This window comes from Ursus americanus, chromosome 33 (genome assembly GCF_024610735.1).
Source record: "Ursus americanus isolate L20-20 chromosome 33, mUrsAme1.1.p, whole genome shotgun sequence".
Taxonomy (NCBI): domain Eukaryota; kingdom Metazoa; phylum Chordata; class Mammalia; order Carnivora; family Ursidae; genus Ursus; species Ursus americanus.
In genome coordinates this window covers 21,968,330-22,240,335 of record NC_142159.1, presented here as the reverse complement: position 1 = coordinate 22,240,335, position 272,006 = coordinate 21,968,330, and the positions used below count along the sequence as shown (strand labels likewise).

General features: G+C 53.1%; 10 protein-coding genes, 2 long non-coding RNA genes, 2 other non-coding genes and 1 pseudogene across 30 annotated transcripts; 9 read left to right on the top strand and 6 right to left on the bottom strand.

Moving 5' to 3' along the window:
* Nucleotides 1-5,103: 5,103 nt before the first annotated feature.
* On the bottom strand, nt 5,104-5,286 carry LOC123779119 (small nucleolar RNA SNORA73 family). Its single transcript, XR_006776078.1, has one exon. It is a non-coding gene; the product is annotated as a small nucleolar RNA SNORA73 family (small nucleolar RNA).
* Nucleotides 5,287-9,655: 4,369 nt separating this feature from the next.
* On the top strand, nt 9,656-23,676 carry AGTRAP (angiotensin II receptor associated protein). Of its 2 annotated transcripts, none has more exons than XM_045776868.2 (5): nt 9,656-9,798; nt 16,847-16,881; nt 19,402-19,507; nt 20,359-20,533; nt 21,964-23,676. In XM_045776868.2, exons 1-5 carry the CDS (start codon nt 9,772-9,774, stop codon nt 22,077-22,079), a joined length of 459 nt encoding a protein of 152 aa, XP_045632824.2. In that variant the 5' UTR covers nt 9,656-9,771; the 3' UTR covers nt 22,080-23,676. The 2 variants fall into 2 exon arrangements, with proteins under 2 accessions (XP_045632824.2, XP_045632823.2); XM_045776867.2 differs by having other exon boundaries at nt 20,359-20,554.
* A 12,443-nt stretch (nt 23,677-36,119) lies between these two features.
* On the top strand, nt 36,120-57,232 carry C33H1orf167 (chromosome 33 C1orf167 homolog). Of its 9 annotated transcripts, XM_087858485.1 has the most exons (24): nt 36,348-36,501; nt 36,591-36,697; nt 36,778-36,914; nt 38,532-38,682; nt 39,310-39,342; nt 39,706-40,916; nt 41,123-41,166; nt 41,648-41,855; nt 42,512-42,648; nt 43,961-44,055; nt 44,474-44,660; nt 46,388-46,563; nt 47,126-47,312; nt 48,931-49,090; nt 49,202-49,356; nt 50,087-50,295; nt 51,177-51,321; nt 52,239-52,628; nt 53,216-53,471; nt 55,311-55,398; nt 55,509-55,653; nt 55,875-56,010; nt 56,299-56,409; nt 56,881-57,232. In XM_087858485.1, exons 4-24 carry the CDS (start codon nt 38,613-38,615, stop codon nt 57,055-57,057), a joined length of 4,320 nt encoding a protein of 1,439 aa, XP_087714611.1. In that variant the 5' UTR covers nt 36,348-36,501; nt 36,591-36,697; nt 36,778-36,914; nt 38,532-38,612; the 3' UTR covers nt 57,058-57,232. The 9 variants fall into 9 exon arrangements, with proteins under 9 accessions (XP_087714618.1, XP_087714616.1, XP_087714617.1 ...); XM_087858486.1 differs by lacking the exon at nt 36,778-36,914 and having other exon boundaries at nt 38,551-38,682; XM_087858484.1 differs by lacking the exon at nt 36,778-36,914 and having other exon boundaries at nt 36,349-36,501.
* On the bottom strand, nt 51,224-71,657 carry MTHFR (methylenetetrahydrofolate reductase). 4 transcript variants are annotated; one of them, XM_087858493.1, is made up of 12 exons: nt 69,228-71,381; nt 68,708-68,953; nt 66,758-66,996; nt 65,815-65,925; nt 63,175-63,368; nt 62,210-62,460; nt 61,802-61,936; nt 61,433-61,613; nt 60,982-61,164; nt 59,948-60,049; nt 58,924-59,043; nt 51,224-51,357 (listed from the first exon to the last, which is right to left on the bottom strand). In XM_087858493.1, exons 1-12 carry the CDS (start codon nt 69,335-69,337, stop codon nt 51,352-51,354), a joined length of 1,878 nt encoding a protein of 625 aa, XP_087714619.1. In that variant the 5' UTR covers nt 69,338-71,381; the 3' UTR covers nt 51,224-51,351. The 4 variants fall into 4 exon arrangements, with proteins under 4 accessions (XP_087714619.1, XP_045632781.1, XP_045632784.1 ...); XM_045776825.2 differs by lacking the exons at nt 51,224-51,357; nt 69,228-71,381 and adding exons at nt 57,567-58,621; nt 71,564-71,657; XM_045776828.2 differs by lacking the exons at nt 51,224-51,357; nt 69,228-71,381 and adding exons at nt 57,567-58,621; nt 71,564-71,623 and having other exon boundaries at nt 68,708-68,950.
* An 82-nt stretch (nt 71,658-71,739) lies between these two features.
* On the top strand, nt 71,740-101,456 carry CLCN6 (Cl-/H+ antiporter 6). Of its 2 annotated transcripts, XM_045776851.2 has the most exons (23): nt 71,741-72,031; nt 72,822-72,881; nt 76,978-77,043; nt 77,392-77,457; nt 79,758-79,824; nt 82,834-82,940; nt 83,519-83,645; nt 84,280-84,347; nt 85,566-85,624; nt 86,446-86,578; nt 87,196-87,309; nt 87,623-87,789; nt 88,335-88,461; nt 90,622-90,748; nt 91,021-91,174; nt 91,278-91,437; nt 91,527-91,633; nt 92,662-92,848; nt 93,699-93,856; nt 94,033-94,189; nt 95,857-95,964; nt 96,091-96,216; nt 98,455-101,456. In XM_045776851.2, exons 1-23 carry the CDS (start codon nt 71,945-71,947, stop codon nt 98,533-98,535), a joined length of 2,613 nt encoding a protein of 870 aa, XP_045632807.1. In that variant the 5' UTR covers nt 71,741-71,944; the 3' UTR covers nt 98,536-101,456. The 2 variants fall into 2 exon arrangements, 1 of the variants encoding a protein (XP_045632807.1); XR_006776076.2 differs by lacking the exons at nt 96,091-96,216; nt 98,455-101,456 and having other exon boundaries at nt 71,740-72,031; nt 94,067-94,189.
* A 2,361-nt stretch (nt 101,457-103,817) lies between these two features.
* Nucleotides 103,818-105,540, bottom strand: NPPA (natriuretic peptide A). The gene is made up of 3 exons (XM_045776881.2): nt 105,340-105,540; nt 104,912-105,238; nt 103,818-104,099 (listed from the first exon to the last, which is right to left on the bottom strand). The coding sequence occupies exons 1-3, from the start codon at nt 105,457-105,459 to the stop codon at nt 104,088-104,090; spliced, it is 459 nt and encodes a 152-aa protein (XP_045632837.1). The 5' UTR covers nt 105,460-105,540; the 3' UTR covers nt 103,818-104,087.
* Nucleotides 105,541-113,971: 8,431 nt separating this feature from the next.
* Nucleotides 113,972-115,449, bottom strand: NPPB (natriuretic peptide B). The gene is made up of 3 exons (XM_045776823.2): nt 115,227-115,449; nt 114,736-114,991; nt 113,972-114,163 (listed from the first exon to the last, which is right to left on the bottom strand). Exons 1-3 carry the CDS (start codon nt 115,350-115,352, stop codon nt 114,147-114,149), a joined length of 399 nt encoding a protein of 132 aa, XP_045632779.2. The 5' UTR covers nt 115,353-115,449; the 3' UTR covers nt 113,972-114,146.
* Nucleotides 115,450-155,047: 39,598 nt separating this feature from the next.
* Nucleotides 155,048-161,035, top strand: LOC123779619 (uncharacterized). Of its 2 annotated transcripts, XR_006776243.2 has the most exons (6): nt 155,048-155,270; nt 155,443-156,729; nt 158,825-159,010; nt 159,454-159,742; nt 160,639-160,737; nt 160,908-161,035. It is a non-coding gene; the product is annotated as an uncharacterized LOC123779619 (long non-coding RNA). The 2 variants fall into 2 exon arrangements; XR_006776244.2 differs by lacking the exon at nt 158,825-159,010.
* On the top strand, nt 155,061-155,177 carry LOC123779634 (U5 spliceosomal RNA). The gene has a single exon (XR_006776245.1). It is a non-coding gene; the product is annotated as a U5 spliceosomal RNA (small nuclear RNA).
* Nucleotides 161,036-162,480: 1,445 nt separating the features above from the next.
* KIAA2013 (KIAA2013 ortholog) lies at nt 162,481-168,660 on the bottom strand. Its single transcript, XM_045777935.2, has 3 exons — nt 167,441-168,660; nt 164,496-165,349; nt 162,481-163,156 (listed from the first exon to the last, which is right to left on the bottom strand). The coding sequence occupies exons 1-3, from the start codon at nt 168,471-168,473 to the stop codon at nt 163,139-163,141; spliced, it is 1,905 nt and encodes a 634-aa protein (XP_045633891.2). The 5' UTR covers nt 168,474-168,660; the 3' UTR covers nt 162,481-163,138.
* Nucleotides 168,661-172,896: 4,236 nt separating this feature from the next.
* PLOD1 (procollagen-lysine,2-oxoglutarate 5-dioxygenase 1) lies at nt 172,897-198,004 on the top strand. Its single transcript, XM_045777930.2, has 19 exons — nt 172,897-173,076; nt 180,509-180,600; nt 181,687-181,820; nt 182,205-182,368; nt 183,371-183,483; nt 183,971-184,034; nt 185,679-185,776; nt 186,636-186,737; nt 187,323-187,454; nt 189,015-189,136; nt 190,135-190,239; nt 190,632-190,757; nt 191,035-191,176; nt 191,786-191,899; nt 192,447-192,512; nt 193,028-193,132; nt 194,654-194,800; nt 195,557-195,682; nt 197,137-198,004. The coding sequence occupies exons 1-19, from the start codon at nt 173,001-173,003 to the stop codon at nt 197,290-197,292; spliced, it is 2,184 nt and encodes a 727-aa protein (XP_045633886.2). The 5' UTR covers nt 172,897-173,000; the 3' UTR covers nt 197,293-198,004.
* An 11,095-nt stretch (nt 198,005-209,099) lies between these two features.
* MFN2 (mitofusin 2) lies at nt 209,100-237,187 on the top strand. Of its 3 annotated transcripts, none has more exons than XM_045777924.2 (19): nt 209,100-209,314; nt 210,518-210,655; nt 214,792-214,970; nt 218,881-219,016; nt 222,407-222,569; nt 223,242-223,366; nt 224,066-224,174; nt 224,293-224,400; nt 225,831-225,984; nt 226,223-226,290; nt 226,437-226,558; nt 228,290-228,416; nt 228,824-228,928; nt 229,191-229,293; nt 229,737-229,957; nt 230,796-230,951; nt 232,363-232,559; nt 233,402-233,536; nt 235,122-237,187. In XM_045777924.2, the coding sequence occupies exons 3-19, from the start codon at nt 214,796-214,798 to the stop codon at nt 235,189-235,191; spliced, it is 2,274 nt and encodes a 757-aa protein (XP_045633880.1). In that variant the 5' UTR covers nt 209,100-209,314; nt 210,518-210,655; nt 214,792-214,795; the 3' UTR covers nt 235,192-237,187. The 3 variants fall into 3 exon arrangements, with proteins under 3 accessions (XP_045633880.1, XP_045633884.1, XP_087714721.1); XM_045777928.2 differs by lacking the exon at nt 209,100-209,314 and adding an exon at nt 211,082-211,149; XM_087858595.1 differs by lacking the exon at nt 209,100-209,314 and adding an exon at nt 211,065-211,149 and having other exon boundaries at nt 210,524-210,655.
* A 7,198-nt stretch (nt 237,188-244,385) lies between these two features.
* Nucleotides 244,386-252,149, top strand: MIIP (migration and invasion inhibitory protein). The gene is made up of 10 exons (XM_045777952.2): nt 244,386-244,515; nt 245,782-245,968; nt 246,210-246,545; nt 246,961-247,045; nt 249,234-249,342; nt 249,423-249,475; nt 250,175-250,304; nt 250,463-250,559; nt 251,514-251,648; nt 251,918-252,149. Exons 2-10 carry the CDS (start codon nt 245,846-245,848, stop codon nt 251,993-251,995), a joined length of 1,146 nt encoding a protein of 381 aa, XP_045633908.2. The 5' UTR covers nt 244,386-244,515; nt 245,782-245,845; the 3' UTR covers nt 251,996-252,149.
* Nucleotides 252,150-254,354: 2,205 nt separating this feature from the next.
* Nucleotides 254,355-261,826, top strand: LOC148107242 (uncharacterized). Its single transcript, XR_015722734.1, has 4 exons — nt 254,355-258,571; nt 258,822-258,973; nt 260,436-260,532; nt 261,705-261,826. It is a non-coding gene; the product is annotated as an uncharacterized LOC148107242 (long non-coding RNA).
* A 6,327-nt stretch (nt 261,827-268,153) lies between these two features.
* On the bottom strand, nt 268,154-269,744 carry LOC123779620 (hsc70-interacting protein-like; annotated as a pseudogene).
* Between the last annotated feature and the right edge of the window lie 2,262 nt (nt 269,745-272,006).

The following is a 272,006-nucleotide window of genomic DNA, read 5'->3' as shown; positions in this document are numbered from 1 at the left end:
TCCAGACTCTCCTGGGGGCTGGGGTGACCGCAGACGTGGGAGGCCCTTAAGGGCCTGCTGTCCCGTGGAAATCTCCCTGCCCAGACACCACTGACGGCCCGGCTTCTGCAGCCTGGACAGGGGGAAATGCCCTAATCCAAGGGGTCCCAAAACGTGGGCCTGGGATTCCCAGCATCAGGATCCTCTGAGGGAGAAAACCCAAGTTTCTGAGCCCCATCTGGGCCTGTGACTTGGAATCTCTAGGGGTGGGACTTGGCAATCTGCGTATTTGATAAGCCCCCTGCCCTAAGTTCGAAAACAGCATCATCAAGCCTTCTTGAGCACTCACTTTCCTCCCCACTCAAGCCCCAGGTGGCTGGTGAACCTCTCGCTGGGGATGGCTCTAGGGAATTGAGCCCAGAAGGTCCCCTTTCATATAAGCCTCAAGAGTGCCGTCGTAGTGCGAGGCAGTCATAGACGACACTGAAATGGACATGCACAAATGAATGAGCGTAACTGTGTTCCAATAAAACTTTATTCACACAGAAGGGCAGCCGGCTGGATCTGCCCGTGATCTGTAGTTTGCCAACGCCCTAATCTATACTGCTAACTCCTGGCTCCATGGCTCCAGACAGGTAGGCGAGGCTTTTAAAAACCCTTCTGTCCTGGGATGTCAACTCAAGTCCATTTCTCTTCATGACAGTCGGAGCAGTACCGAAGTGAGGAGTCAAGGCCAGTCGAACCCAAGGCCACAGGGATTTCAGCTCTCTGCTGGCAGCCTGGGTGCTGCCCTCAGGGGATCAGGTAGCTGGATTGGGGGTGTATCAGCCATGGTTCTCCAGACAAACAGAGCCAGTGGAATTTGTATTTATTTAAATGTCTGTGTGTTTATATATATCTTCTCTATAAATATATTTATACAGATTTATTTTAAAGAACTGGCTCACACTATTGCAGGGGCCAGTAAGTCTGAAATACGTAGGGCAGGCCAGCTGGCCAGATACTCTGGCAGGAATTGATACTATAGTTCTCTGAGACCTCAGTTTTTGCTCTTAAAGCCTTCAACTGATTGGACGAGGCCCACCCACATGATGGAGCATACTCTCCTTTACTTGATGTCAATTGCTTGTGGATGTTGACCAAATCCGCAAAATGCCTTCACAGCAACACCTAGATTAGAGTGCGATTAAATCCTCACATGCTAACAGCTGGCCAAGTTGAGACCGAAAACCGATCATCACCGAGGGGCTTCTGGAGCTCAGCTCCCCAGCTCTGGATCATGGCATATGTGGCTACACGGCAGAGCTGTCTTTGGTGTATCATGAAGTTCTGGGCTTCCTCACTCCTTTGTGACCGCCGTCCGTCATGTAAGTGGGCACGCATGTCCTAGTGCCAGGACATGAAATCCTGGTGGGCGTGCGCTGGGAGAAGGTATATGGCGCACATCTGGATAAGCAAGCGGCTAAACAGAGGCGCTCCTGTCCCTTCATCCTCCCCCTCCATGATGGCGTATCCTGAAACCCACGTCTGTGTGCCTGGGGGACCACACTGGTGATTGGTCTGTGCAGTGGGGCAGGCTGGTCAGCTCTGGGCATTGAGGTCCTGAACGATCGGTCCATGCCCCAGCCTTGACCTTGTGTCAGCGCCTGGCACAAAGCTGAATGCATGTCGAGAGAGGGAATACATTCACCCAAACACAACTGTGAGCTCACTGATTGAGCTGCGCCCACGGCCAGAGGCACCCTCCTCTTGTGTAGCTAGAAATTCATAGACCCCCCCTTTTCAGAGCAGGAAGACGAGGCGCCGAGAAATGAAGGCCGCTTGTCCAAAGCGGTGCAACTACTCTGGAGCAGCGTCGGGGACCCCAGCCGGGTCTCTCTGACTCCAAAACCTGATCATGTCCCCTGATGTTACATTGCCTCTCGAATGCCACAAGTTTGCTGAGCACCTACTAGGAGTTGGTCACCAGACCTCCCCAACCCCCACCGCCCCTCGCACACTCCAGATCACAGGAGCTGCACGGTACATCTGGGGTCACCCAGGCTGCTGCTGGGCAGGCCCCAGCTCTCAGCAGCTGGAACCAAAGATCATGCACTCACCAGGCTGCCTTCTAGAAAGCCCCTCGGGGCTCCCAGGGGGTGGAACCTGTGGAGGTACCCTGCCTGACCTCAGCACCCACTTCCCCATTCTTCTCTGATGTGTCCCCCCGCATGGGCGCAGGCTCCCTTACTGTCCCCCAGCAAGGAACGTGAGACCTCACGGAGCCTGCCGCAGACCTGGACCCAAAAGCCATCGGCACTGGCTGACTGAGCAGAAGGGTGTGAAAGTAAACACCAGGATAAAGCCCCAGAGCAGATAGGCATCGTGGGGGACGCAGGGCCCGGGGGCCATAACTGGCCTTGTTTGCGTATCTGAGCGATCACTACTGTACAGCCAAAGCCCTCAAATGCCTCCCTTGAAATTCCAGCCCCAAGCACGCAGAGAGATGGGAGGCCTGACAGGGAAAGAGGTGGCAGCCTGAACTCAGGACGGAACCGGGACAGGCGGTGGGAGGCAGGAGGCACGTGGCTAGGGAGAGCCTGGGCACACGCACCCGCCCGCCCGCACACACGCACACACGCACACAATGACATAAAGAGGGTTACTGGAGTATGGACCAGGAGGTTGAAAGCCACAGGGCAGGGAGCTACTGGTAACACCTTCTTCTGTCTGCCTCCCCTCTGGCTGGTGTCTCAAACAACCTCTGTTTTCTAGAACAGGACACAACTTTGTTTTCTGCCAAGAACCCCATGGGGCATTCTGATGTGTTCTCTGTTGCATGACATGAGCTGTGGGCCTCTGCAGGGACAGGGTAATATCACTGAGTGTCCAGTGAGGCCAGGACAGGGCTCACCCCGCAGTCATGTACATAGGACACCATGAGATGGCAAAGCCACAGGGACGTTGGGAATGACAGGCTGCATTTTAAAGCTCAAGGGGGCATCTTCAAGGAGCCTGACTGGGGCCTGTAAAAGTCAGCCATGGATGCTGCTAGAAGCTCGAATTCTGTGCCACTGAGGCGAATATTTTGGAATCAGTACCCCCCCCATTTTGACTAATCATTAAAACAAATGTGTCCTCATGAGAGGAGGTCCCTCCTACCTCCCAGCAATGTCCTGTCACCTCCAGAAAACCCAGGAAAAGAGAAGGAGCAGATCGTCCACCCCGACTCCCTCTGGGCCCAGCTGCCCCAGGATGGTGTCCCTTTCCCGGCTCTGAGTGAATGGTGCTGTGGACACGGTGATTTTCCTGTCGAGTCATGACAGTGTTTGATACGTTCAGTACCTTGGCATTCACCAGGGACTGGGCCAAAGGACAGGGAATGAAGCCTGGGAGCCCAAGAGAGTCACCCCAACCCCAGTTCTGCAGGGTTCCACTCGGTTCCATCAGCTCCTGCCCCTGTGCCCTGCTGTCTGCTCAGGGCAGCCGGCCTTCGGAAAGAGAAAGAGCACAGCCACAAACCCAAAGGCCAACACCGACCAACAAAACTCGCAGGCCTTCTCTCCCCACCAGACCTTAGACCAAGAAACACAGAGCCAGTGTGCTTGAGACAAGCTGACACAAACAGTGGAGGACTGACGCAAACTCGTCTCCAGATCAAACCCCAGAAACAACCCCTGTGCCACCAGGGGCCACGGCTCTGCTTCCATGCCCTTCTCTGATGTGCTTCTTGCCGACGGTCCTGCTTTCTGACCGGCGCGTGTGACTTTCCGACAGTGTTTGGAGATGTTCTCTGTCTGCTCTCGTTCTTCCAGGTTGATTTACCCACTTGGAAAGGAAGAGGCTGGGCCCCATCGCAATTGCGGGCCTCCAGTGCGTTGAGAACCAAAGGTCGGTGGGTTGGTGGGTGGGAAAGCATCTCAAAACCTTTCCATATTCGGTGCCTCCTTTGTGCCTCACGCAGCGCCCCCACCCCCGGGGACTAGTTATCACTGTCCTCATTGTCAAGAGGCAGAGAAAAATTTGGAGGGATTAAGTGACAGATGAAAGGACATAGAGGCAAAGTGGCAGTGCTGGGGGCAGGGTGCTGAAGTTGGGGAGGTGGGCTGAAGGCTGAACTGCGGAGTCTCTGCTAATAGGAAAGGGGGGAAGGGCATCTTCCCTCCATCAAAGGGGTCTTCCCTGGTGCCTCCTTTCAACGAGCATTGCATTTACCGTGGGCCAGGACCTGCTGGGGTTTTTGTTTGTTTCGTTGGTTTGGTTTTTTTGTTTGTTTTTGGTTTTAGTTTTTTGTTTTTGTTTTTGTTTTTTTGTTTTTTAATAGCAGCAGGGTAGCTATTTGCTTACCGAGCATTTATGAAGTGCCAGGAGCTGGGCCAAGCATGCTATGTAAACCATCTCACGTGACCCCTGCGGTCACCCGGGGCTCGGTGTGGCTCCCTAATTTGACCAAATCCGCTTTGCTAGGAGGAGGCAAGGCGGAGATCCAAAAACACACCTTTACCCAAAGGACACCAGCAAGCACGGGAAAGAGATGAGACCGTGTTTGTGCTGCAGGTGGGCCACGTCTGAAGACCCCAGAGTGGGGGTCCTGCAGGACCCGCCAAGAGGGTCCTTGGCCTTGCGCAGGATGAAAAGAAAATGTGTGCCAGAGGAAGTGACAGAAGAGTTTAACGAATAGCGTGAGTGACAGCGTATAGCAGACAGTGTCTGGGAGACCCGGAAAGGAGAATGAGTCTTGTCGTCAGCTGGGGCTAGGGGTTTCCACTGGAAAGGAGTCTAGGGTGCATGTTCCTTCTGGAATCCAGGGTAGGGTCGGATCAAAGACGGTGATGGTGAATAACAGGTATTATCTTATAAGTCATCAGAGGGAGGGGTATTGATGCCAGCATCAGCCGAGGTCTGCTGGAAGCTGGATCCTGGAATGTGTTTGGGATCTGGCTCGTCTTAGGTGTTATCAGGTGTTTGGGGCTTAGGACAAAACTCAGAGAATACTTAACTTTTTTGCTTCCCCTGGAAGTGGGAATAAAGCTTTTTTGGTTTATTCAGAGGCAAAGTATAGAATAGGAATAAATGAGGCCCAGCAGAAAGACAGTGGGAACGGAGCCTTTCTATTTTTTGTTCTTTTTTTTTTTTTTTCTTTTTGGATGTTGCCTGCATGGTTTTTCCCCTCCGGCATCAACCACAGGGCTCTGAGAAGCCACAGGAATATGCTGGTACAGACTCAAGACCCGGCTTCATCTCCAACACCGTGGAAAAGGATTGTACATCACGGGGCTTAGCCCTGTGCTCCCCTACGCCATCTGGACAGTGCCCGGGTGATGTAGGAAAGAACATTAGGGTTCGAAGCCAACGGCTGAGAAAGAATTCTTGAGACATCTTTGATGCAAAAAGGCAGTTTTATTAAAGTATGGGGACAGGGCACGTGGGCAGAAAGAGCTGCACTGGGGTCATGAGGAGTGGCTCATGATATACTTTCAAGTTGGGAGGAGGTTAGGGAGAGCATAAGTCTCTAAGGAATTTTTGGAAGCAAGGTTTCCAGGATCCTGAGGGGGCTAGCTGTTGTTAGGAAAAGGTCATTTATTCCTGTTTAGTAAAAACTCAGTCATGAGACCCTTCAGATGTGTATCGGTGGGTCCTATGCTTGGGGATGATTGTCAACATGTATCTTCAGGGGTAGAAATAAAGTAAGTTTCCAAAAGAATTTTTATATGTTAAAGTAGACTTACAGGATCCTGGGGGTCGGGCTAAGATTGCCTTTTACCCTTAGCAAAGTATTAACATTGAGCCTGCTGAGTTCCTAGAGGAACGTCACCCTGTTTCAAGGACTTGTTGGTGGGCTAAAGGTAGTAAGGAAGTTTTTCTTTTGCCTCTGTTTCCCACATCAGAGGAACAGTGACCTCTGGGGTACCCAGTTGCAATGCCTCTAATGTAGCAGCATCACCCCTCCAAACATTCTCAAGAGATTTCATTGTTTCCCATCCCATACTACACAAGTGAATTTGAGGAAAGCCTGTTTAAAAACCAGTGATTACTACTGACTATTTCTGGTGGATCTGCTTACTGAGTTCCCCATTATTCTAGGAGTATGCTACGCCCATCTGCATCTCTGGCCCCGCGGAAAGGGCTTGTGCCTGGCACCAAATCCTTGGGACCCATGGGCAGACTTCGAGGGGGTGTGCACGTTTTATTTACACGGCTCCCGTGCAATCTTTGCTCGTTGTGACTTTGGCTAAGTCATTCAAACTGTAACAATTTCTCCACTAACAAAGTAGGAGTAGGGAGAGTGGGAGAGGGAGAAGCAGGCTTCCCGCTGAGGAGGGAACCTGATGCAGGGCTCCATCCCAGGACCCTGGGATCACGACCTGAGCCGAAGGCAGACACGTAACCAACTGAGCCACCTAGGCATCCCAGTTTGGCATTTTCTTCAAAAGGTAAATAGACACCTGCTGTATGATCCAATCATTCTACTCCTCGACATCTACCCAAATAGGTGTTCAGTGACTATCCCCTGAATGAATGAATGAATGAATCAATCAATCAATCAATCAATCTATTCTGCGCGTCTTTATGTATTGAAGGTACAAAAATAAAACTTGGTTGAGGCAAACAGGATTGGTGAGGGACATGAAAAATTTAAACTTGAATTCCAGAAATGTGCTCGTTAAAACTATGACTCCAAAGCATTGTGGAATATGCTTTGTGGTGGCCCATTTGTCCTTGCATAGTCAGGACTGGGTCATGGCAGAAACTCCGGCTCCTTTGAGAATAGTCACTTTCCTTTGTTCCTGTGAGCTACCCCCCAACCCCAGCCAGCTGGGTCTTGTGCCCCCTCCCCCATGCCTCCCGCCCCAGCTGGTCAGGATGAATGCAGGGTCACTGTGTGAGCAGCAGGGACATTTCACAGACCCGGCCTTGTGCTTCCTCCGCAGTCTGTCTTCCCCTCCTTGCCTCGCTCCATGCTTTGCATCCCAGCCTGGGTTACATTTTCCTGAGCTGGAGGCAGTGGAGCTGAGGGGCAAATGTCAAGGTCCCCGAGCCAGACCTCCTGGGTCCCCAGCCCAGTTTCATACCAACCAGTGACTTGGGCAATTCTTCCAACTTCTCTTAACCTCAGTCATCTTGCTGTAAATAAGGATGAGGACAGTACCTACACCAGGGGGTTGCTGTGAGAATTTGCTACTGAGAATTTACTACAGACATTTTTCACACTGTCTACCACAAATTAAGTACTTAATTAAATGTCAGCCTTAATCTAGGACTTGCTTGTTTTGCATTTTCTCCTTCTAAGGGGATCGTGGGGTCTTATTACACACCTATAGGCTTGGATGAAACACCTCTAGGATCTGAGGGGGACGGCAACTATTTCTGAGAAGAGAATTGATAGATATGCCTGGGTGGCTTGTCGGTTGAGTGTCTGCCTTCGGCTTAGGTCACGATCCCAGGGTCCTGGGATGGAGCCCTGCCTCAGGCTCCCCCCTCAGGGGGCAGCCTGCTTCTCCCTCTCCCTTTGCCTCTCCCCCTGCTCCTGCTCTCTTGTGCTTTCTCTCTGTCAAATATATAAATAAAATCTTAAAAAAAAAAGAGAGAGAGAGAGAGAGAGAGAAAGGGGGGGGCGCCTGGGTGGCTCAGTGGGTTAAGCGGCTGCCTTCAGCTCAGGTCATGATCCTAGGTCCTTGGATCGAGCCCGCATCGGGCTCCCTGCTCAGTGGAGAAGCCTGCTTCTCCCTCACTCTCTGCCCCTCTCCTCATCCCCCCTCCGCACGCCCCCTCATGCGAGCGCCCCCCCACTCATGCGAGCACGTGCTCTCTCTCACTCTATCTCAAATAAATAAATAAATAAATAAATAAATAAATCTTTTTAAATAAATAAAAAAGAGAATTGATAAATAATAATATAATGTTATAATATCCACCACTTATTGAGGAATTACTCTCTTCTAGGTGTCACATAACCAATAATTAACTAATGCTTAATAACAATAGTAGCCAATCCCGATTTAGCGCTTACTATCTGCCAGGCCCTGTTTTAAATGGTTTTTGTGTATTAACAAATCCTAACAACCCTTTAAGGAAGACAACTATTATTATCCTCATCTTACATATGAAAAAAGTAAAGCACAAGAGAGGCAAACCAACTTGCCCAAGTTCAACCAGTAAGTGGCAAAGCCAGGATTCAAATGCCTCTTCCCTTGTGTGCTAACTCCGCAAAAATTCAACTAGGTATAGCCGTTTCCCAGCTCAAGATCCCAGTGGCAGGTGTTGGGGTACTCTGTCCCCTGGGATGGAGGACTGTATCTCCAAACGGGACATCAAATTAGGCCAGTGGGCCCTGAAGCCCTGCAAAAGTCCCCCTTTCTTTGTGTCTGGAGAGAGTACCTGTCTTGATAAGATCTCAGGACCTTCCCATTCCTGACCCCGAATCCCAGCCAGTTTCACAGCCTCCCACGTGGTTTCTCCCTCCCCGAAACAAGAGCAACCACTCAGACCAACCCTAATGGGGCGCTCACCCCAAGTGACTATAATAAAAGCTGGTGTTCTCCAAATGAAAATTTTATCTGGTTATGGGTGAAGGATGGGATAGGGTGGGGTGGGGTGGGGTTGGGTGAGGGAGTGGGAATTCTGTTTGGGGTAGGGAGAGGGTAGTCAACAGTCTAAGAGAGATGCAAGTTAGACAGCCCTTTCTTTCCTCAATTCTTCCCATTTACAATTGAGGGGCACACAGTGTTTAGATAAAAATCTTTTTGTTCTCCAGTCTTCTTCCTTCTGGAGACAGGTATGCCCTATAGGTTTTCTGCTGGTTTTCCAGCTAGATTTTCCTAAAGTTTTTGGTATACAGACTGCTCACTTACTAAGTGGCAGGTACTGTTCTAGGCACTTCACCTTGACAAAGACACTATCCTTGACCAAATTTTAGTTAGGTTTCTCTGAGCCCTCTTCTAGACTAGGCATGGCCTTCTCTGTCCAGCCTGTCCTTGCTGGGACTGCAGGATCCAGTTTTAGCAAGAATCCCACTAAGTCAGTTGCGTGGGAATCCCCCCACCCTTGATATCGGGTCACCCTCCCTGTCTGATCAAGTTCCCCATCCTCCATCTTTGGTGTCTAAGTCCTGGCCCGCCTTTAGCAAGAATCCTGTTGGGTCAGTTTAGCAAGAATCTCCCTACCCTTTATGTCTCCTCTTGGTATTTTCCATCCACTGACCCCCTCCCTCTGAGCCTGTCCTGGCTGTCCTGGGGAGCAAGCTTCCTCACTCTTCCCCTACTGCAATACCCCTACGGCAACAGTCTTGAATAAAGTCTCCCCTACCGCTCCAGCAAGTGTCAGAATAATTTTTTCATCATCAACATGAATGAGTTCATCTAACCCCACAAGGATCCTAAGAGGTAGGTACTGTCAACGTCTCCACATAGACGCGAGGAAGGAGGGAGGAGAGAGGGATGGGACATCAGCTGTTGGCACCTGGACGTTCCCCCAAGTTCTTCGGCTGCAGGTGGTCTCATCAATCCATCTGCTGGGATACTAACCAGGCAAGATACTGCGCCCTTTGCGACACAAATCCCAATATTCTCCAACAGCCTGCCGGAACTGCGTGGGAGGCGGCGGCAGCGAGAAACCCGGAGGAGGGCGCGAGCGGCCGGACGCCGTCTCCTAGCAACCCGACCGGGGTCACGTGACCCGCCTCACGTGGCCTGGAGTGGCGCTGGAGTCCGAGCGGCCGCCGCGGGCGGGGCGGGGCCCGGCAAGTTTGTTTCCCGAGTTCCGAGCCCAGGAGCCCCCGCGGCTGCCGCGCAGGTGCCCTCTGCCGGGGTCGGGATGGAGCTGCCTACCGTGAACCTGAAGGTGGCGACGGGCAGGGCGGGGCGCGGGCGGGTCCCCCAGAGTTTGTGGGGCGTTTGCTTTTTTCAAGAAGGATTTCAGAAGTGAGAGGATCGAGAGCTCGGGGCAGGAGGGGGTGGTAGGGAGACAGCGAGAGCGTGGACCCCAGGTGGGAAGGAGGTGAGCGGACCGGCCGTAGCAGGGAGCGGGATCCAGGGAAGGGCCAGCGGGGAAGACCTCGGGGGAGCTGGAGGCGGTAGCGGAGGGAAAGGGCCGCCCGTTCCCCTTTCCAGCCTCGGCGTCTCCGGCCGCGAGCACCGGGCGCCTGAGGATCGCCACGGCCTGCACGCCCAGAATTCCCCTGGAGGGAGGGAGAGAGGGAGGGAGGGAGCCGCGGCGTGGGGGCGGGCCCTAAGAGCCGGAGGGGTCTCGGCGGCGGACACCTGCCCGTCGCCGAGAGAGGGGGCTAGACCTTTCACCTGCACGCCCAGCACCAACCCCGCTGCTTCGCTGGCTTCAGCAGATTAAGAAAACCCGAAATTCCCAGACCAGTGGTTTCCAAAGCTTATAAATCCAGCGTCCTTAATTCATAAGAAACAGGAACTCCGATAGAAGTTACTTAGAAGCAGAAAACCCCAACTTTGTGCCCTTAGGAAGACACTGCGACGCTTCCTGGGGTGTCTTCATTTCCTGTGGCAGGTCCTCAACTCCTTCAGATGCCAGCGGCTTCTTCATTTTGTCCCCGCCCCCGGCCCGGCCAGCGGGCTCTGCTTCTGGGCAGCGCTGGCCACAGAGAAGCTGGGGCCTTTCGCTTTGGGCAGGAAGGTGGGAACGTTGGCCCAAACCTGCCATTTGGGGTCTCGGTGCTGTCCCCCTTGAGACTATATCCAGGAACGCCCTTTTATGCACCAGTGACAAAGCATTTCGCACACGTGGTGTCAGCCCTGAGGGAATCTAAGAGAGGACCGCAAAACAACACATAATCCATATTTGGATTATTAGATGGGGTCTACGTTATGACCTCACCGAGGCGGATTTCCCTTCCTCTCGTTTGCCTCCCAGATGCTTCCAGCCAGTGAGGTTTACAGTAGGGCAACCGAGGTTTGCTCGTATCAACATTCACAGTGTTCCAGGCAGCGTGGAGTCCGTGCCCACTGCCTTTTCTCTCATGAGAGATTTGCCTAAAATCATTGCTAAGAGCACATCGGGTGAGGGGCAGAGCTGCAGGAATGGAGAGGGCAGGAGCCTTCGTTCCTGGAGCATCTGTGGCATGCCAGGTGGTTCATTTGATCATAGCCACCTTCTGAGAAAGCTGATACTGTCACCTTTTTTACACATGAGCAAACTTCAGTTCACGTCAGATAGTAACTTGCCAAAGTCCCACAGGGATTAAGTGGCAGAGTCAAGCTCTGAACCCACTGGGGTCAGACTTCAAAGCCATGCGCTTTCCTGGCCACCAGTTAGGGCTGACTTGGCCTTGACGGTTTCTATCCCAAGAGGGCTTAGTCTGTTTGGGGGTATTTATTTATTTATTTATTTACTTATTTATTTATTTACTTATTTATTTATTTATTTATTTATTTATTTTTGAGCAACTTTATGGGCCTGACAGGCCGAGCACGCCCACAGGAATGAGCTGTGCTGGTGTTCTCTGCCCCAGAGTGAAATGGGGGGCCCTTCCCTTGGTTCAGAAAACAGGACCCCGTGTTTCCAAACATCTTAGCTGCTACCAGTCAGAGACAAGGAAGTGCTGGGAGGCCCCGAGGGGCCAAGGTTGCCAGGGAACATACAGGACATCCTGTTGAAGTTGAATTTCAGATCAACAGTGAATAATTTTTTAGCTTAAGTATATCCTGGGCAATATTTGGATCATACTAACAAAGGGCTTATTAATCAAAATTCAAAACTAACTGGGCTTTCTGTATTTTTGTTGTTGTTGTTGTTGTTAAATCTGGCCACCCCAGGGAGGGCGGCCGTCGACTCCTTGCTTGTAGGCACTTAAGTGGGATGTTCTGAGATCGGGCCCCTCGGGAGCTGCGAGAATGCACCCCTGTGGACCTGCATTCCCGCATTTCATATATTCCATGGCATTTGGTTGAATCCTGCCCGTGCCCAGCCCCGCCAGAGTGGTCAGTGGTGCCAGGGGAAAGAAACGGCTGCCCCAGGCCCTTCACATAAGGGTCTTCCCTAACCGAGTCCCATCCATGAGGCAAGTCCTGAGCTGGAGAAATGGCATTGTGACAAGCTTAGAAAGGAGTAGACTTGGGTTCAGGAGGTCTCGTGAGGAAGGGCCACGGGAGGCGGGTCCAGGGACTAGTGTAGCATTAGGGTTAAGGTATGGTAGCAATGAGAATGGCCACGCACTGAGGGCTGACTACCTGGTGGGTACTGTGTTGTGTTTCACACGCCTCTCCACCTCCCTGTACCACTGTAGATCCGCAGAACCACCCCGTGACATAGGCGTGATGGTCCCTACTTTACAGAAGAGCAAACAGCAGTTCCGAGAGGTCAGGTGACTTAGCCAAGATCACACAGCTTCCACGTCATGGAGGCCCAGCTCCATAGGATCAGATCCGCGTATCTGGCTTCACGGCCCACGCAGTTAACCACTGCCTGGCTCTGCGTCCCCGAGATGGCATTCCTGACGTAGGTCTCTCAGCCTCAGCCAGCCTTGGGGATCTTACTGCCTCATGTAACGGCTGCTGAGTGTTTACGCAGGACTAATAGAACTCTATTCCCAATATTGATCTGTCTGTTGACCTTAGGTCTGTCTACCTGTCTAGAAAGTATCTCCCTGCCCCAACCCCATTCACCCCTGGGCCGTCTAGTGGCAAACAAAGGGTCTAAGTCCTGGTCCCTATGACCCCGTGGCTTCCCCTTAGCCTTCCCTTCTGGTTAAACCTCCTCATTTCCATCCGCCCTTCCCTTGCTCTTCCAGATCCTGACAGTGTAGCATAGACTTTGCCACTTACTAGCTGTGTGACCTTGAGCAGGTCTCTTAACCTCTCTGAGTATCCGTTTCCTCACTATAAAAAGAAAATAAAAATAAACCCTACTTTCTAGGGTGCGAAGAGGATCCAGTGGTCCAGGAGTTGGTGGGGCATTACATTTTTAGTCGCAGAAAAAGTCAGACCAGATAGAGCGGTTCGGACACTTGCATCTGAGCTCTTGTTTGTAAGTGTCACAGTGTGGGCCGATTACTTAGTCTCCCGCTGCCTCCGTGTCTTCGTAAGTAAAAGAACAGTAATACTCCCCCGCGCACGGTGGCCGAGTGTTCAGGGCAGTGCAGACACGTGGCCGGCAGGTCCTCATCGGTTACAGGCAGTGTGTTGTTGGCGCTGTTACACAGGATGCCCGTTCCATGCAGTACTTACGGTCGTTACGTGGATTCATACAGGGCTGTCAGATGCCTGTCTCTCTGTGGTTGAGGCACCCCACTGGGACATATTGGGGGGGGGGGATAGGGATTGCCTCCATTTTCCAGAGAGCGAACCTGGGGCACAGACACAAAGGGATATGGCCCCTGGACCAGAACCCAGGCCTCCGGTCCAGAGTCCTACAACCCCTGGCTGCCTTGGCTCATCCGCCCTCCCCTCCCCAGTCTTCTGGGGAAGAGCCAGGCAGCCCCCCCCCCCCCACCGGGTGCCAAGCGCTATCCGAAGAGTCCAGGAGCTTTGGTCTCCCTTTGCTCTTGCCCAGCCGGAAAGGGCTGCCCAGGCATGTTCTCAGAGCCCAGTGCCTTCGTCCCGCAGTCTCTCGGGCAGTACCTGAGAATCCCTGGTGTCCCCTTGGTTACCAAAAGCCTTCCCAGCAGCCGGCAGACAGTTCTTCGTGCTGAGATGAGTCACTGTTCCCTCCTATTTCGGGAAGAGCCGAGCCCATTTGGCTCCGTTTCTGGTTGGAGCTCTCCTGGGCATCAGGCCTCTTTAGGCCTGGGTGGGTGTGCCCTCCCATTACAGAGATGGGGAGACTGAGGAAGAGGAGGCTTCGTCTTCTGGGGGTTTCTATTCCCAGGGGCTTAAGAGACATGACCAAAAGGTGCTAAGTTTCTTAACTATTTATAAAAGAAAAGGGATGGCACACGGAGGGGACACGGTATGTCCTTAGGGGTCCTCCGTATTTCCAGGTTGCCCTCTTCTCAAAACAGATGGCTTAGTTTTGGACTTCGGGCAGGTGCTCACTGCGTATTACAGGTCTTTCCGGCTCTTGGCAAAATCTTTGTCTCACAGGTGACACGGAGCCATTTCCCCACAGGCTTTCTGCGTATCAGCTGGCTTCCGGGTCTCAGTGTTTCATCTCCCCTTCATCAAGGAGGGCTCTGCAGGGCTGAGAAGCACCCATGTGTTGAAGACCCATTGGGTGCATGGCCTGGATGTGGGAACCAGAGCACTTGGAAACGAAGACGATTTCTGGAATAGAAGCTGACAGTGGGGAAGGCTGAGGTGTTGATTTTCAGGAGTAAGGTGGTCACGTGAGCTGCCTCCCCTTCCTCGGTGTCTTCTCTTAGTCTGAAAGCTGGACACCAGGATCACTGCGTCTGGTCACATGATGTGGCCTTTGAGGCAGGGCTTCTCTCCTCTGTGGGCAGGGTTTCCTGTCAAGACAGAGGGGATAGTGGTTGGCTCTTGAGATAAAGATCAGAATTCTTCCCCACAACCCCTAGGCCCAGCCCTGCCCACCCCCCAGCTTCCTGTCTGCCTTCCACTGTCTTCTGTCCAGCCACATTGGCTTCTTTTCAGTTTCCAGAATGTTCCATGCTTCCTTCTGCCACAGAGCCTTTGCAGGTGCTACCCTTTCTGCTTGAAATGCTCTTCTTTGATCTCTGCCCCTAGTTAAGCCCTTGCTCACCGTTTTTGCCTTGGCTTAAATGTCACTGCCTCAGAGAAGCCTCCTAACCGCCCCACTCCCCCAGCCCACCCCACTGAAAATGAGGCTCCTTTTCCTTTACTATAATTCTCCCTCAGAAAGAAGGTCTCACTGGACCCCTCATCCCCAAGGCAGTGATCTGATCAGCAGATGTCCCCCACTCCAGTAAAGTTCTGCCACAGCTGCCCTGCTCACCACGGAGCCCCCAGGGTAGGTGCCAAGCGATGCCAGGGATGTTGGGTGAAATGTTCGAGAAACTTAGCACCATTGGATCATGTCTCTCAAGCCTCTGGGAAAAGAAACCCATGGCAAACTAAGCCTCCTCTCCCCTCGGTTTCCCTGTCTTTGTAGCGGGAGGAGCACCCCTGCCCAGGCCCAGAGAGACCTAATGGTCAGGCGACACCGGGTTCACGGTCAGGTGAGCACTGGGCAGCTGTGTGACTGTGGGCGAGTCACCTGAGAGCCTCAGATTCCTCAGCTGTGAATGGCACCTCGGGGGGCTGTAAGGGTTACACATGTCCACGCACAGAACGTGGAGCGGTGCCCAGAGCAAACAAAGATAGCCAATCACAGATTCCCTTGTAGTGCCGCCTTCTGTGGCACACACGTGGCTTGATCGGAGGCTCAGCCCCTCCGTAAAGTCAGGAGCATTGGTCATTGCAGAGCTGTTCTCCCAGTCTAACGACTTTCTCGGGCCATCACACCAGAGCCCGTTTGGTTCACTCGCACTGGGCCCTGGGGGTGCAGGTGGACCGTCCCGGCCATCTGCTCCGGATTTCAGCTCCCCCCACGTGTCCACGTTTGTCACAAGCTCCAGCGGCTCCCCTCCGTAGAAAGAAACCCGGGCCCCTGCTGTGAAGTTCGGGAGCACCGCAGCCAGACTTACAGTCACCACTTACCGTCGGTGGAATCTGGATCCACTCAATTTTCCTCGGAGTCTAGTTTTCCCGTCTGTAAAATGGGAATGATCATGGTGTCAGTTCCAGAGGCTCTTGTGAGGCCCAGAGAAGGTGGCTCGAGGCGATAAATAGTAACTCTTCTCGAAGGGCTTTTCCCTCCACAGCCAGCATTCTTTCTTGCGGGTGGCAACCCCCACTTCTGCCCTTTCACCGGTCTGGAAGCCTGGGCCGTTCACTGCACACCTTTGCCGTCTCTACCCTCGCTGTCAGGCCAGTACACTGGGCCCTGCCCTGGGCTCTTGGCATTCCCCTCCCAACTTGACCCCCCCAATTCCTTGAGTAACTCCTTCAAGGTCCCCCCATCTACCACTGGGACCCCATAGAAGCTCCTGACTTGGGGCTCCTGGCCCCCTGCTGGTTCAGGTCCATTCCCTCCTCCCCCTGGGCTCTGAGTCCTGCCTCCCCATTGCTCCCCCTTTTGCCTGGCAGGTCCCTGCATATCTCTTAGCACAGAGCACCCTCCTACTTCCAGAGCTCCAGCTGACAGCCAGCCTGCCCTCCCCATAGCATCGGCTCCTTCCTTCTTCCTTTGCTTTCCAAGCAGGGCCCTTTTGATTACCGTGAGTAGGGACAAGTTCCAGTAGGAGGGGCTGTGATTTTAAGGACATAAGGGACAATGAAAGGGGTGGAATGGTGCAGAAATCTAGAAAAAAGGCCAGAGGGATTTTTTTTCTTAAACCCTACCAAGTTCCTTGTTTGCAGAAGAGCCTTCGGTGGCTTCCCTCCATGCGCTTAGGATAAAATCCATGCTCCTTGCTGAGGCCCTCAAGGCCTGCCTCTCCCCCTGCTCTCCCGCTACCCTCTCCTGCCCCCAGGTGCTTTCCCGCTCCTTGGACGCAGGTGACAGACAACCCCTGTGCCCCACACGGTACCCCAGCTCTGGTGTGCCAAGAAATCAGCTTCGTTTGAGTCCCATGCTGCCCCCCAGCCATTTCCTGTCTAGGTATATCCTCTGATGCCAGCCAGACCAGATTGCGAAGCAGGAGGGGGTGTGGGTGTCTGCTGCCCCAGGAGAGTAGGGCGGAGTGACATGGCAGCTCCCCCGGGCCTGACCTGCGCTCTTCCTCCTTCACCCCTGCTTCGCTCACTGTTGCTGGTGTTTTGTTTTGTTTTGTTTTGTTTTAACAGGTATTTGTAAAGTCCTGTTAGGTACTAGACGGGCTTCCTGTGTTTTCTGGCTCCAGAAGCTCTCCCCACCCCTCCCCAGATGGTGGTCTCATTCATAGTTCTTTTCTTTCCTTCCCCAGACCATCCTGCTGGTTCACTGGCTGCTGACGACCTGGTGAGTGACTCCGCAGGTGTCCACCGGCCTCCAGGGATCTGGGTCCCCATACCTCCAGGGTCTTGTCCGTGTGTCTCCTGGCCAGTTCCAGAACTAAATAGCACTTCTGTCAAGAATGTCATCAGCAAGCTCCCCACATCCCAAGAACGTCTGAGGGGCAGGCAGTTTCCAGAAGCGTCTGCCATCACTCCCCCCCACTAGAAGCTTCAAGTCTTCATCCCAGGGGAGGCGGCTGGCCCAGGGCAGTGCCCACAGCTCAGATCCTCCTCCAGACATTGCCCAGGCCCCTTTGGGGGCTTGGCATGACTCTGGTCCCTCCCCAAGGCCTTTGTATCTGGAAGGTGTGAGGTGCTAAAGCCAGGGGGCCGGCCTCACATTGCCTGCTGGACTCCCGGAAGCAGCCGTGGGGGGAATGCCAGTTAAAGCTCTGTGTGTCTGTGAGCTTGGGTCAGTCACTTAGACTCCCAGTCATTTTCTCACCTGTAAAATGAAGGTATTACTCATCCTCCCATTTACCTTGTAAGGTCATTGGAAGGTGAAAGCCCAGTTTTAGAAACTGTAATAACCACTAACATTTCCTGAGGGTGTCTAGGAGCCAGCCACTGGGCTGAGCACCTTCCGTGGGTTGGCTCACGTCTCAGCAAGTAGATACTTTATGACCCGAGACACAGGGTGGGGTCACTTGCTGAGGGGTGGACCCTTATTCTTATATCACACTCCTGCCCAGCGGTGGCAGACTCAGGGTTCAGATGGACCCGGGCAGGTCCTGGCTCCACCATGGTCCTGCCAGGTTACCTTAGGCAAGTGGCCCACTTCTTGGGGCCTTGGTTTCCATCTGTAAAATGGGTATAAGGATGGCACACCCCTCAGGCCGTGTGGGAGAAGCGTGTTGTGTTCATCCAACACTCCCCGGGGCCTGGCACAGACGGAGGCTCGAGCGTTGCAGGACTGATTTCGTTATTACTGTCCTGTCTTACCTGTCGAGCTGCCGGGGGGATTTCTCTGCCGAAGCAGGACTGGAAACCGTTGAGCTTCTCTGTGCCTTTTGCAGACCTTGACGTACACCCCATGTGTTAAGTGGTTGTGAATAACGCAGACAGTGAAAGTCATGGCTAGTGACTTCGGGAAGCAAGGTCAGGGTCCGGATTTCTCACTCATACTCCCCAAGATTCGGAGCTGTGGTCTCGGCTGGGGCTCCAGCACTAGCTTCTTTTTTTTTTTTTTTTTTAAAGATTTTATTTATTTATTTGACAGAGATAGAGACAGCGAGCGAGAGAGGGAACACAAGCAGGGGGAGTGGGAGAGGAAGAAGCAGGCTCCTAGCGGAGGAGCCTGATGTGGGGCTCGATCCCAGAACACCAGGATCACGCCCTGAGCCGAAGGCAGATGCTTAACCGCTGTGCCACCCAGGCGCCCCCCAGCACTAGCTTCTTAAAACGAAAAAGTCAGGTGACTTATTCAAGACTCTTAAGCCGAGTCACGTTCTACACTTCGCTGCTTTGCACACGTTCTCTGAAGGGTACGCTTCAGAGCTATTTAAGTTTATGAAGCGCCGCCCTGCATGCCAGGGCAGCCCCGTGACTACTGTGGGTAAGAGCGCGGCCTCCGGAGCCAGGCCGTCTGAGTTCAAATCCCAGCTCCACCCCTGAGAAGCTGTGTGGCCTGGGGCAAGTTACTTGATCTCTCTGTGCCTTAGTTTCCTCATCTTTAAGATGAGGCTAGTAACCATGGCTCCTTTCTAGAGTTGTTACCATAAATGCACATAAGTGAGTTCGTTTAAAGCATCTAGAGCCGTGCCGCACAGTTTTAGGGGCCTGTGTGTTAGCCAATATTTTCACTAGGTTGACGAACAAAGAAGTAAACCTACCAGTTGGTAGTTGGTAACAATACCCTAAAAACCAGAATAGGGTGGACACTGTGTTAGGAAGTGACAAGGTGGTATTTCAAATTAGGCGGTCAGGGAAAGCGTCTCCGAGTTAACATGGGGGCTGGGACTAAAGTAACACGACGGGGCCAGTGTTCAGGGTAGAGGACGCCGCATGGGCCATGGCCAGGACATACAAGGGGGCGACTGTGTCATGGGCCGGGGCCCAAGGGCTCCCCAAGCCACGGGAAGAGTCTGTATTTTATTACAAGTGGGAAGGAAAACTGTGGGAGACTCTTAGCCGAGGCGTGACATCACCTGATTTACACTACTCCTCGCTGTTCAGAGAAGGGCCTGGACGGGCAGGAGTGGAAGTAAAGAGACCCGTGGGGAGAGGCCACGGTGATAAATCCTGGCCAGGGAGGATGGCGTTTTGGAGCTGAAGGGATATGGCCAGATTCGGGATCCATTTGGGAAGTCCGGCCATGGGCTCTGCTGATGTTTCCAGTGCACGGCTCAGGAGGAGGAGAGCAAGAGCCCTGTGGCCTCTTCACAGAGGGCCGGGGGACTCAGGACCGGGAAGGAGGTGGCCTGCGGGAAGGGGTGCGGCCCTGTGGGGCAGTCACCTGACATCACTTGGGTGCTTCCTCCCACAGGGGCTGCATCACGTTCTCGGGCCCCTATCCCTGGGCCAACTTCACCATCCTGGCCGTGGGCGTGTGGGCCATCGCTCAGCGGGACTCCATCGACGCCATAAGTCTGGTGAGGCGGGGGAAGCAGCACAAGGACCGGCTTCAGGGTGGTCCGTGGCCCCCACTCTTGCCCCCTCACCCATGCCAATCCTGTCTCTTCCAAGGAAGGGGGCCCCCACCCTACCCCCCTGTTTTCCATTTCTAAAGCCTTGTAAAGAAGCCCTCCCCAGTTACCAGGCCAGGTGTGTCTCCACTAGCCCGGCCCACTTCTCGGCCTGCCTGGCTCCCAGAGCCCTGAGTCTGCTCATCGCCTTCCCCGAGAGAAGCTCCCAGGTGCCCCAGCTTGGCCACTCCTCAGGGGCGCTGGAGCGTGGCCCCGATAACCCGCCTCCAGGGCCCTCTTTTAGTGGGGAGGTTGTGGCTGGGAGCCCCTCCGAGAGGGAACTCCTCCACTTCGTGAGGTCAGAGTGGACACAGCCCCGCTGAGCTCTGCCACGGGGGAGCTTCCCAGCACCCACTGCACCCCGAGGGGTGGCGAGCGCTCCAGCACGGGCCTGTCAGGGTGACTGAGAAGGGAGTTCCCTGTGGTGCAGACGGATTGGGTGAACTCCAAGGGACCTTCCATTTCGGAGGTTCTGGAACCAAGTCTTGTGCCCCATCGTGGCCACAGGCTGGGTCCAGACCTGGGTCCCCACATCCCTGTGCTGGGTGCTGTAGTCCATGGTCAGGCTCACCCACAGGGTCCTGCCTGCCCGCTGATCTGTTTTCCAGCAGCGCGCAAGGACTCAGGAGGGCACAAACGGAGCTTCCGGCCGGGCGTATGCGGTCGGGGAGCCCTGAGCACATGACACAGCGTCGAGGTGCTCGGAAACCCTGAGGGCACATGGTCACCCCGGGCCCTGCGCCTGACCTGTCTTGCAGTTTCTCGGTGGCTTGGCGGCCACCATCTTCCTGGACATCGTCCACATCAGCGTCTTCTACCGGCAGGCCGGCTTCACGGACACCGAGCGCTTTGGTGCCGGCATGGCTATCCTCAGCCTGCTCCTCAAGCCCTTGTCCTGCTGCTTCGTCTACCACATGTACCGGGAGCGCGGGGGTGAGCTCCTGCTCCATATTGGTGAGGCCACCACCTCCGGCCAGCTCCCTCCCTGCCCTCTCGCCGGCCAAGGTGCTGGCGGTACCATCTCCCACGTCTCCCCTGTCTCGGTCTTGTCTGACCCACAGCCTCTGCCCAAGTGAGCTGACCTCGCCCTGGGGGACAAGGGCTCAAGGTGCGGGGACAGGGGGCGGGCCCTGGCGCTGGCACTGAACACGAGGCTCGAGAGCGTACGAGCTCCAGTCTCTGCTGCAGGAGCCCAGTGCTCCTGTCCCAGCCTGCTGCGGGCTTTCCCGGGCATCAGGCTCCGGGCAGAGTTGGGGGCAGGACCAGAGGCAGCTCTGGACGGCCCGCAGCCTGAGGCTGATAGGCGTCCGCCGGGCCAGCCCCTCCTCTCAGCAACCGCCAGCCCCATGCCTAGAGCCTCCCCTCCTGCCGTGAGGGGTCTGGGTGGCCGAGGGAGGGTGGCTGCTGGCATGGGCCACGGAGGCTCGGCCGGAGCTAGCCCTGAACTGTGGGTGCTTTCCCTGCTGACGTTTCGGTCACCTCAGCCTGGCCCATCCCTGCCCCTCCCACACCCTCTTTGAGCTGTACCCCTTCTCGTGGTGTTGGGCCATTTTCCTGTTCTCTCTCACATACTGCTCATCTCCTTTCAGAGAGGTGGGGAGGGGGTGGGGGTGGTCTTCCACTGTTCCCTCCTAAGAAGAGGAGCCCCGAGGGGCCCATGACCTGCCTAGGGGAACAGCTGGGCCAGGCCTATGGCCTCCCCAGGGCTGACCTGAGCATTGCCCTGGCCTGCCCTGGGGTTAGGGGGGGCGAGTAACGTTCCTCCCGTTGGACAGATGAGGGAGCTGGCACCCAGAGCCCCTGGGACTTGTTCCAGGTCAAGTGTGCAGGGCAGGGAGGGGAGCAAAAAGCGTGAGCACTTAGAGCCCTCCCCCCTACCTTGCACCTCCAGCCCAGCGCTCTGGGCTCTGCAACTGTGCCAGCTCTGAGCCTTCTGGATACAGTAACACAGTGTCCACTCTGCCCGAGAGAGGAGCCTATGGGCCCAGGGCTGGGCGTCCTTCTGCTCAGATGCGTGCTGCTCGGGGAAGGCCCCAGTGTGATGGCCAAGAGCACTGGCTTTGGGCTCGTGCTGCCTTGGCTGGAATTTTAGGGTCCTCCGCTTCAAGCTCCATGCTCAGGGCAAGTCAGTTCGTCTCTTTGACTCTCCGTTTCCCCATCTGTAAAGTGGGGGCAACCCACTCTGGAGGGTTATGGGAGGATTAGCTGAACACCTCTTAAAAGCTGGGGGGTGCTGCTCGCCCCGTCACTGTCCCAGTGCCTTCCTGGTGGGGGGTGGGTGGATCTTGGCTGGGACTCAGTAGGACGTCTTCAGTCCTCACTCTTCGTTTTTTCTTTCCCCTCTTCGTTTTTCCCATCCCCAGGTTTCCTTGGACCGTCACAGGAGCGCAGTGACTACCAGACAATTGACTCACCAGAGGCACCCACAGACCCCTTTGTAGGCTCGGAGGGCAGGGCTCACTCCCCACAAGGGTACTGAGGCCAGTCCGCTTTGGCCCCATCGCAAGGGCCGGAGGAGCAGACCCCAGAGACGGCCCAGGCTGCGTCGTCCTCCTTGTGCCTTGGATGGCATTCTGGAGATGTTCCTGACCCCCAGGCCCCTTTCTTGGACTGTGTTCTCCTGTTCCCCGTCTCCCCCAGTCAAGTGCCCTGAGTGGCCAGGAGCCCCGTGCACACCTGTCCCAGACTCCCTGAGGCCTTCTCTCCCTTCAAGGTACCCCAGGGGTCTGAGGCTGAGGCAACCGTGGTCTCTTTCCTCACCTCCCTTAGCGGCTACGTGCAGCCCCTGTCCAACCATGCATGAGCCAGGCCTTGCCCATGGTTTGTTGACCTCGCCCACAGAAGCTCTGAGAGCTTTGCGTCATGCTCAGCCCTGGGAGCAGTCCAGCATGGGAGTGAGGTCCCTGTGCTTCTCACTGCCTGGTAACTTGGTGCTTGGGGACCTTGGGGCCAGAGGCAGGGGGCGTCTGCAGCACCTGAGGCCCACCACGGCTCCCGGCTGCCCTTCTGACAGTCATTTGGGAATCCGTAGCTGAGTGTGTTTTCAGCCATGGTTCATCTCCCAGCCAGGCTGGGGCCTGGGCCTGCCATTCCTGAGAAGATTTCTCCTTTGAATCGGCAGGGAGCCGGGCTTAGCTGCCCGTTCTGTTGTGGGAGGAGGAAGCAGGGGCTGCTGACCCAGCTTTGGTCTAGCCAAGGCCCCAGCAGAGGAGGGCTCTGTTTGGTGTGGCCAGTGGGCATCCATGTCTCTGAATCCGGTGACTTGGGTATTGGTTTGTGTCCCTGTCTGCCACTTTCTGGCTGTGTGCCTTTGAGCAACTTCACGTCTCTGACCTCAGGGTCTTCTGGAAAACAGCTAATGCCTGCCCCGGGGGTGATGATTCAAATTAAGTGAGCGGTGCCTGGCCCTTGGAAAGCTCCCTGAGCCACAGCAAAGTTGGTGGGTTGCTCCTTGATCCTGTAATGATGCGGGGATCAGTAGGCAAGGGGCGACCTCTTCCTGGCAGACCCCGTGTCTTGGTGTCAGGGCTGACAGGGACCGACACCCATCCAGAAGCCCCAAGTGTCCCGTGGCCAGGGTCCTCATCTACATCGATTGGACTGAGGGTTGACCTCTGGGCCTCACAGGCCTGGGCTCTCCCAGGCCATCCCAGCTTGTCCCCGGCACAAAGAGATCAAGGCCTTGTGGACAACCCCACCATCCTTCTGTATCCATCCATCCAACGGGGCCTGGTACGTGCTGCTGTGGAGCGAGGGCTGCAGGGCTGAACTCTGGTGCCTGCTCTCAGGGAACAGACGTTAAGAGTCCTCTGTCAGGAGGCACAAGCTCTGAAAGGAACCTCTGGGAAGGGACCCGTGCTCTGAACCATGCCGAGTGGCGGCAGGTGCAGAAAAGCTGGGAACAGCTTCACCGTCAGAAGGGGACGAATAGATCATCCGTGGTACATTCATCGTATGGATATGGTTCAGCAGTTCACGGGAATAAACCAGACCTATTTCTGTTGTCATGGGTCCCCCTATCGTGAGCAAAACAGATTGCAGGATGGCATGAATTTAAAAACCTCCAAGCAATACCATATGTCGTTCATGAGTGTGTATGTAGTGAAATACAGAAGTGTGGACAAGTTCATGGTTGAGGCAGCCTTGGGCAGGGGAGAGGTGTGGCCTGAAGGGCATGGGATTAAAACCCAAGTTCCGGTTCTCTGGTTTATACCAGCTCCTGGCACATGGCAGGCTTGCGCTGTGCATGGTCCTGTGTGTATGTGGTGACTGGCAGATTTCCAAAGGGAATGGGAAAGTGAGGGGGACACAGTGGGGGGACAGCTAAGAGAGCCTGTGTCAAACAGAGGAAAGAGTATATTCAGAGACCCCAGTTCCTCATAGTCCCAGACTCTCGAGTCCGACCCAGATCTTCACAGGGGGCAGAGGAAGGACCCTATCTTAGGAGGGGGACCCCAGAAGCAGACGCCGAATGCAGCGTCTGGCTTGGTGCAAAGCAAGGGAGCCGGGCTTTCTGGTCATTGGCCAAGGGTTGCTCCGGAGTTGGGGGGACAGTGTCTTAACCTTCCAGTCTACTCTGGCTCCCTGACCAGGCTCCCCTCCCAGTGGCCTCAGGAGCTGGAGGGCTGTCCTGCAAGAAGAGTGCCACCAGAGGCACAGGGACAGTGAGGGCCACCAGTGGGGTGCCCCCTTTCCAAACAGCAGGTCTCATAACATATTCTAACATTCATTCAACAAGCAACCAAGAGCCTATGGGAGCTAGAAGTCTTCCAGCGGCTGGGGATACCAGAATTGCGGAAAAATCCGCAAGTACCAGGAGATCCCATTTGGCATGAGAGGTTCCAGGCAGGGGAACAGCTCATAGGAAGGCTTGAACAGGTGTGTGCCTGCCCAGCCTGTTTCTGGGCGCTGTGGGGGGCCGGAGCGGCTGGAGCCAAGGGAGGGAAGAAGGAATGAGGTCAGAAAGGCAGCAGGGACCAGGTAGCAAAGGGGTAGTAGGTCATTTTGAGGACTTTGGCTTTTCCTGAGTGAGATGGGGGCCACTGGAGGGCTTTGGGCAGAATGGGACACGGTCTGACTCACACTCTAAAAGGACAATGTTGGTGGCTTGGGCTGGGAGGCAGAGATGGGGGTGGTGACAAGAAGCCGTGTTGAGCAGAACGCCATGCACCAATGGTCCGTTCCAGGGAGGGACATCAGGCAGTGCTGCCCACTGTCAGAATGATCAGAAGCACCAAGGAAAGCGATGCAGTCAGGCACTGGCTGGACCACGCTTTACTCACGCCGAGAAAAGACCAGACCCGCCTTGGTGGTGGGTGTCGGTCCCCCGTGGCCAGCAGTAACTGACGCAGGCCAGTTGGCTTACTCTCGCCTTTCTCCTGCCACAGCGGGAGGACACTCCCCTCCCTGCAGAGGACAGACACAGCAGAGGGGTTGGCCAGGTGCCGGGTGACACGCATGCATAAGCAGAACAAAAGAGCGAACCCTGGGCTTGAAACAAGGGAAGATATTCCCACACGAGGTGACAAGGTCAGCAGAGGCTGTTCGGGCTCTTTATCTCCTTCGTAAGGAAGTGTTCCAGCCTCAAGGCCCATTGTTACCTAGCCAGTGGGTTTGAAAGCAAGCAAGCGACTGCCTTGCGCAATAGGGTCGCTCTTGGATATGTTCTGAAGGCAAGGCGGCAGGATTCACTCATGGACAGGATGTAAGAGAAAAACACGAATCCACGATTGCAAGGTTTGGGGCCTGAGCAGTCTGGGGCTCTAGCTGCCACTGACATGGGAGGGAGGGCGGCAGGAAGGCCAGGTTCAAGGAAAGGCCAGAGGAGCCACACTGAGGAAATGGGGCTTCCCATCAGACCTTCTCACCACTGGGGGGCCACCTCTTGTAGACACTTGGAAGTACTCTGTGTTTTAGCCTATAGTGTCTGCCGTTTCAGAAACCATCATCCACAGGAAGCAAATTCCCCTTGCCTCTGGTCTCCTGCCGGTGAGGGCTGAAGCCACTTGTCTAGTTCCCAAGTCTTGTATTTCTTGTTTTCACAAGGCTGAGCCTCCCAGATGAGGGAGCCAGAGACAAGCCCTTGTCCCAGGAGAGGTCACTGTCTTCTCCTGTTGGCCAAAACTGGACCAGAGCCGGTCGTACCTGCAGGAGCCCCTGCCTTAGGCCCATCCTATGAGTCCCCAGAACATCCTGGAAATTCCAACTCTCCCAGCCTCCCTCCAAAACGGCCCTAGACCCAGCAAGCCTTGATAAATCCCTACTGCACCCTGTGACTGGCTACATAAGAGACAGGACAGTCTCTTAATCTCACTGTGACTCAGTTTTCTCATCTGGAAAGTGGTAATACTCATAGGGCCTGACTCAGGGATTAGTGAAGTCTGGCAATGTGTAACATCAGTGTTTCTCATTCCCTGTGTTACCGTGTTAATTATTCAGAGAGAGGGGGAGGGGGTGGTGAGTGTAGGGGAGGAAAGAGTTTTCCTCAGCCCTCTTAGGGTCTGAAAATGAAACTGACAAAGATTAGCAGGGGAAAAAAAGCCCTTATGTTTTCTCGAACTTTTGCATGTGTACGAGAACTTTCACAGAAAGAAGGCCTGGAGAAGTGACAAGAGCAGGGAGCTTTTATACCTTTCACACGAAGAAACAATAAATGTGTGAAAAATTGACAAGACAAAGGTCTGGGCTGGGGTAGTGAATGGTGAACAAGGAACCAGGAAGGTAAGAGCTAGTTTATCAAGGTTTATTTATACAGATTTCTTGGCTATCAGTTTCCTGTCTCTGGTGATAAGAATTATCCTCTTTTACTCCTGGTACAGGGAGGATACTTTTCACATAGGAGATTTAAAAGACCAGTTTCAGGAAAGGACAGGGGGTGCGGTCAGAGTGACTTTCTTCCTTTTGCCATTTTTTCAAACGCTCGGGTTGAGATGTTCAGTATGCCACAGTGCCAAAATTTGGGGGTAGCATGTCCTAAGCTCCATCGCCAGTCTGTCTGACCATCCACTCATGTATTCATTTATTATCAATTTTATAATAATTTATTGAGTGCTTTCTACAAGTTTTAAAAAATTGTCAGGAAGGAAAACAAAGGTTTTCCTCACTGGCCACAGCAGAACCCTGAGGGTCCAGTTCTCCAGGTAGTCGAGGGTTTGTGTTCATACCTATGAATCTAAAAACTATTGACAGATTCAACGGGTTATTATAAAACATTATCGTATCGAAGATCAACCCTCAGATTTGCAGACTTGAACTTGAAGGGAGCTTAGAGCACCCGCAGCCCAGCAGTTTGAGACATTCTTTATTTCAAACCCTTGGTTCAAAAGAAATCTTACCCAGGGTATAAAACAGAGCAGGTCTGACAGGGCATGCCACCACCGCCACCGCCACTCTGAGGTAGGGCCCCCAGGACACAATATGAAAATTCTTCTCCTACATCCACCTTATTTCACAGCTCAGGACGCGGGCCCACAAAGAGGAGACGTGGCCAAGGGCACCTGGAGTCTTCTTGATTTTAGGGCCGGAATGTGACAATGTGGAGACTGGGGTGCCAGGTAGCATGTAAAAGGAAATAAACAGAACTTCTACAAATGGACAGAGACTCAATGGATGGGTTAATTCATAGAATAGATACACCGGAAGACAGAATCAGTAGCCTCGAAGATAAAGTTGAAGGAATTACTCAGAATGGAGCAAAAAGCACAAAAGAAGAGAGGTTAAGAAACAAGGGATAGCATGAGAAGCCCCGATATAACTCTATTGGAGTTCTGAAGGAACCCATGGGAGAGAGGCAACATTCAAAGGAATAATGGCAGAGAATTTTCCAAAATGGAAAGACACCAAACCTCAGATTCAGGAAGCCAAACAATCCCCAAACAGAAGAAATCCACGTTTAGGGGCACCTGGGTGGCTCAGTCAGTTAAGCATCTACCTTTGGCTCAGGTCATGATCCTGGGGTCCTGGGATCGAGCCTCACATTGGGCTCCCTGCTCAGTGGGGAGTCTGCGACTCCCTCTCCCTCTCCCTCTGCAACCCCCCACCCCCGCTCATTCTCTCTCTCTCAAATAATATATAAAATCTTTTAAAAAAGAAGAAGACGAAATCCACATTTATAGTCATCATATTGGCACTTTGGTCAGCATTGCTTAATCTCTGGCACCTGGAACAGTACCAGCACCCAGAAAGTGCCTCATAACAAATACAGAACGAGGGATGCCTGGATGGCTTAATTGGTTGAGCGTCTGCCTTTGCCTCTGTTCATGATCCTGCGGTCCTGGGATCCAGTCCCTATTAGGCTCCTTACTCAGCAGGGAGCCTGCTTCTCCCTCTGCAGCTCCCCCTGCTTGTGCTCTCTCTCTCTCTCTCCCTCTCTCTCTCTCATTCTCTCTCTCTTTCTGACAAATATATAAAATCTTAAAAAGCGAAACAAAACAAAAACAAATATAGAATGAATGGTGCAGACCACCACAGATGAACATTAAAACCCCCAAGGCAGGGGCGCCTGGCTGGCTCAGTCCGTGGAGCATGCTACTCCTGATCTCAAGGTCATGAGTTCGAGCCCCACGTTGGCCCCATGTTGGACCATCGAGATTACTTTTAAAAATTACTTTAAAAATAAAAATTCAAAAATCCCCAAAGCAAGCAGGTAGAAAAGATATTGTCCTAAAAGAAATGACAATTACACTGGCAACTGAGGTCTCAACAGCAACAAAAGGAGTCAGAAGACAGGCGAATGATATCTTCAAAGTGGTGTGAAAAACAACCGGTGACCTACAATTGTGCGCTATGAGTTAGCTTTCAGGAATGAAGACGATAAAGGCCTATTCAGAGAAATGACAGCAGAGTTTATCACCAACAGACCTTTGCTACAGAAACATCTAAAGAATCTTCTCGTGGAAGAAGGACATTTTTCCATAAAGAACATCTGACACACCAAGGAAACAGTAAACGTGTGGTTTAATGTTCAAAACAACACTGGTACATTTCAGGGGGAGCTGGCCAGGCACAAATTGTTATAAAGTCCTTTTCTGTCTGGAAGGAGGGTAAACACTGGATTTAGACTTTGCCAAATTAATGTCTTGGAGAACCACTGAAAGAATAGAAATAGAATGTGTCATTTCCAAGATAGTGTTGGGTCTGTGAGGGGGGGAAGGGAGCCTTGATGCACTCTTTTGTTGTTGTTTGATCAATTCATATAAAGCCAAGAAAAGAGAAAAAAGAAACATGAAGTTGGACCATTGGCAAACACAAAAAGAAGATGGTTTTTATATATACATGCCATGATCATACTTTTGTAAGTGATTTTCTAGAAACTTCCAGCCCTATTGTGTTTCTAAAAGACACACCTAAAATATACAGACACAGGAAGGCTGAAAGTACAAGGATGAAAAAGTTAAACCACGCAAGGGTGCCGGGCTGGCTCAGTCCGTGGAGCACAGGACTCTTGATTTCTGCAACCTGAGTTCGATCCCACATTGAGTGTGGAGTTTACTTAAAAATAAATCTTAAAAAATAAATAAATAAATAAAAGTCAAAGCAGGCAAAGAGAGCTGGTGTAGCTAAATTAGTATCAGACCAACTTGCCTTTAAGGCATCAAGTAATACTTGCTGCACAGAGCACCAGGATCTAAATAACAAAATGTTCGATCCACCTGATTTAGGAGACCTCAGATACACAGACTCAGGAAGAAAGTAGTGATCACCCCCTCCTTCAAGAATTGCTTTAGACTTTAAGCGGCTCTTTGGCATTTATTCGTTAAGTGTTCACATCTAACCTGTGAGAGAGTAGAGAAGGTGTTACCACCCCCCGTTTGCAGATGAGAAGCCTGAAGGTCAGAGAAGCTAGGGATTTGCCTAAGGCACACAGCGGCAGAACGAGGGCCATCACAGGTCTTCCGACCCCAGGCCCCAGGTCTTTCCTCTCCCAGTTGCAAAGGGGAAAGCAGACCATCTGGACAGAGGGTGGAAAGGCTTGGCCGGGCTCCATGGGGAACAGCGTGAGCAAAGGCTTGGCAGCTGGGTAAAGCCTAGAGGGCACTGTGGCTGGGCCGAGCACGCCACATGGGAGGAGTGGGTAGGGGGTTTCAGGGGGACTCCACGGCGAGCTCCTCGCGTATCTCGCACGTGCAAGAAACTTGCACAAGGCCACGACGTGCTTCGCCACCGCATGCGCGGCAGGGCCGGGGCCTGGGCCGTCGCGGAGGACCGCACACTCGGGTGGACACCTCCGCCGGCGCCCGGCAGCCCACCGGCGGCCACGCTCGCGATTCCTGGAGCCACCGCGCGCACCTCCAGGCTCCGTGGCCGCTGGGCTGCGCGTTCTCTGCCATCCCCCCACCCCACCCGCCTGGGTCGTTAGCCCTCGCCCGACGTCCCCTCCAGGTTCAAGCCCCACGGAGTGAAGAAGGACTCGAGGAAGACAGATGCCAGAGGACCGGCCCGGGAGGCCAGGAAAACTGACCACCGGTTCTTTGGGTGGGAAGAGGAGGGAGGCTGTGATGTCCTTAATTAGACAGGGATGGGGGTGTCATGGCCAGGGGGCAGACCAGATGGCCAGATGCGCCCAGGCACGGGGTGGGGGCACCGAAGGTAGGAAGGGATCCTGTGGGTTGAGCTGTCTCATGTCTCTTTTGGAAAGAGGTGGGGGATGTGGGTGGGTCCTGGTTCTGAGCATGCGCTGTGGAGCTGGTCCCCTTCCTCCCTTGGCCCCTCTGCAGCCACAGACCGGCTGCAGGCCTTGGGCTAGGGAGGTGGCCCCTCTAAGCTCCAGTTTCCTCATCTCTGAAACAGGGACCTGATGCTTAGGGCCACAGTGTAGGTTTGACAGGGTGTATCCTAAAGTCTGCACGGCGTTTACCGTGGTCCCGGGGCTCAACTGGCGCCGTGTTGAAGCCCTTGTTATGAGCCAGGTACTAGTCCCCGCGCTGCAAATACTAGAGGGGGAAAAAGACAGTGGCTCGTAGCCCCCAGAGGGATAGGAGCGAGCTATACTTTCTTTAGTCTGTTAGGCGGTGGCAAGTCATAGAGAAAAATCATGCGGGGTAAAGAGACGGCAGAGATGTGGGGTTCGCGAGCGAACAGTGAAGAAAGAATTCTTGAGATGTTTTCGGTGTAAAAATGTGGTTTTATTAATGCGCGGGGACAGGACCCATGGGCAGAAAATGCCGCCCTTGTGATTCTGAGCAGTGACTGCTTATATACTTGTAAGTTTGTGGAGGAAGTCGGGGTAGAGATCAGGGAAGTGTCTCAGGAATTCTGATACGCTGAGAGCAGGGTCTACAGGACCTTGAAGGTCTGGCTATTGTCAAGATAAGGTTGCTTTTCGTCTCTAGTAAAACATCAACACGACGCAGCCAAGTTCCTTGGAGAAGGTCACGCTCTGCCTGCTCCCGTGTTCAGCAGGGGCCGCGGGCTGTAGGATATAATTTAAGCCACATCTCTCTTGCTTTTGTTCTCCTCATCCTTCCCCCGCACCCCCCCCCCAACAATTTTGACCTTAAATCTGTAAGGTTGCTGAGGGAGGAGGGTCTTCTCTTCTGTAACTTCTTCCTGCTGAATAGGGGCGTAGAGATGTCCCTACCTTTGGGTCAACATTGGTCAGTTGGGGAACTTTTATATAGAGAGGACTTACCAAAGGCACAGTCAGCCAATCCAAGGAGACAACACGTACGAATCTCCCTGAGTAGAGAGGATCGTCTGTCGGCCGGAAGTTACGGCAGTGAAGGAGTCTGGGCACCAGGCAGGGGCACCAGAAAACAAAACAAAACAAAGGAAGATTAATATTAGTATATGAAAGAGAAGCCCAGTAAAAAAGGCCTTTGATAGTTGGCCAAAATTTTGCTCCAGTCCTTCATTGTGGTTTGAAGAGAAGTGTGAGTCCTTCCTCAGGTTCACAGGAAGAAGGCGTGTTAGCCGGCACTCTGGACTCCTGTGAGGAAGCTGCAGGTTTCATTCCCAATATGGGAGTCCATGAGGAATGGCCTTCTAAGTTTATGGCCGTGGGAGAACATAATACCACCCAGGAGGGGCCCTTCCACTGTGGACTTAAACCACCTGCTGCATTAGACTTGAAATCCTTGAAATAAACCATGTTCTCCTGGGGGGGTTGCTAGTAACTGTCAGACCAAGTGTAGGGAGGATATGGTCTGTGTATTATTCCTTTAGCTAGATATTTGAGGAAGCCAGAAGTATTCAGAAAATAGTATTAAAATCTAGTATCCACAAAGATGTTATTGAAACCCACTTTCTCTCTATAATCACCCTCATTTTTTATCAAAGACAGCCAAATCAAGACTAATTCATTTGAAAAAAAAGTCTCATTTTATTTTATTACATTATTATTATTATTATTATTATTATTATTATTATTTAGAGAGGTGGGGAGAGGCAGAAGGAGAAGGAGAGAGAGAATCTTAAGCAGGCTTCACACCTAGTGTGGAGCCCAACGTGGGGTTCGATCTCATGACCCTGAGATCATGACCTGAGCCAAAGTCAAGAGTCAGACGCTTAACTGAAGCGTGCCCCAGAAAGTCCAATTTTAACAAAACTGTCCTAATTATTTACATAAGCTCGGCAAGAATAGTGATTGATCACACAGATCTTCTAAAATCTGCTTTGCTGGAAGATTTATAAAGAATCTCAGTTGAACTTTCAGTAGCCTCTCCAGGCCAGAAGCCAAGCCAAGTGCTTGCCTTCAGACATGCCTGCAGTACCTGTAGATTTGGGTGAGTTCCTCTTCTCGAGGTCCCCAAATATCCTGAGGCTCCTGCACCTGCCAGGAAGTGACATCCTTTACTCACCTGGTGAGGCTGCTGGGATCTCTGTAAGCAAGGTATCAGGCCACCAGTTCCAAGGGGCTCTGTTGTCTCCATGTTTCATAAAGTCAACCCCAATTCCTTAAAGCTGTTTGGTCCTATCTGAGTCTATGCATGCCTCTCAAATACGACATTCCAGTCACAGCCTTGGGAAAATAACTGATGTTCCCAAGGGTGTCCTCTTACAAGAACAGGTTCTTAGTGAACTTCTGCAAATGATTAGGATTGCCATAGAAGAAAGAATGTTCACTGAGAGTTTCTGAATTTCAGAGGGTTCAGGTAGAGAGAAACCTTAAAAACTTCAAATTGTTCACGAAGCAATATTTTGTCATATTTCTGTAAGTCATGGATATCTCAAGAGAAAGTTCCCTTAACATTAGAGAACCAGCGATGTTTCAACCAAGAGTCACAAAAACGATAATCTTCTTCCTCAGTTCATTTAGTCCCATGTTACTAATTCTTGTTCAGTTTGAAGGCAGCTTTTTTAGTTAGTTCTGGAAATTCTTATCCATTTCAATTTTATGATTTTAAAGATATCAAAATCCTGTATCTGTCAGAAGCCCCTTTTTTAAAAATCTCTTTGAAGATGAAACACATTTCGTAAGAAAATAAGAACAATAACTATAAATGACAAAAGACTCAAAAATGGACATTGTTCAAGGTCTGATGAGAGTTCATTGTAATAGAGCTAACAAGGAAATTCTGTTATTTCTGTGACATCTAACGCTTCAATAATCAGAATATTAAGCGATGACCTTAGAACAGAACAGAACATCCCAAATAAACCAGCATAATTAGTCAAAGAGACTTCATTTACGACCTGAATCTCAGGGAAGTTGATGAAAACCTCAGAAAGTTATAGAGCCCACACGTAAATACGGCGACAGATCATGACAAAACTTAAAACTTAATCATTTATTTAACCAAGGTGGCAATAAGAGATTCCTTGGTAGAATAAAAGTTTTATATTTAATGCTGATAACTCTAAAGACTTGTCTTAATTAAACCAACAAACTTAAATTTAGTTTAAATGCTGAATATGTTGCTCCTGGGTCCACTTAAAAGTCAATCAGTTTGCTCCCCATTGCCAAGTTTTACCTGGGGCAGTGGTGGGGAAATTGGAAGGGGGTGCTGTAAGTCCAAGGGGGTGCTCTTTGCTCGCTGTTAGCGAGGGGAGGAGCCGGAGCCGGTGGGGTGGAGGCACTGAGGATGGTCTAGGAGCCCCCTCTGCAGGCCACAGCCAAGATGGTGCAGAAACAGGAAGGGTGGGAGGGGAGGGCAGAAGAGGTGAGATCCCTCCAGGAAGGCTGGAGGTGGGTAAAAGCCCACAGGGCAGAGAAAGAGGCTTCCCAGTCCTAAAGCCCATCAGCCTGGACATATAAAAAGACAGGTTTTCTTTCTACCAACAAGTGGAAATAGGCAGTCCCTGTTGGGCTGGAAAAGACAGGGAGCTTCCCCAAAACAAAAGGAATTTTGGCAGCTGCTTGGCAATACTCCTTCAGGTGCCCACCCCAAGGTAGACTAACCAGAGACAGTTGGCTCCAATTATCGTAGCCACGAGCCCAGGAAATGCATGAGGGGGAAGCCCCCACGTACAGCTGGAGTAGCTTGGGTCTATCAGGAGGAACAGAGAGAGTCAGCGTCCCCTTTGTCAGGGTGGCTGGTGTTTCCTCCAGCAGCCTGGGTTTATTCGGAGGAAGCCTGTTTAGACGATCATCATCCAATATATGGGGAGGGGGGTTTCTAGACTGCTTAGTGGCCAAACACATTCTACAAGAGGCCCTTAGGTTGGGATCCCGATTTAGGGCCATGAAGCACTGGACATAGGGTACCTGTGTCCACTTGCCCTGTTTCCTGCAGAAGAGATCTAACGGATAGAGCCTATTGAAGCTTAATGTCCCGTTAAGGAGCCATTTTTCCTCATCTCTTTGTTTTTGTTTTTAAGATTTTATTTATTTGAGAGAGAGAGAGAGAGAGCATGAGTGGGGGGAGGGGCAGAGGGACAAGCAGACTCTCCATTGAGCTCCTTCCTAGGACCCTGAGATCATGACCTGAGCCAACATCAGCTGCTTAACTGATTGAGCCACCCAGGCACCCCTCCTCATCTCCTAAGGAGTGCCGAGGCCATGCAATGTTACAGAAGACCAGTCCTTTCTTAAATCTTGCAATCCAAATCGTTTCCAGTGGGTAAAAGGCATTCCAAGGGCAAGTCCTTGGGCACTGAAAAAGAAGCCTAGAAGGTCCATTATCAAGAAAATCCTCCCTCGCCCCACTCCCGGGTGTCGTCCCACATAGGTATATTAGAGGCTCCTGGTGTCAAAGTGACCCAAGGTATCCCTCTAAGGAAATTGCTAAGACCACCACCCTGCCCTGTAGGAGAGATGCTGGTGTCCCCAACCCCTGCCCCCACTTCCCCCATTGCATCCTAGGCTACAAATGGGTTCCAATGAATGGATCAAAATTCCATGCCGTGCCTTGCCTTGCCATGCTATGCCATTGAAGAACCCACAGTTTTTAACCCGTGGAACACACTAGAAAAGTTTTACAAGGGGAAATTACCCAATGTCGTAATTTAAGTAGGTCATCAGGGTCTAAGCAATATTCCAACATATACAGTACTTACAGCCGGCTTCCCTAGGAAACGGTCCCAGCTGGGTTTTCGTTCAATCAGCCAGCTTCCGGAGGAGATCTCGCAGCCAGAGGTGGCTGGACCAGAGATGTGAAGGGGTCCCATTAGACCCGATGGGGAGGAAAGCTCACCTAGGAGTCTTAGGATCCGCAGCCTTGCTAGTCACTTAGGTGGCTGTCCTGTGCCCAAGACAACTTTGTATAAGAATAGGAGTAAAGAGGGGCACCTGGGTGACGCAGTCGGTTAAGCGTCCGACTCTTGGTTTCGGCTCAGGTGGTGATCTCAGGGTCATGAGATCAAGCCCCGAGTGGGGCTCTGTGCTCAGTGCAGAGCCTGCTTGAGATTCTCTCTCCCTCTGCTCCTCCCCCCAGCATGCGCATGCGTTCTCTCTCTCTCTCTCAAATAAATACATAAATCTTTAAAGAATAGGATAGAATTTTGGGGACATTTTTGGTGCAAAAATGATGGTTTTATTAAAGCGCGGGGACAGGCCCCATGGGCAGAAAATACTGCGCTCGTGGTCCCGAGGAGGGACTGGTTTTATACTTGTAGGTTTGTGGAGGAAGTCGGGGTAGAGATCATGGAAGTTTCTCAGGAATTTTTGTCCACTGAGAGCAGGGTCTACAGGACCTTGGAGGTCTGGCTATTGTCAAAACAAGGTTGCTTTTTGTTTCTAGTAAAATATAACAAGACGCAGCCGTGAGTTCCTTGGGGAAGGTCACGCTCTGCCTGCCTCCCGTATTCAGCAGTGGGCTGCGGGCTGTAAGATGTAACTTGAGCCACATCTGTCTTGGCATTTGTTCTCCTCATCAGGCAGCTGCTACAGTCGGGGAGAATGGTCAGGGAGGGCCTCACTGCCTTGGTTGAGGCCGGCCCTGAAGGAGAAAGGGAGAAAGAGTTCCAGGCAGAGGGGAGAGCGGGTGCAAAGGCCTTGAGGCGGGAACATGCAGAGCATTTTCAAAGGACAGCGAGGAGGCTGGTGGGTTTAGAGCAGAGAGAGCAAGAGGGACTGGGGGGTGAGGTCAGTAAGGTAACGAGAGCGGGGGGCAGATAACGCAGGACAGGGGGTCAGCAAACGTTCTTAAAGGCCAGAGAGTAAATGTGTTAGGCTTTGAGGTCCGTAAGGTCTCTGTGGCAATTACTCCGCCATTGTATCAAGAAAGCAGCCAGAAACGAGCCGTAAATCGCTAGAGGTGGCTGTGTTCCAAGAGAGCTTTACTTACATAACAGACAGGCTCCCTGCTATTGGGCCTTGAAGGCGAGAGCTCAGAAGAGGAGGAGCCAGCAGAGGTGACTGGGAAGGAGCTGGCAGGCAGGAGGGAGGGAAGGAAACCCAATCAAAACCCAAACTCTGCATACCAAATAAAACAAAGCGGAAAGACTGAGTCATTGCAAGGCTCTCCCCCTGCGAGCCAGGAAACTCAAGGCTTCGGGAGCAAGGAGTTCCGATGGCTCACAGAGTAAGGGTTTTTTATGGGATAAATACGGAAGTTATCTGACTTTTGGAGCTGATTGGTCTAGAGCTAATATCTTTCTTATTTGGATTCAGGGGACTTCAAGGGAACAAGAAAGTCCAGAGAGAGCGCCAACAGACGCTTGGTGGTCGGGGATTGGCTGGTGTCCTTGGCTGATTTCCAGGAAGAGCTGCAAATTCCTGTAAGGTTACGTTAAGTGTCCTTTATGCACCTGGGTTGGGCATCTCCACTCTGTCCTTGACACAAGTGACTCCATTTTAGTTTGGTTCCACACCCGAGAAGGGGGCATCCTGGAGTTAGGGAAGAAAGGGCTCCCAGGAGGATGAGGTCCTCTCAGTAGGACCCTCGTCGTACTGCTGCTGCTGCCTCCAGAAGGCCCACGGCTGCGGGCTGGCCAGGTGTGTGGCATCTCGGGGATCACCTGGAGGAAAGCAGCTTTGGGCAGGTGGGGATGCGGGGAGCCGATTGCAGTCGGCAGAGGTGGAGAGGGGAGAGGAATTGGGATTTGGGTGTGGTGAGAGCAGGGGAGGTGATCTGGAACCAGGAGGCTCAAGAAGGGTGGCGATGGGTTTTTTTGGTGGTTTTGCTTTCAGTCTTTTAAAGTTGGAAGAAATAACCACCTGCTTAAGTGCTCATAGGAATGATTCAGTAAAGAAGGGGGAAGTTTTGGTGGGGGAGGGGGTGGTTTCTGGAGCAAGGACATCAAAGCCTGTGTCCCGCCCCCCAAACTCTGCACCCTGGTTCAGACCTGAGTCTGCTGTGGGGCAGTGGGGGTCATGGGTGCTTTTCCTGATTCATAGAATGGCACCCCAGAGGCCAGTGGTGGCCCTGGGTGCTGTCCTTGGGGAGGCAAGATAGGATGGCCCCCAGAGTTCAGGGGAGGGTCAGGCTGGGAATGGGACTGCACGGGATGGGGGGAAGGACTAGGGGGCTATGGCCTGGAAGCTGGCTGGTTACAGGAACACACGGCATTTCTCTTCTGATCGCCCTATTTTGTGAGTGCAACAGAAAGAAAAGTCCGCTGGAGGGGGTGAGGGGAGAAGAGGTGGTGGCAGGGGTTTGAGGACAGAGGAGAAAGTGTGAATTGGCATCTAGGAGGGAGGAGGAAGGGAACTAGACTCTGATTCTCCTGCAGCCTTTGCCCCCACTTGGGATGGAAGGTGGTCATTTGGAGTGAGCTCGTCAGTGCAGCAGTAGGGTGAAAACCACTTATCAGCGTTGTGCGGAGAGAGGAGGGGTGCGGGGCCAGGGTGGGGGTGTGCCAAGGGGTGCTTATATGCCAGATGGTTAAACTGTGGAAGGAGAGGTGAGACAGCAAGCAGCAAGGGACAGTCCGAGGGTGGCAGGGCCAGAGAACGGGGGGATAAACCATCGCGTTGGGTACTAGAGGATGGGGGTGGGCTCTGGAACTGAAGTTATGGAGTGGGTGCCGTTATTTAGGATGACCAAGCCTGGGGGCACCATGGGAGCAGGTGGCTGAGGTGGGACAAAGGGTAAGATGGTGGGAAAGGAAGAGAGATCAAGGACTCCGCACACCAGCAGTGAGAGGTGTCAGTCGTGTGGATGGTGAGATCGCCAAGAACTGTGGTGTGTGTTGGAGACTGCAACAGAGAGTCAGAGCTAAAACCTTCAAGGAACAAAGGGACAGGGCCTGGACTGGTTTTGGGGCCTGCCTGGAGCTTCGGGCTGGAGTGTTCTGGAGAGGGGAGAAGGTGGAAAGTGGGGACAGGAAGCAAAGAGGGCCCCCTCTCCCAGCCCAGTGGTCTGAGAGAGCCCCCACCTGAGTGGGCTGCCTGGGAAGCAGGGGCCACAGAGAGTTCTGTGGTCGGTGTTAGAAGGAGCAGGTGCTGGAGGACATGAGAGATTTTCAAAGGAAAGGGGATGGTATGGGAGCCTGACCAGGACAGCTGGGGTTGGGCCCCAGGGCAACCAAGGGGTGCTGGTGAAGGGTGTGGTGTGGACCAGGGCTGGGGTGTGGCCTGGTGGGAGTTGGGCATCCTGTCCTTGCCCTTCAGAACCCATCTGATCGAACAGGCCAGACTGCTGGCTGTGGTGTGGACCAAGGACGCTGTCGCCTTGGCTTTGCCCTGGAGCCCATGGAGCTGAGACCTGATGCCAGCCACAAGGAGAATGTGCCCCCCAGGCCTGTGACACCCCTGAGGCCAGGCAAGAGGCATAATGGGTCTGGGTTGGATGTGGCAGGATCCCCTCTAGCTATTGGCCCAGAGCTCCTTTCCCATCAGGCCAGCCCAGGGCCTCACTAATTCCGGAGATTAGCTGGACAGGGCCAGCTGGGCCAGGACAAAGTCCTCCTAGCCTGGGCCTGAGGGGGAGTCAGGAAGTGAGGCCAGGAACAGGCGGACCAGGAGTGGGCCTGGCTGGGACCCCTGGCTGAGAAGGGACCACCCCGCTCCCAGGGCGGTCTGTGCCGGGGTAGTGGCTCAGGCACTTGGGGGCTTCAAGAAGGTTAGAGAGCTGGTACAGCCAAGGACGGAAGCAGCCCCCAAACAAATTCAGATTCTGATTCACATGCCAGTTTCTCCAAGTTCTAGCTGTGTGACTGTGGGGCAAGTAGCCAAACCTCTCTGAGCTTTAGTTCCCATCTTCAAAGGTGCAAGTCTTCTGGTCCATTCCAGATGCCAGGTCCTCCCAGGCACTTCCCCAGCCCCCAGGAATCCTAGTCTCCCGCTGTGGAATGGCCTTGGGGGCTGGGGAGACTACACCCCACCCCGAGTCCCCCAGAGCCACTCCCTTGCTGCTGTTGGACGTGTTGGGTCTTCTTCTAACCTCCAGGGCTGTCCCCCATCACCTCTACCCAAGCCAGAGGTCAGTCATCCTTGACTCTTCTCTTCCCTTCACCCCACCTTCTGAGCCTCCACAGCAGATCCGAATCTGTCTGTGAATTCCCGCCCCAGTCCCTGCCTCCCCTGATCCCAGCCCTGTCCTCTCTCACCGGGGATTACCTCAACAGCCTCATTCCTGTCCCCCTGCTTCCCTCTGCCCTCCTCCCCGCCTGCGCCCCAGCCCTGCTCCCTGCAGCCAGGCACCAAGTCACACCACCCCTCAGTCCACTGGGGGAGTCCTGGCCCCTCCCACCCGAGGCCCTGTCTCTGACCAGCACCCCCCAATGCACCCGAACACTGACCTCCAGCTAATCCCCCAGGACACGACCATCTCTCCTCTCTTTAGAGCAGCAGAGATTCCTGAAGAGCCGAGGTGTCGGCCTGGGCAGCAGGCATGGCCAGCGGGTGCGCGCGTGCCAGGCGCAAAGCGGAAGGCCTGCCGCCGCACCCTCCCCAGGGGCCGTGCTGCGCCGGGAGCCTTGCCAAGGAGTCCAGACCAACCTGGCTGGCCCGAGCCCCGGCCTGAGCGTCGTCCTGAAGGACACGACTGGCCGGCAAATGAACTCAAGCTTGCAACAGCAGAGCAATGTTCAGCCCCCGGCTGACAGGCCACAGCGGAGGGCCCGAGAGTTCGCCATCCAGCAGAGTAACCTCCGCATGAGGGGGACCAGCTCGGCTGAGTGCAGAAGTCACAGCAGCCCCCGCCTCTGGCCCCACACAACACCTCAGGGAAGGCCTCGCCCCCGAGGATCGCTGGCTTGCCCATCCTCCAGCCTGAGTCAGTCCGGACTGCTGGCTACAGACACCCCTGGCCCAGACGTCCAGCCTGCTGCAGGCTTTGGTCCTTTCAATGGGCACACGCAGCCAGGCTCCAGACCCTGGTGTGGCCTGGGGAGCTGGCCCTCGAGGTTCAGGGGGGAGCCCCTCACCCTGGAAGACCTGACTGTCCCTGTCCAGAGCCAGGCTCGGACCCCATCCCAACCTGCCATCCACCAGCTGCTGGCCTCCGTGCGACACCTGGAGTGTGCGGTCGCCCATCTCAGGTGCCAGGCATCCCAGGAACCCAGCAATGGCCAGGCACTCCCTGCCCACCCCCAGCCCAGCCAACCCGTTCTTGCTTCCTGGGATGGGAGGAAGAAACACCTGCCAGGTCTCCGGGAAACTGCGGATTTCCCAGAGACACAAGGGACCCAGGCTGGCCTCTCAGACTTTCAGGCAAGCAGGAAGCCTGCGTCCCTGGAGACCACACTGGGGATCCTGACTGGGGATTTCCTTGACCCTAAGCAGGGCATCCGTCTGGCCAACCCCCTGAGGCAAGGAGAGAACTTCTCCCCGGGGCCAACATACCGCAGTGGGCAGAGGGGAGACCCCCAGACCCCTCGAGGGGCGGGCAGTAGGGAGGCCAGACTCTGCTCTTCGGTCCGCTCCCATGCTGCCCGGGGCGGTCAACCCAGGCGGGAAGGAGGGGAGGTGACTCTGCAGGAGCAGGTCAGCAAGGAGGAAGAGAGGACAACTTCCTGCCCACCTGACGCAGCCCCAGCAAGGAGCACTGTGCAGGTAGAGGCCAGAGGAGGCTGAGCGTGGGAGCTGGGGGACCCCAGGAGGGCTCCTCCCAGGAACTCTCATGGCCAGCTGGCTGCCACTACCCTGTTACACCCCCTTTCCAGGAAAGGGAGGCCTTGGGCAGGGAAGCTGGCCGGAGGGTATCCCGTCCTGCTTGCTTCTCTGCCTGAGAACCGTGTCATGTCCTTTTGCTTTCCAAGGAGAAAGCCCGAAACGCAGTGAGCCTGGAGTCCAAGACAGCCCGGTGAGGCCATGGGCTGGGGGGTGGGGGCCGGCCACCCTCCTGGGACAGCTGCTCCCCCATTTGCCTGGGCCATTGGAGACCAGCCCCTGATGGAGGCCAGGCCCTGGTGGCAGATCCACGCAGGACTTCCAGGGGAGGGGACTTCCTTCATCCTGTCCCTGCTGGGGAATACGAGGGGCCTCCCAGGCCCCAAGGACAGGGACATGGAGACTGCTGTTGCTGCTGGTTGTCTCCACCTTCTAAGGCTGCCTGGCACTCTTGGCCATCAAGGGGGCATTCTGCCGCTCCAGGAGCACTCTTGTCTGGGATTTCCCAGGCTGGCCACCAACAGAGGGCAGTTCCTCCAGTCTGTAGCTGGTCTTCCTGCGGCAGCATGAGGCCCAGGGGCTGGACAGGTGGCGTGGGTGGTGCCCGGCCCCCAGCTGCTTCCTGGGGCCGAGGGGCCAGGTCCATCCCCTGATCAGATCTGGTCTGGCCCCAGCCGGCTGTGGCTGTCCAGATGTTTCAGAGCCTGGTGGCACTTGGTGCAGAAACGGCGAGCAGCGGCTGCAGCAGAGGCACTGGGCCCCCGGCAGCCGCTGCGCCGAAGCCTGTGGGCGCTTTGCCAGGCGCCACGGCACCAGGAGGCCCAGCTGGAGGCGGTGTGGAGGCGACACACTCAGGCCCTGCTGGCCCAGAGCTTCCAAAAGGTCAGGGGCCTCCCGGTTGGGCCACGGGGCAGTATGTCTGGGGAGGGGGGTCCTCTGGGGCCCCTGTTCTGTACCTCCTGAGTGAGCCACGGTAGAGCGGTGGAGGGCCACCTGGACACCTGAACCAGCTCTGCTCTGGTTCACGTCCCGTCTCCGCTCCTTTCTTTTTTCCACAATTCTTGCTGTGTGGCTTTGGGCAGGTTACTTAACCTCTCTGCGCCTTAGTCTCTTCAGCTCCTAAATGGGATAATAATAGTAGTACCTACCTCTCAGGTTGTTGGGAGGTGAAATTAACACATAGAAAGGACTTAGGACCCTACTTAGCACATAGCAAGCCTCTACCATACAAGCAATTGCTATCCTTTACTACTGGGTAGCCAGCCAGGACTGCCAGGACACGTCTGTGTTCTTCCCTCCTTGGGGAAGGGGTGCTCTGGGAGGGCCCAGCTCCAGGTTTTGCCTCCCAAGGAAAGCGCTGCGTCTTGGGCTCCTTCTCTCCAATCATTCATTCATTCCCAAAGGGGCTGGACAGTCTCCAGGTTAAGACCAAAGGCTTTGGAGTCAGACATTTCTGCCCCGCACCCCACCCTGGTGCCCCCTCTTGGGGCACATTTGAGGTTGCAGTTGACATCCTTCTTTCCCTTTCTCTTCCCCAGTGGAGAAACCGGACTCTGCAGCAGAAGCAGGAGCAGCCCCACATCCAGGCTGGGCCAGGACCCCCACCCTCTGGGGCAGGACAAGGCCAAGTTCCCTCAGGAAGGGAGCCAGTGGTGGACCCCACCAGGAGAAGCAGGTAGTCCGGGACACCCTAGTGGTCCATTGGTCAGTGTGGCCTGGGCAGTGCTGGTGGCCTCCCCTCCCCCGCTTCCTGCCTCGGTGTCCCCCCTCCCTGCTCCCCCCACAAGAGAATGAGGATGAAACCCGCAGATGTGGGCAAAGATTTGTGCCAGAGTATGTCCATGGCGGCATTATTTCTACTGCTTGTAAATACTTCAAAACGGCTTAAGTGAGAAAATTATGGTTTAATGGAGGAACATTTAGCTACCGTTCAAGACAATGTTCATCAAGACTTTAAAAATTCCCCCCCCCTTTTTTCTTTTTAGTTTTTCATTTCAATATCTGTATTGGTGTTATTCCTAATTTAAAACAGTAATGCGTGCTTGATTTGAAAAAACACTCCAAATTGTTGAATGTTTCACCCCCCTCCTGTATCCATCTTCCTAGAAGTAGTTTCATGGGTATTTGCATGGAAATTTTAGTGACAAGGAGAAATGGGTCTATGTTAGATGGGGGGGGAGGCTAAAAAATGGCGTGTAAGGTATTTTTCATGCACGTGAAACGATACAGAAGGAAAAAGAGTGAAATATAGCACAATCACTTAGCACTACCGAGCCACTCAGAGATGGCTAAGACGGTTAATTTTCATGTATTGTGTATTTCACCACTGCTCAGAATGAGAATCAATAAATATTTCATCTGTAAAACATGCTGAAATAAGCAGATAGTGCTTATCTCTGGAGCAGTGAAATGCAAGTTGACCATTTCCTCTCCATTCCCTCAATCATCCACTACAGCAAAGTATGGGTTTTGTTCCTATTTGTAAATGAAACAAATGTGTTCAAAATAATTATTCAAATGCCATTTGTTTGAATACGTGTTTGCTGTAAGAATCCAAATAGTATTGAAGAGAATGAAACAGGGGCGCCTGGGTGGCTCAGTCGTTAGGCATCTGCTTTCAGCTCAGGTCATGATCTTGGGGTCCTGGGATCAAGCCCCACATTGGGCTGCCTGCTTAGCAAGGAGCCTGCTTCTCCTTCTCCCTCTGCCCCCCCCCACGTTTGTGCGTGCTCTCTGTCAAATAAATAAATAAAATCTTAAAAAAGAAGAAGAAGAAGAAGAAGAAGAAGAGAATGAAACAAAAGCAGAAACTCCCCCCAGATCGCTTTGATAATCAGCCATGACATGGAGAGAACGGGCTGGGAGAGGGGCAGCTCAGCGCACCCTTGCACCTGCCATGGTGGCGGCCGGGTGGCCAGGTTGGGACTGTGCGCTCTCCCTCCGCCCAACCCGGGGCATCGCTTCTCTCTGGGCAACTTCACTTGCAGTCCAGGGAGTCCAAGGGAGGAGGCAGGAGCCTGGCCGAGACCAGCTGGAGGCAATGGCGTAGAGCAGATGCTGCAGGCCTTACAACAACTGGCCGGTGAGCTGTGGGCCCCAGGAAAGCAGGGGAGAGGGAGCGGGGCTGGCCCGGAGCACCCTCACTGGGCAGGGCAGGAGGTCCTGAACGAATGAGTGCTTACTGAGTGTCTACTTGGACAGCTTCCCAGACACGATCTCATTTGAGTCTCATGGGACCTGGGCAAGGCTTTGTGCCCAGTTTACGGATGGGAAAGTGAGGCACAGAGAAATTAAGTGACCAGCTCGAGGGCACACAGCATGAGAGGCGCACATCCTGTATTCGTGTGCCATTGAGGCTAGCACAGGCCCTGCAGAAGCCTGAGCGTTTGAACCGGAAAGTCCCTCAGGCATCACTCACTTACAGGGAAACTGAGGCCCAGAGTCGGGGAACGACTGAGCCTCCCTACTCTCTCTTCTCACTCTCTCTCCTCACTCTACAGTCTTCCTCTTGTGGTGCCATCAGAAGGAATGGGCCAGGCAGGAGAAGGGGGTCCAGGGAGAGGTCTCCCAGGTCACACTGAGGACTCAGAGGAGGCAGAGGCCCCCCCAAGCCTGGCGTTCTCCTGCTGCAGACGCACCCAGGGAGGCCTCGCTGGACACTCAGCAGCGGGGAGCCTGGCTCTGCAGGTAGGGAGAAGTGGAAGAAGGTGGGAGTGGGGACCCCCTTTCTTGAGGCAGAGAGATTTGGCCCTAAGCAGAGCTCGGTGCCGGCTGCCCCCCAGCCCCCATCCTGGCAGCACGGCAGTCACAGAGGCTGTGCGCCAGTACCACCGGAGTGAAGCGTTGTGAGGGCAAGGAACACAGACCCATCAGAGGGTTTCTCCCGTGTTAAATTTTATGATGGGACATTTACATCTTACACAAAAGTAGAGAAAATAGGTTCTAACCCCCAGTGTCCCCATCACCCAGCTTCAAGAAAATCACCTCCTGGGGGGCGCCTGGGTGGGACAGTCGAGTAAGCGTCTGACTCTTGGCTTCGGCTCAGGTCATGATCTCAGGGTCCTGGGGTCAGGCTCCGAGTCAGGCTCCGCGCTCAGCATGGAGTCAGCTTGAGATTCTCTCTCTCCCTCTCCCTCCGCCCCTCCTGCTCGTGCTTTCTCTCTTTCTCTTCCTAAAATAAATAAATAAAATCTTTAAAAAAAGAAAAAAAAATCCCCTCTTGAAAACCTTGTTTCACCTGTATCCCAACTGCTCCCGCTACGTTGTTTTCAAGCAGGTCCCCCACATCCTACCGTTTCACCCGTAAATACTTCCGTAGCATCTCTAAAAATAGGGACTCTTTTCCACAGCATAACCACCGTGCCGTGATCACGCGTAAAAATGAACATTAATTCCTTAACACCAAGAAATATCTGGTCAGCCTTGACATTTCCAACTGTGTTATAGGAACACACTCTGTTACGGTTTGTTTGAACCGGGATCTAAACAAAGGCCTCCTGTTAAGGTTGGTCGATAAGTCGTTAAAGTCTCTTTGAGCTCTGGGGTTCCCTCTGGTTTTTTTCTTTGCAATTTATCTGCAGAGGAAACCAGGTTGCTGGTTAAGTAGAGTTTCCCCGGGTCTGCAGCCTGCAGCCTGCATCCCCCAGTGCAGTTTCTTTTTTTTTAAGATTTTTTTTTTTTTTGAGAGAGAGAAAGAGAAGGAGAGAGAGGGAGAAGCAGACTCCCACTGAGCAGAGAGCCCCACATGGGGCTCGATCCCGGGACCCTGGGATCATGACCTGATCCCACGGCAGACGCTTCACCGACTGAGCCACCCAGGTGCCCCCTGTGCAGTTTTCTAGGAGAACTTTGAGCGAAGGTTGCTGACCTTGACCATGGTTCCACGGAGATGTGAGGATGGGTGCTTGGCCCGTTGAGGGAGAGCCAGCAGGAGAGCACCAGGCGAGGGAACTGCCCAGGCAAATGCCCGTGACAGGGGAGTGTGGGAAACTCAAAGGACACCCTGGTAGCCTAGAGTGGGGGCCGGGGTGGGGGAGGGTTTAGGATGAAGATGGCAAGGCGTGCAAGGGCCAGATACACATGGCCTTGTAGGCAGTGCCGCGGAGTTGACATTGTCCTAAGCACAAGGGGGCGCCGCGGGCGGTTTTCAGCAGGGGAGTAAGAAAACTGCATTTGAAATGGGAAAAAGATCACCCTGGCCGCTGAGCAGCCACTGCCTGGAGGGGCCCCGAGCGGATGCGGGAGGCCAGGCAGGAGGCTGCTGAGGCCATCCGGGCACCCAGCGGTGAGGGCGTGGTGGCCGGAGCAGGGTCAGGGAGTGAAGTGGCTTGGCCAAGGCCTCCGCACAGCACGGGGCAGGTGGCTGTCGCTGTGGTCATTACTACTAGTACCAGCACCTTCTCTCGGTTCCCCAGGTGCTTTGGGGCCTGGCAGCAGTTCGTGCAAAGAGCGGCCCGGTACCGGGCCCGCCTGGCCCACTGCCGGGCAGGGACCCTGAGGACATGTCTGCAACAGTGGGTGTGGATGAAGCGGCTCCGGGCCTCAGATGGAGCGAAGGTGACCCAGCTGGCCCTCTGCCGCCGGAAGGCGGGTGAGCGAGCGAGTGGCAGGCCGAGGGGCTCCCTTTCCCTCCCACCCCAGCACACAGTGTCACATAAGCTCCTTTTGTGGTGGGCCCCGGTGCAATTGATGGTTTTTTGTGATGGGTGGTGGTGGAACCCGGAGCATTCTGGGGGTGCAGTCTGATAGTCCAGGAGGGTCCAGGAGGGGTCCCTGGAGTGGACAGGCCTTGGCTGGGCCCCATCCTCACTCCGGGTCACGAGCTTCTCTAGGCAAAAGACTTTGCTCCATCTTCCACTAGGAGGGGACGTGGTCCCTGCTCTCGGAAGCTCCTGGTCTGGGGGATAACACACAGTCCTTGTTCCCCCAAAAAATATTTGCTAGGGGAAGATGGGATCTTTGAGGTGTCTCGGAGGGGAGGATTTGGAGGCAGTGGGTGGGGGCAGTGCCTGTGAGGGGAGTTCCTAAGGAGGGGTGAGGCAGGCTGAGGCAGCAGCACACACCGTCCGTGACTGCCATGGGTTCCACCGACGGCTTTGGGTGGAAGGAGCTCACTGGGGACATGGCTAATTCATCCTTTGCCTGCTTCTCAGGGAATGTGGCTCTCTGCAGCTCAGCCCCTGGAGTGGCCACAGCACATGGCCTGGGGGTAGTGGCTCGGGCCCAGGGGCGGCCCCCGGAGCAAGGCGGGGGCTCCCTTCAGAAAGCCTGCCGGACACTGGCCCTGCACCGGGCGCTGCTGCTCTGGAGGACACGGCTCTCCCAGCACCAGAGGGCTGAGTAGGTGTCCACGAGCCTGTGCGCTGGGGTTGGCCCCCGGGGGGTACGTCCAGGGTAGGCGTATGAGCAGTGCTCAGCTGGGAAGTGTCCCACGGGGGATGGGCCTGTCCTGCTCTTCCCTGAGGCTCCTGCGGGGACCCTGGCATGCTGAGGTCCCCAGCAGGTGCAGGGGAGGGGGGAGGTGGCCCTGGGACCTGGAGACAGTGATTGAGCAGAGAGAGAGCTGTGGGAGCCATGGGGTAGCCGGGGACACAAACACAGACCTCTACCAGGGGGGGCTGGAACCTGACAGGAGAGGCTGCTTGCTCCTCTCTGGGCTGGTGGGGAGCCCTTGGTGGCAGGAACCATGTCCGCCTCACCGCGGTCTGGCATGTTAGAGGCGATGAGAGATCCTGTAAGCGAGTGAGTGCCCCCGTCTGCCTCATTATACAGCTAGAGAAACTGAGGCTTGAAGCGTTGAGCAGCTGGCTCTAAATCACACTGTGAATTAGGAGCAAGAAGGTCCCTTTTGCTTTTCTACAAGACAGTCATTGCTGCGACTCAGAGTCCAGGCTGATGGCTGTGGGTGGGGAGAGCGATGGAGGTCAGGAGGGGCCAGCTGAGCTGATGAGATGTCAAGTGGAATGTAAGCCAGCAGTTTTAGGGATAAGAATTCCATCACTGAAAGCCCCATACTAGGGCGCCTTGGTGGCTCAGTCGGTGGAGTGTCTGCCTTCAGCTCAGGTCATGATCTCGGGGTCCTAGGATCAAGCCCGCATTAGGCTTCTTGCTCAGTGGGGAGCCTGCTTCTCCCTCTGCCTCTGCCCCTCCTCCCCCACGCGTGCTCTTTCTCTCTCTCAAATAAATAAAATCTTAAAAAAAAAAGAAAGAAAGAAAAAGCCACATACCTAGGATCCATCATCCCATGCCGCTTGGTCCACTTGGACCCTCAGTCTCTTTTAATGAAACCCCTAAAACGCCTGGGAGAGTCAGTTCACCATGATCCCTCAGAATATAGCTCTCCTCCAGTCCATTCTCTAGCCTTTGGGCATCAGGGAACCGTCAGTATCTCCCAACGTAGCTGGGGCTGCCCTCGATCTAAAATAAGTATTTGGATCCCAAGTCTTTGCTATTTGGACTTTGGAGAAATGACCCTCCACCAGGCCTCAGTTCCCCTATCTTTATAACCGAGCAGAGGCAGGAGTACTGATGTGGCCATACATGTGGTCTCCTGAGACTGGGGTCCTTGGGTCTGGGGCCCAGCTCCCCCTCCCATCAGGAGTGTGGCAAGGATCGGCCAGGTGACACAGGTGTAGACAGCAGTGGCCTCAGCCTTAGGTACTCTCAAGAGTCACTCTGGGAGCTCTGGAAAAGTTAGGAAGCCCAGGCCGCACCTAGACTGCTAAGTCAGATTCTCTGGGGATAGGACCCCAATGGGCATGAGTACGTCGCAGAGCCCCCGGGAGTTCCATATGTGGCCAGCTTGAGAGGCGATGCTCTAGCCCGGTGTTTGGCATGGGCAGCTCCCTTCCAGATGAGCTCTTTGGAAGAGACCCTGCTGGGGAAAGTACCTGCTTGGCAGCCCTGCCAGCCAGGGGGTGAGGCTGGGGCCCAGGGACTCACCTGCCCCTTCCTGCAGCTCCTTCCTCCGGGGCACGCGGCAGCAGCAGATTCGGGGTATCCTGAGGGCGTGGCACTTGAAGGCATGCGGTCCGAGCACCCCGTCAGACAGTGCCAGGACCACCTTGGCCCCGGAGCCGCTGCTGGGCTGCAGCCCGCCCCGAAGCTCACTAGAGAAGGTGAGGGGAAGGGGGTGGGAAGGGGCTAGGGAAGGTAGGGGGCAGGTGGGAGGAAAGAGTGGGGACGGGGCAGGGGCCTGGGGATCATGGACTCCATCCCTCCTTCCCCAGGCTTCCAGGGCCCCCGCCTTCTTGGATACCCTCCGGCTGAGCTTTCTGTGGGCATCTGGGCAGAGGCTGAAGGCACGGTGCCTTCTGCTCTGGCAGGTGCGGGCCCAGCGGTCCCAGGGTGCAGCAAGGTGGCACCGATGCACTCTTCAGAGGCGGTAGGGACCCCTCCCCATGCTGGGTGAGCCATGACGCCCACCGCTCCGTGGACATCCGGTTTCCCAGCCCCCTTCCCATTATTCCTTGACCTTCACAGCAGCATCCCGTTGGGGTCTGCAGCCCAGAGGGCTCCCATCTCACGCTCCAACCCGTTGGTACCCAGACTCAGGTTCTCTGGGCTTCTCCTGCCCTCCTAGCCTGCCCTGCTGACAGGGCGGGGGCTTGAGGCAGTCTACAGGATAATCGTTTCTCCCAGAGACTTCGCAGCTGTGGCTCATTCATTTATTCATCGGCAGCACAATACTTAAGCGTCGGTCTGCCTGGGTTCTAATCCCAGCCTTGCCCCTCACTAGCGATGTGATCTTGGGCAAGTTGCTTAACCTCTCTGTGTCTCCATCTCTCCATTTGTATGGGGATAATAACAGTAGTCACTCCATTGGGCATCAGCAAGGTAGGGGCACATAATCCCCTTGCTTAGTACCTGGCACATAATAAGCACTGAGTTCATAGCAATGTTTATCACTAGTGCCTGAGCTCAGGCCTTGGCACTGGGGTCTGAGATCCCATCTCATCCCTAACCTGTCACTGTGAGCATTCCAGCCCCCAGCAAGCCACGCTCCCCCTGCTGGAAACAGGGAGAAGAGCCCCCTCAGGCTGCTGAGGGCGGGGATGGCTGGGAGAGCCTGGGGTGGCAGGGACCATGCTTAGGGTGGACGCTCCCCTTCCTAGCATCCTCCTCGGTTGGAGCCACTGGGCCACAGCCCAAGGGGCCCAGAGAGAGCTGGCTGTTGGCTGGGCCTGGGACCGGAGCTGCAGGGCCACGCTGGGCTTGTGGCGGAGGCGGCTGGCGCAGGGGCGAGAGGTGGAGCAGTGGGTTCGGGCACGGCGCCGCACGCTGCTTCGAGGCGCCCTGCACCGCTGGCACTCCTGCTGGCAGAGTGAGTCAGGGCCTGGGTCCAGGTCACTGAGGGCGAGGGAAGGGCCAGGTCCATCAGGGAGACCCAGGGTTTTGTGTCCTTTAACACAGAGTCCAGGAATGGGACCCCCACAAAGCACACCGGACGGGGAGGGGGCAGAGCTGAACCCAGGGGCTTGGACATTGACCGTCCACTCCCTGGTGGTGTGGAACTTACACGAGCTACATAACCTTTCTGAGCCTCAGCTTACTCGTCTGTAAAATGGGGATCCCAGCAGCACCCTCCCTGTAGGGGATTGTGGGGAGTCTCTGAGACCATCCACGCAGTGTTGGCTCAGAACCCAGCTCCAGTAGGTGTTACTGTCATCATCATCTTCCACATCCTCATCCTCATTACCCTCACCTGGCCTTCAGGAGTCATGGGCCTGAGCACTGAGTCACGGTGTCCGCAGAGCCCAGCATAGGAGGTGGGGATCACTGGGGGCCACTTTAGAGGCTTCCCACTACACCAACATAATGAGCTGGTGAGTGGGGACCTGTTCTGGAAAGTTCGTGTCCTGTCCAGTGGGGACAGCTACTTCTCCAGCCCAACTGCTGTCCAGTTGTGCTGACCCAGTGTTGCCAGACCTCATTTTCAAAGAAAAGCTGGAAATCTAGATTTTTTAATGTGAATTTTCCTGATTCCTAAATGTTTTCAAGAAATGAAAAATGAGTTGGGTTGGCCTGGTCATCACAGGACACTTGCAACCGAAGCATTTAAACCCAGATGGTTAGGGGGTCTCCTCTATCCCTGCTTGGGTTGAGCGCAAAGGGCTGGCTGAGAAGGGGCCCACAGTTACCCAGGGCGGAGAGACAAGGCTGGGGTGCACGCCCGGGGCCATCTCAGCCTCTCTCTGGCCACAGGGCAGCAGGCCCTGCATGCAAAGTACCAGAGGTGGGTACAGGTCCATCTCCAGGCCCTGAGGATCTCCGTGTTCTGGGACTGGCGGCAAGCAGCAGCTCGTCGGAGACGCCCAGTGGATCCCCCAGAGCAGCTTCTACTGCACGGGTGGGTGGACCCGGGGGTGAACGATGAGGGTCATCCCTGCTGGGGAAAAAGCAGAGAGAGAGTCCAGGGGACCTAATGAGGAAGCCACAGAGCCGTGACCACCCGCCTTCCTTTACCTGCTTTGTTCGAGTGGTGGGGGGTGGCAAACCTTTAACCCTGCCTGATGCCCTGATTAGCCCCAGGTCTCCAACTCCTGGCCAGGTCAGTCCTTTGGTTTGAGAGGCACAGGAAGGATGGGGGAAGTCCACGCCTCCAACATCCACCATAACGTGTGTTCCAATGTCTTGTCCGTGTCTCGTTGGAGCGCAGGCAAGTTCTACTCTATACAGTTGCCAAGAGTGAAATCTTCATGTAAATAGAGATGTTCTAGTAAAACGTATATAGCTCATTCGTGCATAGTTAAAAGCAGTGGGGACAGAGGCTGCTTCCTCCCACCGCTCAGCTACAAACTCGCACATGTTCACGCTGTCCCCCCACGGGCGGCTGGCCACTGACGGCAGGGCGGAGATGCTGTGCTTTCACAGCTCAACAGTGGGCACAGTTTTTTTTGCCCCTCCCAGAGTGGAGGACACTATGCTCCCCTCACCCACCTCCTGCCCCCTAGTGGGCTGGTGAGAGGAGACCAGGCCTGGCTGCTCCCCCGGTGGCCGTGGGACTTGACCCCACACCTGCTATGTTCCCACGACCTCCTGGGGAGCCAGCACCTGCCCGCCTGAGTCCGTCTGCTTGTGTACAGGCTCTAACCACAGCCGGCACTTTGACCCGTTACACATCAGTTCCTATGTTCTGACGGCACAGGGCTGCGCATGCAAAACCACCTAGCACACTTTGTGGGGGATTTGGGGGCGCGATTTGGAATAAATGGGACTTTTGACTCCGAAAGCCAGGTGGGCCCCTCCTCTGCTTCTGTTTTTCAGCCGCTTTCAGGCCTGGTGTGGAGCTGTGAGAGACACAGGGGTGGTCCCGGCCACGGGAGCCGTTCAGGATGGCCCGAGAAAGGCTGTGGGGGCCACATTTGCCACAAGGCAGGATGTCCGAGCAGCCAAGGCCTGGGCACAAGAGCAGTGTGTGGCCCGGGCCTCCGTGGTCCGCTGGAGGAGCCACACGCAGGGGAGCCGGGCGGACAGGCAGCTGAGGAGGGCCCGGGCCCAGCAGGCCTTCACAGAGTGGCGAGCAGCTCTGGGCCGGCGCTGCAAGGCCCGCCAGCTGGCAGAAGAGAGACTGGCCCTGTGCCGGACACAGTGGATGCGCGAGTCCCGCCTACGCCGGGTCAGCAGAGCCCGTGCTGCCCAGAAGCTGAGTGCCAGGTGGGTGTCTGGGGCCGGAGGGCAGCCCCACATGCGGCTTGCAGCTCAGTCTGTTTCTGAGGCCTTGAGCTCGTTGTTGGCAGAGATCGAGGGTATTTGGTGGCTGGTGACAGGGCTCAGGAGGCTGGGGTCAGAAGGAGAGGCGATCCCAGCCACTGCAGCTCGTCCCGGGGTTCAAGTCCAGACCTGCACTTTCCAGCAGTGCGACCCCTCTCTGAGCAAGTCTTTGAAGGTCAAAGGAAGATAACAGGCCTGCCTTGGAGAGAGAACACAGGCGAGCACTCAAGCACTTGGCTCAGGGGCCAGAAACACAGCGGGTTCTCATCAAACAGTGCTCTCGTGAGGGAGGGCGAGGCAAAGCATAGCGGCAGGACTGCCTGCTCTCCGTCCCCTCAGCAGGACGCTTGCCGCTGGTGTGCTGTTCTACGGCTCTCTGGGCCTCTTTTGACCAGATTTCCCCGGGATGAGGGGAGGAGCACCGGAGTGGGCTTTGCCTGGAGGTCCCCGTCCAGCAGGGCACCGGCGGCGAGGGCTGGGAAGGGCTCCCTATGGCCCACCACCCATGCGGGCTCCTCCCTCTCTCCCAGGGTCCTAGAGGCCTGGGCGCAGTCAGCCGCCAGGGGCCGTGTCCAGCGAGCCGCCATCACCCCGTTCCAGCAGGCTGGGTCCAGACGCCTCCAGTGGACCCACTGGGCCCAGTGGCAGGCAGCGCTCCTCAGTATGCGGTTGGAACCGCAGGCGGAGGCCGGAGAAGCCCCCAAGGTTGATGTCAGGCAGTGGCCCAGGGTGGCCAGCAGAGGGCACCTCCTAGCGCTGACAGACACTCCAGCCCCGTGGAAGCAGGTGAGGCAGCCTAGGTGGGGGTGGGAGGTCCAAAAATGACCTGAGGGCCAGTGGCCTCAGAATCAGCTTGCTTCAGCCCACGGTGGCAAGTGTGGCTGGATGCTTATCTGGGGGGCCCATTGGCCTACGGACACTACCCCCACCAGGTTCTAGAACAGCCTCCTGGCTCTGGAAGACTGCCATCTTTGGGTCCATCAGCAAACGTTTACTGAGCACCTACCGAGTGCCAGCCCAGCACAGGCCCGCCACAGAGACAAGTGCCATGGACACAGTCTATTAGCAGACAGACACCCAGATGCATATGTATCCTGGTGCCGCCTAGGGTCGGGTACGTGGGGAGAGGAGCAACTGTTTGCCAAGTCCCTTTCATTTCTTACTGGAAAAATTAAACCTGCTCACTACGGGAAAATCAGAAAGTATACACGAAATGTTTCCTTCATAACTCCCTCCACCCAAAGACAACCACCAGTCCTTCTCCGGACCAGAACAGTTAGCTCTGAGGCGCCTGGCTGGCTCAGTCGGTGGAGCACGTGACTCTTGATCTCAGGGTTGTAAGTTCGAGCCCCACGCTGGGGGTGGAGACTACTTAAAAATAAAATAAAAATCTTTAAAAGAAAAAAAAAAGCAGTTAGTTCTGACACCCGCAAATGGTGACACGAGCTTGATGGCAAACAGGACTGAAGAGGCCACGATGAAAGCCAGGCACAAGAAGGGACAGCACACAGCAGTCTAGGGACCTGTCCTTGAAGGGTACACAGCCTGAGTTACTGGCAGACCACACAGTGTTCCTAAAGATGAACTGGAATCATCCAGAATCCTGTTTCAGAATGCCAGGAAGCATCTAATAGATTCTGGAAACGTTCTTAGATAAAAAGATGAAATTTTGTTATTGTTGTTGTTAAAGATACTATTGAGAGAGTGCACGCAGGCAAAGCAGGGGAGGGGCAGAGAGGGGGACAGAGGGAGAGGGAGAGAATCCCAAGCCAACTCTACACAGCACAGAGCCCAAAGCACGGCTCAACCTCACACTCCTGAGATCATGACCTGGGCCGAAATCAAGAGTCAGACCTTTAACCGACTGAGCCCCTACGTTTTTTAAAACAGAATGGAAAGGACCTAGCTTTGGTTACTTGCAGGATCCATATTATTCACACACGGGGGGCTATGGCAACAGAGCATTCTGGGGAGTTGGTATTTTATTTCTAGATCTGTGTCACAAGACAATTTTATTTTTGGTCTGTTTAAAAATATTAACATTCTATTCTTATCAGCAAAGGCAGGTGGGATCCCATGTACAGGGGAGGAACAGAGGCATACTGAAACCATAAGTAAATGGCAGAACGATAGCTAGGGTGCTTGGCTCCAGGCCCCCCCTTTCTACCACACGCACCCAGCCAGCCCTCCCCGAGCAACACAAGCTGGTACCCTGCCTCCTCACGCCACAGAGGCCCTTCGAGAGCCCCTGGTCTGCTGGAGAGCAGTAGCGGGCTCTGGAGTTGGAGGACTCCTGAGACAGGGGGCCTCAGGCAAGTAATTTCACTTTGTAAAGCTGAAGTGGGGAGAGTAATACCTCCTGGCAGGCACAGGTAAGCTCTTAGCAGGTGGTGGGCATTCTTCCTGAGTCTCCAGCCACGCTGGGGGGACCGGGGAGGAGGCAGTGGTGAGCCCTACTACTCCCAGGCACCTTCCCCGCCTCCTCCGGGAGCCTTGGGGCCACACAAGAGGCGGCGGCCCTGCTTCTGGTCAGGGGCAGGATGGGAATGACCCTGCCACGTTGCCTGGGATGCAGGGGGTCCAAGCCCATCCGGTTCAGGTTTTCCTCTCTGGCTGTTCCCTCAGACCCATGGCTACGGGACACTGCCCGGCCCAGGCCAGCACGACAGCCACGCGGGACAGAGGAAGCAGAGAGAAATGTCCTGGGCTCAGAGTAAGGAGACCTGCCCCTGGGGCGAGACATCTCACATTTGCCTGGAAATCCACTTCCAGCAAGTGGCAAATCCGTTTTACGTAGGGATTTTGTTAACCTCTTCTTTACAGGCGACAAAGGGCCCCCTCTCCGGTGGCAATGGCCTGGATGTGCCAGCAGGGTGCAAGGCCAGCCCCCTACAAGACCAGGAGGGGACTGCAGCTCTGAGGCTGGAGTCCTCAAAGGCCAAGGCGAGGCCGCTAAGAGAGGACTAGGGTAAGAGCTGCTGCACATGCGCCTGTGAGTCGGGTGCGCGGGGTGAGTGGGGCCTGGGGGCTGGGGGGCTGGTCTGAGCCAGGGCAGGAGCTGGGCCGGCTAGGGCCGGTGCCCAGTCCTGGAGGATCCCAGGGGATCTGTGGCTCTGCCCTTCATCCTGATCATAAGGGGTCCTGGTGCTCTTGGCTATCGGGGTGCATGCCAGGGCCTCTCCCCACCAGGAGGAAATACCTACAGCGCTGGCACCGTGAGGCGCTGCTCCGCCGGCTCCAGGGCTCCCAGCGCGCCAGGCGCCTGGCAGCTACGTGGCAGCACTGGGTAGACGCTCAGGGCGCCGAGCAGCTGGCAAGGACGCTGGTGAGTGGGGGCCGCCCCTCCCCAGCCTCAAGCTGACCTCGCAGCTCACCTTGTCCGCAACCCTAACCCCTCGAAACGGAGTCTCTCAAAGCATCTCGGTCTCTGTATGGACCAAGTCTGAAAGCTTGGGGCCAGGTGCAAGGACCTGCATTAACACACCTCAGGGGCCCCCTCCCTTGTCACAGCCCCTGCCTCCTGGGGCTGCAGAGCTGTAGGGGGAAGACGCAGCAGAAGGGCTGGGGGGCAGCAGCAGGCCGGCTTGGGGCCTCTCACCACTCACCCCCACAGCTGAGGCAGTGGCACCTGGAGCGGGCCTGGCGTGTGTGGCGGCGGCGGGTCCTGCGGCTGTGGGTGGCTCAGCGATCACAGCAACAAGAAGGAGCTCGGGTCCTTGCCCAGGTATGGGGGTGGCCCCCAGCCCCCAGCAGGTCTTCTCAAACCAGCGCCACACCTGGACACTTTTCAGCTGGGGCCCCTCCGTTTTCAGGGGAGGGGTCAGTTCCATTAGAGAAAACACAGCTTGGATCCTGATTTAGCTGGTGATCCTGTGCTCAGCCCAGTCCTACCCAGCCACTCGGTGTGGGAACGAGGCTTGGCCACAGCACGGCTGCCACTCACACTAGCCCATGTTGGGTATCGTTCCCTAAGTGCCCCTCCCTTATCCGCCCCACTCTGCGCATAGCTTTCCAGATCACAAGTCACATCTGTTCGGAGCCTATGCATTTGGCCTGGGGCAGAGCTGGCTGGCTGGCTGGCCGGCCCAGACAGAGGGAGGGGTCTCCCATTCCCTCTAGGGACAGAAGCAACTGGGCACCTAACCAGACCTAGGAGGAAGCCAAATAGCCTTTCCTTCCTCCTCCCTGATTCCAGGCCTTTGAAAAGTGGCGCCAGCACCTGGCAGCCAGGGGATGGAAGAGAGGAGCCACCAGCGGCCTGATACCCCTGAGCCAGGCAGGCATCAGGAACCCTGGGAGCAGGCTGGAAGCTGCTGGAACTCGTGTGTGTGGTGGACGTTGTGTGGAGCAGGGGACCCAGCTGCAGCTGTGACTTGTTCCCATGGAAAGAAAAACAATACTGGCCCCAGCCTCCTTGAGGAAGGAACCACGCCCCACTCATGAGGGCAGTGCAGGCCCAAGCGACCAGGCACTCATCCCACGGGCTGGTGACAGAGGGGCCGGCTCTCTGAGCTCTGAAGGACAATAAAACACCGTCCTTAGTCCTAGCTGCTTCTCTTGCTCAGTGTCTCCTAAGGGCTGCCCCTCTGCCTCGGTCAGCCACCCTGGGAAGGAAGTGAAGAGGGTACACCCATGACTCCCCTGCCTCTTCTACCATCAGGCTGCGCTTTGGACACCTACCCCCACCCTCCTTCTGCTGAGCCAGTGAAGACCAGCAGGCAGGGACCGGGACCAGGACAGGGAACAGCTTCTTTGCATCTAGCAGTCACTGTCCCTGGGCAGTGGGGCTCGAGCGCGGACAGCTTCGGGAACAGGCTGAGCAGAGGGGACGGAGCGGCTGGCAGTAAGAGTTCCCATCTAGAAAAACGAACCAGGAAGAAGTCAGCCCCGCTCGGTTGAGCCTTATCTTTGCCCTTGACATTAACAGGCAGGGTATCCCTCCATGGCCAGGGGGGAAAAAGGGCAGGCCAAGGGCTCCACCAAGTATAAGGGTTCAGATGCCTTTAACCTCTACGAGGCACCTTCCCTCCTAAACCACCAGAATACAGAAATAGTTCTTTCGAAAAGCAGCACAGTAGAAAGGGGAAAGCCCGGCTGGCCCTCAGGCAGATGGGAGCAAGAAATGCTTGCATCACCAGGTTTCAGGCCAAGGCCTGTCCGGAGGCCTGGCGGGCGGCCTGCCAAGCAGGTGGGCAGGGCAGGGGTCTGCCCCTCCAGCCACAAGTAGGACGTGCCAGCAGTCACCACCTCAGAGATGAGCTCTGCCAGTCTCTTCAGCAGCACAAGTGCCTGCCACCCCGGTTCACTTTGCTGTCCCCGCAGGTCCCAAGTGCAAGGTCACTGGCAGCCCCCAGGCCAGCTCTCAGGGGCTGCCCTGGTTCAAGGGCTCAGTCAGCAACAACGGCCCCCTCTCCTTCTCAGGGAGGACGTTTGTTCCACCCACCGCGATCTCTGCAGAAGGGAGGTGCTCCTCGTTGAGAGCAGAGTCGAGGCTGATCACCCGACACCAGGCTCCCCTGGTGGACGGGGGGGGGGGGGCTGACTCCGGTCCGGCCAGAGCCCGCAAAAGCCTCACACCAGTCTAGCTGCCATCATCACGTGAGGAGTGGAGGCCGGGGCTCAGGGAGAAATGGAGGAGAGGGGTCCCCAGGAAAACCAGGACTGGGGAGGAGGAAGACAGGACACCTGTGGCTGCAAGCTAAGGACAGGAGGGTGCAGGATCACAGAGCCTCAGTCTCTCCCTCTGGCGCGGGCTGGTTGAGAAGTTCAAATGTGTCTTCGACCACCTGCCACAGGCAGTTTTCCAGCGGAAACTCATTGTCCACCAGGTTGACCAGGAAGTAGTTGTCGTGGATGTACTGGATGATCATGCGGGACGGCGACTCCTCCTCATACAGCTTGCCCCACTGCTCGATCCACAGCGCGAAGGCTTCGTCCTGCGCACGCACGCACGGGCACGCACACACAGAGGCAGGCAAAGTGAACAGAGCTGCCCTTGGGTCAGGGATTCGTGCTCAGCGCCCCAAGGGCCTCTAAGCTGCTCAACAGGACATTTCCAGGAATAGAACAAGGCCCACTGCCAAAGTCGCCTCCCATCCCCCAGCCCAGAAATCAACACCCTGAGTCAGAGTCAGGGCACTGCCCGGAAGGCGGAGCCCACCAGCCCTGGGGCCCCAATGACAAGGCCTGCCTAAGGTTTGCGGGGTGCTCAGGGCAGGCCCGCTCCTGGCCCCCTTACCTTCCAGAACATGAAGCTGACGGGATCGACCACGGTAGGCTGGACGATCTCTCGCCCAGGGAAGATGCCCCAGGTGACTGCGTTGGGCTGCAGCTCAGGGGCATTGGTGATGTTTTCACCCTGAGGGCAGGTGGGGGGCGGGGTCAAAGCAGACCTGGACTAGACACAGCAGTCCTTTCCCGGCCTGGGAACTCGCAGGGGTGGGGGTGGGGGGTGGGGGTGGAGCAGGGCTTTGCTCCCTCCCCTCCACTGCCCCTCCTAGCCCAGCAACTCCATGAAAGGCCGAAAGGCTGGGGGCTGGGCACTTCCTTTCTCCTCCCAGTACTCCAAGCTCCACATCCCCCACATCACATCCCCCACATCCGGTGGCTCCTGCTGGCTTACTCTGTGATCTGTCCCCACGTGTCTGCCCAGCCAGGCCACTCTGCTACTCGGATTGCCACAGTGGCCTTGCATTCTAGTCTTACCTGGTCCTGTTATCCATACCACTGTCCACTGTGACCTGCCTATGACAAAACATGGAGCCAAGCCACCACTGCTGGGAAAAGCTCTCTCGCCTTTAGGGGAAAACCCAAATTCCCAGCAGGACAGTCAAAACTTTCCAACTTACTCTGAACCCACTTGGCAACGTCCCATAGGCTGGGCAGACAATGCCTTTGCACACCCTCCGCCCTTTCCCTGTGCCCTCTCCTTGTCCTCAAAGATTCCAACCACATGGGACCCCGCCAAGCCTTCCCTGACCTCCCAGATTAGACAGACGTCCCTTCCCTGGGTCCTCAGCATCCTATAGTAAATCTTACTGTTGAAAGTGCAACAGGATTTGTAATTACCCACGGACTGGGCCCCCTCCCTAGACCAGGGACCCTCTGAGCTGAGGGTAGGGGCCTGGCTCTGGGCATACGTTTCCACCATGCCTGACCAGGGCTGGGTGCTCAGCTCTTGCTAAGGGGGGAGGAAACACGGCACCTTCGGCCCAGGACTCTGGGCCTGCTGAGCACTGTCTAAAGCCTGGGAGCCGGCCTACCTTGACGTCCACGATGTGGTAATTAACCCGGAGCTCGTACTTCTTCAGCACCTGCAAAAGCGCCCCCACTGTCTCGCGGGAAGTGAAGAACTCCAAGTAGGCCTGTGGGAGGGGGAGAGGCACCACCACATCAACCCCAGTCCTTGCATGCCCCTGCTCCTTGTGTGCCGTGACAATGGACGCTGGCCCTCCGGACCGCCCCGGGGAGGCACCCACGCAGACACGCATGGCAGGACTTGAGACACTGGGGCTAGTGTGGCCACGTGGATCGAATCATGAACTGAGAGCTGGCGAATGCAAGCAAGGGGGACGCGAACAGGTACATGGGATTTCTCGGTCTGGAGAGCTCTAAGGGGCATCGGCCACCCTTCTCCGAACCAGGGAAGGCTCCAAGGAGAAGCCACTTCGGAAGCTGGACCAGAGACCCCGTTTGGTAAGCCAAGACACAGGAGAGAGACCTGACACATCCCGGCCTCTCCACTCACTGGAGGCTGACACGGACACCGAGGGCTTCTCCAGCACCAACTGTCTGTCGGGGATGAGGCTGGGTTCCTAGCCCACAGGGGGAGCACTATTACCCCATTTCACAGATGAGGAAACTAAGTCCAGAGAAGTTGAGCAACGTGGCTGCACTGAAGGTAAAAAGCAGAGCTGGGACTCAAACCCAGGTCTTTCAAATTCCAGAGCCCACAAGCTATAGTTCTAGAATGTCGTTTTAACTCCAGCAGTCCTAGGAGAAAAGTGTCAACTTGGGGGCACCAATAGCAGTTCCATGTAGTGAATGCTTCCTACGTTCTTCCCATGTGCCAAGCATTTCACGTGCTTTGTCACATTTAGGCCCCAGAACGTGATGGGATCTATCCCCATTTTACAGAAGAAAGGTCTGTCTGACTAAAAACGTGAGCTCCTATCCAATCCGATCCTCTGCCCCTCAGAACAAAGAGACCCCAGGGAGGAAGGCTTCTCTGTCCCCATCCCCGGGGAACCCATGGGTGCCGGCCGAGGTGGGGCAGCCCTGTGTGTCCCTGCCGCACCTTCTGGAAGACATAGCCCCCACTGGGGCCCCAGCCCACAATGGGGTCAGAGGATGGCTTCCCATTGATGTTGGGCTGGGAGTTGATGGTGAGGATGCCCTGCCGGTTCACTCGCAGCAGCTCCTCCTTCATCAGGCTGGTCTCGGCTGCCAAGGGCTCGTCATTCCAGGGCAGGCAAGTCACCTGGGGGAGAGGGCAAGCCGGGCTGGGGTAGCCATCACACCGGGCACCCTGGGCTCCCTCCCTCTCCAGGGCTCTGCCTGTGCGTCCACCAGCCCTTCTAGGCACCCCAGGTAGGGACTTCACAACTCATCCTTCCCTTTGCTGAGGTGCCACATCCAGACAGAAAGAGGGGAGGCTTGGGGTGGTGTGAGTCACAGCCCCGAGGTCTGGCCCACAGGGAGACAGGGCGGGGGATATAACTGGGGACCCCCACCCCAGCACCACTCACCTTGTAGCCTTGCTGGTTGGGCTCTCCCGAGAGGTAGTGGGCAAAGACTTCAAAGACACTTTCTTCACTGGTCAGCTCCTCCCCCCACATCTTCAGTAGCTCTTCCCTCGGGGACTTACTCTTCAGGTAGAAGAGGTAGTAGTCCTTCAGCTCCCCGAAAGCTGGAGAGGAGGAATTGCCCCTGGCACAGGAGGTGCCCAGAGGGCAAGGCACACTCCTGACCTGGGGCTCCTGGCATCCACTCTCCCAGGGGGCATTCCTGTGACTCTTGTCCCATGCAAAAAAGCAGGCAAATAAGCAGGCAAACTCCCTCTGCCTCCCTCCCAAGAAACAGGATGCATTTGCAATGGGTTGCCTGCAGGTGCTCACCAGCGGCCATTGGGGAATTCATCCCACTCCTGCGTGCGGTAGATGTAACTCTTTGGTCTGGAGGCCCAGAAGATAGGACGTACATCTTCCTCCCGGCGCTTGGGGTGGGCACTGACAGCCCAGGGCAGGGGACGCCTAGGTGAGAATGGAGTAAGAATGAGTAAGGGACTGGCTAGAGGAACCAGAAAGGGCGGGGGTGGGGGGGACACTGAGTTCTCTGACTGTGCATGGAGTTTCCACTGAGACAGAACCCTAAGGGTACGACTAGCCATAGCAGACATCCCTCTGTACCTCCGTGGTGGTCAGCACTGCTAGGGCGTACTCATTTTGTGACCTCTTTCTAACTTCCCTGCCCATCTTACTTTCCTCTGTGCCTCCCGGGCCCAAATTCAAGGCCAATGGCTTCACCTGGGGTCCTCAATCCACATGCCGAGACGCTTCAGCACCTCTGTAGTGGCCATCTCACGGTTGAGGGTGTAGAAATGGAGGCCTGGCACCAAGCCACTGGTCAAAAGCTGCTGGCACAGGCTCACAGCCTGCTCAATGCCATAGTTGCGGATGGCAGCATCATTGTCTTTGATTGGCTCAATCACATCCTTGATTTGCTGTGGCACCTCCAGCTTGGACAGTTTCACAAGCTGCCGAAGGGAGTGGTAGCCCTGTATGAGACACAAGAAGCTGTGAGGTGCCATCTCCCAGCCTGTCTCTCCCCTGAAATACTTACCACCCTTTCCATCCCCACCAGGCCTCCCGGCCAACGGCAGTGTGACACAGAGTGACTCGGGAGAGTCAGTCCAGATTGTAGGAGCACCCCTGCCTTGTCCTCCTTCTTCCACAGAGTCCAGCAGCTGCCTACAGCATTCCTGCCCTCAGGCTGAGCTAGCCCTTCTGCCCCTAGGTGCATTTATTGATAAGCCGGTGGGCATCAAGGCCAGTGGCTCCCAAGCTGCACTGCTCATCAGCACCACCTGTCAAACTTAAGAAATAATATGCAAGTTCCCAGGCCCCACCTCAGACCTATTAAATCAGAACCTCCAGACAGGGGATCTGGAAATCTATCTTTCAAAGAAGTTTTTCAAATGATTTTGATGACAGTCAAGTTTGGGAAACATTGATTTTACCAAGATTTATAATGAGAGTTATAATCCCTCTTAGCGACACTTGTTAGCAAGCCCCTCCAACAGACACTGTTGCTGTTTTGGGTGCGGGAGGGTGGATGAGAGGTGACCAAAGTGGGCTGGCCCGTTGCAAGGACTGGAGCATCTGTCCGAAGGGAAATCTACTGAGCATCAGAGATTGGCATTTCACCCCCAGGGCCCTGGCCTGTGCTGGGGGGGGGGTGAGGGAGTCCACGGCCCTCCTGGGACCCTCACCTGAATAGGAAAGATTCCGGGGAGGATGGGGCAGGTAATGCCTATCTCGCTGCAAGCCTTAACAAACTGGAAGAATGTGTCAGCCTCAAAGAAAAGCTGGGTGATGATGAAGTCGGCTCCTGCAGATACCTTCTCCTTCAAGTACTTCAGGTCGGCCTCAAAGCTCCCTGCGTCGGGGTGGCCTTTGGGGTAACCTGCCGACAGGGATGACAGTAGGGAGAGGCTGGCTCCCAAGTTCTCAAGGTGAGTGAGGAAGAGACCAGAAAGCTGGGAGCAGAGAGCTCGCTGCCTCAGAGGTTCTGGACTTGTCCCTTGCAATACCGCAGCACGGACAGTCCGAGACGGTGAGTGGCTGAGCTCAGGACGATGCACTTCTCACTCTGGACATGACCCTCAGTGAGAGGTGGCCTAGGGCCACCCGCCCAAGAGTTGGGGGCTTTGGCACCAAACTGCCCATGCTGTCCTGCCTCAGGTCTGTGGCAAGCAGCCGGGCAAATCAGGCCAGCACACTGCGGCCACAGAAAAGAGAAAATGCCACGTGGGCTCCTGGGCTGGAGTCTGGGCACTGGACTCAAAACCGTGCTTTTAATTTAACATGAAAATTACTCAGGGGTCCAAGAGAGTGAATATTAGGAACCACATTACCCAGGGAAGAACTGAAGAAGGTGGGGATGTTTCACCTGAAGGGGAGAATGGAGAGAACACCGAACTACTTCCAAAAGCCCAAAGGTCTGTCGCAGGGGAAAAAGGATTCACGTTCATGAAGTTCCGTATGAGTCCTAGTCTGTGTTGCTTCAGATGACAGATAGGATCGGTCCCACTGGAATGAGCACCCCGCCACCCCACAAGTCACAAGCTCCTGGAGTGTGAAGCACTGGGGGCTGCTGGGATGACCACGTGCCGGGGAGGCCAAGGATGGGATTCCAGAACTGCCTGGCAGGAGGGACTGTGGGTCACCTGGGCTCCTTACTAGCTCCCTAAACCTTACGACTGCTTCCTTCCCTGAGCAACTGAACTCACGAGCAGCCATGTTTGCTGTCTGCAAAGGACGACCGTAGGCCTTCAGGAGGCTATAGCAGAGCGTTGGCTTCCTGAGCCTGAGCCCTGGGCAGGACCCCGAGCCGGGCTGCTGCGGAGCCAAGCTGCTTTGCTGTGATAAGGCCCTTCTGTTCTGCAGAAACCCCAAGTCATCAAAAATGAATATAAAAACTCTTGTCTCAGGGGGCGAACGGGTGGGAGGACCGAGCACCACCATTTCACTTTCAATAACGAGGCTATTTTTCCAGCAGGAATTTCAAAAACAAGGAGGTTTTAAGAGCTGAAACCGTAGCCCTAAAGCCTCAATATCACCAAACACATGTAGCGTTGGCTCACGTTTAGATCTTGCCCTGTTTACTGTATTTTCTGTCACACCCAACGTGGTGTTTCTCGACCCCGATCGTCGTGCTCGTCCACTTTATGACAGGCTAAGCTCCAGACCCCTCAGCAGCTGCAAGCTCACAGCTCAGCCGGTCTCCGCGCACGACCCCCTAATGCCTACGGCACATGTGCGCATTCCCCAATTTACTAACCAAATGGTGGCCCGTGTATGAACAGGCGGAAATGCTATGTCCCGAACTCCTCATTGGGGCCTCCCAGACTCACCTAAACGCCCCCATTGACTGGGATGTGTGGATATGCACATGGGAGCCTGGGACTAAGTTCGAAGCCACTGGCAACAACTAACTTCCCTGAGGCCACATGGATTAGTTTTTTAAACTCACGCCACTTTGATATGCTACTCCAGAATGCCGCCATGTTTGTTTTAATATAAGGATGATACGATTTCCCCAACAAAATTTTGAGAAAAATTGTCATGCCGAGATGACGGGTCATAGTAATCCCTGGACTTCTTGCGTCCCTGGTGCCTGCTGCCTCACCACACCCGAGCCCCGGCTGGAGAAGCTGAGGCCCGATCCCAGTGAGTGGAGTGGGAGGGAAGGCCACCCCATCCATTTTGAGGTGAACCTTGCCTCTTGCCTGTAGCCCCTGGAACTGGAGCTGAGCCGATCCAATGCTCTCTCCTGAGAATTTGGAACGGACGCTGAGGCCTGTCAGTCCGTCAGGACTACTGGCTGGAAGTGACCGTGTACACTCAGGAGCAGGCGGCTGGTCACGTGTGTGCAAAAGTGTGCGTATCAGGGCTCCTAGAAGCACGGAGCATGTGCGCAGTGGGAGGCAGAGATGGGGGGCCGTGTGGCTCCAGACAGAATGAGGGAGGCCTTGCTTTCTGACTGCTTCCTGGTCCAGGGCCTCGTGAGGTCAGGTACCATTTCCTGATGGGGGTTCTGAAATTCCCTGGCCCCCCTGTCTTAACAAATATCCTTTTTTTGTTTAAAAAAAGAATAGGGCTGGGAAGCAAGCTAAGAGAGAGAAAAACTTCAGGGCTGGCGGCAGCCTGGCAGGTGGCAGGTGACAGAACGGAAGCAGGGGCACAGTGTGATGCGCCTCTGAGCCTCCCTCCCCTGCCACAGGCGCGGGCCCACGGCGCCCTGGGTCACCGGGTCCTGAACTGAATGCCAGTGGGCCCTCTGTGCCTCTCTGGGCGTGTCACGCCTTCCCTTCCCTGTCCCCCTGTGCTGGGAAGGCCCAGCCACTCACCTGCCACACAGATGTCAAAGTAGTCCCCGAACTCGCTTCGGATGTGCCTCACCAAGTCTGCGGCATAGCTGAAGCCTCCCTCCTCCTCTTCCCACTGGTCACCCACGGGGTCTGCAGGGGTGGCAGGGGCCACGGTCACTGGCTCGCCCCCACGCTCCAGACGGCCTTTTTGTTCCTTCTCCTACCGTACCCCAGGGGCCACGGTCTCCTCAGAGATGGAGCCTTGATTTCCTCCAAGTGTGTGTCTCCTCCTCCCAGCGTGGCCCTTGGCAAACGGTGGCCGGGAAGACAGCAGCCATCCTGTCAAGCACTTACCGAGCACCAACTCCTCGGGCAACGTGCTGGCAGCGCTAAGCAGGGGACAGCTGCTGCTCTGCCGTTAGCCTGGAGCATCTGACGTCCCTTCCCAGTCTCAGTGTGTTCCGGCACCCTCACCCAACCCCACTGCTCACTCTCCCACCCTCTTGGAGCTCTTGCCTCCGGGGAGAATTTTCTATTCAACTCAAGGGAGTCCTTATGGGGAGCGCGAGGCCACAGAATCCCACCCACCCAGGTCCCTCTTCCCACACTCAGGTGCGTGATGACACCAGGTACCAGAGGCATGAGTAGCTGCCTGCCCCTGGGATCAATGCCAGAACCACGCTCTTTGATTGGGCCCAGAGCTGGGGCCGGCCAGCAATCGATGAAGCTGTGTGTAGCCAGGGCAGAGGCTAATCGGGCAAGGCTGCATTCCTGACTGAACTCCTATGCTGAGGTCAAGAGGTCAAGAAATGGCTCCCTCCGTGTGGTACCAACAGCGCTCACTACCCACAATGCCTCCTGACACTACTGGCTGGGAGGGGACGCTCAGCGGGGGACCCAGAGAAAAGTAAAGGACCGTTCCAGAAGACAGAGGGGCCTTGGAGGAAGGAAGATCCCAGACAGTAGAGGGCTGGCTCCACACCTCCCCTCAACGCCAAGATGTTCTTCAGGCCCAGCCGCCTGGCCTTCTGCAGGTAGCCTGTGATCTGCTCCCGGCTCTGACAGCAGCAGGTCATGTGCAGGATGGTCTCCAGGCCGCAGTAGTTCACGGCTGTGCTGGCGATCATCATGGAGGAGGTCTCCTTGTCTGAGCCGGGGTCCCCTGCTGGGTGCCAGGTCACATCTATGAAGAGGGGGCCACCTGCCCCCATCCGATCAAACCTGTAGGTAATTTCTTTCTGAAGAGGGGCTCCTGAGAGCACATCGCCCTTCACCACCTTCCCATGGGCTCTGGGAGGTAGGGAAACATCACAGGCAGGTCGTAATCAGACGACCTACATTCATATCCGGGCTTTGCTACTTATTAGCTGTGTGACCTTGGGAAAACTACTTAATCTGCCTGAGCCTCAGTTTCCTCATTTCAAAAATGTGCCAGAGAACAGTACCTACTTCATAATAATAACACTATGGAAATATTACAATAGATGGCTCCACAGCCCTGAGAACAGTGCTTGGTACGCACTGAACACTCAATCAATGTGAACTCCTGTTACGATGATGATTTTTTTTTTAAGGATTTTATTTGAGAAAGAGAGAGAGAGAGAAAACTAAGGGGGGGTGGAGGGACAGAGGGAGAGGGAGAAGCAGACTCCCCGCTAAGCGTGACCTGAGATCATGACCTGGGCCAGTATCAGACGCTTAACGGACTGGGCCCCCCAGGGGCCCCAATGATGATTATTATTGCAGAGATAACTGATATCAACAATGCAACCCTATGTGAGAGAGCAGCCCTGCAGCCTTTCCAAAGTGCTTGCACATGTATTATCTAGAGTAAGACATTTCGATGGTCAAAGGTACCGGGAACCCTCAGAGTGGCAAGCAGAGGCTCACTTTAGGAAGAGGAAAAAGAGGGTCAGCAGACACAAGTTTCTTTCATGTTACCCCCCCCCCGTCCCCGCCCCCAGTGCAGCAGCCAGCAGCCTTTGAGAACACGGCCACAGTTCCTGAATGAGACTCAAGAGCCACAGGTGTGCACACTCACCTGTCTGACCAGCTATAACATGGTATTTAAACACCCTGTGCTGGGGCGCCTGGGTGGCACAGCGGTTAAGCATCTACCTTCGGCTCAGGTCATGATCCCAGGGTCCTGTAATCAAGCCCCACAGTGGGCTCCCTGCTCAGTGGGGAGCCTGCTTCTCCCTCTCCCTCTGCTGCTACCCTTGCTTCTGCTCCCCCTTCTGTCAAATAAATAAAATCTTCAAAATAAAATAAACACCCATGTGCCTTTAAACTTCAAAACTTTCAGAGCGATGCATGAAAAATACAAATAGTAAAACGTATAAACTTTTTAAAAAAGGAACTGCAATTCATAAGGCGCTAACGTGATTCATTTGGCATTTCTAGATTTCGAGAAGCATTTAAGTTGAATTCCTAACTTACTGAAAATGTTCTCCAAGCTGCTGTTTTATGACTTCCTAAACTGTATTCATGCGCCAGCCCCAAGTTCCGCCAAAGAATGCAGCCCGAGAGGACCAACACTTTTAACCCGTTGAAGAATGCGTCTAAAAATTCCAGATGTGGGGCGCCTGGGGGGCTCAGTCGGTTAAGCATCTGCCTCCGGCTCAGGTCATGATCCTGGGGTCCTGGGATCGAGCCCTACATAAAGTCTGCTTCTCCTTCTCCCTGCCTCCCACTCATGCTCTCTCTCTCTCTCAAACAAAAAAATCTTAAAAAAAAAAAAATCCCAGATGCCTGCAGGGACTTTTGCTGACAGCTGAGAAGTTGCGGCTCCAGTGGTCTACCCTGCTCTTTTCCACCACCTCTGGCTGCCTTTTCCTGCCGGGTCAGAGTGCGGCCTGGCAGCAGGGCTGCGGCTTTGCCTCCCCCAGGAGCCCCCTCACTCTGACCCCACTCGCCAACTATATCAACTCACCTTGAGATGAGATTGACAGCTCCCTCAGCCGTCCGAGGAGGGAAGAATTCTAGGGAGAACCACTTGTCACCAGAGTCCATCCTCCGCCTCATCTTCTCCCTGAGTCTGTCGTGGCGCTCAGGGTCCAGCCCGGGTGTGGAACATCTCGAACTCTCCTTGGAGCTCTCACTGCCACTGCTGCTGCCCTCCGAACGGGGAGGGGGGCCGCCATCCCCTCTGGGTTCGTTCACCATGGCCCGGTTCCTGCTGCACAGAGTGGGGGCAGGAGTGTCTGAGGGCAGGCAGCCAAGTCCCGGAGTGGCAGGGTCAAGTGAGATGCGGTATTTCCAGCAGGAAGAAGGCCAGGGAGGGTAAAGGTGACAGTGCCCCCACCCAGTTGCTCCACATACCACAGCTGTGACTGTCTCTCGCTGCCTCCCTCAAAGCTTTGCCCTCCACAGCCGCCTGGCTCCAAACAAACCAGCCCCCACCCCGCACAGAAACATGCTCCTTCAGCCCAGGGATCCTCGGTGTCAGCTACCTGATGGAGGGTGGCACTGAGAACCTCACCCTGCCGGCCTCCAAAGCCCACATTCCTAGGGAGGGGCCGCGGGGTCTGGCTGGGAGAACCTTGGGTGTTGGGTGGTCCATTTCTGCCAGCAGGGACCCAGAGTGGGTGGGGAAGAAACAGGAGGAAACTTCCCCAGCGAGTGTGTTCCTCTGGGTGGAGGGAGCTGTGACAAGGGAAGAGCCCAGAGCTAGACGAGCTGGGGCCCTGCGCAAGGGGGCGGGGGCAAGGCTTCCAGGCGAGAGGGAGGGCTGAGGCTCTAGTTGCAGACGCCGGATGGAAGGAGGGGGATGTTGACGGGAGACTGCAGGGGTTGGTGGGTAGGAGGCCAACAGACGTTCAGGGTCACTGGATTACTCTCCAAAGAAGGCAGAGCCGCCTGGCCCTGCCTGGAACAGCTCCTGTTACTTGGAACAGTCTGGATGCAGGAGGGAAGGAGTGTAGGCATGACGAAGCAGCCGGATTTCTCCTGAGATCATGCTACTCCAAAAAAGACCCGGTCGTGGGTTAGAACTTGACACTGGCTGGGTTCCACAAGTAACCGAACCCAAATTCAATCAAGGGCATGAATTTGTGTCCTACTCAGAACAAAAGCTGTCCCATCTGTGCCTGCCTTCCAGGCTGTTCTCCCTATACACACCACCCAGGTCAGTTAATTATAGCGACTGCACAGCCACCACATACGAAGCCCTGAGCCATGGCAACCACACGCAGGCCAGCAGAGGGCACGGACTCACTGGCCAGTTTGGTGGGGAAAACAAAACAAATACTTAAAAGCAAGACAGAACACAACTCTTGTACAGCAATGTGCAAACACACGTTTTTAGTAGTGAAAATCCAATGTGTGGTGACATGGAGTATCAGAGGAACAACCAGGCGAAGTTCATCCCTTTCAGGGAACAGCCACTGCTAAGCCTGGGTTCTTAACTATTTTGGGGTCCTAGACTCCCAAGAAACCGATGAACTCCACTGCTCCTCTCCCCCGAAACACACAAGCGCACATAACTCCAAAGTGAAGGAGTTAAGACCAGAGTAAAAATATTTGTACCAATGATTTTTCTTCCTAGGGATGCCCATTTTCATCCTGACCTAAAACTCTAGCTTCTCAGCAGGGATGGCCATCGCGAGTAAGGAAAGGGAGAATACTGGGCGCCTGGGTGGCTCAGTCGGTTAAGCGTCTGTCTTTGGCTCAGGTCATGATCTCAGGGTCCTGGGATCGAGCCCCGACATCAGGCTCCCTGCTCGGTGAGGAGCCTACTTCTTCCTCTCCCTCTGCCTGCTGCTTCCCCTGCTTGTGCTATCTCTCAAATAAATAAATAAAATCTTAAAAAAAAAAAAAAAAAGGAAAGGAAAGGGAGGATATCAAGATCAGCCTAACTGGCCTTTCTTCTGAATTCAGAGAGTGGTTCATTAACTGTCTGCTGGAACAAAACCAAAAGAGGGGGGGAGGAAGCCGAACTACCTACCTGCCCTTTCATTTATTTAATAAAGACTTATTGCATTCCTAGTTAAGTGCCAGGCGCGTGCCTTCTTCAACCTCCTTTCTCACATCGCTGCTTACCCATCTTAACCTGGACTCCCACAGCACCATAGGGCTGCAATCCTCTCCTACCCCTCAGTTCCCTGAGACCAGGGCCCAATATCCTGCCGGTGGCATCCCCCATGCCTGGCACACAGTCGTCACAGCCAGCACTCAGTGAGCGCCAATGGGTCAAGCGCTGTCACTCTGTTCTCAAAATAACCTTCTGCCATTTACCGACCACTTGCTTAATCTGTGCCCTGCACCGTGCAGTGCGCGAATACGAAACCCACCCCGCCCAGAAGGACCGGAGTGGACACCTGGGCACAGCCCGATGCAGTGGGCGCCAGACACTGCGGTGCTCGGCTGGCAGGCCGGTTTAAAAGGCCAGAGCCGGAAAGACGCCTCTGGCATCCGGCTCGAAGACCACGAATCGAGTCACCGGGTCACTGGGTCAAGGTGGGGGCGGGGACGCGGGCCCAAACCCGGTCCCAAGGGGGCTGGGTCACCACCCCCGTCTCAGGGCCGCCTCCTCCCCGGGGTCCCCTCCGTCCAGGCCGGGGACTGAAAGTGAGTTTTCCCTTCAGGGCTGGAAGTCACCGGGGGGGGGGGGGGGTCGCACCCATTAGAGGTTACACCGGCCCCCCCCCACCCGAGGGATCGCGCGGAGAGGCGGAAGCCCACTACCTCTGAGAGGCGGGCCGCCCTCCCTCGCTCCCCGCCCCCGGGTGGGTGGTCCCCCCTTCCCGGATATCCCTCCCTGGCGACCCCACGTCTCGCCTCCACTCACCCTGCCGTCACGGGTGACTCAGAGCGCGCGCGCCCGCAGCAGCTGCTTGACCAGTGTGTGGGCGCGTGCGGGGGGCGGGGCGTACGGGGGCGGGGCGCAGGTGTCAGGTTGCAGAGGGAGGCGGGACGAGAGGGCGGAAATCATCCTTGCGGGCGACCGGAAGCTCCGTCCCCAACATGGCCGCGCCCAGAGGTCTGTTGGAAAGCTGGCCTTCCACCGTCATGTGACGCGGGCCCTCGCCCCACCCGTCTGCAGCCACTCCCTGTCTCCGTCCCTAGCTCCAGAGGACCACGTGACACTGTCGGGCCCAGTCACGTGAGGCGCGGATTCTGGGTGGGAGGGGGTTGGCGGAGGGTTCCAGAGTGGCAGTAAAGGAGGGAGATGGCGGGGTGCAGGGGGTCCCTGTGCTGCTGCTGCAGGTGGTGCTGCTGCTGCGGTGAGCGTGAGACCCGCACCCCCGAGGAGCTGGTAAGGAGCGGGCGGAGCCCTTCTGGGGAGGGGGCGGTTGCCAAGGGACGGCGAGAGGCGTTGCCGGGGGGTGGGGCCGGGCCGAGCTGGGGCCGCAGGTGGCAGCGGGTGGGGCCTGGGCACCGCAACCTAGGCTCTCAGAAGCATCTGCCGCGCTTCCCGTGCCCAAGTCTGGGGTCTTTTCTCATATCCCCTCCCTGGAATCTGAGGGAGAATCCAGGCCCGCTCCAGTTAATCCCATCCATGTTTTCTTTTATTTCCATGTGAAAGGAGTTTTGAATGAAACGAGCGTTTTCAGAATGAGCCCCTTCACTGGACTTTGTGCTTATCAGGCAGCTGGTTTAGTTTCTCCAGCCCTTTCTCACTGTATCCCTCACCTTTTCTGGGTCATTGATAATCCAGCTTCCCTCTGCAAAGCACCCTGGGAAAACTTGAGTTGCTGTGTCCCAGAGTTGACAGGTCCCTTCTGTTTTCACATTCGGTACATTGTCCAATGGAAGCTGAATGTTTTTCCCCTTTATGTGGCATGGGAGATCTTTGAGGTGTCCTGAAGACAAGAGTGGATATTTGGTGAACGTATCAGTAGAAACGAAGGGCTCAGCTGGATGACTATAGATAGCCACCGACATCAGCCCCATCCCCAAAGTGTTTGAGATCTTATTCCCATTTGATAATAGTTCCAGATGATTTGGAAATTAGCAACAAATTTCAATAAATACTTCTGTCTCTTTCTACTTTTAACCATTTAAGTATTTAACCGTTTAACCATTCTGTGGATCTATTTTTCTAGACCATCCTTGGAGAAACACAGGAGGAGGAGGATGAGATCCTTCCAAGGAAAGACTATGAGGTGAGATTCTTAGTTGCTGCCTGGGTTGACAAAGGCAATGAGTGAGCTGGTCACTTCAGACAGAAGCATTAGATTCTAACGAGAGATGCTCTTTGTCTCTCCCACGGGGCGAATGGGTAAGAGGTAATTTCCCTTTCTGAAATGGACTGTTTAACAAGCCCTTTTCTCACCATGACCCCAAAACAAGGTCTGGTCTGTCTCCATGTGTTCATAGATCTGTGGCACCTTAACCTAGATAGAGCATGTTTACCATTAAACTATTTGCTTTTACAACCAGAGACCCAGAGTGAAAGCCACTGATTGCGCGCTCCTAACAGGTGTGGGACAGGAGACCTTCCTTCTCTTCTTAGAGAACTTAGTTTTCAGATGATTGTTTCCTGCCCAAGCAGCTTTTCTCTGAAGTGCTCTTGATTGTAGTTCTAGTTCAAGTATGGGATTTTAAGAGTGTGTCTGTGTGTTTACTAAGGCCAGTGCTGCTGGAGTAAAACCAAACAAGTTTGTTTTTTTGTCGTTTCATCAGTTCCTGATAATGTTTCCTTGATTTTTGAAATAACAAAAACAAGCCATCGTTCTGATAGAGAATTCTTAAGCCGTTTACAAAAAGAAGTTAGGAAAAAAACCCATAACCCCACTGATTAAAAGATAACTGTGAACCTCACTGAGTATCCTTTTCCATGCTTACATTCCTGCTTTTTTGAAATAACACAAGTGAGATTCTGCTACATACACTATTTTAACATGTTTTCTCCTCAACTTGAAAGCAGTCTTTGTATTGCTAAATACATTTCTATAATATCTTTTTAAATAGAGGAATACTCTTTTATTATGCCACAGTTTATTTAATCTGATTTTTCTGTATGGTGAACTAGTCTTGACTATCCTTTCTTCTTCATCTGTAATGAGCAATTCCAAGAAGTGTGATTAATTTTGTATGCCTAATGCTTTTTTGAAAATGTCATGTACAGGGGCGCCTGCCTTTTTGGGTCATGATGTCAGGGTCCTGGGATCAGCCCCATATGGGGCTCCTTGCTCAGCAGGGAGCCTGCTTCTTCCTCTCCTTCTGCCTCCTCCCTCCTGCTCATGGTCATGCTGTGTCTCTCTCAAATAAATAAATAAAACCTTTAAAAAAAAAAAAGTCACATAGACTTTTAAAATTCAGTATTTTAGGGCAATAACATACTCAGACTAATTTTCTTTTTTAATATATTGTCTTTTGCTGTAGAATTTGGTGGAACTATTAGCATTTATTACCATAACATGGAATTTTTTTAAAACTTTCATTAGAGAGAAATTCAAACATAAAGAATGGACAGAATAGTATATTGAAACTCCCTGTACTCATCAGTTTTAACAGTCATTCAACTCATGGCCAACCTTGTTTCATCTGGCTCCCACCCCCTTCCCATATTATTTTGAAGAAAATTCTACACATCACATCATTTCACCCATAAATAATTCAACGTGCATCGCTAGAGGATGAGGATTTTTTTTAGCACACTACAATACCATTTTCATACCTAAGAAATGAACAATAATGCCTTGATATTAAATACCCAGTGTTCAGATTTTCCAGTTGTCTTATAAATGTCATATGATTTTTTAAATGTCCTATGATATTTTAATAGTTTGTTTGAATCCAGTTCCCAGTGAGGTCCTCACATTGCATTTGTTTATCTTTTAAATTTTTCTTAAACTTTTTTTTTTTTTTAAGTAATCTCTACCCCCAGCATGGGGCTCAAACTCACAACCCCAAGGTCAAGAGTTGCAAGCTCTACCAACTGAGCTCATAATAATAAGATGCCCCCTTAAACATTTTTTTTAATCTGTAGATTCCTCCTTCATCTTTTTTTCCCCTTGCAGTTTACTTGACAGAATAATTTTTATGATTCGGCAATTTGCCTATCGCACCACCATGGTATAGCTTAATATGCTAAACTGATGGGAATGCTTTTAACGAATCAAAATCAAAAAAAGCATGGTATCTGTTGATGTATTTCCCCATATTTCTAAAATATTTGTCTCCTTGCACGTAGCAGGGAGGTTTGCAAGAATTAGTATAAGAAGTCCCATATTGTCCTGTCACCTTAAACTCCCTCGTTGAGCCCAGTAATGTCACCCTGACTGTGTGACCGTGACTGGAGCTTTCTGGCAGCCTTCATCTACTCCCTGGAGCTCACCATGGCTTCTTTGCGCCATTGACCTTGCTGTTCCCAAGACTCCTTCTCTCCTTTTACTAAATTCCACTTGTATTTGTAATGCATTTGTTTTCATCTGGTACGCATGTTTATGTAAATTTCACGGGTTAATGTCTTACGTGAGTCATGAATATTTCTCAATTAACTATTTTCAAGTGTGAGTTTCTTTAGAACATTTGCTTTGTATAAGCAAATTTAGCTAGATGCTTACTCTGAAAAGTCTGCTCAGATTTTACTAGGGATCAACTAGAAAACACTTCTGTTGAAAATCTTTCTAAAATGTGCTTTCTCTTTCCTGCCCTACTAAGAGTTCACTGTTGACTGTTCGATAAGTCGGGGGTCTTACAAGATGTTAGAATCCCTGGTTTGACATCCCTTCTCATTCTAGATGGTTTGAATAACAATAACCCTCTATCTGTGGGATGGGGCTGTTAACCGTGATGTTTTCATGCGGGTCACAGAGCCTGTGTTGCTCTTTTGAATTAGAAAAAGGCATCCCTCAGAGCAGAGGACCTGTAATAAAGGGCCTCTCCCTCTGGGCCACAGCGATTCCCCTAGATCAAGGCCTATTGAGGGTGCTGCTCCTGCGAGCACTGAGGTGCCCCTCCTGGTTGAACTTGGGCTGCCTTTCAGCCCACTTACCCCTGTGGCCACACGCCATTTGGCTCATAACCTTGGGCAGCAGCCCTGCAGGACCCCTATACAAATTTTATTTTTTTATAAAGTTGTTAGCGCCCCGAACCAAAGAGTAGATATACAGTAGAAATAAAAGGAAGTTAGTCATCACAAAGAAGAAGTAAACTATCTGGTTTTGGTACATGTTTACAAAGTGTAAAATTCAATTTTAAAAAAAGAAAAGATAGATGTTATGGTGTTAGGCACCCCATTCTTTTACTTAATAATTTTTGCACATTTTCCGCATCTGTCTCTGTGGACCTATCATAATTATCTTATTATATAGTCTCCCATATTTGGATGTTTGATCATTGATTTAATAAGTTGCCTGCTAATGCCCCAGGACCCTTTTAAAAAAGGGATTTGGACTTCGGGTATAAATACAGATGGAATACATCGTCACATGTCACACCTGTGTTTGGCTGACTGCTGACTCTGGCACGGAGCGTGGCCATCGGGCCAGTGCCTAATTTGTTCACCAGCTGATGTGTGGGTAGCAACAGGTTTAGGAAGGCGAGAACACAACAGCAGACCATTTTCCTTTGTTGCCAGACTGCTGTTTCTCTTAGACAACAGAAGAAATAAAATGAGTTGCTGTGGCGTGTTTCTCGAGATGTCTCTGGCGCAAAGGCCGACTTTTTGCAGAGTAGCTGTGTTCTGTGAAGGCAAGTTGAAGGAACCCTACCGTAGATGTAGTTTTAGGAGCTGTGTCAAATCTCTGCCTCTTCCTAACATGAACTGAACGTTGCTTTTCAAAATAATCTCCACGTTGGTTTGTCTTGTGAATAACGTCTTTCTCATAGAAGCTAACTACAGAAGATACTTATAATTAACCAGTTTTCTAAATTAATTTCGTTCCGGTTAATTGAAACTTTTATTCATGTAGTAGGATAAGATGGGTCACGCTGGTGGTAGCCAAAGGTCTTTTCAGGTTTTGCAGAAGCAGGAAGTTCAAAGCTCGGTTATTGGAAGCTTTTCCCCAAGCATGAACCTCCAGCAGCCAGCCGCAGAAACATTCTTGTGTCCCAGGCACAGGCTCCCTCAACCGAGGCAGGTCAGAAGGTCCGAGACTCTGCATTTCTAACCTGCGCCTCCCCGGGGGCTCCAGGTCCGCCGCCCTGCCCACCCACACTTCGAGTAGCAGGAACCGGAAGCTTTATCCCTTTCCACGTTTCGGTACTTGTTCCTATATGATTGTGACCTTTTTACTCACGTTTCTCTTTCAGAGTTTGGATTATGATCGCTGTATCAATGACCCTTACCTGGAAGTTTTGGAGACCATGGACAATAAGGTGAGTCCCTTATTGACCTCTTGGCACTGAATCGATCTTACAGCGGCTTCTTTTTCCCATCGAAATGCTCCTGTAGATAGCCTTACCCCCTGGCTTTTACCCCTTTCGGGAGATATCAGCGTGTATTCCACCGCAGAGTTTGGCTGCGGTGCACCGCTGCCGGTGCACCTGGCCCAGGCTCTTAGAGCTCATCCTTCTGGCATCCTAAAGCACCTGCCATACTAGACACCACTACCATGCTTGCTGTCTCTGTGGAATTTAGCCTAAAACTGGCTGGCCCAGATGTGCTCCTTCCCTGCTGCCAACAAGACCATATAACAAACTGAGTCTCTTTCCCTGTGTGAACAGAAGGGTCGCAGGTACGAGGCGGTGAAGTGGATGGTGGTGTTTGCCATTGGAGTCTGCACTGGGCTGGTGAGCAGGCGGGGCGTGGGGCACGGGGGGGTGCGGTGGGGGCATCGGGGGGTCAGAGGGCAAGTGATTTGTTTGCCATGCTAACAGAGACTGCCTTTTCTTTTTCCTTTCTTTTTTTCCCCCAAATAATAATCCTGACACTGTTTTTCGCACCTTCTTGCTTTCTCTTGATGAAAGTGAACCCTATAACACTGTACTCTTTAAAGCACTCAAAGCCTTGGTCAGAACCGAGCTCTTATGATACGGTATGGTCCTGTCAGGTGGACAGCATAGTTGGGGGAGCGCTTCATGGAAATTTGAGGTCACTCTGTAGGGAAAAAGCAAAATAGTGCAACAAAACCAACCAATTACAGCCTTTCCTTCAGTTTGGCATGCCGGTAAGCAGGACGCCATCAATCTCAGTGAATTTACTGTGCTGTCTCGGGCTTCTTTCCGGCGTACTGCTTGTGTTGTCTAGAAGGTAGGGTCGGTGGCTGTGGATAGAGGAATATGCCTGAACGCACGGCGTTCTGGGGTCAGCTGCTCACAGACGAATCACAGGCAAGGAAAGATTATGAAACCCTGCCAAATTGTGTGGTAGCACAAGGCCTGGAATCCTAACTGCTGACCTAACCACACTTACAGCTGGGGAAGAGAAACTGGAAAAGTCAGCAGACAGTCAAAATGATACATGTCACATCTGATTTTCTGTCATTACAGTGTTCAAATAGGCTGTCTTCGTCCGTTTGGGCTACTGTAATAAAAATATCATGCACTTGCCAGTTGCTTAAACAACAGATGTTTATTTTTCCCAGTATCGGAAGCCAGAAACTCAAGATCAAGGTGCCAGCAGATTTGTGTCTGGTGAGGGCCTGCTTCCTGGCTCCTGGCTGTGTCCTCACAGGGCAGAAGGGGGCAAGAGCTCTCAGGGGGTCTTTCATAAAGCCAATGATCTTACTCGTAAGGGCTCCACGCTCAGGACTTAATCACCTCCCAAAAGGCCCCACCTCCTAATGCCATTCTAACCTAGGGGTTAGAATCTCAACAGATGAATTTCGGGGGGGGGGGTACGCAAACCTTCAGCGTGTAATAGGTTATATATATTTCTAAGCAGTGGCCCGTTTCTCTCACTGGAACGGATTACGGGTCTCATTCTTGACCCTGCATGATATACCCATGAAATGTAAGCACGCATTTAGTATAATCTAGCCACAAAGGCTGACCAGTTTTTATTTTCCTGGCATTTGTCAAATGTTTACTGTAGTAAATTCAGAGGTCAAGGAACATTTTACTAGTTAAGACAAATGGCATTCAGAAGGCCTCTTTGGTAACGTTCTCGGGTGGGGGGATCTTGGGTTGATTTTACTGTACTATTGCAGTTTCAGAGTGTCTGTTTTGCTATGTATGTTTCTGGTTGCAAATTTCCCTGTAGTAACCATAAGCGTGAGCCATTTACTTGTTAGTGTTTCTGCTGCTTTCCTATCACACTCCTTTGAACTGCCATTTATCAATGCTAGCAACTTCACCAGTCCCCTCATGCTGCTGGAAGGCAGACTTGCCTTTTTAACTTAGCAACCAGCTCCTCTTGCAACTGGCTCTCTTATCCTTCCATCTCACAACCTATTGCTTCAGTGTTTAAAAGCCTCGGGGCATTGGCTTGAGGGACGGCCAGAGTTAAAGGCCTGAAGCCTTTGATCCTGAATCCACCAAATCACAAGGCTTCCCAGCTCTCCGTGAAGCCCAGAGCAAAGACTTGGGGCTTAAAGTGGACTGGTGGAATATGAGTGGTTTTCTCTTACTTACCAGGGTAACCATTGGCTGCAAATCAAAACTGTAATATAAAGTATAAATAGTAATAACAAACATGTAAAAGCCATATACATCTGAGTAAATGTTTTTCAAAGTAATATCTTCAGCTATGTGCTTATTCAGCTAAGTAACACTGAAGATATTATCGGAGTTCTTCTGAAACTGTCTCCAGAAAATGCCAAGCAGCCCCTCACACGATTCTGGGTGATTTCTCTAGTCACCAGACAGTCTTCCTTGGTTTCACATCTTTAGCCTTTCCCTTTGTTTTATGCTCCTTCTCTCAGCTTAGCTGTGCCCCCTTCCTTTGTCCTCTGGAGGGGTGGTGGGGCCAGGCTGGCAGGGAATCTCCTGGTGTGTGAGAGTGACTAGCAGGAAACCCTTTCACTTGTTGCCTCTTGGTGACGTGGGTGCATATGCCAACCGAGAAAGGCCGGGGGGGCTCACAGCTTTTGAGCGAAGTGCCTGGGCCACAGTGGGGAAAAGCTGTGTGACGCTTTGCTTGCTCTTCACAGGTGGGTCTCTTTGTGGACTTCTTCGTACGCCTCTTCACCCAGCTCAAGTTTGGAGTGGTACAGACGTGTATCCTTTTCGTGGTTCTTGGTGTTCCCAGATGTCAGCAGTTTCTGACCCTGCTTTCTTGTCTGGAGAATAGGAGACATGATCTAGTGAAGAGCTATTTATTAACCACTTGGCTTAAGTTTTTAATTATCATTGCAGGATATAACAGGAAGAGTTTAAGAGAGAGAGACTTGTATTCAGGTTGATAAGACACAGATACCACAAAGATGCCTCTTCTTTCCACTCAGCTATAAATTCATTATAGTTCTAATCAAAACTCCAGTAGAGTTTTTCGTGGAACCGGAAAATTCTCTTCCTAAATTTGTTGGGAGGAGTAAAGGGCCAAAAGTAGTTGAGACAGTTTTGAAGAAGCATGGCACTTGCCCTACTCAATGTCATAATTGAAGATACAGCCATTGAAACCATGTCATACTGGTACAGGAATTCCCATTTAGGCCAGTGGAAGATAACAGAGGAGCAAAAATTGGCCTGTACATACAGAGAAGTAGGGTGAATGACAGAATTAATGATAAAAGTCAGTGAGGAAGAGATGGACATAATAAAAGATGCTGGGACATTGGTTATCCATCTGGAAAAATATAGATTTCTATTTTATACTATAAATTAATTCATAATGGATTGGAGATGTAAATAAGCAAAACAAAACTCTAAGAGACTATGTGATGTCAGGAGTAGGGAATAGTTTCTTAAAACTCCAGGAGGCACAAAGTGAAAGGGAATAAATAGATCAAAAAACTTGACCATGTCAAAGTACGTTTATTTTTCATACAAACAAACAACAAAAAGAACCCCTAAACCACAACAGTAAAACACCACAGAGAAATGGAAAACAAGTCCACAGCCCGGGAGAGGTTACTCACTGTGCATTTAAGAGACAGATAATTAGTATCTAGAACACTGGAAGAACTGCAGCTCAGTAAGAAAAAAGCCCAGACAGCCCAATCAAGAAACGAGCAGAGGATGTGAACAGGCAATTCTCAGAAGAGGAAAACGGAATGGTCAATAAACCATTAGAAAAAGGGGCCCCTCTCACCACTAACCAAGGAGATGCAAATTAGATAGATAGCAAGGTACACCTCCCCTGATCCCAAGTCCCTTTCTCATGCAGGCCTTGGACATGTACAAAGATGTTCATACAGCTTTGCGATTGCAAAAAGGTGAAATCACACCAAATAGGAGAATGGAAAAATTGTAATGTGTTCATACAGTATAATTTTGTGCAGAAGTTACAATGAATGGACCAGAGCTGTGTATATCAGCATGGTTAATTCTCAGAAACGTGAAGGAGAAAAAAGGGAAGTGTAGAATGTGCATAAAGTACAATCCCATTATTTTAGTTTTAGAAACACATACAACAAATGGCTACGTCAAAAATACACAGGGAATGGGGCGCCCAGCTGGCTCAGTTGGTAGAGCGTACAACTCTTGATCTCGGGGTTCTGGTTTCAAGCCCCACATTGGGTATAGAGATTACATAAAAATCTTAAAAAAAAAAAAAAAATCCAAAAAAAAATACAGTAATTTCAGGTTAGTGGTTTTTCCAGGGGAGAGAGAGACTAACATTTTAATTTTTAAAAGCAGGAGCAAATATGGCATAATGTCAAATTTATTAAAGCAAGGGATTGGGGTGAGGGAGGGGGTTTGTTACTTAAAAATGTTTGAAGTTTGATTTGAAATGTAGGGGTCCAGGAGCAAATGGTCAGAAAGGATTCCTGAGACATTTTCAGTGCAAAAAATGGGGTTTTATTAAAGCACAGGGGCAGGGCCCATGGGCAAAAGAGCTGTACCGGGATTGTGAGGAGTGGCTGAGGATATACTTTTAAATTGGGAGGGGTTAGGGATAGCGTTAAGGAATTTGGAAAGTAAGGTTCACAGGACCTTGAGGGTCTAGCTGCTGTTAAGAGAAGGTTATTTAGGGGCGCCTGGGTGGCACAGCGGCTAGGCGCCTGCCTTCGGCTCAGGGCGTGATCCCGGCGTTCTGGGATCGAGCCCCATGTCAGGCTCCTCCGCTGTGAGCCTGCTTCTTCCTCTCCCACTCCCCCTGCTTGTGTTCCCTCTCTCGCTGGCTGTCTCTGTCTCTGTCAAATAAATAAATAAAATCTTTAAAAAAAAAAAAAAGGTTATTTAGTACTGTCTAGTAAAACCTTAGTCTTGAGAACCTTCAGTGGATATCAGTGGGCCATATGCTTGGAGGATGATTGCTAACCTGTATCTTTTGGTGGGAGGGTAGAGATAGAGGAAGTTTCCAAGGGGATTTTCATATGTTAAAGAGGACTTAGAGGATCCTAGAGGTGCGGCTATGTCAAGCTAAGGTTGCTTTTCGCCTCTAGCAAAGCATCAACATTGAGGCAGTTGAGCTGCTTGAGGAAGGCCACTCAATACATTGACAAGTATTTGTCAATGAGCTGCAAGTTGTAAGGATATTTAATTTTTTCTACGTTTCTTTTGCCTCTGTTCTCCACATCCGTATTTCATAATTTAAAAATAATTCCTAGGCACCTGGCTGGCTCAGCCTGTGGAGCATACAACTCTTGATCTCGGGGTTGTGAGTTTGAGCCCCACATTGGGTGTGTAGAGATTATTTAAAAATTTAAAAATCTTTAAAAAAAATAAATCTTTTAAGTGGTTCCTTATATAGAAGACCTCTCAGACAGGTTTTTGGGTTATTTTTTTAAGATTTATGTGAGAGGGTGGGGGAGGGAGGCCCGGGGGAGGGAGAGAGACTCAAGCAGACTCCCCGCTGACCATGGAGGTGATGTGGGTCTCGATCTCACAACCCTGAGATCATGACCTGAGCCGAAATCAAGAGTCATGACTGACGCTCAACTGACTGAGCCACCCAGGCACCTATCAGACAGGTTTTTTCTTAAATTTACGTAGGGAGTGTAGGAAGATGTACGGTAAGCAGCCAACATGTTTTAGAAGAAGAGACGCTGCACCGTTTCCTACCGGTGATGGTAGGAATGCCCCCCACTGGCGAGCACGTTTTCCTTAACCCCGGTTCTGTAGCGGTGGAGGAGTGCAGCCAGAAAGGCTGCCTTGCCCTGTCCCTCCTTGAGCTCTTGGGTTTCAACTTGACCTTTGTCTTCTTGGCAAGCATTCTTGTGCTGATCGAGGTGAGGTGGTGTGGGTGTTGCCTTTTGGCTGATGAGGTTTGGATTTCCCCATCTGCACTTCTGGAATGTCTGGAAACGGAATTAGACTTGGGATATAGATTCCTGCAGAAAGCAGCCTCTCCCACACTTAGAGCTGTTTCTGAAAGTAAAGGTTTCTGCCTCTGGTGAGATGACGGAGGAAAAGTCCAGATGAGGAGGGTGGTTCTCAACCTCGGCAGCACATTAGAATCACCTAGGCAACTTTAAAGAGGACTTTATAATTTTAAAATACTTTAAAACTGACTTAAAAATGGCTGCCACCCAGCTCGAGGGAATGAGATCAGAGTCTCCGGAAGTGGAGCGCCCGCATTGGTAGATGCGTGGCCCCCGGGTGACCCCGAATCACCAGGACTTGATAGGAACGCGGCTGAGTCAGAAACGCAGGGTGGGGCCCAGCATCTGTCTTCATAGGCCCACCAGGTGATGCTGACACTGTTAAGGAGGAAGGCCCGCAATCCCCCTCATCAGCGGGGTTGTGGCGCGTAAGCCACAGAGTCGGTGGATTTCGGGTTCACGGGCATCCTTCTCTCCCCCGGCAGCCAGTGGCAGCAGGTTCCGGGATACCCGAAATCAAATGCTATCTGAATGGTGTGAAGGTGCCCGGAATTGTCCGTCTCCGGACGCTGCTCTGCAAAGTCTTCGGAGTGCTGTTCAGTGTGGCTGGAGGTGAGGGGGGTCTTTCTGACTTTTAGCCTTCCAGGTATTCCAAGGGGTGAAGGTGACAAGAAGCACTGCATATGTAAATTAAGTAGATTTGGATTTGAAGGGCCTGCCCTCAAACAGATCTCTGCAGTGTTTGTTGATGGGTTATTTTTTAAACGTAGATACTGAGTTACCCATCAGAGATACAGGACTAGCGCACATTTAGTTTTGAAGTGGAATGATCGTTTAGTTTGTGGAGTTGGTTTTCAGCAAAGTCAGCAAGCTTTTTGTGTAAACAGCCAGACTGTGAAAATTTTAGGCCTGATGGGTCAAGAGGCAAAATGGGAGATAACGATGTAGGTACTTAAACATATATGACCACTTGAAATACATCCATGTGGGATCGTAAAAACCATTCTTAGTTCTCGGGCTATAGAAACAGGCATCGAGCCTGTCTTGGCCCACAGGCCATAGTTTTCTGACTGGTCATATTAAGGTGTATTTTTTCTGATGTGATGAGAATTGGACTCTGTTTCTTACAAAGTCATGTAATCATCTCTGCTGTACAGTTGTCGAAAGGTCTACCTAGCAAAGGTCTTCTAAGCAAGAGAGCTTTCTGTGCTGACTGATGGTCTCCCCCTTTTCCACCTGCTCCCAGGGCTCTTTGTGGGGAAGGAAGGCCCCATGATCCACAGTGGAGCAGTGGTGGGAGCCGGCCTCCCCCAGGTAAGAGCTGATGGGCTGGGAGGATACGTCCCTCAGAGTGGGCCCTTGGTCGAGGCCGTGTCCATGGTTGAGCTTGTAACACATCCATTGGGAGCACCTAACATGGCCTTGGAAGCTGATGGCCATTTGGGTTGATGTGAAACTGTTCCGTCACTCAGCAGAGAGGGTAACTGGCACCCCCAGGTTTTAACAACGCCCTTCTGAGTACTCGGAGCAGCAATGGGACATAGAGAAAGTCTGTTCAAATAAAGTCCCCTGGTGCTCCCACAGCCAGTGCTGAGCTCTTGCCCATCAGGCCGTCGATAGATCACCTCCTCGTGGCCAAACCCCACGGGGCTGGAAGCACCGACCAAGGCGGTTCCGGGCCCAGGTCCGTGGCAAGGCCATTTGCAGGAGCGCAGGAGTACTCGCTGCTGCTGTTTGCCGATGTGCTCTCTGCGCCAGACTCTGTGTCCCAGCTTCGTTCGTCTTTAAAGCCACCTCACGGGTTTGGCTGTCCTCGTCCTCCCCGTCCTCAGTTGAGGAAGCCGAGGCTTAGAACTGTCCCAGGACACCAGAGGCCCCCTTCTAAAAGGTTTCCCAGACTCCCTGGCTGCAAGTTCGAGACGTCTCTTTGAACCGCCCCTTGTGGACGGCTAGCTCGGTTAGCTCTCGTGCGCTGAGGGGAGCAAGTCACTGTGGCTGCGGGTTGTCGGTGCAAAGGAGAGAAGACTCTTTCCTCCAGAGCCCATCCGTTGGTCCCTCTCTTGTTACTGTGTCCCCTCCTTCACATCAGGCACCTGGCCTCCCGGAAGTGAGCCGAGAGGAAGAAGGAGGCCAGGCGAGGCCGTGGCAGCAGCGTGAGAACTTGCTGCGCTCACTGGAAGCTGGCCGTTGGGGCCCCTTCTGTCCCGACATGCCCTGAGCAGAGCCCACTCCATCTTCTGTGGCAGCTTTCAGTTCCTCCCTCCACCCGCGGTTTCCCTTTTCTCTGTCTGACTTGTTGATATGTACCAAACGTGATTTCCAAAGATCCTAGAAATCTGAGGGGCAGGAATAGAAGTTCCTTCCAGAAGTAACATCTTTTTTTCCCCCACGTTGCAGTTTTGGCCTCTTCCTTCTTGCAACACATCTGCCTGGATGTGCTCAGGCAAAGGGGACTTTCTGGTGCCCGGGGTTCCTACAGCTCTGGCCCCTGTGGGGCCGCCCCTCCCCTCACTGTGTTTTCTCTTCCTCTAGTTTCAGAGCATCTCCTTACGGAAGATCCAGTTTAACTTCCCCTATTTCCGAAGTGACAGGTACGGAAACCGAACCCAGTTCATTGTTCATTTGCTGACACTCAGACCCCACTCCCGTCACCGTAGCTGGCTCGTGGGCTGCCCTGCTGGGCAGGCTTCGTGCGGAACCCAACTGTCAGAATGGCGGGGGGTTGGAATGCTTCTGAAAATAAGCATGAAGGCCAGGCTGGCATCATGGCTTCTATTTTGTCATGACATAAGGCATAGAACCATCTCAGGCAATGAAGAAGATGGTCTGGTATTGAAAACGACCAGGGAAGTCCACAGGCGTATGATCAAGAATGTGTTTTATATTCCAAAGTGATGTACTTGGTCCGCCACCTTTCTGGGTTGGAAGGTGCTCTTCTGGGTCCTTTTTCGCCCTGTGGGATTCATGTGGGTGACTGACGTGCACACCCCGCTTGCTCGGCCTTCGGAATCGGGGGCCCAGGTTCAGAGTCGTCTACCTTGTCCTGTTGGGATTCCTGCGGGTCACGGTTACCCGCTCCTGGCACTTTCACTGCTGCCGTGGCTTCTGGGAGAAAGATCTGGTGAGAGTGCGGCTCAGCAGTGACTGACGAAGTCTGTGCTCTGCCTGCTGAGCTGGTGGCTGAGAGCCCACGTTCAGAGCAGACTGATGTCAGGGAGCCCCTCCGACTACCGAGAGTGTTTGGCCCTTCGGGAAACTGTCTGTGCTGGGGAGTCTTACCAGACACCTGCCCGTCGTAAGCCCTGACTGTTCGTGGGTCACAAGTACGATGTTGGTGGACAAGGAAGTGAACAACTGCCTTTTGGGGCCTGAGGATTGTTTTTTAAGTAAGTCACCTCTGTTCTCCCCTCAGAGACAAGCGGGACTTTGTATCAGCAGGGGCGGCTGCCGGAGTTGCTGCAGCTTTCGGGGCCCCCATCGGGGGTACCCTGTTCAGTCTGGAAGAGGGCTCGTCCTTCTGGAACCAGGGGCTCACGTGGAAAGTGGTAAGGAGGACTTTTAATGAAAGCGACTCCTACACTTAGCCACCCCCTCGCCCCCAAACTAAACTGGACATCTCTGACTCTGTACGGTCACCTATCATTTGATGAGACCGAGAGGATTGACTTTCTCAGAAATTCCTTTGCTCTAGACCTGTAACCTCCAAACGGTTGACTTTTCTGTACTTTTCATATCAAGACCCCGCATCCGCACATCAAACCGCCATTGTCCTCTCCTGAACCATCTGGCCTGAAAACAGGAGACCGGCTGGAGTCAGAGGCAGGCAGTGGCAGAGGCTGGACTTGAACCCGACCTGGCCGCCTCTCTAGACTAGCGTGTTCCTCCTCTTGTGGTTACTGTTCCTTTTTGGGCACACGGACTAGACCACAAGAGGCTCTGAGTAAAGAGGCTCTCGCAGTAGGCCGTTGAATGCAGACTTCTCACAGCCCGACTGACAGTTTTCGCACCTGCGGAGTGCTCGGTGCAGTGGTTACCAGGGCTCTGTGTCCAGACCTGGAGGTGCGGGTTTCTGCGGGAGGCCGTGGGTTTTCTGAGGCCACTCCTGGGAGAAGGTAGGACTTGTGACCCCTGAGTGCTCTCATCTTTGTCCCCTGTCTCCTAGCTCTTCTGTTCCATGTCTGCCACCTTCACCCTCAACTTCTTTCGTTCTGGGATTCAGTTTGGAAGTTGGGGTTCCTTCCAGCTGCCCGGATTGCTGAACTTTGGCGAGTTTAAGGTATGTTTCGTCCTTTCTTCCACAGGTTTTTTGGGGTTTTGGGGGTTTGTTTTTTACTTGACCCATGAAAATTGTTTTTAAGTACCAGAGAGCAGTGGTCAGAAGGGTAGGCAGAGCTTCTAGTGGGGTCTCTCTGGCCCGTGAGTGTCCTGTGCGTGCTCAGTGCTCCGTGTGGGCAGGCTTCCGGCTCTGCATTGGCTCTTGTAGATGGAAAGCAGACTTGCCTCTTATTTCTGTCTTCTCTGCTTCTGGCCCTTCCTGTTCTCATGGGCACTCTGGTTTTTCTCTCTCCCTCCCTTGCCCCTTCTCTCAGTGCTCTGACTCTGATAAAAAATGTCATCTCTGGACAGCTATGGATTTGGGTTTCTTCGTCGTGATGGGGGTCATTGGGGGCCTCCTGGGAGCCACGTTCAACTGTCTGAACAAGAGGCTTGCAAAGTACCGCATGCGAAACGTGCACCCGAAACCTAAGCTCGTCAGGTACCGGCTCGCCTCCCCCAGCCTGCCGTGGCTCCCTGAGCTTCGTGTGGACCAGGCCGTCTCTCCCGAGGAAGGCGCTTGTGGGAACGGACTCTACTTCCCACACCGGCTTTGATTTCCTGTCTAAGACTAAAAACGGAGACAGGGTCGTAGATCTCTATTTGTCAGACGGGCCGAAAGGCTGAGTCTGAGCTTAATTGACATCCGAGGTGCTGGTCGCCTCCCAGCCATGAGGACACATGACAAAGTCAGAAGGGTCGATGAGATTCTCTGCCCGGGACCTAAAATGCAAGGCCATTTTGTTCCTCAGAGAGAGGTGCTGTGGATGTAGCAGCCCACGTTCCTGGCTCCCCACGGTTGACGTACAAATTGCTAGAATGGAGCAAAGTCGCTGACAAAGTCTGCACGTGTCCTGCCTGACTCGGGGCTGCTGTGCATGCTCTTTGGGGAGATGAGGGTTGGAGGGAGAGAGGGTTGTGTTGTTTAGTGTCTGAGGCCGGGGTGTCTTTTTTAGCTTGTCGTAACCTCCATGCTTTGCTTCCTAGAGTCTTAGAGAGCCTCCTGGTGTCTGTGGTAACCACCGTGGTGGTGTTTATGGCCTCGATGGTGTTGGGAGAATGCCGACAGATGTCTGCTTCGAGTCAAATCGGTAATGACTCATTCCAGCTCCAGGTAACCCCTGTGCACCTGCTGCCTTTGTCCTATCCCCGCAGAGAGGAAGAATCCAGAACTGTGTGACTTGTCTCTGCTTAGGGCTAGTAGATGTTGTGTTCGTTGCTCTACACCTGTGTCCGATTGCTAAGAGAGAGAGGAATCTGTAGGAGCCTTTTCACTGAAGAGAGTGTGTGCATGCTCTTTTTCACTTTTATGAAGAGTCATGGCCATCATAGAGGGGAGCTCCTCTCTCTCTCTCTCTCTCTCTCTCTCTCTGTTGAACAAAATTCACTGGAGACAAGCTCAGGAAGCTTCTGGCATCTCCTGGTTCTTACTGGGTTTAGGCCATTTACTACCTTATGTTCTTGTTCCATTTCTCCTTCTCTCTTCTTAGGAAGATGTAGTATTTTCTAGAACCTTTCCCTGAAAGAGCAGGGGCAGTGAGGGAGGCATTGGAGCTTACTCTGCCCTGCAGTTTTTTGGTCCAAGCAGTTTTTGGTCCAAGCCGGTGGGTCTGAGAGCCGCATGTGGTCAGCCAGATGCATGGTTCTGGCCTCTGGGGTAGAGGCCCGGGGTGTTCCCTAAGTACCCAGTCTTCTTGTTACCCCTGAGTAGCCGCTCACATCCCTCAGGGCCTTGTTGGGGGCTTTGTCTTGGATGGCTGCCCCTTTGGCGTCCCCAGGAACGTCCACGAACAGCAGTGTGTAGATCAGGGCTGGGCGAACTGCGGCCCGTGGGCCAGGTCTGACCTTTGGCATCTGCTTGTTTCTGTGTAGCCCCAAGCTAAGAATGGTGTTCACCTTTGTAAGAGTGTTTAAGAAAAAAAGGAAGAACGTGCAACAGAGACTCTACGTGGCCTACAAAGTCTAAAATAGTTACTGTGTGGCCCTTTTAGAAAAAATTCACCAACCCCTGTTACTCATTATCCCGAGGCTACCTCGTTACCAGACCAGTATTTTCCAAACGTGTTCTGCGGAACATGGATACCTTCGATTCACAAACAAATAGAAAAGAATCCTGTGGTCTAACGGGTCAGCCGGAATTAAGCGAGCTGCTCTAATACAGGATTACCGAGGGCGCTGAAAGTTCCATCCGTGTTACGGGTGTTTGGGTGTTTGTCGTGTGCCCGCCGTTCCACGAAGCACCTCGCGGACATGACTTCATTGAGTCCTTGCCACCGCCATGTTCGCTGGTATTATTATCCCCATTTCACAGGGGAGAAAACAGACAAAGAGAGGTCTTTTTTTTTTTTTAAGATTTTATATATTTATTTGAGAGAGAGTCAGAGAGTGAGAGAGAGCAGAGAGAAAGGGAGAAGCAGGTTCCCCACTGAGCAGGGAGCCCGATGCGGGACTCGATCCCAGGACCCTGGGGTCACGCCCTGAGCCAAAGGCAGATGCTTCACCAGCTGAGCCCCCAGGCGCCCCACAAAGTGAGGTCTTGACCCGATCTCTCAGCTGGTGGTATACACCGTGAGGTCAGCCTCACTCGCATTTCACAGGTGAGGCTGAGAAGCTTCACGGGAGGCGCCGCTCCCACACTCGCTGGAGGGGGGCAGCGTCAGAGGCAGGTCCGTCTGATGCTGGAGCCTCTGCTCGGCCTTCAGCTGGGTCTCTGATCTCCAGTAAGGGCTGCGAAGCGTCTCAGCACATTCACCTGCAGGACTCTCTCCAGGGAGCCCTTGGATCTACATAGTTGGGACACACCGCATGTGCGGATCATTCCGACATCGCCTCACACCCGAGCCACGCACATTTCTGTTTGGCAGCTCCTCCCTGCCAGGTTCCACCAGCAGGGGGCACTGCCCTGCTTCCCTCGGCCGTCCTCACCCACACGTCGCAGTGCAGGGGGCTCTCGGGCCAGGCTTCCAGCAGTATCACTCAGAAGATGAGCCTGGCGAGAGGGTGCAGAGCTGGATGCATGGTGAATTTCACCGTCATAACTCACGAGCCCTCGTCCCGGTTCTTTCCTTCTCAAAGCAAGGGAATACAGTATCACGATTGGCTGCTCTGGGCTAGAGAGCGATTTTTTTGTCATCTGTTTCATTTCCGGAGAAAGGTTGCAAGCCAGACTTTCTCCACCTTACCAGAGACCTCCTGCTCTAAGAGTTGAGCGCCCTGGTCAGGTTTACTGACGTCGTAATGACCTCGTACTGATTTTCTGATTGCTGTGTCTTAGGTTACATCAGAAGATGTCAACTCAAGCATCAAGACCTTTTTTTGTCCCAATGAGACCTACAACGACATGGCCACGCTCTTCTTCAATCCCCAGGAGTCTGCCATTCTTCAGCTTTTCCATCAGGATAGTGAGTATCTGTGAGCCCGCCTGTTCTTGGGTGATTGATTTTTTTTCTGCGGGGAACAGATGATGATTCCTCTGTCCCTTCTGTTGGCCCACGGACACAACCTCAATTCTGTGCAAAATAGGGCCTTTTCTTTGTACTAGCAGCCCAGACAAGGCCGGAGTCTGCCTCCAGTGAACTGGTTGGGGTGTGGAAGGACCTGGAAGGGGCCAGGGCAGCCCGGCAGGCCTTGGTGGTGTCTGGTGGTGGGACTCAGGTCGGTTCTTGCCTCGCAGGTACTTTTAGTCCCATCACTCTGGCCTTGTTCTTCGCACTCTATTTCTTGCTTTCATGTTGGACCTACGGCATTTCGGTGCCAAGTGGCCTTTTTGTGCCCTCCCTGCTGTGTGGAGCTGCTTTTGGACGTTTAGTGGCCAATGTGCTCAAAAGGTGAGTGTGTGCGTATCCGTGCGTGAGCACGCCGGGGTGTGCATGGGCACAAGTGTGCGAACTTGTGATTCCAAGTCGTGGTCTCGGCTTCTTTCTTGCCCAGCTACATCGGCTTGGGCCACATCTACTCGGGGACCTTCGCCCTGATCGGTGCCGCAGCTTTCCTGGGCGGGGTCGTCCGCATGACCATCAGTCTCACGGTCATCCTCATCGAATCTACCAACGAGATTACTTACGGGCTGCCCATTATGATCACTCTGATGGTGAGTGCTGCCCTTCCAGGCCTGTCTCCGGTACAGGGCCAAGTTCACACCCCAGCCGCCTCTTTTCAAGTCTTTGTTTTGTGTTTCAGGTGGCCAAATGGACAGGGGACTTCTTCAACAAGGGCATTTATGATATCCACGTGGGCTTGCGAGGTGTGCCGCTCCTGGAATGGGAGACGGAGGCGGAAATGGACAAGTAAGACCGTGTCTTCTTTCTCTTCTGTTCTAGTTTCAGAGTTACGATCTCGGGCCTGAGGGGTGTGTGCATCAGGGTGGGAAGTGGTGATTAAGATTCTGGGGTGGGCGTCCAGTGAACCAGTAGATAACTACCGGAAGCAGCTGGGTGTGGTGGGGAGCTGGGAGGGCGGAGGCCTGCGGCTGCTACATGGTTTGGTGCGGCTCCCAGCGCCTTCTGGTTCCGCGTGAAAGGAGGTCTGGGGTCAGGTCTGTGTTATGACTGCATGTTTCCGCTAAGGGCCTGCTAAGCCCCGTGAGTGAGAACCAGCCTGCCTCACACGTGCCCCATGAAATGTCATGCTGTCAGTGGCGATTATTCTGGGCATAATCGCCAGTTTATCCATCCGCCCGCAGATGGTTTGGGCCTCCTGTGTCCAGGGACCCCACAAGGCCCTTATGGTCCAACAGAGGGACCAACAAACTTCTGTAAAGGGGTGGATGGCAAATATTTGCAGCTTTGCAGGCCACGTGGTCTCCGTTACAACTCCTCTGCTCCGTCACTGCTGTGTGGACGGAGCCAGAGCCAGAGAACATATGTAAATCAGCGGGAGAGGCCACATTTGACCTGGGCCCTGGGGTTGCCACCTGCTTTAAAGGGACAGCCCAAACTTTTTTCTTTTTTTTTTTTTTTTTAATTCTAGTAGTACCATCAGTAATTCAGTGGTGATACGAGGGATGTACCATGGAGGGCTGAGGAGGGGATGGCTAACCACCCGGGCAAATAGATGGCGTTTGTGGTGAGGGGACTTCTTGTATTGAGCTGAGGAAAGGCCCACCAATTCGGCAGAGCAGGGAGGGGTGTTCCAGGCATGGGGAAGGGCTTTTGCCCAAGGAGAGAAGTACAGAGGAACGTGTGTGTTCAAAGAACCGCAGAGCTGGCTCAGAAGAGGGAGCTCGGTGGCCCGGACCATGCGGGAGAGCCAGGACTCGCTCCCGGGATACTGCGGGCTCTCTCATGAGGCGGAACGCCTTTCCTTCCTCCCCCAGACTGAGAGCCAGTGACATCATGGAGCCCAACCTGACCTATGTCTACCCGCACACCCGCATCCAGTCTCTGGTCAGCATCCTGCGCACCACGGTCCACCACGCCTTCCCGGTGGTCACGGAGAACCGGGGCAACGAGAAGGAGTTCATGAAGGGCAACCAGCTCATCAGTAACAACATCAAATTCAAGGTACAGCAGCCCGAGGAACGGTGGGCAAGAAATAAGCAGTTCCTTGACGTACACGCTGACGCAGTGCCTGCCACGCCCTGTCGGTGGGGGCGCTGGTTGGCTCTCAGGGAGAATCTGCCTCTTCGTTATGTGCGGCAGTGAGTGTAGACGGGATAGCGAGTGTGGACTTTATTTGGCCGTCAGGATATGTGTCCATTCTCACTCCAGCAAGCGTGCAGATGGATTTTTTTGTTTTAATCAACATGATTTATGGCATGTAAGTGGTATCGGGAGGTTTCTAGAGTTGCCTGTGACAGAAACGGACTTTGGCCTACTTAAGACAGAAAGGGAAAGCTGCTGGAAGCTGCAGGACTGACAGGAGAGCTGGAGGACCAGAGCGGCCCGCCGGGCATGCAGGCGGCTGACAGACACCCTGAAGGGTGTTAGGGGGCGTGGGGGCCAGCCCTGCTCCTGAGTTGAAATGCCGGCAGAGGGAGAGCCCCTCACTCCGGCCATGAGCCCCTGTGGCTCTGGGGGGCGGGGCACGTACATTGTCAGTCCCACCATGACATGACGGCGGAGAGGGATTCCCCCTGGAGAGTTGAGGTGCTGTCCCCAAATCAAAGGAGTAGAGAAGTTGGGCTGGCAGAAACCGCAGGATCTACAGGCCCTGAGGCTCAGAGAGACTCCCTTCAACCCCAAGCCTGGAGCCATTGCAAAGATGCCTTAAATTTCCTGTGTCGGCATATACTTGACCCCACTGTCACCCGAATCCTTAAGCTGCGTAGATGCCGTGGTGGTGTGCCCGTGGCCAGCAATCCGTGGCCTGCCCGGTAGAAACTTCTGTCCCCATCACCCTCTGCACGCACAGAAATCCAGCATCCTGACGCGGGCTGGTGAGCAGCGCCGACGGAGCCAGTCCATGAAATCGTATCCGTCGAGTGAGCTGCGAAACGTATGTGATGAGCACCTGCCCTCCGAGGAGCCGGCCGAGAAGGAGGACCTCCTGCAGCAGATGCTGGAGCGAAGGTGAGAGCATGGCCCCCCGCACACCCGCCTGCAGGGCTCACGAGGGGCCAGCACACTGCTCGTAAGCAGCTCCTGAGCTTCCGGGGGGTCTGGGGAGCTGCTTGGGGCCGTGGGGGGAAAGCAAGAGGCAATCCTGCTGAGGGTATGCTAGGCAGCGTCTGGTTTTTATGTAACAGATACACTCCCTACCCCAACCTATACCCTGACCAGTCCCCGAGCGAAGACTGGACCATGGAGGAGCGCTTCCGCCCTCTGACCTTCCACGGCCTGATCCTGCGGTCACAGCTTGTCACTCTGCTCGTCCGAGGGGTTTGTTACTCGGAAAGTCAATCAGTGAGTCTCTCTGCTCTGCACCGGGGTTCTGGAAGGCACGAGGGTGGTAGGAGCGCAGTCCCCGTGCCTCGGTGGGGACAAGAGCCAGTACTTGGGGAGTCCGTGTGCCAGTGGGCGGCTGTCCAGGGGTGCGTGCAGCCCTCGGCCCCCTCTGCTGCGCTTTGTGCCTCTCGGGGACAGTACGGTGGGGGGACGCCCCAGTCACCCTCCCCTTAGTATGTGTACTGCTTGTCAAGTGTCGTTTTCGCCTGGAGACTTTTAATGTAGTTTCTACACTTTGATTTCTGGTATAAGTGAACTTTTTTACTTTTTTTTTTTTTTTTTTTTTTTAATGCTGCTTTTCCCGTTAATTCCCTTTTCTTTTTCTTTCATTTGGTATTTGTGGAGATAAGCAGGGATGGTTGGGGTGTGTTGTTCAAAGTTGTTCAAAGATGCCCTGAAGACCCACTCATCCCCACATACTTCGCCCCCTTTAGAGGGAACTTGAAAAGGTGGCCCAAAGGCCTACTTTCCAAACGGACTCTCTGGCTCAGCTCTGGCCCACGGAGGCCAGCCCTGCGGTCACTCGTGGTCCTGCTGGCCTGTGGAAGAGCAGCCAGCATGGGGCGGACAAAGGGGCCACAGGTGAAGTGGCCGGGCCCGGAGGTGTGGTCTTTGGTGAGGACAGCCTGGCTGTTCGTGGGTCGAGGTGGTGTGTGGGGCACAGGAGGGGTGAAGTGGGCTGGGTTGCAGAGGCCTTGCCTGAAGGCAGAGAGCAGCTGGAGCTGGCCTCATGAAGCGCTGGGACCTGGGTGCCACTGGGCAGGCGGTGGGCAGGGAACACAGTGTGCGGAGAGTGGAGTTGTGGGGAGAGCGATCGGGGCCGAGCAATGACCGGCACCTGCGGCCACTGTGCCCGGCCTGAGAGCCAGTGAGGGCTGAGGGGAAATCCAGAAGACTCGGATGCAGGGATGGTAATAAAGCTGCTGTGTCCAGTTAATTGCCACAAACTGGGGGGCTACAAACAACAGAAGTCTGTTCTTTTCACGGTTTTCAAGGTCCAAGTTCACACGCCAGCAGGGCCTTGCTCTCTCCAGAGGCTCCAGGGGAGAATCGCTCCCTGCCTTCCTCGTTTGTGGAGGCCGCCAGCCATCCCTGGCACTCCTTGACCATAGACAGGTCCCTCCAGTCTCTGCCTCTGTTGTCACATGGTCTTCTCCCTGTGTCCTCTCCTCTTCTTAGAAGGACACCAGTCACTGGACTTCGGGCCCACCCTAGTGCAGCCTGACCTCATCTGAACTTACTTATATCTGCAGAGACCCTGTTTCCTGTATGGCCACGTGCACAGCGGGAGTTAGGACTCAGACATGTCTTTTGAGGGACACACGTCAACCCATGAGACCTATTAGCTCTTCTCCCATTTAGACTCCGGCACAAGCCATCTCCATTTTATAGACGAGGAGAAACAGGTTCAGAGAGATTAGGAGACTCGCCGAGGGGGGCACAGTGAGGCCTGGCTGGGAACTGGCTTCAGACCAGGGCGTCTCACAGCAGAGCCCCCGGTTCTGTACCGTCTTGCGCCGGGTGAGGCCGTGGCCGGTGGTGTGGACGTAGAGAGGGAGGGGCTCCGAGTGTGCCGCCGCGGGTTGCCGTGCTGGGTGCAAGGACCTGTCTGGTTGGGGTTGCAGAGTGCCAGCCAGCCGCGCCTTTCCTACGCCGAGATGGCTGAGGATTACCCACGGTACCCCGACATCCACGACCTGGACCTGACGCTGCTGAACCCTCGCATGATTGTGGTGAGCAGGGCTGTGCCTTGGGGGCGGGGCCCCCACAGAGGAGCCGGCCGCTGCTCGTCCGTGCGTTCGCGACTCATCCTGGGTAGGGCGCAATTGGCCGCCGGTGACGTGTTGTCTTCTCTGCAGGACGTCACCCCGTACATGAACCCTTCGCCCTTCACCGTTTCACCTAACACCCACGTCTCCCAAGTCTTCAACCTGTTCAGAACGATGGGCCTGCGGCACCTGCCCGTGGTGAACGCCGTGGGAGAGGTGAGTCCGACTTCCGGCTGTGCCGGCAGCCTCGCCTGCCTTCTGGACCCTGTCCCCACTGCGTGCGAGTCAGGGGTTCTCAACCAGCAAGGTTTCTCAGACTAAAACCTCTTCCTCAGCCCTTGGAGGACCCGTCCCCCTCTCCCTCCTGCATGTTTCTGACACACACTCTCCGCTCGGCCGGCAGGTATCGCCAGGGTCACGATGCTGCGGGAGAGCACAGGGCAATCGTCCCCAGTGTTCCTCTTCTTCACCCTCCTCTTCACCCTCTGTCAGGCCGGCGCCTCCTGGAGGAGGGGTCCGCTCCCCACCCGTTCTGGGCATTTATGACATTAAATGAAAGAATTTCAAGGAAAATGCTTAAAGAGTTTTGAAAGATACAACTAGTAATCAGCGCTGGCAGTCTTTCCTGTTTTTTTTTTTCTTAGAACTCCATTGTTTTCCTCGTTATACACTTATTATTTGGTTGTTAAAAAAAAGAAGAAGAAGAAAATATAGAGAAGCAGAATACAAACAAAAAATAAATGCCCACCTCTTATTTCTACAGAGGTAGCCATGCCGTCTTCTCAGTGTAGCTCCTTTGTCTTTTTTCCCTTTGCATCGACAAGCAGAGATTTTACGTACCCAGTCTTAATGAGAGTGTTACCGCTACGTATGCTGTTTAATACCCTCGCGGTTTGCGTCATCTGTAGGAAAGGCCTTTCCGTGGCAGGAAGCGTTCGCTTACGGTATTTTAGCGGGCTCGGCGTCCCACTGGACGGCTCTCCACTCACTTACCCAGCCGTCCTCTGTTGGGGGACGTGTAGTTAAACGTCACTGCCGTGATCACCCTCTTGAGGCCTTTGACGTTTGTCTCCAAGTCGCCCTCCGGGAAGTGAAACTTCTGTAGACAGGGTCCTCCGGCAGAACACAGGCCCGGCCCAGCCTGCTCTTCTGTGGGCATAGTTGCAGTGCGTGAAACTGTTCCTTGAAACACAAGCGCAGTGGCGGTTCTAACACAGTTTCCAGTGCGAAGCACCTGTGTCAGTGAGACGTGAGCAGCGGCGGCTGCAGCAGCCGTGAATGCTCTGATTGTCCGCAAGCTGGCGAGACGTCCCACAGCGGACCTCCCTTCTGACCCCTTCTACCTGGAGATGGCATCAGACCCCGCACGTTAACGGCTCAGCCCGACAGGACTGCCCCCCCGCCACCACTTCAGATGCCATTCAAAAGTCCAAATTGGCACCTGTGTTTCTGGCCAGTTGGCTGTACATTGAAGGTTCCCGTGATCTGCTCCTAGAGCTCAGGAGGACAGTTTACTCACCAGATGATCGGCGGACCATGAAAGGATGTGACCCAGGAACGGCAGGATGGAAGAGAGGCAGGGGGCAGGAGTGTGGGACGGGGTGCCAGGCTTCCACGCCCTCTCGGGCACACTACCCTCCTGGCACCTTCCGTGTCGCCGGAGTGGAGGCTGTCCACACCCCGTAGTTCAGGAACTTCGTCAGTGGCTTCCTCACAAACACGCACGTGATTGATCGCGTCATGGCCCCGTTGGTGATTGATTCAGCCTCTGGCCTTCCCCGCCCACAGATGAGGGTTGGGCGATGGGCCCTCCCCCCTTAGGGGCTTTCTAAAAGTTTATCATTCACACAAACTCAGGTATAGTTGGGGCTCGTTGTGAATGGTAGAGGGCACCTTTCTTACTCATCACTTAATTCCAAGAGTTCTTAGAGTTTTGTGCCAGGAACTAGGATGCAGACCAAGTACGTATTTCCTGTTACAATCACTATCACAAGGACTCAGGTGGTGCCGAGAGATGGTATTTACGAGCCGCAGCGGGGTCTCGCGGTCTCGGCCGCTCAGGAGCCGGCGTTGGGCCGTGTCTCTCGCACGCATGCGTGAAGCAGGCGGCGGCTCATGGGAACTGAGAAGGCCGGTGAGCTTGTGCCCTGTTGAAAAAAGACATTCAAATTCAGAGTTCAGCTGGCCCAACTAAAATCTCCCTTGGAGCTGAATTTGTCCCGTTGGCCTCCAAGTGATGAGCCCTCATTACCTGTCGATCTCCTTGTCACCTGGAAACTGGGTAGCCTTGAAGTGCGCAGCGTGACCAGCTTGCCGCGTCTGTCCCGGCGCGCTGTGGGTGGGGCTTCTGTCGCCTCTGCTTACGGTGACGCACAGGGCCAGCCGCGTCTGCTCCCGTCCCTGCCCCGGTGGGTTTGCTCTGCAGGTGACGGGGTCTTTTTCTCCCTGTCCTAGATCGTTGGGATCATCACTCGACACAACCTGACCTACGAGTGTCTGCAGGCCCGGCTGCGGCAGCACTACCAGACCGTCTGACGGCTCAGGCGGCCGCGCTGCCACGCGCCAGCCCGCCCTGTCCCAGAGCTGCCCCGGGCGGGGTGGGGGGGGGGCAGCTGGGGCTGTTCCAGGACACGGAAGATTCCCACTCACCCACTCGCTCGGAAAGCCGCCAATCATCGAACACCTCGCCAGTCAGCGATCCTGGGAATGGTGTCCAACTGCGCGCGAGAGCCTGGGCTTGTCTGACTTTCTCAGCAAGTATCTTCCCGTTTCCTGCTCCCCGCTCTCCTGCCGTCCAGCATGGGCCCCTGCCCCAGGTCCCTCCACCCCACACGTGCCAGGACCAGAGGGAGCATCAGGCCTCAGCCCCCGGGGAGTGACACCCAGAGCAGTTTTCCTGCTGCCTCCTGCCACTTTCCTAGGGAAACCAGCTGTTGCCTTAAACTGTAACGGGAGGGGCTTTGGCCAAGGCAAGCGCTGGGGCGAAGGCCAGTTGCAAAATTAAGTGAGTTACCAAATTGAGGGACTGAGGCATGGAGCTTACCCGTGTTCCAGGGGGGCTTCCTGCGTTGGGACTCTTGACAGGCGCACCAGTTCATTTGAAGGGGAACACGGCCTCCTGGGGGGGCTGCTGCCCTGGGCCCGCCCCCGTGGTCACGGCCACCTCAGAAGCGCCGCCCTCCCAGAAGCACAAGTCCCATGGGTCGTCCCGGAGGGTGAAGTCTGACGACTTAACTGCCGCCCTAGCTTTTAGCATTTCGGCTTCTCTCCTGGTGACTCCGTGGTCCGTCCCTCGTCCCTCCCCTCAGCACCGAGTTACTGACTTCCCGTGAGTTCTTACACTGTCTTCCTGGTGAGGCAGCCACAGCCCAGGTGTCTCCCCCCTCTGCACCCCCCCCCAGTTAGCTAAAAGCAGGGCACCCCATGATAAAACTGCTTAGCCCAACTCTGGGGAATGGTACTGTTACCTCTGAGACAGATAGAAGCCAGTCTTGAACGAGTGAGCCCTGCAGGAATGTCCTGTGGCCGAGAGGCCGGGTTCAGACAGAGCAGATGGCTTATTCCAGGAGGAGGGCCTGTGCCCGTCACACCCCTGTCTCACACACACACACACACACACACACACACACCCGCTGCTAGCTGTCGCCAGTCCACTGAGGGACCTGGACATGGAAACTGTGCTGGGGGGGAGGGACACCTGCCAGCACGTGCCCCAAGGCCTGAGCAAGAACTCTGGGAAGGAAGCCTCTCTGTCTCTCCGTGACGGCATGTCTCTCCAGGCTGGGGGGCCCCTCTCTGACCAGGCCCCCAAAGTGAACACTTGGTGTCGGGTATTTGCACTTCACTTTCCTCTCAACCTCTGTGCTTGCCCCCTGCTTGCATCCACACCCTGGCCTGTCTCCTGCAGCCCTGTGGCAGACATGCTTGGGGACTCAAGATGCCTTTCATTTGCATACAAGTTTGTGTTGGGTTTTTTTTGTGTGTAAACTGTGGCAGTTGCCCCAGAGCTCGCCCTCTGCCTGGGGCTGACTCCCGTTGCCAGGACTGCCATGCAGCCTGGGGGTGGGCGCCTTTCTCAGCGTGGCCGGCTCAGGTCCTGTGCTCAGCCCGCTCTGCTCCCCTAAGTGAGGGGGCTGCCTCACCATCTTTCCCATCTGTCTGTGCCCCCCACCCGCACTCCATCCTTCCCATTTTCTTATCTTTTTGACCAAAAATACTCTGACTTCTAAATGTTTCAGCTTCCTTGGATGCATTTGACCTGTGAAATGTGGATGGGACCCCCAATAAGTAGTAGGGAAACCACAAGGACCAGAAAGGCAAGCCCTTCTAAAGACGGTGGTGTTCGGCCCACTGCCACTTTATTTTAAGGCAGCATTCAGAGCTTGGCCACGTTATTTCTTCCTTTTATGAAGAGGGAAACCGGTTGCCCAAGTCAGGAGAACGTCAGGACTGCCCATCACAGAAGCTGATGAATCCCCTCTTCCCATTCGTCAGTGAAATTGGCAGAACTAAGGTCCTGCGGGGGGATCCTCTGGCCTCCAGGGCTCTGGGGTCACCAGCTGCCTGGCTCAAGGCCGTCCCGGGTGAATGTGTTGGGAATTTATCCCTCATGCACATCCAGTCCCCCCTTCGTTCCCACTGGAATAGCCCAGAGGTAGCTGACAGAACGCACGCGCCTCCCTCCGCATGAACTGACTGCACGGCCGCGAGGTCCCAAACTCCGGCCCCTCTGGAAAGGCACACTGCTTCTTGTCCTCCGTGGGTGTCTGCCCTTACCAGATAAGCCCAAAGACAACCACTGCCCCACTTGTAACAAATAACTGGAAGCCTCACTCCTCTGATAGTTGGAAACCCACGTTGTCCACATCCCACCTATTATCAGCCCCTTTGCCCCTTGGTGGTAACGGTACGTCCACACACACAAGCCACAGGGGGCTCTGCGGCTGGCTAGAGACGGTTTTCTGTGTGCCTGCTGTCTCCCACTGGATGGTTCACGTTCCCCAGCTGAGGAGCCGGGCAGGTAGGGAGCCAGAGTCCCTCCCAATTGTGGGACCTTGGCACTTGGGAAGGATTTGCTCATGACCTTGTTTAATGAACGGTTCCTGGCTGGGATGGACGCTTGCTTGCTTGACCCAACCAACTGTAGGACATTTCTGATGCAAAATTGTGTACTGACACAGCTGTCAGAAAGAAAGCCTCTGGAAAGGCCAGAGGCACCGTCCCAGGCCCCGTAGCATCGATGTGCAGTATTACCCACGGCTCCCAACCGTGGCAGGCTTCCTTCTTTCTGTTCGCACTGTTGGTTTAGATAGTAATACTAGCTAATTCTGTTGTGTACATACATTGTGTTTTTTTTAATTTGTAAAATTATATTTTTATTTGAACTTTTGGAACTTGGAAGTTCTCATTGTAACCGTAACATGTCAGAATAAAATGTCTTCATCTGTCTCCTTTAACCTCTTGTCTCCACGGTGCTTGCTGTAGAGTGATAATGTGGTTTTCATTTTACTCTTTCTACTATGTAAAAATCACAAAGCCAGAGAATAGATTTACGGTCTCAAGAGGTCTCCTTCTAAAGCTTTGCCAGCAAGACTTCATTCCCAGGGATCCACTTGCTACCGAGTCCTTAGCAAAAATCATAAAGTTCCCAGTCTTCTGTCCCTTCAAATCAACGCCGTGCGATCTTGTTTACCGATGCTTTCCTCCTGTAAAAACCTACCTATTTTCTCAGCTGCCACTACCCACAGTAGCAGACAGGATCCATGTGTATTCCGACAGTGCATGTTTAAGAATTTGCCCCTGTAACAGGTTCCCCAGTGTCCAACCAGAAGTACAATCGGTGCTGAGGCTGTAGACATTCGGGGCTGCCTTCTGCTGCCGTCCGTCGCTGCTCTCTGTTTTGCCAGAAACAGGATTTTCTTGGTCTCCGGTTGATCCGCCTCAAGTTGCCATTCCACCAGCACTAGGAACTGTGTCCGTCAGTGCTGTCCCCTCCACCTGTCCCCAGGTTTACTGAGCTCCAGGGACACTTTCTGTGAATTCAGCACTGTTTCGTTTGGGGAAGACCCACCGTGTCACAGTGACCCCTTGGGAGTCTGCCCAGTTCCCCACACTGCCCACCTAGAAGCTCCCACTCCCCGGACCTCAGGAGCCAAGTTTGGACAGACACTTTTTCCTGTCTCTGCTCCCATCCTTATTAGTCCTTCTCTGCTTCTTGGTTTTCCACTCTTCTGTGTTCAAAGTGCACATGAAGAAGATTTTTGTTGGAAGTGGTTAGATTAGAGGTCTTTCCCCCACTCCACTCCCTAACCATCAACTCACTTCTGGCCTCCCCCTCCCCTTGCAAAGAGTGAATGACTACTTCGTTCCCCCTTTTCCTAATTCCTGTACAAGACCAAGACAATTGGGCTGACATTATAGAGCATGGATTATGCCACGTGCTGCAGTGGTGCTGAACAGGCATTGACCTTCAAGGAGTTTACAATCCAGAGACAGAGACATGACTACCTACCAAGGCAAATTGTGTTGTATTATAATAGTTAAACACAAAATGCTGGCGGTGCAGAGCTCAGTTTGTACCAGGCACGTGGTATCGGGGAAGGCTTCAGGGACGAAGCAACATTCTCCATGAGCCTTGAATGTGTAGAATGTTCTTGGGAGCACTGGATAAATGGCATTACAAGAGGAAGGGACAGGGTAAATAAAGGCCAGAGAAGTGAAGGTGTAGGTGGCCAGAGGGGAAGGGGGGTTGGAGGAATGTCATAGATTCTGACGTGGAGAGGGGGCTATGTAGATTCAAGCATGGCTCCCTGTTGTGGGTAAACTTGGTGCCTGGTATTCTCTGGTTTTCAGAAGCAGGTATAAAGAAATGGCATCTTCTCCAGCGCCGACCCCCCCCCCCCAGTCTAAACACGTAGGACCAAAATTAGAGAAATTTAGAGAAAGCTGGTGGCTAATTTTAATTATGTCTAAGTACCCAAAGGGCACCTAAATGTGCAGTTTGTCAACAAAGCAAATGTCTCTTTCTTCGCTTTGCTCAGCTTTTAAACCCAAATACTGTGCCTACTCTTCTCTAAACTTCAAAGTGCAGTTCACTCAACTGCAGTCACTAACTCTCAAAATGTATCAGAGAAAATTTTGTTAGTGCCCTCACTTTATAAATGAAAAAATACTTGGTGTACAAAATTGTCTATGGAGTACAAGCTACATTAGATTGCCACCCGGAAAAAAGCCCAGATGTTTGTTTGTTTTTTTCAATAAGTAAGTGCCTTGAATGGGAGCAAAGCTGAAAAATAAATGCCCTTTCCGTCTGCTGGGGCGTTTTTGGGATCTGTGATGAGGCCGGAGTGAGGGAAGAGATTGTGAACTGCAATTTGAATCCCACCGTCCACCAAGAAAAAGTTGGGGGTGAGAGGTGGGGAGGGAATAAAAGGAGAAAGAATTTGTCCAAACCCACAGAATGTGCAACACCAAGGCCGCCGCTAATATCAACTGTGGACTCTAGGCGGTAACAATGTGTCAGTGCAGGCTCATCGTCTGTAACACGGCAGCGCAGCGCTTGTGGGGGGGGGGGCACGTTGCTGGTGAGGGAGGCTCTGCATCTGTGCAGGCAGGGAGTCTACGGGAAATCTCTGTGCTTTCTGCTTGATTTGGCTGTGAACCCAAAACTGCAGCCCAAAATAAATCTTATTATGTTTAAAAGGAAGAAGAAAGAAACAGCCTTCTCTCTGAGAAAAGGGAAACCAGGTTATCAGGCTGGGAAAAGAAAGAAATCACACCAACCAAGCCTTTGGCTTCTGTCCATGGTGCTGAAGTTTATTCAGTTTCAAACCGCTTTCAGTAACAGGTGTCTATCCTAAAATTTAATGCATGGGATGGGAGAGGTAGGGAAGCCACAGTTAAACCACTTTATCTACATTCAGCATAAAATGTGAGGAACGTTGACAAGAGGCTGCAGCTTGAATACGGTGCTCTTCACGGCTCAACTTGATAGCAATGAGATGGGACAAAGTTGAGTGAGAGACCCCAAGGGATGAGGGTCTCTTGAAATCTGCCCAGGGCCTGGCCCGCCTTTTCCTCCCTGGCCATTATCTTCGGTACTACAAAGAGAACAGAGACAAATTTGTCTTGGTGACCTGGCCCTATTGGAAAAGTCAATTTCACAGGACTGTGCTCACCTCCCACCAGCCCCCACTCTGGCCTGACAACACTAGGCATTTCATGAACTGGGGCACAATTTGCTCCTTAGAAGTCACAAGTCAACCGTGGTCATTTTCTTTTCTTCTTTCTTTCTTTCTTTCTTTCTTTCTTTCTTTCTTTCTTTCCTTCCTTCCTTCCTTCCTTCCTTCTTTTTTAAGATTTATTGATTGATTTATCTTGAGCGAGATCGAGCAGGTATGCACATGCACAGGTGAGTGGGGGGAAGGGACACAGGGAGAGAATCTCAAGCAAACTCCCCACTGAGTGTGGAACTCAACATGGGGCTCGATTCCACGACCTATGAGATCATGACCTGAGCTGAAACCAAGAGTCGGACACTCCACTGACTGAGCCACCCAGGCACCCCAATCCTGGTCATTATCATTTAATCCTTTGGGATCTGACAGTTCTGGGGAGCAACATGAATTCCTAATCAGCACAATGAAGGGGACTTGGCCCCATGAACATTTTAAGTTCCCAATGCTTGTGGCAGTGAGGTTTTCTTTTTCCTTAGCATTTCCTTGCCAGCCTGTAGCTAAGGATGACGTCACTTGCCCAAGTTAAGGCAAACATTTCAAAGGGAGTAAACTCCTACTCTGGTCTCTTTACTTCAGGAGGCATGCCCTGGTGGTGTTCTTTGACAAGGTTTGAGTCTCAGTGAAACCACAGCTTCCTTCCTCCCCATCCCGTATCCATTCCCAGCTCCTCTTACCCGGAAGCTGTTGCAGCCCAGTCCACTCTGGGCTCCAATCCTGTCCATCCTGCCTCCGAAGCAGCTGGACCTCCGCAGGCTCCGAGGGGCAGCAAGCAGTGCCCTCAGCTTGCTTTTCAGGAGGGCAGATCTATCGGAGGCATCCCAGGGGCCCCGCCCAAGGGCACCCCCATCTCTCTGGGCTGGGTTGACCTCCCCCGTCCAGGGAGGCACCTCAGGGAGGGGGCTGAGAGCCGCCCCAGCTTCCTCATTCTGCTCACTTAGTACTTGTGGCGGCACGACCTCATCTTCTAAAGGCATCTTGTCCTCCAAGTGGTCCAGCAAATTCTTTACAAAAGGAACACACAGGGAAAGGGAGAGGTCTCACTCACTGGCACAGTGTCACAAAGCCCCCTGGTCCCACACTGTGGCCCCTGTCCTGGCCCTACCTTGAAATCCATCAGGTCTGCGTTGGACACAGAGCCATACGCAGGGTTAGCTCCCATTTGCCCCAGGAGTTGAAATGCCAGGAAGAGGAGGAAACTTGCGGTGATGGTGGGGGAGTCCATGCTGGCGTCGCTCAAGGAGTGACCTGGGGCTTGTTGCCTCTCTGTCCTCTTGTTTCCCTCTCTCAGCCTCTGTCCGCCTCTGTCTCCCAGCTGCCCTGCGTCTCCTCTTTTTATAGCCCCCCGGCTCTCCAAGAGCGCAAGAGAGACGGAACCCTCCCCATTCTGTCACTTGCAGCGATAAAGCAGCTGAATGAGGACCAGCAGAAGATGGCCTTTTAAAGCTATCAGTCCAGCAGAGCCTGCCACCGCCCCCCCCCCACCTTGAGCAGTCCCAACAGCCCCGGACCCTCAGCTGCAAGAGCCACATTCTTGTTGATTTGCCTCAAGAGGTCCCCACTTCAAAGGTGTGAGAAGAGCAAAAAAGAGTCCTTGGTTATCTTACAGCGATGCCTGGGGCTTCTTTCTCCCCAGCAACCGGACCCATGCAGGGAGGCAGAGGGTGACGGTTGGCCGGCGCCCAGCTCCCCCAGTTGGTTTTCAGCTCAGCTGTCAGGGGCTCCAAATAAGGGCGGGTGGGGAGGAAGTGGCAGGCAGCCCGCGGCTCAGGACAAATTAGTCCAGATGCTCAAGCTGGCCTCACACCTGACTCATCACCCGTGAGGGCAGACCTCTCCCTCCAACCGGGCTGCCCTCCCTCCTGGCAGTCACTCTCAGCAGTCAGGTGAAGAGAGAGTTATTTTTTAGAGCATTAAGTCAGTCGGGAACCAAATGTGATGAATGTCCCAAGAATTCAGCTCCCAGACATAAACACCAAGGAAAGTTTTGGGAACACAACCATCCCTCTGCCAAGCTCCTCCTCCTTCCCTTCTGCGGTGTAGAGGGAGGTAAGTACTTAGAGGTGTAGAGGGAGGTGAGTACTTAGAGATGCCAACATTTTCATTCTGTCACCTTGTTGTTTGTAGAAACTCAGACTCTGAATTTGAAGCTTCTAATGCCCCCAACCCTCCCGGGAAAGCTCCCTTGGAGAGTTGGCTGATGGAGTTGGGGGTAAGAGACTGTGGCACACAGTTTCCCTTAACGCCTTCCAGGTAACTTCTGTGAGGCCAGGGGAGTGATGAGCCACTGAGGCCTCCATTTTCCTGGCCCCCAGGAAGAAATAACAGGCAGCAAGGCTGTCCACATTTAACGCGTGGCCCCCGTACGCTAAGCATCGCACTCCACATTAGCCAGCTATTTGACGCAGCATGTACTAGGGGGCAACCATTGCATTCAAAGGATCAAGAGACCTGCATTGCAGCCCCAAACAAACCAAGTTACACACTTCATCATTTGCAAAAACCTGCTCTACCCACCTCTCCAGGTTGTCAGGTGAGCGACTGATGGGTGAACGTGTTGTGAAATGTTATCTAGTTGCAGGATGGTACTCGTGGTTGCCTTTATTGACCAGCTGTAATGTGCCAGATGCTCTACCGAGAGCTCTGTGTGCATTACCTAACTGTCATCACCTCCCCCACGAGGTGGGTGGTTTCACTCCCATTCACAGAGGGGCAGAACTGAGACAGAGGTTATATCGTTTGCCCAAGGTCGCTGGGCTCCTAAGCAGCAGAGCCAGGACTTGAACCCCAGGTCTGACACTGATGCCCATATTCCTAACCATCCCACAGATGCTGCTGCTGCCACTTAGCGTGACAGTCCCTTACGAGCCCTTTCCGTGCAGTTCCTGATCGAACACACCCCTGCCCCTACTCTTGCGGGTGGCCTCTGAGCAGCTCCTTCACCTTCCCCTTTCCTGGGGGCTGTAGTTTTGGTGCTTGGCAAGTGTGTGTGTGTGTGTGTGTGTGTGTGTGTGTGTGTGTGTGTGGACTGCCTCAAGGAAAGGGTCATCCAAGCCCCATGACCTGTTGACACACCTGAAGTGTTTCGATGTACCCACGGGACTCAGGAAATGCATGGGGAATGCCCAGCTCTGCCCTCACCAAACCTCTCCCTGGCTGCGCCCACTCCCTGGCTGGTCAGGTGGAGAGCGGGAGGGCAGGAAGTTTGGGTGGTACGTGGCCAGAGGTCACGAGAGGCATCCGGGGTGATTTTATTCTAAGACAGGAGGAGAGAGGAGCCCCCGCCAGTAACCTTATCTGGGTCCGCCGAACTCAACTTGAAATCCAAAGTGGGTGCAACCCTGAATTGGAGTTCTGGGGGCAAAACCCCTTGTATCCTGACGAGTCCCTGGAATGTGCTCACAGCTTAATCGCTCAGTTGGCAGGGTTATTATTAGCAAAGAGGATTCAGTGAGCAGCCACACTGGGGGACCCGATGCTCCTTGCTGTGTGCGTCACGCAGCCTGTCTCCCGGAGATGCCCTTTCAGACAGGCCTTTAATGTGGGCGGCGACTTCCGGAGGGCATCGTGGCAGGTGGCCTTGGCCGTGGCTCAGCCCCGGAGGGTCTGTGCTGCCCCTCTGTCCTGAGCCACTTCTGAAGTCTGTCGGTGGTCCCAGGAGAAGCAGAAATGCTGTTCAAGGGTCCAGAAAGAGAATTTTGGACTTTCCCCAGCTTCTTTTATTCACGTCACTGTTTCTCTTCCAGACTGAAACCTGAGCGGGGTGTTGGTGTCAACTGAGTTTCTTCTATGAGCCAGAGGGTTTTGTTTTGTTTGGGTTGGGTTTCGGGTTTTTTTTCTTTTGTTTTGTTTTGTGTTTGTTTGTGGAAGGGAAGCGGCAAGAAAAAGAATATTGAGTTTTGCTGCCCAGAGGACTTCACATCGACCCAACATCACCTCCCACCCTGACAAGGCTTAGTAGGAACACGAACCTCAAATACACTTATTACCCCAATCCTAGCAAAGCCTTTGATTTGTGCCTGAAACAGAAAATGGCTTGGTGTAAAGTTTCCTTTCCTATCCATGTCCCTGCTCAACCTGGAGGGGGGGAGGGGGCGGCGTGTGGAGGAGTCGATCTTTAATGCAGTGTTTAGAAGCCAGCCTGGAGGAGTGAGACAGAAGAAAAGCAAAAGGCACAGAAAACCAGATCCACCCCCCACCCCCATCTCTCCCACTAGCCAAAAAGTCAAAAGCCTTTATTTCCTGATCACTGGAAAGAAGTTGTCTTAGTCATATGTTGGAATGAGCATCGCAGATGGGTGGTAGAATCCAGAACTGCGGCGTCTCTTGTTTCCATCTCAGAGTTTCCGTTTTAGGATCCTCCATGGGGATGCTGGGGGTGGCTTCGGGAGCCGCGAGGTCCCAGCAATGTAACACAAGTGTAACACAAAACTGATGTGAGATACCCATCGTGTCCGTGGTGTGATTCTCTCAGACACAAATGGTCTAACGCAGAAGTCCCAGTTGGGAGAAATCAGTAAGACCCCGACGCACATTTAGGGATGGCTGTTTCCGACTTTGAAAATAATGTTCTGTTTCTTTGGTACAACATGGAAGTCCCTGGCCCTGGAAGTTGGCGGCAGGTTTCCTAGGAAACAAGGCCCAAGGCAAAAGTTCAGTTGCTAAAGCTTTATAGAGGGGTTCAGTTCAGGGGAAGCAAGAGCGAGGGGGAAAAGAGAAATGAGACAATGTATTATTTAACTATGGCTGTGTAACAAATGACCCCAAACCTTAGCAACTTGAAACAACACGCATCCTTTACGGAATAGTTTCCATGGGTCAGGAATCTGGCTCTACATAGCTGGGCGCCCCTTGCTCAGGGCTCGTGGATGCCACAATTAAATGTTGGCTGGGGCTTCAGGCAGCTCAAGGCTTGGCTAGAGGATCTGCTTTCAAGTTCATTCCTGTGTCTACTGACAGACCTCAGCAACTTGATGACCGTTGGCTGGAGGTGTCAGTTCCTCACCACGTGGGCCTCTCCAGAGAAATGTAACTGACTTCCTCTGGTCGAGAGAGAGATTATGTAAACTCTTTGTAACCTTGTCTTGGAAGTGGCATCCCAAAGGCATGGATACAAGGAGATAGGGGTATTGGGATCCCTTCAGAAGCTGCCCCCCACAGGGTAAGGGAAAAGGAAGAGCAAACAGAAGGTGATATGCTCCCGAGCTGGCCACAGCTTTGCAAAAACACCTTAGTGGTTGGTGGGTCATGCTGGACACCCCCAGAGAGCTTGCAGTAGTCTGTGAGGAAAGAGTAGGGTGAGGGTACTGTGTTCGATCCCTAGGGCGGCTCTAAAAAAGAGCCACAAAGTGAGGGGCTTAAAGCAACAGAAGGATATTATCTCACAGTTCCAGAAGTCTGGAATCGAGGTGTCAGCGAGGCCACGCTCCCTCTGAGCCCTGTAAGGGGGGAGACTTCCTTGCCTCCTCTGGCTTCTGGCACCTGCCAGCACTCGTTGGCCTCCTTGCCTTGTAGATACAGCACCTCAATCTCAGCCTCTGTCGTCACATTCCTGTCTTCCCTCTCTGTGTTTCTCTCTCCTCTTTGTATAGGACACCAGTCATACTGGATTAGGAGCCCACCTTACTCCAGTCTGACCTCATCTTAACTCATGCCATCTACAATGAGCCTATTTCCCGATAAGGTCACATGCTGAGGCTCTCGGGGTTTAGGACTTCAACATATTTTTTGGGTAGACAGAATTCAATCCATAACAGACACACTGTCTGTGGACTCCTTTCTAACTCCTGTCTCTCACTGGTCCAAATGCCAAGCCCACCCTCACCCCAGCCCTGCCCCAAGGCCATGAACTCCCCTTCCCTTCTGGGCTGTATTACCCAGCTCCTTCAGGTAGTACTTGGGGAAACCTGAGATTCCATCCACTCACCAACTGCCTTGGCAATCTCTCCTTGCCAGTTGACCCTGCCTGTTGGGGGATGGGGATTGCTGGTACCTGGAGGTGGAGAGGGGGGTCAGATGGCAACTATGAGAACCACGTCAGCTATTGCTGGTGCAGGCGATGCAGACATTGCTGCATTTTCTGGGAAGCCAGAGACACAAGCCAAGTATGAGGCAGTGCACTTGTCAGCTGCAGGACTCCACTCTTGTGCTATTCCAGCACCAAGCCAGAGATGACACACCCTGACTTTAGAAAAAAATTTTCTGAATGATTGAATCAATGAGTTTGCCTTCAGTCCCTCTCCTACCCACCCACCCCTCCAAGGTACATACCTGAGTGCCCACCACCGTTCCTTGCCCTCCCTGGGGTCTTCACGGGGAGGAGGAGTCACCCTCCAGCCAAAACATGAAGGTTCAGGTCTCTCCCCTGATGCAGGAAAAAGCAGATGAGGGAGCCTGGAGTGGAGAGGCCAGTTAGAAAGCTGGTGAGCAGACGTCAGCATGAGTGGTGAGGGCATAAACTAGGAATGGAAGCAAAGGATTGTGTGTAGGAGAGGCTAGGAACAAGGTGGAGTGGACACCGTGCCCGCCTGGGTGGTCCAGCCAGAGAACGGAGTCAAGGAAGATTCCAAGGGCTCTAATCATTGAAGGTGGAGCCCCAGGAGAAGCTTTAATCATTTGGGAGTGTCTTAGTTTAGGTTCTCTTGAACCTGAGAGAAGGATCTAAGCGTAAGTAGTTTACTTTGGACACAATCCCAAGAAACATCGGCAGGAGAATGAGGAAGTGATCAGGGAAAGAAGGAAGTCAGTGACCACCAGGGCCAAGCAGAGCTCAGTCCCCCTTCCCTTCAGAGAACTCTGAAAACAGGTGTAAGATGCGTGCCCCCTGAATCATGGGTGCTGGAATCTTTAAGTGCCACCCACTGCCAGATGTTGGTTGAGTGTGACTCCTGGTTGATGTCAATTTCCCAGCACTTCCTGCCTGCCCCGAGTGGAGCCCAGTGGACTTTGGCTGCCAGAGAAAGTCACTGGGCAGAAAAGCGCAGTGCCCCTGGAAAGAAGCAGGCAGAGGCAGGAGACTAGCCATGTGAGAATGGGAGCCAGTGACCCAGGGCAGGTGTGGAGTTTGATTGTAGAAATATTCCAGAACATCCAGGCAGGTGCACGGGGCTGGCTCCTGACCCGATGGGAGAAATGGGTCACCTAGTGAAACAGGACTCATTGTTAAAGCTAAGGGAGTGCATGAAAAGTCCTCCCGAGGCTGGGATGGAAGGCTGAGAGCTACCACATGAGCAAAGACGGCCAAGTTTGTGATTTTGTTTAGATCTGGCTCTGCAAGAGGAGAAATACATTCTTTTTTCTTGCCACAGATTCTTAGAAGGGTCAAAGCTGCCATAAGAGGGATGGAGAAGGGCTCAGCATTCCTTGAGAATATCACAGGTGCAGAGTCGGTGCCATGAAAGAAAGCATTTAGCCCCACTGCTGTCCTGGCTTCCGTAACCTCCACACTTGGCACCCAGCAAAGCTCATCCACCCTCTACTGAAATTCTCTCCAGCTCTGAGGCCTTGGGTCAGGCCTCCTGAGCTCTTTTTTCACCCATCCTTCTGGGAAGATTATAGCGACGAACATCTATGGAGAGACATAGTCTGGCAGCTTCATTGGACGACGTTGATAATGGGGAAGTCAGGAAGGTTAAGGCCATGGTTATAGCTATGTTGGGGAACGTTTGAAGGAGCTAGGGTCACAGGTTAGGGAGGGCGGGGTCTCAAGGGCATCTGTAGACAGTGCATGTGTGCCATGCTTCCCACAAACACGGAACACGTGGGGAGCTCAATGAGATGTGGCTCCGTGGGGTACACCAGGCTACCCATGCCCATTCTCCAGCAGACACATTTGGCTCCCTTGCAGTTCTACCTGGGGTCCTCTTTCCTAGGCTTTTGCTTGGGGAAAAGGTCCAAGAAACAGGTGTATCCTACATATAGACTCTACCACCTGAGCCCTACGTAGAGACAAGCCAGACTCACCAGGAAGAATTCTGGAGTGCTGGCTGGATGTGGGGAGTGGCTGCTCTGGGAGAGGTCTGCCTTCATCGCCTGAGCAGAGGGGAGAGGTTGCCAACAGGCAGTGGCACCAAATGTTGAACTGAGTGATGCCATTAGGAGGGCAATTCTCCCTCCCACCAGCAAGCCTGATTCACTGACTTAGGAGTGGCTGGGTAGTGTAGTGGTTAGGGATCTGGGTGCTGAGCCAGACTGTGTGGGCTTGAACCCTGGCTCCGTCACTTGCTAACTGCATGATCTTGAGCAAGTTACATCACCTCCCTATGCCTCAGTTTCCCCTTCTGTTAAAATGAAGGATAAAAGTTCTTCATAGATTTGTTGCAAGGACTATACGAGTGAACAGAACTGTACCTGGTGTCTAATGAGGCCCTTATCAAAGTTCACTACATTGATTCCTCACTAGGCAAAGACGGCTCACAGTTTAATTAGAAAGGAACTCACTCCTAAACCTCATTTAAAAAACCTTAACTGATGTCATTGGCTATCCACAACCTCCAGCCCACACTGAGTTGAAATGAGAAATAACACAAAGCCCATACCACTTGTGGTTCCCCTCCCTCGAAGAAATGTTGGCTGAGAACAGCAGAAAGGTTGGGAGAGTGAAGTTCAAGGCCAGGAGCGCAGGGAGAGAGCACAGGCTTGAAAGCCACTCATTACTCACATCTCAGGGCTGGCATTCATGGCCACATGCTGCCGGGTAGGAGGCTTTGGGTCTCGGTTGTCTCATCCATCAAATGGGGATAAGAATAGATCTGTTCCTTCTGCAGAGCTAGGATCATAAAAGGCATTCTGGGCAAAAGGGACTGCATCAGCTGAGGCCTGGAAGCCTAAAAGCAGGGGAGTTTGGCCCGGGATGCCTGGATGCAGGAGGCATGGGAAGGGGGGGGCCCAAAGAGTACAGGGCAGTGACCCCCATAGGACTCCCTGCTGAATAAGGCAACACAGCAGGATTCAGGAGATTGTCTCCTTTTCTGGAGTAGCATGAGAGGTTTCTCTCTCTGAAGCAGAGAGGAAGTGAAGATGTGGAGCCCCCGGAAGAGGGACACCCTAAAATGCTGGGCCTTTTGCCAGGCACTTCCAAACTTCTGGGCTTGGGAAATGAAAATGCCATTAAACTCTGAGTTTTAAAGGCCTTCCCAAGATGACATCAGGAATTGAAGGTTGGAAGCTGAGGTTTGGGGCAGAATGAAGAGCTCTCCCCCATTTAGAGATGTATACAAGCCCAGTGTCTCTCCTTCCCTCTCTCTCTCTCTCTTTCTCCCCCCCCCCACCCCCCTGGTCTCACACACGTGCACACACACACACACACACACACACACGCTGCCCCTAATCTCTGAGATTTCAGACCTCCTGGAAACAGCCATCACCAGGGAGAACGCCTCCAATGGCAGAATTCCAGGCAGAGGGAAAACAAGTAAGCAAACACTGACAACACACCCTCGTTGCACGAATGTATCAGGGCCCATTTCCACTCCCAGGGAGCAACTACCAGCTATGAAAAGCAGTTTCTGCAAAGTGTCTTGAGTGCCTGAGGTATTTATAGACATTTCAGGGCATGAAAAACCCTTCAAGAGAAGGAAGGCGCCCCTACTCCTGCTTGACCAGCTCCAATGCCATGTCCCCGCCCCACCAATAAGACACTTTTGGAACCTTCAAGAAAACAAGGGTTTGGGTTTTTTGGTTCTTGTTTTTTAAATGATGTATTACTTTTAGTGCACCGGGACAAATCAGTTTCAAAAGAAGCTATAATGTTGACTTTATTTCACCATGGAAAATCTGTGCTTGGAGGTAAGAATCATCTTATATAAAACGATCGAAATAAATAAATAAATACAAATAAATAAGAATTGCTTCAAAGGGGCTCAAGGGGCTGTTGAAGAATCAGATGCAGATGTCTGCAGCCAGGACTTCCACTTAATACCTTCTCAGCACTGTGGGAGGAGAGAAAGGGTGATGATGGCATCAGGTGGGAGACTGAGGCAGGATCTGAGCTTCCCCGCCCCAGGGGCCATCCCTGCCACCACCCTCCATCCTCAGCCCATCTGGATGTTTGAGGTTTGGGAATAATCCCTCTCTCTGGATGTTAGTCTCCTCATCTGTAAACTGGGAATCATCCTCTCCCTGGTGATCCCAACCTCCGCCTTTTTGGCTATAGACATGTTAGGGGAAACCTGGAGGAAAAATGTTTAGGACTCTTTCTGCTCCAAGGAAAGGCTTCCAGACAATGACTGGATTCCATCCTAAGGTGATTCTGCCCCTTTTGGTAAGAGAGGCAGGAGGTGGCTAGAAGGTGGGGTAGGGAATCATGGACAATGATGTCCACATTTAATATTTCCAGAAAAGCACTCCTTGGCCCTAAGGACTGTCAGCAAGAGAGAGTAATGTCCAAGTGTCCTTTTCTCAGAGCGTGGTCCCTGGAGACAACAAACCCAGAAGTGGTTCCAATGGTGGAACCCACGGGAATGGGAGAGGGTGAGCCAAGTGTAGCAGGGAGGGGGCTTACCATTGCAGCCCAGGCCACTGAGGGAGCCGATCCGGTCCAGCCTCCGGCCAAAGCACCCTGACTTGCGCATCATCTTGGGGCTGCGTAGTCTTCTCAGGGCCTGGAGGACATTGTCACTGGGCGCAAGGGCCCCTGCAGGGGGTTTCTCCCTGGCCTCCCATGCTTCTGTGGGGCTATGGTCCTGCTGGAGGGGTCCCAGGGCCATCTGCTCTGCCTGCAGCTCTGAAACTGTGTCCCTCAGACGGTCCAGCAGCTCCTGCAACAGGTAAGGATAGTCTGAGCGTCAGGAACCCGCACCTGGGCAGAACTGCACTCAATGGCACCCAAGTGAACCAACCGCCTTGGGTATGGAGTCCTGGCACCCAATCTCGTCACTTTCTGATTCCCTTATCACTAATTCCCGAGAGATACTGAGACCTCTTGGGACAGTAGCTAAGGCCCGGTGAACTGCTGCTACCCACAGCGGCCTTAACGCAGGCTGCAGTGCTCACCTGCATTGCGGACAGTTCCAAGGCGGGGCTGGGGCTGCCCAGCGGGTGGGAGCGACCTCCTAGTGGCGACAGATGCAAGAACAGGAGGAGCAGGAGGGCCCGGGGCAGCGCCGTCTGGGGGTCCATGTCGCTGGAGAGAAGTGGGGAAAGAGATTGTCGCTGCGGCTGCTGCGCTGCGTCCCAGGCCACGTCTCACCTCTTCGTGGCACGCGGGCGCTCTCCTGGATCCCTCCGCAACGTCGGCCTTTTATTCCGCTCCTGGGGTTATCTCTGATTTATCGGCCGCATTCCGGCCAGCTGAGCTCAGGGCGGGGGAATGCGCCCCTCCGCGCCTGCGACCATACTCGCCGGGGGTGGAGGCTGGGGATAGCAGGCCTTGTATAGAAATGGGCCTGGCCCGGGTGGGGCGGGAGCGCGCCGGGGACATCAACAGGTCCTTCGTCTCCCGCTTCCTCCTTTCCTGCAACACTCCTAGGGCCTTTCCTCCCCACCCCCAACCATTCCTGGAGAGGGCAGAGACAACTCCAGCGCTCCGTGGCCCGATGCAAGTGCGGGGCGCACGGGGTGACTCAGAGCGAGAACAGCCCCAGGCGACACCCCACCACCGCAGCGCGTCTTCCCACCCCTTGCCTGCCTGTAACTCGGCACAAGCTTGGCTCTCCGCACTCTTCCCGGAGCCCTGACCGCTGTCCGTGGTGCTGATCGTTCTGAGCAAACCCAGCGCCAAGAGGTCTTGCTCTCCTCAACTCAGGTCTAGCCAGAAAGACAGGCATGCAGTAGGGACGTCTGAGACCCCTCCCCACCCTCTCACAACTGCCTGTATTAGGATTCGCATTCTCCAATGTCATCTGATTAAAAGCCTGGGCATGACAAGGAACTTCTGGAATGCTAACCCTGCTTCCATCCCTTAAACGGAAGAGCTTGATTTGGCTGGAATTTAGAGAGGCAAGGCCCAGAGATGAAGTCACCCAGGAATGCCGTCTATCAAATCTCCTCCAGGTGCCAACACCTCCTCTCCCCCACCAAACCAACATAGGATGGAAAAAGCAAAGATGACGGGAAGATGGCTATCTATTTGGTGGGACACTAGAAGTCTGAGGAGTGCCCCTCCCCAACGCCTTCTTCATCTGACCATCCATGACCTAATTTCCGTTAGCAGATGGTCTGGACCTCCTGTCTGTGATTACAAATGAGGCTGCAAAGAAAAATGGCCCTGGAAAGAGACACTGCAGATTAAATCCCCCCCTAAAGCATGCATGACTGATGTCACCACCCCTTCCAGATGCCTTGTGTTGACAAGCAGCAGGATGAGAGAATAAGATATGGGTGATAAAGAAAAGTCAGCAAGGGGCAGAAGGTGTGACCTCAAAGCAAATATTACCTTAAGAAAATAGCATCTCCTGATAATGTGAGAAAAATACTGTTACTGTTTTTCATTTTTCAAACAAGGAAACTTAGCTCAGAGGAATTAATCTGCTTTCTTAGTTGACTAGTGGTAAGGCTTGGGTCGCAACCCAAGCAGTCTGACTCCAGACCCGACGCTCTTAATCACTGCAAGGGTGATTGCAAGGGGTTCCTACTAAAGAAAAAATTAGATTAATCCACTGTCATCTCTGAAGGTACAGAAAGCTGTCTGTGTGTGTACACACACATGTGCCACAGAAAGAATATCCAAAGATTAAGTGTCAATGAAAGAGACAAGAAAATCCAATCCAGTGCAGAGCTGAGTCAGAGGATTAGAGACTGCTGAGAACGTAGAGTCCCTAAAGCTGGATGGCAGAAGTGTTGGGAGCAAGACAGAGTCCATCAACCAGCACCTGTTAAATGACTCCGCATGTAACCTGAGCCTTGCTTTGCTCTTCTGCAAAATGGACATATGTTACCTCCTTCCAATGGCTACAAGGGAGAAAATGATGTCTGTGAAAGCTCATGGCATTATGGAAAGAAACAAAGAATTAGGGATATAATTGCACTGAAGGAGATTGTGATCTCACTACGGAGACAGTCAGGCCAGGGGAAATAATTAAGCGCTAGGCATTCTGACAGAGCCTCCACTTGCCCCAGCAGAGGGGATTGTGGAAAAGATTCTAGGGAAGACACAGGACTGGATACATCCTCCAGGACCTTCTGTCCAGTAAAGAACAATATAGTATCAATTAATTCTCACACCAGATCGTCCCCACAAACATTTCTTAAGTGCCCACTGTATGCCACGCACTTTCCACTCCTATTAAATGGAGCTAATCATACCATCAATGTCACAACATTCCTGCACAAGGATTAAATAACATGGCATATCTGGTAGGCTGCATAATGTTCCCTCAAAGATGTCCATGTCTTAATCCCCAGAACCTGTGAATATGTTACCTGCCATGGCAAAGGGGGTTTTGCACCTGTGGTTAAAGATCTGGGGGTGGAAAGATTATCCTGGATTATGGGGGATGGCTAATGTAATCACAAGTGTCCTTATAAGAGGGAAGCAGAAGGATCAGAGTCAGAGAGAGAAAATGGAAGGATGGAAACAGAGATCAGAGATAAGAGAAGAGTCGACACTGCTGCTGGCATCTATGAAGATGGAGAAAGAGACCATGAGCCAAGGAGTGAAACTGGCTTCCAGAAGCTAGAAAAAGCAAAGAAATGGATTCTTCCCTAGAGCCTTCAGAAGGAACACAAGCCTGACTGCCAGCACCTTGAGTTTAGCCCTTTGAAGAAAACATATTTCTGATCCCAGAACTATATGGAAATCAGTTTATATTATTTTAAGGCACTAAGTTTGCAGTACTTTGTTTCAGTAGTAATATGAAATTAATACAGTATATGTAAAATGCTAAGCATAGCGCCTGATACTTAAAAAGCCCTCAGTAAATGTGGTTGTGGTGGCAGTATTGGTTCTTACCAGGGTCAAACCTTAGGTGCTAGGTGTTGGATACTGAGAAAGAAATAAACCCCTTAATTCATTCAACAAACCATTATCAAAGGTCTGGGCTCACAATGGTCTGGAGTCCAGACTCTGGAATCACACTGCTTGCATTCAACACCACCTCAACCTTTTGCTACATATGTGATCTCGGGCAAGTTACTTCACCTCTCTTCATGTTTTCTCATGTCTGCATCACAGAGTTGTCATGAGGAGGGTATGGGACCATGCGGGTAAAACTAAGCTTCTGCTAGGAGGTGGGAACACAGTGGACAAGACAAACTCTGCTCTTGGGGAGCTCACGGTGCAGGGAGAAAGGCACAGTCACAGACCCCCCAGGATGATGTGGTGACCGATACGGGTGAGTTCTGGGTGCTCTGTAAGCACAGCAGGAACACTCAGTTGAGGGGGAAGCTTTCTGGAGAAGGTAGTACTGAGCTAAGGCTTTGAAGGGTAAGAATGAATGAGCCATGAGAAGGAGGACGAGGGCATTCTGGGCAGAGGTGGGGGCTGCTTCACGGATCAACCACCACCTCTAGCATCTTGGTCTGTTCCGGCTACTATAACACAAGAGAACAGACTGTGGTTTACACACCACAGAAATGTATTTCTCACAATTCTGGAGGCTAGGAAGTCCAAGATCAAGGTGCTGGAAGACTCGGCGCCTGGGGAGAGCGCCCTTACTGGTTCATAAGCAGCTCTTTCCTCTGCAACCTCACATGGCAGAAGGGACAAGGGTGCTCTCTGAATTCTCTTTTCTAGGGGCACTAATCCCATTGTGAGGGCTCCACCCCCATGACCTAATCACCTCCCAATGGTCCTACCTCCTAATACCCTCACATTGGGGAAATAGGTTTCAACATATGAATTTGTGGGGAGGCAACACAGACATTTGTTCTATAGCTTCTAGGCTCTTGGTAGAAGGAAGAAGAGGCAGAAAAGCAAAGGTTTGGGACAAGTGTGCTGAGCTACGACTCCCCTCTGACTCTGACCTGCAGCCCTGGGCAGCCATAGGGGGCAGCATGAGAGCACTGACCATTAGGGAAAGGGGAAGGAGGTAGCAGGGAGCACTGCCCAGGGAGTCAGCAGGTAATAAGTATCACCCACTGCTATCTCATGGTATGGCTTTATGCAAGTCATTTCTCTGCTCTGGGACTCTGTTTCCCCTTATGTAGAATGAAGGAATTCGACGAGGATTTCTCATGGGCACAGAGGCCCTGTAAGAATCAGCTGTCCCTAGTTCATGGTTAGGTCTGCTCACTGGCTTCCAGCCCCCACTAGTACGTCTATCTTCTATGACTCATAGACTTTCTCAAAAGCCAGAAAACACCTACAGAAGGGCCATCAGATCCTTCACAGCCGTGACATCAATGCAGGGGCAGGCATGTGTGTGTGTGTGTGTGTGTGTGTGTGTGTGTGTGTGTGCGTGCACGTGCGTTGGGGGTGCTTTAGAAACCAGCATGAGTGTGCAGCTCTTCTCTGCCCTTTAAATGAATCCCCAAACTGATGGTTATCAGAGGGAGGGCTGAGCTTCCTAGACTGGAAGGAAATAGTTATTAACTCTTCCCATCCTGTGTCCAGCCTCACAAGCAATATCTGAAGCCTATGAGTGTAATGGAGGGGTTGCCTCTTATTTCTATAACCTCATAAGGAAAACGAAATCTGAACGGGTCAGATGCCTTCCCACCAACTCTAGAAAGGCCTATATTCATTTTGTCCCTCTAATCAACATCCTGGTGGCTTCCATGGAGCTCTTGGACCCATAAATGCCTGAAGTTAATCTACTTTGGCCTTTGTAGTTAGGCGAGCTGATAAATCTGCTCCCCTACCTTTTTTGCCTAGACCAATTGAAGTTAAATTTCTGTCACTTCCATCCCAAAGCTCCCTAAATGACCCAGTCTCCAAAAGAAACTGCACACCTTTTTCTTGGAAATGTTTCTTAAGAATAAGACATCACAGCCCTTAGTAAAAGCCCAAGGTCTGGAGCCTTTGCAGACAAAAGTGCTGAACGCTGTCTAATTTTTTTTCCGGTTTACCGCAGCACTTTATTTCTGTCCCACAATGATGCATTGTTGGGGCCAAATGTTCTCACATGACAGTAGAAAACCAAAATTTGTCATCTCTTAAAGAATTGAGAATCACAGACAAAAACCTTACATAAATTAAAAGGGAGAATAAATGTATAGGGGTAAATGCAAACCGTTTTTCAACTCAAGGCAAGTAATGACTCATTGTATTCTTTCTGCCAGGAAAACATCAGTTGAGAAAGGAAAACAGAGAGGGGGCACTTGCGTGGCTCAATCAGTTAAGCGTCCAGCTCTTGGTTTTGGCTCAGGTCATGATCCCAGGGTCTTGGATCAAGCTCCCCCCCGCCCCCACCACCATGGGCTCCCTGCTCAACAGGAAGTCTGCTTCTCTCTCTCTCTCCCTCTGCCCCTCCTCCCTGCTCATTCTCTCTCTCTCTCTCAAATAAATAAATAAAATCTTCATAAAAAAATAAAATAGTGTACAATTCAACAGCTTTTATTATATTCACACATACATGCAACTGTCATCATAGACAATTTTAGAACATTTTCATCACCTCAAAGAAACCCCAGGCCCTTTTGCCATTATCCCTTAGCCCCCATCACCAGCCCTAGGCAACCACTAATCTTTCTACCTCCATAGATTTGCCTATTCTGGATATTTCATATAAATTGGGGTCATAAATGTGTAATCTTTTGTGTCTGGCTTCTTACACTCAGCATGTTTTCAAGGTCCATCATGTAGCGTGGATGAGAATTTCATTCCTTCAACAAATAATATTCTGTTGTGTGGACATACTGTATTTTGTTTATCCATTCATCCACCTTTTGAGTTACTTTCATTTTAGGCTATTATGAATAATACCACGATGAACATTCATGCACAAGTTTTTGCGAGGACACACATTTTTCCTCTCTCTTGGCTGTATACCTAGGAGTAAAATGGATGGGTCATATAGGAACTCTATGTTCACTCATTTGAGGAATTTGTATATATAATATTTATATATATCTATATAAGTTTTAATATAGTTCTCAATGTTGCCAAAGAGCCATCATTCATCTTTTTAAATGTCATTTTGTAATCCACTGAATTTAATTTTTTTTGAGATTTTTTTTTTTTAATTTGAGAGGGAGAGTGAGAGAGAACATGAGGGGGGAGGAGGGACAGAGGGAGAAGCAGACTCCCTGCTCAGCATGGGGCTCGATCACAGGACCCTAAGGTCATGACCTGAGCTGAAGGCAGTTGCTTAATCGACTGAGCCACACAGGCATCCCTGAATTTACTATTCTTAACATAATTATTTTCTAGTTTGATAGAGAGTGCCTACACTTCTTTTTTGTTAGTTAAATAATGCTGCTATAGGGGCGCCTGGCTGGCTCAGTGGGAAGAGCATGCAACTCTTGATCTCAGGGTCATGAGTTCAAGCCCCACATTGGGTATAAAGATTACTAAAAAAATAAATAAACTTTAAAAAAATAATGTTGCTATAAAAGTTTTTACACTGTATACTTTTCGTCCTTTTAGATGTGGGTTCCTCAACCTCCACCCTATAGACATTTGAGGCCAGACCACTCTTTGTTGGGGTCAGGGGAGCTGTCCCACGTACTGTAGGACTCTTAGCAGCATCCCTGGTCCCCACCCAGGACATCCCAGTAGCATCCCTCTCACCCAAATTGTGAAGACCAAAGGTGTCTCCAGACATTGCCTAATGTCCTCTGGGGGGAAAGCTGTACCTGGTTTCTTTAGATATTTCACTCAGGATACATGCCCAAGAACGATTTACTTAATTGAAGGCATGAGCATATTCAGGGGTCTCAATGCCGATAAGTGGCTGCCCCCCACGCCCAACAGGACTATAGCTGCTGACAGCCTTTGTCCCAAGGGTCAGGAGAGTGGAGTCAGGGAGGTTCACAGAAGTGGGTGGGGTGTCTGCAAAAGAGGGGACCTTACACGCAGGGAAAGAGTGGCTTCTTACTGCTGCTCACACACCTGCAGGGGACGCTGTTCACACCACAGTCCCTGGAAGGGCTGCACAGTGCACATTCCCAGGCAGGTGCTATTCTCCTCCAGTACGATGTGAACTCAGCAGCCTCTAACTCAGTGGGGGCCACTCTGAAGAGCAAGCTCCCAGTGGCTTAGCTCCTGCTGGCTCTGAAAATGGAGAAGGGGAGGGAGGGAGGGAGAGCGGGAAACAGAGAAAGAGCTCAGGAGAGAGGGAGGGAGCCGCCCAAGCCCAGAGGGTCACACTCATGAATGGCCTGGAGTGGGGGGCACACGTGAGGCCGAGATCATGAATGGCCGCCCCAGAACATCCACATGAGGGATATTAATAGAGCTGTTGGAGGAGAGGACACTCTGTGCTTGGGGAGGGTCAGGCAGGAGAGGACAGGGTGTGCAGGAAGTGGCTCCGTGACATTCCCACCGTGGGAAGTGGGGGAGGCGCTGGCAGGGCGCCAAAAGCTTCTGGCTGGCTTTTCTCCCCTGACATTCCTCCCTAGAGAAGGGGGCTGTCCCCAGGCGGACTCAGAGTTCCAGGCCCTCCGAAGCTAGCTGAGTCCTCCGGGACATGTTTGGGGACCTGTCCCCGTGGTTGGAGCCATGTTCCCTCATTTAAAAGGGAATGGTGTGAGGGACTGGAAAAGTAGTGAGGCTGTGACAGGAAAATCAGACATGGGCATCATTCTAGGTTAATAAGTGTCCCCCCAAAGTTCATGTCCACCAGGAACCTCAGAGTACAACTTTATTTGGAAATAGGATCTTCTCAGATATAATTGGTTCAGATGAGATCATACTGGAATAGGATGGGCCCTAAATCCAACATGACTGGTCTCCTTATAAGAAGAGAACAGACACAGATACAGACAGACAGGGGGGCAGAGCTGGGAGCAGTTTGTCTACAAGCTCAGGGTTTCTAGCAGACACCAGAAGCAGGAAGAGGCCAGGAGACATCCTCCCCTAAAGCCTTCAGAGACAGCACGGCCCTGCCAGAACCTTAATCTCAGACTTCAGCTTCCAGAACCGGGAGAGAATCAATTTCTGTTGCTTTAAGCCGCACAGTTTGCGGGGCTGTGTGGTGGCAGACACAGGAAAGAACCCACGAGCATCTTGTATTTACAAGCGGTCTTCGGTCTGGGCTCCTGCATCCTTGGACTTACGCCAAGGGCTCTGGGGGACTTAGCCTTTAATGGGGCAACACTGTGGAGCAAGGTAGGGTTCAGTTTCTGGGGGTCAGCCTGCCTGCATCGAATTTCAGTCCCACCTCTTCCCACTGTGGCAGATGGCCACGAGATCTCCCACGTGATGTGCTCTTCTTACGATGGGACTTTAACCCTCCTTGCCATTGAAAGGGGATCCACGTTCCCTCCTCTCGAACCCAGGCAGGCCCGTGATTATGGTCGAAGAACACTGACATTGCAGGCTGGGTCGTGGAAGGTGAAGCAGCTTCTGAAACCCTGAAGCCACATGAAGAGAGGAAAATGCCTGGCCAGCCCCACCTGCTCCAGCTCCAGCCACCGTCTGTCCACAGCAGGATCAAGGACCCTGCATGGGAACCACACAAGCCCTTCCCAAACTCTTGACCCACAGAAACCATAAGAGACAATAAAACGATTGCTGTCGCTTTAAGCCCCTAAGTTTGGGGTGATTTGTTACGTAGCAACTGATAACCAAATGTTAGCTGAATACTTGGGCAAGATACTTTAGCCTCCCTTTGCCTTGTCTGTAATAACAGCACCTACCTCACAGGGTGGTTGAAAGACTAAATGAAATAATATATGTAAGGGTCGCCTGAGTGCCTCAGTCAGTTGGGTGTCTGCCTTCGGCTCGGGTCGTGATCCTGGGGTGCTGGGATGGAGTCCCACATCGGGCTCCCTGCTCATCAAGGAGTCTGCTTCTCCCACTCAGCCTCCCCCTGCTCATGCTGTCTCTCACTATCTCTCTCTCAAATAAATAAATAAATCTTAGAAATTAAAAAATTAAAAAAATAGTAATATATGTAAGACGTTTATCACAGGACCTGCACAAAGCACACACTCAATTCAAATGAGCAATCACGCCCATTATTTTTAGAATTACTGTATATAACATATAGTTATTATATGTAACTGGCACCGAAAAATCAGTTGTACCCATTTTGGAGGGCAGGAAAATTGAGCCTCCAGCCCCAGTCGAGACTTCAGAGATTGCAGCCCCTGCTGACACCCTGATGAGGGTGTCATGGCACATGAGGGGCCCTGTGCCAGAAACACCAGGCTCAGCCACCCCAGATTCCTCATCTACAGAACCTGTGGGCTCATCAATGCCTATTCTTTTAAGTCATTAAGTTAGGACTACTTTGTTACACGGCAAGAGATAACTAACACAGGTATAATATAATACAGGTAGATGTTATAGTCTCTATTCTACAGATGTGGAAAGTAAGGAATTCATTCATCCCTTCAACAACAGTTTACGGAGTGTCTACTATATGCAGCACTGTCTACGCCCTGGGACCAAACAGGAACCAAGGGATACAGGACTCCCCTCCTCACAGACCACAAGACGTGAGCACGCTAAGTCATTTGGTCTCAACTCATAGCAAACGGGCACAACCAAAGATCGACTTCCATCCGTCTGTCTCTAATTCTGTGACCCCAACTCCCAGAGCTTCCCCCCGCCACGCACAAAGTGGTTCTTTGGAGGTTGACCTGCTCACCTCTCACTGCCCACCCCCGACGTGGAGGCCAGAGAGACGACTCCCCATGGAGGTGCGGATCCATCCAGGGGTGCCACCTGGGAACAGGGCAGACAGGCCTGCACCCACATTGCTCCGTGGAGGGTCTGGGAAGGGGGGTCAGGCACTTGTCACCCGAGAGGAAACTCTGGTGAGGGAGGAGAGTGACAAGAATGTCCCCAGGGTGGGAGCACTTAGGGAAAAAAGCCGACCAACAGTCTTTCCTTCTAGAACCACACAGACCCCTGGTCACCTTAAGTCCCAGCTGTGCAGAGGTGGCCACTGGTGCCCTGAGAGCAGAGCTCATAGGGCCCAAACCCTTCTGTGGGTGTAAGCGCTACTTTTCGTGTCCCCTGGGCTGGCCTCTGGGACCAGGACAGCTCAGATGCTCTCAGCATCAAAAATACACAAATGAATGAGGAGGACTTGGAAAATTGTCCACTGCCAACCCCCACATTTAAAGAGAAAGAGAATCTGAGGCCAGAGAGGTAAAGCTATCATTCCAGGTTATGAGGCCAGCTCCTTCCTCCCTCCCTTCCTCCCTCCTTCTTTCCCTCCTTCCTGTGCTCAGACAGATACACCAGGAGCCCTCTAAGAAGCCCTGGGAGCCAAGCTACTGTTATTGAGCACCTACCAGGGGCCGTGAATGGTTCTACGCACTGTAGGGTATCATCATCTCCTTTACAGCGAGGAAGAAGTGAGCAGAGCCTGGACCCGAGTCAACGCTCTGTAAACACTGGCTCTTGTTTCTATTATCCTGGGATACAGAAAGGGCGGACGCCTTGCCCAAAGGCGCTGGTGGGTGAGTGGTGGCAACCATGTCTGCTGTTACCCACCACTCAGTCCTTGGGGGCCTCTGGGACGAGTGAGCACGACAGGCCTGAAGGACAGGCCTGAAGGACAGGCCGGGATGGCGGGAACTGCACATGCTGCTGGGCTGGCAGAAGACCCTGCCCTTTGAGTGAGCTTGGCTGGCGGGGGGCGGGGGGAGCCTGCGGCGGACATGGGTGCAGCCCCTCCCCACCCACCCAGCTCTCTCTGGAGGCGCTGGCCAGGGAAAGGCCAAGGCCCTGTCCCCAGACACCTAGGCCACAGTAGACAGAAGCCTCGGGCTCTGGCCAACGTGGACCCGGCATTCTAGAGTCCAGGGAAGAGCGATCCAGGCAGAAGGACTGGAGAGGCCAGGGCTTGCGGAGGGAAAGGCTGATGTGTTTGAGGAACGGCAGAAAGCCAGCGGCTGGAGCAGCGAGGCGAGAAAGGCTAATTAAAGGCTCCAAAAGATGTCCACAGCCTAATCCCTGCGCCCGTGGCTCCTTCCGGGGGCCCCAAAGGACTTCGAGGATGTGACTACATGGAGGGTCTTGAGGTAAGCAGATTAGATTGGACCATCCAGATGGGCCCCAAATGCAGTCACAGGTGCCTTTTCAGAGGGAGGCCGAGGGAGAGATTTGGCCCACGCAGAATGGGAGGAGGCTCCGTGACCTCGCAGGTGGAGGCTGGAGACCCGCGGCCTCAAGCCAGGAGCTGGAAGACGCAGGGTGTGGACTCTCCCCAGGGCCCCCCCCACCTCGCCGTTAGCCCAGTGATCGGGATTTCGGACTTCTGGGCCCCAGAACTGTGTTTTCTGAGCCAGAGCGTCTTTGGTCATTTCTTCCCGTAGCTGCAGGACAGCAGCAGGACAGACAGGGACAGCTGGCAGCAGAAGTGGGAGGGAGCCAGGATTTTTTTTTTTTATTAATAATGATTTTTTATTATATTATGTTAGTCACCATACAGTACATCCCCGGTTTTCGATGTAAGGCTCGATGATTCATTAGTTGTGTATAACACCCAGTGCACCATGCAATATGTGCCCTCCTCACTGCCCATCACCGGTCTATCCCATTCCCCCACCCCCCTCCCCTCTGTAGCCCTCAGTTTGTTTCTCATAGTCCACAGTCTCTCATGTTTCATTCCCCCTTCTGATTACCCCCCCTTTCTTTATCCCTTTCTTCCCCTACTGATCATTCTAGTTCTTATGTTCCATAGATGAGAGAAATCATATGATAGTTGTCTTTCTCTGCTTGACTTATTTCACTAAGCATTATCTCCTCCAGTGCCGTCCATGTTGTAGCAAATGTTGAGAACTCATTCTTTCTGATTGCTGAGTAATATTCCATTGTATATATGGACCACAACTTCTTAATCCAGTCATCTGTTGCAGGGCATCTCGGCTCCTTCCACGATTTAGCTATTGTGGACATTGCTGCTATGAACATTGGGGTGCATATGGCCCTTCTCTTCACTACGTCTGTATTTTTGGGGTAAACACCCAGTAGTGCAATGGCTGGATCATAGGGTAGCTCAATTTTTAACTTTTTAAGGGACCTCCACACGGTTTTCCAGAGTGGCTGTACCAACTTGCATTCCCACCAACAATGTAGGAGGGATCCCCTTTCTCCACATCCTCTCCAACAATTGTTGTTTCTTGCCTTGTCTATTTTTGCCATTCTAACTGGCGTAAGGTGGTATCTCAGTGTGGTTTTGATTTGAATTTCCTTGATGGGGAGCCAGGATTTTGATCCTGGTGCAGCTTCCCCACTCTCCCCCAACCTTTCTCCCGGCTCACCTCCTCCTTTCTCCAGCAAGGCACCCCAGTGCCCCCACCCCTTTTAACATAACTTGTTGCAGCAAGCAGACATCAGCTTTGAAATTGCAAACACATGCTACAATCTTTGAAGGCAACTGGGAAAAAAGCAAGGCTCGTCCTCTTCTGTCTCCTCCCCACCATCCTGTCCTCTCCGCAAACGTCCCTGCAAAGTGCTCCTGTACCCCGTGCCGGGAACCCCGAGCAGAAGCTGCGCCCCACCAGCTCCCGGCTGTCAGCGCCCTCGGCCCGCAGGATGGCTGCAAACTCTGTCACTCTAACAGCTGATAAAGCCCCAGGACCTGCTCCTCTGGAGCCTGGGCCTCTGGGCCTGATAAGTCCAGCCTGTCAGCGGGTTTGTCCACACCTGCTCCTGGCCCAGCCTCCCTGGCCCCACCCCTGCTCTGGGCTTCCTGCTGCCTGTTCACAGCCAAGCCCTGGCCACCGTGCCTAGGCCAGGCCACAGTCACCTTGAAGTGACCCCAGACAGCCAGGCTGGCTGTAGCAGGATTGGGAAGGACGGTTCATTCAGGACATGGAGTGGGTTCACGGTGCTAAAGATTTTCTCCCCCAAGTGCAGGCCAACCCCCTGTTTCTAGAATCTTCCTTGGTTGGGGGCGGGGCGCGGGGGGAGGGCAGTGGATAGAGAGAGGTGGGCGCAGGATTCCAAACGCAGCAGCATCAGGGCCTTTCCTAAGGCAGCCAGCTGAACCAGCAGGGTCTTGACCCCCGGAAGACATGTGGCAGTGTCCAAGCCATCACTGGTTGTCATAACGGGGCGGGGGGGCTGCCCACGTCTATGGGTAGCAGCCAGGGAAACTGCTAAACACAGACAGCCCCCACGACAGAGAATGATCTGGCCCAAAATGTCAACAGTGCCCAGCTTGAGAAACCCCAGCTGGACAACAGAGGAGTAAGCCTGGCGGTGGGGCTTCCAGATCCCTCACCCAGAGATGCTAAAGCCAAGTCCACACCATCTGGGAGCCTGGGCATGGGCCAGAGCCAGGGCAGGGCCCTGCCCTCAGGCATCAAATGCCCCTGGAAAGGCCAGATGACGCCAGCATCTCCCCGAGGTACTTCCTGTCCCTGCCTCCTCTTGGCCGAGCTCATCCCAGGAACGCCATGGGAAGTAACAGCTGCTATGTTCCTGAGCGCCAGCTAGCAGCTGGGCAGTGCACCAGCATTTTCCTTCCTTTTTTTTTTTTTAAGATTTTATTTATTTATTTATTGGAGAGAGAAAGAGAGAGAGCACAAGCAGGGGGAGGGGCAGAGGGAGAAGCAGGCTTCCTGCTGAGCAGGGGGTCCGTGTGCAGCTCGATCCCAAGACCCCGGGATCATGACCTGAGCCAAAGGCAGACGCTTAACCCACTGAGCCACCCAGACACCCCAGCATTTTTCTTCCTTGTGGTGTTTTTACACAGCAATGTGGGGAGGAAAGGATTGCTTCCAACCTCATTTCATGAACAAGGAAACTGAGGCTCGGAGCGGTTAACTGACTTACCCAAGGTCACTGCCATGGTCATGGTGGAGAACCAAACCCAGGACTTCAGAATTGCCTTATTTGGGGACAAAGTCTTTGAGAGAGATAATCAAGTTTAAGTGAGGTCATTAGCGTGGGTCCTAAAATCCAATATAATTGGTATCCTTATAAACGGGAAATTTGGGCAGGTGCCCTAGCATTTAACAGGTCCCTTGAAGTGAGGCTTCAGCTTCCAGAAGCTTCATTTGGTTGCTGCTCATAACACCTAAAATAATGCTACTAAATAATAATAATAATAATAATAATAATAATAATAATAATAATAATGCTAAGTAGTAATAAATAATAAATCAGTGTAAGTAAGCGCCATCCCAAGGTGTGGTGGGGTTTTTTTTGTTTTGTTTTTTGTTTTATTTTGTTTTGTTACTGTAGAGAATAATTCGTCGGGACCACACAGGTAGTAGGAGCCCATGGATGAGTAATTAGGAGAACCCCGGGCTCTCGAGGTCCAAATGACAGACTTGGGTTCAAATCCCGGTTCTACCACCCACCAGCTGTGTGATCTTAGGCAAATCACTCCAGAGCTGCCAGCCTCGGGTTTCCCAATCCGGTGAAATGGGTACAACAATAGTGCCCACCTGACGGGGTTTTCCCGAAGACTAAATGAGATGACGCACAATCCTCGGTACATCGCGTTCCCCCAATAACCAGGTGTTCTGGCAACCACGATTATCACAATTATGATGGTTTCGTCCTACTGTTCCAGGAAGAGTGGCTTTCCCCTTTGAACTTCCGCTCTGGGTTTCTCAGAGCTGGGCTCACGAGATGTTGGGGAGTCCAGAGAGGGGTGCTGGGGGACCATCCGACACGCTTCCCCTCACCCGGCTGAGCGAGTCATGTGGGCGGTCGCATGCGGAGCACGAGGCATTGTCAGCAGCTCTGCCACATTCTGGCGATTCCTTAGCCCCGTGTGGGAACAAGGGTGGTGTGCAAAAGTGTGCAAGCGTGACGAGAGCCTGAGCTGCCATCACACGGGATGGCTTTGCCCCACTTGGGATGGCCTCCACCCTGCACGTGGTGGCCCAGCAGGCACCGCTAGCTGAGCCTGGGACGACTGCCACCAAGCCACCAGATGCACCTGCCGTCCCGGTAGGAGAGCTAGAGAAACCTCTCAGAAGAGGTGGAAGGGTGGCCAAGGACCGGTGCCTCCAAAAGATCCTCCCGGGCCTGCTGCAGATCCGTCCACCGACCCATTTCTTCTATCCCTGTCCATGGATTGCTCGGCCACACACCAGCACATGCATGTACATCGAGGACTTCGCATTTTCTGCTTTGTTGCTTAAATCATTAAGCAATTGTGCCTTAAGTATACGATCCTAGAGACAATTCTATCCAGACAAACGGAACTAATAGATAGACCTCCTAGCATCATCACGTCACAAAGTCCAAACCAGGATGCTTTAGAGCATGAAATGGGTTAGTGTGAAGAACCAGGTGGTGGACACAAGCCAGGACTCCCCAGACAAGCACATCTTAGACGGAGTCATGAAAGTGACCCAGCTAAAGCTGAGCTGGATACGACTGGACAATTGAACACACCTTTTCTGAGAGTTTCCCGTGTTTTCTAAGCGGGCCTGGCGGTAGGAGTCACCTCAGGCTGGGTTCACCTCCTCCGTCCTCGAATCTGAGAGACTCCCGGGGGAACCCAGTGTGCCAGGCTTTGGGGAAGATGTGCATGTCATTTTCCTCATGGTTTTCTCCTACTTTCACTTCGAAAATTCCAGCAGTCTCCCTGAGCGTTGATCGAAGACCCACTTGCTTATCTGCTCTATTCTGTGAGAGTTCAGGAACCCAGGCTACAGGGCGAGGACGGGGGGCCGAAAGCCCACCTGGGCAGGCCAGTAAGCAAGGAGTCCCCACTGCGGGAAGCACTGTGGACACTGCCCCCAGACCCTCTCCCAGCTGCACCCCCCACCACCCCCGAGTCACCACTCTGGCCTCCCTTGGGGGCCCAGTCCTTCTTCGCCCTAGCAACCCATCTCCAGAGGGACATAGCCAGCTACCTGCCGGGGTCTCTAGGCCCCTGTTGCCCAAGAGCGACCAGGGCACTGCCCTCTAGGCCCCCCCTCAGCAAGATTCAACATGTGTTTTCCAGCACCTACTGTGGGCCAAGCTCCGGGCCTGCACAGGGAGCAGTGTGCCCAGAAAGACTTCCCCCGATGTCGGCCTGGGCAGCCTTTCTGAGGAAGTGCTGCTGAGGGTGAGGGAATGGGGTTCGGCTGGCCAGGGTGGACAGGAGAGGGAGAGCAGGGAGGCAGGCTCCATCAAAGGAACATGGCAGGTTGGAGAACAGAAGAGATTGCTATGGGGCTGGGTTGTGGGGCAAGAGGGAGCAGGCTGGACCTTGTGGGGCCTTCAAGACTATAGCCCATGGGCCATGAGCAGGAGTTAAAGAAATTCCCACTTGTGTGGTGACAGGATCCCATGGGCCACCCTCCCTGCCGTGGAAAACACCTTGGGGCTGGGGAAAGGGAAATGACTGAGTCCTGGACCCCAGGCCAGGGCGCTGGAGAGGGAGAGAGGAGCCGGCTCAGAGTGGTGGGGCGGAGGGCTCCTGGCACCCCATCCAGGAAGTGGCTTCATAGGACTTTACCAGCTTCCTGTGAGGCCAGATCCCTGAGGGCTGGGGTGAGGCGTGGGGGCTGAGGAGGAGACAGGGGAAGGAAGTCCAGGGCTATGGGGCTTCCCTGACCCTGGGTGCTGGAGCAGAGGCCTGGGCCCTCCTAGCTGGAACCCCAGGCCCCTCTTGGGCTCACCCTCCCAGCTAGGCCCCTGTAGCACCAGGCTCCAAGATGGCTGGCTCTCCTGAGTACCCCTCCCCGCCCCTTACACACCCAGAATGCAGCAGAAAGCACAGGAGACAAAGGGACAGTCAAAAAAGGAAAAAAACAGCTGGGAAGGTCAGACAGCACCGGGAATGGGCAGCTCTGCCCCCTCGCCTCCGTGCTCACTTGGCGCAGACAGGAAGCAGTTGGAACCAGCTCCAGAATTTGGCAGGCGGGGCCACTGGGGGGAGAGGTGCCCATGACCACTAGCCATTGGGCGGCCCCATTGGTCCCGCAGGCTGACCTCATTGCCCAGGCCCGTAGGAGTGCTTCCTGGGGTCACATTCCGCGCTGAAGAGCCCCTCTCCAAGGCCTTGGTTGGCGCCAATGTCTTTTTAGGAACCAAGGGTCTAATTTTAGTGTCCCGGCCTTCGACACCTTCTCGAAATAGCTCCCTGTTTTCCCTCTTGTCCCTGCCCCTTCCTTGGAGAAGGTGAACCCCCTGCGTCCCTGTGATCCGGGGTGGTAAGCACAGGCCCAAAGCCTTGTATGGGTTTCATTGGAGGGACCCATGCCCCCTGCTGCGTGTTTCATGTGACCTGACCCAGGGGACCGGCCTCTAGAGAGGGCAGCTCACAGCGCCCACTGGGCCGGGGGTGCCACAGCAGCCAGAGCTCACTCCTGCCCCCCTTCCTGTCCCTGCCGTGCTCAGGTGTGACCCAAATTCAGGTCCCCACCATCCTAGAAATTAAGCCTGCCCCACTTCCCCCACCCAGCCTCTCCCTGTAGGGAGTGTGGGTAAGCTAACCCTTTGACCCAGGGGAGCCTCTATCGTCCTTTTAATAGGGTCTGCCATTCTCGTATTAATAACAATTATTACTATTATTTCCCGAGCACTTCACTGTGGTGCCAAGTGCTCACATGTATGATTCCATTTATCCTCTCCGCCACCCTGTGAGGTGGACGCCGTTATTGTCCCCTGGATTGTGGGGCCGCCAAGGGGTAGAATTGGGATTTGAACTCAGGACGTCTGACCCCCAGCCTCTGCTTCCCTGTTCACATGGGGTCACGACACAGACATCCTCCTTGGATCCTCAAAACAGCCCTGTCTCCACTGCCTTTGTCCCAGCCCCCGGGCCTGAGCACTCGACTCAGATTCTTTTAGGTTTTCCAAGCCAGCAGGCCGGAGGGGTCCTCCTGCTGGCCCGAGGTCACACAGCAAACTAGCGCTGGAGGAAGACGGCTAGCCCCACGGTTCTAAGATTCAGGCCGCGTTCCAGGAAGGAGGTGGAAGCTCTCCATGGGGGACAGTCGTGCATCGGTGTGTCCCTAGACCCAGAAGGTGGTCCCAGGACACAGGCAGGTGTATGCATCTAGGCCGGGGAAGGCTCGGCCAGCTGCCCTTTCCTGAACAGGTCCGTGTGCTCAGAGGCAGAAGAGCTTTCTAAAGAGGCACCAGCGGGCTGAGTGACTGGCGGCTGGGAAGCATGATTCAGCAGGCTTCGGTCCTGCAGGGAGTAGACGCATCGCAAAGCAGGAAACCAGAGTGGGCCTTCCTGGGCCTCCCCTCACAGCAACCAGAGCCCAAAGGCCACGTCCAGGGGCTCCCCAGAGAGACTGGGAGTAGTGGGAGCTCCTTCCTGGGGCCCCGAGTCCCAGCTCCTGCCACAGGTTCCTGGGCTGTGTGCAGACCAGTGTGGAGTGGGGGGAAGACAGAGGAGGGGGAGCCCACAGTGCACTGAGTCAGATGGGACAGGCTGCTCCACCCAGCCAGAGCAGAGCACATCAGGGCCTCGGGAAGCTCCTTCCAACCCCCAAAGCGTCTAGATTCATCCAAGCAGCCTTGACTGTCAGGACAGGAAAAGGCAATATAGGGGTGCCTGGGTGGCTCATTCGTTAAGTGTCTGCCTTCAGCTCGGGGCCTGATCCCAGGGTCCTGGGATCGAGCCCCGCATCAGGCTCCCTGCTCCGCGGGGAGCCTGCTTCTTCCTCTCCCACTCCCCCTGCTTGTGTTCCCTCTCTTGCTGGCTGTCTCTCTCTCTCTGTCAAATAATAAATAAAATCTTAAAAAAAAAGGGGGGGGGGGGAAGGCAATATAGATAAAAGTAGATAACGAGCCACTCTTCTGGGGCACCTGGGGGGCTCAGTCGGTGAAGCGTCTGCTTTCGGCTCAGGTCATGATCCCAGGGTCCTGAGTAGGGAGCCTGCTTCTCCTTCTCCCTCTGCCCCTCCCCCCAACTTCTTGTGCTCTCTCTCTTTCTTTCACTCTCTAAAAAAAAAAAAAAGACCAGAGGGACTGATGGTATTTCCCGTGTAAATGATGCAGTTCTTGCAAACCCATCTAGCCAGGCCGGACCAGATGGGCAGCGGAAGGACCAAAGCCAGCCAGATGACAAACAGCATCTGACCTTTGACTTCGGTGCTGGGGACACAACAGGGCGTGGAGGGCTGTGGGGACCTGGAGAACCTTGTTCAGAGGGAGAGCTCAGTGTCCCCGAGTACTCTGATAAAACAGGTGTTATCAGATGCAGTGGTAAATTCAAGATCTTCCGTAAAAATCTGATTTTTTAATCTTGGCCAAACATTTATTTCAACATCCTTCCTGACTGCTGAGTTTCTAACAAAACAGGTCTGCAGGTGGTATTCCACTGTGGGGAGCGCCGGGGACGCAGCATGGGCTGTGAGCTTATGCGTTTCCTGTTTACAAAGCACATGGTCTTGTGTAATGGTCACCTTGGCCCTGTAAGCCGACCGGGTAGGTCGGCTGCGTCCATCTGACAGATTAGGAAAACCGAGGCCTGGGTGAGTAAAGCACTTTGCAAACGTCACACAGCCGTGGCAGAGCACAGATTTAAAATCGGATCGCTCTGATTCCAAAAGGGTGCTCTTTCTGCTCAGAGAGGTCAAGGCTGTGTGGTGAGGGAAGGAGTGGGACAGTGGGAGCCACTGTCCGCACTTCTGAACCCGGAGAGCTGACCCTACCCTGTTACCTGAACTCCCAGTTCCAGGCGCTCAGCACCCCAGAAAAGCTAAGCATGGAGATAAGCCTGCGGAGGTGCTGATGGGGCATGTGACACAAAGATTTTGCAGCTCTGAAGGCAGCCTCACCCTCCCTGGGTCTGGCTGGTGGAATGCAGAAAAGAAGGGTCAGGTGATGGACAGGGCGTCAGTGATGGGCACATGCCAGTGTCAATCCCAGGAGCTCCAGGCTGAGACCCGTCCTACCTCCAAGGCCACCTTCCCCATCAGGAGGCTTCCTGGGTCTCCCCAACCCTGACTTCTCACCCCCCAGAGGGTCCTCACATCACTGGGGCTTGCCTGACTCTTGGGGTTCCAAAGCTCCGAGACTGAAGATCCCCTGTGGGGGAAGGACAGCACGGATACCTGCCACTGGACTCACCCATCCCATGGGGCAGGAGCAAACTGGTTTGCTGCAGACCCTGCCTTGCTGGAAACCAGCCAGTTGCTGGTGCCGAAAGGAGGCCCAAGAGAAGCCACTTAGGACCAAAGACACACCTCCCCCACCAGCTCAGCCCACTGATACAGGCGACTTCCCCCGTGCTGGTGGCTCTGCACAGCCCCTGATATTCTCCTGCCCCTGCTCAGAAACATGCGGCCAAGCACCCACCAGTTTGCTGGTGGGGCCAGTCCCAGCCTGTCCAGGAAAACGAAACCAAAATCCCCCACCTGTAGGACTCAGTTTTGTTGTTTTTTAAAAATCTCTGATCTTTTCTGTTTTAACGTCACATATAGACATTACAAAATGTTCGTCTTGCCAAGCTTTTTCTAGAAAAGCAAGTATTGCTAAAGTAGAATTTTCCCTCCAGCCGTTATTGTAAAAGAAGCAAGGATGATTGGAAAATCAGGATGATGTGCCCCAGCTCGGTCCCCCGAAGAGGGGACAGATAGCAGTGTGACCGTAAGTGCACTTGATGAAGCAGTTTCCAGGATGTTCTTGCTCAGGGAACAGTGTGGAGTAAGAAAGAAACACAGCCCCGTGCAGGGCTCGGACTGCTGACAGGCCGCCAACTCCAGGCATGTGAATGGGGAGGGAAACAGCACTGGCTGACCACCTATTACAATCCGGTGTTTTTACACACTGACCTATTAAGTCTGATGCGAACCTGAGCATTAGGCATTGTTACTCCATTTTACTGATGAGTAAAACTGAGGTTAAGAGAGATGAAACAACTTGCCCAAGGTCACACAGCCCTCAACAGGCAGAGCTGGGATTCAAACTCAGGTCTGTGTTGCTTCAAGTTCTATGCCCTTTCCAATGCACCAAGCATGACTCTCAGGGGAGACAGAATGAGGTTGGCTTTGACCACTGTGCGGCTGATCCCAGACTAGAGGGGACGGGCCCTCCTGCACTGCCTAGGAACACCCACACAAGGACCAAGATTTCTTAGGAGAGTTCCCCTGCCTCACCTGCTTGCATGGGGTAGGGGGTGGGGAAGACCCCAGCCTGGCCTCTGGCTGAGCCACAGCCCATCTCTTCCTCCCAAGTTTGACCCACCTGCTCCTTCCCGAAGCGAGGACGGAGCGGGCAGCGCCACCCAGGTGAGAAGAGAGCCTTCAGCTCCACCTGCTGGACATACAGTAGCAGCATCTACTCTATCCCCCGGTAAGTCCTCCACGGCCACTGGGGGTTGGGGGCGGGGCTGGGATATGATGGAGAGCAGGGAGGTGGCCAGGCTCCCTCTCGGGGGATTAACTCCTATATTTGACCTTATAAACAGGTGTGGGCATTCCTCCTGCCACAAACAGAAAGTTAATAATTGGAAGGTTCAAACTAGGAGCCTGACAAGGACAAACAGATGGAAGGAAGGAAGGAAGGAAGGAAGGAAGGAAGGAAGGAAGGAAGGAAAGAAGGGAGGGAGGGAGGGAGGGAGGGAGGAAGGAAGGAAGGAAGGAAGGAAGGAAGGAAGGAAGGAAGGAAGAAGGGAGGGAGGGAGGGAGGGAAGGAGGGAGGGAGGAAGTAAGTGGGGGGAGGGAGGGAGGGAGGGGGAAGAAGGAAGGAAGGATTGGACAGACAGATGGATGGATGGATGGATAGATAGAGGTGTGTCTGCAGCTGAGGGCCAGGCTAGGAGGAAGGCTGGCTAGTCACTATAGCATAGAAACAAAGCAATTTTCTATTTTCTTTCTTTCTTTCTTTCTTTCTTTCTTTCTTTCTTTCTTTCTTTCTTTCTTTCTTTTTCTTCCTTTTCCTTCCTTCCTTCCTTCCTTCCTTCCTTCCTTCCTTCCTTCCTTCCTTCCTTCCTTTCGTAGGCTCCACACCCAACATGGGGCTTGAACTCACAACCCCAGGATCAAGAGCCACATGCCCCACCGACTGAGCCAAGCAGGCACCCCAACAGGTGATTTTCTGCAATTTTCTGAACAATGCCCTGGCTGTTTGAGTCCAAAGAGGAAGATTAGAAGGGCCAGCTGGGGCCTAATGTCATCCCTATTTCTGATCAGCCAGAAAATTCCATAATAATCATGAGCATTAGTGAGCTGCCACTATAAACCTCCCCCACCTTCCCTCTCGCAGCCTAACTGCCCACCCAGCCTCTGCTGAGGGGGCCTGGGTTTCCATCAGCCCGGGGAACCTGGAACGAGGGGGCAGCTCAGCCCTAGGGAGGGAAAGGTGGAGATCCAGGGTTGTTCCCACAGCTAACATCTATCAAGCATACACTTTCTGCCAAATCCTGTGCCCAGCACCCTACACACATGGTCTTGTTGACCCTGGTTGTGACCAGTGAGGGAGGGAGGGTGAGAGGCTTTAACCCAGAGGGAGGCACCAGCATCCACAGCCCTCCGTCCGGATGGAAATCCCCAGGACCCAGTCCTGCTGACCGCCTTCTGCTGCTTGGGCCGTAAAGGGAGGAACATCAGTGAGCGGTTGAGTGGGCAGCCTCTGGGGTCAGACTGCCTGGGTCATCATCTATCAGCAGTGTGATCTTGAACAAGTTACTTAACCTCTCTGAGCCCCACTTTCCCTACCTGTGAGATAGGATTGTAACAACACCTACCTGAGGCTCTTGGGCTCCCAGCTGGCACAGCCAACGTCAATTCTGTCTCATAACTGTGCCATATGGCTGTTAACACTGATTTTAATTATAAAAAATGTCAGACAGGGGCGCCTGGGCGGCTCAGTCGGTTAAGCGTCCGCCTTTGGCTCAGGTCATGACCCTGGGGTCCTGCAATCGAGCCCCGCATCAGGCTCCCTGCTTGGTGGGGAGCCTGCTTCTCCCTCTCCCTCTGCTTGTGCTCCCTCTCTCTCTCTCTCTGTCCAATACATAAATAAAATCTTTAAAAAAAAGTCAAACATCATAAAAGCCAAAAAAACAGTATAAGAGCCCTCATAAACCTATCATCATTTTGCCATATTCGTTTCACCTCATCTTTTTGTTGTTGGTAAAGCATTACACACATAGAAAGCATTCTTACTGAAATAAACATACGCAAAATATACAGCTTAATGAGTTTTTGCAGTGAATCAGACAGGTCAAACCACAGCACATTCCCGGCACCCCCATCCCGCCCCAGAAGCCATCGTCACAGCCCCTCCCAGCCAAGGGTAACCACCCTTCTGCCTTGTGTCTTCGTTGATTACTTTTGCCTGTTCGGGGAACTCACATACGTGGGATCACTCAGGACGTGCGCTCGTGCCTGTCGCCTTCTCGACATCAAGTCCGTCAGGTCCGTCCACAGTCACGTGCGTCGTGACCCTACCTTTCTCACTGTTTGTATCTATGAACGTACCATGTATCTATTCTAATGTTGGACCATTTGGATCGTCTTCTGTTATAATTCTGCCATGGACATTCCTGTCTGTGTCTTTTGGTACATACACACACACACACACACACACACACACACACACACACACGCTTGTGGTTATGCACCTGTGAGCAGCCATAATAGATCATGGGGTATGTGGGCGTTCAGCTCCAGAGGAACAAGTATTTCCATGCATTTTGTCAAAAATGACCAATGGACACACTCTCCTGCAGCCTTTTAGAGTTCCAGTTGCTGCACATTCGTCTCATCAACACTTGGTATTGTCAGCTTTTCGACATTTCATCCATTCCCGTACGTGCGTAACGATATTTCATTGTGGTTTTAATTTGTGTACCCCTGATGACTAATAACGTTGAACACTTTTCAGGTGCTTATTGGCCATTTGAATATCCTCTTCGGTGAAGGGTCTATGCAAATTTTTCCTGGTTTTCTAGTAGATTGTCATTTTCTTATTGATTGGTAGGAGTTCTTTGTATATTCTGGGTAGAAATCCCTTGTCCCGTATACATGCTGCAAATACCTTTTCCCCCTCTGGTGATCTTACCTTTTAATTCTCTTTTAATTCTCTTCATGGGGACTTCTCAGGCCTTCGTTTTAATGTAGTCCAGTTTATTAGTCTTTTCCTTCATGGAAAAGTGTTTTTAGACTCCTCTTTAAGAAATCTTTCAAGGGGCGCCTGGGTGGCACAGCGGTTAAGCATCTGCCTTCAGCTCAGGGCGTGATCCCGGCGTTCTGGGATCGAGCCCCACATCAGGCTCCTGCGCTAGGAGCCTGCTTCTTCCTCTCCCACTCCCCCTGCTTGTGTTCCCTCTCTCGCTGGCTGTCTCTCTCTGTCAAATAAATAAATAAAATCTTTAAAAAGAAAAAGAAAGAAATCTTTCAAGGTCATGCGGTGCTCTCCTAGTTTACCTTTTAGAACACTTTTTGTTTCACCCTTCACATTTGGGAATTGGTCTGTGTGTGTGATATAAGTAAGATAGGTGTCTCCATTTGGACACTCATTGACAGAGATAGAAATGGGATACACCCATTTCTTAAAAAAATACATGAGTTGTCTAGTATGGGTGTGGTTGCTGTACGTCACGAGACCCTATATGTGTGGTTCTATTTCTGGACTATTGTGTTTCATTTGTCTATTCATCTGTCCTTGGACCAATACCATACTGCTTCAGTTACTGGAGGCTATTCAAGGCTTTAGTACGCACAGCTTTATTTTAGCCAAGACCGTATGTCCTCGCCAACATTTGGAGAAGGATTTTTTAATTTTAGCTATTCTAGAGAGTGTGAAGTAGCATTTCATTATGGTTTTGTTTTTCTTTTTTTTTTTTTTTCAGCAGGCTCCACCCCCAGCATGGAGCCCAGTGCGGGGCTTGAACTCACAACCCTGAGATCAAGACCTGAGCTGAGATCAAGAGTCGGCCACTTAACCAACTGAGCCAGCCAGGCACCCCTCACTGTGGTTTTAATCTCTATTTTGCTAATGCGGAATGATGTTGAGCACCTTTTATGTGTTTATTGGGCATTCTTATATCTTCTAGGAGTGGGGAGGGAGTGTCCTTTCAGATCTTCTTTTTTTTTATTTTTATTTTTAAGATTTTATTTATTTATTTGACAGAGATAGAGACAGCCAGCGAGAGAGGGAACACAAGCAGGGGGAGTGGGAGAGGAAGAAGCAGGCTTCCAGCGGAGGAGCCTGATGTGGGGCTCGATCCCAGAACGCCGGGATCACGCCCTGAGCTGAAGGCAGACGCTTAACGACTGAGCCACCCAGGTGCCCCCCATTCAGATCTTCTGCCCAGTTTTTATTAGCTCCTGTTTTTATTGATGGACTTAAAGATTTCCTTATATATTCTGCATACAAGTCCTTTGTATGCAGATGTGTGTATTGGGAATGTTCTCTCCTTGTCTGTGGCTTGCTTTTTCATTTCCACTGACTTAATGAGCAGAAATTTTTACTGTTAGTGGAATGCAAATGATCTACTTATTTTTATATGCAATGCTTTTTTGCTGTTCACTCTAAGTAAATTTCACCTACCCCACAGTCATGAAGATATTCTCTTATGTTTCCTTCTAGAAGCTCTATGATCATAGCTTTTATGTTTAGGTTTATGACCCATCTTCATCCCTACTTTGGGGTTAATTTGCACTTCTTTTTCCAGCTTCATAAAAGTGGAAGCTTAGAATATTTATTTTTTAAATCTTTCATTTGAAGCTATAAACTCCCTTCTGAGGACATTAGCCACATCCCACTATTTTTTATGTGTTAGCTTTTATTATCATTGAGCTTAAAATAGCTCCTAGGGGCGCCTGGGTGGCACAGCGGTTAAGCGTCTGCCTTCGGCTCAGGGCGTGATCCCAGCGTTCTGGGATCGAGCCCCACATCAGACTCCTCCACTATGAGCCTGCTTCTTCCTCTCCCACTCCCCCTGCTTGTGTTCCCTCTCTCGCTGGCTGTTCCTATCTCTGTCAAATAAATAAATAAAATCTTAAAAATAAAATAAAATAAAATAAAATAGCTCCTAATTTCCCTTTTGATTTCTCCTTGGACCACAGATTAATTTAGAGGGGTGTTGTTTAATTATCAAATGTTTAGGGCTTTTCTAGATAACCTATGTTTTTTGATTTCTAATTTAATTCTCTCCTGGTCAGACAACATGCTCTGTAAGATTTTAGTGTTCTCTCTTTGATTCTGTCACTTTGTGCCTCATTACACCTTGAAACTCTGCAAATAATCATTTAGGATTGTTATGTCTCCCCAGTGCATTGACCCTTTCAGCATCACAGAATGTCCCTATTTATCTCTGGCAATATTCTAACATCTACATTGTCTGAAATTAATACCACGACACAAGCCTTATAATGCTTACTGGGGCATAATTTTTCATCCTTTTAGCTTCGACCTATTTGCGTCTTTATATTTCAAGCGTATTGCCTGTAGCAGCATATCCTTGAGTCTAGCCATTGGGTAACCTCTGGCCTTGAATTCATGTAGATTTAACGTAGTTACTTATATTGTTGGGTTTAAGTCCATCATCTTGCTATGTGTTTTGTATTTATCCTCTCTTCTTTGTTCCTCTTTTACTGAATTATTTTAAGCTAATCAGATAATTTGATATTCCATCTTATTCCTCTTACTAGTTTTTTTAAGCTATACCTTTTTTTTTTAAAGATTTTATTTATTCATTTGACAGAGAGAGACAGCCAGCGAGAGAGGGAACACAAGCAGGGGGAGTGGGAGAGGAAGAAGCAGGCTCCTAGCGGAGGAGCCTGATGTGGGACTCGATCCCAGAACGCTGGGATCACGCCCTGAGCCGAAGGCAGACGCTTAACGACTGCGCCACCCAGGCGCCCCTAAGCTATACCTTTTTATATTGCTCTAAGGATTATAATATGCATCATTAACTTCCCAGAGTGTACCTAGAATCAATATTTTACCACTTCAGGGAAAAGGTAAATACTTTAAAACAGCATAATTCCGTTTAACCTCCTTCTTTCTTAATGTTGTATATTTCACTTCTATGTTACAAACTCCCAAATACAAGCCATTACTTTTGTTTTAAACGGTTGCCTTTTAATGAAATTTTAAAAAGCGTCCCCTCTAGCAGAACAAGCTGAGAGTCTCTCCAGGGGCCAGATGGGGTGGGCATCTAGATGGAGGAACAGTGCTGGGCAGAAGGAAAGGAAGTGGAAGTCCTGCTGCTATGCTGTGCACAAAATGTGGCCCATGGACCAGCAGCGTCACCTGGGAGCATGATAGAAATGCAGAATCTGGGAGCGTCTGGGTGACTCAGTGGGTTAAGTGTCTGCCTTTGGCCCAGGTCACGATCCTGGGGTCCTGGGATCAAGTTCCACATCAGGTTCCCTGCTCAGCCAAGAGCCTGCTTCTCCCTCTCCCTCTGCCCCTCCCCTGCTTGTGCTCTCCCTCACACGCTCTCTTTCTCTTTCAAATAAATAAAATCTTAGAAGAGAAAAAGGAAGAAAGAAAGAAGAAAGAAAGAAAGAAAGAAAGAAAGAAAGAAAAGAAAGAAAGAAAGAAAGAAAGAAAGAAAGAAAGAAAGAATCTGAGCCCAATCCAGGAATTACTGAATCAGATCGTGAGCCAGCTCCCCAGGCGGTCTGCATCCACGTGAAAGTGTGAAAGTTGGAGACGCACTGCGGTAGAATCCTCCCCATGGCCCAGGGTTAGAGTATGCTTTGCAGTGACAGTGCCCCCTCCCCACTCTAATGTCAAAAGGAGCTTCCCTTCCTCCCCACTCTCTGCCCCTTTCTTGGTAGCAGTTGCTTTCAGCCCACCGTCCTCCTGGGCCAACCCTACCCAACCTCCCTACTTGCCGACCAGGGACTGGGTGCCCCGAGGGCCTTGAATCTGGGCTTGGGCTGTTCTGGACTCTGCCATGCTTGTTCCTGATGAGCCCATATGTTTTCATCTACCCTTTGCCTTGACAGAGGGAGAGACTCCATGCTGACCAACTCATTTACTGACCATTCCATCCACTTCTGGGAGAAGTATCTGTCGGCTTCCTTCTGTTTTTTTTTTTTTTCAAGTTTATTAATTTAAGCAATCTCTACACCCAACCCCAAAATAAGAGCTGCATGCTCTACCAACCGAGCCAACCAGGTGCCCCTAGAAAATGTCTGCTTCCTGAGAGAAGGGACAAGGAGGAAGAAGAGGAGGTGCATAGAGCCTCCCAGAGTTTTCCCAAGAAAGAGGCCACAAAAGGAGGGGCAGGCTTTGCGGTTAGAGTGATCCAGAGGATATAAACCTTGGACAGCTGCCAGGGGCTCACCATCTCAGAGTGCAGAACAAGGTCTGGGGTGATAATGGGCTTTATCAGCAAGGTGTCAGCTGCAAACACTGCTCCTGAGTTCCCACTGTGTGGGGGGCATATGCTCGGTTCCCAGGAGCCAAGATGAAAAAGACATGGCCTCTGTCTCCCTCTCTGGAGAGACAGAACACAGCAGGAAAATCCCAAGAATGCCAGGAGGCAGATGCCCAATCCAAACATGGGTGGAGAAAAAGAACACCTCCGCTGGAGTGCCAAGGATGGCTTCCTGGAGGAGGAGGCATGTGTGCTGGGCCTCAGGGGAAGGGTTGAATTTACATAGGAGAGAGGCAAGGGATGGACACCAGGAGAACGGAGAGCAGAAGGGAGCAGTCAGGACCCTGGAGCATCAGGCTGGTCTGGAGAAGAGCAAAGAGTGCCATACATAAGCAGTTGATGAGGAGAGGTGAACCATTAAGGCTGGGTTTGCTGGGTGTGTTTGCAGAAGCCCTGGAGGGCAAAGTGGAGCTCGGGAGGTACTTTGCTAGTACAGACGAGAACAGGTAGACCAGGTGAGAAGACCAATGGGCACTGTCCCTTGAGTTTAAAGTCTGACTCTCCAGAGAGGGGGACAGGCCCACGCAGCTTGCGGAGGGGGGAGTTTGAGAGCAGGTTGGGTGGGGGAGAACTGAGCAGAGGTCCTCGGAGTGGAAGGGGGCAGATCGAGTCAGAGAAAGCCTCCCCGGGAACCACAGTCACACCTGCCATTTACTGAGGGACTCGGCTGGGCGCTTTGGGTTACTTTTCTCACGTAATCCCCACATCAGGTCTGTGAAACAGGCGTTTTCATCCCAGATAAGACTGAGGCTCAGAGAAGAGAAATAGCTGCGAAGAGCACACAGCACACGACAAAGTGATTTATTCTACTGCTGAAATCTAAGGGCTGCGGCGAGCAGGCGAGGACGACGGACGGGTGGCGACAGAGGGCAGGTGGGGAGCCCTCGGGAAGGGTGGCGGGGCTGCGCGGCAGGAACAGAGCCGTGGCACGGCCGGCTTAGGTCCGAGCAAAGGGCTGCAGGCCTCGGAGCAGCGGGGGGTGTCCCCTGCGCCTCAGGAAGGCCGCCTGCCCACGTTCCCCACCGCCCCCGCGCGCCCTCGCGCCCCGTCCCACCCGAGTGGGTCTCGCCTCCGCTCCAACCTTGCGGGTGGCCGGTGGCGCACGGCGGCCACCAGGTCCGGGGCCATTTCGGAGACCTCGTAGGCGAGTGACTCCCGTTTGGCTCAAGCAGGCCGCTCACCACACGTACGCGCCGCCTACCGTCTCACCTGCGGGTGTGCAGCGCTTGGCTCCAGAGACGGAGCTGCGGCTTTGGTCCCCAGCCCCGCCCCGGCCCCTGGCCCCGCCTCAAGCCCCGCCTCTAGACCCAGAACCAGCCCCACCCACCCCATCCCGCGGTCAGGTTTAGGCCCCGCCCCTAGGCCCCAGCCCCGCCCAGGTCCCTGCCCCTTTCCGTCCGCAGGCCTCTCCCCCGGCGCACTCCCGGCCCCGCCCCTTTCTCTTGGCAGGTGTCTTAGGACCAGACGAGGGGATCGAAGCGCATGTACTGGTTGTCGAGCATCTGCACCAGCTGCAGCAGTGTGCAGACGGCCGACGATGTCAGGGAAGAAGATGGTCACGGGAGGGAGGAAGGGACAAGAGGCTGGACACGACCTCACAGGCCCAACTCCCTTCGCAAACGGGGAGCCTGAGACTCAACGAGGAACAGGAACGTCTGCCCTAGGCTATCCGGCAAACTTCAGGCAGGCCTGGAACTGAAAACCGCACTTCCAGACTCCCATTCCAGTGCTCCGCTGGATTGAGCTGTGGCTAGAGAGCCTAAGAGGAGCGACTTTGTGCGTTGTGCCCCCCAGGGACTTAGAGGCTGAAGAAGCAAACGTGAAAACTTTTGGATTATTGTTCAGCTTTCAGTTTTATGTGAATGTGGAAAAGTTTCGGCATTTATTCACCTGTGTCAACCTTTGCAGCAGGGGCTCTGAGGCTGGAGACAATTCATAGCGGTGGGTAAATACAAGGAAACTGAGCCTCAGTTTCCTTCTCTGTAAATGGAACATGACAGAAGTGCCTCCCCCAAAGAGCTGTATTGAAGATTAAGATAATCTGTATAGGGACGCCTGGGTGGCTCAGTCGTTAAGCGTCTGCTTCGGTTCAGGTCATGATCCCAGAGTCCTGGGATGGAGCCCCACGTTGGGCTCCCTGCTCAGGGGGAAGCCTGCTTCTCCTTCTCCCACTTCCCCGGCTTGGGTTCCCTCTGTCGCTGCCTCTCTGTCAAATAAATAAATAAAATATTTTTTTTAAAAAAAGATAATCTGTATAAGACACTTGACGGAAGTCTGGCATTCACTAAGCACTCAATGGATGCCTATTATCATTATTATTCACGTAGGGTCCTACGAGGGAGGCTCAAAGCAACTTGCACTTCTTACAGGTTCTATTTTTTTTATTTTTATTTTATTTTGCAGAAGATGAGCAGACTGCTCCATACTCATGGAGGTGGGTGGGAGGTGGGAGCATGACCGTTTACAAGGCAGAACCGCATCCTTCACCTCAGGTGACCCTCGGGATAACCTGGTAATTAGGCCAGAGACATTGTAAGTTCTTTCTGGTAGAATGTCAGCTCTGTGAAGGCAGGGGCTATGCAACCAATTTTTGCGTCCGTATATACCATGCAGTCATCTCAGATCAAGATATGCAATGTTTCCAGCACCCCAGAATGTTCCCTTGGGCCCCTTCCCAGTCAATACGGCCCCAGTAGTAACCACTATTCTGACCTCTATTGCTTGACATGCATTGGTGGGCACTGGTGTTTTTAAAAAGCTTCCAGAGAGTCTCTAATGTGCAGCCAGGGTTGGGACCCAATCACGTGCAGGCAGACATCTACTGGATGCTTACTGAGAGCCTGGCATTGCTCGACACTTTTCACAGGTTAACTCATTTAACCTTCACTCAACCCTGTGAAGTGGGTTCGGTGCTTTGTCCTATTCTCCAGATGAGAAAACTGAGGTGGGGGATTTGAATTTGTGCCCGGTGTGGAGATGTTCATCACCTGTGCCATCTGAGCCTGGATCTGGGCTCACTCCCCACTGCTCATGTCTCCCTGTGTGTCCGTGGCCTCTCCCGCTCCTGGATCTCGGCCACCACGTGCTTTCGCCTGCATGCCACAGAGCTGCAACACCCCCGTGGCAGCCAGCCACCGCTCCCACCACAATACCTCGGTACTCAGAGGCCCTGGGTGCAGGCCTGGGCCCAGGGGCTCATCTTCCCAAAGGAAACCAGAATGATAGGATGTAGGAGGCTGGCCGCCAGCAGTAGGCTGACCTTCAGGCTGACAGCGAGAGTACCACCTTGGCCTTGCTGCCCAGCCCCACAGAGCCATACTCCCACCAGTGCTGACAATGGAAAGACCGGAAGGAGCAAGAAGACGAGGCTGCCTCCGGACAGGGGGATAGGTTTGACATCTGCCTGCCCGCCTGCCTGCCCGCCCGCAAGCGTGAAGTTGCTCAGAAACCACCCAAGCATAGCCCAGGTAGGTGGCACCGTGTTCCCGCTTGTCACCCCATGTGGGGGCAGCAGCCCAGCCTGGAGGAGGAGCCTCACGGCCACCACCGCAGCCAAATCAGAGTTGGTCTTCAGAGTTGGGAGGGATTCCTTGGGGTCTTCCAGGAGCCAAAGCAGCTAAGAGATGATGCCTGAGACCACAAGCTGGGCTCAGAGCCTGACTCCAAGGGCACATGGGGGCTCTGTGCCGCCTTCTCCGCACAGAGCTCACAGACTAAGCCCGGTTCCTTCTCACTCCAGGCATGGCGGGCACGCACCCTGCCCTGCTCCGCCAGACAGAGGGCCTTCCATCCTGCTGGACAGCAGCCTGTCCCGAGAACCAGGATCGGTGTCAGCAGCGCCCTGGTTCCCAGCAGCAGTAGGTTCATAGATCATATCAACTGTACCTCTCTGATGCGGGAACTTGCTGGTGGGGGATGCGCAGGTGGGACGGGGATTGTTTGCGGAAACCGCTCTAAAAAATAAAGTTGATTAATTTTTAAAAATCTAATGAATAATATCACAGCAATAAATTTGAGAATGTAGACAACAGGGATGTACTTCTCGAAAACTATAACATGTCAAAACTGGCATAAGAAAAGTTAATCATCTGAAGTAGATCAATAGCCAATAAAGAAATTGATATGATGGGGCGCCTGGGTGGCACAGCGGTTAAGCGTCTGCCTTCGGCTCAGGGCGTGATCCCGGGGTTCTGGGATTGAGCCCCACATCAGGCTCCTCCGCTATGAGCCTGCTTCTTCCTCTCCCACTCCCCCTGCTTGTGTTCCCTCTCTCTCTGGCTGTCTCTATCTCTGTCGAATAAATAAAAATAAAATCTTTAAAAAAAAAAAAAGAAATTGATATGATAATCAAAACACTTAGAGCCCCAAAGCCCCAAGCCAGAATGGTTAGGCATACATTCTACCAAACTTTCAGGGAATAATTATATCTTATCTTCTACCAGCAGCTCCAACCATTTGGAAAAATATAAAATTGGATCCATACCTTACACCATATATCAGAATAAACTTCAAACACATCAGAGAACTAAATGGGGAAAAAAAGAAACCATATAAGGAAAAAGAGTGAATTCTTCCTATAATCTGCGTGAGGAAACCCCTTCCAACTATGACTCAAAGTCTAAAAAAAAATAAATAATAATTTAACTCCAATAAAAAATACTTTTGGGTGTGCCTGGGTGGTTCAGTTGGTTAAGCGTCCGATTCTTGATTTCAGCTTTGGTCATGATCTCAGGGTCGTGAGATCGAGCTCCACATTGGGCTCTGCGCTGGGTGTGGAGCCTGGTTAAGATTCTCTCTCTCTTTCTCCCCCCTCTGCCTGACCTCCCCACCCTCCCTGCTCACACTCGCTCTCTCTTTCTCTCTTAAAAAAATTAATAAAAATAAAAAAGTTTTGCTTGGCAAAAATGAAAAATAGGGAGAAAATGTTATTATCTGGCAGATAAAGGGCTGATATCCTTAATAAAGAGTTCTTTAACGTGAAGGGGGGAACCTTCCCTTTGCAACGTGCAGCTGCAAGATGGTAGTGCAAGTTTCTAAGCAAAATTGAGAGGAAAAAAAAAACCCTAGAAGCCCAATAGAAAATAGGCAAGGACACAAACTTAAAATGCACACAAATGGGCTTAAATATATGGAAAGGTGCTTAACTTTTCTTAATAAGAAAGAGCAGTGAGGGGCTCTGGGTGGCTCAGTTGGTTAAGCGCCAGCTCTTGGTTTCAGCTCAGGTCATGATCTCAGGGTTGTGGGACTGAGCCCCACCTCCAGCTCCTCACTCAGCGGGGAGTTGGCTTGAGATTGTCTCCCTCTGCTCCTCCCCCCTCTGCACTCTCTCATTCTCTCTCTCTCTCTCAAATAAATAAAATAAATCTACAAAAAAAAAAAAAAGACACATACCCTCTGAAACATCAGGAAAAAAGGATTCCTGCTGTCCCCATATATCAGTTTTCCATTGCTGCGCTAACCAATGACCACAAACGTAGTGGTTTAAAACAACACAGATTTATTCTCTCACCATTCTGGGATCAGACATCTATAAGCTGTTTCACTGGGCTAACGTCAAGCCGTTGGTGCGGCTGGTTTCTTTGGAGGCGAAGCTGAGCCCTTGCCTTTTCCTTCTCCTAGTGGCCCCCTGTGTTCCTTGGCTCAGGTCCCCTTCCTCCATCTTCCAAGCGCACCACTTCAATCTCTGCTACTGTGTTCTCCTGTTCTGTGGCCAAATCTCATAAGGACCATCTCAATATCCTTAACATAATCACATCTGCAGAGTCCCTTTTGCGGTACAAGGTGTATGAAGATTAATAAAGGGGAAAACCTGTTTAGAATGGCGGAGGGCGGCCAGCAGGGGGAGCTCTCGCGCCCTCCTGCTCCTCAATTGCAGACACCACAGGAAGAAAGGAACCTTGGGAGTCCAAACCACCTTAGCTGCCACTTTACTACCCCAGCTGGAACAAGAAAGGTTTCCTTTTGCCCTGGCAACAGCCCAGCCAATGAGAGACTGTCACAACTCAGCCAATGAGAAGCCACTATACTTCCAGCTCCCAGTTTACTCCAATAGACTTTTTTAGAACTTTTTTTCCAACTGTGAGGTTCTCTTCTTTGTTCTCCAGACTTGCTTATGGTGTTGCCATACCTTGCTTGTCCAGATTGCAATTGTCTGCTATTCCCTAATAAACCCATTTTTGCTGCTATAATAACTGGCAGCTTTATTTTTAAGGCGAACAGGTGACAGTTTCCAGGGATCAGAACCTGGATATCTTGGGCACCATTACTCAGTCTGCCACACCCTCGTACTGTTCACACAAGACCTGAAATCAGGGTACAGGGATTGGAAGATGTAATTGGGTCGCCAACTGCCTGCCTTGACCTGTTTGCCCTGTTTTACTTGGGCACTGTGGTGTACGCAAAAGATTCAGCAGATAAAATACATAACCTGGAACTAGATCTACAGATTGCAACACAAATCGATCTTGAGAACATAATGTTGCATGAAGAAGGCGAGCTGCAGAAGAATTAAAATATAAACATTACTTTAAAAAGTACAACATCAAGGGCGCCTGGGTGGCGCAGTCCTTAAGCGTCTGCATTCAGCTCAGGGCGTGATCCCAGGGTCCTGGAATCGAGCCCGGCATCGGGCTCCCTGATTCATTGGGAGCCTACTTCTTCCTCTCCCACTCCCCCTGCTTGTGTTCCCTCTCTCCCTGGCTGTCTCTCTCTCTCTGTCAAATAAATAAAATCTAAAGAAAAAAATTTAAATAAAAAATATAAAAAGCACAACATCAATGTGCATGAGAGCAAGTGAGACGGGAGCTACAACTGCAGGATTCAGCCATACATATGTGTATATATATATATATATATATATATATATATATATATATATATATATATATATATATATATATATATAAAAATCAAGAGTCTGATGGTCGGGGTGCCTGGGTGGCTCAGTCGGTTGAGCCTCTGCTTTCAGCTCAGGTCATGATCTCAGGGTCCTGGGATTGAGCCCCACATCAGGCTCCCTGCAGGGAGCCTGCTTCTCCCTTTCTCCTGAGCTTGTGCTTTCTCTCTTGCTATCTCTCTCTCTCTCTCTCAAATAAATAAAATCTTAAAAAAAAAAAAAAAAGACTCTGACACTCAACCGACTGGGCTACCCAGGCCCCCAGGTTTTGTTTATTAAAAACAGACCTAAAGCACATTCAGAGAAATGGTGACACCTCTCAGATCGCGGTGTGAAGTGCATGTTTGTTATACTTTTCTGTGGAATTAGAAATATTTCGTTATGGTTCTTTTTTTTTATTTTTTATTTTTTTATTTTTTTTTTAAGATTTTATTTATTTATTCATTCGACACAGAGAGAGACAGAGAGAGAGGGAACACAAGCAGGGGGAGTGGGAGAGGAAGAAGCAGGCTCATAGCGGAGGAGCCTGATGTGGGGCTCCATCCCAGAACCCCGGGATCACACCCTGAGCCGAAGGCAGACGCTTAACCGCTGTGCCACCCAGGCGCCCCTATTTTTTATTTTTAATTAGGCTCCACGCCCATCGCAGAGCCCAACGTGGGGCTTGAATTCATGGCGGTGAGATCAAGACCCAAGCTTAGATCAAGGGTCAGATGTTTACTGACTGAGCCACTCAGGTGAACCCTGATGGTTCTTTTTTAATAAATAAAAGAAGCAAGGAAGTGGAGACAAAAAGAAAAATAAGAACTCTTTTGCTATAGACCTTAGTTTCACCAAATGAAAAATGCACGTTCAAGACTTGGATGCTTGAATTTGTCTCAAGATTTGTGAAGCATGGTCTAATTACTTAAGCCACTTAGAAAAAGGCTTAGTGTGAAAATTAATTGAATATTGTCCTGGTTGATATAAATGCATTGACAGTAAACATTAGCAAGCTTCTTTCTTTCTTTTTTTTTTTTTTTAAGATTTATTTATTTATTGAAAGAGAGAGAGCACAAGGGTTGGGGAGGGGCAGAGGGAAAGGGAGAGAAGCAGACTCCCCGCTGTGCACAGAGCCTGGGGCTCTATCTCGGGACTCTGGGATCAGGACGTGAGCCAAAACCGAGAGTCGGATGCTCAACCAACCGAGGCACCCAGGTGCCCCTAAGCTTCTTTCTAAACATAAAGCTCAAGGGGCGTCTGGGTGGCTCAGTCAGTTGAGTGTTCTACTTTGGCTCAGGTCATGATCTCAGGGTCCTGGGGCAAGTGAGGCTTGCATCAGGCTCCTTGCTCAGCCCTGCATCAGGCTCCTTGCTCACCCCTCTCCTCCGCTCTGCCTGCCACTCCCCCTGCTTGTGCTCTCTCTCTCTCTGACAAATAAATAAATAAAATCTTTTAAAAAATAAATTAAATAAATAAAATGAATGGGTTGACTTGCTCTCTTGTGGCTTCGGGGGGGGTGGTTTTTTTTTTTTTTAATCATTGTGGTAAAATACATGTAACTAAATTTGCCATTGTAGCCATTTTTAAGTGTACAATTCAGTGGCATTAAACACACTCACGAGGCCATACAAACATCATCACTTTTTCCAAAATTTTTCATCACCCCAAACAGAAACTCTGTACCTGCTACCCAATAATTCCTTATCCCCCCCCCACTTATGCAAGCCCCTGGTACCCTCTGATCCCTTTTCTCCCTCTATAAATTTGCCTGCTCTCAATAGTTCATGGAAGTGGGATCATACGATATGTCCTTTTGTATCTGGCTTCTTTCACTTAGCCTCTTTTCAGGGTTCTTCCCTCTTCTGCCATGATCAGAATTTCCTTCTTTTAAAAGCTGAATAATATTGGATGGAGGCACCACACTTTCTTTACCCATTCATCTGTGGATGGACACTTGGGTCATTTTCACCTTTCGGCAACTGTGAAATATTATTACTATGAGCATGGGCGTACAAGTATCCAAGTCCCTGTTTCCAAATCTTTTGGATGTATACTTAGGAGAGCAATTGCTGGGTCGTAAACTCACGCTGCATTTAGTTTTTTTAAGATTTTATTTTGAAGTAAGCTCTATGCCCAGCATGGGGCTCAAACTGAGGTCAAGCGTCACTCGCCCCACTGACTGAGCCCGCCAGGCACTTCTGTAGTTTACTTTCCAAGGAACCTCCAAGTTTTCCCACAGCCCCTGCACCATGTAACATTCCCACCAACAGTGCACAAGGTTCCAATTTCTCCGCATCCTCGCCAACACCTGTCTTTTTCCTTTATTATTACTATCGCTATCCTAGTAGGTGCAAAGCGGCATAAATTGTTTTAATAAAGTGATTTCTGACGGATTTTTTTTTCTGAAAGTTTTTTTTTTCTGAAAGGTTTTTTTTGTTTTTTGTTTTTTTTCTTTGTTGTGGTTGATTATTATCTTCCACAAGAGGAAGGGGTGATGGGGTCTGGGGTGTTTTCCTGTCTCCAGCCTCTCCTCTCTTTCATGCTGGGAAATGAGGAAGCCTGTGCGTCTCCAGGTCTCCAGGTCTCCGCTGGCAGGGAGGGGAGACAGGTGCTGCTGAGGGGGTCCGAGTGGGAGGGGCAGCGTCTTTGTGGGGTGAGGCACAAAACCCAAGGGGAGGGTCGGCCTTGGATGGGAGGGGGGACAGAAGAAGGGGGCGGATACCCCTCCGGTTTGTAGGTTTCGGGTGGGAGGACAAAGGCTTCCGTTGGCTCAGTGAAATTCCTGGGGAAAGCTCAGGGTTGGAGACTGACAGTCAGGAAGAGGAGCATAGAGGGAGAAAGTCTAAAAGGCACTCCCAGGATATCCAAGAAAGAGAAAGGCCTCCTTTGGCCTCACACCCCTCCCAGCTGTCCCTGTGGAGGCCCCACTCTCCCCCCCAACCCCTCTCTCCCTCCCTCATCAGCTCCCTGTAGCTGGGAGCTTCCAGCACCCCCACTCCTCTGAATTGCCTCTGTCCAAGGTCACTGACCTCCCTGCCGTGACACCCACTGGCCTTTGCCACTCCCACATTACTTGACCTGCGGTGGACACTTACCACAGCCGACCGCTCCCTTCTTCTGTCCTTGACTTCCATGCAGCCCCGACTCCTGGTTTTCCTGCTGCCTCCCCTTTCCAGGTCTTCCTAACCCCTTTCACATGTTCCTGCTGCTCCCACCCCTCCTTCATGCCACCAACCCCCAAAGACCCACCTAGACTTCTTGACTCTCTTCACTTCCCCTGTCCCCAGGCGTTGGCCCCCCAGGCTGGTCACTGTGTATTTCTCTCTGGCTTTAATGCTCAGCTTCCTTTCCTTTCTTTCTTTCTTTCTTTCTTTCTTTCTTTCTTTCTTTCTTTCTTTCTTCCTTCCTTCCTTCCTTCCTTCCTTCCTTCCTTCCTTCCTTCCTTTCTTCCTTTCTTTCTTTCTTTCTTTCTTTTTCTTCCTCCCTTCCCTTCCCTCCCCTCCCCTCCCTTCCCTTCCCTTCCCTTCCCTCTGATTTTATCTTTTAAGTACTCTCTACACCCAAGGTGGGGCTTGAACTCATGACTGCCAGATCAAGAGTTGCAGGCTTCACTGACTGAGCCAGCCAGGTGGCCCTAATGCTCACCTCCCTAATTCACCTCCCCAAAACTCTTTGTCTCTACAGTCGTCACGTGAGCCAGAACGATTGTCCCACAGCGGTTGTCTGCCTAGCCTGCATCAGAGTCACCTGGGGGACTCGCACAATCCCGCCTTGCAGGGCCCCACCCCCAGGGTTTCAGATCCAGTAGGTCTGGTGAGGGACCCAAGAATTTGGGACTCTGGCAGGTACCCAGGTGACACTGACCTGCTGGTCTGGGGACCACGCAGAGGGAAACTTCACCTTAAAACACTCATCTGATCATGCTCGTCTCTTTTAAAACTCTTGCGTGCCTCACTGTTGCCCTCAAGGTAAACCCAAGCTCATATCTTGGCAATGACCGCCGTCTGGCGCTTGTCCTCTCTGCACTGCCGAGAAAGCCTTCACCGCCCTACTTCTATGGTTGTAATGCTCTGCGCAGATGGCACAAAGTGCTCACCATACACACCTGGGTCCCCCATCACATACATGCTCCTTGAGGATGAAATGCTGGGGACACCGCTCCATCCCTAGAGCCCAGCACAGGGTTTAACACAATGCTCAGCAGATTGTTGTTGAATGAATGAGTGAATGAATGAATGTAAATATTTTCAAGTGTTATTTTATTTTTATTATTTTATTTAAGTGCAAAAGACATTTTTGCTTTGAGTCAAATCTTATAAAACAGAGTCAGACTCCCGGTCGGACCAAACTCAAATCTATAATCCCGAAAATCTGGCCTCCGCTCTGCCCCCTGGCGATAGTCCCAGTCCCAGCAGGAAAACGAATGTATTATTTAAGGCATTTCCAGGAACCGGGGGCGTGACGACGGAGACTCATTTGCATACCCAAAATGCATTGCACACCGGACAATTTCTGACTTAGAAATAACTAGATTTCCCTTTTTCCTGTGAATTAGTTTCCCCCCCGAATAAGGATGCTCTCACAGAATTGTCCGGGATAAAGACAGAAATCACTAGTTTTTTTTCCCCTAGCAAAGAGTCACCATCACTGAATTCGGGGTAACAGTTACCCGAGGAATGTGTGCGGGGTTTAGTAAGTATACTCTGGTTTCTCTTCAGATCGCATAAATCTTTCGCCTTTTACTAAAGATTTCCGTGGAGAGGAACAATTCTGAGTTTTTAACCAATTTTTTGAGGCCTTGTGTTCAGCAAGGCTATTATTGTTGTTTAATAACAGACTGATTAGTTTTGGTTGTTAACTTTGTGTTTTACGGGATTTCACTTACCGGAAGATCGATGGTTATAATCTGTAAGTGTTTTCTCAGTTTTTTTTGTTTGGATTTGGTACGCCGAGATCACATTTGGTGTTTACACGTGTTTTCTTAACTACGTGTAAAATGTATTCAAGAGCACCTGCGAAGTAGGGTCCCAGAAAAAGGGGTTGGTGTAACAGCTTGACACTTGTTTTTCTATTCCGGCAGAGGATCTGAGAAACCGGACAGCCCCGGACCTTCCGTGCAAATTTGAGCTTCACCTTCCGAGAAGAAATCAGCTGTAGAAAACTAGAACCTCATCGAAAGCCTTTTGTACTTAAAATGTTGACGGGTTGGAAGCCGCCACCAAGCACCGACTTGCTTCTGCTCCCGGGGCTCGCGCGTAGTCTGGCGCAGATGTTTGCTCAACAGAGAACGTCCAGTTAACCTGGTTTTGCCCAGACTTTGGATAAAACTTTTTTTCTAAAAAGATGATTGGGGCGTATCTATTCACACACACCTTTTAGGGAGGTAAATGCCTGGCAAGGCGCAGCACCTTCCTGATTCTGGCTTTGAGCATTGCATTTACTGGAAGCTTCTAAAAATAACTTCAAACAACTGAAGCGTAATTGGCTGCTTTTTCTATGACGTATTTATAAGTATTGCTGTTGGTTTGGTTTTGTTTTCCTGATGAGTTCATTAACACCAGAGCTGGAGCATTTGTGAAAAATCGGAATGAGAACGACTTTTAATGATGGTCGTAATGGATTTGATAAAACTCAGGAGGAAGTTAATTTTTTAACCAATCCCACTGGCCGGAACTTAGCTTTGTGAGCCGGCATTCCTGTGGGGTAGGCTGGGAAATGTAGTCTTTCCCCTAGGCAGCCATGAGCCCTGCTAATGGTGTGAGATTCCAGGAGGGAGGGAGTGAATCCTGGAGAAGAAAACTAGCAGTGTTTGAACCAGCAAAGGAGGGAGGGAATCCATCCCAAAGTTCCCTCCTTGAGTGTCTCCACCTCCTAGGCCTGCTCTCCCTTGCTTGTGGCTGTGGGATAACCCCTTCCTAGGCCCTTTTGATGCCCCCCCTTTTAAGATTTATTTATTTATTAGAGAGGAGGGAAGGGGTAGAGGAAAAGGGAGAGAGAGTCACAAGCAGACTCCACACTGAGCACGGAGCCCAATGCAGGGCTCAGTCTCATGACCCTGAGATCATGACCTGAGCCAAAACCAAGAGTAGGTGACTTAACCGACTGAGCCACCCAGGTGCACCTTGATGTCCCTTTGTGTAGATGATCATGGCCCAGGCTCAGGGTGCCTGAGGCAGCTGCCCTCAGTCCAGCCCTGCTCTGCTGGTCCCCCATTTGTCACCAGGGAGACCTCTTGACCCGCTGACCTCAGAACTGACCTCCTGAACTCAGGAAACTCCAAGAAGCTTCCACCTGTCAATTTCATCTTTTAGAAACTAACAAGTTGCGGAAACAGGAAAAGAAATGTCTGGGAACCATACCTGTCCAGGTGAGTCAGAAAGTGCCCACAGGTACCTCGGCTTCATTATAATATTACAATGCCTCTCTAAAGATTCATCCCATTCATCCCAAACTCTAATAAAAGGACCCTGCTTCCCCCTGCTTGGGGAGTCACAGCTTTGGAAACTACTCCTTGAGATCTCCTTATTTGTAGAAATGAAGTGACCTTGCGAGGCAGGCCGGCACTCAGTGTGGTCTGAGTCTACAGCTCACCAAGGAGCGGGCTCACGTTGTCCGGGGCCATATTCAAGCCCTGGGAGGGTCATTTTCCTTTCTTTCTCCCCAGCAAACTGCTCCTCACTTGCCGGCTGGGGTCAGTCAGAATTAAATGCTGGCAGCCAGTGCCATCTCTGGGCTCTGAGGGCAGGGGTTTTAAACTTGTTGGCAAAAACAACCCAGTGTAATGAGCACCCCAAGCACCCAGATTATAGTCTCCAAATGTCATTCCCTGGTCCAAGGAAGGGGGTTCCTTGGAGAAATGGAGAGTGCAGGTGTGAGCCGGGAAATAGGCCCACCTTGCAGAGGCTCCTGAAAGCCAAAGATGATATTGATGAACCATCAAGAAGATTCATAGAGTCAAAGGATCAAGACATCTCCAATCTAGTTAAATCTATGAGTTCATACAAATACTAAATCTGAACTAACTGGTCACTGTGCTGATTGACTTTTGGTGTCCGCTTGACTGGGCTAAGAGATGCCCCCAGAGCTGGTAAAATGTCATTTCTGGGTGCGTCTGTGAGGGTGTTTCTGGAAGAGGTTAGTGTCTGAATCAATGGACTGAGTAGGTTGTCCTTCCCAAGTGGGTGGGCCTCACCCAATCCGTTGAGGGCCTGAGTAGAACGCAAAGGTAGAGGAAGGGCAAATGGGCTCTTTTCTGCTAGAGCTGGGACACATCTGCCTTTGGACATCAGCTCCTGGTTCTTGACCCCAATTTCCACTTAGACACCGCCGGCTTTCCTGGGTCTTCATCTGCAGATGACAGATCATGGGACTCCTCAGCCTCCATAATTTCAAGAGCCAATTCCCATCATAAGCCTTCTCTCCTGTCTATCTATTTATCTCCCATTTGGCCTATTTGTGTGTGTTAAACATGAGCCATAATTTTAAAGTTTTAAATATATATATATATATATATTTTTTTTTTTTTTTAATTTAAGATTTTATTTTTAAGGGACACCTGGGTGGCTCAGTCGGTGAAGTGTCTGCCTTTGGCTGGGGTCATGATCCCAGAGTGCTGGGATCGAGCCCCACATCGGGCTCCCTGCTCAGTGGGGAGCCTGCTTCTCCCTCTCTCTCTGCTGCTCCCCCGGCTTGTGCTTTCTCTCTCTCAAATAAATAAATAAATAAATAAATAAAATCTTTAAGAAAAAGAAAACAGTGGGGTTGTATATAGTTAGTAAAAAAAAAATTGCCCTAAAAAAAAAGATTTTGGGGCTCCTGGGTGGCTCAGTTGTTGAGCGTCTGCCTTCCGCTCAGGGCGTGATCCCGAAGTTCTGGGATCGAGCCCCGCATCAGGCTCTTCTGCTGGGAGCCTGCTTCTTTCTCTCCCACTCCCCCTGCTTGTGTTCCCTTTCTCGCTGGCTGTCTGTCTCTCTCTGTTAAAATAAATAAATAAATAAATCTTAAAAAAAAAAAAGATTTTATTTTTAAGTAATCTCTACACCCAATATGGGGCCTGAACTTACAACCCTAAGATCAAGTCATATGCTCCACTGAGTGAGCCAGGCGCCCCTAAATATATATATATATATTTTTATTTTAAATATATATTTAATATATGTTATTAATATATATTATAATATATAAAATATATAAATCTATAATATATATTAAAATATTTAATATATATATTTTTTAAGATTTTATTTATTTAAGAAAGAGAGAGAGAGCATGGGGGGAAGGGGCAAAGGGAGAAGCAGACTCCCCACTGAGCGGGGAGCCTGACTCGGGGGATCCCAGGACCTCAGGATCATGACCTGAGTGGAAAGCAGATGCTTAATCGACTGAGCCATCCAAGCGCCCCGCCCCTAAATATGTGTTTAAAACAAATTTGTGAGTGGTAGCATGTGCTTCTTCATTAATAGATTACATACTAGGATCAAGTGGCACGTCTAATGATTTCCATAATTTCAAAGTCACCATCAACATGACCAGTATTTCAAGATCTCTGCAGCAACCGTAACGGGACATGAACGCTATGATTTCTATTTGTGACAATGACCTAAATGCCAAAGTTAATCATGGGAGGAGATGCTAAATTTCGGTTAGAGGTTAGTGAAAATAAAGATGAATTTCCAATCCGCGTTGGCAGCCCCTCTGAATTCGGTCCGTGGGTTGAGGAGCTCTGGGCTGCATTCTTTTGCCTCCAGGTATTCAGTGTGGGTAGAAGATTTTTGAATTTATCAAAGCACATTTACACACAGTCATTTATTTAGTGGGACTTCCTGACCAGCTTATGAGGTTGGAAGGTGCTATTAGACCCATTTTACAGGTGGGAACCTGCAGTGTAAACGCTTACCTCACTTGTTTGAGGTTGCATGATGATAATGACCGAGCTGCAAATGGAACCAGGTCCCCTAACTCCCAGCCCACTGCTGACTCTTTTATACCCAGTTCCCTTCCCCAAAAATGCTCTTTAATTGCCTTTTCATGAAGTTTTTTATTTTGTTTTTTTTAATTTATTTTTTAAAGGTTTTATTTCTTTATTTGACAGAGAGAGAGCACAGCAGAGGGAGAGGGAGAAGCAGACTCCCGGCTGAGCAGGGAGCCCCGATGTGGGGCTAGATCTCAGGACCCTGGATCATGACCTGAGCTGAAGGCAGACGCTTAATCGACTGAGCCACCCAGGCGCCCCATCACAAAGTTTTATTTTGAGAGAATCCACAGCCTTTCTCCTGAGCTCACCATCCTGTTTTGTCACCTCTCAGGACACCCACAGAACGGTCACATTGATCTCTAAGGTGGTTGGGCATCCAGGAGCTATGATTTACCTGTGAGCAGAGGTGATTATTACCCTGTCAATCCTGCAAGGTGACCTACCTTTGAGCTTTGACAAGTCACTCTCTTTCACCCAGTCTCGGTTTCTACTTTTCTGAAACAGGGTGATAAACTGTCCTCCCTTGGTTTTGGGGGAAGTTGTAAAGATTGGCTAAAATCATAACAATAAGGAGGGGAGAGGACGTGCTATGTCCATGGGAGGAATTGTCACCTGTGATGTTGTCATTGCCATGAGTTAGGGCTGAGCCTACCCACCCCTTGCCTTTAGAAGTCAAAGATATGGATCATGGGGGAGGGGGGAGAAAAGAAGTTAAAGATCAAGAACCCCAATAAATATCAATAAAAAGTAAGATCCATAAACCCCAACTCTCTAGCCTTGTCACGCATTGTGCCTCACCTCGCACACGGGAGAGGACGAGGGCGCTCGCTGGGGTCCCTCTTATTAGGGCACTAATCCCATTCGGGGGGGCCTCCACCTGCATGACCTAGTCACCTCCCACAGGGCCCCCTCCAAACACCACCACACTGGGGGGTAGCATTTCAACATGTCAAGTTTGGGGGGGACACATTCAGCCCATAACAATGCCCTTGGGAGAGTCCAATTCCCTTTTGGAAAAACCCTCCCCCAGAGGAGCTGCGGGCCTCGTGGTCGGAGTCCTAGTCTGGGGCAGGAGCTCGTGCTCGGGTAGCTGATTTGGGGCGAGGTCCCAGGGGCCAGGAGCGGGAGACTGCGGTAGAGTCAAACGAGCGGAGGGAAACCCAATCAAGGGAGCTTATGGCCTTCCCCCCCACCGGGAGCCGTGAGGCCAACCCCCTGCCGGCCTTCTGGGCTGCACAGCGTGCGTCCCAGAGCTGTCCACCCAGGGCAGAGGCATTTGTCCACTGGCTCCGTCTCCCGCAGGTGAAGGGCTCCCCAAGAAGTGTTAGCTTTCGCCTGCTTGGAGGCCCCGCACACACCAGTGGGGGGGGCTTCCAGAAGGGAAGACAGAAGCTACACAAGGTACTCGCATCCGTGCAGAGCTGCTGGCTGCCGCTGCCAGTGAGAAATGGGCTGAGAGGAGGGGAGAGGGGGCGGGGGACGGTTGTGGAGAGGATGGGACCGTCAGTGACCTCAGAGGCTCCTCACCACCTCCCTGGATGTGGGGTCTAAGAGCCTTTCCTGCTCCCCAGGCTGCTCCAAGGACCCCACCCTGCGTTGGTGACGGAGCTCGAGTCTGCGGCGGGGGAAGTCCTCAAGAAGTTTTAAGGTGCAGGTGGGGGGGTGCAGGGATCCCTTTGGCTGGCCACGCCCAGAAAAGCCTCACAGGTAAGTTTCCTTCTTTTTTTTTTTTTTTTAAGATTTTAAATTTTTATTTCTTTGTCAGGGAGAGAGAGAGCACGCGCACAAGCAGGGGGAGCGGCAGGCAGAGGGGCAGGCAGAGGGAGAAGCAGGCTCCCGCCTGAGCAAGGAGCCCGATGCGGGGCTGGATCCCAGGACCCAGAGATCATGACCTGAGCTGAAGGCAGCCGCTTCAGCGACGGAACCACCCAGGCGCCCCCACTGTCCTTCTTATTGCTCCTGCCATCTACCCACCTGCAGTGGCCTGCCTCGTCGGTCCCTCCCCGCTCTCTGGGAATGGGGACCAGGTTCAGGTGACACCTGGGAAGCTTCCGAGGGGCTTGCACACCCGCGGGGCCCACGGTGCAGGTTAGGGTTCCTCGGTAAAGCCTCTGTGCATCCCTCCTGAGAGGCGTTACTGGACGGCGCGGGCGCCCCACTGGGCTGAGTGCCCCGCCTGCCCCGAGCTGAGGCCGCCTGCATTCCCTCCCTGTGAGGGTGGCCCATGTTCCCGGCAGACAGCTGTCATTCTTGGGGCGGGCTGCTGATGCCTTCGCTAAGGGGAGCAAAGGTTGCTCAGGGGAGGAAGCTGCCGGGTTGGGGGAGGTGGATGGAGCTGCACTGCAGCCTGGCACCGAGGCCTCCACGGCCTCCACAGCCTGGTGGCCTCCCCGCCCCAGGTGGCTTCCTCTACTCTCTAACCTGATCTTCTCCCGTGGACAGACCCCAGCACGCAGTGAGCACCCGATGCCCTTGCTCACAAGTCCTTTACTGCGATTCTAGGCCTCAGGCAGTATTTCTCGGCAGGGGGCCTTGGGTTTATTTTTCCCGTTTCTGGAGCCTCCAGCAGGCGGGGTCCCAAGCTAAGCAGGGGGGTGGGACTGTGAAGTGCGGCCGTTGTCCAGCAGCTTCCAGTTTCACGTACGACTGCAGGGCACGCCACACCCTAAACCACACACCCAACGGCACCCCCAAGGTTCCTGCTCCCCTATATGGGTAGGCCCGCCAATGACTCTTGGGTGGGCGAGGAGGGCACCTCTCAGCTCTTGGTTGCCCAGAGCGGAAGCAGGAGGGGTGTGGAGCCAGGGCGACTCAGGGTCAAGCTGGACATGTCTGTTTGCGCTCTCTCCCGGCCCACGGTTTTGGGCAACATTTAGCTGGTGGCGAGGTGACCAGGCTTCCCTGGTGAGCGGGGCTGCGGCACCCGAGACACTGAGATCGACACTGCAACGGTGGCCTCAGCGACCCAGTGAGTCCCCCAGGGGAGCGGTGAGGGGGCGGCCTCCACATCTTCTGAAAAGAATTAGATGCGGGAAAACAATTACAGCAGGCGGCTGGCCCTTCTGCTTCAGTCGCCACCCAAAAGCCTGGTGACAGAGGAAGACCCCAAGTCTCCGGGTTTCAACCACACACAAACCGGTCATGGAAGTTTGAAAGAGATTTATTTAAAAACAGAACAAAAAAGAAGCTTTGGTATTTCAAAAACCAACAATCATCAATCACTAGAAAGTTAAATACCTCCCCTAAAGCCCAGCAGTACAAAAGCACAGACCTCCACAGGCTCCTGATAAGAAAGAGACAGTGTGCAAACCCGGGGACGAGCCAAGACCCACGCCCCCAGCACAGGCGGGGCGGTGTCGGTCGGAGATCACTTCTGTGACTCACTGTCTCGAACGGATGCGAAGGCTGTCCCCCCAAATCTCAACAACAATAAATTAAAAATTCAGTCGAGAAAGAACACATTAAATTAGGAATAGAACACAATTTCTCCTAGACAAGTCTTTTCAAAAGAGGGTCTATGTCCTGGGACAGAAGCGGGGGGAGTGGAAGGAGTGAGTTCAATTTCAAGTATTTTCCATCTAGGTTCATTTTATTGAGTCGAAAGCTTACAAAAAGTCCACTGGCCCTCCCCTCCCGCTCCCCGATGCCAACTCCTGAACCTCCACACGCGCTCTGCGTCACTGGTGTCCCCAGCAAGGCACAAAAGGGTGGGTGCTTTCAAAGGCTCCCTTGTTCGTGCAGCAGGGCTGTCAGCGCTGGGCGTCTCGTGCAGACGGGGCTGAAAGCAGGGCTGTCGGTGCGCTCACACGCTGGGATCCTCCTGTGCAATGAACAAAACAGGCTGTTATTCTTCACCGCCAACCCCGTGGAAGCGACACAACTACCAGGGGAAGCAGGTGACCGAGAGGACCCTGGTGCCCCCACCCCCCAGGCTCTGCAGATGCTCCTGGCCCAGGGATGTGCCACAGCCACCGTGGAGCCCGTGGCCCGGACAGCTTTGCAGGCCAGTGTGGCGTTCACCAGGCTCTCCTCCACCGTGGCCTGGCTCGAGACCGAGGAAACGGAGGCACAGGAGGTAGCAACCCCAAATTAGGGGTTTGGCTTGCCCCTCCCGGATCAGGTGGGGAACTACGGGCAGATGGGTCTACGCCAGAAGCAGCAGGGAAAAGCAGCCTGCCTACCTCACAGAGGCTGTCAGACCCACGTCGTGCAAATTTAGCAGCTGTTCTATTACAGCTCGGAAAGATTTCTTTTTCATCTGACTTTCCCCTTGTTCTTCAAGCTCGGAGCTCAGACCTGCTGCCCACCCTTCTCTCCCACTCCTTCAGGCTGAGTGCTACTTCTCCACCTGGCCTTGGGCCAGGAACCAGAAACCAGAAGGCACAAAGCCCTCTGTGGAGGTAATGAGGCATTTCTCCTGAGTTGGCTCAGGCTCCTTAACTGCTGGGAGCACAGATCGGGAGCTAATGTTGTCTGTCCACTCACTGGCCTGACAAGAAGAGAGGAGAGAAAGAGAAGCAAGCCCAGCTCCCCTCTGAGGAACTTTCTCCTGTGACTGCCAATAACGGACTCCGTTCTGTTCCCTCTCCCGGGAAATCCTGGCAGCGAGAAAGCAGAGGGCTGGCTGGCAAGGCAGATGAGGTGGCCTCCCCGAGACTGAGCCTGATCCCCAAGACACATTCCGGCCGAGAGTCCCACAAGGGCCACGCTCAAAGTCACGGCTTCCTGGGGGCAAAGATGTTTCAGGAAAGGAGGGGAAGGATCACGCCCGGCACTGACAAGATGACCCCCGTAGCTGGCCCATGGCGAGAGGCAGTGAACAGGCCCTCAGGGGTGATGACAGGGGTCCCCTCTGCAGCTTAGACGAGGCTGGGGTCAGCCTGGGGGGTTGCTGCAATTATTTGTAAATGCTGTGACTTACCAGGGCAGGGAAGGGACTGTCGATGGGAGGCCGGCAGACTCAGCTACCCACCACTGTCCCTCCTCTTAGAAGTCACTTTTTGATAGCCTCTCTAAACACACTCACTGCTCTCTGTGTTGCAGGTGGAGGGTACTGGCTTAGAAGGGGACCCCAGTACCACCCAGGCCCTCCCCTGTGCCGGCCTCAGGACAGAACACCAGGCCGGGGCCTCGGGCTCTGAAGACAGGGGACTTTATACCTTACTCCTGAAGAGGGGCTTGGCCCCAGGCCCACAGTACTCATTGTAGATGAGCTTGAAGAGGAAGAGGTGGAAGAGGGTGATGAGGGAGGCCACGCTGAACCAGAAGAGGAAGGGCAGCCCAGGGTCCTGCTGGGCCATGTGCTCGTCGTGGGCCAAGATGGCCTTGAGGTGCAGCGTGTGGCGCAGGTCCTGCAGGTGCGTGAGGTCGGTGGAAATGTAGAGCAGCGGCGTGATGGGCTGCGTCACCATGACCGGGAACGTGTGGCCCTGGGGCGCCGAGGTCAGCTCCACGGGCTCCTCCAGGCAGCCCGCCTCGCACGCGTAGATCTTGACGGGCTGGCCGCGCGACTCCACGGACACGTGCAGGTACGGCTTGCCCTCGGGGTCCGCGAGCACGGCCAGGTTGATGTGGTCGTTCTTGTAGCGGATGCCGTGCAGGGCGTAGCTGTTGTGCAGCACGTCGGGGTCGGCCTGGAACTGGAGGTGGTTCTCCGTGAACTGCAGCCCCCCGAAGCTGAGCACCATGCCCTGTAGGATGCCCGGGGCGCCGACCCTCACCAGCCCCTTACAGCCCCGCTTCTGCAGGGTCAGCCTCCACAGGTCGGAGAGCTGCAGGATCTGCTGGACCGAGGACAGGCGGCCCGGCCACAGGTTCTTGGCGTGCATGGTGGCGTGGCCACTGAAGCAGTGGTCTTCGTAGTTGAGCGTCGACTCCATCTGGTCGCGGTCCCGGTGGCTCAGGCCGGGGCTGAGCAGGGGGGCTGGTGAGCAGGAGAGCATGTAGTACAGCGTCAGGTTCACGGTCAGGCCCGACGGGGTGTGAGCGTCCGTGATCTTCTTCATTTCCACACCTGTAACACCACAAACCGGGCACGTTAAGGAGGAACGGTGGGGCCGGGAGACTGAGGTCATGACATGAGGAACAGCAGAGAAGGAAGCTCTGGCCCCTAGGGAGGTCCATGGCAGCTCCAGTCTCCCCTGAAGAGGGGAGAAAGTCATCCTGCCTGGCTCCCACATACGACCGGCTTGACCCTGTGGGCCCAAAACCAAAAATCCTGTTCGAAGTGGAGCCTCCTGCCAGCGCCCAGAACACAGACGGGGCCAGAACATGGTGGCAGGCGAAAAGTCCAGCCCTCTGCCTCCAGAAGCCTGTCATCAGCGCCCTGGCCCGTCTCAGCCTGCTCCTTGCTAACACCCATTCTTCAGTCCTGGAGCTTTAAATGACATCTGAACACCCCATCTCCCAAATCTGTATGAATTCTAGACTCCAACAGCTAACTGCCCGTTGGGTGTCTCCACCTGGATGCCTGACAGGCGTTTTGAACCTGACATGGTTTGAACTCTTCCAACCCCAAACCAATCCTTCCCCAGATTATCTCTGGACACTTGCTCAAGCCTTCCCCACAAATTTAGCAGTCTCTCTCAAATTCTCACGCCCCACGCCCAGTCCATGCCAAGTCCTGGTGGCACCAGCTCCAAAAGTAGCAGAAGCCGTTCACTTCTGCCTCCACAGAGCGGCCACAACTCTGGTCCCAGCCACCCTCCTCTTTCACCTGGGCTCCTGCAAAATCCTCGTATCGGGTCTCCGTGTCCCACTTTTGTCCCCTTACAGTCTACACTCTGCACAGAGCAGCCAGAGGGAGCTTTAAAAATGTACAGCTCCTGGTTGTCTCTGCTCGGTTTTCCATCCCAAATAGAAGCAAATTCACCATTCCCACCAAGGTCTACCAGGCGCTTCCGGATCTAGCCATCACCACCCTTCCCTTGCATGCAACCTGCCAGCCACACGGGCCTCAACCACACCCGCTCCTGCCTTCGGGCCTCTGACCTGCTGGCTCCCTCCACATGACCACTCAGCTGGTTTCTTGCTATTCAGGTCTTAGCTAGGTGCTTCCTCCTCAGAGAGGCCTCCCTGACAACTGGAGCTAAACAGAGGCCCCACCCCACTCTTCCCCTCACCCTGTCACCCTCCAACACATACTTTCAACTTGACAGAACATTTTATTCTAAAAAGTTATCTTGCTTATTCAGATTTTCACTTTTCTAGTAGCGCCTTCCTCCCATCCAGAATTTAAGCAAGCACCCTGAGAACAGAAACTTCGTTCTATTCACTTCTGTATCCCTCGTATGGAGAGAACAGTCCCTGACAAGATTCAATCAATACTTGCTGAGTGAATTAAACACACGTTGAGCAACTAAGTATAAGGATTTAGACAACAAGCACCCTGGAAACCAAACTCTCTCTCTCCTCTAGAATAGGATTTCCTTTATTTCAACTGTCAACGGGGGAAAGCAGTTTTCATTTGACCTGCCCATTCCAACCTGCCAAGGAAGAGGTTCCATTCCCTCCCAGTGAAAAGGTGCAGCCACTCTGGCCAAGGCACACTTCAGCCTCGTGGGAGTCCTGCCTTGGGGGCGCCTGGGGCATGTGACTCTTGATCTCGGGGCCATGTGTCCAAGCCCCACGATGGGCACAGAATTCACTTTTAAAAAATAAGAAAAAAGCCCATGCCTGTCACCAGCCAGTCTGTGGGGGACTGAGGAAAGAATCTGGGGACAGCCAGGCCTCTCTGTTGATTTATCCTTTAAAAACCGACCCCGACATCCATTCTCCAAATCAGTCCTCATCTACAAGAACAAATAACAGACCTGTCTTTCACGCTCATTCTTTCACTAGAATCTCACAAAAGCCCTCTGAGGTCAGTGCTTCTGTTATTATTGAATACAAGCCTGGGGAGATCAGTTAACTGGTCCAAGGTCACACAGATACTAAGTGGTAGAGCAGAGAGTCAGCCCCATGTCAATGGCCAAGCCCCCTTTAACCACCCCACTACTCCCTTTCAGTGTCACCTCTGCATACTTTAGCGGGGTATCTCCAAGGTGGACCGTGTGCACCCTGGTGTAAGGTGTGGACTGTGGACCAAGAACTGGCCAGGCCTCACCTGGGCTGAAGAGCTGAGCCCAGAGGCGCTGGTGGTCCTGAAGTAGCTCAGCCGCTGGCATCTCCAAGAGCTCCAGCATTTCCTTTCGGGCCAAATCCTGGAGCACCTTGAGCTCCTTGGCTGCTTTGCTTTTGAGCACCTGGGGGCTAATGGGGCCTGAAACATGCACCACCCACAACACTGTCTCGTCCAGCTGTGTCTTGGGAGCCACTTGGAGCCGGTTCACTAGCTTCTTGGCGGCCACCACCACCAGGTGCACCAGCCCCGTGGGAAAAGGCGGGGACCGGCCTGAGTAGAGGAGGAACTGATGATCTCCCACCTTCTCCAGGGTACTGGTGAAGGCTCTGGGGACCGGGCCGGCAGTGGGCCCCACAGTCTGCAGCGCGGCCACCCGCTCCGTGGGATTGTTGAGCTGAATACGCTGCAGATAGACGTGGGGTCGGCCCCGGTGCGCCAGAAAGTCCTCTTGCAGCAGCACGCAGTCGCGGCCGGATCCTGTGACCAGGCCGGAGGCCGAGGCGGGCCCGGGGACCGCGCCCGCAGGACCGGGACCCGAGGTCCCAAGCTGCAGGCAACGCACTCGGCGCAGCAGCCCTTCACGGAGAAGCAGCACCGACTCTCCCGCTTCGGAGAGCGCACTGAGCGGACGCAGCTGCACGAAGGGCACGAAGTCCGGCGCCACCGCGGGCTCTCGTTCTCCAGGAGTCACCCACAGCCTGTTGGCGGCCACGTCCAGTGCCAGGAAGCCGTTGGCCACCAGGGCCGGCACTCCAGGGCCTAGCGGGACAGCCTCGCCGCGCTCCCGCAGGCCGCGCCAGGCGCGGGTGGCCGCCTCCAGGCAGGCAGAGGGCTCGGCGGCGCCCGGGTCGCCGCGGGCCCAGGGCAGCAGGTGCAGGCCGCCCGCGGCCCGCCGCGCCCCGGAGCCGGCGAACCACAGAAGCAGCAGCAGGAGGCCGAGCAGGCAGAGTAGGCGGCGGGCCCAGCTGCTCGACAGGAGTCCCGGCAGCCCCTTAAGCCGCTGCTGCAGCCACATCGGGCCGCCAGGAGCGGCGCGGGGGCGGCCGCCGGGCCCGCCGCCCAGCCCACCGGCCCGGCCGCCCGCGCCTCACTCCCCGGCCCGGATCGCGGCACGCACCCCGGCCCCCGCCGCAGCCGCCGCAGCAGCAGCCAACGCTGCTTCCTCCTCCTTCTCGGTTGCCCCCGGCCGTCAAACAACACCGGCCGTCAAGCGCCACCGGGTCTTTTGCGACGCACGGGAAAGGAGGGGGCGGAGGGAAGAGACAGGGGCGGGCCAGAGAAAAGGGGGCGGAGTCACAGCGAGGACGCGGCTGCAGCCGTGGGGGCTGGACCTTCGGATCCCGGGCTGATAGAGCGAAGGCCCAGGGAGGGCTGGGGTTTGGGGGAGGGGTGGAAGAAGGGAAGCATCCAACTCGCTTGTAAAAAAAAATTACTGAGCCTGCCAAACCGAACACGTGTTGGGCCCCGTTTGCTACTGATGGATTCAACAGCCCTAAGAGTGAAAAAAAATAAGAAGGAAACTTTTCTGTAAAAATGACGATCCTCCCTGCAAAAAAACTTAGTAGAGAAGAAAGGAAGAAGGAAGGAAGGAAGGAAGAAGAAAGGAAGGAAGGAAGGAGAGACGAAAAGAAGGAAAGAAGGAAAGAAAGAAGAGGAAAGTAACCACTGTAACTAGACTTTTTAGGAAATATTTTATTGACAACTCTTCCAGACCTGTCTGGCTGCATGTACAGCACATAGAGACACGAATCCCACCCAAGAGTGTCCATTTCTCTACCACACCAAGCTGTCCTTTTGATGTCACCCTGAGTTTTAATTTATTAAATGACATGAGACACTAAAGTCTCATTATTTGAAAATGACTTTAAATTGTGAATCATCAATGCAAAAGGGAAATTTTGCTTTGTTTCTGGGGAAAAAATTCAATATGAGCACAGGGGTGGACAATGGGGCGATTGTTTCCGCTGTGGTTTCAGGACATTCCAAAACCAGACAGTGCTTCCCAGTTGTTGAAAATTAAACGGTCATTTGAGGTGGCTCCCTGTGGGCTGTGAGCAGACAGTGATGTGTTTGCTGAGTCGGAGTGCCAGCGTCCTGTGAGAAGGTACCTGTCCAGGTGATCCTACAGTATGGTGACCTTTTTTTTTTTCTTCAAGGTTATTATCAAAGCATAAACACAATTTTTAAAATAATTTATTTATTTTCTTAGTAATCTCTATACCCAAGGTGGGGCATAAACTCACTACCCCAAGATCAAGAGTTACAGGCTCTTACGACAGAGCCAGCCAGCCACCCCCATAAACGCACTTCTTAATTCCCTCCTGGTTCACAAACCCCACAGGATATGTTCATGGGGGTGCAGGAATCCATGACCTACTGTTAGGAAGACAGGCTCCATCCAACCCCATTGGGAAGGCAGAAGTCCTTGGGTAGCACAGTGTGGTGAGAACAAAGGACCAGGCTTGATTCTAACTGTGAAATGGGGATGAGGAGAGAATCCGCCAGTCGTGTTTTTGAGGAATAAATAAGCTAATGCAGGCAAGGAATGCAAGGTGCATGACACATAGTGAATGTTCAGTAAATGTAAACGCACATAATTACATTTGCTATTACAATCAACTGTGTAATAGAGATATACCTTGGCCCACTTACGTGAATGTTTCAGGGGGAGCAATTCCTAGAAGCAGGTTCCTGGGTCAAAGGGAAGCCTCATTATTTGTGCTCTTAACTCCCTGCCACCCTCCCTCCCACCCCAGCAGGGGAATCACAGCCCAGGGTCAGCAACAGAGCCACAACAAAACCAGGGGTCAAGAGTACAGAGGACCCTGGCACCAGCTCTCTGGGCTTTGAATCTTGGCCTCACCCCTTGCTAGCAAGTCCGCTGACTTCCCTGGGCCTCAGTGTTTCCATCCATAACGTGGGGATTATAAAACCGAGGAGGATCGCTCTCAGACTTCAGTGACATGGGCATGTGATACATTTAGCATACTGCCTGGCTGAAAATAACCATTCACCATTTTTACCTATTCTAAATGTGCACATTCTAAATGTGCTAAGGACGTCCTCCCCTCTCCCGACCCCAGTTATTCTGTCCCTCTCCCTAGATGCAACCACTGTGATTTTTCATTCACAGAAATTGTAGCATATAATATACACATGTATCTCTCTATTTTCACTTAACGGAACAGCTTGGAAATCCTATCATTATTGTTATTAAAGAGGTTAAGTGCCAGTCGGACTAGCTGATGGGTGTGAAGGGGGAGGAGGCTGCGGGCCGGCTGGCGGCAGGGTGTGGCAGAGGCCAGCACCATTCCTTGGCTCCGCCAAGAAAACGGATAAAAGAAGACAAGGAAAGTGAGAAAAGCACCCCCACCCCTTGGCACCAGACAACTGCCATCTGGGCCAGCCATCCTTCCTGCAACTTCCCAGGAAACCAGAGTCCTGAGCCTTTAACCGTTCACAACACGTGCAGCACGTACCAGCAGTAACATCTGGGCAGCAGCCACGGCTGGTTAAGGAGACAGGCTCTCCTTTTGGATGAAGTTTGGACCAGGTTCAAGTTCCAGCAATTTGGCAAAGGGAGTAGGAAAGAGATACGGAAGGAATGGAGGGCAGGCTTCGGCCGGGTGAATCCTTTCTCCAGGGAAGGCCAGCAGCCTCCCGGATGGATTGCCTCTCCTGAGTCACACCGCCTCTGGGCATGTGGACCACGGGAACCCCCCCTGGCCCAAGGAATTTTTCTGTCCACAATACCTGACCATGGAGGTTCTCCTTGGATTCCAGCAAATGGAAAGTTCGAGTGGGTTCTAAAGTTGCCTCCTTTACCGTGCTCCTGCATCAGCTGTGTGATATTGAGCCGGTTGCTTCGTTTCTCTGGTCCTCAGTTTCCTTATTTCACAAATCGGGGCAATACTGCCCAACTCACAGGGCTGTTGTGAACACAGAACGAGAAAGAGCTTTGAAAACTGAGCCAGCCAACATACGCTCATTCTCCACCCCTCTGCTCATCCTTCCATTTCCTTCTCAAAGGATCTGGAATTTCAGTCTGCATCCTCCTGAACTCAAAAACATCCGGTGGATTCTGGCACCAAATCCTGTCCCCAGCTGCAGAAACTCCCCACCCTGGGTCCCAGTTGGGAGACAGAAGACCTGGACTGCACTCATGCCTCTTCGCTTTGCTTGTCTTGTGATCTTGAGGTTACTGCCGGGTCCCTCTGCGCTTACTTCTACCATCTGTACAGAGTAAATCTCTGTATGATGAGATGATCTCCCACGTTCCCAGGGATTCTACCTATCTTCAAAAAATAACATATGTTGCTTTTGTTTGGACTGTACAAATAGGATATATTAATTGCAAAAATTTGTAAAAACAGTGAAAAATATAAATAAGAAAATAAAACTACCAGGAAGTAATACGTGTAATATATAATATGTAATTATAGATACACACAACCCCACGACCTGGAAATAATCACTGCAAACATTTGCCTGTCATTTGCTTTTAGCACTGTCTCTATCGTATCCATGAGAGGATATTTTTACTGAGTAGGGTCATAGTCTATGTCCTTTTTTTCCACTTAGCAAATTGGTAGAGGATTTCCCTTGCCGAAACAGTCTGATTTCTCTTTCCCCCAGCACCTAGGCATGGCCTACTCTGTATTGTTCATTAACACCCATGACACGCCCCCTCCCTTCACCCTTTGCCCCTCAGGGGTTGGGGGAAGGGAGCCCCTGCCCACCCAGAGTTGCACCCACCACCCACGCCTCTGGAGCCTAATCTGCTGGAAAGAGGCTCTCAGATCCGTCTGAGGGCCTCTTCCAAGGAAGGGAGGATGCTTTTCTTTTCCCAGAGTTGGATGCCCCTAGCTGACATCTGCTCCGGGAGCCCTTGTTCTAAGAAACCCTTGTTTGTTGGGCTTTAAAGACCCATGTCGGTGAAAAGCCACTAACCTTCCTTCCTTCCTTCCTTCCTTCCTTCCTTCCTTCCTTCCTTCCTTCCTTCCTTCCTTCTTTTCATTCATTCATTCATTCATTCATTCACTTAACACGGGGACCTCAAGAGCAAGCAAGACCTTCCTTGGCTCAGAGGTTCTGTTTGCCACCCAGGGACATACAGGCGGATTAAACGATTTCCTTTTTTGGTAGAAGGTGATGCACTTTCTGCATTTCCAGCACCCAGGAGGATCTCGCCAGGGATGCCGACGTGCCTCTGAACTCCCTTGAACACACCCCGCTGCCACCCACCACTTCCTGCGGTGGAGAAGCCCCGGGAGCAGGGCGGGAGGAGGGCTGGCCGGCAGAAGGACCCGGGAGCCGCCCCGGCTCGGAGAGGCCCGGGTTCGGGCGAGCCTGCAGGAAAACCCTTCCCCCGGGCGGGCCGAGGCGGCAGCTGCGGCGGCGGCGGCGGGGAGGGAGCAGAGGGCGGTGCGACACCGCCCCCGGGGCGGGCCCCGTGCGTGGCAGCCGGACCGCGGGCCCCGTCGCGAAGTTTCCAGCCTGCGAGCGCCGCCGGGCCGGACGGACGTCTCCCCAGACCCCGGCCATGCGGCCGCTGCTGCTCCTGGCCCCGCTGGGCTGGCTGCTCCTGGCCGAAGCGAAGGGCGACGCCAAGCCAGAGGGTGAGGGCGTGGGCCGGGCGGGGAGGGCTGGTCTGGGGGCTGCTGGTCTGCGCGGGAGGCCTGGGCTTCCCAGGGGATCCGGGTTCCGGCCACTTGGCCACTGACTCGCTGGCGACTTGGACAAATCACTTACCCTTGTTTGGGGCTGCGGTTCCTGCGTCCGTGCGCCCTGGAGGGGAGGGGCGCGGAGAGGGTCAAATCGTAGTAGCTCTCATAATAGTAATAACAGTGGCTCCTGTTATGGAGCACTTACTACGGGCCAGGCAACAGGGAAGCGTGCTCTCAACCCTCCGAAGTGTGCTCTGCTTTTATCCCCCTTTTCCAGCTGGGCAAACTAAGGCTCCAGAGTCCATTCACTTGCCCAAGATCACTCCGCGTGTGGGCCTTGGAACCAGGATTGACACCCAGGTGTGTCTGGTTCGGTGGGAGCCACTAGGCATCCCAGCCACCGGGGTGGGGAGTGACATGGGGGGCTCCCATGGGAGAGCCATGTCCACTTTGTCCATGGCTTCTGTGGTCTGCCGCTGTCCCTGCCGGGTGGGTCTTACTCGCTCCAGGTTGCACAGCAGGAAATAGGCTCAGACAAGTGCACTGACTGCCTGGGTTTGTCCAGTCTTGGAATGGTTGGATCGGGATCTACTGGGCTCTGCATCTCATGTTCCTTCTCCATCCCCAAGGCAGACTGGATTTCAGAGTGTGCCCCACCATTCTGAGTGGGTGCTCCTGTCCTCCCCACCCCTCCCGCTACCACCTCCAGGGCTGCCTGCTGAACCTCTGAGAGGAGCTGGAGGAGGCAGGCTGGTGGCATAGCAGACCCTCACCAGGGGAGGGGGTGGGAGCCGCCATTTCTGAGCACCTCCTTTGTGCCAGGTTGTGCCCAAGGCCACACATCTCCCAGTGATAAAGCCCGTGGTGACCAATTTCCATGAAGCTTGGCATTTTAGCCTGCAAACTGGGGGTAGTGGTACTGGAGTCCGAGCGCTCTTGCCAGGATTCCATGGGATGAAGCCCACTGGTGAGGGTTCAGCTCAACGCCTGGCCTATACAGGCCTTTTCTTTCTTGGACCCAGCACTGCCTGCTTTCCTGGAGTATCCCAGCAGGGTAGTGAAACAGGTCAAAAAAGCCAGGGAGGCAGGTGCAGAGTACAGGGCTGGGCTGGTGGTGTGTGCAAAAGGCCTGTGGCCTGGGTCTACTCACTGGTCGGGAGCCAGGAGCCCTAGGATAGCCTTTGTTTCTTGAGCCTCTCTTTGCCCTGCTTCTGCTGATGTGAGCTCCGTCCATCCCCAGACCATTCCAGGAGAGAAAAGTCCCACTGCCCCCAGCGAAGCCCCCAGAGGTGAGTCACAGGGACCAAATCAATGACAGCGCTTCAGGTGCCCTGACGCCAGCAGCAGGTGATGGGAGGGAACAGAGTAGGCACCCCACAGAGGGTGCAGGATGCAGTGTGTCCCCGAGATGATCCAGGTAGAGTACCTGGCAGATGGTAAGTAGATAGTAGATTGATGGACAGGAAGTAACGGGGAGCCAGACATGGAGCTAATATCAAGCCACTCTCAAGTTGAGGCCCTTCGCTTCCTTTACTCCATTCAGACCCTTTTGATAAGTAAGGAATCATTAGTCCCATTTTGCAGATAGCAAGACTGAGGCCTCAAAGGTTAACTATCTGGTCTCCAGTTGCTGTAAGTGGTTGGATGTGGAGTCATTGACTAGGACTCAGACCCCCTGCTCGGTTCTGCCCACCCCTGTCTGGGTGGGGGATAGAGGGGCTGTTTCCTGGAGATGCTGTCTGGAGGAGCCGCTCAGCTTCCCCAGACCCAGCTGATGGCAGGGACAGAGTGGGAGGGTGGTTTGTCCTGTGGGCCCACTGACTGGTGTCAGGATGGGGGGACACTCCAGCAGCCCCCAGAGAGGCCAGCTCTTCCCTCCCCAGATTGGGCCGGGATGCCCCGTCAGTACCAGGTGGCTGGGATGGGGCAGGTGCTGAGGAGCGTTCCAGTGGGTCAGGTTCGGAATGATGCTCCCGGCAGCTTATCTGCCCCTGGACCCGAACACACATGTTTTTGGCACATGGAGAGAAAGATGGAGTTTTCACTTTAGGGAGCTGCCGATTTTAGGGGCGGACACAGAGCTCCTCTCCTCAGTAGATGCCCAACCTTATGGGGGAGAGGCACCCTCCTCTCCCAGAATGCCCTGTGCTTGAGAAAGGGGACATTGCCGGGGAGGGGGGTGGTCCCCAGACCAATGTGGGGGACAGAAAAAGGCTGTCAACAAAGCAGCATCCAGACAAGCAGATTTTCATAGAGTTGGGACCAGGAGAGTCCAGACCCTCCATGGTCTTTCTCCCTTTTGTAGAGGCTTCCAGCTGATCTCTCTTCTCTGCCCGGGCTCCCGCCTCCCGGCCTTGGTTTGGCCGTGCAGAGGGAAGGACCAGCTGGAGCCTGATGGCTGCCGTTCGGAGACTCCAGGAGGTCAATAGGGCATGGGCCGGCCTTGTGGGTCATGCTGTTCCACGCAGGGAAAGGAAAGGTCCCAGGAGTCAGGCAGGCCCAGCTCGATGTGTGTGTGTGTTGGAGGGGGAGGGTCTGAGGAGACCTCAGGGGACAGAAACCAGTGGGGCGCCAGACCCAGGAGAGCCACACTGGGCTTCTGGGCATGGGGAACCCACACCTGCCATTCGGCCACACCCTGTTTATGGCTTCCGTTCAAGCCTGGGGTGAGCCTGGAGGATGGGGAGAACCTTCATTCATTCCCACTCCCCAGAGAGCAGACCCGGTGCCCTCTGATGGTGCCCGGAGAGCCTTCCCCTGCCTTGTGTGGGCTGGGCCTGCTTGGGGAGGAGGGGCTGTCTGCTGTAGCACAGCGACCCAGGCCTGAGTTCTCAGCCTCGTCCTTGGACCCCAGACAGGTGTCTTCCTACCCCCCACTGGCCCCTGGGCTCAGCCTCTCCCCATCATTCTTGCTTTTGGAAAGGAAGACTGCTTTTCTGTCTCGGGGATGCCTAGGGCAGCAGCGGGCCTTCTCTGCGGGAAGATTCCCTACGACAAGAACCCGTGTGGCCCCCATGGCCAGGTACTGGGCTAAGCACTTCACAGACATTAGCTCACTCCGTCCACATGGAAGTCTCTGAGAGGAAGGTACTCCGGTTGCTAGGACCCCATTTTACAGATGAGGAGACAGGCTCTGAGAGGCTAAGTTACTCCCCCAGCAATCTGTCTGCCGCTCCGCCCGGCTCCCTCCCACTCACCTCTGCTGATCCTGGAGGGCAGCTTGTCTGTCTGGGGAGGCAGGCCAGGAGCCCTGGGTGTCAGGCCTCACGGGGACCCTGGCTTTAGCCCTAGGCAGGTCTGCCGGACCAGCCAGAAAGCAGGGGGGCGGGGCCCTGTGGCACGGCCTGTGCCCTGCAAACGGTGAGGCTGAGAACACGGGCATTTGCAATTCCGGCTCGTTCACTTGTCACTTCAAGCCTCTGTGACCTTCAGCGGGGTATTTAGCCTCCCTGGGCCTCAGCTGCCCCAGCTGCACGAGAGGGGACAGAACCATCACCCGCCATGCGGGATGTTGATAGTTAAGTGTGATAGTGAACATAACACACCTCGTGTAGTGTGTGGTGTCTAGCAAGGGCCGCGCTGGTGGCCGTGCTCACTAGAATCACCTTCCCACCATGCTCTCTCAGGCCAGGCAGTGCGCACCAGACATCCCGAGCCACACTCAGTCCAGGGGAGGGGGAGGGAGGCCAAGGAGATGTGAGTCTGGCCCAGCGAAGAGACAAGGGACAGGTTTGTGCTGCTGGATCATCCGCTGGGCATGCTGATGCCACCCCAGATAAGGGAGGAGATGACGGAGGGCTTCATGGAGGACTAAGGCCTCTTAAGGAGGAGGGGTGAGTTGTGTAGGCAGGACAAGGGAATGGGGCCAAGGCTGGGTTCAGTGAGGCAGCTTTTGTGGGGGTGGGTCGTGTTGAGAGGTGATGCCAGGGTCCCTTGGGGGAGGGGCCTGCCTGGAGTTCTCTTGCTGTGAACCGCCCCGGGGCCCCTCATTGGAGCCCAGAGTCAGGACCAGGGGATGGGCTGGATCAGAGGTTTCCAAATGTGGCTGGCCTCAGAAATTGCCCAGGAAATGTAAGAAAGATCCAGACTTCTGGGCCCATCTCGAACCTCTGTTCCTGGGTCCCAGGAGGCTGGAGCTCACTGTCCCTTGTGATGCTGATACGCAGGCAGGTTTGGGACCTCTGGACTGGGTGATCTGGTCGAGTCCTCGGCCAGGGCGGCAGGCGCTAGATGCGTGAAGGCCCTGGTGGAGCACCTGGCAGCATCCAGGAAAACAGAAGAGGCAGACTAAGTGCCTGGGAAGGGTCCAGCATGGCCTGGGGCCCCCTCCTCCACCTTAGCAAGGGTTTCTTCAGACGCACAGAGAGACAGATAGCTGTTCACTGTCCCAGGCCTGGGCAGTGTGTGCAGGGGTTAAGGGACTCTGGGTCCAGGATTCTCTGTCCACCCCCTGGTGCTACCACTTCCTGGCTCCCTTGGGCAAGTTACTCACCATTGCTGAGCCTTGGTTTCTAACTGTAGAGCGAGGAGGGGGGTTAGGACCAGTAAAGGGCTTAGAACCAAGTCTGACATGTCGAAGGTGTTCATGAAGATTAGCTATCTTGTACCGTGATTTGGTAGAGGGAACTCAGAAAAGGAGCCTCAAGACGTCCGCCCCACCCCCTTTGCCTTCCCGCTGCAGCCTGACTTCAGGCACCTTACACAGACACACGCTGGCTTTTTCCATCCATGAAATGTGACACTTTTCCTGTCCCCAGCAGCCCCTGCCAAGGACAGGAGGGCCTCAGAGCTGGCGAGTCTCCTCTCCTCACTTGGGGGGAGACCTAACTATCCTGGCAAGCATTGGGAGAGCCATTCTCAAGTGTGAGCAGCACCCCTCTTTCCTGGTCCCCAGGGTCAGGTGGTGAGGCCTCCTCTCCTCCACCCCTTCCTCCCCAGGTCCCTGGGCCCACTTCCAGTGGATTCCTGCCAAAACCTGCTGGGCCGCCCCCTGCTCTGGGCCAAGCGCCTGCCTAGCTCAGCCAGCTCTGCCCAGCGGGACCCCTTTGTTCTTTCCGCCCTGGCTCCTCTTGCTTTCACAGAGCGGGGCTGTATGGGAAGGCCTTACTTGCCTGTGTTGGCCTGGCCACCTGGTGGGTCTATTCACCCAGAAAAGCATTACGTCCTGGACCCTAGTGAAACAGTAATGAGTGCTGCGGGGTGGGGTGGGGGGGTTGTGCCTCTGAGGGCAGGAAGGAGGTCAAGAGAAATCTGAGAAGGCTTCATAGAGGTGGTGGCAGGAAAGGGGTGTCACTGTCACTGGCCCTGGGACCCGAAGGAAGATTAGGGAAAGGGTAGAGAGGGGGAGCTGGGGCAGAAGGGGAAGAGCCCACTAAGGTGAGACCCCTGGCTGGGGGAGTGCCCTGTCAGTGGAGGGAATGAGTACATCACTGGGCCAATGGGGAGGGCCTTGAATGCCGGAGCAAGGTGTTTGCCTCTCACTGATCAGTCCTTGGAGTAGGTACAGTGGTCTCAGTTCTCCACGGGCAGCTGCGGTCCGGAAGCAGATGATCCTCCTTCTGAGGACATGTCAATACTAGCCTAACTGTGTCACAGTGCCACATCATCGTTCATCTTATTTCCTCTTGTCCTGTAGTGTGTGGGATTTTCTTGTTTTTTTTTTCTCTAGAGGGAACGCTCACACAAGCGTGGGGGAGGGGCAGAGGGAGAGGGAGAAGCAGACTCCCCACTGAGCAAGGAGCCCAATGCCAGGCTTGATCCCAGGACCCTGAGATCATGACCTGAGCAAAGGCAGACACTTAATGGACTGAGCCACCCAGGTGCCTCTCGTCGTATAGGGTTTTTATATCTCATGCCGTCAAAAGAAGAGGGAGCACAGTGCCGTAAGGTATTTTGAGAGAGAGAGGCTACATTGATATAATGTTTGTTACAGAATATTATTGTTGTCCTATTTTATATTGCTAATCTCCTATTGTGCCTGATTTATAATTAAGCTGTGTCGTAGGTCTGTACCTATAGGGAAAAACAGTGTATATAGGGTCTTCTACTCTGTGGCTTCAGTCATCCTCTGGGGGTCTTGGACTGCATCTCCCGTGAATAAAGGGGGGACTATTGTACTGTTGGTTTGTTTTTTTTTTAAGTAGTCTCTATGCCCTACATGGGGCTCGAGCTCATAACCCCAAGATCAAGAGTCATGTGCTCTACCGACCGAGCCAGCCAGACGCCCCCACTGTACTATTATTGTCCCTATTTTGCAAAGGGGAAACTGGAGCCCAGAAGAGTCAGGGACTTGTCCAAGGTCACAGAACTGGTAAGGGGCAAAGCTAGGATTCTGACCAGGCAGGCCAGCTACAGAGCCTTTACTTCTCAGATAACACAGCTTCAAATTGTGTTCTGGAAGGAACTTTCCCAGGGCTCCCAGAGATGCTGCTTGGGTGTTGTTTCCAGTAGGTTCTATTGCAGAGGTGAAGCCACACTACAGCCTGAGAGAGGTCTCTCATTAAAAAGGTAGTACAGCTGCTGTGGTCAAAGCTAAGGATTTTCTTTCCTTCCTTTTCCTTTTTCCTTCCTTCCTTCCTTCCTTCCTTCCTTCCTTCCTTCCTCCCTCCCTCCCTCCCTCCCTCCCTCCCTCCCTTCCTCCTTCCTCCCTTCCTCCCTTCCTTCTTTCTTTCTTTTTAAAGATTTTATTTATTTGAGAGAGAGAGCATGAGCAGGGAGAGTGGGAGGCAGAGGGAGAGGGAGAAGCAGACTCCCCGCTGAGCAGGGAGGCCAACATGGGGCTCCATCCCAGGACCCTGGGATCATGACCTGAGCCAGAGCAGACGCTTGACTGACTGAGCCACCCAGGCGCTCCCAAAGCTAAGGATTTCAAGTCAGTTTCCACTCAGGGTCCACTCAGGTTTTTCCGTGGTGGCCGAGTGAGGCTCAGCAAGAAAGTCCGTTGGGGTAGATGAGCAGTGTGCCCTGGGCACAGGCACGGAGAGCGGTGGCCATCCCTGGACTAATGTCCAGCATTGGCCAGAGAGGTTGTCCTGGTGTTCGGCATTTAGGCGAATCATTGCCTCTGCCCCTATGCGAGGCCAGAGCCCCCTAAATCCAGAGAGACCCAGCCCCACAATGCAAGGTGCAGACACCTGCGCTCTGGACCTCTCCTGTGTCTGTCACCGGTCAGCTCCCAGGTGGGTGGAAGCCTGGAGGAGAATTGGGAGACCCAGGTTCTGACCTTCGGCACGCCCTTCCTACCTGGGTCTTGGGCCCTTGTCTATAATGGGTGGACACGAGGACACATCCTGCCGGGATTTGACACATCTGGGAACGATGACCTGCTCTTGCCTGTCGCCCCTCCTCCTCCAGTCCCGTTCACCATGCCCTTCTCTGTCCGTAGACAACCTATTAGTCCTCACAGTGGCCACGAGGGAGACCGAGGGGTTCCGGCGCTTCAAGCGTTCAGGCCAGTTTTTCAACTACAAGATCCAGGTAAGGGGCTCCCAGGGGCGGGGGGAGTGGGCAGGACAGCCAAGGGGTGGCGGGAGAGTCCAGGAGCTGGGTTTTTGCCCTTCCCAAACTGATGAGGGCCCTAGGGAAAGCTTCTGGAAGCCCGAAAGATGAGGATGAGTTAGGAAAAGCAAGAGGGGGAGAACATAATCAAAGTCTGGGAGGCGCTGGAGGTGGGAGAGTGGGGGAAGTGAGACAGGAGAGTATGTGGCCGTGCTCATGCTAGGAGGGGTGTGTGTGGCTGGTTTAGAGGGCAGGGCCTGGGAACCAGCATTCCAGTCCCCCCAGGTGATTTTGGGATGGCCATAGTCTGGAGGTCATGCCTGCGTAAACACTGCTCTAGAGAAACACAGGCCAGTGCCCAGTCTGCTGGTCGTCCTCTGTGTGCAGTGTGTGGGGCTTAGCCCTGCAGGGAGACATGCCTCCATTTAGTGAGTGTCCCGAGTGCCTCCTTCTGTCGGGCCGTGGTAGACGCTGGGGATAAAATGGTGGGCAGCGCAGCCCATGGTCCTGTCTCCATAGCTTGCAGTCTCGTGGCATTAAGCCAGAAAAAATGAATGAGCTCATGTGAATGCGGGCTGAAGCAGAGGGTTGCTTCAGGCATAGTAGGATCTAGGGGTTCAAGCTGCATGAGGTCCTGTTGGTCTTCAAGCTCCATCTCGAGGTCCTGTTGGTCTTCATTTGCAGGCATGCTCTCTCTGCATGGCGGCAAGATGACCACCAGCCACAGACCCACATGCCCCAGCTTCTCAACCTCAGCAGAACTAGACAGGCTTTCCTTAGTTTGAATGGAAGAGTCCCAGGGAAGACTCTGATAGGCCACGCTTAGGTCACATGCTCAAACCCATGGTTCTGGGAAGGATGGAACACTCTGATTGGTCAGGTGTGGTCACATGACCCTCCCAGGCAGATCCGCCTCACATACATATAGAATGGTTTCCCCATAGGGGAGGGAGGAGGTGCTGGACAGACACAGGTAAAGATGGTCACTGTCCAGGTGGGGGTGGAATTTTGGCTGGCAAGATAGTTCTTTGCCAAAAGTCCATGTTAAGGGGCCTTTCTCTACAGGCACTGGGCCTGGGGGAGGACTGGAGTGGGGAGAAAGGGTCGTCGGCTGGCGGAGGGCTGAAGGTTCGGCTGCTGAAGAAAGCTCTGGAGAAGCACGCGGACAAGGAGAACCTGGTCATTCTCTTCATAGACAGGTAGGTGGCTGGGGGCCTGCTGGGCAGGGCCCCTTAGCAGAAAGATGGAATATTCTAGAATGAGGCCATTGCAGGATATGGGGGAGGACGGAGGGATCGCTCTATCTATAGTTTTAGGGGGTCTATGAGCCCAGAAAAGACCATTACCATTGGTGGTGAGAAGAGGGGCAAAGGGGCTGCCCAGGTCGGGTGAGCCATGCTTCAAGCATGAGGAGGGCGCAGGCGTGGGGACCATCTTTCTGCCCAGGGTGGGGTGAAAACACTGCAGGCCAGGCCGGAGATAATAGGGCAGATCCGTTTCCCAAGGGTGGCCCGGGAGGAGGTGCCTTCGTGAGCCCCTGCTCACCTCTGCCCTGCTCCTGCTTCCCCCGACTCGGGCCACAGCTACGACGTGCTGTTTGCATCGGGGCCTCGAGAGCTCCTGAAGAAGTTCCGACAGGCCAAGAGTCAAGTGGTCTTCTCGGCTGAGGAGCTCATCTACCCAGACCGCAGGCTGGAGGCCAAGTACCCTGCCGTGTCCGATGGCAAGAGGTTCCTGGGCTCTGGAGGTGAGGAGCCTGGGTGCAGAGAGCGTGGCGGGGCTGGGCGGGCTCCAGAGGGGTCCATCCGCTGCCGTCAGGACGTCCCCCCCTGCAGTGGGCCTCATCTCGTGAACCCATCTGCACAGGGGAAAACCGCAGCCACCCCTGAATGTCCTCCCTTGGCCCCCCCACCCCTCAGTCCGTGCCACTCCCACTTTGAAAGACCTCTCGACTCCACCCTCCCATCCACCCCCCTGCCACTGCCTCACTTGGCTCCCGGCCATTTGCAATAGTCTCCTGACTGCTCTGCCAGTCTCTACCTTCACCCCTTCCAGGCCATTCTCCATCCAGCAGTCAGGCACAAATCCACATACATCACTCAGTGGCTTCTTATTGCATGGAGAATAAAATCTGTATCTTATTCTGGATTCTTCTGTCCAGCCACGAAAGAGGGTCTGCCCCAAGCAGCCACATTTCCCCATTGGCTGAGAGAGTTAGCCCGGTCTAGATGGCCTGATCCTGGCCCAGGGCTGGCAGTATTCTCCCTTTCCCTGGCTGGCCCCTTCTCCCTTCTCTCTTCTCTCCTTACTAATCTGCACTGTGGCCGAGGTGCTGTGTGGGCTTTTCCCTCTAAGCCCCCATGTGCGGTGTGACCTTGGCCCAACCTCTGCCCTTCTTTGGGCCAAGTTTCCCGGATAACTGTAGAAAAGCGGCTCCTAGCCTCTGCCCCACCAACTCTGCTCTCCAGGGACTCCTGGTCTGATCCATTCATTCAGCGCCTATGGGGTGCCCAGCACCTGAGCTGGGGCTGGTTTCTCTGTGAGCTCAGTGGGAACTTGTCACCAAGTGGCGTTGGCTAGCTAGCAGGGCACTTTCAGCCTGTGGATATTACCTCCCCTCAATCCAGGAGGACTTCTAAGAGAAGGTGAAGAGGGGGGAGGTGAATGAAAGTGGATGCTGGGAAGAGGCTTCTGACTTAGAGGCCGGAAGCTAAGTGTCTCTCTCTTTGTGCCCCCCACCAACCCGCAGGCTTCATTGGTTATGCCCCCAACCTCAGCAAACTGGTGGCCGAGTGGGAAGGCCAGGACAGTGACAGTGACCAGCTCTTTTATACCAAGATCTTCTTGGATCCAGAGAAGAGGGTAAGGGCCATTGTGCAGGGCCAGGCTCCTGGGGTTTGAATGCCAGCTTAGCCACTTATGAGCTGTGTGACCTTAGGTGAGTTATCCAACCTCTCTGTGCCTTGTTTTATAAATCTGTAAAATGTAGTGATGGTGGTACTTTCCCCTAAGGATGTTGTGTGGATTAAATTAATTAATATATTTGTAGTACTTAGTGATTAACAGGAAAGCAAAAAACAAGCATTTGTTGTCATCATGGGGGTTGTACTTGAACCAGCTGTTTTCCTTAGAAGCCTTCCAACCCTGAAAGTCCCTGGTTCTCTGCAAATAGAGCCACTGGACCAGCAACTCCCCGGGCTGCCAGCTGCCCCGGTGTGACAGGGCAGAGTGGATGTGGGGAGAGCAGGTGGCAGAAGTGGGAGGGCAGGCTCTCCACGCCGGGCGTGATGGGGCCCCATCCCCCGCCGGGGCCTGTCCCTGCTGCAGCCTGGTGTCCTCTTTCCTTCAGGAGCAGATCAACATCACCCTGGACCACCGCTGCCGTATCTTCCAGAACCTGGATGGAGCCTTGGGTGAGCAGCCCCCACAGGGATCCTGAGAGGGATATTAGGAAGAAGGTGAGGATTCCAGGCAGGGCCTGAGCCCAAGGAGGAGGATGGGCTGGTTCCTCTCTGGCCATTGTGCTGGGAGGTCACCTGCCCCATCCCGAGGTCCCCAGAGGCCACCTGGATGTCCTGGGACAGAGCCATGTGTCTCTGGGGGTGGAGAAAGGAGGGCCAAGAGGTCAGTCTAAGAGCCTGCAGGACACCAGGGCAGCAGGCAGCCGCTCAGCCGGGAGCAGCTGGACGATGCGCACCGCAGGTCCCTGGCCCTGCCCTGTGGCCCTGGTTCTCGCAGGGGAGCCTGCTCCCCTCCTTCCCTGCCCTCCCACCTCCCAGGTGAAGGCTTCCTGGGTTCGCACGGGGACTGAGCTGACAGGAGGGCGATGGATGGCTTGGGAAGCAGAGAGGCTGCCTGGTCCTTAAAACCAGAAACACCCTTGGGCTGGCCCCAATCCCTGGCTGGTGATGACATTCCTTTGCCTGTCTTCCTGGGTGACCTCGGGCAAGTCTCTCTCTCTCTCTCTCTCTCTCACACACACACACACACACACACACACACACGCACACACCTCTTAGATCTCATTTTCATGTCTTTAGAAAGGAATAGTTAGACCCAGTATCTGATTGGTGATTTTATGGGGTAAATGGGATCATATTTTCTGAGAATCTAATGAACACTACGGCTCCTTTCTCGGGAAGGTGCGGAAACATCCACATCCTTTTGTCTGTGGCTTCTGGGAGTGCACGGACCTACATTAAGAAGCCGGGTCCAGGGGCGCCTGGGTGGCACAGCAGTTAAGCGTCTGCCTTCGGCTCAGGGCGTGATCCCGGCGTTATGGGATCGAGCCCCACATCGGGCTCTTCCGCTATGAGCCTGCTTCTTCCTCTCCCACTCCCCCTGCTTGTGTTCCCTCTCTCGCTGGTTGTCTCTATCTCTGTCGAATAAATAAATAAAATCTTTAAAAAAAAAAAAAGAAGAAGAAGAAGCCGGGTCCAGAGCATCGTTTGGGAGAGCCAGGAGCTTGTGCGGAGGGGCCCCCTCGCATGATTCCCCCACGCAGAGGGCCTCCCTCCCCAGTGTCTTCCAGGCCTCTGACAAAAGGCCCCTCTGCATTTGTAACTGTTGGATAGGCCGTTTCCTCCTGCTGTCTAACAGGGTCAGAGCCAGAGGGTGAGGATCCTGCCAGAGGAACTGTCTCCGCCAGGATAGGGTCTGTCCCCTACCCTGCCCAGGACTTCCACTTGGGCCGGCATAGTCTCAGTGCTGCTCTGCACGCCCCTCGGAGCAGCTGCCCCCAGGCACTGTCCCTGGGGCTTCTCTGAGCTGTAGCTGGGGTGTTTCAGGTCTTCACTTTGTCCCCCCCCTCTGCTTCCTGCTCCAAGAAGTCATCACAGTAAATACTTGGGGTTGCCGTGGATTCCGTGTGCCAGGCAGGGTGCTAAGGGCTTGCCCAACATGGACTCCTCCCACTCTTACCCCCATTTCACAGACGCAGAAACTCAAGGCTCAAAGAGGTGGTATTAGTAGCCTGAAACACGCCCTGGGCAGGAGCTAGGATTTGAGCTTGGCCTCTGGGCCTGACGCTGGATGTGTCTGTGTTTTCCGACCCCCAGATGAGGTCGTGCTCAAGTTTGAGATGGGCCACGTGAGAGCGAGGAACCTTGCCTACGACACCCTCCCGGTCCTGATTCATGGCAATGGGCCCACGAAGGTAGGGAGAGGCCCCAGCCCATGGAGGGAGTGAGAGGGGCCAGAAGCCCGAGTCTGCTGTCACCGTGACCCCACAGCTTCTCCTTGGGGGCAGGGCCACCTGTTGCACCTCGCTGTCTGTGTCCTCAAGTCTGAGTTCAGCGTGGTGGTTGTCTCCTTGCTGTGGTGGTCAGTGATGTTCATCCCTGCTCAACCACAGGACACAGAGGAGGTCACTGTCCCCATCAGGGCCTCAGCTAGGTCACCTGAGTCATCCGTACCCCGTCATCCCAGGGCAGACTTGTTTGTTCATGTAATAAACATTGACTGAATGTTTGCACCAGGACATAAGGCAGAGTCAGTCCTGAGCAGGACAGGCTGGTTCCTGTGCTCCCGGGGCTCAGAGGGGCTGGGGCGCAGGCCAGACCTCATGGGCCCTGGGGAGCCAGCCCTGGCTCACAGCACACTGCTTCAAGTGTGGTCCTCGAGCCCCTCCGCTCCCCCCACCGTCTCGGAGTCACGTGGCCAGGAGAGACCGGGCAGAGTGTGAAAGCAGATTTCCTGACCCCGCTCCAGAGCTGCTCGGTGGGACTCTGTGGGGTGGGGGGCGGGCAGCAGTCTGCGTTTTATAAGCTCCTGGCAGATCCCGAGATGAAGGTACGGCAGAGTGCCAAGCCCTCCCTCTGCCCTCAGAGCAGCTTTGGTGATCTCCAGAACATTTGGAACATTCTCTCCGAAACCTGCCCCAAATAGTCTCATTCCTGCCCCCTTAGAGGGCTGGGGTACAGGTACACCAGGGGCCAGGGGAGATGTGACTTAGCGGTTACAGATGGGTGGGGCCGCCTCTGACCCCACGTCTCAGACCCCATGTCTCCCTACAGCTGCAGCTGAACTACCTGGGCAACTATATCCCGCGCTTCTGGACCTTCGAGACAGGCTGCGCTGTGTGTGACGAGGGCCTGCGTAGCCTCAGGGGCATTGGGGTATGGCTGGCTGCCAGATGAGAGGGCCTCGGTCTCCTTGGAGGGGGAGGATGAGTGATTCTGGAAGAGACTGTGGTCTTCGGTGGGAGATAAAGGGATCACCTTCCTGTCTGGGGTTCCGTCTTCCTCTTCACCCAGGCACCTCCTCCTGGAAGGCTTCTCAGATTACATATGGCTCCCGCTCACACCCCTGCCCCCAGCCATGCCAGAGTTCTGGTTCTTTCAGCCTGATCGTTCTCCTGCAGCCCCCTCTCATCTCACGGACCTTACTCCTCCTTTATAGCTCACTGCAAACCCATGCCAGCCAGGCTCTCTGACAGCAGGCCATCAGTTGGTCCTGGCTCCAAGTCTAGGCTCGCTCTGCCCAGCAGGGACCTCCTCCTTCTGCTTCCTTCTGCTTCCCCACCAGTCTGTGCCGCTGCCTGCCTGCACCTCCTGCTTGGAGCTGCCTGGCCCAGGCCCCTTTTCTGCCAAGTCTGCACACCGCTGCCTCTGGCTCTGGGTCCCTCAGGCCACCCTAGGGGCTCAGCAGTGGCCCGGTGGCTGGACACAGCCAGCCCGTCACGCTGCCCCCTCCCGACGCAGGATGAAGCTCTGCCCACAGTCCTGGTGGGCGTGTTCATCGAACAGCCCACACCGTTCCTATCCCTGTTCTTCCAACGGCTCCTCCGCCTCCGCTACCCCCGGAAGCAGATGCGGCTTTTCATTCACAACCACGTGAGTAGTGGGCACTTGGTGGGGTCGCCGTGGGGCTTGGGTAAAGGCCCAGCCTCACGAGGTGGCCTAAGACGTCTCAGGAAATGGCTGAAGCATCATCATCTGGGCCAAATGGAAGCGGGCCGTGGGCTGTATCCCCAGAGCCCTGGCTTGACTTGAGGCGGACCGGCTGGGTTAGAATCTCAGCCGCTGCTTGTATTGGCTGTGTGACCTTGGGCATGTTCCTCAACCTTTCTGTGCTTCAGTTTTCTGATCTCTTAAATTGGGATAGAAGAGTGCCGACCACGGGGATTTGCTGCAAGTGTTCAGCAAGTGGGCACGTGGGGTGCAGGGGTGCCAGCCGCAGGGGAGGCACATGATAGGCGCTCTTCGCTGTCAGCATCCGCGTGGTTTTTCTCCCTGCCTCCTTCAGGCCCTCCTGATTTGATTCGGTGGCAAATGGGTTTTCGTGCCCTGCGGACCTTGTGGGTCATGGGGGAGAGCCCTGAGGCCTGCTGCTTGGTGGGAAGCAGGCCCGGGCTCAGTATTCTCAGCTCCCTCCCTCCCCTCTCCTTCTTAGCTGGAAAAAGTCCCACCCCTGCTTTTGCTTATCCCAGTTTCCATAACTGGGATGCCAGATAACACTCTCTAGTCCTCCCTGTTGTCAAGGCTCCTTGTCTTCCTTCACGTCTTCTCAGCTGCCCCATCTAGCGTCACCCCTTTCTGAGACGTCTCAGCCCCGACAGTCTGGACCCCATGCCTGGGGCCACAGTCTGCACCCCATGCCCGGGGCGCCAGGGCCCCACACTCAGTTCTGCTTGGGCCAGACACTCATTCAGCTGTGCCACATGGAAATGGGAGAAGGGTGTGGGCCCGGCCCTTGGGAGGCTCCCAGCTTCCCTGGAGACGTGAAATAGCACAGCCATGAATTCCCACGGTGACTTGGGGGAAGAAGAGAGCTGTCACCGGCAGCCTTTGGGGTCCTTCTGTGTGCTCCGTCTGGCTTGTTGGCTCCTGGCAGTGACCCCGCAAGGGAGGCATAATCGCCCTCCCATTTTACAAGGGAGGAAACTAGAGCTGAGCCAGGGGAAGTGGCTGGTCCAAGGTCATGCAGCGAATTGTAGCAGAGCCGGGCTTTGCTCTAAATCCTGGGTTTGGATCTAAAGATCCCGCGCTTTCCGCTTTCCCAGGCAAGGGGTCCCGGTATGGGCTGTTGTTTTTCTGGGTGTGGTCCAAGGATCACCTGGAGCATTTTGCAACGAAGCAGATCCCTGGGCCACACTCCAGACCAGAATAAAGGAGTCTGGATATGGGGCCGGCGGGGTCAGGGGTGCTGTCCTAGGGACAGAGGCTCTTAAGAGGCTGGTGGGCCTGGCCTGGTCAGGGGAGGATGGTCAAGGATGGCTGGGGAAGGGCGCTCCAGGCAGAAGGGCTGGCATGGGCAAAGGTCTGGAGGTAGGAAAGCCAATGGCCAAGAGTGTGTGGGGAACGAAGAGAAGTGGCCTGCAGTCGCAGAGGGTGCTGTGGTCCAGGGGGGTGAACCTGGGTCCCCATACTCACCCTCCCGTCCCCCACCCCTAGGAGCAGCACCACAAGGCTCAGGTGGAGCAGTTCCTGGCAGAGCATGGCGGCGAGTACCAGTCCGTGAAACTGGTGGGCCCCGAGGTTCGCGTGGCCAGCGCTGACGCCAGGAACATGGGCGCGTGAGTTGGGGGCCAGCGCACCACGGTTATCTCTGCGGATGGTTATGGGGGTGGGGGGTGGGGGGCATGGGGTCAGGAGCCTCAGGCCAGGAGATAGGCGTTCGGAAGCCCGTGTGTGTTCTCCAGCAAGTTCCTGCCCCTCTCTGGGCCTCAGTGTCCCCATCCGTCAAATGGGGAACTGGTCTCTGCCCTGCCCACCTGGGGGCTCCTGGGTGGGGCTGAGCAGTGTCCTTGGGGTGCAGGAAGGAAATCAGAGAAAGAGGAAGAGTTGGAGGGCCAGAAGTAGATAAATGCTGACAGAGACGGTCTCTGATGGTTCCCTTATTATTCAAACAAACAAGTCATCTGTGTTGACCGTGGAAGAATTAGCCCGGATCGGAGGCTGGCGAACTTTCCTGTAAAGCACCGCAGTTGTAGCATGATGGCCGTAACTGTGCTCCAACAGAATTTTATTTATGGACCCTGAAATTTGAATTTCATATGGTTTTTCACTTTTAAAACATTTTCCCCCCAAGCATTTAAAACTGCAAAACGGTCCTTAGCTCATGAGCTGCGTGATACGAGGCAGGGGGCTGGATTTGGACCGCGGACTCTAGTTTGCTGAGCCCTGGACTAGATAAACAGGAAGAGCACACATTTGTAAGGCTTTCGGGCCAGGTCCCCAAACTGCATTTCGGAAGGGCAGAACCGGTTTACCCCCAGCGCTGGGCGGTGTAGGAACCTGTCTGGGGGTCGTGCTTTCCCCAGTACAGGGCTTTTCAGGGCACCTGATCCCAGCTGCTGAGTGAGCTCTGGGTGTTCGTCTTGAGAGCCTAGGAGCCCAGGGCCTGGGTCCTGACCTGCGCCGGGGCTGGCCTGACGCCTCTAAACACCCTTGGCTGGTTCCCTGTGGTCGTGGATGGGGACAGGCCTGGAGGGCACGGGGCTCCGGGACCCTGGGTGGGGAGAGGCTGGCGCCAGAGTCCTAGCCCTGCTCACCCGGGGTCCCCAACCTGCAGGGACCTGTGCCGGCAGGACCGTAGCTGTACTTACTACTTCAGCGTGGACGCCGACGTGGCCCTGACTGAGCCTAAAACCCTGCGCCTACTGATCGAGCAGAACAAGTGAGGCTGGGGCGGGGGTGGGCGGCAGGCCTCCAAGCAGGCCCCCTGAGTCCCGGCTCCCACTCCAGGCCCACCCTGCCGAGCCGTCCTTCTCCGCCTTCACCCCGGCCTCGCCTCCTACCCTGGGCCTGCCCCAGCCTGGCAACCTCGTCTTGGTCCAGGATGTTCCCTCCTCCCTGTTACAAGCCACGCCGCCCCTCCCACCCCCTGCTCCTGGCTGCCCAGTTGGAGGGGGTGGGGACCCCAGCTGGACCCGACCCCGCTCCAGGCCCTACCCCTGGGGGTGCTTGCAGGTTGTAAGGCACTCGTCCTCTCCTTCCCCATACCCAGTTAGATCTGCCCCAGACTCCCAGTGGGCCGAGGGTCTCCCACTGAGGTGCTCCCTTCCTCAGGAACGTCATCGCCCCATTGATGACCCGCCATGGGAGGCTGTGGTCGAACTTCTGGGGCGCGCTGAGTGCAGATGGCTACTATGCCCGTTCTGAGGACTACGTGGACATTGTGCAGGGCCGGCGCGTGTGAGTACCTGCGGGATGGGAACCCGCTCATCTGTCTTCCCCCAATAGTCCTGTTCTTGTTGCCCTCACATTCCTGCTGGACCCAAAGCAAGGAAGACTGCAGTCAGACACACAGAAGGACTTCCTGACAATTACCCTGGACCCATGTGCTCGGGTTAGGGGACCCAAATCAGCACTGTTGTGCTCTCCCCGCCTGTGACTTCCTCCTGCCCTGGGGCCCCGACCCCCAGCCTGTGACCGGCCTGCGGCCCCCTCCATCTTCTTCTCTCACCCTTAGTGGCGTCTGGAATGTGCCCTACATCTCGAACGTCTACCTGATCAAGGGCAGTGCCCTGCGGGCTGAGCTGCAGCAGACAGACCTGTTCCACCACAGCAAGCTCGACCCCGACATGGCCTTCTGTGCCAATATCCGGCAGCAGGTCAGCCTGGGCTGGGCAGTCACCCGAGGCCCTGTTGATGGAGAAGGTGGGCTCCATCTGCCACCTGACGCCCTGGAGCTTCTGAGATGCCAGGGCCTGGTGGGGGGGCACCTGGGGCACCAGGCAGGAGGGCCGGTCCTTGGGGTCCTTGGGGATCATTTTCGTGGACCCAGTTTCTGCACCCCTCTGTTTTATTTATATTTTCAACAGAGCCAAAAAACCCCAAACTTCCCACCTAAACATACTCCAAAGTAATGTGCCTAAGAGACACCCTTACCCTACCCCTGCGCCCCACCCAATATGTTTTGTGGTTATTCTTTTGAAAGTGACCGCATGATGACCTTTTCCCCATGCCCGAAACTTCAGGACCAAACACCATCCTTTGCTTTCACACATTTGTTCTTTCATTCCCATTCGGTCCTCCAGGAAGCCCTCCTTGATTGTATCCCACGTCAGGCCTGGGCTGGGTGCTGGGGAGATGAGATGGGGTGACCTGCACTTGGTTCCCTGATCTCCAACTTAATGGGCTGCAGCCGTGCCTCTCCTGGGCTGTGCATGGGACTGTCGGCGTGGGGGGGGGGTCTCTTCCATCCGGCCTGTTCTCCCCAGGATGTGTTCATGTTCCTGACTAACCGGCACACCTTTGGCCACCTGCTCTCCCTGGACAACTACCAGACCAGCCACCTCCACAACGACCTCTGGGAGGTGTTCAGCAACCCCGAGGTGAGGCCCTGGCTGGACGGGCAGGGGAGGGAGAAGGGACGCCTGTGAACCTGTGGTGTGGGTGGGCCACCTGCCTTCCTCCACCCCAGGGAGCCGGTTGGGCTCTTGAGAGGCAGCGCTATCTCGTGGAGGAGGAGGGACCAGGAGTGAGGCCTCCGTTTGTGGATCATCCTCTCAGTTGAGCCTCTCAGTCTTGGGGGCCTCAGTTCTCTTAGCTCGAAAATGGGTATACTGCCCCAGCCTCACTCACTTCTGAGGGCGTCGTGAAGATCAGAGGAGGAGAAAGTGCTGACAACGTTCCTAGACATTGTGAGCTGGTGGCTGCCGTGGGCACACGCGTGCACGCACGCACACACGCACACACCGGCACACACACGTAGGCACACAGGCAGACACCAGCTCCTGCAGACACACATTCACCCACATTGCACAGGGCCTGGGGGGAGGAACCCCCTCTCGGAGCGTCCCGTGGAGTTGGGCAAGGGGTGAGCCCCAGCTGGCCCAGGCCAGGCCTGAGGACCCCAACTGCTCCCCCACTCCCCCCCAGGACTGGAAGGAGAAGTACATCCACGAGAACTACACCAAGGCCCTGGCGGGGAAGCTGGTAGAGATGGTAAGGACTGGGCACCTCTGGGGACAAAGGTGCTGCGTTTACACCCTGCACCTGCTGGGGGGGGGGGACGAAGGGCAGAGGGCGGAAACTACCTGCCCCAGGGGAGGTGGGGAGGCACCTTTGTGGGCCCCGGCAGCGCTTGGGTGAGGGAGTGGGTAGTAGGATGGCCCTTCCTCCTGTTGGCACTTCCCAGCTAGAGGTGGCAGGGGCTTGGGACCTTGGGTTTCTCCTCTGACCCAGGCGAGGAAGGGGAAGGAAGAACGTCCCCGAACGTGGTCTTAGCCGGGGACCAGGAGCCGGCAGAAAGAAAGTGCCTGTCCTGGACCCTCCGTACACACACCCCTTTCCCGGGAGCTTTGTGACCTCGGCTGAGAAGGGCCCGCGCGGAGCTCTGCTTCCTTCCCCCTGTAGCAGCTCGCAGACCAGGGCGTGGGGAAGGGCCTTGCCTGTGGGCGCAGGGGAGGATGCAGCGGGGCCCCTCCGGACCGTTGTGACCGAGTCCCCGCCCTCCCCAGCCCTGCCCAGATGTCTACTGGTTCCCCATCTTCACGGAGGTGGCTTGTGATGAGCTGGTGGAAGAGATGGAGCACTACGGCCGGTGGTCCCTGGGAGATAACAAGGTGGGGGCGGCGCCCGGGCGGGGGTGCGGGGAGGCAGCGCCTCCACCCCTGCCTGCTCTCCGGGCTCTTTCCCTGGCAAGCCGGCCAGTCCCTCTGGGACTCTTCAGAGGGGTGCTCGGGCGCTTGGGAGTAGGGCGGTTGAGAAATGGGGTGGAGTGTGGGTCTCCAAACCGCCGTGACCCTGAATCTTGAATTGCTAGATTTCCAGTTCCTGGTTTGTTATTAGAATGCCTTAGCTTCCTTCACCAGATTGGGGGTGTCGTGGGGGAGGAATGAGCAATGTGGGATGAGGAAGAATTAGGAGCATCAGTGCCACGTTCACGAGACAGCAGAAGAAGCAGGTGGTGTGTCGGGCTGAGAGGCTGTGCACTCCCCGGAGGAGGAATCCTGTGCCTGTGCTCATCTTGGAAAGTTCAGGGATCATTTTTTTCAGGGAGGGGAAGAGGGGGCAGAGGGAGAATCTTAAGTAGGCTCCACTCCATGCTTAGTGTGGAGCCTGGTGCAGGGTTCCATCCCAGGACCCTGAGATCATGACGTGAGCCGAAATCAAGTCAGACACTCAACCAACTGAGCTACCCAGGTGCCCCAAGTTCAGGGAACACTTTTTTTTTTTTTAATATTTTATTTATTCGACAGAGAGAGAGCACGGACAAGCAGCAGGGGAAGGGGGACAGGGAGAGGGAGAAGCAGACTCCCCGCTGAGCAGGGAGCCCAACACAGGGCTCGATCCCAGGACCCTGGGATCATGACCTGGGTCAAAGGCAGACGCTTAACCGACTGAGCCTTCCAGGTGTCCCTAGGGAGCACTTTTAAAGGCACATGAGCCCCTGGGCCTGTGTGCCTCAGAGCCTGGCTAATCTTTGACCTGGTGGCTGGACTTCCCTGTGGTTCCAGTTCGCAGCCTAATCCACAGGCTTTGGTGGTCGAGATAATCTCCAGAAGCCAGTAACTGGGCTAGTCCTGGCTTTCTGGGGTCTGGCTGGCCCTCCAGGGACAGGTCAGCGCTGGGGCTCTATGGCCGAGCTAGCCTGTGGCCCTCTGCACCGGCTTCCTCTGCGGTGTCACAAACCCCCACAAAGCTTCACGGCTTCAAACGGCATCCACATATCCCCTGTGGGTTTCTGTGGGTTGGGAGTCCACGCGTGGTTTAGCCGGGTCCTCTGCTCAGGGCTTCATGAGGCTGCAGTCGTGACGTCATCCGGGACTGGGGTCTCATGTGAGGCTCGGGGTCCGACTCCAAGCTCCTGGGGCAGAATTCAGGTCCGAGCTTCCTCCAGCCGGCAGGAGAGTTTCTCCCTTCAAGACCCTCGTTTAAATGCCCCCCAGGACAGTCTCCCTTGTGATTAACCCAAAGTCAGAGAACTAGTCACCTTAATTCTCTCTGCAGAGCCCCCTCACTTGGCCCTCTACCCTGACCTTATCCCATCGCGTTCACAGGTCAGGGGGTGGGGGTCACACAGCCCGCACACCAGGCGGCCGTCTTCCAGTTCCGCTTACCAAGCTCCCCTCCGTCATTTCCAGGACAGCCGCATCCAGGGCGGCTACGAAAACGTGCCGACCATCGACATCCACATGAACCAGATCAGCTTTGAGCGGGAGTGGCACAAGTTCCTGGTGGAGTACATCGCCCCCATGACGGAGAAGCTCTACCCCGGCTACTACACCAGGGTGGGCGTGCCTGGGAGGCAGCTGGGATGGGGGCAGGGCTGGAGTGGCTCGGGAGGGGAGGGAGGGGGAGGAGAGAGAGCAGCCCCAGCTTGCGGGAGAGGCCTGAATATTGGGTCTCCAGGTGGGAGTGCGGTCTCCTCCCATGGTGGCGGGGTCGGCGGTTGGAGGGCGCTCAGGAAGAGTCCAGGGTAGGGGCAGCCCACCTCCAGCCTCTGACCTCACCCCTTCGACTCCTTCCTCCATGTCCTTAAATCCCTTCTCGGGGACACTTCTGCTGCCCCCCCCCCCACAAGCCAGTGCACCCATCCCTCTCTCACCTCTCCACTGAGAGTGTGTTGATGGCCCCTTTGGCTTTCGCCCTCCTTCCCTCCCTTGCTCATGCCTCCTGCACAAGCTTTTCTCCAGATACCAGCTTTGACTGCCCGGCCCTGCCCTCAAGGAATTGGCAGCCTGCCTAGTTGCTCCGAAGGGTTGTAAGGATTCGATTTACTCCTGCTCTGCTTTCCTTTCCTCCTCTCCTTCTCCCGCTCTCCTCTCCCTTTCCTTCTCTTCCTTCCATCGTTTCCACCCTCCGCACATTTTTACCGAGAACCTTCCCTGGGCCGGGCCCTGGGGAACACCTTGTGAAACAGACCTGCCCTCCAGGAGCCAACCTCCTCCGAGACCAGATGAGGGGCCCCTTCTGTGCCCCCTGGCCTCTCCCGCTCTTCAGTGGCCCCTCTCCAGCCGGTTCTCTTTCCCGCCCCCTTGACACAGGCCCAGTTCGACCTGGCCTTCGTCGTCCGCTACAAGCCAGACGAGCAGCCCTCACTCATGCCACACCACGATGCCTCCACCTTCACCATCAACATCGCCCTGAACCGGGTTGGCGTGGATTACGAGGCGAGCAGCTTACAGGGTGGTTGAGGAGGTGGTGGGGCCCAGGGGGCCCGGTGCCGGAGAACCGGAGAGAAAGGGAAGGCCTCCGTGCTGGCGGAGCAGGGACACGAGGTCAGAGGTCATACTGCGTGGACCTGGGGCCTGCCTGCCTGCTCCCGCCAGCTCTCTGGCCTCAGGCCTGTTTCTTAGGCTCTCAGTTTCCTATCTCAGAATGGGAAAGTGTAGGGCGCCCTCCGTAGAAATGCTGTGAGAATTCCACGAGCTCATCCAGGCCAGTGCTTACGTGGACGCCCAGTACGCGCTCAAGGCCTGAGAGCCATTTGTGATGAGTTGAGGGTTTCCATCATTCTTGGAAGTAAGGGCTGCTTTGGGAAGTAAGGGGAAACTGAGGCCTGGGTTGGTCACAAATTTGGTATAGCACGTAGCTGGCATCTGTCCAGGGCTGCCTGACTCCAAGCCCCAGGCTCTGGCTCCCTCTGTCTTCGCTGAGTGTCTTCCTCAGGCAGGGTCAGTCCGGGCGTGGGCCTCAGGCTTGTGGCTGGAGGGGAGAGCTGGGGAAACCAGGAGGATGGGGGGTGGAGAGGGGACGGTTCTGGGGGCCTCAAGGCCCCATGGGAGGTCTCTGGGTGTGATCAGCTGGGGGGGCCATTCATTCATTTCTTTACTCATGCCTTAAGCTACTATTTCTAAGTTTTGGGGACTCAGTCCTGGGCTGGCCACGAGAAACACACCCATACAAACACCTCTTATTTTTTTGAGAGGTTGCCATGTACCAGGGGTTCTCCTCGGGGACAGTTTTGTCCCCCCCACCCTCTGGGGACATTGGCAATATCTGAAGACGTTTTTGGTTGTCACAGCTCTGGCGGTGCTGCTGGCAGCTAGCGAGTAGAGGCTGGGGCACCTGGGACAGCCCCCCCACTAAGGGAGAATTCCCTGGTCCCTGGTGATGATGGCTGTATAACGATACACATGTACTTAGTAGCACCGAACTACACGCTTAAAAATGTTTATGATGGTAAAGTTTATGTCATGTGTGTTTTGGCCCAATTTAAAAAAAAAATTTTTTTTTCTGGCCAATAGTGTCCACAGTGCTGAGGTTGAGAAATCTGTCCCTAAGCTCTTACTTGTCTCATCTCACTGAACCCTGATGACCCTGTGGGGTTAATGCCCGTTTCCCAGAAGGGGAAACTGAGGCCTGGGTTGGTCACAAATTTGGTAAAGCACGTAGCTGGCATCTGTCCAGGGCTTCCTGACTCCAAGCCCCAGGCTCTGGCTCCCTCTGTCTTCGCTGAGTGTCTTCCTCAGGCAGCCGAGGCCCTCACTCCACAAGGCGTCCCAGGCGGGGCTGTGCCGAGGGCCGCAGGGCTCCCAGGGCTCAGACGGGAGACTCCGGTGTTAGCGCCGGAAGGGCCCAGCTTCCCCTTGGAGAACTGACGCTTCTGCTTCCCATCTTCCAGGGCGGGGGCTGTCGGTTCCTGCGCTACAACTGCTCCATCCGAGCCCCACGGAAGGGCTGGACCCTCATGCACCCCGGGCGACTCACGCACTACCACGAGGGGCTCCCCACCACCAGGGGCACCCGCTACATCGCCGTGTCCTTCGTCGATCCCTAATTGGCCAGGCCGGGCCACCTTGGACCTCTTCCTCTTTGCCAACAACCACTGCCCAGCAGCCCTCTGGGGCCTCGGGGTCTCAGCCTCCAGGCTCTTGACCTCCACTGCTCTTGGAGCCACCGTCGGAGAGCTTTGGCCACGAGCCAGAGGCGGAGCACACCTCCTTGGCTGGGGCTTTCCTGGTGCTCTGGACCCAGCCCAGGGAGACACTGTTTGTGTTCATTGCTTTGTAGCAACTTGTTCTTTCCCACCTGGCTTCCTGAAAATCCCAGTCCTCTTCCTCTGCTTCTTCCGTGGGCGGGACTTGAGCAGAACAGGGGCTTAGCCAGCTGCCCAGAGAGGTTCCAGGGGCGAAAAGGCAGCCCCGGAGCTTCTCCCAGGCCGAGCTGCAGCCCCAGGACCTCTGCTCCAGGCTGCGGGGCAGACACAGAGACCTGGATCAGATTCAAGCCCCCTCCCCGCCCCCAGAGACTGCTGAAGCCCCTTCCTCCATGGCTTCTGTCATGGGAGCAGAACATTGTTCCCTGGAGATGATGACTCAGAAAATCTCCTGGGAGACAGGAGAGGTAGCGATGTCACAGCTTCATCCTCTGCGTGGGGGGAGGGAGTGAGACGCCCATACACTGCAGTGCGTCACCCTGTCCTGGATGCCTCCGGAGAGAGGGACAGACGGTCAGAACAGGAGAGTTTCTATTAAAGGTCATTCAAACCACAGAGTGGGAGATGCTTGGGTGGCCGAGTGTGTACGTGTCAGGGAGAGTGTCTGCATGGAGATGTTGAAGAGCCCCGTGGCTGGCCAGAAAGCCTGCATCAGCAGACTCAGTGACTTGTGTTTCCCAAACACAGTCGTGTGCGATCCCTGTGCCATCTGTGTATTACCCGTGAGCCAGGCGCTGGCCGCGGGGGCACGCTCTTCATCTCTCAAGATCTGCATCAAGTGTTCCCTCCTCCCCGAAGCCTTCGCTGGCCACGCTTCCCGCCAACAGGAATATCGGAGAACATAGAGCTCCTGGTGGCCCCCAGCATGCCCTGGACAGACTCTGCGTTTAGCGCTGGTAACACTTCGGGGCGTTTATTAATAACAAGGGCCAACATCTGTCCATCCCTTGCTGTGGGCTGGGCATTGTGCATGTCAGGTACACAGTCCTCTGGGCTAGGGACTGTCATTTCCTTTTTTTTTTTTTTTAATTAAGATCCTACTTATTTGAAAGAGAGAGAGAGCACAAGCAGGAAGGAGAGGGAGAAGCAGGCTCCCTGCTGAGCAGAGAGCTTAATGTAGGGCTTGATCTCAGGACCCCAGGATCATGACCTGAGCCAAAGGCAGATGCTTAACCCACTGAGCCACCCAGGCGCCCCTGTCATTTCCTCTTTATAGATGAGGAACTGTAGGCTTGGGGAAGCCAAGGAAGGTTACAGTAGTAAGTGGTATGGGAGACCAGTTTGAATATGATTTCGCTAGACATCTGGTCCCTTCCCCCCAGACGCCCTGCAGTCAGCGGTGGGGCCAGAAATCTGAACCGCAGCTCCGTCCACAGTGACCCAGTGTGGTAAGTGCCTCAGTGGTCAAAGAACCGCTGAGAGTAGCGGGAAGCGTCTGGGTGTTCTGTGACACTTCGCTTCCTAGCTGAGGGTGATTTTCTTCCCCGGGGGATATTTGGCAATGTCTGAAGTCATTTTTGGTTGTGACACCCGGGAAAGGGGTCAGGGGTGCTACCGTCACCCATGGGTAGAGGCCACCTTAAACACCCTACAAGGCACGGGACGGCCCCTCCCCCAAGGAAGTAACCTGCGCCAAATGCCAGCAGTGCTGAGACAGAAGACTGCTTAACAGAGGCCACTTATGCAGGGTCTTGGAGGGGGAGGACGTTCCCAGGAGCAGAGACTCTGGGCCTGGTGGCTGGGGCCAGCAAGGCACAGATGGGATAAGAGAATGCAGGTTGGCTGGGTGTGGGCGGTGGTGGGGGTCAGCTTGTACAAGCCCATTTTCCGAGGCTCTGGAGGGCTGGACTCCATCGCTTCAAAAAACACCCCGGGGTTTTGTGTGTGCGCTTGAAGGATAATTTTCAGTGTTTCATCTTTTTTAAGTGACCCAGGGTGAATTAATGTGGTGCAAATCTTAATCCCTTTCCCTTCTCAGCCCCGGCTCCAGAGTTCTCCCCGGAAGCGACCACGCCTAATCTGTCTCATGGGCGTCCTTTTTGAGCTGATTCGTGCATATATAAGTGTGTATATGGGTGTATATGAGTGTGCGTGTGTGTCTCAGGGTTGTTTTTAACTGCTACCTTTTTCTGATTACCAATCAGTTCCTGTCCACTGAGAAACAGTGAAAACAGAAGTAGGTAATGCAGGAAAGGAAGGCCTGCACTTGCGTACCAACCCTGCCCTGTGCCCCTCCCCAATGACACCATCAGCTGATTCCGGGGAGTCTTGTCATCGGGGGCCTCATGGCTTGGAACTGTTTCAGAGAGAAAGCCCGGGTGCTGGCTGGAGCGCCAGAGCAGAGGGCTGGGGATGGACTCCAAGGCTCCTGCAGCCAGTCAGGCACGTGACCAGGACCCAGGCCAGAGCTGGCAGGAGGAAATGGACAGGAAATGGACAAGACAGATGTTAAGGAGGGAGAACCTCCAGGCCTCCACCTGACTTGGGCAAGGTTCTGCCAAATCAGGGAAAGGAAATGGAATTTATTTCCTGTCCTCAGAGAATGGACAGTGCCCTCAGGGAGGCCAGGGAGCTGGAAGGAAGACACGGTGGCACTACAAGGCAGTGGGTCACAGGCCCCAGTGTGCACCTCATCCCAGAGGCCTGGCCACACCCAGAGGCAGCATCTGGGGACGGCCCCACAGTACCGAGTGAGACTCTGGACACGAGGCTTGTGCTCTCTCTCTCCGACAAATAAATAAAATTAAAAAAAAAAAAAAGATTGCAGCTTAGTAATAGCCAGATATAAGAGATGTGTACAGCAAGGTACATAGGATGGGGACAAGGAGCTTGCATGCTCTCTCTGGGCCCGCCATCCTCCCCGTATCTCAACGTGTTCACCAAGCCAGAAGCTTTGCAGCCCTCGTGTGTGGTTCGGGGATTTTTACAGAGGCTTCATTACATAGGTATGATTGGTTAAACCTTTGGCCATTTATGATGAAGTCAATCTCCAGCCCCCTCCCCGCCCAGGAGGTTGAGGGAGTGTGTTACCCAAAACAGGCTTTGTCTCTTTGTGGGTGTCAAGCTGAAAGACACAACCAAGGCAAAGAATAGGAAAAGGAAGGGGTTTCTGTGCAACAAGTAAGGAGAACACTGGGGATATTTCCCAAAGCAGTGTCTCCCCAACAACAAACTTAGGGGAGTTTTAAGATAAGGGTGTATACATATTCATGAAGGGGCTGGTGCAGTGGGGAATATTGCGTGGGATTGGGCTGGCTAGGGTCAGCATTTTCAATATTCTGGTCTGATATCTGAGCGCTCAAAGGAGTTTGGGTCCTGCAGAGAGAATTCAAGAATATGCATCAGGTCAGTGCCTGGAATCAACACTGAGAGTTGTAACCACTATTTGTTGTCCCTGATAGGATTAGGTTATCTCCTGGCCTGCTTATAAACCACTCCCCTTGAGATGTTTCATTTCTCATGCTTGAGGGGTCTTGGGCGTAGGTCAGTCTTCCATAACTGCTTCCTGCTGAGAAAGAGTATCGTGGTCTCCCTTGTTAGAGGAGTGAAACTCTCTCTTTCTAAAGATTTATTTCACTGGGGGGAGGGGCAGGGGAGAGAGAATCTTAAGCAGACTCCACGCTGAGCGTGGATCCTGATGTGAAGGCTCAATTTCAAGATCCTGAGATCATGACCTGAGCCGAAACCAAGAGTCGGATGCTTAACCACCTGTGCCACCCAGGCACTCCCAGTGAAACTCCCTCACTGCTGCATTTAGATAAGTTTGGGGATCAGAGGGTTTGGGCTGCAATTTTTCATATCCCCACTGGAGCATGAGACTTAAGTGGACTGTTGCAACTAGCAACTAAGTGTGCATGGACCAAATACGTTGGTCCCCGGGAGACAGAGGGAGGTTAGAATTATAGCTCTTAGCGATGAATCCCAGGAGCTGTACCTTGTAGTTTTCCTAGAAGAGTGAGTGGTTAATAGCCCCAAGTCAAGTCTTGTCCAGATAGGGCTGAAATGATCCTGAGCTGACCCTGATTTCCAGCAAACCCAGTCACTTGGTTCATAGGAACACAGTTTATTCCATTTGATAAAGGGAGGCTCATATTTGCATAATTTGTTCAGGGCAGACACAACAGTCCCAAGGTGAATTATACGCTTTATTGCTTATTCAATTTCAGCATCAGGGTGAGTTAAGGTTGCAAGATGCCTGCAAAGGTTCTTCCAGGTGTACATGTAAAGTTCCTATTGTTATCTTTCAGCCTTCCCCAGGGATGTCTAGGCTCTCAGTCCCCCAGGGCATTCCCCAAAGGGGACTTTTTCTTTTCTTTTTTTCTTTTCTTTTCTTTTCTTTTCTTTTCTTTTCTTTTCTTTTCTCTTCTTCTTTCTTCTTTCTTTCTTTCTTTCTTTCTTTCTTTCTTTCTTTCTTTCTTTCAAGATTTGCGTGTGTGTGTGTGTGTGTGTGTGTGTGTGTGTGGACAGAGAGCACAAGCAGGGGGAGCAGCAAGCAGAGGGAGAAGCGGGCTCCCCACTGAGCAAGGAGCCCCATGCAGGACTCAATCCCAGGACCCTAGGATCATGACCTGAGCCAAAGGCAGACACTTAACCAACTGAGCCACCCGGATGACCCAAAGGGTTTCTTTTTCTTAAAACCTCTAGATGATTGGGGCCTCCAGGCAGCAGGTAGCTTCCATTTTTATCCCTAACCATCCCTGATGGTTACTTTAAAACAAATGCAGGTCCATTATCACTTTGGTCAGGCAAGACCAAAGCTAGGAATCATGTCCCCAGGCAACCCCTTGATTACCTCATTTGCCCCTTTAGTTCCACAAGGAAAAGCCTCCACCCACCCAGCAAAAGTATCCGTGAAAACCAGAAGGTATTTAAATCCTCCAGGGGGTTAAGGGTGGCTCAGTCCGTTAAGCATCCAACTCGTCCAGCGGTTCAAGTCATGATCTCAGGGGCCTGGGATAGAGCTCCACGTCTGGCTCAATGCTCTGCTAGGAGTTGGCTTGCGATTTTCCCTCTCCTTCTGCCCTCTCCCTACTTGTGCGCTCTCTCTCTCTCTCTCAAACTAAAAAAATAAAAAATAAAATCACCCAGGAGCCAGGGTCAGTGGGCGAACCCATAGGCCAATCCTCCCCAGGCAAAGTCCCTCTACTTTGCATAGCCTTGGCTAGAGGGGGAGCCAGAGTTTATTCTGTACATCGTTTTTAACACAGTACATACATTTCTATATAGACTCTCCCATGAGGTCTCTAGTGATCTTTTTGAATGCCCATACAGCAACAGGCACAAAGACTGTGTAAACATGGGCCGTTGTGGGAATTTCTCTGAAGTTCACCTGCAGGTGTGCGGCTGCAGTTTCTCAGGCTTCCCGGGAAAAGAGCAGGTTTGGTCCAAGCCAAAGAGTGGGAGAACACTGAAAACCTTAGTTTGGGGAATTGTAGCCAGATATTCGAGATCGGGAGAATTCAGGATCCAGCCCAGCTTCCCAGGCTAAACCAACAAGCACTCCAAGAGAATCAGAACTAGAATCTAGAAACGACCATAAATATGTATAACTGAAACATTTTCTCTGCAAAATCACCCTAATTTTCACCAAAGATAGCCAAATTAAGACTCATTTGTTTGTAAAACGAGTCTAGTTTTTTTTTCTTTTAAGATTTTATTTTTAAGTAATCTCTACACCCAATGTGGGACTTGAACTCACAATCCTGAGATCAAGAGTCACATGCTCCTCCGACTGAGCCAGCCAGGCGCCCCAAGACAAGTCCAGTTTTAACAAACTTGGCCTCATCATTTACATAAATGCAGCAAGAAGAGTGCCAAATAAATTCTTTTAATTCTGCTTTGCTGGAACTTTTCATAAGGAATTTCAGATTGAGCTCTTAACAGCCTCTTGAGGCAAAGAAGCCAACCAGATGTTTGCCACCAGATTCATTCGCAAAACCTGCAGAATTGGGTTACTTCCTCTCTTTTCAAGATCCTCCAAATATACCGAGGTTTCTGAGCCTGCCAGGAAGTGACCTTCCTGTCTCACCTGGGAAGGTTTCTGGGAATCCTGTAAGCAAGGCACCGGGCTGATTTTTCCAAGGGGCTTCATTGGTTCCATAAAGTCAACCTTAGTTCCTTAAAGCTGTCTGGTTAAGGGTGCCTGGTTGGTTAAGTCAGTGGAGCAGGTGACTCTTGATCTCATGGTTGTGCATTTGAGCCCCACATGTGTGGAGATCATGACCTGAGCTGAAGGCAGATGATTCACCAACTGAGCCAACCAGGCGCCCCAATAAAATCTTTTTAAAAAAATAAAATATTAAAAAAACCCCAAAACCTGTCTGGTCATATCTGAGTCTATGCATGTCTCTCTCAAATAGGACCTTCCAATCAAAGCCTTGATAATATAACCAGTTTCCAGTGGTGTCCTTTTACAAGGAGAACAGATTCTTACTGAACTTATGCAAATAACTATAATTGTCATCAGAGTAAGAATACTCAATGAGAGTTTCCAAATTCTAGAGGGAGCAGGGAGAAAAAGATAAATGTTTCAATTTGTTTGCAAAGGAATATTTTACCAAACTTCTGTAAGTTGTTAGGTCTGTTAAGAGAAAAATGTTTCCTTAAATCTGGAAGAGGCAAACATTAGAGAACCAGCTATGTTTCAAACAAGAGTCATAGAAACTATAATCATTTTCCTCAATTCATTTAGTCCCCATTTCTTCTCGTTTGAATGCAGTTTTCCCATTAGTTCCAAAATTCTTACTCCATTTAGTTTTATGATCTGAAAGGTATCAGAAACCTATATTCATCAAAAGTCTCTCCCATGAATCTCCTTGAAGATGAAATACATTTATAAGATCATCAGAATAATAACTAAGTGACAAAAGACTCAAAAATGGCCATGGAGGGATGGTGCCTGGGTGGCTCAGTTGGTTAAGTGTCTGCCTTCAGCTCAGGTCATGATCTCAGGGTCCTGGGATCGAGCCCTGCGTCAGGCTCCCTGCTCCCAGGGAGTCTGCTTCTCCCTCTCCTCCCTGCACATGCTCTCTCTCAAATAAATAAATAAAATCTTAAAAAAAAAAAAAAGTATGGTTAAAGATCTGATGGCCATACATCATAATGCCCCTGACAAGGAAATTTGGTTATTTCTGTGACACACACAATTCAATAACTAGAATTATGAGTGATGACATTATACAAGGACATACTAAAACTTCAGGAATTTCATATAATTTCCAGAACAACTGTAGCATTTACCCAGACAATATAACCTGAGGAGGCTTATCATCACTTATTTGACAATGCTTTCCATGGAGTTTATCAAACCAAACCAACAAGCCTCATTGGTCAAAAAGACTTCACTTAGAATTTGAATTTGGGGGATGTTTTAAAAAACAAAAAAAACAAACTTGAAGTTTTTAAAGCACATGCCAAAATAAGATTACAGATCACTACAAAACCTACCACTTAATTATCTATTTAACCAAGATGGCAGTGGGAGATTCTATGGGTTACACACAGTTGTGAGCAAAACTTAGTTCTCTTATGTATTTTATTTATTTATTTTTATTTCAAGTTTTTATTTATTTATTCATAATAATTTTTTATTATGTTATGTTAGTCACCATCAAGTTTTTATTTAAATTCTAGTTAGTTAACATTTATGGTAAAATTGGTTTCAGGTGTAGAATTTAGTGATTCATTACATATATATATAACACCCAGTGCTCATCACAAGTGCCCTCCTCAATGCCCATCACCCACTTACCCCATCCCCCACCCGCCTCCCTTCCCTTCCTCAGTTTGTTTCCTTTAGTTAAGAGTCTCTTATGGTTTCTTTCCCTCGCTCTCTCTTTTTTCCTCCTTTTCCTATGTTCATCTGTTTTCTTTCTTAAATTCCACATATGAGTGAGATCATATGGTATTTGTCTTTCTCTGGCTGACTTATTTTGCTTAGCATACAGTCTAGCTCCATCCATGTCATTGCAAATGGCAAGATTTCATTCTTTTTGATGGCTGAGTAATATTCCATTGTATGTATAGACCACATTTTCTTTATCCATTCATCAGTCGATGGCCATCTATGGGCTCTTTCCATAATTTGGCTATTGTTGATAATGCTGCTATAAACATCGGGGTGCACGTACCCCTTTGAATCGGTATTTTTTGTGTCCTTTGGGTAAATATCCAGTAGTGCAATTGCTGGGTTGTAGGGAAGTTCTACTTTTAACTTTCTGAGAAAATTTAGCTCTTTTACTATTGAGAAGATTCAGTTTTCTAAAGTAATCAAAGACCCGATAAAGACAAAATAAAGAAAATATTTTGTTTTGATAAAGAAAACAAGTTTTGTTTACAATTTCTAATCAAGAGTAAACCAAGGGTCACCTAGATGGTGCAGTCAGTTAAGCACCCCACGACTCTTGGTTTCAGCTCAGGTCGAGATCTCGGGGTCATGAGATCAAGTCCCACATCGGGCTCCACACAGAGCACGGAATCCGCTTGGGACTCTCTGTCCCCCTCCCTCTGACCCTCCCCCCCCTTGTGTTCTCATTCTCTCTCTCAAATAAATAAATCTTAACAACAACAAAAAAAGCATAAACCAAGGGTGTGCCTGGCTGGCTCAGTTGGTTGGACCATGTGACTCTTGATCTCAGGGTTGTGAATCCGAGCCCCACGTTGGGGGTAGAGATTACTTAATAAATAGAAGTTTTTAAAAGAGTGTTGAAGAGGGGCACCCGGGTGGCGCAGCGGTTAAGTGTCTGCCTTCGGGTCAGGGCGTGATCCCAGCGTTCTGGGATCGAGCCCCACATCAGGCTCCTCCGCTAGGAGCCTGCTTCTTCCTCTCCCACTCCCCCTGCTTGTGTTCCCTCTCTCACTGGCTGTCTCTCTATGTCAAATTAATAAATAAAATCTTAAAAAAAATAAAAAAATAAAAAAGTGTTGAAGAAAGAATAAACAACTAGTCTCATTTTAGGACAAAATTACTTTCTTTTCCCTTAAAAAAATGTATTCCCATTCCTCATTCTTTTCTTACCAGAAACGTATCTTTCCTTGCATACAGAGCTGTTTCCCTCACTATTTTCAGTAGTCTTAATTATATCCTTAATGCTTGGAAACCTTAATTTCTAGTGGAAACTAAGTGGTCAGCAATTTTGAGCTGTTATACCAGCATCTTATTTGGAAAAGACTTAGATATCCTATGAATTGAACCCAATTTCTTATTTAAGCTAGCAAAACCTCAAAGTTTTAAATTACCAAAGATTTTGGAATTTCTTTAAAAGCTTACTTACAGGGGCACCTGGCTGGCTCAGTTGGTGGAATGTGTGACTTGATCTTGGGGTTGTGAGTTTTTTTTTTTAAAGATTTTATTTATTTATTTGACAGAGACAGAGACAGCCAGCGAGAGAGGGAACACAAGCAGGGGGAGTGGGAGAGGAAGAAGCAGGCTCATAGCGGAAGAGCCTGATGTGGGGCTGGATCCCAGAACACCAGGATCACGCCCTGAGCCGAAGGCAGATGCTTAACCGCTGTGCCACCCAGGCGCCCCTGGGGTTGTGAGTTTGAGCCCCACATTGGGTGTAGAGATTACTTAAAAATAAAAATCTTTAAAGAAACCCTCAAAGTTAACTTACAGACCTTTTTATCTACTCAACCTACATCTTCCCAACAATTACACATGGAAACTTCATGAGACAGACAAAATCAACCACCATTTTAAGTCTTTTTTTTTTTTGCTGACAAATTGCAACAGATACATTAATTTAATAAACTCAGGTAGAATAAAAGCTGGTCATCAGTATTATATTCGATGTTGATAACTCCAAAAGAAATGCTTATTTTTTAATTTTTTTAACTTATTTTTAAAGATTCTATTTTTTAAGTGATTTCTACACCCCGCGTGGCTCTGGAACTTACAACCCAGAGATCAAGAGTCACGTGCTGTACTGACTGAGCCAGCCAGGCACCCCTAAAATGACTTTTCTTCCTTCCTTCCTCCCTTCCTTCCTTCCTTCCTTCCTTTCTTTTTAAGATTTTATTTATTTATTAGAGAGAGAGAGAGCACAAGCAGGGGGAGCAGCAGGCAGAAGGAGAGGGAGAAACAGGCTCCCCACTGAGCAGGGAGCCCAATGTGGGACTCTATCCCAGGACCCTGGGATCATGACCTGAGCCGAAGGCAGATGCTCTACCAACGGAGCCGCCCAGGAGCCCTAAAATGACTTTTCTTATATCAAGAAAGTTATGTCTATCTTTTTCCGGGGACCCCTAATTCTCTCTTCTTATAGGTAGTGAGGTTGAAAGTTCCAACCCTCTAAATCACTTTGTTGGTTCCCCTGGCAACCAACCCGCATACTTAGGGGGTTTCCAAAAGTTACCCCATTTACATGAACTCAGGTGTGGTTTTTTTGTTTTGTTTTGTTTTTTAAGATTTTATTTATTTATCAGAGAGAGAGAGAGAGAGAGAGCACAACCAGGGAGTGCAGCAGGCGGAGGGAGAAGCAGGCTCCCCGCTGAGCAAGGAGGCTGGTGTGGCATGGATCCCAGGGTCCTGGGATCATGACCGGAGCAGAAGGCAGATGCTTCACCAACTGAGTCACCCAGGCATCCCCAACTCAGGTGTGGTTGAAAGGGGCTCGTTATGAGTAACAAAAGACACTCATTTCACAGGAACAGTGGATGAAGACCTAATACATATTTATTATAAACCACAATATCACAGTGAGCCACTTTGATGCAATTTTAGATGTTTTAGTAGCCATATCTTAAACAGTAAAAAGAAACAGGTGAACTTAATTTTAGTAATAGATTTTTCTTAACGTATCCAAAATATTTTCACCTTAACATATAATCAATATAAAAACATTAATGAAATAGTTTACATTTTTAAGATTATTATTATTATTATTATTATTATTATTATTATTATTAAGTAATCTCTCTACCCAGTGTGGGGCTCAAACCCATGACCCCCCGCCCCCCAGATCAAGGGTCGCATGCTCTTCCGACTGAGCCAGCCAGTTGCCCCCTCCTCTTTTTTTTTTTTTTTGGTACTAAGTCTGCAGCACATCTCAGTTGGCACTGGTCACCTTTCAGGGGTTCCATAGCCACACGTGGCTGGTAGCTGCCTCACTAGCGAGCACAGGTTTCAAGCCTTCCCTCCTGGGCTGAGGCCACCAGGCGACCTCTTTATTGCTGTGTCCTAGTGCCTGGCACATAATGAGGCCCAGTGATCTGCCATATGTGAGCTGCGGTAATCTGTCCTCTGAGCCTCCAAGGGACTGTTGTGAAGGTTAAATAAAATGATGTATTAGGTACCCTGCCTGTTCGGTGACTGTGGTTGTTCTTGCTTCCTCAAAGTCAACTCAAGGGCAGCAGGCCCAAGTTTGCTTCCTGTCTTCCTGTTAAGAGCTCTTCTCTAAAATTACAAAGCGCAGGCTTGGATTACAGAGCTGGCAGGGGCCTTGGGGTCAGGCTCTGGGGCAATAGACAAGAAAGCGGGAACCTTTAATCCACGCCCTTGTTTTCTCGGTCCCTTAGACAGCTCGAGGCCCCGCCCACCCGCCCTGACGGGCGCCGGGCGGAACTACAGCCCCCATGATGCAGCGGGAGTCCCGAGGCTTACGTCATGGGCTTGGGACGCCCCGGCGGTGAACTATCCGGCTTGAGACGCTTCTCCGGGCGCTGAGCCTACAGACCCACTGACCCGTAAGGAGTGGCAGGGTCTAACCGCCTGAGTTCGGAGTCCATCGACTGACCAGGGCCAGGGCGGCGAACGTGCGGCGGCTAGTGACGTGCGAGTCCTCCCTCCTCCCCCCCCCCTCGGGGTGGCGCCGTCTGGTGACGTTGGGGGCATGATGGCCGCCGCGAGGCCGGGAAGGTGAAGGTGAGAGGGCGAGCGCGCCGGAGGGGTGGAGACCCGCCCGGCCCAACCCTGTGAGTCCTGAGCAGCCGGGCGGGGACTGGTGGGACGCTGGAACCCCGGGGGCTGTGGATCCGGGCAGGCGGGCGCCCCACGCCCCGGCCTCGTTGTGGGGCCCTCCGCGGCCCTGCGAGCAGGGGGCGGGACGCGGGTATCGGGACTGGGGGTGGGGTTCTTGAGGTTCCTCGTCTCCCCCGCCTTTCCATCCTTTGCGGCCACTTACCACCCCAGCCCTTTCGCCATTTCGTATCCAGTCTTCTGTATATGCCAGCATTTACTCAGCACGTAAGTGCCCAAGTTCAACACCATAGCGCCCTGCCCTCTCCCACTTTGGGCACTTACTGCACTCCTGTGCTGTCACCTACTTCTTGTTTGATTTCTCACCTGAAGGTAAGCCCCTTGAGGGCAGGTACTGTTTTACCCATCCCTAACTGTAGCGCCTAGCAACACGCAGGAGGACACAGAACGTGCCTAATAATTAGCTATTTGGATACCTGAAGCCAAAACTGCCCGTCCTCTGTATGTAATCCTTCATTGCCCTGTTCCTTTCATTTCTATCTTTCTTTTCTCCTCCCAGAAAGGCCTCTTGATTGTCACCCTTCCCACCAGCAATGGTGGAGTAAGGCAGCTCCAGGAAGTTAAAAACAAGTGTGCTTTGGAGTCAAAGGGAGGTGGTATCACAGTTTCTAGCTTGGCCACTTAACTAGCAGTCTCTAAATCTTTTAAGTATTTCAAGCTTCTGTTTGCCCCATAGAATTGAAAATTAAGTGAGCTATTTTACAGCATCTACATAGCCTTTCAATAAGTTCTACTTATTCCTCAACCCCACTATCCCATCTCTAATCCTGAGTTCCACAGTCCTCAAGCCCAGTCTTTGGTCTCCTACCTCCTGTCCTCTCACTTCTCTGGACGTGCCTTTAGCAGGCTCCTGTGTCTCACCAGCATGTGGCTGACCACATGTTTGTGCATACCCAGGATTGTCCCCACCTGTGTATTGTGTTTTTCTCCAGGGCACTTCCCTCACATACCATCCTAGTGCAGGCAATGACTAAGCTTCCCTCAGGGATGAGTTTGTTTGGCTTTAAAATGGATTAAACATGTTTTGTGCACCTTTTTTTTTTTTTTAATTTGCTGCTTGTTGACATGTTCCTTTTCCTTTCCAATAAGTCGGAATTGGTGGAGTCGACACAGTAGCCAACCTCAATCTGAGAGACAGGACAGAGGAGAACTCAGATTCTTTTCATCTTTTTGACTCCAGCCATGCCCATGATGCCCAGCCTGTGAAGGTCTCTCACCATCCAAAAAGTAAGTGGTGGTTGTGACATCTGGCACCCTGGATCTGGGTTAAATGGCAAGGCGTGTGCTGTGCTGGCCATCCAGTGGCACGTGTCTTGGATGGGGTCGTCTTTGCACAGAGCTGGAGTTTTCCAATCTGTGTTGAAAAAAAAAAAAAAAACAACTGTATGTCCTTTCTACTTCCATGGAGGATTTCACTGGTGGCAGAGAGAGCCTGTTTACAGATTGAAAGTTTAGAAAGTGGCTGGAATCTTTGGGCTCCCTGAAGAATTAGTCTCTATCTGTCTCCCTTGTTCTCTGCTATGCTGGCTCCTCCCTCCCCCTCTCTGCTCAGCAGAGACTGGCTCCTTATCACAGCTCTTCTGAGAGTCTCCTCTGCTCCCTTTACCCTGTATACTCTTTTGTTTCAATTTCTCAGCTTCTCCTCTGTTCCAGTTGTGCCAGCAGACGATCCGTGGACCTATTTTATTTTCCCTGCTAGGAGTTGCTGTGCATAAAACTGGGTAAGGAGGTGGTGTGGATTCAGGGACTGTGCTTGGGATCCAAACACACCATGCAGTGAATTTTGTTACTGCTGTTCCCACATGCAAGATGCCTAATACTCCTCAACTAATAGCCTAGTTAGAGGCCAAGCATTTTTTCAGTTTAGAACAGGGTTTGGTTCTGGTCTCAGGCTAATACCTGTTAATACTGTGCCCCTAGCACTGTCTTGGGGTGGGAGAGGGAGAGTGCCAGGATGAATGAGGCTTTCCCCAAAGTATGTTCCTCAGGATTTTAAAAACTGTTACATAGAAGAAGAGTTTCTTTAGATAATTTGTGAAATGCTGCATTAAATACGGTTAAGCTAGTGTCTTTGTAACAGGCCTTCCTTTCCAAAGTCTTTGCTTTGGTCATGTGCTCTGATGGAGGCAGACCATGGTATATAGTGTTTTATAAATTTTTTCTACTATGGAACCCTGTTTATCTGGAGCGTTAGGTGTACTATATTTCTGTGGACCGCACTTTGGGAAATGCTTCTGTAAACTATCCGAAACCCTGACTTGAAGAGCACTTTGTGGCTGTCACAACAGCTTGAAGCATGCCATGTAATGTACAGCCGATAGTAGAGCTACTCTAACCCAGCTGTGCCTGGGGGACTGGCCCCACATGCTTGCGGTAAGCCCTGCAGTGAAGTAGGGACTATCAGGGCTTCCCAGGGGAGGAACAGGAACCCAGCTGCTTCCTACCACCCTGTAAGGGTAGGAATCCATCAGGCAAAGCCCCAAGGTAGTAGGGGCCCTGTCTTGGCTTGTGTGTGTGTATTATGCAACTTTGGTCCATTGGTGCACATATGTATGTCCGGCTTTGCTCTTTGAAGGATCAGATCCTGGAATCTGAAAGGTTTGTTCAACTGTCTTGGTTCCCTGAGCTCCAAACACTAGAAACAGATGATTTGCCAGAAGCTGCTTTTTAAGAAAAAAGTAGATTTGGGTATTCCAGGGATGGAAGGGTAAGAAGGCACTCCCATTAAGGGGCATTTACTAACTCATCCAGTTTCTCACAGTCATGGAGGAGGAAAGCAGAAATGGAAATAGGTCATGACTCTATCAGACTGTCTTTCTGGAAGCTCGTTGACGAGGAGTCAGTGTGGTTAAAAAAACAAAAGTCTGGTCAGGTTGCATGTCCTCTTTGGAGATGCCAAGGAAGGCTTGACAGAGGGGGTCACGCTAGAGTTGGGTCTAGAAGGACAGTAGGAATGTGCCAGATGGGTGAAGCAGCAACACAAACACGGAACCTCAGCTTGGGAGTTCACCAAGCTGGAGCAATCAGATGGTTCGGATGGGTTGAACGTAGGATCCATGGGAAAGGTTTGGGGTATGCCGCTGCAGGCCGGGGAATGGTGAGAGCGGGTCAGTTCCTGGACTGGTGCAACTCCGAGCAGATTCTTATAACCTTGAACCACTAAGCTTTGACTAACGTGCCTTTGAATCTTACACTTACTGAACACTAACACTTTTGGTTTCATATCCTTTGGGCTTGTCAGCAATGAACCAGAACTCAAAAGCACATGCTTCTAGACCCCCCCTGATCTCAAGGAACTTTCTGCCTGCAAGCAAGTCACTTCTGGGGCTGGGCATTGCTGATCCTCAGCCCTGAACAGACCTGTTCCCTGGATTGCCCATGGCAGTGGCGGGGAGCCCTGGGTGTGTTGGTGGAGCTGTCTCTTCCCTTCCCTGGAGGTGTTTGAGGGGAGAGTCATTTGATCTTGCTGCTTTATAACACATAAAACTACCTTTAAGTTTGTACTGTGTCCTCTTGAGTCTTCTCAGTCTGCGTGGCATCACACTTGTCATACACATGAAGAATTCAAGGCTCTGAGGTTAAGTAACCTGCCCAAGTTTGTGCGGCCCAGAAAGAGTATGATTTGAACCCAGCTCTGATTCCAGAATCTCATCTACCAGCTGTATCATGCCCCATCTCAGACCCCTTCTCTTCTCCTTTTGATGCTTTCCTCTTTTTGCACTCATTCCCTGTTTCTCTGAGAGCCTTACCTGCTGGGCCACGTGAATCCTGATTTGGTGCTTTGGAGGAGCCAGTGGTGTTTTCTTCCCAGTTTCCCTTCTCAGTTCTTTTGCCTCAGCAGTCCTTGACACGCGACCTCTGTGCTAAGAAAATCTCACAGTTGTGGTTTACTGAGGAGGGAGGTAGAAATGGACATACAGTTACTTGTGTCTCTTGTCTCCCTAGAAATCAGTAACAGAGTAATTTGTAGGTTTAAGTGAGACATGTGGGTCGATACTTCCCTGTGTGTCTGTCTGCCCACTCTTTGGGATGATTAGATCCTAAGAGCCAATTTTCAGTTGTTTTGCACTTTGTCTAGGTGTTCTTTCTGCTGCTCAGGGACATGTTCAGTACCCTTTGGCACCGTTGGGAAGTTTCTTGTGTGTGTTCACTCATGAGCCTCCTCATTTCCCAGAGGCGGTGAGCGCTGCATGCCAGCTCGGGCGAAGAGCTGGCGGTGCTGTGATGAGGGCGGCTGGGGAGGGAGTGGCCCACAAGAATCTGCAGGGTGTCGGAGCCGTAGCACCAGGCACACGCAGCTGGGCACACTCCCCCTTATCCTTGGAGGGGCCTTTTTCCTTTGACATCCAGGATCCGAGGGCTGTGCAGGGGAAGTAGCTCCGTGCATGGTGGGAACTCGGGAGCAGTGTGCTTGTGGGACCAGAGATTCCCAGCCACATCCGGGTGCCGCCTTCTCTGGTCTGTCTGCCTCTCTGGGCTTTGACCAAAGATCTAGGACTTTGGAGTTAAGCTTCACAGTCCCTAACATATTATTACGACTTGAAAAATACAGGCTATAAAAATGTGTGTATGATGGAGGGCAAGAGAGCTGCCTACCCAAAAACAGACCGCTGAGAAACAGGTGTTCATAGTGCTTATCACAGAATGGTGGGGTTATGGATTTTTCCTTCGGTTTCCACATTTTTTACAGTGCACACATTTATAATGAAAGAGACCAATAAGTGTTTCTAAGTAGATAAAAGTAAACCTCTGTCACTTGAGCATCACCCTTTTCCACTCCTGACCACCACCAAAAATAAAAACAAAAAAACCTGTTAGGAATTACGGCATTGTGACCTGGACAGCAGCGTGGCCGGGGGTGGGGGGGTGGGTGGGTCATGGACCTTGAGCATCACTTCGCTTTCACTGCTTTCAGTATTCAGTGCTTTTTCTCAGGTGGGTGATGTGTAGGAAAGAAGTGAGATTTCCGTCACACTTTTCTGCCTAAGGCTGAGAGGAGGGCTTCTCATATGTCCTTTCACGATCCCTGCCTGACTCTCTGAGGTGGGGTGGGCAGGGCCTGTCATCGGTCAATAAGTGAGGATCAGCCAGCCCAAGGCTTCAACTCAGGGCCTTGGCTCCAACTCAGTGCCCACACCATGTCACAGGGAAACTGCCACATGTCCTCAGCCCTCCCTTCGTCCTCTTGAGGACACTGGTCTTCTCTTGCAGTGTCTGATCTAGTCCTGGAGGGCCCGTGCTCTTGATGGCCCCCAGAGCTAGCCCCAGACCCCCGACTGTGCCCTGTCATGGCCCTAGCAGAACGTCTGAGCTAGCAGAACGTCCGAGCATTCCCAGGTTACTCACCTTGTCTTCTCTTGCAGCGCGATGTCCCTGCTTTTCTCTCGGTGCAACTCCATTGTCACAGTCAAGAAGGACAAGAGACACATGGCTGAGGTGAATGCTTCCCCACTCAAGCACTTTGTCACTGCCAAGAAGAAGATCAATGGCATTTTTGAGCAGCTGGGGGCCTACATCCAGGAGAGTGCCACTTTCCTTGAAGGTGAGACAGGGCCTGCTGAGCTGGGCCCACTCCTCTGTCAGCTTCCGTATTTAGGTGGGAGGATTTGGGGGTGGGGAGGTAGAGCCTGGCTGTTGGGGAGCTCATGCCCAGATAGGTTGTCACCTTCAGCAGTCTTCTGCTCTTGGAATCAATGTGGAATTGGGCTCCAAGGAGATGGGGCCAGGAAAACAAGGGACCTATCATTTAGGAATTCTGCGTATTCTGTGTCATTGAATCATGAGGGGTCAGTGAATCTTACCCCCGTGTAGAAGACAACCAGACTGAGGTTTTGAGAATTGCTCAGTACCTTTAAGTGACACAGCAGGGCTGTTCCAGGTGTCTCTAAATCCGAAGCCCAGGTGTTTTCTTTGGCCTGGTTCTGGCCGCCATTTATACCAGGCCCTGTGTGGGTATGGGTTGTCCCTGACCAGGGTGTTCTTTCTCTGATATTTATAGTCAACGGGATTATGGATAGGAAACTTGCGTCACTGGCACCTTTCCCACTAGTTACTAATTTGAGCCTCGCCTCTGGTCCCTGCCCGATCAGCAGAGGAGGAAGGGTTCCCAGGGCCCCACTCAGTCAGTTGCCAACCCCAGCCTCTGGCTTTCTCAGCCCCCCCCTCTAGAAGGCACACATTGGCTCCCATGTCTGGGATTGTCAGCAAAGACCCAGTAGCTGAGTCTTCCCTGCCTTGGTTTCCTTGTTTGTGAAAGAGGTGGTCAGGCAAGACCAGGGCTTTTTTTTAAATTCTGGTCTGCAAAACTCTCGATGTTCAGTGGAAGTGCCCCAGGGACACACTTCACCTTCTGCTTTCCACTAGAGAGGCCTGGCTTCTGGTTGGTTGGTTTACGTGACAGGCTGCTTCTTAAGGCTCCTTTTATAGAAAGGGAATATTTCCAGTACTGTGGTCTGAATGTTTGTATCACCCTGCCAAATTCACATGTTGGAATCCTAAGACCAAATGTGATGGGGTTAGGAGGTGGGGCCTTTGGGAGGTAATGAGGTCGTGATGAGGTAGTGTTCATGAATGAGATTAGCGCCCTTATAAAAGAGACCCCACAGAGCTCCCTAGCCCCCTTGCCACAAGAGGATAAGTGAGAAGTCTGATGGGAGAGGGCCCTCACCCGACTGGGCTAGCACCCTGCTATGAGACTTGCAGCCGCCGGAACTGGGAGCAGTACATTTCTGGTTGAACGGGCCAGCCAGTCTTTGGTATTTCATTGGAGTAGCCTGAGCAAACAAAGACTGAGAGTGGACTTTCTGTGCCCTACCCGAGTGAGGTGCTTGATGCAGAAGAAGGCATTCCCTACATATTTGTTGATTTAAAAATCTGAATTCTAAAGTTACAAGATTGGCAGTTGAAATTATTCCATCGTTACCCGTTTATTTGGCAGTAGCTCGGGTGCACCTGGCACTGTGCGTGCAGAGATGGGGTGGACCAGCCACTCCTCCCAGAGCCCAGGCTGACCATTGGTGATGCTCTGAGCCACTTCCTTAGGTGGTGCTGTGGAGGGACACGTACTTAATGAAGGTGTTTATGTGCTGGCTTTAGGAATGGGTGGTTTGATTCCTTTTGTTGTGAGACTGTTGGTGGGCTGGAGGGGAAAGAGCTGGAGTGCTCCTGAGATGTGTTTGGGACTGCCCTGGCTTGGGGAGTGTATGGTGGCTGCCTTGGGACTGGACTCTAAAGACTTGTCAGTCCACTGGCAGTTTCTTTTATTTTTTATTTTATTTATTTATTTATTTTTTAAAAAGATTTTATTTATTTATTTATTTATTTATGTGACAGAGAGACAGCCAGCGAGAGAGGGAACACAGCAGGGGGAGTGGGAGAGGAAGAAGCAGGCTCACAGCGGAGGAGCCCAATGTGGGACTCGATCCCGGTACGCCGGGATCACGCCCTGAGCCGAAGGCAGACGCTTTAACGACTGCGCTACCCAGGCGCCCCTATTTTATTTATTTTTTTAATAAAAATTTTATCCATTTGAGATAGGGCGAGAGGAGCGGGGAGAGAGAGCATGGGGGGGAAGGGGCACAGGGAGAAGCAGGCTCCCCACTGAGCAGGGAGCCCAATGTGGGACTCGATCCCAGGACTCTGGGATCATGACTGAGCCAGGCAGGCACCTCTGGCTGTTTCTTTTAAATATGGTCACGTGCTTGAGAGCCCAGCTTCCTTCCAGGTGCATTCCAGAGGCCACGCCCATGTGCCCTTATGAGGGAGGAATGGTGATAGGTCTGAGGCTGGGGTGACCAGTGGACCTGGGAGGGCTTGTTGGTTTGGCCGCTTCCTTGCATGGCATCATGTCGTCAGCCCAGTGGTTCACAAGTGTCTTAGTCTGCCTGGGCTGCCATGACAGAAATATCAGACACTAGGTAGCCTACAAGCAACAGAAACTGGTTGTCACAGTTCTGGAGGCTGGAAAGTCCAAAGTTCGGGCACCAGCAGATTCGGTGTTCTGTGAGGGCGGGCTTCCTGGACTGGTCTTTTCTCTGGCACATCCCTGGTAACAGAGTGGCAGAAGGAGTTAGCTAGCTGTTTGGGTCTCTGATACCGATGCCAGTCCCAGTCATGAGGGCTGCATGCATCGTGACCCATCCCACGGTGGGGGCATAAACATTCAGTCCATTGGCAGCGAGCGTGTGCCGAGGGGCCAGACATCCCTGTACTTGGGCCGGCCTTCCTGGCGCAAGTACCAGGTGGGATGGGGCAGCATCTTGCTCCGTTGCTCCCATCATTTGTTGTCCATCTGCCTGTCAAGGCCACTGGAGGAAAGCAGCGAGGTGATCCCAGTACCTGTTGGCTTAGCAAACACTGTGCACCTGCCGAGTGCTGGGACCCGACAGTTCAGCTCTCACGCGGGAGGTGATGCGGGTGAGCTCGGCAGTTACACCATGGTGAGGTGAGCGCTAAGGTCGGAGAAGTTCAGGGTGCTTTGGAAGCACAAACAGGGGACCTGACTCTGGTTGGGGGAGGCGGGGAAGGCTTCTGGGGGCTGTGCAGTCCATGCACTCAAGGCTAAGTGGGAAGGAGCCAGAGCACTCCAAGGCAGCACATGCGTGCGGGGAGGGGTTGGGGTGCACTGAGCAAAGCCCAGAGTCGTGGGGAAGCAGCGTGGTGCGGGTGGGGACGTGGTGAGGTGCCGTGTGAGATGGGGCTGGCAAGAGGCCCGGGTGGAGCAGGGAGGATCAGGAAGGGCCTTGTGAAGGTCCGCGGGGTCCCATTCCTGGTTCTGCCATTTACTGAGTGTGTGGCAGGGAAAGGACAAGGACTGAGTGAGATCGTGTTTGGAAGGCGGATCAGAACCATGACTGGTAGGTAGTGAAAACCGTGTGTGTTAAGTGAAACACAGAAGTGATGGCCATAAACATTCGAGTGTTTGCTTTCTGTTAGTTCGTTCATTTTTTTAAAAATTTTATTTATTAGAAAGAGTGCAAGAATGAGCAAGGGGGGGCAGAGGGAGCGGCAAATGCAGGCACCCCACTGAGCAGGGAGCCCTGCATGGGGCTCAGTCCCAGGACTCAGGGATCACAACCCAAGCTGAAGGCAGACGCTTAACCGACTGAGCCACCCAGGCGCCCCTGAATTTTGTTCATTTAATCCTTGCCACAGTCGTAGGAGGTAGGCACTGCTGTTCTCTTTAAGATCAGGAGACTGACACTCTGGAAGGTTCGTTTGCCTGAGGTCACAAAGCTGGGAAGAGGGGAGCAGCAGCACTTGCCTTGCACTGGAACCCAGGAAGCCTTGCTTCCCAGCCTTGTTCTGAACTGCTGGGCCGCAGTCCCACGGCAGGATCCGGCCTTGGGCAGGCGGTGGCAGGGAGCCACGGTGGTGGACTCTGTCCCCCACAGGCGTTTGACCGTGGAGCTGCCCTGACCGTGCGGTGACTCGTTTTCAATCTCTGCCTCCAGACACTCACAGGAACGCGGAGCTGGACCCGGTTACGACAGAAGAGCAGGTTCTGGACGTCAAAGGCTACCTGTCCAAAGTGAGGGGCATCAGCGAGGTGCTGGCCCGGCGGCACATGAAAGTAGCTTTCTTTGGCCGGTGAGTCTGTGAAGCCCTCACGTGTTCTTCCTGAACAGGAGGGAGGGGGGCACTCATGCGGTCTCCCCGTCTGGGGTGGGAAGCAGCCGGCATGCCTCAGAGCGTATGGCTCTCCTCCTCCTCTTTCAGTTCTTAACTGTGGTAAAATACACATCACAGAAAGTTCACGATCGTAATCACGGTTAAGTGTATACGGTCCTGCAGCGCTTAGTACGTTCACGTTGTCACGCGACCATCACCACCACCCATCTCTAGAACGTCTTCGTCTTGCAAAACTGAACTCTGTCCCCGTTAAACGCTAACTCCTTGTTCTCCTCCCCAACCCCCCACCCCCGTCCCGGCCCCTGGCAGCCACCATTCTGCTTTCTGTCTATGAATTTGACTCTTCTGGGGACCTCGAGTAAGTGGACTCATACAGTATTTGTCCTTTTGTGACTGCCTCGTTCCCTGCGCATCACGTCCTCAAGGCTCATCGTGGCATGCCTCAGGATGTCCTTGCTTTTTAGGGCTGAGTGATACTCCATTGGGTGTATAGACCGTGTCTTGGTTATCCATTCATCCATAATGGACACTTGGGTTGCTTTTACTTTTTGGCTATTGTGAATCATGGTACATGAACGTGGGTGTACAAATCTCTGTTCGAGTCCTTACTTCCAGTTCTTCTGAGTATATGCACAGAAGCAGATTGCCTAGACCATATGGTAATTCTATTTGTAACTTTTTGAGGAACCACCATATTGTCCGTAGCGACTGCCCCATTTCACATCTCTACCGGGAGTGCACAGGGGTTCTAGTTTCTCCATATCCTCTTAACACTTGTTTTCTCTTTCTTTGATAATAGGCATCCTGATAGGTGTAAGGTGGGATCTCACTGGGGCTTGGTTTGCATTTCCCTATTAATTAGTGATACTGAGATCTTTTCTTGTGCTTATTGGCCATTTGTGTATCTTCTTTGGAGAAATGTCTGTTCAAGTCCTTTGCCCATTTTAGATTGGGTTGCTTGTGGGTTTTGTGTTGAGTTGTAGGAGTTCTGTATATATTTCCGGATATGAACCTTACCAGGTGTGTGATTTGTAAATATTTTCTCCCATTCCGTGGGTTGCCTTTATACTCTGTTGACTGTGTCCTTTGCTGCGCAGAAATGTTTCATTTTGATGTCCCATTTACTGATTTTTACTTTTGTGCCTATACTTTTGGTGTCATATCCAAGAATTTGCCAAATCCAATGTCATGAGGATTTTCTTCTGTTTTCTTCCAAGAGTCTTACAGGTTTAGCCATCAGATGTCCTTGTTACGCTTTGAGGTCTAGTAGGTACTAGAGGTCTGGAGTGTTTCCCGCACCCCTGAGCAGTGCTGCAGCTCTCAGCAGACCCTGGGTATCGTGCAGGTGGAACTCAGCTCTGACATGGTCTACCCAGAGGGAGCATCAGTTCCTGTAGGTTAAGAGCCCGGTCCCACAAGACTGGCCTCCTTTCAGATGCTGTTGGGAAACCTGGGCTTCTGCCCCACTGGTGGTAGAACGGACCTTCCCGTGACTCCTCCTCAAGCTTGATTAATTTGTTAGAGCAGCTCACAGAGCTGGGGACACATCGACTTACGTTTACTGGTTTGCTCTGAAGGATACAGAACAACCCGGTGAAGAGGTACATAGGGTGAGGTCCAGAAGCACCACCCTCCAGGCGTGTGGATGCCCTCATCAGCCCTGACACTCATCAGACCTCCTTGTTCAAGACTTTTCACGGAGTTGAATCCACAGCCCATTTTCCCTGAAGTAGGTGGGTGGGGCTGAAAGTTCCAGTCCTCTCATCATTTGGTCTTTCTGGTGACCAGCCCATTTTGAGACTATCTAAGGACCCCACCCTGCATCCCCTCATCAGCATAGACAGGTGTGCTCAAAAGGGGCTCCTGTGAATGACAAAAGACATTCCTTCCCATCACTTAGGAAATTCCAAGGATTTTAGGAGCTCAGTGCCAGGAACTGGGAGTAAAAAACAAATACGTTCTTCATTTTATCACAGTACCTTTAAAAACGTTAAAATCTAATACAGGGAAAAGGCACCTGGACAGGTCGATGCTATACACACAGCAGTCAAGGCGGAGTCCTGCTCCTAATGACCCGTGAGGGGGAGGGGATGAGAGCGAGAGGGAATCTTTTTTTTTTTTTTTTTTTTAAATTTTATTTATTTGACAGAGAGAGACAGCCAGCGAGAGAGGGAACACAAGCAGGGGGAGTGGGAGAGGAAGAAGCAGGCTCATAGCGGAGGAGCCTGATGTGGGGCTCGATCCCATAACGCCGGGATCACGCCCTGAGCCGAAGGCAGACGCTTAACCGCTGTGCCACCCAGGCGCCCCAACGAGAGGGAATCTTAAGCAGGCTCCACGCCCAGTGCAGAGCCTGACCCGGGGCTCAATCTTCATGTCTTGAGCTGGAACCAAGAGTCTGTGCTTCACGGACTGAGCCAGCCAGGTGCCCCTAGCCAAGAGGATTTTAAAGGGCTAGGGGTGGTTCATCAGTGAGAAGGTACAGGGGCCTCTAGCATTTCCTGATTCTCGGTAGATACAGTGGTGCCTGTTTATAGCTTTCATTGTTCAAGGGTTGTGCAAGAGGTCTAATTCCTGTTCTGTGACGTGTCAGGGCTTTCTGTTCTTCTAGAAAGGAATGTAAGGGTTTATGGATCTACACGGAGTGTTAGTAAATCAGTCACATGAACTTAAGAACCTCTGTTAAAGGTCACCGTGCTAGTTATGAGGATCGGGATGGCCCCAGCCTCAGGTGTGGCCCTCTATTCCTGGGGGCTGTCATTTCTTCATCCTAATCTCAGAGATCTGGCCCTCACCTCACTGGAATCTAGAAGAGGGGTGTGCTGGGCAAGAGCGCTCCAGTCATCTCCCCAGTGGTGACAGTTATCAGGGGACTGAAGGTGGGGCTTCACGGGTGAGGAGGAGCGTGATGGGAGAAGAGCAGCAAAGGGGCCTTTTGTGGAAAGCCAGGGACATTGGGGTCATTCAGCTGAGGTCACTTAGATTGAGGAAGACTGTCCCGGGGGTGAGCCCCTGGTTTCCAGTAGAAGCAGAGGGGGTTATCCCTCGGAGGTAGACAGGTAGTCTCCTTGGTGATGCTGAGGGGCTGCCAGTCAGCGGCGGGTGGGCTCAAGGACCCTTAAGTGTCTGCTCGCGGGTAGGCTTGCTGTGATGAACCGGGAGCACATCATGGGCACAGGCCAGAGGCGTTTGTCCATCCGTCCTCACGAACACGGAGCGTCCACTCTGCCTGTCGGGGTACCGGTGCCCCCGAGGAGAATGAGACTGGGCTTCTGGGCCGGCAGCCTCACTGTGGGAGCTGAAGTGCAGGTGTGGGGAGCTTCGCTGAGGGCCGGTCTCCCCGCACAGGACGAGCAACGGGAAGAGCACGGTGATCAATGCCATGCTCTGGGACAAAGTCCTGCCCTCTGGGATCGGCCACACCACCAACTGCTTCCTGCGGGTCGAGGGCACGGATGGTCACGAGGCCTTCCTCCTCACAGAGGGCTCGGAGGAGAAGCGGAGCGTCAAGGTGAGGGTGCTTTGGCGGGGACCGCACCAGCTGGAGCCGGCAGGCTCGGCCGGTGGCCCTGCGTGTGCTCGCGGCTTTAGAGCTTAGACCAACCAGGGCATCCCTTGTGAGCGGGCTGTCAGCACCTCAAGGGAGAGGGCAGTGCCCCCGCGGAGGGAGATGGGAAGCCCTGTTGGCGCTGAGCCGTTGAGGAGATGCCACAGCTTCGGGGAGAGTCAGGAGGCAGGAGGCTCCAGTTCCTTGTGGAATGCCAAGCAGGCCAGCCGGCCTCTCTCTGCCGTGAAGCGCGCCTGTGCCTCGTTTCCCGCACTGGCTGGGTGATTCTGAATCAACAGCTAGCGGCTTGTCTGTGTTTGTTTTTCTGAGAACCATTTGTGTTCCTGTTTGGGGCCAGACGCTGCTTTTGGTTCATAAAGAACTCATCGGTGCAGAATAACCGCAGCTTTAGGACAGCATCCAAGGAAGCAGCTTAAAGGGGAGTGAAGAATAGTGGTTTCTTACTGGCAGCTCCGTGCTCTTGGCTTTTCTGTGTGAAATGAAAGAAGAGGGGGTAGCAGGGCAGGCCACAGCATTGGGCCGCCACGCTGTGCGTGCCAAGCAGCACGGGCCGCCTGCTGCCTGGCAACTCTTCCTCAGCCCTGGCCTTTCTTTCTTTCCCTCCTCCCCCGTCAGACTGTGAACCAGCTGGCCCATGCCCTTCACCAGGACGAGCAGCTGCATGCTGGCAGCCTGGTGAGTGTGATGTGGCCCAACTCCAAGTGTCCGCTTCTGAAGGATGACCTCGTGCTGATGGACAGGTGAGAGGGGAAGAGCCTCCCTCGGAGGTCCAAACTGGGCAGTCCCCCAGTTTCTGGTTCTACATCATCCGGGCCAGGGTCCCCTGGGGCCTGTCATTGCTCTGCTTAAGTAGACCACCTTTCAGACTGGCTCAGCCAAACCCTCCTGTCTCCTGGATTTCCCAGGGGCTGGTTACTATATCCATTGGTGTCAGTGGCCTGGAGAGGTCCCAGTGATGGTCTGTAAAGAGGGATGGGGGGATGCCCAAAAGTTAAGGAGTGTCTCAGCCTCGACCCAATGTTGGTGCATGTATTAGGGGTGGGAGCTGGTGGTGGTGGGATCCATGTGGTGTTTTATGTTTCTTGAAGGAACACTTTGGGGACAGGTTATAACTATCTTCGGAAGTATGTGCGGCACTTTAGTGGTTATGGGACTCGCGCATAAAATTTTACCTTAGTTGTTATCTCCAAAGTGAAATTACAGATCGTTATTTTTATAAAAGTGGCACAAGGATGGAACAAAACACACAATCTCAATCAAGAAGAGTATGAAATGAAAAGTAAACCTCCCTCTGATAAAGGCCAGGCCCCCTTTCCCTCAGATCTAGAACTTCTTCCTCCTTTGCCTGGCTGCCTCCGGTCAAAGCATGAAGAGTAGGGCCCCTACTCTGTGTGCCTGTGTGCCTGATGTAGTTTGCCCCTTGCCCCTGTCACCTCTAGCCCTGGCATTGACGTCACCACAGAGCTGGACAGCTGGATTGACAAGTTTTGCCTGGACGCTGATGTGTTTGTGCTGGTGGCCAACTCAGAGTCCACGCTGATGCAGACGGTAGCCCCTCTTCCCCCTCTTCCTGTGCCCCTCGAACCCAGCTGAGCGGGAGGGGGTTGTGCGCTGACAGGGCCTTGCCGACACAGCCGCTCTTATACTGAGGTCTTTCCCCCATCAGGAGAAACAGTTCTTCCACAAGGTGAGTGAGCGCCTGTCCCGCCCGAACATCTTCATCCTGAACAACCGCTGGGATGCGTCTGCTTCAGAGCCTGAGTACATGGAAGAGGTGGGTGGCTCTTTATTCATCAGTTTGGGGAGTGCCACCCTGTGTGTCTACCCAGGGCCTCTTCGTGGGGTCCTGGGCCACATCAGGCCTCTGTGACAGAATTCATCACCGGATGGGGTCCCTGGGTGGCTCAGTCGTTAAGTGTCTGCCGTCAGCTCAGGGAGTGATCCCAGGGTCCTGGGATCGAGCCCCACATCAGGCTCTTCCGCTAGGAGCCTGCTTCTTCCTCTCCCACTCCCCCTGCTTGTGTTCCCTCTCTAGCTGGCTGTCTCTCTCTCTGTCGAATAAATAAATAAAATCTTAAAAAAAAAAAAAAAAAAGGATTCATCACCAGAGGTTTCCAAAGTATTCCTCTGAGGGCTCTGAGAGCACTCTTTCCAGGTCCCCCGTTCTGTTCCCCCGCTCCCTCTACTCTGCAGAGGCCACCGTTCAGGTCTGAAGAGCGTCCCCACAGCATCAGCTGCGCCCTTGTTTGAGGCCAGTGCTTGCTTCAGTTCATAAAGAATTAATCATTTTAGAGCAGGCTCAGCTTTCGGAAGCCATCCAGGAAAGAAGCTTAAAGGAGGACCGGAGAGGAATTGACCCTCACTCACGATTCCTAATTCTTTGCTTGTTCTGCATGAAAGGAAAGGAAAGAGAAAGGAGTAGTGGATTGGTAACATGGGATGGCGAGGCACGAAGCCGGCAGGCTGACGCCGGGCGGTGTGACCGGGAGGCCCCTCGCCTGTGAGGTGGATGTAACAGAGTTGTTGAAAGGAAGAAATCTAACATTGAGGAAAGCACCTGGCAGTAGAACCCTAAGATTTCAGAGCTAGACGAGATTTTCCGGTCACTCATTTTATAAACGATTTGTATTTTGGCTCCCTCATTCCTTTCCTTTTGGGGCACCAAAGTGAAACACTGTGCTGGTTCTAATGAGAGGCAGTTTGGGGCATGTTTAAGCTTTTTTTTTTTTAATTAAAATTAAAAAAAAAAAATTTTTAGTGCACGAGTCGGGGGAAGGGCAGAGGGAGAGGGAGAATCCCAAGCAGACTCCATGCTGAATGCGGAGCCTGACGCAGGGCTTGATCTCAGGACCCTGAGATCATGACCTGAGCTGAAATCCAGAGTTGGATGCTTAACCGACTGAGCCACCCAGGCGTTCCACATGTTTAAGCATTTCTGCTTGTATGTGCATAAAACAGCTGTGGCAACCTATACCCCAAGAAACCCCCATTGTGTTGGTTTTGGGGAGATCGGTGGCTGGAGAACAGGGATGGTGGGAGATGAGTTCGTGTGTGTGTGTGTGCGTGTTTGCACCTTTGGGATACTGAACCATGTGACTTTATTATATGACCTGTTCTTGAGAAGAGAGGCAGTTGGGGCTGTGGGCTCCATCAGGAGGGGCCCACCGGCACCCCACCGGTCACACCTATCTGCTTGGGCTTCAGGTGCGGCGGCAGCACATGGAACGTTGTACCAGCTTCCTGGTGGATGAGCTGGACGTGGTGGATCGAGGCCAGGCTGGAGACCGCATCTTCTTCGTGTCTGCCAAGGAGGTGCTCAATGCCAGGATCCAGAAGGCCCAGGGCATGCCTGAAGGAGGTGACGATGGAACAAACTTCTTCCTTTTCCCTGATGTTTGAGACAGTTGGTTTATGCTAAGTCAGCTGGTAGAAGATAGTTCTAAGAATGAGATGCTAAGAAGAGCCATGAGTGAGAAGCTCTTCGCTTCTCTGCCGGTGTTTTAAGCCCAGTGCCTGGTCAGATTGGCTTTGGGGGATTTCACCGTTTTCCTCTGCTGCGCAGTTATTTCCCAACTCACGTGGTGCAATTCTCCTAGGGGGCGCTCTTGCAGAAGGCTTTCAAGTGAGGATGTTTGAGTTTCAGAATTTTGAAAGGAGATTTGAGGTGAGCCCTTTGATTCCAGTATGTGGTTGTTCTGTGCCTTTCTAACACCCACCAGCCATGTCCCTGGCAGTGAATGCCAGAGCCTGGCCCGTGGCTGGTGGACCCTAGTGGCCTCTGCCTCGCTCAGCACCTCTTGTCTGTTCTAGGAGTGCATCTCCCAGTCTGCAGTGAAGACCAAATTTGAGCAGCACACAGTCCGCGCCAAGCAGATTGCAGAAGCCGTTCGTCTCATCATGGATTCCCTGCACATTGCGGCACAGGAGCAGCGGTAAGAACCCAAGACCGCGTGCCCGCAGAGGGCAGTGCTGGGAAATGATCACCTCCACCTGCCCCCACAGACGTGGTGGCAGAACTGAGTCTCTGGGCTGCCACGAGGCCCAGTTAGATCCACGTGGAGTAGCCTGGTGAGGACGGCCGTTGGGTATCTGGTTGTCCTCTGTGGTCTGTATGGTGGTCCCCTGAAATGCGGCCCCACAAGCCCATGTTGGAGGCCTCGGCCTAGTACCACACTGAGCACTGCAGCGTTTCTCAGAGCTTGAAGCAGGACATTTTTAACTTTTTTTTAAGATTTTATTTTATTTTAAGTAATCTCTACACCCAATGTGGGGCTTGAACTCATAACCCCGAGAATAAGAGTTGCATGTTCCACCAACTGAGCCTGCCAAGCACCCCCCCAGGGTATTTTTCTTCTTCTTCTTCTTTTTTTTAATATTTATTTGTTTGGGTGGGGAGGGGCAGACTTCCGGCAGAGGGCAGAGCCTAACTTGGGGCTCAATCTCAGGACCCAGAGACCATGACCTGAGCTGAAATCTAGAGTCAGACGCTCAACCGACTGAGCCACCCAGGCATCCTGCCCAGGACACGTTTTTTAAAAACGACGTTTTTTTTGTAGAAATTTACACGTAGGAAAATACAGAGAATAATATAAAAACATCTTGCTTCCTTCGGCATTTGCTTTACGTTATCTTAAAGTTGAAATAAAACAAAAAACCCCATTAAGTACCCTTTGATTCTTCAGTCCCTGACCCGCTGTCATCCTACCCGTTCCTCAGATGCAACCACACCCATGACTTTGGTGTGTAGCTGTCATCCATTTAAAAAGTACCTTCGCATAGATCCTGAAGAATCTGTAATGTTACTTTGTCTGTGCCTTAAATACGGACGCGTGGTAGCGGGACTGTCCGTGTCAGTGCACCTTGTCTGTCTTTCTGCTCAGCACTGGTTTTGCCCCCTACCCTGTCGATAACTTCGGGTTGGAGTTTGTGACTATAAACTGCCATAGAGTTTTCCCTTGGGGATATAGCTCCCCTTCCCGTGGATTTTTTTAAGTGACTATTTATTTAAGTGATCTCTGTCCCCAGCGTGGGGCTCGAACGCACAACCCTGAGATCAGGCATGGGACGCCCCCCCAACTGAGCCAGGCGCCCCTCCTGTGGGCTGATTTTTAGGGTGCGTTATTTTCCTGGTGCAAACCCTGCTGCAGGGGACACCGGTTCGCGTGTCCCCTTGTGCACAGTTGGGAGAATCTGGGAGGTGGCGCTGTTCCGTCTCGGGTGTGTGTGCGTTTTCAGTTTGCCCTGTTTTCCTTTGCCGCTCTCTGAAGCATCTGAACGCGCCCCCAGTCCCACCGGAAGCGTGTTGCTGGGACTCGGCTCTCCCCGGCCTCGGCAGCACTTGAGACTTGCTGATTTTTGTCAGGCCTTGGCCTGCCTAGAATAGAACCTGTTTAATAGCGTCGCCCCGGTGACTAGTGAGGCTGAGCTTCTATTTCGTCTGCGAATGGGCAGAACTTGTCCTAAGCCCCCTGACAGCGCCTCTTCCGAGGTGGCGGACCTAAGAGCACGTGGCTGGCATCTGGGAGGGGGGAAAGCATGTCTCCGGGCGTGCGCGTGAGACTGCGGGGCCGCTGCTGGAGCACACGCAGGCTTCCCGGCATCCCCTTGCTTCTCCGCTGGCCTGTGCGGGGACCCACTCTTGAAACCAGCGTGCGCTCTTTCAGGGTTTACTGCCTGGAAATGCGGGAAGAGCGACAGGAGCGGCTGAGGTTTATTGACAAGCAGCTGGAGCTCCTGGCGCAGGACTACAAGCTTCGGATTAAGCAGATCACGGAGGAGGTCGAGAGGCAGGTAAGGAGCGGGGAGGAAGCACTCCGGGGAGATCTGGACCCCAAGTGGCATCCAGAGTGCTGGGAAGGTGAAAGAGTGCACGTCCTCATCCTGGGGGTTTCTCAGCCGTCCAGAGGAAGTTGTGGCCCTGACTTAAGTGCACAGTACCCACCCTCCCACCCCCCTGGGGCTCCCTGGTCTGCTCTGTGACCCTGGGCCAGTCCCCGTCCTCCTGGCCTCCCCTCCGCATCTCCGATGAGCGTTTGCTCGCCCGCCTGTAACATCGCTTCTCCTTCAGAAGCTTTCCTGCTTAAGTGAGCTGAGGAGCCTGCTGGCTCGCAGGGGAGCTTGTGCGGTCTGTGAGAGACGCTGCAGGATGGAGCTGTGCTCGCCCTCCGTGCCTCATGGTGTGCCTCGTTGTCCCGCAGGTGTCCACCGCGATGGCGGAAGAGATCAGGCGCCTCTCCGTGCTGGTGGACGAATACCAGATGGATTTCCACCCTTCCCCAGTGGTTCTCAAGGTCTACAAGAACGTGAGTCGTCAAGCGGCAGGTGTTCTGCACTCACCTCCGTCCCTTTTGGCTACGGTGGACTCGTAGCCCCGCAGGACAGTGATTCAGCCCCTGCTTGTCTGTGTCCAGGCCCCTCAGCGTGGGGGACAGGACCCAGGCTTCACTCAGCATTCCGCAGTCACCTGCGGGTACGGGCTGACCAGCCTCAGGTTTTTCCCTCCCCGGAAGGCTCCCGACGGTCGTGCTGCCTCTGCTGCTCTTCACCTCTCCCTTCTGCTTGCAGGAGCTGCACCGCCACATAGAGGAGGGACTGGGCCGGAACATGTCCGACCGCTGCTCCACCGCCATCACCAGCTCCCTGCAGACCATGCAGCAGGACATGATAGGTCAGTGCTGCGGACGGCTTTGCGCTGCCCGGAGGTCCGCTTTGGAGGCCCGTCCGCAGAAATAACGGCCTTTCCTCGTCTGTCCCCTTTGATGCTGAGTTAGTTCCAGACCCTCAGGTTCTTGGGGGCTGTTGTGTTTTCATTGCACACACGCTCCAGGAGCCGTCTTGGGTGACCCCATGGGACCGTCCCAGGCTGAGGGCCTGGGCTGTCCTGAGAGTCACACGGGGCATAAAGGTCAGTAGGTCTAGGGCCTCGGTGCACAGAGCCCTGGGGAGCGCTGTCCTGTCTGTCTGAGGGAGGCACTTGCAGCCCTATGGGCCCGCTCCTGCCAGGAACCGTCAGCAGCCTCGGCGGTGGCCGGAGTGGCCTCCGTTCCAAGGCTGGGCACTGGTGTGGCACTGGGCCGAGCTGATGGGCCTTCTCATTTCTGCTCCCTACAGATGGTTTGAAACCCCTCCTTCCTGCGTCCGTGCGGAGTCAGATAGACATGCTGGTCCCTCGGCAGTGCTTCTCCCTCAGCTATGACCTGAACTGTGACAAGCTGTGTGCTGACTTCCAGGAGGACATCGAGTTCCATTTTTCTCTCGGGTGGACCATGCTGGTGAATAGGTTCTTGGGCCCTAAGAACAGCCGCCGGGCCTTGATGGGCTACAATGACCAGGCAAGCAGCGTCCCTCCCCCTCGGGCCTCACTGGAGGCCCGTCTGCACCTGCCTGCAGACACAGGGCTGGTTCGGACAGGGCTTTCCTGTGGTAACGGCCGTGGCGCCTCTGCTGCCCCACAGCGCGCTGCGGTTCCAGGTTTTACCGCAGATCAGTCAGGTCTTAGCCTAAGCACCGATGGTTGTGAAATTGAAAATGTGAGCTGAAGTTTTTTCTCTAATATATGTTTTTTTGTGTTTTTTTTTTTTAGATTTTATTTATTCATTTGACAGAGATAGAGACAGCCAGCAAGAGAGGGAACACAGGCAGGGGGAGTGGGAGAGGAAGAAGCAGGCTCCCAGCGGAGGAGCCTGATGGGGGGGCTTGATCCCAGGACTCCGGGATCATGCCCTGAGCCGAAGGCAGATGCTTAACGACTGAGCCACCCAGGCACCCCTTTCTCTAATATATGTTAAAATAAGTGTGTGACTATTAAATATAGAAGATTTAAGTGTGCCCATGTGGCACCATTTCCCAATTCAGATTTTAAACCATTCCTGTCCATACCACTTGAATTATCGTGTGTACTGTTCCCGGTGCCCATCCCACACTTGGCGGGAAGGCCAGTGCTCACATTTTGTGGGGTCCCCCAGGGCTGCCCTTGGGGTGGCATGTCTGTTACGAAGGCTAAATTCTTCCTGGCTGCATGCAAAGCTTACTTGGTTTTTTTTCCTTTTGGAAACCGCAGAGCCACGCTGCGTCGCTGTTCCCAGCCTCCAGGCCCTGAGGCTCACCGAGCGTTCTGTTGAATGAGACACTTGCAACACCCTTCTTACCCTCTTGGTTGTTTCTCTTCAGGTGCAGCGCCCTGTCCCTCTGACGCCAGCCAACCCCAGCATGCCCCCACTGCCGCAGGGCTCCCTCACCCAGGAAGAGCTCATGGTTTCCATGGTCACCGGCCTAGCCTCCCTGACGTCCAGGACCTCCATGGGCATTCTCGTTGTTGGAGGCGTGGTCAGTGACAAGCCCTGCCCGGGAAGGCTGGGGGCAGGCGGGCGGGGGCTGAGGGGCACAGTCCTGATGGGGGTCCCTGTGTTGGCCCTGTGCGTCACAGTGGGCACGGCGGTGGTTTCATGGCCACCAGCGACTGTTCACAGTGGTCTCATGGGGAACTGTGCACAGCCTGAGCCTAAGCTTCAGTGTGTTTTCCTTGACTTCTTTAAGTCTCATTCCACTAACAACGAGGTTTAGACAACGCCAGTCCTGTCTTAGAGAGGAGGAACGTCTCATTGGCTTGCCAAAGACAGAGTTAGGATCAGAACTCTGATCTCAAGGCCATGTTTGTCCCCGATGGAGCCCATGCTATATGATGGGCAGGGAAGAGACCTGAGAAATGGACAAAGCTGGGTTCTAGATAGGTGGGTGTGGCCAGGAGCTTCTCATAGGTGAGGAAGCCAAGAGCAAAACCTGCAAGGGTTTAAGACAAAAGAGCCCAGGCCGAGCCTTGAACCCTTGTCTGTCTATCTCCTGGTTTTTTTGCCCTTCCTTTCCACCCCAAGGCCTGAGATCACAGGCTGCCTTCTTGATAGCTGGGGTGCTCCCCACATCCTGACCCAAGACAAGCTGCAGCCAGAATAGGTAATATGTTGAGTTTTCCTAACAATGCAGCCTTGCTTTCTCGGCCATGGTCTTCTGAGCTATACGGGCGTCACACATGTGACGGTAACAAAACTGCCAGGAGTCGTACTCAGAGTCGTACTCGGCGTGGAGGGCTGGGGGGGCACAGATTGAGGCCCCTTGCCATCCCTCTCTGCAGTTGGTGTGTGCTGTGCTGCTTTATTCATAGACGATGACCTGGCAGAGGGTCACTAGCTCAGATGCTGATACTTGATGGTCATGTGACCCTCTGAAATACCCCTTTTTTCTCCCGAACAACCCTGTGAGTTGATTGGAGGCCATTATGCCTCTATTGGGAAGAATGAGTGTAAAGAAACTTGCCCAAGTGGCAGGCAGGCAGGCAGCACTGAAGCCTTGATTTCTGGCTCCATGACCAGTGCTCTTTGACCATAACCACACCGCCTTGAACCACAGTATTACAACAGACCCACGGAAGCCACCCACCGAGGAACGAAATGCAGAATTCTACTTGTCAGTGCCACTGGAGGGGACTGTCACGTTAGAGCATGCCCATGTCATCTTGAAGAATTCTGAGTGTCTGGGTCTATGCTTCTGGTCTAACACCACCTTCCCTACGCCCTGTCCCCCCCCCCCCAACCTTCTTTGCACGAGTTACGTCACATGGCCAACACTAAGTGACCCTTGTTTCTGAACTGGGACCCTTGGGCAAGTCCGGGCGGTGACAGCCGAGAGGGTGGGCAGTGGGATGGCAGAGAGTCTGCTGCGGCTCATCACTGTGCCTCTGCAGGTGTGGAAGGCTGTGGGCTGGCGGCTCATCGCCCTGTCTTTTGGGCTCTATGGCCTCCTGTATGTCTACGAGCGTCTGACCTGGACCACCAAGGCCAAGGAGAGGGCCTTCAAGCGCCAGTTTGTAGAGTACGCCAGCGAGAAGCTGCAGCTCATCATCAGCTATACCGGCTCCAACTGCAGCCACCAAGTCCAGCAGTGAGTGGCCCGCCCGCGCCGAGGGGCCACTGCCGGCTCCTGTGGTTCAGGACTTCCTCTAGCTTCCCTTTGGCCCTGGCCTGGAAACCACTGGGTCCTGAGCACCGTCTGCCGGTGGCCTTCAGTTGTGCAGTGTCGGCTTTGAGACCAGGGACGGGGAGAGGGGTCTTTCCAGGGACACCTTATGTCCTGGACTGGGACCAAGTAGGCCTCTGTTCCCTTAAGGAAGGAGGTTATGGGAAGACAAGGGACGTTATTTGTAGCTTTTATTAAAGGTTGCCCTGAAGGGCTTGGTTTATACGCAGGGCTTTAAAATGCTAAGCCATAGGTCTGTCTTCCTGGCATAGCTTTGGGCAGCCGGGGCTGGCTGGCTGGCCTGGCTGCTGGATGGGGGTGCTGGCCTGCCTGCCTTACATTGCTGCGTGGCAGGCCCCTTGCTAGGCACTTGGCACCTAATTTTTCATTTTCTCTGTGAACCTTTGAAGTAGACGTTTTTTTTGGCATCTTTTCTTTCCAAATGGGGAAACTGAGACTGGAAGAGTCGTCCCTTTCCCCTGCCACTGGGTGATTAGCAGCAGAGCTGGCATCTGAATCGTGGCCTGTCGTGCCCCAGCCAGGGTGCTCCTGGCTCTCTCCCCGTGGTGATGCTGAGTGGGGGGTGGCTGTGACGTCCACGGTCTCGGCGGGGGGCGGGGAGGATTCCGCCACACTGGGGTGGCGCAGGGCAGAGCTGCCAACGGCTGACACACGGACTGCCCTGCGCTCGGTGGGATTTAGCCAGCGACGGTGTTCTGCAGAACAGCCTCGCGGCCCAGTCGATCCTGACTCTCTCCCCCGCCCAGGGAGCTGTCTGGGACCTTTGCTCATCTGTGCCAGCAAGTCGATGTCACCCGGGAGAACCTGGAGCAGGAAATTGCCGCCATGAACAAGAAAATTGAGGTTCTCAATTCACTTCAGAGCAAAGCCAAACTGCTCAGGTGAGGTCGGCGGGGGTGGCCAGAGGAGGTGGGCTCCGGTGCGTGGCCCAGGCGCTGTGGGCGCGTCTGCGTCTTGTGCATGGACGCGAACCTCGCGTGTCTGTGAGAGGTTAGATGGCACGCCGCTGGAGGTTCGAGACATAGGGTCTCCGCCCTTCAGACGCTTGCAGTCGGGACTGTGGTGGCAGTGGAGGAACCGAGCCGTATGGTTCCGTGAAGTCTAGCTCACGGGCCCCTCCTCCTTAGCCGCACATGGCTGGCATCCCTCCAGGCTCGTGTGACCCATGTCCTTTTTCTTTTTTTAAAGATTTCATTTATTTATTTGACAGAGAGAGACAGCCAGTGAGAGAGAGAACACAAGCAGGGGGAGTGGGAGAGGAAGAAGCAGGCTCCCAGCGGAGGAGCCTGATGTGGGGCTCGATCCCAGAACGCTGGGATCATGCCCTGAGCCAAAGGCAGACACTTAACGACTGAGCCACCCAGGCGCCCCCCGTGTCCTTTTTCTAAAAGGGAAAATTGGGGCCTCCAGAAGTTAAGTACATTTGTCTGGGGCCCCATAGGAGATGGTCAGGCCACGAGTAGAAGATTCCAGGCATGCGCCGTCCCAACGGTCTGTGACAGTCTACACGTTGATTATCTTTCATTGTCTACTGTGTGCTGGGGACTCGGGGCTAGACCTGCCAGACGCTTTACTCCATTTCTCTCTAAGCTCGGGGAAGGGGGTAGGTCAGCATTTTTACCCACAGGAGAGCTGGGTAGGCAGCTGGTGACTGGCAGGGCCCACGCTGGCACCCAGACCCAGGTGGGGTCCCTGTTGAAAGAGCTTCTGTCCGTGCTTTGCTGGAGAGATGCCTCTGAGGAGCAGGAGGCCTGGGTTCTGGCCCCGGCGCTCGTGTTTGGGCCGGTCACGGAGCTTTCTCCGTGTTTTCATTTGTAAAACGGAGCAGAATTTCACGACGGAGCCACAGAGCTGAACCGAAAAGTGCTGTGCAAAGGTCCTCGGCCCGCTCAGCCCAAGATAACATCAGCACACGGGTACCCTGTGCTTCCTGCCCCCGCTGGTGACGTCAGCGCCAGCCCCCTTGGCGACTAGTGGACTTTCCCTCCCTGACGGTGCAGATGTGCCCTCCCCGCCCACCAGCCTGGCTCAGGCCTTCTCTAGGGACACATGGGATGTCTCACGGAGGTGGTGGTGGGGGCGTGTGTGGTGGAGGGTGTCTGCTCCCTCTGCTGCTCGTCACCAACGGGGACAGGGGGTACCTGTAAGGGCTGCGTATCCAGCAGCCCAACCCCTCACCGATGGGCAGGAAAACTGAGTTCCGGACAGTTCGGGGACTTGCCTGTGGTCAGGGGAAGCCAGCATAGGGCTTGAGCGTCAGGAAAGCCTGACTTTTGGCTCCACCGTGACAGTGTGACTCTAGGAAGTTACGTAACCTCTTTGGGCCTCTTTTCCTTTTCTTTGCAGCGGGGGTGATCAGAGGAGTAAACGAGGCTACACGTCAAGCGTCCTTAGCATAGCACGCTTGGCCTGTCACTCTATCGCCTGTGATCAGCGCTGAGTGTTGCAAAATTCCTTTCTCCGCAGGAATAAAGCCGGTTGGTTGGACAGCGAGCTCAACATGTTCACGCACCAGTACCTGCAGCCCAGCAGATAGTGGGCCGCCGCGAGCCAGAGCCCGCGTGGAGAAGGGCAGTGCCGCCAGCCGTGTGGGCCTCCCACTGGAGCGACGTGCAGCTCCTGCCCGTGGCTGCCACCGTGAGAGCGAAAGCGCACCCACCCCATCCCCCGTCTCATACCATTTTGAGCCCTTAATCGCTAGGTTTTTTTTTTTCCTCCCCCTTTGCCTGCTGTTGCAGGAAGATCTGGCTCATACCCATAAAGGAGACTTTTTTAATGACGACTGTGAACAGCATGGTACCAAGGAGTCGAGTCTTTGCTTTGTCAGGTGCACTTGACTGAGACTCATTTGAGTGCTTGACAAGGTCTTGGGATCTGCCCGCACTGCAGAATGCCTGGAGCCTCTAAGGGTACCAGGCAGACCCCCTTCTCTGGCCAACACTAACACCGACCCGAGCGTACCCGCCTGCCACGCACTCCAGCACCCCTGCAGAGAAAGGCTGTCTTAGGGAGGGTTCAGTTTCCTTCCCAGGTTGCATTGGAACATGTTCCAGAAAGGCCGAGTCCGTCCCAGAAGGGCTGTTCCCTGTGTGTGTGTCAAGTTTGGCCCTTCAGCTTGTGTGCTTCGCTCCTTCAGCAGAGCATTTCAGACACATCTTGGAGGTGGGGCTTGCCTTGGGTAGTAGGCTGAGGCAGGCCTCGTGCCATGGGGGGTGGGAAAGATGTTGCAGAAGTGACTGGAGTCAGAGTGGCTGAGGGGAGGGGCCGTGTGGAGAGAGCAGGTAGCTGGTTCCATGATGGGGAGGGGCTTGGCTTCCCTCCTCTTCACTGTGTCCCTTGTTCTGGTTTGGGTCCTTAGCCCATGTAGTCTGGTTTTATTGTTGGTCAGAGGTGGTTTGGTCCAGAGTGTTCAAGGACGTAGCCAAAGGAAAGATGGGAGAGGGAGGGGGCTGGAGAATGTGGAGTCCACGGAAAACAGGGCCTTCTGTTTGACCTTACCCTGTGAGGGGCTCACAGGGTCTGAGAGCCCACTCTGTTAGCTTGATTGCATCCCTGTTAGGTTCCTTAAGAAGCGCTCCCACCCCTTCCTTGGCCCAGGCTGCCCTTGGCCACCGGTCCTCTGGACTGTCTCCTGTGCCAGTGAGCCTGCGGGAGACCCTGCAGCCGTCCTCCAGTCCTCCCATCCTCCCTGATCCCCAGAGCCTCTTACTGACCCTCACCTGGCCTTGTGTTGACTTGGAGAAATGTTTCCTATTGAGTTTGGGATTATTTCTGGTTGAAGTGGGGACGGGTTCCTGTCTTCAAGCTGTGAACTGGGGCAAGCAGCCTTCGCAGTTCAGGTCAGAGAACTTCCTAGAAACCAGCAGGTCCTCTCTCCCAGAAAGAGGTGGGGCTCAGGCAGAGAGGTGGGGCTTGTCCTCTTGAACCCCCCCGTCCCCCCCCCGCCCGCCCTCCAGCTTCCGGGAAATGAGTTGGTGGCCTGTGCTCACTGGTGGGTGGCCGTGCGGGTGGCATCCTGTCCAGGTGCCCGCTGGTCTTTCAGACCTTTAGCGCGCCTGCTGTGTGGCACCAAGTGGCGGACCTTGCCTAGACCGCTGCACGGCAGGAGGACGTTCTGAGCTTTTTGCCAGGCCTAGATGGTGGTCCTTTCACAGTGTGTCAGGAGAAATCAGTGTCACACGATTCCAGTGAATTTTGTGCTTTTGGGGGGAAAAGAAATTATTTAATAACTAAACATGAATTTTTTTGAATGTAGCCCCTGGGCAATGAATGGAATTTTGAGTTTCTTATACAGTAAGTAAAATTAAATTTATCCCGCGGAAGGAAAGACTCTGACAGAAGTGTGGCAAAAAGCACTTTAATTTAATGCTGCTAACTTTGTTCTCTGGTTTTATGTTCATTTGCTGGAGTGTGAGACGTGCTTGACACAGTGAGTTTTTTCTCTGCTGTATTTAAGGTGATCTATTTGCCTGAATTATTCCTGTATCATTGCTAATAATATCGGCACTAAAATAAAACCTAGTTGGAAACACTTTGTGGGAGCTCAGTTTACTGTTCTTAGGCAAACCGCGTCTGCAGGCTGTATTTTGAAATGACCTTAACTTTGTTCAGGGGAAGTTCCAACTGTAATCTGCCTATGGGTTCCTCTTGCTCTTGGAAGGACTCTGATACTCTGAGAACAAAAGGCGTAACTGATCTTTAAGAACCAGGAAATCTAGAGTGATGTCTTTACAGATTTCGCTGTAACTCCAAGCCATTCGTTTTTCACTTAAAAAGTAATGACTCAGACTGGCCCACCCTAGTTTGCCTTCTGAGAACTTGGCTGTGAGCTTTCTTGTTTTTGGAAGGGCCTTCCTTCAGCAGTGACTAGTCAGCCTCCCCGGCCCCCCACACCTGGGACCCGGGCTCTGGTGCCCCCACTCCCTGCACCGTGGTCCTTCAGATGCCCAGGCCACAGACTAGGGGTGTCATCCTGGACTCCGGTGGCACTTGCTTCCGTCTTCAGAATAACCTCTGTACCCGGACCACTTTCCCCGGTCCATCACAGCCCCTGCTCTGGCCCCGGTCACTGCCACCTCGCATGTCCCTCCTGCCTTTGCCCCCAGCTGCTTGTTTCTAGGCAGCAAGCAGCCAGAGTGAGCTCGCCATAGATTTGAAATAGAGATCCGCTCATGTTACTCTTCTGCCCTGGCTCCTGTCCCACCCAGAACGGGCCCACATCCTGGCGGTGGCCCTTGCAGGTGTGCACTGCCTTGCACTGCCCCTCACTCCCTGGCGCCCTCTGCTTTGGCCACACGGTTCCTTGCTGTTGGAAACTGCTCAGCACATAACCTCTGTAAATCTTGGCCCTGGCTGACCCTCTGCCTGTGCCTCCAGACGTCACAGCTAATTCTTTTCCCTCCACGCCTGCTGAGATGTTACCTCATTGTCTGGGCCTACCCAGACCACCCTACTCAGGCTCCCTCTTTTCTTCCCTGTTCCCTGGCACTTCTGAGGACTGTCGCCCTGCAGCCTGTGGAATAGCCATGGTTTCCTGGTCGCCGTCCTCCAGCACGTAATACTGTTCGTTCGGTGTCCACCTGCTAGAGCACTAGCTCTGCAAGTCCTGAGATTTTTGTCTGTTTTGCTTATTGATACGTGCCAAGCATCTAGTCCAGTGCCTGGCACAGAAATCAGAACTCAGTATTGATACTTGCTGAATTAATGAATCCTGTCCTGATAACAGAGTCCACATACTATCAGCCCTCCAGGGTTGGGGGCCAGAACGAAATGCTACTGGAAACTTCCTAAGAGTAGGCATGGGACCAGGGGCTTTCAGATGTTCAAATCTCAGCAGCTGGAGGGCTGATAGGTCCTGGATTGGAGCCCAAGTCTTAATTTCCCAAAGCCCAGTGGCTTTCAAACATACTTTTCTCTCTTTTTCTTTCTTCCTTTCCTTTCTTTTCTTTTCTTTTCTTTTCTTTTCTTTTTTTTTTCTTTCTCTTTTCTTTTCTTTTCTTTTCTTTTCTTTTCTTTTCTTTTCTTTTCTTTTCTTTTCTTTTCTTTCTTTTCCCCACTATTAGAAATACACGATGAACAAGCGCACACGTGTATATGTGTAGGTGAGACCAAAAATTCAAAGCCAATCAGTGCCCTTTTTCTGTGATACACACGTATTTTCTCTTCCGCTGCTACATGCAACCCACTAAATTGCTCACCAGCTACTCCTAGATGACGACCCGTGTTTGGAAAAAGGTGTTCTAAACCCTGTTCCTCACTGAACACCGCCTAGTTCTCTATCCCCAGTCAAGACCAAATGCCTGTGGTTGCTCAGCCGGCCTCATCCACCCACTGAGAGTTCTGGGGAATCCAAGAGGTGGGATTTTTGGTTTTCCAGTAACAGTATCCCTATTTAATCACAAAGTATGTGGCCAGAATCTACCATCTTCCAAGGTTGGGCCTTCCTCACAGACGTCAGCTAAATTCACTCTGTCCTCCAGGACAGGGATTTCTGGCTCTGAGTCAGACTCTCAGGCTTGAGATTAGAACAGCCAGCTTTTAATGAGAGCACGTGTCAGACATTTATATGCATGGACCCAAATCTTAGAAATTCGGTGATCTATTTGCCTCTGTGCAAAAGAGGAAGTTCATGAATTCATCGAAATATTTGGGTGCCTACTATGTGCTAACGAGCACGGTGCTAAGCATGAGAGCTAACAGCAGTGAGTAAGGTGGGTAAAAATCTCTGTCTTTCTAGAACTGGTATGCTAGTGGAGGGAGGCGGACTACAGGCAAAACCAGCTGAGTGAAAGACATATCAGCAGATAAGGACTATGGGGGAAAATGAGGCAGGGAAAGTTTGGGGAGGGTGTAACAACAGTGTGGTTGGGGTAGGCCTTCTGAGAAGACAACATTTGAAGGAAAACAGTGGGCAATGAAACCCTGTGGCTATCTAGGGCAGTGCATTCTAGACGGAGGGACCAGCAGATGGAATATGGTTACGAGCAGCCCAGTATCTTTAAGGAGCACAATGAGACTTGTGTGGCTGGAGCAGAGTGAGGGAGGGGCAGAGGAGTAGGAGACACGGTATGAAAAGGAACTGGAAGCAGGTTGGGATCTCACAGGTAAGGACTTCGGCTTTACTCTGAGTGAGGTAGATGCAATTGGAGAGCCTCGAGCAGAGGAGTCCCATAAACTGACTTCCATCTTAAGGGGGTCCCAGGCTGCTGTGTAGACAACATGTTGAGGAAGGATGGAAGCAGGGGGAGCAGTCAGAAGGTGACCAGTGTTCCAAGGAGGAGAGGATGGTCCCTGCGGCCGGGCGGCTGCGGTTGAGGTGGTGAAAAGCAGTCAGGTTCTGGAGTCCTTTTAAAGATTGAAATGGGGGTGCCTGGGTGACTCGGTTGAACATCTGATTTTTGGTTTCGGCTCAGGTCGTGGTCTCGGGGTCGTGGGATCAAGCCCTGCGTTGGGCAGAGTCTGCTTGGGGTTCTCTCTCTCTCTCTGATAAATAGATAAACCTTAAAAAAAAATAAATAAAGATAGAAATGATGTACCGTGTTGACAGACTGGATGAGTCATGGATGACTCAAGGTCCTGGGCACATGGTAGGAGGGGGAGGGCTTCAGTGGAGCAGGGGGAAATCAGGAGTCCGTTTGGGACGTGTTAAACGTAAGGCCCCTCTTCTGTAGCTGGGTGCGAGAACGTGGAGCTCAAGTGGAGTCGGGCCCAGAGATACACGTTTGGGAATCGGCACGAGGATGGTGCCTTGGCGAGCGTTCCCCAGAAAGCAGAGCCTCAAGCAGAGGGCTCACACACTGTCATTTTATTTCTGCAGAACAGCCCCAGAGAGGAGCGGGGAGGGAGGGAGGGAGGAAGAGAGAAGTTGGAGGGAGGGAGAGCTCGCAGAAGGATACATTATAGAGCTGGCTGCTGTTAGACAAGCCCGCAGAGTAACACTGTGGCCTGGAGAAGCCATGCAGGCAAATCTACCTTTCCCTGGTGGACAGGGAGGGGGAAGAATTACCCACTATTTCTCTCTTCCCACCGGTTGAAGATTTGCCCCTTGGGGCTCTGACTCTGTATTTCTGGGTTGCATATATGAATGCTGGGGCACCAAACTGGGGTCCGTGGTGGGTGGTGGAGGTGAGGGGCCTGGGCGTGGGCTGGGGTGTGGCGTGGGCAGCTTGTGTTTGCCCAAAGCACTCAGCCCAGGCGGAGCTGGAGCAACAAGCAGATGGGGCCGGGAGGGTCCGAAGGGGGCAGAGAGTTTAGGTAGAAAAGTCTCCTCCTCAGATTACTCGGAGCCGCGCTTGCCTTCCCTCCCTTCTTCCCCAGGAGGGGAGGTCTAAGTCTGACCCAACAGAGCCCGAAGAGGCTGTAGCCAGCACAGTCTCTGCCTCCGAGGACTAGTGGCCCGAGCCACAGGCCCTGCTGGCACGGCTGGTCCCTCGTCCAGCCCCGTTCTAGACTGCCCTTGTCCTAGTCTCTGCCGCTGCTGCTCTGGTTCCTGCGGGGGTGAGCCAGACTTCGTCCCGAGGAGCCTTGGCCATCTGGTCCTGCTTGGACCGTGACTGCCACGACCGCCACTTGCAGTTACCAGTGGGTGTGGACACCAAGAGACAGACACCCGAGGGGGTTCCCGACACTCCCCTGTCCCACCATGTAGCAGCAGCCCTGGCTCCTCACGGGAATCAGAATCTCATTCCCAGCAGCACAACGACTCTGCCCACTGGTCCGCCAGCCGGATGGGCCCAGCCACCAGGGGATGGCCCCATCTTCAAGTTCGATGGGACCCTATCGTGTCCCTCAGCAGAAGCTTCCTGCCCCCAGGCACAGGAAACATGAACTCCACAAGTGGGTCACTGGAGTGATGGAGGCAGGGGCCTCTACTTACAGCCTCCGCTTCCTGTTCCCGAATACTCTAGCCGCAGAGGACACGGTGGCCTGTCTTAGTACTTGGCAAGCAGAGCTGTGAGGTATGGTCCCCGAGCTTGATCTTTCTAGGCTGTGCCACTTGGGTGTTGGGGTTCCTGGAAAGATCAGTGGAGCTTTTGGTCAGATGCCCGTTGTTCCACATTTTGCTGAAAAACAGGTCCCTAGGTGTGAGGCGATGTGTGTGTACCATGTGACTACATCAGGGATTCTAAAGCCCTCAGATGGGGGGGAGGGCCCCCCGCAGGCCGGGCAGGGGAGACCGTATGTGGATTAGCATCAGTCTCCGGAAGTACAAATTGCCCCCCTCCAGGGCAAACGGAGGACGGATGCCGTCCACCTGCTACCGGTGGCTGGCTGGTCCCTTGGACATGGCGTGTGGAGGGCTCGGCTTTGGTCCTGCGTCGGCAGACCAGGTGCTCAGCAGCAGCAGGACCTCCTGGAGCCTTCGGGAGAGGAGCCCGGGCCACTTCACTCCTGTCGTCGTGACTGCTCTCTCTGTCTTTGGGCCCTCTGTACCCACACTGGGGAGGCATGCGGAGGGAGGCTGGCTGACGTCTACCAGCACGTCACCCATTCCAGCTGTTTGACGACCGTCTCCCCTGCCCTGGACAGTCTTTGACAGATGGGAGGGGCTCCATTGGTGCTCACTGGCTCATCTTCCTACCCCCTCCCCAGTTCTCCTGGGCCTGCATCCTCCCAACTTCCCCCCCAGTCTCCTGGCCCCCAGCCAAATCCTTTGCCACCACCCAGGGTGTGTTGTGTGTATCTGTCCTGCAAACCGTTCATCCCTCTTCATGCGTGGGTGACCAAGTGCGCAGTGCACAGCTGTGTCTACTGGAAGGATTGGCCTTCGTCTTTGTCCTCAGGGCCACTCCTGAGAGGGGGTGCTGGCACGGGAGTGGCAGCTGTCCATTCCAGCTAGGGCAAACACACTGCGCCCAATGAGGCCAAGTTCTTATCTGTTTCTTTTACTTGCTTCACATCATTGTTTTAAAAGGTTGATTTACTTATTAGAGAGAGAGAGAGTGAGCACAAGCAGCGGGAGCAGCAGGCAGAGGGAGAGGAAGAAGGCTCCCTGTGGAGCAGGGAGCCCCATGCCGGGCTCGATCCCAGGACTCTGGGATCATGACCTGAGCCAAAGGCAGACATTTAACCAATTGAGCCACCCGGGCACCCCACTTCACAGTTTTTAACAGCTTTATCGAGATTTTATTTATTTATTTATTTATTTGTTTATTTATTTATCTTAAAGTAAGCTCTATGCCCAACATAGGACTTGAACTCATGACCCTGAGATCAAGGGTCACATGCTCTACCAACTGAGCCAGCCAGGCGCCCCTTATGGAGATATAATTTATATACGATAAACTACAAGTTTAAAGTGTACATTAAGTTTAGACATATGTGTGCACCATGAGACCATCACCACAGCCAAGTAGTGGACATATCCATCACCGCCAAGGTTCCCTCATGGCCCTTTATCATGCCTTCTTCCACACCCCCCAGCCACCACTGATCTATCACTATAGATGTTTACTTTTTCTAAAGTTTTATACAGATGGAAGATACAGTACATACTCTATTCCATGCAACATAATTATCTTGAGATGTTTCCATATTGTGTATCAACAGCTTATTCATTTTTATTGCTGAGTAGTAGCTGTTGTGTGGATATACCATAATTTGTTTCTCCATTCATCTGTTGACCTATGTTTGAATACAGCCGCTGTGAACATCCATATGCAAATCTTTGTATGGACAGTTGTTCCCCCATTGGATAAATGCCTAGGAGTAGAATGACTGGCTTGTATGGTGGGTATGAACTTACTAAAAAAAAAGACAACACAGCTTTATTGTGGTGTAATTTACACACAAAATTCACTCATTTTAAGTGTAAATTAAATCATCTTAGCAAGTTTACAAAGTTGTGCAGCCTTCACCACAATCCAATTTTAGAGCGTGTCCAGCACCCCAAAATTATCCCTCTTGCTCTCCTTTTCTTTCCTTTTTTTCCTTCCTTTCCGTCCTCCCTCACTCCTTTTTTTTTCCTTCCTGTTAATTTGCTGAATTACACTGATTGATTTTAAGATGTTCTGGTCAAGTCACTTCATCTCGTACGACCTCCGTTTTTGGTTTTCTCTGTAAAATGGAGTCGGCATGCTCCGCATACGAACTGGATTACAGGAATTTTTTTTTTAAATTTTTTACTTATTTATGTGACAGAGAAACAGCCAGCGAGAGAGAAAACACAAGCAGGGGGAGTGGAAGAAGCAAAGCAGGCTCCTAGCCGAGGAGCCCGATGTGGGACTCGATCCCGGAACGCCAGGATCACGCCCTGAGCCGAAGGCAGACGCTTAACGACTGCGCTACCCAGGCGCCCCTGGATTACAGGAATTTGTCTTCCTGCTTAACCCAACTTCCTCTCCCTCTCCTCCAGGCAGGGATCCCTCTTCCTTCTTCTCTGCCTCCCAGTGCCTAGCACCGTGCCTCTTGGTACAAAGTAGGCACGATAAATACTGGAGAGAAAGTATGAAAGAATGGGTCTCCAGCCGCCCACTACCCCACTCCCACCCGGCCTCCCACAGAGGAATTCTGCGGCTTGGAAGCAGCTTCCGGTCCAGATTCTGAAACTGCCGCCGCCAAACCCCGCGTGGCCGGCGGCCCCGTCCTGACCAATCGGAGCTCGCCTTTCGGGGGGCACGCCCCATTCCTACAATCGACGACCAGTGCGTTGTCTCGGCAGTTGACCAGTCAGCTGTTGAGTCCCGCTGTTAGTCCCGCCTCAATGTTGAAACTGCCGCTTCAGAACGCGGAGTAACGTTAGCAGGAGCGCCCGGAGCCTCCCGCAATCTGACCAATTAGGGCGGCCGGATCGGGCCCCGCCCCCAGACGGCGAAGCGAAGGGTGGCCTGGGCGGAACTCCGGGCTTCCAGGCTTGCTGGTGGTGAGTGCGGGAGCGGCGGGATTGGAGCGGGTGGTGAGTGCGGGAGCGGCGGGATTGGCGTGGGGAGGAAGGACTCGGCGGGAGGTCCCCCACCCATGCGCCCCCGCGGAGCGTCCGGAGGCTGCGATGGGAAGAAAGGGGGAGGGTGAGCACACGGGCAGTTTTGCTGCCTCCGTTTCTCTTTTGAGAAGCTCTGACCCCGGGTCTTTCGGTCAGGTGAGGGCGGGGCCGGGACTCCCGGGTCGTGCGGGTCCGGCTGTTTGCCTCCCTCGTCTGCACCCTTCCCGCTCTCCCAGGGTCGTCTGTACCCGGGGACGGGGCTGGCGGCGGGGGGCAGTGTCCAATGTAGCCTGGCTTCCCTCGGCCTCGGCCCGTGGTGTGGGCGGTCCACCAGGTGACCAGTGTGGGTGGGGCGGGTGGGGGGGCCGGGCCGGCTTTCTGAGAGTAGGGTCTGACCTGACCCAGCGTTAAAACCGGCATGGTGCACAGTGAGGGAGACTGAGTTTCTGGGTGGAGCCTGGGCCTGGATCCCTGAGGGCATTAGGAAACCCCTTCCCCAGCCTGCAGAAATCCCTTCTGGGGGCATCGGTGTGTCTTTGAGCCTGGATCCCTGGGGGCAAAAGGCTGAGAGAGGAGGAGGAGAAGGCATTCCAGGCACCTCTCTGCTACAAGGGAGAGGCTGGAGTGACCATGGGTCTTGGAGCCAGATTCAGGTTCAAATCCTGGCTTTGTCACTTACTAGCGGTGTGACCTGGGGCAAGTTGGTTAACTCCTCGGAACTTTGGTTTCTTCATTTGTAAAAAGAAACAGAAGATGGAAGGGTGGGCAGGACAGAGGGAAGCTTCCCTTCAGAAGCCTGATCAGGGTTGGATTCACAAGTTATAATACTTTATATTTGTAGACTTGCCCGAATTGTGTTCTACTAATTAGACTAATTTCATAGTTAAGATTGTTAAAGGGGGATGGTTCCCTTTTGGGCGTGTAAGTAAACACACTGTGGCCAGTTTAATAATAGACATTTGTTGAGTGCTCACTGTGTACCAGGTACTATACTAAGGCTTAACGTGCATTACCTCGTTTAATCCCTACAGTAACCTCAGGGGGTCTGTTATCATCTCTGTTTGGCAGATGAGGAAACTGAGGCACAGAGTGATTAAATGACTTGCTTGAGGCTGCACAGTTAGGGAGCAGAGTGGGGATTCGAACCCAGGCCTCCGGCTTTACAGGGCAGCCTCCTTGGCTGGTGTCATGCTGTCTTCGCTTTAGGTAGAAGAGCTGGGCCTGGAACTCAGCCCGAGGGTACACTGCAGCCCAGGAGGACGCCACACGCATGCCTGGGATGGTGGAGACCAAGGATTTGGTACAGCTGCGGCAGCTCAACCTGGCGCTCCTGAGGCAGCTGTGGGTCGGGCAGGATGCCGTGCGGCGGTCAGTGGCCAAAGCAGCCTCAAAAGTGAGCACCCACCTTGAGAACCTGCAAGGGGGGCGTGGAGGGGGCTGCCTAACCAGGCAGGTCCCAGGCCTCGTGTGCAGCACGCCCAGTTTAGAGAAAGCTGAGGCCCAGCGAAGAAGGGTCTGGCTGGGAACACTGCAGAGGCTGGAGCAGGGATGAGGACTGAGGAACCAGGCCTAGTGCAGGCCAGCTGGGTGGGTGGCTGGGCCGCTCCCTGGGTGACCTGGCCTTTCTGTTCCAGTCAGCCCGGGACTCCAGCAGCAGTTATGACTCCCAGACATCATCGTCCCAGGAGACGTCTTTAATGGCCCTCAGAGCCTCCAGCCTACAGGACGCCCACCAGGCTGATCCCTGTGATATGTCCTGGCCTGGCGGGACCAGCTCTGAAGTGGTCTCTTTCCCATCTGCCAAGTACCGACACCAGGCGTCCCTGGGCTCACTGAGGCCCTGCTTGGCACCCTTACTGGCCATCTCAGACTCAAATGACCCAGAGCCTTCAGCAGAGCTGGACAGTCCAGGGCCTCAGGAGGCCCAGGCCCAGAGCTCTACCCGGGATCAACAAAGCAGGCTGTCCAAGGTAACAGGGGGGAATAGAACTTCCATGAACTTCAGTCTCCCTGTCTCACAAATGCAGTCATCGGCAGGCTCCCTTCAGGGTGGGGGGCTTCCTGGAGATACTTTGAGTCATGTCCAGCTCAGCCGAAGTGCTTAAAAAGTGGTCGTTGTTAGTTTCTCAGCGCTTTGGGAAGAAGATAATGAGCCCATTATACAGATGGGAAGACCAAGGCTCAGAGGCTACACTTGTTCAAAGTCACATGTAGAGGGGGCTTGGGGGCCAAACTCTTATCTTCCAACTCCCAAGCCCCTGGCTGAGCCCTGGGGCCCATGTTAGGGTATAAGTTAGGACATGGCCCCTTTCCTTCCCGCAAGGGGGGGCCTCCTTCAGGCTGGGCCTGCATGCCTAGCCCTTGCCCCTCTGTCTCCCTCCTCAGTCAAGAGTGACCCTCAGTGAGGAGTCTGCGTTGCCTGACACCAGCTGGCGCCTCAGACCATACTTGGGCTACGACTGGATTGCAGGTATGGCCCGCCTCCACGTGCCTGCCTGAACCCTCCTGGTGCGGAATGCATGAGTCAGAGCTGCCATCTTCTTTAGCATGTGTTGGTGCTGGGCCCCTGCAGAACTCCGTATGCATATCGTCTCTACGTCATACTGCCTATCTACCCCCCTACACCCCCACCGCCAGCAACCTGTGGCCTGGCTGGTCTCCCTATGGCTTCGTCTACCCCATTACTCTCCGTTTTTGACACGGCAGCCAGAGTGAATTTTTAAACATGGGAATCAGGGTACTTAACACTTAGAATAAAATCTAAAATCCTTCTCTAGACTTAGAGGTAAGACCTGGCCTCAGTTAGCTCTATGACGTGACCTCTGACTATCAGCCTCTGGCTCATCGCTCAGCCTTACGGGCCTCCTTGCTGGTCCTTGAACCTGCCACAGTCATGGCCACCTCAGGGCCTTTGCACTTGCTGTTCCGGCTGCCTGGATGCACTTCCCCAGGTTCACACCCTCTCGTTGCTTTTCATCATTGAGGGCCTAATGAGCATAATGTCATAGGGCCCCCGCCCCCCACATCCCTGCCTGTGGCATCAGTCATTTGTATGTTCTTTGTGTCATTGGTTCTCAGGAGTCGCCCCGTTTCCTTGCTTCTTAGCTGAGTTCTAGTAGAATGTAAGCTTCATTCGAACAGGGCCATAGACATCTTGCTGTATCTCCCGGAGCCTGCGCTTAGAGGCGTGTGACGCATCGTAGGCCCTCACACAACACTTGTCGAATGAGTGAGTGAATGGTCGGTCATAAGAAGTTGCTGCTGTTTGGCTCCCCACTTCACAAAGGGGGAACTGAGGCACAGAGAGGTGGAGTTCCTTCCTGAAGGCAGGTGCGCCTTGGGGTTGCAGGGGCCTAGCAGTGGTGGGGAAGCAGGCCCTGTCCCCAGGGTTTCCCGGCCTGTCAGCTCACTGCCTTGCTTCCCGTTTCTGGAAAGTGGAGGCGCCTGCCTCCTGCCCGCCTGTCCCTGTGCTCACGCTCCTTTCCAAGGGTGGACGAGCGCTCCCATCTCAGGCCTGTCCCTGCATTTGTGCGCTCTACCCTGTCCCCTCTGGGCTCCCGGAGGATTTGCTTCCTGCGAGTCTCCTTCCTCCTCGTTCCGTCCCAGCAGCATGTGAACACTGGCAAGGGTGCGGAGAACAGGTTTTAGGGAGCGCCTGTTACATGCGATGTTCTGTGAGCTTCCCTCGGCTTTACTCCTATCATCTCCTCTGCTCTTCACGGTGATCTGGTTAGGCTGGTGCTGCTGTTGTCCCCTGTCCCCGAGGACAGGTGAGAAGGCTGAGCTGCCCGCTCTGAGACACTTCACGAGTCTCACGTCTGCTCAGTGGTAAAGCTGCAACATGTTATTTCCTACCCCAATGAGATATTTCTCTATTTTATTTTATTTAAAGATTTTATTTATTTGAGAGAGAGAGAGAGAGAGCGCACAAGTGGGGGGAAGGGGCAGAGGGAGACGCAGGCTCCCCGCTGAGCAGGGAGCCCGACACACAGACATGGGACTCGATCCCAGGACCCCAAGATCATGACCTGAGCCGAAGGCAGACACTTCACCGACTGAGCCACCCAGGCGCCCCGCTCTCCTCTGTGTTTGTTTCTGGTCACTGCCTGTTTTCTCTGCTGTGCTGTAGAACAGAGCTCCTCGCAAGGGCTGTCTAGACTCGCTGTTTCCAGCTTCTCTCCTTCCCTTTTTCTCAGTTGGGCTTCAGCCCCTGCCACCCACCAACCCCGTCCTGTCAGCGGTGAGCTCTGTGTTGCGTGCTTCCCTGACTCGGCTCTCTTCCTGGCAGGTGTCACCACCTGATGCTGGGTCACAGGTTTCTTTGGTGACTAATTTGTCCCTTACCACCGTATTTGTAAGGCTCACGAGGGCAGGGCTTTGTCTAGTTCCCTCCTCTCTCCCTTGCACATAAAACTGTGGCCCCTAGGAGGGGCTCTGTAAGTATTTTTTGTCTTAATATTTTTTGCCCGGATGATAGGCTGTGCATGAGGGGAGACAGCACAGAGACAGGACCAACAGTCACTGTGAGTGGCGCGTCCCCTCCAGGTCTGTACAAGGCAGAGCGGGGGCAGAGCAGGTAGGCTGGAGTGCTGGGCCGAGTGCCCCCTAAGTCTCGGCCGGTGGCCACACAGCAGCTCCCGGTGCTTTGCCCACTCCAGGGTCTCTGGACAACAGCTCACCTGTCACCAGCAAGCCCGAGGCCTTCTTCTCGAAGCTACAGGATTTCCGGGAAGCCAACAAGGAGGAGTGTATCCACAGTGACCCTGAGTGAGCAGGGGTGGCCGAGGGGTGGGCAGGGCGGCTCAGGGACCCCATCGCCCAGCCTGCTCACCCCTTTCCCCTCACAGACCCCAGTTCCTAGGCCCGCGAGAGAGCAGTGGCGGGGAGGAAGACCATGAATGTGAGTGGAAATTCTCAGCAGGCACCCCGTGGCCTGGCCGAGTGAGGTCTCCGGAGCCTAGGGAGGCAGCTGGGGTGCTGGGGACGCAGGGAGGGGGACCTAGGGTCCAGACAGGGTGGGGCAAGCCTTGGGTGGGGGCTGGGGAGTGGCGGGGGAGCTGAGACCAGGCCTTGTGGGGTTCAGGGCCGGCCCTTTGTCACCCCAAGTCCCCCCTCCCCAGCTGCCTCCTTTCCTGTGCGCCCCCACTTCCGCTGCTCTGCGCCCTGGGGGGTGGAGGCGCTGCCTCAGTCCCGCGAGCACCTGAGCCTTGGCTTTGGGGTCGCATCTGCAGCATACGGTGCACACACGTGTGTACATCGTGTGTGAGGGCCGTGCACGTGAATGTACGTGTGTGCCTCCTGCGTGTGATGACCAGCGTAGGCGCGTGCGTGTGCGTTCACGGATGTGAGCGTATGAAGCCACGTTTCGTGTTTGCACACGTGCCGCTTACGGGTGTGAAGACGCCAGTGTGTGTGCGCGATGTGCGGGCGCACTGTGCGTCCTGCCGGAGCCGGCGGTGTGCTCAGCGCTGTCCCGGGGGCACACGTGCGTGTTTGTGTCCTGTGCGTGTCCCTCTGTACCAGCCTGTGCGGTGGGGGCGGGGGTCCAGGGATCTGGGGGCCCGGCTGAGAGGAGCTGCTGCTTCCCACGGCCCCGCAGGCGTGTACTGTTACCGCGTCAGCCGGCGCCTGTTTCTGGTGCCTTCGGATCCTGGCGCCCCCTGCCGCCTGTGCCGGACACCTCGGGACCAGAGGCGTCCTGAGACTCTGGTGGAGCCGGCGCAGGTCAGGTGAGTGGCCGGAGCAGGTAGGGCACCTCGGGGCAGCGGCGGCCGAGGAGTGGAGCTGGTCCTGAGGCCTGCTGGTCTTGCGGGAGGGCGGCGTGGGCCCCTGAGCCGCCGGCGGCACCCACAGCAGCACCTTCTCTGTCTGCTGCCCCCCCCCACAGGGTGAGCATCCCGCTGTCCGTCCTGGACCCCCCACATTGCTACCACATCCACCGGCGGAAGAGCTTCGACGCCTCCGACACGCTGGCCCTGCCCCGGGTGAGCAGCCGTGTGGGGCTGGGTGGGGTTGGGCTGGAGCCCAGGTCCCCAGGTGGGTCCCCAGGCCCAGAGAGGGACAGAGACTGTGCCAAGGCCACACCGCGAGGCTGGGCGCGAGGAAGGTGAGCACCCAGGTGTCCAGAGTTCGGGCTGGGCTGCTTCCATCCCCTGTGACTATGCTCGGTCCCTGGTCCTCACCCACCCCACGCTTCCAGGATAAGTGCCCCCGTGCTGGCATCATGCACACGCGCCTCGTTGATGGAGCTCTCGGGTGCTGTGTGCATAGTAGAAGGGTTACCTCATGGAGCTCTCACGGCAACCAAGACTGGGTCCTGTTGCCATCCCACTGTACAGATAAGCAGACTGAGGCAGAGGGAGGTGACTGGCCTCGGGTCAGCAGGTGGAAGAGTAAACCCAGGTCCTTTTGTTTCCTAGTGCCTCTCACGGAAACGTTCTTTGTGTCTCCTGGGTAAGGCGGGGTCTGTGGGGGCCCCACTCCCAGTTGAGGCTGGGGGAGCTGGGATTATGGGGAGGAGAAGGGATGCTGAGGAAAGTCGGTCTCATCTGTAAAATGGGTACAGCATACGGTCCTCTGACTGGTGGGTGAGTGGGGCACTTCCGTGAATCTACTTGTCAGGGGCGTGGGGCAGAGGCTGTCACACAGGAAGTGCTCTGTCAGTATCCACGGGCTTCCCTCCTGTCTCAGGCCAGGGGCCCAGGACCTGGGTCAGCAGGGAAAGGAAGGCCTAGGGTAACCCAGTAGATAGACACAGACCCCTGCCCTGGGGGAGCCTCAGTCTGCAGGGGATATCATGACTGTTTGAGGGGGGACAGAGCTTCAGCTAGGAGATGCTGGCAGTCCAAGGGGAGAGGCATAGCCCCCTCCCTAGGGTGCTTCCCATCAGAAAGGAGCCCTGCCACAGGCCAGGCGCCTTAACAGCTCGCTCTCCACAGCACTGCCTGCTGGGATGGGACATTCTCCCTCCGAAGTCCGAGAAAAGCTCAGCCCCCAAGAGCCTCGACCTCTGGTCCTGTGTGTCCTCCGAGGCCCAGCACCGGAAGCTGTCAGCTGCCAACCCTTCCCACCTGGTATGGTCCAGGGTGCCCCAGGAGGGACAGATGCCTTGGAGCAGGCCTGGGGGTGCAGATCGGAGCAGGGAGTACAGAGCCCAGAAGCATCTCTTGGCAGGGCCCCAGCCCCCCGGCCCACGGCACCCTCCCAGGCTCTTCCGCTCCCTGCCAGCTCCCCCACCCCACCCAGGAAGGTGACCCTGACTCTGATCCAGAAGGTGATGAGGTGGGAACTGAGGGTGACCTCTGAAGTGGCCCCCTCTGACACCTCCCCATTCACCATCCAGGCCCTGCCCACCAGGGTCCCAGCCTGTACCCCAATCTGGTCAGAACCGCAGCCATGCGCTCCCTGGCCGAAGCCCTGAGGACTGGCCACTTGGAGGAGGACGGAGCCCCTGCCGTCACCTGTAACCCCTCTCCTCTGTTACGGTGCCCACGACAAGGGAGGTGGACTTGGGCCCCAGCCTCGTAGTTGGGCAAGGGGATGGGGCCAGGCCTTTCTCCTTCCTGGGGACAGAGGTGGGGACTCCAGGCTTGGGGGGGGGGGGATTCTGTGACACGTTTGTAAATAAAGCTCAGTACTCTGTAGCTCCAGATGGCCTGTGTGCTGGGTCTAGCCTGCCGGTGTCCTCGGTGTCCAGGAGGCTCCCCTGGGGACAGACACATCTGACAACCTGCACTGGGCTGGGTGGACCCACGACCCTGGGTGTGGCTCTTTGTGCAGCTCCCAGCTCTGGGCAGGTGGCCTCCCGGGTGGGGGCTCTGGGCTCAGGGGCTCAGGCTGGCCCCCGTGGATGAGGCTGCAGCTGGGGACAGCAGGCAGTGAGTGAGTTCTCCCCTTCTTGGTCCCATTGACCGAGGCCCTCTCTGGAAGTCCCTGGGCCAGTGGTTCCTCCCCTGCCCTCTCTGGCCCAGCCCCAGGAGCCCCGGGTGATCAGAGCCGCAGCAGGCACAGACGGGGAAGCCGAGAGCCAGGCGGTGAGCTGGAGGCGGGGTTGGCAGAGGGCCCGGATCTCCCCTCCGGGGTTACCAGCCAGTGTCTGTCTTTCTCCTGATAGGTGGGACATTACAAAATTCCTGGTTTTGTAGGATAAAAATGGAATAAATGGGAGCCCGAAGCCCAGAGGAGGAACGTGGTTTTTCTGAGGTTTCTCAGCTCAGAGGGCTGGAACGAGGGTTGTGGTCTTCTGTGGGCTCCACGTGAGCCGTGATGCCGGGGAAGCTTGGTCCACCCACTGAGCACGGCTCACGTGTTAGGGTGGCGGGGGGGGGTGGTCTGCTGCGGTAGCTGCTGGACCCCCGGCTCTCAGGGCCTTCTGTGGGTTCCAGTTTCTCCACATCCACATCAGTGCTTATTTTCTGCTTTTTTGATGATAGCCATCCGAATGGGTGTGAGTGGGGATCTCATTGTGGTTTTGGTTTGTATTTCCCTGATGGTGGGTGACGGGGAACATTTTTTCTTGTGCTCGTAGGCCATTTGTACGTCTTCTTCGGAGAAACGTGTGTTCAAGTGCTCTGTTCATTTTTAAATCGGACTGTTTGGGTTTTTTTTTTTTTTTTTATGTTGTTCACATGTAATTTTAAGTCTTAGGGCCTGTGGGAGTCAGTGGTTTTGTTAGAAATTCTTTGGCCAGAGGGAAAAGAGAATCTGGAAATCTTCAGCCAAACAAAATTATGAATTTACAGCTGAGATCAGCTTAGAAGTTCGGCTGACCTAGAAAAGCAACAGTTTGAACAAGACAAATGTTTCCCATAAAAGTCTTGATGGCACTGCTGGGTCCATTAAAGCTTCAGGGTAAATGGTTTCTCTGGAAACACAATTCTTCTGAAAATGTAGGTTTCCCGCATTTACTTCCAGTCAGTCTTTTTTTTTTTTTTTTTTTTTTTTAAGATTTTGTTTATTCATTTGACAGAGAGAGAGACAGCCAGCGAGAGAGGGAACACAAGCAGGGGGAGTGGGAGAGGAAGAAGCAGGTTCCCAGCGGAGGAGCCTGATGCGGGGCTCGATCCCAGAACGCCGGGATCACGCCCTTAGCCGAAGGCAGACGCTTAACGACTGAGCCACCCAGGCGCCCCTCCAGTCAGTCTTATGTGCGAGAAACCACACCCATGGTCTGCAGACACTGTGACACCATTGACAGACTCACCCTTTGTCTGCCACCAGGAAAAATGGGTCTGATCTCCGATGCTCCCGCTGTGAGGTGGCGCTAATTTCAGGGATGTTAAAATGTGAAAGAATTTGCATTTTAGAATGAGACACAAAGTCTTTTTTAATTTAATTTTTAAAATTTTTTTAAAAGATTTTATTTATTTATTTGAGAGACAGAGGGAGAGGGAGAGGCAGGGAGCCTGACGTGGAGCTCGATCCCAGGACCCCGGGGATCATGACCTGAGTCGGAAGCAGACACACTTAACTAACTGAGCTAGCCAGGCACCCCATTTTTTTTTTAATTTTAAATTAATTAATCTATTTATTTATTTGAGAGAGAGAGCATGCACAAGTGGGGGAACAGTAGGTAGAGGGAGAAGGAGAAGCAGACTGGCCGCTGAGCAAGGAGCCAGACATGGGGCTCCATCCCAGAACCCCAGGATCATGACCTAAGCTGAAGGCAGACACTTAACCAACTGAGCCACCCAGGTGCTCTGAGACACAAAAAGTCTTAAGCCTAAGGACTCCCCGACTTTCTATGAACTGACTTCTGGGTTCCCCCTGGCTGTCTCAGTCGTGGTCTCCACGGTGGCTTCCTTGGGGGCCTTCAGGAACAGTCGGCTGGGGTGGGAAGACTTAACCGGATCTTTGCTGCTGGTGTGCTTGTCAGCGTTTCAGGGAGGCTGAGGAGGACTCGGCCCTGGGCTGCCGTCCTGCCCACGCTGCCTCTGCTGAGCTGTTCCGGATGACCGCTTCCATCTGGGGAAACAGGCTTCTTCAAACTTAAGGGTCCCCAAGAGTGAAGGTCACAGGCAGAGACCCCTGGACAGAGTTTCATGTCTCCTAGGCCAGCTTCACGCAGCCTGCAGCCCGTCCCCACCGCTGTCCTGCCGCCCCAGCTACCTGCACGCCATTCCATGTTCTTCGAGGCCCCTCCCTCCCCCTCACTTAGGATTGTCCAGATCTGTTCCTGTCCGCAACCTTCACCCCCTCCAGCTCCTACTTAACCGTCCACATCTCAGCTGCTGTGCCCTTAGATGCACCCCGCCCCGTCACACGCTTCCCTTCCCCGCACTTGTCCACATCGGCCCTTACAGGTTATTAAGTGCCTGATCTCGAGCTCCCTTACTTCGCCTCTCTCTGCTGCTAGAATGTAATAGCTTCGCGCGAGCAGAGAGAGTCTTTTTTCTTAGTTAGAGTTTTTTTCTCTTGTTTTCTCAAAAGTAGTGGCTAACCTGTATTCAGGATTTGGCGTTTTCCTCCCCCTTGGTTTCTCACGAGGGTGATAAGAGGAGGCTTTAATTCCCCTGAGCCAAAGGACGCCTGTGTTTGCGCACACGCACTGATACATTGTTTCTCCCCACTCCTGCAAATGAATAGCGTTCTTTCTTTGTTCCCCCTCCAAGGATGTGACCTAAATTCCAAAGGAAAAAAGCAAGATAACCTACTTCTTCCCAAAATGATGTCGTATGTTAGTCACTTAGAAATAAGAACAGGGACGCCTGGTGGGTTCAGTTGGTGCAGCGCATGACTCTCGATCTCAGGGTGGTGTTCGAGCCCCACGCTGGGGTGGAGATTACTTAAACTTAGAAACAAAACATGGGGTCTGACCTCTGTTGCCCGTATCGCGGCGTAGACACACGAACTCAGATGGGCTATTCGTTACCTACATGCTCGCTCATGCGCCATGTGTGCGTCGAGCTCCTACCGTGTGCCAGGCACTGTTTGGGGCTCCACAGAGTAGCAGTGAACCAGGCAACAGGGAGAGCAGGGTCCTGCCCCCCTGAGCCCCCACACAGGAGAAGTCGACACTGTAAGTTGTCGGGGTGTGGTGAGCACTGACCCCTGCTCCCCTCTCCCGCCCCTCAGAGCAAGCCTCCAGCCTGCCGAAGCTTTCTTCTGGGTCTTAAACCTGCTGGCTGCCCTTGGCCTCCGGGTCTTGATCCACGCTGCTCCTTCTGCCCAGAGCTGTCTTCTTACCACTGGACACCTACTCAAGCCTCAGCTTCCACATCCGCTCTCAGAGGCCTTCCCTGCTCCCACAGAACGGGGTGCAGCCCCCTGAGCCCGAGGCCCCCTCTGATTATCTGCCAGAGCCCCCTCACACTCAACAGTAAGATGCTTGGGGGCAGGAGCCGGGCCCAGACTCGTCCTCGGCTCTAGCCTACAGTAGCGCGTGGCATATGGTAGGGGTCCAGTAGGTAGATGGCGGGGCAGTGATTGAATCGATGAGCCCCTAGGTCTTGGGGAGTCAGAGGCCACACAGCTCTGGGACTGAAGTGTGTGTGTCTCGGGAGTTTGGCTCTGCCGGGTGAGCGAGAACGGTCACTGGTTTTTCAGTAGGTCATGTTGTCATGCGTCTCCAGCAGATCATGAGGGTCTGGCCTCCTGGGAGGGGGTGTGGGGACGGACCCTCCATCCTGGACCTTCCTACACCTTTCAGCAGCTGTGAGTCCCAGTCCCTGGTGTGTAGATGGGGAGCGCACGGAGGAATGAACGCTAGCCGGCCTCCCAAGGGAGCCTTCCAACTTCCTGGATGGCAACTGGGAGATGCTTCTGTTCTTTGGGAAGTTGAGCGGCCACTCCATTCCCACTTCTCTGTCCTCATGGAGGTAGACCATGTGTGGCCCAGAAGACAACAAAATGCTGGATTTTCCAGAATTAGATCCCCCTGTGCCGTTTGGACTCGGCATTCTGATGTTCTGGGAATTTACATTTGGTGCAATGAAAGTTTCTACTGGGCATCCCAAGTGAGAGATCGGGGTTCAGACCCTCCCCGTGCTGTTCGGCAACTTCCTGACTGTGACCTTGGGCGTGTCACCTAACTCCTGCAGCTTGGCTTGACCCTCTGTCAAGGGTGACAATACCAGCGGGAGGTGGGGAGGCTTACCCTAACTGGTAAGGCACAACTGTTGTCATCAGCTGTTCAAGCCCCCCGCCCCATCCCGTCATAAGATCAGTGCTGTCTGGACCGGGCACAGTGCCCTGCCCTCCCTGAATTCATGCTTCCTCGGCACACCTTCCCCGGGGAGGAGGAGCTATGGAGTATGAGTAAATGGGGTTAAAGCCTTGCTCCCCCAGTTGCTCTGGGGGGCTGTTGCTGAGAGCAGGTGGCTGGCGGAGCAGTCCTGTCATTGGGCTCTGCCCACAGCGAGGAGGACGGGTGGCAGGGTCAGCCACAGGACTGTGGGTGACCAGGGCCTTCCCCACGACTAGCGTCTCAGGTATGTGAGGGCGGTTGGCTAGGCTGTGCAGGAAGTCCTGAGGGGAAGCCAGCCTCCACGGGACCGTGCTGTGGCCAGCGGGGGTGGCATGAGGTTGGGCCTCACTGGACGCCCAGTGGTGGCTTGGGTGGCCTTTGGGGACATCCCCCTGTCGTGGCACTGGGCTGAGCCCTGACCGCAAGTTACTCTGGCTGGAAGTGGGCTTCTCTCTCCATCCCCAGAAGCCCCCGGCAGTCCTCTCTGCCTTCTGGCAGGGCAGCCCAGAGCGTCCAGGCACTGTAGGCTCCGGCTCCCAAGGGGAAGGGACAGTTCTCAGCCAGCCAGGGCTGCGGACCCATGGGATCTCAGCTGGAAAAGAAGGGGAGAGGAAAGACTGAGAATTTCCCAGATCTCAGAGATGGTATGCGGGGGATCTTGCCTGCCCTCAGGGCTGGGGGAGTCAGAAAACCCCAGCTCAGAGGGCAACCCCTCCTTCCCACTCCCAACAAATTCCGGCAGCCTTCCCGATCCCGTCTGCTGGGAGAGGAAGGAGCAGCTCGAGAGAACACCCTCCCGTGTCGGCGGGGTCCGTGCCAGCTAAGGGGACAGAGCACGGGGCCTGGAGCCTTAGGCCTGGGGTTCAGGGCAAGTCAGTGGGCCCCGGAGCCCCAGCTTCCTCATGTAGGATGGGCATTCTCATGCTGCCTCCTTCTGAGCGTGCTTTGAGGACTGACCGAGATGCTAAGTTAATGAGATTCACAGTGTGGCAGCGGGCACTCAGTAAGAACTTACTCAACGTCAGCTCCTGTGACCGAAAACGGGGGCCAGTATGTGTCCTGCAAGGTCGGGGGCCTGTCTCTGGGGAGGTCTACCCCACCAGGCCTCAAACACAGTAAGGAATGAGGGAGGGAAGGGGAAAGTGCTAGGTAATTTCTCCGGTAAATGGTTCGTAAAGGGCCCTGCCTGGCCCCGTGTCCTTGCCGCAGTGGCCCCCCCATTGGCCTGCATGCCTGGGACAGCTGGGTGGCCGGCTGAGAACAACATGGTTGGGCTGACCCAAGGCCTGGAAACCACTCAGGCCCTTCCAGGAATCCTTGGGTCAGAATTCGGGGTGCGGGGCAGGGTGACACAGCATAAGAAGAGAGCGGCTGTGGGCGTGAGGTGACGCAAGCCTCCATCCATCTCCTTCAGTGATGAGCCTTTCTCCTGTCTTCCCTTCAGGAACTGTTGTCCAGACTTTTCCTTGGTCTCCGTGCCTGGCCCCACGCACTCCCTGCCCCACCCCCTCCCCAACTCTGGAAGCCATCCCTCCCTGGGCCACCTTGTTGGCCTTCATCTCCCCATGTCTCTTGACCAGGGCCAGGTGGGCTCATCGGATCTTCTCCCCTTGCTGGGCTGGGGCTTTCTGAGGGTCAGGGGTCCCTGGGAGCTGCTCATCCTTGTTGGTCCCAGCTTGTCAGTACACTTGGAGGACATGGTGGCCACCAGCATCGGGAAGAGCCAGGATCACCCCTGGGTCCACAAAGTGGGTTCACTGGTGGCCCCAAAGACGTATCTTCCCAGAACCTCAGAATGTGGCCTTATTTGGGGTAAGGGTCTTTGCTGATATAATGAAGGTAAGGTTCTTGAGATGAGATCATCCTGGATGAGGGAGGGCCTTAACTGCAGGGGTGGGTGTCCTTGTAAGAGAAAAGGCAGCACACAGACACATGGGGGGGGGGGGAATGTGACAATGGGGGGGGGGGGAGACTGGAGTGACCCCTGTACAAGCTGAGGAGCCCAGGATTGCTGGTGGCCACCAGGAGCTGGGAGAGGGGCCCAGAACAAATTCTCTCTCAGAGCCTCCAGAAAGAACCAACCCTGTGGCACCTTGATTTTGGACTTCTGGCCTCCAGACCCATGAGCGAATCCATCTCAGTTGCTTCAGGTCACCCCGTCTGTGGTGACCATGGCTGCCCTGGAAAACCAACATGGTTCCCGAGGAGCTGGCGGTGAGTGAGGCCCGGCCCTTGTGCTGGGCGGGCCCTCGTGGCGGCTGCTCACAGGCAAGCTCCCGGCCACGGCTGGGTTCTTCACTTCAGGAATTGATTTGTGTGGGAAAGCAAAAGCCTCAGTGTGACGGGCTGAGCGCACCCCCACCCCCATTTGAATGCTGAGACTGTAACCCCAGCACCTCAGAAGGTAACCGAATTAGGAGATAAGGTCTTTGAAAAGATGATGAAGTTCTTTACAATTCGGCGTGACCGGTGTCCTTCTAAAAAGGGGAAATTTGGACTCAGAGAGGCCCACGCTCGGAGGAGAGGCCTTGTGAGGACACGGCAAGATGGCCACCTCCACGCCACGGACAGGGACCTCAGAGGGAGCCACCCCCCTCGGCCTCGGACTTGCAGCCTCCAGACTCTGACACAACACACTTGTGGGTGTAAACCACACGGTGTGTGGCGCTTGGGGAGCGCGGCCCTGGCACACTGATCCCCCTGGGGCACACTCCCCCTCCCCCCCCCACACACACTCGGCATCTTCCCATGTGCGTGTGTGCGCGCGCGTACACACACACACACACACACACACACACACACACGTGCTGCAGGAGGCCCTGTCATTGTCACTGTGGCCCCAACACTTAGTCATTTAACAACCCACAGGTTTGCGTTGCTTTCATGGAAGCCAACGCTTGGCTTTTCTTTTGCCGAGAGCTTCTCACTCAATTTCTCTCGGTCTCACTTTTCATTCTGACTGGGAAGGATTTTTTTTCAGTCTCTCTCTCTTGTGGTTTTGACTGCGCCCCTGGCTGCAGCTCGGACCCCACACCTCAGGGCTTAGCTCTTGCCTCTCCGATGTGTCCACTGTGGGGGGGCTGGGCTCTGCTTGCCACCCCAGCTGCCCAGCCGTTTGCAAAGTGGAAGGTGGGGGAGGGAGGAGTGCGGGGGAAGGACGTGTGTGGGTGAGAAGTGAGCTCACAGCGGGGCTGGGGTTGTAGACCGACCCCAAGGGCACGAGAGCGTGTCATGCACCTCGTCAGCTGGGAGTTTCTGTGAGCAGTTCGAGAAGTGTTGGGGCACAGAGAATCCTGACGTGGTAGCTAGAGCCCCTTCAGGGACTTGGGGTCACCAGCTGATCACAGAGCTTTCCCTGGGGAGGGGGTGCTGACACCTGCTTGGCCCAGCTGTGCTGCCCCTCCCCCCGCCACCGGGCTTGGGGTTCTCCACCCCCTTCCTTCAGCCGCCCTCCAGTGCAGCTCTGGCATTGCTCACTCGGAGTTGTTAAGCATGGAAAGTCTTAGAACCATCCTTGAGAGAAAGCAGCCCCTTCCTGCTTTGAGACTCCTCAGACCGCAAATCCCATGACTCCCCTCTTCCTTTCCAGATTATTTGGGGCTGGGGGAGGGGCCACAGAGAGGGGTTGTTCATCACTGGAATAGCACAAAATTGTGGGGTTTTTTTCTTCTTTCAGATGTGACATTGGACAGCCTCTCAACTCAGTCTCGTATCCATGGCTATTGTCATGCCTGCCTTGTGGGATACGGGGAAGAATGAACAAGCCCACGTGGGTAAGGACTGTTACAGACTGAGTTGGGTTCCCCCCAAAATCCGTATGTTGAGGCCCTAACCCCCAACGTGACTGCATGTGAAGACAGAGCCTCTAGGGAAGTAAGGTTAAATGAGGTCCTCAGAGTCCCAATCCAACAGGGGGTCTTAAAGGAAAAGGACACCAGGCTGTGCACACCCAGGAACAAGGTCGTGTGGGGACCCCGAGAAGGCGCTGTCTGCAAGCCGAGGAGTGAGGCCTCAGGAGAACCCACCCGTGCTCACAGGGATCTTGGGCTCCCAGCCTCCGGGACTGGGAGAAGTCTAAGTGTGTGACCTTGAAGCTCCCCCCCCCCCCCAGTCTGTGGGAGTCTGTTACCACAGCAACAGCGGGCTGCTGGAGGGGCTCCCTTGATGCCCGGCAGGCACACAGCCCCCCCACCCCTCGGTACCTGGGAGTGGATATTGTTGTGGGGAGGTCATTCTCCCTGCTGTCCCTACACATCTTAGGTCAGCTTTTGTCCTGGCGCATCTGTTGGCACAGCCCACAGCCGTGGGACCTCACGCCTGTCTCCCTGTGGGTCAGAGAACGGGTCATAAAAATAATGTTACTTTGGGGCAAAGGATGAGTCTTAGGAGATGGGGCGGGGTGTCTCCTAAACCATGAACCAGACAACCGTTTGCTCAGCACTCACCTGGGCGGGTGCCTCATCACCTGCGGGACTTGAGGGCCAGGGGACCATTCAAACACGAGGCTCAGGCCGCCCGCGCCGCGGAGAGTAGCAAGCCATTTAAAAGCCCTCTGGGCTCCTTGTCTCTAGCAACTGAATCAACGGAAGGCCGGCAGTCCAGACTGTCGGACAATTATTATTACTAACTCAGGGGGGCTGCCTTATATCGATAAATACTTATGGTGCCAAGTCCGGGCGGGGGGGAGGCATTGAAGAAATTAGGCAAAACTCCCTGTCCTTGGGGGAGCTTGCCTTCCAGTGGGGGTCCCGAGACTGCTCCCGCCTGGAACCCAGGGGCCCCGGGGGCCTGCAGGGAGACTGGGGGCCTCCCGTGTTCTAGATGGTCACACATTTGCATATTTACAATAGATCCCTGTCTTTGTAGTAGCTGGGCAATGAATATTCTAGAGCTTCCTGTGGTCCAGCTCTACAGGAAGACTTATCAGCTCCTTTCATCTTGGCAGGGCCCTGTGAAGTGGGGGAAGCCGGTCGGGGAGGTTAACCAGCTCGAGCCAGCTTGCTCAGCTGGGGCAGGGACAGCGGCAATTTGAACCCAGCTTTGTCTGACTTGCCCAAACTGTTTTTTTTTTTTAAACGACACCTCCAATATTCAATTTTATTAACGCAACGGTATTTTTTGTTTTGTTTTGTTTTGTTTTTTTGTTTTTAATTTGCAGCACAGATCACATGAGAGAGTTTTCTGCGTGCTGTTCATTTTACTGAGTCCGGAGAAGGTGACAGGGACGCAGCTGCTGCAAGGAAAAGCTGCCTTGGCCCCTGGGCTCTTGCAGGGCTGAGCTCCCACACAGGGGCCCCGGGGGCTGAGCTCTGCCTGACCTGGTCATTTTGAAATCAGGGGCCCCTCCTGGGAAGGATGCAGGCTGAGGAGAGCTGCTAGGCAGGCTTAAAAATCAGGGCTTGAGATGACTCATCTGTGGCTATTTATTACCGACCTACATTTCTCGGTCTGATTGGGCTGCTCGAGGGCCAAGCCTCCTTCTTTCTGGGTGCTGACTAAGCAACCCAGGGTCCTGCCCGCCTATGGCCTCATCTGGAGCTCACTCTCCTCGCCCTCAGCAACACGCGGGCCCCGTGGGGCCGCTGGAAGTTCCCCCTAACTGCCCTCACTGAGGTCTTCCCAGCAGCCCCACTCTCTGTGGGTTCCTGTTCTTTCTCCCCACAGTTCTCAGCTTCTTTGTCATCTCCTCAGGGAAGCCCTCTCTGACCACCACGCCCACCCTGTCGCGATCTGCTTAGGTGGCCTGTAGAGAGCAAGATGGAGTCACTCATGCCAAGCAGGGGCCTGTGTCAAGCAATGTCCCCGGCAGTGAAGGGGGCTGCAGCTGCCAGATCTCACTGAGACCCACACCAGCTGAGGACGCTCCAGAACTGATAACCAACAGAAGCAGACCGGGTCTGCAGGGGCCCGAGACGGATTCAACCCCTTTAGAAAGGGGAGGAGGTTTGCAGCAAACTGCACGACCCCTCTCGGTCTGATGGCCTCAAGAAGGCAGCCGCACCCAAGGCTCTGCCCGATGGATCTCCGAACAGAACCGAGAGCCTTCCCCGCTTGGACATAAGCAGCAGTGAGTGCCGAGAGCTGCCCCAGGCCGGACCGAGGCCTCAGCTCAAGCGGGCGCCCACAGCTTGACTTCGCGTCTGGTTCGTTACCTTCCTACGCCCTCTGCTCTCCAGTTTGTTATGTGGCTTGTCTTGTGTTCTGCTCGTGTGCCCTGTGAGAAGCCAAGTTAATCAGGAGGTGAAATGTCATTGACTTTGGAATCCTGGACCTGCTTCCTAATTATGTTACCCCTGCTTTATGATTGAATAAAGGCCACATCGTGGAAAGACACGGCTCGTGAGTGCGCGTTGACCGCGGGCTCGGGACGGTTGGCGGGCCTGCAGGATTCCATGTCATTGACTCACCGTGTGTTAGAAAATTTAGAAGAATCCGAAAAGAGTGCTAGAATCTTGCTTGAATTGCTGGTAACGGAACTAAAAATAATAAATTGGGGAACAAATCGATATGAATATAGACTTTGCAGGCACCTCACTGGGGTGGGCAGGGGAAGCCGAGACGGGCTCTCTGCAGGGAGCAGTCGCAGCGGAGGCCCCTCCAGGGCTCACCCCTTTGCATGCCAGGCAGGAGGTGGAACTAGCTAGAGTCGAGACCATGGGAGATTGCCTCGGAAAGGCACTCGGAGGGCTAAGAAAGTTAACCGATTTGGGAGAATTGCAAAGATACAAGCCACTGCTGGCCAAATGAATCTGTAACTTGGCAGAAAGACACAAACAAAAACTGTGGACAAATCTGTACAAATATCCTAGCTATCCGTGGAAAATAGAGCTCTGTGTAGTTAAGAAATTGTATACAGCAGCTGCTAGCTTACAAAAAAGGAAGATGTGGGCACTAGTTAAATGCCTAAGAAAGATGGTGAAGAGGGCCAAGAGGCCTGACACCAGACTTTGTGTAGAAGACCCCCATCCTAGGACCCAGGAGACTATGATCACCCCTGGTGGGGGAGGGTTATCAAAGCAAACCTAGAGGCACCTGGGTGGCTTGGTGGTTAAGTGTCTGCCTTTGGCTCAGGTCCTGATTCTGGGAGTCCGCATCAGGCTCCTTGCTCAGCGGCAAGTCTGCTTCTCCCTCTGCCTCCTGTTCCCCCTGCTCTTCTCTCTCTCTCTCTCTCTCTGTCAAATAAATAAATAAATTTTAAGAAAGAGGGAGAGAGAGGAGCAGGAATACTGACAAAGGGAACAAGGGAAATTTACTAAAACTTCTTTTACAAAAACTCGAGGACCTGGGGTGGATAGGCCGGGCCACCAAAACCAGGGATAACAGGTCATATATGCAAGTAGCACTAAGAATAGGAAAAGCAATAGTAACAGACACATTTTTAGTAGCTACAGGATCCCAAATATCATTATTCAAGAGAGGGGTGCCTGGCTGGCTCAGTCAGTGGAGTGCATGACTCGATCTAGGGCTTGCGAGTTCGAGCCCCACAGTGGGCATAGAGATTACTAAAAATAAACTAAAAAAAAAAAAAAAAAAAGATCTACTAAAGGAAAAACTATAAACGTTGAAGAATTAGGAGGAAAAATAGCCAAGGGAATACCATAGAAATAGGAGTGTTAAGATGCGATAGAGAACCCCTAGGACGTAGACTTGTGGCTGCCGTGCTGTTAGAAAATACCATAGGAATGGATCTAATCCCCAAATTATGTGAGGAATGAATGCCATGAAAAAGAAATAAAAAATATGAAGGCAATCATTAGGGGCTCCTGGGTAGCTCAGTCCGTTGAGCGTCCGACTCTTGGTTTCAGCTCAGGTCATGATCTCGGGGTCATGGGATCGAGCCCTGCATGGGGCTCCACATTCAGTGGGGAGTCTGTTTGAGATTCTCCTTCTCCCTCTGCCCCTCCCCCGTCTCATGTGCAAGCTCTCTCTCTCAAATAAGCAAATTAAAAAAAAAAAAAAAGCAACCTTAGCACCAGTAAAGATAGACCCCCATAGAGTATCTTTTGCTAAACAATGCCCATTAAAAGGGGGACATAAGGAAATAACAGAAAAGATCATGGGATTATTATAAAAGGTGTAATCATTCAGGGATGTCATCCAGTTTTAATTGTCCCATATGGCCAGTGTTGAAATCTAGTGGACAATATAGGCTAACGGTGAATTGTAGGAATCTAAATAAAACATCACCAAAATTAATGGGGGCGTTGCCTGACACAGAAGAAGTAATTAATAAGATAACTAGTTATAATGGAAAATATTATATGACTATAGATGCGACAGACATGTTCTTTGCAATACCTATTACAGGGGAAAGCCAGAATGCACCACACTCTCATGGGAAGGAAAACAAGATCAATTTGTAAGGCTGTCCCCGGGATATTTAAATAACCCAGTATTAGCACACACTATACCGTCCACTCGCACAGATCCATCCTGGGACAAATCTCTAGTAATATCTTACACTGATGACATAATAATGACAGATAATTACAACGAGCCGTCCCGACAAGAAAAGGAAGGGCTAACCCAGCATCTAAGGGAAGAGGGATGGACTGTTAATGACGAGAAAACATCAGGTCCGGACACCCACTGCAAATTTCTAGGAATTCAGTGCTCTCCGGAAGGAAGGAAGGAAGGAAGGAAGGAAGGAAGGAAGGAAGGAAGGAAGGAAGGAAGGAAGGAAAGGAAGGAAGGAAGGAAGGAAGGAAGGAAGGAAGGAAGGAAGGAAGGAAGGAAGGAAACAGATAAAGTAATAGATAAAATACAAGCAATGGGACCACCTGAAGATAAGACAGAGGCACAAAGACTTATAGGCTTATTTCGCTTTCAGAGACAGCACTATGCCGTACTTAAATGTAATTTTAAAGCCCATATATAAAATAACTACAAAAGCATAGGATTTTGAATGGATAGAACAACAACTGGCATTAGATACATTGAAAGATTTTATTACAACATTTCAAGGGCACCTGGCTGGCTCAGTAGGTGGAGCATGTGACTCTCGATTTCAAGGTTGTGGGTTCGAGCCCCAAGTTGGGTGTAGACATTAGCTAGAATAAAATCTTAAAAAAATTTAAAAAATATGTACTATCCAGAACCAGGAGAACCATTAAGAATAGAAATACTGATGAGCGGGGGTGCCCTGGCTGGCTCAGTCGGTGAAGCATGCGACTGTTGATCTCGGGGTCGTGAGTTCGAGCCCCACATTGGATGTAGAGATTACTTAAAAATAAACTCTTAATAAATAAGTAAAAATAAGACAGGACAAGGAAGGATGGAGACACACGTTGCCACGAAAAATCTCAAAAAGAGATAGGGATGGAAAATGGGAGTTACCTAAAATACCACCATTGAAATTAAAAAAGAAAGGAGACCAATATCACATAAATAAGGAAACAACAGAAGTTCTAAAACCCCACCTATAATTATGGAAATACATAAACAGAAAGGACCTGTAGGAACACACGCCTCGTATCAATGGGTCACGGAAAGAAATCTTCAGGTTACTTGGCAGGATATACAAAGAGCATCATGAGGATGTGTCCCATGTGAGCAGAGGATCGAGAAATACAGGTACACTGCACCCATAGACACATGCAAGCCCGCCACGTTTAATTCTACGACACAAATAGATGCTTTAGGGGAGCCTGGCTGGCTCAGTCAGCGGAGCATGCGACTCTTGATCTCAGGGTCGTGAGTTCAAGCCCCACGTTGGGTGTAGTGATTACTTAAATAAATAGTTCTTTTAAAAAAAACCAACCAGAAATAGGTTTTATGGGACCGTTAAACCACAGCTATCAAGAGAAGCACGCCACCATGGCGCACACATATACAGGATGAGGGATAGCGACGGCTGCCTCTAGCCCTTCCGCTCCTAGCCCTTCCGCCCCTGCAACAGTAAGAGCTCTAGAGTCATGGGCTGCTCGCTTTGGAGCTCCAGTAATAGTTGAAAGTGATCAGGGAACTCATCTCACAGCCGTCTCAGTTAAAAAGCTCTGTGGTCAATGGGACTGCCGTTGGAATGACCATCTAGCGGCAGCCCTATGGCGGTGGGATATATAGAGAGATTTAATGGATTATTCAAAACAGAATTATGATTGGTAGAAAAACAAGGGGGTTTCCAACGGGCCCTGGATGTAGCTTGCTTTTTGCTAAATCAGAGACAGATTCCAACAAGATGGTCCCCAGAAGATGTTAAACACTCCTGTCGTATAGGAAAAAGGGAGGTAACAGTAGACACACGTAGACTTCCACATAAAGGAGCCACAAAACTAAAGGACAATTCTACACGTCACCGGCTATTATCACTCATGGGCACAGACACTCTCATTGGACCACAGTGCACAAAGGACAGTTGCAGCTTAAGAGAACCCAGGACCCTTCTCCTATGGACGTACTTTAAGAATAACTGGAGGAAAATTACATACTGCGGAGGCCTCAGATTACAGAGCAGAAAACTGCTATATATTCTCGTACCCTACTCACTTTGCACTTGTCACTATAGGACAAGTCACATACACGCACATTCACACAATCAATTAGGGTACGAAAATGCAGTGTCGACCTTGTTTCCTGCCAACGACGCTGCTGGGTGAAATTTTCCTTATAATTGCCAATATTCTCCTGATTTTTTCAAAAACATGTATTTGTTTGTTTGAGAGAGAGCACAAGTTGGGGGAGGACCAGCGGGAGACGGAGAAGCAGGCTTCGTGCTGAGCAGGGAGTCCAACACTTGACTGGATCCCAAGACCCCGGGATCATGACCTGAGCCGAACACAAATGCTTCAGCAACTAAGCCACCCAGGAGCCCCTTTTTTTCTGATTTTTTAAAAAATATTTTATTTTTAAGTAATCTCCATACCCAACATGGGGCTTGAACTCACGACCCCAAGATCAAGAGTCGCACACTCCACCAACTGAGTCAGTCAGGCACCCCCTGATTTTCTTTTTTATTGAACCAGATCTCCAACTCAAACTTTATCTGTTTAAATGTTATATTTGCCTCCCTCTCATAGACCTTTATTTCACTCACTCTGAGCAATCAATTTCCCACACTGAAGTGTCTTCCTTGCCCAATTAATGCAAAGGAAAAACACTGAAATGATTGGTAAAGAAAAATGTAGGGATTCACACATCCTCTTAATTTGTTTTTTTGATATTTTTAGGGTTTAAAAAGTGTTGAAAGTGTGTAATTCCTAGGAGGAGGACGTTATCTGAATGGGTACCCCGGTGACAAAGCTCTGTAGACTGTATCAGCTGCGTGTGGGGCAGAGGGGTGGGGATTCTCCTCCTGGCACCCCCGTTTTCTCCATGAGAGGTCGGCTGGTGTGTATGACTGTGACATCTATTAGGTGACCAAAGCTGCTCTTCCTTCAGCAAGGGCTTTAATTGTCTTTATTTGTCAGAGGGCATTATGCTTGACCTCCAAAATTTGGCTGACACTTTCCTCATGAGAGTCATAGCCTTTGAGTTGGTCTGATATTTTGATGTCTTTGCTGGGTTCTGAGCCACATCCTGGAAAGCCACCATCACTTCTGGAGCTTGTCTGGCTGCGAGAACCTCTGGATCACTATGCATTTCGGAATTTCGGAATTTCGTTGAGCCCAGGCATTCCTGCCCTTCCAGGCACGCCCCCACCCCCACCCCCAGGAGAATTACTAGGCATTTCCCCCAGGAAAGCCACCTGGGACTGGCTTCTTCCCCCCCACTCTGGGCTCTCTCAGGTTCTCCCAGAGCCTTCTTAACCCTTTCTATTCTTTCTTTGAGCTCTCGCTCTTCACATTTTTGCTCACACTTTCTCTGATGTTCGGCAATTTTCTGCGCCCTCGGTTGGACCTCTTTCAGCACGCGCTAGCATCTTCCTCATAACCCAGTTTACAGGCGAGGGCGAGACCCTGTGCCACTTCTTCCCAACGGCACAGAAGTCTGTGTGCTTTTCCCCTCACCACTTGCAAGGCTGCATCAGGACGTATTTCAGTAGCTCTGTCACAGTCTCGGATGGCAGCTCTTGGCTTCTGTAATTTCACGAAGACGCAGGCTCTCTTGGCATACAGAACAGCCAAGCGAGGATCCAGCTCCTTGGCAACCGTGAACAAGTCAGTGGTTTTCTGTAGCTCACCGTCCTTCAGGGCATCAACGACAGCCACTTTTTTATCATCCGTCTGAGCCATCATTTCCTCGATCATCTCTAGACCGTCATCTCCCGTTTCTTAAGGGGCGTCAGCATCTGGTTCAATCACAGCTTCACTGTCAATTTCTAGATCACTTTCCTCACTTGATGGTTCGTCTGTATGTTTTCCTTTGCCTTCTCCCTGTTTTTTTTTTTTTTCTTCCTTGATAATGTCTTTTGATTTAGTTTTAGGAGTAGCAGGTGCTCTCCGCCTGCTCCTGCGGGAGTGATGCTTGGCTCCCACGTACACATTTTCACAGAAACTCGCGCACTGTGCTTGGCGGGGGGTGGTCTGTGGTCCAGACGTGGCAGGAGGTGGTGGGGTGGGCAGAGGTTGTGGCCCCCTTCCAGGCACGGGTGCTAGCTGAGCGCGACCGTGACCATGTGGAAGGGGGCGGCTGCTGGGAGCTCTCCTGATTTTTTTGTCTTTTTGAATTAACCGGATACTTCACCGACTGCCACAACAGAAATGGCCACACTGGTAACAGGTCCCAACCACTGTGTAGAAAATTAGCTAATTACACCATCTGCGCAATTAATACAGCATTGAAAGAATAAGGTTTTTCACATAAAGGGAGAAAGAGAGACACACCAAACACCAGACCCAGCCATGCCAGACCTCCCAGAATCTTCTGACAGCAATCTAGATTTGGCACAGATAACGTGGGAGGACGATCCAGAAATTGCCTGCTGGTTGAAGCAGCCTGGGAAGGTCCCTCAGATTTTTCAGAAGGTGCATCGGATGACGACACCTGGCCACAACAGGTACGTGGCGGTTGGTTTGAGCGCCAAGATGTCCTCACTCTCACGAGGCATGCTCATTTTAAGGATTGCTTCTTGACTGAACTAGCCGCAGCACTAGGAGCCTTAAGACTACTGGAAGTCTCAAACAGAGGACTTGTTGGCTTTCGATGTACTATTGTCACTGGATACAAGGCTTGATTAATCAGAGAGATAACGGAGGACGTTATTTTAGGCTACAAACATACCCACTTGTACCCCACGATTGCCAAAATTTGGTGGCTGGTCTTATGTATGTATGATAACCATCACTTCAGCCAACATTCTGATGAGCTCAGAAGATAAAAAAAAGACCTTAGCTCCTGAATACAGTGTAACATTCCCTCCACCACAAAACCAGCCCGTGCCTGAACTCAGTTTTTCAATCAAGTCCCAACCATACCAGGATTGCCTGAACGAGTACCAGGCTGTATTTCCAACAATAATCTCTTTCCAGAGCTAATTACATGTGCACTGAATTCTACTAGAGCTCGGAAAGTGGCTTTTAGGGGCGCCTGGGTGGCTCAGTCGTTAAGCGTCTGCCTTTGGCTCTGGGATCGAGCCCCGCATTAGGCTCCTCTGCTGGGAGTCTGCTTCTTCCTCTCTCACTCCCCCTGCCTGTGTTCCCTCTCTCACTGGCTGTCTCTCTCTCTGTCAAATAAATAAATAAAATCTTAAAAAAAAAAAAAAAGAAAGTGGCTTTTAGACACTTTTGCCCTTAGAGTGGTGATGGTCAGCTTTGCCAACACAATTTTTAATCTAGCTTACAAACTGCACACCTTCATCGAGCCACAGATAGATAGCACGAACCACACGCTAGATGACTAGGGATAAAATACGACAGAATGTGAAAGACCAGACTTATGTTCATTCAATGAAGACATTAATAACATCTCAAACCAATATGCCATTCACATTATAAACAAGAATATTTTAACTGAAAACATGGAATCAATCACATCCATTAAATTTAAAAATATTAGTACCATCCCATGTAATCTCACCACACAAACATGTGTGCCCAACGTGGAGTCATACACCGCAGGCTACCCAGACAGCACATGCCCTGAATTTTATAATAACCTCATACAAATCTTTTGTCAACGCGTGGTATGAATTTTGGTACCAACCAGGCATGGAACAAGAGAATATATGTAAGGAATATGACTATCCTGAAAATATTACTAGTACTGATCCTTATGATGAATATCTTCAAAGCACCGCTACTGCTAAACCCTCATTATATCCTTTTCCACACTTTACCCCATCCCTAGAAAAAGCTCCAATGCCAACAGGATGCCCAAAGGATGACAACATTATATCCACAAATGAAAATGATACATATTATAATTTCAACTTGACAGATGTTTCAGACTTTCCATTTTTGGGCAATTTTTGCGTGAGACATAGGGATACACCATGTGATATTTGGTATGCCAAAGCTTCATCAGCTTACTTAAGACCTGAAGAATTTTATTAAAAAAAAGTAATGGAACTTTTGCACCTGCAGAATTGGATTGGAAATTAAAAATAGGACCAACCTTGCTTACACAACCAGATGTTCAATTCACACACCCAGCTAGACCTGATTTACATGTACCTAAAAACTCACTTCATTATATGGAGCAATGATGCCATAATTGGGCAACGGTATGCCTAAGAGCCTTCAAAGGTAATTTTACCACATACCTACACAAGGATTATGCTACAAGGTCCATCAATGCTTTTATTATTTTTTTAAGGATTTTATTTATTTGAGAGAGAGAGAGAGAGCACACGAGCAGAGGGGTAGAGGGGCAGAAGCAGAGGGAGAGGGAGAAGCAGACTCCCCACTGAGCAGGGAGCCTGACATGGGGCCAATCCCAGGACCCTGGATCATGACCTGAGCCAAAGACAGATGCTTAACCAACTGAGCCACCCAGGCGCCCCAAGGCCAATGCTTTTATTTTTTTTTAATTTATTTATTTTTAAGATTTTATTTATTTATTCGACAGAGATAGAGACAGCCAGCGAGAGAGGGAACACAAGCAGGGGGAGTGGGAGAAGAAGAAGCAGGCTCATAGCGGAGGAGCCTGATGTGGGGCTTGATCCCAGAACGCCGGGATCACGCCCTGAGCCGAAGGCAGACGCTTAACCGTTGTGCCACCCAGGCGCCCCACCCAAGGCCAATGCTTTTAAAACTAATCCTTGTATGCTTTCAACTAAACCTTACAGTGGCACACACCAATGCCTAAATTATCCATTTGGGACGAAGCAGACTTTAAAACACTGGATTACAGGATGTAGGCATTACCCTGA

Excerpts from the sequence above, each read along its gene's own strand:
- AGTRAP (XM_045776867.2), top strand. The coding sequence starts at position 9,772 with ATGGAGCTGCCTACCGTGAACCTGAAG. Across the intron at positions 19,508-20,358 it reads CCATCGACGCCATAAGTCTG|TTTCTCGGTGGCTTGGCGGC; the intron begins GTGAGGCGGGGG and ends CCTGTCTTGCAG. Across the intron at positions 20,555-21,963 it reads TGAGCTCCTGCTCCATATTG|GTTTCCTTGGACCGTCACAG; the intron begins GTGAGGCCACCA and ends TCCCATCCCCAG.
- C33H1orf167 (XM_087858486.1), top strand. The coding sequence starts at position 38,613 with ATGGAGCTGAGACCTGATGCCAGCCACAAGGAGAATGTGCCCCCCAGG. Across the intron at positions 49,357-50,086 it reads CGATGCACTCTTCAGAGGCG|CATCCTCCTCGGTTGGAGCC; the intron begins GTAGGGACCCCT and ends TCCCCTTCCTAG. Across the intron at positions 53,472-55,310 it reads CTCCAGCCCCGTGGAAGCAG|ACCCATGGCTACGGGACACT; the intron begins GTGAGGCAGCCT and ends CTGTTCCCTCAG.
- MTHFR (XM_045776824.2), bottom strand. The coding sequence starts at position 69,337 with ATGGACCACCCAACACCCAAGGTTCTCCCAGCCAGACCCCGCGGCCCC. Across the intron at positions 65,926-66,757 it reads CATCTTGGCGTTGAGGGGAG|ACCCCGTGGGTGACCAGTGG; the intron begins GTGTGGAGCCAG and ends CCACCCCTGCAG. Across the intron at positions 61,614-61,801 it reads GAATTCCCCAATGGCCGCTG|GGGCAATTCCTCCTCTCCAG; the intron begins GTGAGCACCTGC and ends CTCCTGTGCCAG.
- CLCN6 (XM_045776851.2), top strand. The coding sequence starts at position 71,945 with ATGGCGGGGTGCAGGGGGTCCCTGTGCTGCTGCTGCAGGTGGTGCTGC. Across the intron at positions 79,825-82,833 it reads GTTTGGAGTGGTACAGACGT|CGGTGGAGGAGTGCAGCCAG; the intron begins GTATCCTTTTCG and ends CCGGTTCTGTAG. Across the intron at positions 87,790-88,334 it reads CCGAAACCTAAGCTCGTCAG|AGTCTTAGAGAGCCTCCTGG; the intron begins GTACCGGCTCGC and ends TTTGCTTCCTAG.
- NPPA (XM_045776881.2), bottom strand. The coding sequence starts at position 105,459 with ATGGACTCCCCCACCATCACCGCAAGTTTCCTCCTCTTCCTGGCATTT. Across the intron at positions 105,239-105,339 it reads CAGACCTGATGGATTTCAAG|AATTTGCTGGACCACTTGGA; the intron begins GTAGGGCCAGGA and ends CCTTTTGTAAAG.
- NPPB (XM_045776823.2), bottom strand. The coding sequence starts at position 115,352 with ATGGACCCCCAGACGGCGCTGCCCCGGGCCCTCCTGCTCCTCCTGTTC. Across the intron at positions 114,992-115,226 it reads TGGAACTGTCCGCAATGCAG|GAGCTGCTGGACCGTCTGAG; the intron begins GTGAGCACTGCA and ends TACCTGTTGCAG.
- KIAA2013 (XM_045777935.2), bottom strand. The coding sequence starts at position 168,473 with ATGTGGCTGCAGCAGCGGCTTAAGGGGCTGCCGGGACTCCTGTCGAGC. Across the intron at positions 165,350-167,440 it reads GGCTCAGCTCTTCAGCCCAG|GTGTGGAAATGAAGAAGATC; the intron begins GTGAGGCCTGGC and ends GTGGTGTTACAG.
- PLOD1 (XM_045777930.2), top strand. The coding sequence starts at position 173,001 with ATGCGGCCGCTGCTGCTCCTGGCCCCGCTGGGCTGGCTGCTCCTGGCC. Across the intron at positions 173,077-180,508 it reads GGGCGACGCCAAGCCAGAGG|ACAACCTATTAGTCCTCACA; the intron begins GTGAGGGCGTGG and ends CTCTGTCCGTAG. Across the intron at positions 184,035-185,678 it reads GAACCTGGATGGAGCCTTGG|ATGAGGTCGTGCTCAAGTTT; the intron begins GTGAGCAGCCCC and ends TCCGACCCCCAG.
- MFN2 (XM_045777924.2), top strand. The coding sequence starts at position 214,796 with ATGTCCCTGCTTTTCTCTCGGTGCAACTCCATTGTCACAGTCAAGAAG. Across the intron at positions 226,559-228,289 it reads ATTGCGGCACAGGAGCAGCG|GGTTTACTGCCTGGAAATGC; the intron begins GTAAGAACCCAA and ends GCGCTCTTTCAG. Across the intron at positions 228,417-228,823 it reads CGGAGGAGGTCGAGAGGCAG|GTGTCCACCGCGATGGCGGA; the intron begins GTAAGGAGCGGG and ends GTTGTCCCGCAG.
- MIIP (XM_045777952.2), top strand. The coding sequence starts at position 245,846 with ATGCCTGGGATGGTGGAGACCAAGGATTTGGTACAGCTGCGGCAGCTC. Across the intron at positions 247,046-249,233 it reads GGGCTACGACTGGATTGCAG|GGTCTCTGGACAACAGCTCA; the intron begins GTATGGCCCGCC and ends TGCCCACTCCAG. Across the intron at positions 249,476-250,174 it reads CGGGGAGGAAGACCATGAAT|GCGTGTACTGTTACCGCGTC; the intron begins GTGAGTGGAAAT and ends ACGGCCCCGCAG.